This window comes from Strix uralensis, chromosome 21 (assembly GCF_047716275.1).
Source record: "Strix uralensis isolate ZFMK-TIS-50842 chromosome 21, bStrUra1, whole genome shotgun sequence".
NCBI lineage: Eukaryota > Metazoa > Chordata > Aves > Strigiformes > Strigidae > Strix > Strix uralensis.
Window position 1 is genome coordinate 11,264,546 of NC_133992.1, and position 286,663 is coordinate 11,551,208.

Sequence of the window (286,663 nt, forward strand, 5' to 3'; positions counted from 1 at the left end):
CAGCCCCTCGGTGGCCCTGGCGAGACAGCCAGCCTTGGGGCTGTTGCAACCGTTTCCCGTATTGTGCAAGCGAATGATTATTAAAACCTGACAAGAGGGAAGGGAGCGGAGCTGCGAGCACGGGAGCGCTGCCGGAGCCAGGACACCCCCAAGGGCTGCCGGGCTGGCCCGGGGAGGCACAGGGTCTGCCAGGTCCCAATGCTGAGGCCAACATCACTGGGAGTTGGGTGCGGGGAGGGAGGGGGAAAGGTTGGAACGGGTGTTGGTGGAGACAGAGGGGAAAGACGCACACCCGCAGGATAAATCGCTTTGCTCTCTGCAGGGCTGTGGCACCATGGGGCCGGTGGTGGCAGTGGGGGGTGGACCCAGCGCTGGTGAGTGTTTGACACTGTCCCCCCCACGCTTCTGCTGAAACCATCCCGACATCTTGCCAAAATCCATCCCTCCGTGCTCAACCGCTGACCTGCCGTGGCTTTATGTTTGGTGCCCATCCACGCGGCTTGGCCGCTCTTCCTCTCAGAGGCCGGAGGCCAGGCCAAGCGGCTGGGTGCGCAGTGCCTGGAGGGATGGCACTGCCCACAGGCAGGAGCAGCAGGCAGGAGCAGCAGGCAGGAGCAGCACGCGCTGACCCCACCAACTGCGCACATACAGCAAAACCTGCCCCTCGTTTCCAGCGTGTGTTCGTCACTGGGAGGCACCCGCTGTCCCCACCCTACGAGGGTGCATCCAGAGCCTGCTGAGCTCATGTTTGCATCGTGGCTGATGCATTTTCCCGCTGAAGCTGGATCTGAGGCCCTTGTTCATTTTTGGACACTTGTGAAGGCCACGAGCCCTGCGGGGACAGCCCCTCCCTGCTGCTGGAACCCAGCAAAGCCCCGCAGCCTGAGCCCGGCTCCCACAGTCCCGCTCCTGCCCCGTCCCCACCGCACAGCCGCTTTCCACGCCGAGCACAGGAACCGCGCAGGAACCGCGCAGGAACCGCGCACCCCCCGGCCCTGCCGGGGCTTCCTGCCGCTCTGCAAGGGGGTGACAGCAAAACCTGAGATAATCATGAAACACGCCCGGGCCCGTGCCGGGGTCTCTGCTGCTGGTGCAGAGCAGCACAGGATGGGGCGAGCAGCCACAGCCCTGGGGTCTGGATGCCACCAGGCTCGGGGACATCCCCGGCAGCCGGCCCAGCAAGGCCTGGAGCCCATCGTGCTCTCGCTCACCCCAGTCATGCGCGGAGCCTCTCCCGGCCGGACACACTCCCTGCGGGGTGGCTGGTGCCTGCCTGGCCTGGGCTGGCCTGATCCTGTCCCCGCTGTCATCAGGCTGGCGCTGGGGGACAAAGCAGCCAGGCAGGAAACACCCAGCGATGGTTTCACTGATAAACTCAGCTTTTCTGGCTGTTGGTGCCTGTGGGCAGCCTGGCTCCTGGCGCCAGTCGGGCAGTGCTGCCGGAACAGCCTCTCACAGTGGGTCAGAGGGAGCCAAGCCAGGCCCACAGCCCACGGTCACACTGTGGGGATGGTGCTGCTGCCCGAACTGTAATAGGGTGCCCCAGGGCATGGGGACTCAGGCAGGTGACTTTTGGATCAGGGGATGTGGGCATGGGGATCCTGGGGACCAGGATGTGGGCAGAGGGATGCTGGGGGACGTGGGGACCAGGGCGTGGGCATGCAGGGGGATGTGAGGACCAGGGGGACATGGGGACCAGGACATGGGCATGGGGATGCTGGGGGCGTGGGGACCAGGGCGTGGGCATGCAGGGGGACATGGGGACCAGAAGATGGGTATGGAGATGCTCGGGGTGGTGAGGACTGGGAGGGACAGCGGGGGACCTGCAGATGGGCACGGGGCTCCTGGGGGACACGGCGCTCAGGGCACGGCCGGGGCCCCAGGGGTGCCCACGGGGATCCCGAAGGGGGTGCGTGGGCAGGGGCAGCCCCCCCCAACCCCGGCGGGCCGGGCTGTGGGAAGGCGGCCCCTCCCGTCGGGGGGCGGGAGGAGGTGGGGGGGCGGGAGGAGGGGCGGCGGAGCGGGAGCGGCGGCGGAGCTGCCTCTTGCCATGGGCGGTGGGTGCCGGGCCCGGGTCCCCCCGGCCGCGGGACTGCGGCTGCTCCTCGCCCACGCCGTGCTGCTCTGCGCCCCCGGGAGCGCCGCCACCGACGGCTCCGGTACGCGGGGCGGGGTGGGGCGGCACCGGGAGGGCGGGCGGGAGACCCCCGGGGGATCCAGTACCGGGAGATGCGGGGGGGACCTGGTCCCGGAGGGTGTAGTACCGGGGGTCGGGACGGGGGTGGGGTCGCCGGGAGTGATCGGGGCGTTTGTCCCAAGCCCCAGCGTTGCGGGACGGCTCCGCGCTCCGGGGGGGCCCCGGGGGCGGGATCGCGCCCATCGCCCCGAACTGGTCCTCGCCTCGCCGCTGGCGGGACGGGGCCGCGGGGCAGGCAGGGCAGGCAGGGCAGACAGGGGCAGCCGGGCGGCCGGGAGCCCCGAGGACACCGCCTGGGGCAAGAGTCCCCGGAGCTGCAGAGTTTGGCCGGTCACGCCTGACCGGAGAGTAAAATCACCCGTGAAAAACAAACTTCCCCTCTCCCTCCCGCTGCGGCCGCGCAGGGACCACACGCAGAGGCTGGAGGAGCCGTCACTGGCCCGAGAGTGGCCGCACGACAGGGCTGGGCTCCCGCCAAGGCCACCGCTGAGCCCCGAGCCAGGACGGGACTGGGGCCATCCCGGGGTAGCCCTGCCACCGGGCTGAGGGCCAGCACCCCGGCTGCTCCCTGCAGCCTCCCCGCTGGGACAGGGCTTCTCAAAATGAAGGGGACAATATCCATGAACGCTGGTGGCCAGGGCCCTTCCCCGCGCTCCCCAGACACATACCGGGTGAAACTGCAGTTTGGGGGTGAGGACGGAGGGCTGGGAGCAGCAGGGATGGCTCCCATGGCCTGAGCCATCGTTTCGTTCCCGTGCCCACGTGCCGAGCGGTTCACATTGGGACATAAACCCACATCTCGAACCCCGCCAGCTCCATCCCCAGCCCCTACAGTGCAGTTTCCTCCAGGTCCTTAATGGGTCGTTGACTCCAGTCCCTCTTCCGTGAAATGACCTTCCTCCCTGCAGAAAAACACCATCCCAGCATGAAGCTCGTGGCACTTCTCAGGTTTTACAGTTCCTCACTAAAGTAATGTGCTCAGCAAAACCAGCCCCAGCACATGGGCTGCATCCCTTGGCGGGGCTCCGGCCATCTGCGCTGCAAACGGTGTCTCCGACAGCCCGCTTGGGTTCACCCGCCGCTACGGGAAGCAAGGTGCCCAAACCCGAGAGCCCCCAAAATGGGCACAAGCTGAGTGTGTGGAGCTGAGCAGACACCCCCCCATTGTGGGGGAAGCGGGACCGTGGGAGAAGTGACCTGCACCAAGCGGCTCTGGGCTGAGCAGGCAGAGCCAAGTGCCGGAGCGGGGCACGTTGCCCTTCCCACCGCCCGCGCTCCCTCCCTGTGGCCGTCCTGCTGGGAAAGGGGGGACCTCTCTGTGCTGGAGCAGTGGGTCCTATGCAAAAAGAGTGACCCCGAGGTGGGGACTTCCCAGTTTCGGTAGCATACGTGTCCGAAAGGGGAACACGGCCCGGGGTTGCAGCGTCTTGAGGCCCCGTGGCTGTGGCTGTGCCTGCTCTGCGGGGGACTCCGGGAGTCGGGGTGCAACCCGGAGGGAGGTGGCAGGTCTGGCTGCTGGGGACAGCGGGGTTGGGTGCCCCCAGCATGGCCAAGTCACCCTGCAGCCCTCCGGGCTGGTTGGCCTTGGGCTGGAGGGGCAGAGCAGGAGCAGCCAGAGCGAGTGCTGGAGGAGGAGGGCTGGTGCTGGGGAGGCAGCTGGCACCCCACTGCGGGGCCCGTCTGCACGAAAGGAGGGACCCCATGGGATGGACCTGGCTGTCACCCACTGGGCTGGACCACAGTGGTGGGGACAGGCAAGGGACAGCCTCTGTGTGGTTCCTCCTCCGGCTTGGCCATCTCCCGGCATGGATCTCGTCTCCCTGAGAAGCTCCTCCTGGGGGTTGAGGACAGCCAGGAGCCACCTCCGTGTGTCCTGCGGGGCACAGGACAGGGCCTGGAGACCCACTGGGGACCCACTGGGGACCTACAGAGAACCTGCATGCCTGAAGCAGTGGGGACAGACGCACACTGGGATGGCGATGACGCAGTCGTGACCAACCCCTGGAGCTGACTGCTGCACGCCAGGATCAAAGCAAATTTCACTACGTGGGGGAAAGAAAAAGTATACCTGGGATATACATGAAAGGACGGCTCTCTTCCAAGCCTTAATTAGGGAGGGAAATATCTGATTGAGGAATTCGGGGAACTGCGCTGTGCCCCAAGGTGCTGTCAGCAGAGCGACCAGGCTCCTGCTCCTCCCCAGTGCTGTGCCAGGAGGACCACAGCCTAATCTTGCCCTTGGAGACCAAATAACAGAATTTGGCTTACTCTGGGATCTGCTTCCTTGGTGTTTGCTGCTTAGAGAACTTCTACTTGACTCTTTGCTGGCTGGACCTTGTCTCCGAGCCGTGATGTTTACTCTCTGTAGAATTTTCCTCTGGCTGTGAGCGGAGCCAAGCTGGTCCCATGGTATTTCTCTGTTTTCCCCTGCAGATATTGCTCTTGGCTCCTGGCTTGCCTTCAGGGGTGTAGTTTTGCACAAGTGTTATTGCAAAATAAACCTGACCGTCCTCTCCACAGCCATTCCACAGTTCACACCGTTTCACCCATTGGCAAATGGGAGGTGTGGCAGCACCCAAACATCATCTGCCTTGTGGTGTGTGGCTGCAAAGCGGGGGGCCTGCTGCCACACCGAGAGTCCCAGGGCTGCATCACCCCCTTCAGCCAGTCCGGCTGCCCGCCCGTAGCCCTTCCTTGGGGCTGGCAGCTGGGCTCAGGTGCAGGGAGGAGGATCGCTGAGCCCCACGTGGTGTGCAGCTGCGGCCCTGGCACGCTGCTCTTGCTCATGGTGCCGCCGAAGTGGTTGCAGATGACAATCTGGCTGCACTGCCTGTGCTATGAACAGCTCGTGGGCCCGAGGAAACCTCCCTGAATCAGAAAAACAAGTGCGTGAGCCTTTCATCATCTTCAAAGCCTGCGGCCGCGGAGCCATGTCCCATCAAACAAGCCTGCTCCAGCCCGGCCGTGATTCACCCCAGGTTGCTTTGGCTGCGGTTCGCAGAGCGGATGTTGTCCCCGAAATCTGGCATTTTTCAGCAGTGATGGAGCATGTTCACCAGCTCTGCCGTCACGGAGGGGGCTGTGCTCCAGCGCGGAGGCTGGCAGCAGCTTCCCCCACACCTGGAGCCATCCCGGCGCAGGATTCCTGGCCGGGGTGGGGAGAGGCAGGGAGCCATGGCGGGAGGGAGGCTCCGAAAGGACGTGAGGGGGTTGCTGTCGCGGGCCAGGACACGCTCCGTCCCCCTCCTGTCCTTTTGGCTGGAACATGCTGGTCCCACCCCACCTCCGAGCCCCCGCGGCGCTGACACCGCCGTGAACCGCAGGAGGAGGCAGCTCGGCCAAGCCCGGCGTGCTGCCAAACCCGCCGTGGAGGAGTGCTCAGCCACGACACGCCATCGAACCCCGCGCCGGGGAGATCCCCGGCAAAGTAGTGAACTTCTCCTGGCTCCCCACGTCAGCTGGAGGGATGGGGCAGGACATGACCTGCCAGCATGCAGCATCCTCCCAGCCCCAGGCTGCGGTGCCCACGGGCATCCCCGCATCCCCCCGGGTTGCACCAGGCACGGCACGGGGCTGCACTTTTAGTTGCTTGCAAAGTTTGCAGCAGAGTTGAGCGTAGAGCTACCGACGCAGGAATAGCCCGGAGGATGCACCAGCTGCGCTGCAACATGGCTCCCTTTGCAAAAGTTCCCATCTTGCAAAAAACCGAACGGGTGGTCTGACCTTAATTTGTCTGAGATAAATAAGAACCTGCCTGCTGCCTCATCTGGATAAATGAAAAGATCTGAGATGAAAGGGAGTCTGATGGAAGGGCTGGGAGCTGAACGCGTCTTTGCAAGCCGGCCCCTGTGACGTGAGGGATTTGGGGTCACAGGGCTGAGTGCAGCTGGGGCAGAGCTGCCGGCCAAGCCCTGGGCTCCTGGGCAGCCCCTGCCCTGCCCCGAGCATGTGGCTGCCTGGGAGACTGAGCAACTTTGCAAAATTAGCCTTATTTTTCAAAGATGTTAATTTTTAGCTGCAATTTCCTATGGAAAAAATGTGGTTTCTATTCTGCATGCCTGTCACTCCACCCCAGCATTGGAACCTGTTCCCAAATTCCAGAAGAATCTGAACCAGGTCCGGCGGGGGCCTGGTGAGCTCATGGAGCACATGGAGCGGCCGATGGTTGTGGGAGACCTTCCTTTATCAGCCATGACACCGGGCACACCGGGAACGGCTCTCGGTCCCTTTTGGTGCTGAGGACACGCTGCCCGTCCCCATCCCCGCAGCCGGTGGCACCGGAGCTGAGCACTGTGTGTCAATGGCACCCCTGTCCCCAAGCGCTGTGTCCCGGTGGGGGTGGTGACCGCTCTCCTGCGGATGCACCCCGAAATCCTCAGCCGGGGGCGTTCCAGGAGGTCTTGTCTCTTGGCACTTTTATTCTCCTGGCACAAAGGCTCCATCCTGGGTCTGCGGGGACTGACCCAGCGCCGTGAGGCGTTCAGGAGGCAGCTGTGGCAGAGGACATCTAAATTTCCAGCCCGGTCCCTGGGCTAATGAAAGGCAGAGGGGTCTCCGGCCACCCCAGATCTTGGTTCTCTTTCTCCCCCGAGTTTTGCTGCTCTTGGAGGGGCTGCGAATGGTGGAATTACAAAGTCCCTCAGGGCGGATTGGAGGGGCTTGGTGCGGATGGGTGCCTCGCACCACCCCAGAGCCGGGAGCTGCTTTATGTCACGGGGGGTCTCCCTGTGTCCCCCGGGATCCCGCTGCCAGGGGGCGGGCGGGAAGGGGCCCTTATCTCGCGCCTGCAGGCTGGGGCACGAGGGCAGCGGAGGAAGGGGCCAGGCGGGAGGGAGCTCAGCCATCGGCCCTTTTCATCTGCTCAGGGCTGTGAGGGCGGAGGAGCAGCTTGCCAAAGCAAACTTCAGCCCTGACAATTGCCATTATTATTAACACTGGTGCTGTGTTTGTGCTGCTTTATCCTGTGCTGGGACTCCAGGGGCACAGCAGCCCCCTGTGCACAAGACTACAGCCCTGGCTGTGCAGGACACCACCGTGACGTGGCCCCGTGGTGGCACAGGGCACCAGGCAGGGCACGGCCCTGGCAGCAACAGCCTGAGCTGGGTCTGCGGCTTGCAGCACCCCTCAGTGTGTGGCTGCGAGTGCAGACAGTTCCTTTGGCAATCCTGGGTGTTTCAGACAAAGCTAATTTCCACAAGGAAGGAGGGACAGTGCTGAAGCGATGCTCTGGCCCAAAATACCTCTCCAGGGAGGTAAAAGCTGAGCCATAATATCTACTGCAGGCCTGGTATTGCAATGGCCAGGGCAGTGCTCAGCTCCTGCACCATGTTGCTGACACCAGACTTTGGGACTGGGCTCACGGAGGCGGCTGGCATCAAAGCACCTTGTCTCAGGGGAACCCCCCCAGGGTGCATCCCCCTGAGCTGCACCCGGCTCGGCTGCGTCGGGGGCAGCGTCACCCCATGAGGAGCCGGGAGCCACCGGTCACAGTGACACTGTGGTGGTGATGTGTCTCTCTCCCTGCAGTGAATCCCTGTTGCTATTTCCCCTGCCAGCACCAAGGGGTGTGTGTGAGGGTCGGCCTGGGAGGATACGAGTGTGACTGCACGCGGACGGGATACTTCGGGGCCAACTGCACCTCCCGTAAGTCTCTCTGGCCCGCAGGACCGCTGGCACCTGTGGGTCCTGGTGCGGCACACTGTGCCTGCAGCACGCGCTCCCACCAGTGGCGACAGCGCGGGTGAGCCGGGGTCGTTAGCGGGCTTCGTTAGTGGGATAAGTGATTTACCTGGTCTGTCTCCCCCAGCTGAGCTCTGGACACGCCTCCACAACCTGCTGAAGCCCAGTCCTGCCTTCTACCACTTCATCCTGACCCACTTCAGGTGGTTTTGGGACATTATCAACAGCACCTTCATCAGGGACACACTCATGAGGCTTGTGCTCACAGGTAAGGGGTTGGAGCGGGTCTTGGGGTGCAGCAGGACTTTGGGGACTCCCCCCAGGCATCAGCAGAGGTGCAGGTAGCATGGCTGCAGCAATGCTGAGCAGCTCCCACGGGCATGGTGGGCACCAGGCTTGAGTCACCTCACTGGGAGACCCAGGGAGGTTGTCACCCCCTCACCCCATCACCCCACCACCCTGCCCAGAGCAGGCTGCCAGCCAGATGGAAAACGAGCAGCTCTCAGCACACTGTGCTCCCTGGGCCAAAGGGCTCTTAAGCAGTCACACGGAAAGCAGCTCATGGAAATATGGCCCCTGTTACTCATGTCCCCGTATTCACCTCTTTGCATAAATATTTAGGTTCCAGCCCTTGGAGCCATAGCGACACGTTCACAAGGCTCTGGCTGTTGGTGTTACCATTTCTATGTGGTTGCCATCTCATTCATCATCCAAGAATCCATTAGTGCATTAGGATGATCCTTCTGCGGGGAATTGCAGCCTTTAAAAGGCTCGGAGCAAAGCCTGGGACGCCCACATGCCTCCGCTGCTGGCCCCTTTCTGGTTTTTGGAGTGTCAGGGGAGGACATCTGGCAGCACTGAGTGGGTGGGCAGGGGCTGGGGGCAGAGCCTGTGGGGTGCTGCCCCATGCCCCGGGCCCCACCATGGTGACCCCCTCTCTCTCCTTCCAGTTCGTGCCAATCTCATCCCCAGCCCCCCCACCTTCAACTCTGACTACAGCTACATCAGCTGGGAGGCCTACGCCAACGTCAGCTATTACACCCGCGTCCTCCCACCCGTGCCGGACAACTGCCCGACGCCCATGGGGACCAAAGGTACGTGGCTGGCCCGGGGGGGCTGGCACTGTGTGGTGCCAGGCATGGGGCTGAGTTGCTGGAGCAGCACCCTGAGTCCGTTCCTGGCGCAGCATCAGTGTTTCCCACTCACCCGTGCCCGAGCTTTCACTGCCATGGACACATCTGCCAGGCGCCGCTGGCAGTGCCACGTGCTGCTGCTGTCCTGCCCGAGCTGGTCCCACGGGCAGGAGGAGCTTGATGACATCCGAAACACTGATGGGACAGCTCAGGTTGAGCTGCTGGGGCATGTCTGGGTCTGTGTAAGAGGGCTGTAAGGTGTCTGTGCAGACGAGTCAGTGCCTGGTGCTGCAGCAGACACAGCAGCGCTTGCCAACAGCCCCACGGCCAGTGCTGGTACCCAGCCGGGTCAGCGTGGGGCATCTGCCCTCAACCTCCATCCTTCACAGGGAAGCAGCAGCTCCCCGACCCCCAGCTCCTGGCGGAGAGGTTCCTGCTGCGGCAGAAGTTTGAAGCTGATCCCCAGGGCACCAACCTGATGTTTGCCTTCTTCGCCCAGCATTTCACCCACCAGTTCTTCAAGACGTCCGGGAAGATGGGACGCGGCTTCACCAAAGCGCTGGGGCATGGGGTGAGGGGTGCTGGAGCAGGGGGTGCGGGGGTATGCGGGGAGTGAGGAGGGGGAGTGGGGTGTGCACGGCCTTTCGGAGCAGCCTCGACGCCAGGCTCTCTCGGCAGGTCGACCTCGGGCACTTGTACGGGGACAACCTGGAACGGCAGCACCAGCTGCGACTCTTCAGAGACGGGAAGCTGAAATTCCAGGTACCGCCTGGCACGACCGAAGCACACCTCAGCCCTGTGATCCAGGGTTGTTTGAAGCCCATGTCCCTCTGGTAGCCCCCAGGAGACCCCAGCCCTGATTTCCCGTGTGGCTGCTGGCTGGAGGTGCCATGCCAGAGGGACAAGCTTTGGGGTGCAGCTGTTCTGACGGCAGCAGTCAGGGCTGTATGAGGGAGATGTTTCTGACCCACTCACTGCTTGCAGGAGAGCAGCCGTGTGCCCGTAGGGAGGCAGGTCCCGGCTGGGCAGGCTTTCACTGGGGTCATTTTCTCCCCTTCTCCCTTTCTGCCATCCCATTTTTGTGTCCCAAGGTGGTGGATGGCGAGGTGTATCCCCCCATGGTCACCGATGCTCCGGTTCACATGGTCTACCCGTCTGCCATCCCCAAAGAGAAGCAGCTGGCGATGGGGCAGGAGGTGTTTGGGCTGCTGCCGGGGCTCTGCATGTACGCCACGCTCTGGCTGCGCGAGCACAACCGCGTCTGCGACGTCCTGAAACAGGAGCATCCCACCTGGAGCGATGAGCAGCTCTTCCAGACGGCTCGGCTCATCCTCATCGGTGAGGACCAGCGGCGCCACAGGGCTGGGGCACCACGGAGCCCCGTGTCCCACCTCCCTGGGCAAGCCCAAAGGACTTGGGCGTTAGTCGGTCTGTGTTTGAGGGTGGTGGCCAGGCTGGCTTTAGAGGCTGGAGGAGTTTCTCTGGAAGCCTTCTGGGGATTATTGGCTTTGGGCCATAGAGCAAAAACTGGCTTCGGTCCATCAAGAAAATTATTTTTGAACAATTTTGTCATAATTTTGAATTATTTCATTTTAATGTTAATTATAAATTTAATCTCATGAAAAATCTTTTTTTGACCAAAATCCAGAAAAAAGCCGTGTCACCATATTATCTCTAAGAAGCATATCGAGGTCAGTTTTCCTCAGGAACCATTTCAGTTTTGGCAGACTGAGCTTTGCTGGTGAAAAAATAATTCACTGAAAAGAAATTTCCAACCAGCTCAACAAGCCCATAGTCAGAAAGGTCCCAGGTGGTGGATGGGTGCTGGGACATGCTGCCATAGCACATGGGTAACATCTCAGAGCTGGTAGCTCCGGCTGCTGCCAGCTGACAGCTGCTTCTCTCACCTCCTGCCCAGGGGAGACCATTAAGATTGTCATTGAAGACTATGTCCAGCACCTCAGCGGGTACTACCTGAGCCTCAAGTTCGACCCCGAGCTGCTGTTTGGGACTCAGTTCCAGTACCGGAATCGCATCGCAGTGGAGTTCAACCAGCTCTATCACTGGCACGGGCTGATGCCCGACTCCTTCATCATCCAGGGGGAGGAGTACAGCTATGAGCAGTTCCTCTACAACACCTCCATGCTCATGGACTACGGCGTGGAGGAGCTGGTGGAGTCCTTTTCCAAGCAGATTGCAGGAAGGGTAAGGTCCTGCTCTCCCCTCCCTGCCAGTGCCAGGGCTGTGGGACCCCAGGAGGGATGCTGGTGGTACTGTGAAGGCAGTGGGTTGCATGTCACACATAGAATCCTGCTGTGGCATGGGAGCAGCTTGTCTGGTGCTGTTCTTTGCTGCCATCACATGGATGTTTCCTTCCCAGCGATTACATCTACATTTCTGACCCTCTTTGCTTGTGCAAAGCAGCAAGGCTGAGGCGCAGACCAGCTGCTCTTTGGGTGCTTGGGTTCTCCCCACAACCCCAAACCCTCGTGGTCTCTCCCCTCCTCCTAGGCCAGTGGGTCACTGTCCATCTGGGGCTTCTCCTGCACCATTCCCTGACCTGCCCTGGGAACAGGACTCTATGGCTGGTTTTTGGCACTGTCCAGTGATCCCCACTCTTACTGCTGGGGTGACATGCTGGTCTCCATGTCACCATGCCCAGGACATGGATGCTCGAGTGTGGTGGCTCCCCTGGAGCAGTTGCTGGTGCTGCCTCATGCCGTACATGTGCTCCTCCTTGTGTTCTTGTCCTCCAGATCGGTGGGGGACAAACCATCAATGCTAATGTCTTGAAAGTGGCCATTGGGGTCATCGAGGAATCCCGGCAGCTGAGGCTACAGCCATTTAACGAGTATCGGAAGAGGTTTGGCATGAAGCCCTACAAGTCCTTTCAGGAGCTAACAGGTAGGGCTGCAGCGCTGCCGCAAGAGCTCTCGGGGCTTCACTGGGGCTGTGCAGATGCTCTGTGCCCACAGGCAGGGTACGAGACCATGAGCTGCGCCCCCCATGCTGGGCTGGCCCGGCAGAGCAGCCAGGGCTGATGCCTTGGCTGCGGGGTCCTTCCTCCTGCGGGGCTGGATGAGGTCTGGAGGGCAGTGCGTGGGAGCTGGGATTGCTGCTGCCACATTCCTGTTACCCACAGCAAGGCCAGTCCTTGCCGGGGGCAATTCCCTTGCTAAACCACTCTTGATGTTCACTTGGTGCAGGAGAGGAAGAGAAGGCGGCAGAGCTGGAAGAGCTTTACGGAGACATTGATGCTCTGGAGTTTTATCCAGGCTTGCTGCTTGAGAAACCCCAACCCAATGGTATTTTTGGGGAAAGCATGGTGGAGATCGGAGCTCCGTTTTCCCTGAAGGGTCTTCTTGGAAACCCCATCTGCTCTCCAGAGTACTGGAAACCCAGTACGTTCGGTGGAGCAACTGGCTTTGAGATAGTTAAGACAGCGTCGCTCGAGAAGCTCGTGTGCCTCAATGTGAAGAAGTGCCCCTACGTGGCATTTCGTGTGCCAGATGCTGCGGAAAACGGCAGCCCCCGAGGTGGTGGATCATCTACTGAGCTCTAGCACCAGGACAGCCTGCCCAGGTTAGAGACCGTCCTTGGCCAGGCACCGGCTGAGCCGAGCTCTCGGCCTGGCGCTGAATATCCTGTTCCTTCCCACAGGGAGCAGCAGGACACAGAGACCTGCCCACCCCTGTGCCGAGCAGGAGCAGGACAGAAGATGGTCCCATCCTGGGCATCCTCCACACCAGTCCTTGAGGAGAGGCTGGTACCAGCTCTGTGAAAAGCTCAAGTGCCTCAGGAGTGTGGCTGCCACCACTGTCCTCCGCAGACCCAATTCTTTTGCTAATGAATACCTTGCACTAAGCCAGCTTTGGGGTTCCCCAGGGGATGCCCGTCTCCTCGGGATGCTCAGGACTCCCCTGTGCTTTGTCACCCTCTGTCCCCGCTGCTTTCCAGCACCAGGCCACCAGCAGCCCCTCTTCTGCAGGGCTTCCCCGCTCGGGACAGAGGAGCGCAGAGCCCGGGGAGCCCTCGCAGTCCGTCCACCCCAGCCTGCCCAGCACACGGGCATAGCCAAGAAGAACGAACCAAAGCAGTGTGTCTGCGGGAGGAGACCGGGGGACAAGCATCAGATCAGACCTCCCAGACCTCCTGCATCTCCCACCCGCTGGATAGGACCCCGGCACGCGCCGCTGGCTGCCCACGCTGGGCTGCTCGGAGCAGGACGCTACCTCTGTGCAAACACAGGGTGAAGTCTCTTCCATCCTATGATCATTACACTTCCCTGCATTAATAGCTCAGCAAATGGCATCCCCAAGGCTCACAGAGCTTGTTCCTGCCCTCCTCCAGAAACCCACACAGATGTCAGCCCTCACTGACATGGTGACATGGTAGCTGGCAGCCACTGTCACTGGCCTTGATCCCCATCAGATCCCGGTTCACCTCCAGGAAAACGGACATTTAAAATAATAAATGATTTTACAAACTCCTCGTATTTCCTCCAGCCAGTTTCCAAGCTTTGTCTCACCAGCGCCAGGCCTGCAAGAGGGCAGGACGCTCGGGAGGCAGCAGGAGCTGGGGGAGAGGAGAAGTCCTGGAGTGTTGCTGCAAGGCTGGTGTCCCTGCGGGGACACGGCTGGGCCGTGCAGCCAGTGCTGTGCCGTGTCATTGCCGACTGCATCAGAAGATATAAATGGAGCCATCCTCCTCCTCAGGAGGTGCTTCGGTGGGGGGTCTCTGAGCCTGAGTCTCCTGTGAAGGTTTGAGCTACGCCGCCCTCCATCCACCTCCACCCCACAGCCCTGTGCTGCGCTGCTCCAATGCTGGTAACACAGCGCTTACATCCAACGTTATGTATTTCTGTCACATAAAATCTATCCACACCTAAATCTTGCTGGCCAGGTATTTTGTAGGCAGGAAATGGCCACGGTCTGTAAGAGAGCAGATGGCTGCAGTTTCCTCCTGTGCTGAGCCTGAGGAGGGAACCGCTGCTGGGCTCCTGCTCAGGACTTCCAGCCGGCACGGTGACTTCATGCCGTGAGGCCGGGGGGGCTGTGCTTCTCCTGGCTGGACCCTCCTCGTGGGGTCTCCACTCTGACCCCCCTGGGCACTGCCCACTGCTCCTCTGCCCATCACACAAAGCCACGGGAGATGAGGAGAACCAGGGCAGGGAGTCCTGGTCCAGGGTGCTGCCTGAACCCTGGGGCCAGGTAGCACGTGAGGGACGGGGCAGGCAGGGGCAAGGAGGATGGCAGATGTGAGATTGCCAGGTAGGTATCTCCAGGTAGGCACAGCCCCCTCCATACTCTCTGCTGCCATTCCCTAAGAGGGGGAGGATGGATGAGGACATTGGCCATTTGGGGAGGGAGTGACAATCCTGTGATGTCTCACCTTCTTCCCTGGAAGTTTCAATCATTTCTGGTCGCACCAGCTGATTTTTTTATTCCTGATCAACCAAGTATGTCATGATCCAAATTCCTCAAGAAGAGGTTGTGAGGCACTTCCAGGCAATAATAAAACCAGTTATAGGGAGGTGTTACAGAAGTTTAAAGCCAGGGATTTAAAGAGCTGGTGCCTTGGCAGGGACACATTAGGAGGACGTCATAGCAAGGGAACGTCTGCAAGCAGAGACTCCCAAGGCAAGAGCCTTCTCACTCATTCTCTTTAACCCTTCAGAAATGAGATGGTTTTACCAGGATATCATCTGGATTTTAGTTTTCTAATGGCGTGCAAAGAGGCAGAGGTGGGGCTCACCTGGGTTGGCCCTGCCCTGCCTGTGCCCTGCCCAGCTGTCCTGGCACGCAGACCCCAGTCCCACCGCTCCCACGCAGCTCGCAGCACTGCGTGGTGCAGAAGTGCTGAGCAGCAAGCCCAGAGGAGGACACGATCCTTTTCCATCCCACAGTTCTCTTTCCCCAGCTTTCCCCTTCCCTTCCCCTCTGGGTGGGAAGCCAGCGCGCAGTGGTGACACTGTGCCAGGGACCAAAATGACCAACACCTGCCGACAGCTGGTTACGTGGCAGCGGTGGGGGTCTCTCCCCCAGGGTCTGCCCCACCGGCTGTACCCTGTGCTGTGACCCCCCACCCAAGAACCACGACTCTCGCTGCGCTTCCTCGCTCAGCCAGCAATGCAATGCTCAAAAAAAAAAAAGCAAATGGCAGCAAATGGGGAGCAACACACCGTCCAAAGTGTCAGCATGGCTCAAATCCACGCTGGGATCCACGCGCCCGGTGTCTCCAGAATGTGTGTCTGACTGCCTTTGCCTGCACTGAGCTGCTCCGGCCTCGAGCATCCTTCACTGTCTGCCTGAAGGAACAAACTTGGCTCATTTCAGTTAGACCACAAACATCCTGCTTTGTAGCTATCGAAGGCTGCCAGCGCTGTTTTGGCACCAACCGATACGCGTACGAGAGCCCACCAGGCACATGGAGCTGCCTGGCTGCTGTCACCGAGGAGGAACGTTTCAGCAGGAATGAGCTCAGCTGAGCCAGCACTGGCAAACCTGGCACCTCTTCCCGCTGTGCCACCAGCTCCCACACGGCACAGGCCAGGTCAGCAAAGCATCTCCCTCCTGCACCTCACCCTTCTGCTAGCGGGAAAAGCTGTGAATTTGTTTCTTTCTAGGACCAACACGTACCAACGCCAGGCAAAGCATCCAACACGCTACTGCCACCTCCTCCCCCATGAGCCTGGGGACCCACAGCCCTGCTCACAGAGCTCCCCCCAGCCCAGCGCTGCTGAGCCCTTGCGTTTTCTTTGCTACTCTTTCAGCTATGGCAGTTTGTATTCACTCACATCCTCACCTCAGCTTGTGCACCACAACGTGCAGCCACATCCAAGGTGGAAGTCAGTAGTTTGCATCTAAAGTTGGTGTTTAGTCTGGTGCATCCACCAGCATCACCCAACCAAGGCAAGGGCTCCACAGGCCCCCCCGCCACTGCGAGCTCTGGGGACGGCGCAGGAGCGAGCGCTGCCAAACGTACTCTCTGTTTGAGCTTGTGGTAAACACAGCTCGTAGGACATCCTCTGATTTTTTAAACAAGTGCATCTGAGGAGCCCAGCTGCAGCTTGCCCATGCAGGGACGGACATGGACAGGAGGACGGCGCTGCCTGTGTTCGTGCGGCGTGAGCAGCACCGAGAAAAACATCGGTCTGTGGTTGTGTGACCTCTGCAGCGATGATTCACCGAGCAGGAGGTCACTACTGACCAGAGCAGACCTACCAAGGGAGATCAAGTGTCTGCAATGCGTTTTCACACAAAGCAGTGCCTGCAGGAGAGGGAAGAGCTGCAGCCAGGCTGCAGCTCCTCTAGGGTTTCCCTCTCCGGGCAGCCCGTACCCCTCCAGCCCTGCACCTGATCAAGATCCATGACGGAAAGTTATCTAAACCCCATGGTGGCACAAATAAGTAGGGCCCCAAGGCTGAGTGGAAAAGCAATCCCCCATCTGCATAAACCCCAGCAGGCCCCTCTGCGGCGTGAGTCACGCCAGCGATTGCACAGGAACGCTTCTTTGGATTTTTAGCAAAGGCGTATGTTGAACATTTTAGAAAGATGAGGTAGATCGGAAGCCAAAACAAATCAGTATAAACTTTTCTTTTCTAAATCTTGTCCCTTATTGCCTGGCACCCAGGTTGGCACCATGAGCTTTAAGCTCATCCCGTGATTTCATTCCTCGCCAAGCAGCTGTCTCTGTTTTCTCGTACATCCTGTGGCCAAATTCTGCTGTTTGTATTGGAACATCATTAAACGTGAACAAACCCAGGTGATTTTACACTCCTCTCTCCCAGTGGAGAATTACGCCTCCTGTAAAACCCGTTGTTTCTGGCTGCCCTCTCTGCCGTAGGCTGCTTTTTCGAAAACACATTTCCCAGAAGCAACACAACCTACCTGACAAGTGTTTTTTCAACTCCTATTTATAGTACTTCTTGAAGATTAAAATCAGACGCAGAGATGACAGACTGGGTACACGTACCATCTTGATCTGGAGGGTGGAAACCAGGCCAGGCTGCAGTCAAGGGGATGCACAGAACTGACCGACCGGAGAGCCGCCACCTGTGGGAAGAGCCAGAGCCACCTGGGCCACGCCGGGACATTTGTCCTGCGCTTGAGAAGTAGCGGATGGAAAATGGGATGAAAAAAGGACAGACAGCATAGGCAGAGCACGTAACATCTCAGCAGGAGGAAGTCTGGTGTGTTAGGACTTAACCCACGTTAACTTACAGCCATGTTTAGATACACAACTAGTATAAATGCCTTAAAACGTTTAAAGGTGATCAATACCAACCTCGTTTTCCAGGACCAGCTGCTCGCTTTCCAAGCTCTCTTGCCCTTTGAAACTAACAGATTTAAGAAAGTTTGCTTTTATTTATGGTTTTTAGATGCTGGCAGAATTGCATCCGAAGAAGGTTAAAGTGTGATCGGTGCCCACACAGCTCTGCCGGTATGCGACAAGGTGACCCCAGACACTTTGCACCAGGACTCTGGACTCCCTTGGCCTCTCACAAGCAATGTTTATATCTCAGACCAACTTCATCTGATGCGCTAAAAAAAGCCGCAGAATTGCTGGTGAGAGAACGGGGAGACGCCGAGGGACATGAACTCCCAGGCTGGTACTTGCCCGGGCTCACAGCCCCGTGCTGGCCCCGGCCACTCCCTCCCGCCGTTGTTGCCCGGGACCCCGCAGAGCCGCCCGTGGGCAGGCAGAACGCTCGGCCAAGGCCAGGCAAGGTCTAGACACAAACTATTCGAGCGTGCAGCCCCTTCACCCATCGGAGTTCACTGATTTTTACTGCCCACTGCACCAGAGCCCGGCACAGCAGCGAAAACCACTGCCACAGCCTATCAGCTCTCTGCCAAGAGCCATGTTACGTGCCAGGGAAGCTGCTGGGCCAGAAGAGATGAAACATCTTTGACAAAATTAAAAAGCATCCTTTATTCCAAACCAAACCATTTAGCAGGAATGCATCAATTTAAATGAAGGTGACAGAGTACAAGGGCTGTGGGGGAAGGAGAGGCACGTGGATCAAACCAAAAACCTGACGCTCTTGGTGCCAAGTTAAACACTTCAAACCAGTTCTATTTTATGTCAGTTTTCATACAATTTCCTTTTCACTTTAGTCCCCTATATGTGTCTATAAATATACCCCAACTCTTAATCTGCAGGCCAGGATCACATCTAAATTTAGAGGAATTAAGCAGACTTTCAACACTTCAACCAGAGTATTTACAGATACGGTGTTGGTAGGAGTTGTAGTTTTTATTGGTATTGAATGGATGGGGACAGACACAAATTAGTAACCAACCTATTCCAAATTAGTTTTATTTTGTCATATTGTTTAACGCACATTAGGAATGCTGGTTTTTTTAGGGCACACAATTACCAGCTGGTCAGTTTGGAAGGATTTTGCTTCAAGAACGGACAGAGGCGTCGGCAGCAGTGCCCCGCACTGCCAGCAGTGCCGCCGGCCTCCTCGGCCTCCTCACACTGCGCTGCCTGCGCTGAGAACCAGAAGCAGCATTACCCCACATCTTCTCTCTACTCCTCGTGCTTATTATATTCTTCCAGATCAGTGATTAATTGGATTCAGACCTTTTTTCTTCTCCTTTTTGCTATTGGCACTGTAAACCATCCATCATATACCTGAGCGCTGGAAATTAATAACCAAGAGTCACCTTGCTGCAGGCCAGCCGACACAGAGCAGCGGGAGAGGTTTTGATCCTATTACAGTTTTGCTGCCATAGGGGCAAAAAAAAAAGCACTTTATAAAAATAAAAATTCAAAGCAACTCAAGCAGTCAGCTCTCCCCAACCCCCTCTCCAAGCCAGGTTTTATTATGATGCTAATACGCACCCTGTCTGCATGACAGACTTCACTGAATCTCATCCTGAATATAAATTACAGCTACTTTGATTTTTTTTTCTTTAAATGTGCTGATATCCATGCTCAATGATTTAATTTCATTTAACTTTCATGGGTTTTTTCTGCAGTTCTGAGATGAAAAGAAATAATCTCTTACCACATTTTAAAATCTGGATTTCTGCCAGTTTCCTTAAAAGAGCTACAATTTGTGCCAATTCAGTAATTTTTAATTACAAATTATTTATTTTTCTGCTTATACTAGTTTTTAAAACATAGTTCAAATAGACACAATTACAAATTCTTCTTTTTCTACCCTAAGATCCATTCTTATTAAGAACCTAGCGTTTACACAGAGACATTTGCCTTCCTTCCTGGTGTTCCAAAGTGCCTTACAGAAAACTTGCAATTAAATTTAATCATTAAACACAGCATTACATTGGGTCATATATTGAAGTAATGAGAGCCTTTCCTCAAAATTAAAAAATAACAAGCAAAATAAGCAATGCATGAGAAAGCAAACATGTTGTAATATCAAATTGCGTAGCAAAGGATTAAATAATAACTAAGGACGGAGCGCACGGGTCCCATGTGCTGTTTGTGCTTGGGACGCCGTTTGGGCAGTTCAGCCACACCACGATCTGCCCAGCAAAGCCTCCCCCTTGCTCAGCATCAGCGCAGGTTTTTGCACTTGCGTCCGCATTAAATTGCTAACGGCTTCAAACGCTGCTCAGGCTCTCTCACAGCTACGCAGCACCAGGCCGGCTGGAGGCAGGGTGAACTTAGTATAATGTCACAGAAACCTGGAAAATTACTTCCCCATACTATGATCTGATTTATAAAGGAAGTAGAGCACAAACAAAATAAATAAACACACCTTAATGAAACCGTAATCACTGACAAATGGCAATGCCAAAGGTGCTGCAGGAGGGCAGCGCGATAGGCAGCCGCTGCGTTCAGTAGCAGTAACGTTGGGCTCAGCCAGCGCTGGAGGGCCTGGAGTCTGTGTCCAAGTGGGAGTCACCCTGGGGTTGGGGAAGAGGAGAACTTTAAGATCAGTGTCACTGGGCAACCGAAACAGCTGCAGGGGTGCTTTTGAGGAGACCTTTGTTGTTTGTTATTTCTTACAAAGGACAGAGGGAAAAACTGCAGCCTCCACAAAGGTCTCACCCCCACCCCGCAAGATTTTTTTTGTTAGCGAACTCCACTGATATATGGTGCAAAAATGCTCCCAAAGAGCTGCTGTCACAGGAACACCAGGCCAGTGGTAACGTTTTTGAACCTGCTGACTACTCTGCAGAAACTGGATACTGAGCTTCCGAGAAGGCAATCGGCTGTGGAAGAAGGGGCCAGCGAACGCCTGTCCTGGTGACCTGTCCTCTCGGCTCCAGGTTGCTTTCCCACAACGCCATCCAGCCAGCCGTCAGGTCCAGGGGTTATTAATATTCAAAACACAGCTGATGACCGCCCAGCTGAGGCAGAGAATGTGAAGGCAGACAGAAATGAACTTTAGCACTGATTTAGTAATCTTAGAGAGATGAAATTCTGAGGTCATTCAAGTCCTAATTTTGCATTTTGCCAACAATTTCTCCTTGATGCAATTCAGCACCCATGTTGGAGCTCTTTATAACAGTCTTTCTCTTAAGAGGCAGAGATCATTTTCTGATGAAGTGACTACTATGAACTCTAAGGGTGGGTATTTTGGAACCCAAGAATGTATTAAGAGCTGTAATTGAAAGAAGATCTTCTCATTTAAGTCTCAGGCAAGGTTAAAGGAAAAAGAACTCTCTCCAGATGAAAAGTAATTTTCAGGATGAAGTCAGGGGCTGTTGTTATTTGTGAGAAAGGAACAAAAATTTGATGCCAAGTGTTAGAACAAGAAGGGGACCTTCAAGAAGGGGACTGCAAACTGGGGAGCAGAAGAAGGGACCTTGCACTATTAACTGGCAGCAGTTCAGGTCCAGGTTAATAAAGTCTTGAATGCTTAAAAAACTTGTTTATTTACAGTCTCAATTCTTGTCTTAGTGAGTAGTGGTCACACCTCAATCCAACTGGTATTCACATCACACTGTTTCAGGAACCCTGTGAGGAGACTAACCATACACAGCTGATCTGAGAACAAAATGTTTAAAAAAAATCTAAGGGATCTGGAGAACAGAAATGACAATATACAATTCCCTAAACTTACTGAATTGTGTTAGGACTTCATGTTTAGAAAAATACATTTGAATTGCATAAAAGCAAGACTGTTTTAAGTGTGTACTTTATTGAATTAATTTAAGAAAATGTTAGGAATTCCTTATGTTAACAAATTTTTAACGAGCAAAAGTCAAAGTGCATGAAGGGGAAGAATACATACCCATACTATGGAAGAAAGAGAACAATCCCTAGCACAAGAACATCCCACAGTACAACTACACCTACTGGCCCTGGGTGTAAGCGGTTCAGTCTATCTCCAGGTCACTGTCTTCACTGTAACATGCAGACGGATTATGTATAGAAGTCAGGAGCACTAGGTCTTTTTCTGGAAGCAAACCACATTCCTGCAGAAAAGCCTCCAGGTCTACAGCAAAAAAATCTTCTCCGAGCTGGTCAGTGATGCGCACAAAATTGCCGATGAGCTCCCCTGCCTTATAGATGAGCAGAGCTGGCAGAGCGCTGTTAGTGAAGCGAGCGCTAGCACCAATGAGCGAACTCTTTACTCTGCAAAATTTAACTGTGGGATACTCAGCTGCCAGGCAGATCATACAGCCGTTCAGGGATTCGGTGCCAGGGATATCATCTTCATAAATGTGGATCATGATCAGGGTGCTCTTATGCTCTTTATCAACCGTGTCTAAAAACGCTTCTCCACTGGTAATCTCAAAAACCTGTTTAAATTGCTGCCCGCTGTACAACTGCTGCCTCATCTCCTCCATTCGCTGCTTCCTGTATCGCTGTAAAAATTCCTCATCATCTTCATCATTGTGAATCATGTTATATTCTTGTAACGTCATCTAAAAAACACATACAAAGATACATGGAAAAGAGAAAAAGATCTGCATCACTATATGGGTCACTTATATAATGAGAATTTAAATCAAGAGGATTAATGTGGGTCACTCATCTTTAATAACAGCAAAGTGCAACCCATGAAGGCTCAAGCACCCTCTGTATTATACTCCATTTCGATCTAATTAGAGACCATGTCCAGTGGGAACAGCAATTTCAGCCTTGGGTATTCCAGTTTCCACAAGCTGCACTAATAACACAAGTGGCTGCTCCAGGCTCTCACTTTAATTCAGGTTAATGGGGCCTGGGTGCTTTCACTAAGCTACGAGCGCTGATTTGGATACCAAGTCTGACCTAAGTCTAGCTTCTTTTCCACTAGCTTTTTAATTTAGTTTTTCAGTTAGCATTTTTTGGCAACCAAATGCACTACACCTTGTCTGTAGAACTAAAATTAACAGGATTTTATGTATTTTGTATCTGTTCACTTGCTTTGTAAAACATATTGGCATCACTCAAGGTATAGGACAGTGTGGCCAACTTTCATCATCTGAAAGCAAGAAACACTGTCTGCTAATTAGTAACTTCTCTGACTAGAACTGCAAGAGCTAGTTACACAGCCCAGCTGATTAAAACCATTACTACTCCCCAACGCCTTCTATCTTTGGAGCTCAAAGTCAAAGTTAAATTCTCAACATCCACTTACTAAACACAAAATCAGTAAGGACTCCTGAACTCTTGTTTTAGGCATGGGAGGCAGCATCCATGGATTTGCTGTACAACTCTTCAGATTAATCCCCTGAAGTTGACTTATTTCATGAACAGAGAAGGGAAATCTGGGAGAAGGATTTGGACTTCTTCAGTATAGCAGCTAAACTGCTTATTTTTAACACTGGCAAATGCAATGCTCTTGGAATACCACTAAAATGCAAAATAATTAAACTGGCAAATACAGTTACAATGCACCTCTTATGCTGCTGCTGTGCTCCTATTACTAGGGAGAAACGATACATATCTACTGATAAAACAAGGATTCCTATCTGCTTCATGAACACAAATGGTGAAACTGAAAATTTTAAAACATTTAAGTGGCGTTTTAATTCCTTCATGCCATGCTACCTTTCCATTGATTTTCTCCTGAAGCTCTTTCTGCTTCTGCTTATCAGTCTCTTCATCTAAGTGAGATCTACACGTCATAGATAACTTTTTAATGAGTCGTTCCATTTCTCGGCGCTGCTCCTGCCGCTGTTCAGTTTCCAGTTGTTTAAATCTTCGCCAGTCATTAATGACTCCTTTGGGACCTGAAATTACATATGTAGGCATTTGGTATAAAAGCATAATAAAATTAGACCTATTGTTTAAAATTCAAGTAATAATTTATGTCAACTGTAAAACAGTGGCCCTGTCATAAGCTTTTTGTATACAGTGCAAAATGCTGAAATGAAACAAAAGAAGTAATTTTCCATTTACATGTCCTTGAGCTTGTATTTTTTTTTTCCGTAAGAAGACTAAAGCTTATCTAACTAGGCTACTCTCATAATTGTCCCAAAGATTATTCTGAAGATTAATATCTGTGCTCTTGAAATAGAACCACCAGCCCTCCAGAATTCCCCTATTGTGAGCATGGCTTTTCACAAGAGCAAAAATAATGATGGGAAAGTATAATTAAGTTTGCCAATGCCCTCGTACAGAAGTACATTCTGTGATGTACAATCGTGCGAATTCTTACAGACTGCACCTTGCTGCTGGGGCCCACTGGAGTTACTTTTGCAGGTCCTCTCTAAGTATGCCAGTTTAGCACTCTAATTTTTCCGTTATTCCTTCAGGTGAAGGAAGGGAAGATTTTTCATCATTCTTAGTGAAACTGTAAAACACAGAGGGCCAGTCTTTCATAAAAACATAAGAAATACCCTCTGGATCACACCAACGATCCACACAGACTCGTACTGTGTCTGTGCTGTGGCAGTAGAGAATGTGATTTTGGGAAAGCCTGGCCACTTTCTCTCTATTCCTCATGTACTCGTTCAGCACCCTCCTGTTAGCAGTTAACTGTGCAGCTTACAGGAAAGAAATTTACGCATTATCAACCAAATTGTACAAATCAGCTTTGTATGCAATGCCTACCTGCTTTAGATATAATGTTGGTCTCTCAGAGAAGTCAAACATTAAAATAAAGAATCAGCTGTTAAAAATAAGGTTAGACTATAGGCAGGAAAAGTATGCATAAACCCTAAACCCAGGACTTTAATTTTGAAAAATTAGTTTTAGAAAAACACATGAATCTTCCAATAAACAAAGTATTTGCAAAACAATTCGTTTGATATGACAATACCTGTGTTGACTGCACTGCCATCGCTGCTGAGCTCTACTTCCCCGACGCCTTCAGGAATGGTGCTCTCCCCTTCTTTATCTTCTTTCTCACTGTCTTCATCCTCGCCCTCACTACTGCTGTAATAATACTGGAGCTTCTCACCAAGCAGTTTATCATCCAAAGTAGTCATTATGTTCTAAAAAATAAATTAATAAAATAGAGAATGTATCTCTTATTCAAATAGGCAGCGAGAGATACCACTTTAAATGCATAATGATAGTCCCTTCCTTCCTCAGAGCAGTTTTTTAGCCACATAACCGTTTACAGCCCACTACCAAACAGCCCACAGTGCAGTCAGTCACATGAGTTAATTCTTAGTCACAATTTCAAACTCACTTAAGTTAAAAACCTTTAGGAATAGAACTGCTTTGAGGCTCGCTAGAGCAGAAACACTTTATGTGTGTTCTCATTTATAGAGAATGAATTTTCTGACTGTAATTCAGGAGTCTTATCACCCTCACTCAGACAGCTCCAGGAGGTTGATTTCCCAGTTATTGAAATTTAAATTTCCATTATTATTTGCATTATTTTAACAATGATTTATTTGGGCTGAAAAATGATCAATATAATTAATAATGTTCTGACCTTTATTCTTTTCCAGTCTTTCAGAGACAAGCTTCTATCAAAACCTGAAAGAAGAAATTTCCGATTATATTAATTCAACTTGTTGAAGACAATCTGAAAAATTTTTTCAGAAATCCAGCACATTTAAATAACATAACACATGCGAGGAAAAAAGTTTAAAGAAAATGTAACCGTATGTATGTGACCATAAGAAAGGTTACTCTCAAACACAGAAAATGTACTTCCTGTGTATGGAGACAGAACATACAAATGGTTGGTGCAGTCAGTGCTCATGAGCATCGCTTCCAGGCAAATAAGTAACAGATCAAAAGAAAGATCTTCACATCTGTCATCTTTTCACCTGCCCACTGACCACATCAGTCATCTTCACAGAAGTCAACAGCACCCTGTTTGTATGGACAACACTGAAATTAGATGCTGTCACACTGATAAAGCGATTACAACTATATTAAAAATCCTCACTTTCCTGAGTTAAACATTTTTTAAATCCAAAATACCTTCTGCTAAACACAAGTTAACAACAGCAGAATCTGCCCTCTAAAGCGACTGACAGCATCAGCGTTTACAGACTTTGTAAGCCTCTCCCATCAGAACAGCAAGATTAGATGTTTCAAAGCGATGGCAAGCTGAAGAACCACGGAGCACCTTAAATTTGGGGCTCTCTCACCACTGACTCCTTCCATCACAATCCTCTGGAAGTGCTGCTGATCAGATCTCACCCTGACGGAGATGTAAAATGCCTGGGAATTACTCTTCTTTCCTGGGTGAGGGGCAAGAGGTGTAGAAGGACGTGCCACTAAGGTCAGGTACGTGGCTGTGGACCTGTGATGCACTGAACTACATCTAAACGTCTAGATTTTTTTTTTTTTTTTTTAAAAAAAGGCAATTTCAATCAAAGCAGTTGATTTGGGCTCACGCTTAATCCTGCAGGACTCGACAAGTCAACCCTATTAATGGGTATTTGACAAGGGCACCCCGAGCAACGTATGGATCAAGCAGGGCTTTTCGTTTTCCTGCCAATCGCTAGCAGGTTCTGCAAGAGTTAACCCCAGAAGCAGCAGATTATGGAGGAGCGAACAGATGGCCCAGGATTACCGAGATCACCTCTCCGAGCGAGGCGGCCGAGGCGCCCCGAGCTCAGCGCTGCAGCCGGGCACGGCCCCGGGCCGCCGCAGCGTCACACCCGCGGCTCCTCACCCGCGGCCCGGACGGGGCGAAGGCACAAAGCGAACCCGGGCGGCTGCAGCAGGAAAGGGCCGGGGCTCCGCTCCCAGCCGCCCCCTCCCTCCGAGCCCTCCTCCCTTCCCGCCCCTTCCCCGCCGCCTCAGGCCGGGCCCGCCGCCCTCCAGCCCACCCCGGGAGCGCCGCCAGCCGCCGCTCCGCCCCGGGCGAGGCCGGCTCGCTGCAGGGACTCGAGCGGCCGGTCCCAGCGGTGCCCAGACCCTCCCCGGCCCGCAGCGTCCCGCCGCCCCGACCCCGGCCCCGGCGCCTCACCCGCCGGCCGCCGCCTTCCGGGGCCGCCTCACGCCGGCGCGGGGCACGACGGGAAGGAGGCGGCCCGGCGGGAGAGAGGAGGAGGAGACAGGCACCGCTCCCCCGCCCCGCCGGGTGTGGTGACACAGGTACAGCCCCACAGACAGACAGCCCCAGGCCCACAGACAGACAGACCGACAGCCCGCCCCAGGCCCACAGACAGACAGAGACAGACAGACAGAGACAGACAGACAGAGACAGACAGACAGAGACAGACAGACAGAGACAGACAGACAGCCCGCCCGCCCCAGTCCCACACCTCCCGCCCCTGGCTGAAGGCAGAGAGGCAATTAAGGTGGACAAATAATTTTTATTCGTGCATGCAAATACATGTCAATACTGCAAACTTCTTCCATCAAGTCTCTCAAACACTGAAAACCAGGATGCTCTAACTCCGTGACCAGCCAAAGCTACAACCTCTTCACTTCAGTGCTACGGCAAACACACACGGCACCGCCCCGCCGCCGGGGCCCCCCTACTTCTAACACGAAGGGAAACATTACCATTGGGAACTCAAAACCGAAATAAACGGAATAGAATTTACTCCCCCATATATCCCCATTTCATTTTACAGATTTTTTTAAATTATAGTTTTAAATAGAAGCTGAGAATGCGCCATAAAAATGAGCATTAAATCCATCGTAGCGATGGTGCCTGCTTTATACATGATGGGTGTACACCATCTTTTATTTCATTTACATTTCAATCGAACAATAGATTTGCAAAGAAAATGTCTAATACAGACGTAAAAATATTCACACTAGAGCTTCACAATCGGTTGTACAATTGACAAACAGGCCTCTTTTCCCAAACTTTCCAGCTAAGCAAATTTATAAAATGTAATCAATGCAACAAGAAAAAAAAATTTTCTTTAAAACTTCCAGGGAAAAGAATACGCAGTAAACAGTATAAATGCGGACAGCAGATGCTGCAAGCTAACCACAATACTTCTGAGTGGCTGTACAGTGGGTATGTGCAGTACAAATAAAAGCCACGTGTGTTGTATCACAACTACCGTATAATGTACTTGTTTGCCCAGCTAAGAAAATGCATGCATTTCCATGCCTTGGATTAACTGAGATCTACTCTGGATAAATTGATGGGCTATGTGCAAATGACCTTGGCTTTTGGCAGTAATAAATGCAGCCAGGCTCTGTTTTATTTCAGCTTTTACAGCAAAATCTTGAGTGATTAAAAGCTTCCACAAGCATCCTTCTTAAATAACAGGGTGTAGTATTATGTTCAGGTGTTGGTCATTTTGATTATTCAGATTTGTTTCATCTCACCACTGACAGTTTTGGATTTTTTTTTTTTCTCCTTGTCGTGCTCCCTTGCCAGCAAAGAGATGCACGGTGACGACTACTGCCAAAGTCAGCTGTTCATTTATACTGGAAAATTGGGTCATTTAAAAAAGCACATTTATTGTGTTCTGCTTGCAGAAGAGGTCCCTCAATGAGAGGGAATTTCCTAACAAAGGGCTTAAACCACAACATAAAGAATGGACTTTTACATACTATAGATAACCCGATCATTTTTCATTTTGTTACACTCTCAAATTCAACATCTTCCTTGAATAACAGTCTAATAATAATGAAAATTCTGTTCACAAATATGATCAAGGAGCTGCTGGCATACAGTGTTTATGTACAGCAACAGGTACAACTTGACAACTTGTGCTTTAAAAAAAGCCAACAAAAACAATGTTTGGAACTATTCTGAGTTTAGATCAAGTTATTTTAAGCATTCTTTCCTCAGCTGTTTCTGACCACTGTGCATTATTTTGTACCTCATCCAGCCTAGTACACTATTATACAAGAACAGCATTCAGCTCTTGAGTACAGGATAAATTAAAATTTCAATTGTGTTATCAAAGCACTAAAACCTTCCAAATTAGACTTCTACAAAGAGCAATTAAGAGTTTATTTAACGTAATCAGCTGCATACAACTTTTATTTTTTCCTAAATCAAATGTCAAACTTTAGTGTCCCTGTACTAGACTACCAAGAACCAACGCCAGTTTGCTTTGCAAAGAGTCTAACCTTTCCTTTGAAGGGTCTAGTATACATTCTACAATGCAAAATCTGCATAAACACTAAGATTCATTTCTTGTCACCTGTTTACAGGAACAAAATATCAGTAGCAGGGCAATCACTCTGCTATAAGTATATGTTAAGAATGTACAGATATTTACTTTCTCACACAAGCATTCTCCCAGCACAAGCATTAGTCTCTATTAAGACCTATGTGGGAAATGAGGCAAACCAAGGAATGAATCCAGGTAGTGAGGCAACACAATTAACTTAGATACTAATAATTCCTGTCTCTCTTGCATGTGAAATCCCTGCTGTACCCCTAAGTGGGGAAAAGAAAACAACAAACCAAAACAACCCAAAATGCTTGTCCAAGCAAAGCAAAAGAGCCAATCTCTTTCCCCAATCTGCTATGGGCCTTTTTTTCTGACAGCACAGGTAAGTTAGGCCAAAACCTAAATGGGAATCACTGCTATTAACACACAAAGATAAGTCACTACATCTCGGTGTCAGAAAATAAGCCCTTCCATAGCCCAAAGGCACCTGATTTACATCTAGACAACTGAATACATACTTGTTTGTATAGGGACGAGGGCTGAAACTTCACCAAAGAAGAAAGCCAGAACTAGGTTCCCACCTGTAGCTTCTCCTTGTCAGGGCACTGGAGGGCATAGTTTCATGGCAAAAACCACACAGTCCGTGTTAAAACCGTAAGACAAAGCTGACATGCTGTTAAATCCCCCAAGTAATTCTTTTGCCTGTCATTCCATATATTAAAATTTCAACTAAAAAAACCCTAGCCTCAATTAAGAACCAACTTTCCATATGAAGTGTATGGTCATCCTAGAGAACTGCTATATCATGGGACCTCCTGCTGCAGACAAGAGTCTATAGATACATTTGTTCTTAAATATGCCAATATGGTTGGCAGGAGTATGTCAGGCTTATGTAATTTCACTGGACAAACAGGCAAATGTGTGTAAGCAGCTTATCCCAATCCCCCTCCAGCAGAGCACAACCAAGTTTTTAAAATTGCAATTTTAAAATTAAAAAGTTAAGGTAAATACACAATCAATTTATGTAGTATATATTCACCCTCAGATCATGCTGAAGATGTTCTGTGGAGTTCTGGTGCACAGAGGGCTCTTTCCCTGAGGGCAAATAAGGACTTCTCAAACCTTTATATTTTCTCTATTTTTGTAACAAAATAGCAATTTAAAATTTAAAAATCTTTTAAAAAAATTACATCACCTTCAACATGGAAGATCTCACTGTTTAAATATCCATGAAAGAGACATACTTGTTTGCATATCTGTTTTGGAATTACATTGTACAGCAAATAATAGTATCTCAGAAGCATTTCAAAAGTAATATAAATTCGTATTTACAGAATGGTCTTGGTATAAAATATACAACAATCATATTTATGTCTAACATTCTAAGTTAAAGTTAACATCAATAGGAAATAAGTTAAGGTGACAAAGGTGGTCTGGTTCTTGTATCCATTCACTTCAAGTTGCAAGTGAAGACAAAGCATCAGTCTAATCCTAGCTATGAGGTGGCACTGGCTATAGGAAGGTACAGCAACAGCCAAAGGAAACTAAGAAAAGACTACTTGACTGTTTTTCTACATACATTCCTTTACATTTGAGTATTAAATAGATGTGTAAGATCTTCCATACTGACACCAGAATATCAAAACTAACCCTTGGATTTTCAGGTATATTTACAACATAATTATTTAATGGACAGGTTCATTAGGAGAGATATCAAACACCAATATTTACTTAGTCTAATCAGTAACCCTCAGGGAAATGCCAACCCCCACCCCCCAGAAGCGTGCACAAAACAGTTATCAAAATCTTACCCGACCACATAGCTGTGATTTTGTAAAATAACAACTCAGACGACCAGTAACATGATCCTCTTTAAGCATTTTGCTAGCAGGAAAAGCCCTTACATGCAGTACACCTGGTGAAAGATCAGCTTGGCTTAAAATATTCCAGTACAATTTTCAGAGTAAACAACTTCACAGAAGTTAATAAAAACATAAAAAAATGTAAAACTTGTCACAAAGAAAAGTAAGAGGACAAACAAGAAGATAGTAATCATCAGGAGGGAGAGTCCTGCATTCTTTTTTTTTTAAAAAAAAGTGGATTTTTACGCTTCTCAAAAAAAATATGCCCAGGGCTCTAGTTCGTGTGTATTTATGAAAACCAATTTTCAGTTGACATGTCTAACATGATTCTCAGTCACATCTTAACAGGGCATAAATTCATACACTTTTCAGTACTCTGAAGGTCAGATAATGCTATATTATTGTATTTTCAAGGTCTTTGAAAATAAGTTGCCACTGAACAAGCAAAAATTAAACCTGAATACAAAATTATGATTAACAACATTTAACAAAGGTAATACAACCGCCTTAAATTCCCAATATTTAGTTTAAATTAAAAACAAAACAGTACAAAAAACAGCAATACCATCTTGTTAGTCAGTGCAAACACTACATACAGGGTTTTCAAAGGAAAGCCAAGAGCACCTGATACTTTTTGCCAAGTCATCTGGATTCTATAATCTCCAAGTTGAGAACTATTAATAAAAAAAAGAAAACAAAACCAAAATTGCTGTTACATTAGTGCATAACCTCTCAAAATGGTTGAAAATTGTTTCACGTATAACTTGGGGAAATCAATACCTAGTACATTAGCTGGAGGACTTAGGCACTTGGTTTACTTCTGATAACTTTACTTGGACAAATAGCCTGTGTATGTGTATCTACAGTACTAAAGCAGAAATTGGGGGGGGAAATGGAAACAAAAAGCTGCAGCAAAGCACTGCACCACAGACCTGCAAATAACGTAGCAGTGCAAAGCTAATGGTGTGTTAACCCTGTAAAAGTCTCAAGTCCAAATCTCCACCTCTCAGTCTTCAAACAGGAAACAATACTCCATGCAAAGTTCCACAACTAAAGAAAAAGCAGCTGCAACAAGACACAAGTTCTTCTCTCATGAAACAAAATAGAGACAAATAAGTTAGTCTTCCTTTCACTAGATGTATCATCGTAGGATCCTGCTAGTTTAAATAACTGAGTTGTTAGTTTTCTACAGAAGCCATTTTAAACAAGAATGGCTCAGATACCGCACCGGATTGCTACAAACTCATAAAAAGCTGCTTTAAGCTTAAGTAAAACAATGTCCAAATTCCATTCATTTGTGGAAAGTGAACGCCTTACCCTAGTAAAGTAAGTTTTTTTTTTCTTCAGAATGCTAATGCGAGAGGGGCTTGAAGTATCAAAGAGTCCACAGGAAATGCATGACCCCAATATTATTTTTTTTAAAAAAAATATACATTATATAATATATATTATATATATAAAAAGCTAGTGTAAATGCTTCCATGGTGTGGTCACAAGCTGGAAAGATGAATGCCTTTCAGCTGTTAACCATCCTGCCATTTGCAACAGGCTTTAAAAAGTCATTTTTATCCTCAGACATAATGTGAGCGGTTTTCAAAATGAGGCTGCCAACACTGACTGATGTGCTGATGGGCAGGCAGCTTGCATTGCTAACAGATGTTGTGATCGGCTGACTGAAGCAAGAAGTTACGGGCAGGATTGTTTTCTGCTCCTCCCTGAGGAGAAAAATAAGTTACACAAATATTAAACAAGTACATGCACATGTATCCGGAACTGAATTGTGTGCATTAAATAAATACTGACATAAACTCATTTTTAGCAACAGGCTAAACATCCTACCATGGAACGGTACGCTCAAGATGTTAAATGCAGTCTGCCTCATTTTCAAAGGCTGCATTACACATTAAAGACTACAGAACATATAAACCTAGAATAGTGTATTTTAAAAACTACCTCTCTATGGAGATTTGTGCAAACAGTATGACATTTAACCTTTTGAAGTTTTTCTTAATTTCTATCAACTATAAAAATACTTCTGCGTTTTTTGCTTACTGAATGTGAAAGGTATTTTTAACAGTTGTGACATGTTTCAGTAGATACGATTACAACAATGCATACGAACAGTGGTACCATCCTGTAATTTTCATATTTGTGACCTAATTCTATTTCTTAACAGGTTCTTCTCACTTCACCATGTACACACAATGCAGATGTCTAATCCAAGTCTGAGTAGGTACGTAGTTCATCCTTAAACAATCATGCTTCAACTATTCTGATGCTGCTGTTTGTCTAATACTGGCAGACACTGCTGTTTTGTCTAACACTCACAGAATCACAAGGTCTTCACCTAAACTTTGTCTCTTCTGTTCCATAGATTCCTTCTGGTGCTGCTTTAGTGGGTGCCCATTCTCTACAGTTGTTCCATTGAGCAGCTGATCGTCTTGAGAACTGATACCTAGCTGTATATCCAGAATCTCCTACAGAAGAAACAGAGAAACGTCCATCAATACTGTCGCTACCAGCTTTAAATTTTCCTATTATGTTCCACTACATGAAGCCGACTGAAATGGGAGTCTCATCATAAGACTCCTTATTCTTATTTCATACTCTCTCTATATATTTCATACCATATTCATACCACATTTTACTATAGGAAAAAGGAAAAATCAATTATTCAAAGATGCCAGTGAACGACAAGAGTAGTATAAACATCAGTTGCTAAAAAATTATTTATCAGGTGAGATACAAAGGAGGCAATAAAGACAGTGAGAGCTTTTTCAATAGTTAGGGGGAGAGGAAAGGCTAAAGGTCCTTCCATCATGTAATGGCAATTCAGAATTCATACTACAGTACTGCATCACATACCACAAGCAAAGCAAACAAGAGCTGTAGCCAGTACTGTAAGCCAGTATTGGAATGTATTATGGAATATGTTCCAGATAAGAACCTTGATTTCTTCTAAGTGTACAATGCTTTTTTTTTTTTTTTTAAAAAAAAAAAAAAAAGGACAATTGATCCTAATGCTTGGAATGAACACCAGAATGTTTTGTGACTGCACAGCAAAGGAGGAAATATCATAGAAGAAACCAGGACAGATGCACAGAATTGCAAATGAACAATGAATCAGTAATGAAAACACAAGAACTCTGGATTACAATGATTTGAATGACTTTACTGTTAGAATCAGGTGAGCATAAAGTTTAAATTAAATGATCACATTTAAATGCAAACCTTAGTGTAAAACATCCTTAACCAGTTTCAACCCTGGAGGGGAAAGGGAAGGGAACAGACTCCCCATCGTTACTAATGCTGTCAAAAGATAAAGAGCAAAAAGCTGAAAGCTATGACAAAGAACACAGTGAGCTGTTTTTAACTCTGGTAATATTAACCGCCAGGTATCTGAATGAGAAGTATGAGACCCCTAGTGTTAAAATCAGGCAAATGTTTGATATCACTACAAAGACAGAAACAAAAGGCTTTGCTATCAACATAATTACTAACTCACAAAGAAATTTTAGAAGTTTTTTTAATAACTAATGAAAGGACCCAGTGATGTCTTTAGCCACATGGATTTTTATACTTACTTCTATTTGTTCACCTTGCCCATCAGGTTCATCTGTATCAAGGGCTGACAGCTCCAATTCAATGTCTCGATCTGGCTTTGTGTCTGCACAGTCTTCAGTATAATCAGTCTAAAAAAAAGAATATGTTTTGTAAATATCAAGTTGGCTTTTCACCTGCTTCACACAACATTCAAGATGCATTTCTAGGACACCACATTTCTACAATACAAAAGAGCTAGTTAGATGCAAACAGAACTTCGGGCATAGACCACATAGGATAAAAAGCTAAATCTAATCACATTAAAATACTGAAACAGAGAGATAAAATGAATACTGCAGTAGAAGTTTCTGTAGAGCCCATTGGCAGAACGTTTAGATTTGTAACATGTACAAGTAGAATGAAAAGTAATGGCTGCATGAAAATGTATTGTCACATTCTTTCCATTTTGTAACAGTAACTTAACTTGCACAGAATGTGTTATCAATATTCGGGAATATTAAAACTAAGAGTTTGAACTCTTAGTTAAAATGCATGCACTTATGCATATACAGAAACACTCAAAGATTTGTTTCATCCCAATTACCCCTTCCTTTACCTCACCATTCCTCAAATCAATTTCCTTGCTTAAAAGATTTAAGGTAAGACGACTGCCTTCATCTAGAGAATTCCACTTCTGTTGCATGGCTAGTGCATTCGCCTCTCTCTGCAGTAATAATGAGTTACTTTTGGCCTATGGAAAGAAACACAGCAGTTACCAACAACTACACTTAAACCATGTATTGTCAAATGGCAAAATAAACCAGCTTACAAAAAGAACAGTTCTCTTGCTGGGTGAATAGCTATGTGTTCCCTTAACGCACAGCATTCATTTTGTTCTGCATGTGCTGACATGTACCAGGCCCACCACTTATTCCCAAAAATGGCCTTACTGATGTCAATGGAACAGCTCAAATTAGCAGTCCTGATGCATCATTACTAAGCCAAGTGTTGCAGGACTAGCATCTAGTTAACCCTTATTGATCATTTTGTCAATTGTACTATTTTCTGCAGTCTACACTAAGAAAATTTATTTAAAATTACTTTACTAAATCACTTTTTATTAAAAATTAAAAAAACCACATGGTATAATATCTGATCTTACCTGCTGTAATTCAATACTCAATAGATCTCCAGTGCTGGAATGCTTTCTGTGACCAGACAAATCTGTAACTATGAATCTGTCCCTTTAAGAGAAAGAAGGCAAAACTAGGAATTAAAAACAAGTTCTCTAAATCAACTATAAACTTCATTAATCTATCAGTGTTAGATTTTTGGACAGAAACTATGTGACTAAAGTAATGTGCTCTTCATCTTCATTGGGGCTCACAATACCTCAAGGCATTATATGAGGCAAATATCCTTATTTTACATATGGGTAAGATGTGCCAAGAAAACTTGAGAGAAGCTACTCAGGACTCCAGATTTTGACATGACAGCTTGGCAGTATCTGACTCCAATACTTTGATTAGGTCTCTCATGGGATACATTGCTAGTAATCGGGTATTATTAGCTGCATTAAGTATTAAAGACTACACAAGTTTTAACCTAGTTTTTCCAAGGCTTTATGCTGGAAAAAAAATCTTCTACTTTAAAATTAAGAAAGTCTATTAATAGTTCCAGATTTTTTTCACCCCACATTCAGGATTTTGAAGAACAGCAAGCTATAGAAAACGTATTTAATGGAACATAGAAAAAACATCCATACCGTTCTGCATAACGTGCTGATGAAGTAGAATCTGAGCCATAGGCACTCCATCTTGAGTCAACAGCATTGACATAAGGGACATAATCTGTAACAAATGAAGATACCATGCGTTATCTTCTCTGTTCTTAAAGTGGGATATACAGGTATTTTAGCTCTTTACATCTTCGTGGCTGTAGTAAGCATGAACAGGGCGAGATGCTCATGATGTATGCTATATTGTCATACGAAGCCTGTACTTGTACCTGATACACTGATGGGCTTAGTAGCACTTCCTTGGGAAGCAGTGGCCTGAATAGGATCTGTCGTGTGATAACCCGTGCGGGATGACCTGGAGATTGCACCCCACTTGGAGATGATCGGTCCATCGCTAAATGGGATTATAGGATCTTCTTCCTTTGCCCTTCTCTGAGTTTCAAATAAATGCACTCTCCTTTTAACATCCCCGCTGTCCAAATCCTACATATTTAGGAGATAGAAGATACACGGGCTCATTTGAGTTTATTCAGATTCTTCAGTTGGCCAATAACTGATTATTGGTGCTGAAATCAGTGCTGCAAATCTGTCCAACTAGAGAGCCAAGATGGGCTTCAATGATGTAATTATTGCCCTTTAATGCCAAACTGACCACGAGAAAGCTACAGCCAGTGCTAGAAGAAATAATTTTGCCTTTCCAAACTTGTGTTTCCAGGCAGAAAAAGTTCTGGTATGCTTTTAAAGTCCTTCAGTACCCTTTCCTATACTTGAAGGAGGCAGTATCACAGAAGGCTTGGGATGAGATTTGGTTACACTTGCTTCACAGAACATAAAGTTAACCTGCTGCTTTATATAGCAGAGAGTCTCCAAAAAGCACAAGCTCTTACTCTTCCAGAGGTAAGCTGTATTCTGTGATTCATACTATGTATTTTTTGTTCCCTAAAGTCTTTCAGCTAGCTTTTTTCCTCTCTCATGGAAATTGGATTATAAAAAATAAATTGTATTTTATTTTCACACATTTGTTGCCATTAAACTGTTTATTAGAGGAGAATGTGCCTTCCAACCAAGTAAGAGGTATAGTCTAGGAAAATAGTTTGTACAGATTCTCTGTGGGTACAAAACAGCCAAGATTAAGTTCATGCTGATTATCCTGGGTCCCCAGGATTTCAACTTTTCTCTGTGAGTGTATATTGCTCTTGGGATTAACTTCAGAGTAAAGATTTTCTGAAACAATGGCAATGTAACAAATCTTGGAATCCTGAAAAGGCCAGTGATTCATTCATACAGCATGGACTATTACACTTAAACCAAACAGGAAATGTGTTTCTGCAATGGAAACACCTGCTCTGAACTGGCCACAGTGGCCCTGTATTAACCAGTCAGGCCTGCCACTGCAGCATATTCTATTCTAGACGCCTCAGAAATTGTAAGGATGTATGTGTACACATATACATTTATATCAAGAACTCTGACAAACAGAAATATGTAATCAAAAATTTTTATCCCGCTCTAATAATCAGAGAACACATTTGAAATTAATGAATTCTTACCAATTTACAGACCATCTACACAAAACATTTTAGCTACAAGTTTGATTTACAGAGATCTGTTATTAAAATAGCCGTTTCAGACATCTGAGAATTTTATGCATGGCACTACATTCTGTCACTGAAGTAAACGCATTGTTTATTTACAAAACTGCGAAAAGATATTCCAAACAAGTTCAAATGGGCAGAACTACTTGAAAATACTAAGAATAGAAGCTATCAACATTAAAAAAAGGCTTGTTTAACCAAACAGAAGACACTTCAGCATATAAATATCATTACACTAATGAGATAAGATGCAGAAAACCCCTACCATTAACACGGCGTTTGAATTGGCAATCACATCCTTGGGCTCTGAGTCGATAGCATTTATACAGGAGCCAATAGTGCCACAAGACCACGGTGAATAGTGAGAGAGATGGTCTTCCTCAAATTTAGTTCCACTCAAATCACTGACACTCTCCGAGAACTATGGAAAAGGGAATAAATAAGCAGTGAATAATAAAAACAGGGAATTCAGTCTTAAAATAAAAAAAAGACATTTAGTGCTATTGAATTAAATTATCACAAAAGTCAATCAAGGAGTTCTAGCTGTATTCAAGACTTGACTTAGGGACAACATAACCAGTTCTGTCAAATTTTAAACTGACGCAGCTGACAGCTGTCAAAGAAGGGCAAGCTTTGCCACCACAAACAATTGCCTGGTCTGCCAAGGTGACAGACCGAAATCAGTGTCACTATGTTAGTGGCAGGTTTCTTCAGGCAAGTACCTACAGTAATTAAACTGAGAGGAAGCCATGCATTTTCCTTTCATGTATAAGCCAGTGACAGATAGAAGTATGACTTGGAATCCTTCAACCCAGATGAAAAGGACTAAATCCTGATGTATCTTGAATGTACCCTTAAGGGATTTCAGGTACACCTACGATACAAGACCTTTTCTGAGTAGTCAGAGTCTAACACCTCAAATATCATCAACAGAACTGTCAAACCACAGCACAGAGTGCTTGGCACAGTCGCTCTCAAAATAGTTTCTTGGATGCATTTAATTTACACATATAGAAAATAAATATAAGATTTTTTTTTCTTCAAAAGCACACTATTCCTGTTTGTTGCATTTCCATTCTTGTTTACAGAACTTATCACATAAGTACACAATATTCTACCAATGCCTTTTGCCCCTTTTAAGAGATACATATTCTCTGGGACTTGACAAGCATTTGCAGCTTGGTTCAGTCTACTCATCACGTCGTAATGCCATTTGGAGTATAAAAGGGAAGGTCCTTCTCAATGGAAAACAACTGTTGTTCCCTACATAAAAACCTGGAGGTTCACAAAGCTAGTTCAATAAAATTACATTTCTTTTAGTGATGGTAAATTGAATCACTTCACTTCTTGACCTTTTTTCCACAATCATGTTTAGCATCACCTTAATATCAAATTGAATGCATTCATTATTAGATATTGCTTTACTTTTGCTAGAAGATTAATTTAATTTTATGAACAGATGGCAGGTAGAAAATCTTTACTAGAAATATTAAATGGCATCTTACAGAAACAGGAAGGGAAAATAAGGAAGTTCTTTGGCTTCCCACCTCTGTGCTGAAATCTACACTGAAGAGAGGAGAAGGTGGTGTTGGAGATGGTGTTGCCATAGGAAGGGTTGACGATACCAGAGGAGTTTTCTGTGTGTGGTACTGCGCCCATTGCTCCGGCTTCCGTCTTAATTGCTCATCATAACCAGTCTTCAAATGACCACAAGGCTCCTAGCAATAATAAATATAGGACTGTATATCCTATCATACTCTAATCCGAAGGCAAATACTGGCAGGGGACACACTCGGACCCCCAAAGTCCTTGGGTCTGTAACCTTCCATTGGTATCGCTAGAAGAATTTCACAAGGATTTGGAGAACCACCTGGCCCATGTATGGCAACTCAAATCTCAAATATGTAAATTCAAGCAACATGCATGGCAATTAAAGGAGGCAGCAGGGCTCTGGTCCTTATGCAGATTGGTCTATTGGAGTGATTGGTCTCTATTAGAGACCATTAAATAGAGTGGTCTATTTTCAAGCCCATTTTATTAAGGTTAAAAACAAAACAAGAATTTTGTCCAGGTCACACGTCTTGATCACTGTAACCCCAAATAAACAGCAGAGGTCTATGCTAATTATTTACCAACTTTTCAGTAATGACCTTCAGAACCAAGACATCTTCCCTTTCTGGCTCTCACTTACCCTTGGTAAAGGCACAGTCCTCTGTTCGTTTGGAGGTTGACAAGCCACAGAGTAATACCCATCCAAAGAGTTGTATCTCTCACGTAATGATGTCTGATAGACAGATGAGTGCATCACATCCATGGGAGGTAAAGAATTGCTCCTAATAATATCATCTCGTGGGTACATCTGTGGGCGCCAGATGCGCCTGCTGTCATAAACTGGAGCATACATTCCAGAAGGGACAGGAGGAACTGGTCCATACGGCTGCGGAGGAGGAGGTTGGTAAGGAGAATTCAGTCGATCTCGAGGGGGAAATGTACTGTAATGATCGGCATATGGCACGGAAGCAGGTGGGAGGGAGGATTCTGGAACGTTATTGGACCTCACAAAGCGAGGAACACAGGGAGCCACACCAGCTGGTACTGTTGGAGGTGGTGGATAATATCCTTAAAAATTGGAAAAAGGCATATTTAATGTAACCACAAATGACCCAGAATTTTACACCTTCTAAAACTGTATAGTGTTGATAGGTACCTTTAGAGTCACACTTTACAAACCTGTTACTGACCCTATCATTTTTCTGTGGAACATAATTTTATGTATGACACCATATTTGCAGATGTAACGCTGACCCTTTACCACCTTGACCCAATTTGAAAACAGAGTTTCTCTGCCATTGCTCCTATGTACTATGGTATCACTATGTAACTGAAAAGACAGCATCTTAACCACTTCTTTATACAGGAAGTTAAAATAGTTATCTCTAAAATAAAAAGCTATGTTGCTAAAAAAAAAACCCAACCAAAAGAGTGATTACAAAGGTCCCTAAATAACCACTTCACACTCGGCTTATTCTTTTTTCTTTAGGCTTGTGAATGACCTGATGCTGTAACATGTAATTGGTTGCTTGAATATAAACATGCACACTGCAACCTAAAAAGTTGACTGAAACCTTTCAAAAACATTTGAGCAAGCACAAAGATGTGTAAGTCTCACCGTAAAAGCATGCTATGCCTCTGGGTCTGAATCCTGTCTATGGATACCCTCACAGATAGGGCATGAGGTGAGCAAGCCTAAATAAATGCGGTTAAATGCTAACAAAGTAAAAAGTAGATGAGAGACTTTGAGGTTCAAGTTCTCCTGGATGCTGAGGTACAAGCTGCATAACACACAGCACACAGAGACAAGAACCACCAACACTGGGAGCAAACTACAGGTCCCTTCCATACAGATTACATCAGTATTCCATCACGTGAAGATTCAGCTGATATTTAAAAAAAAAAAATTCCACAACACTGAGATAAAAGTTATTTTTCAGCATTCAAGCTTATCTAGAGAAAAGTTCAGAGCTATTTTTAATTCAACGCTCATCTCACTCACCTGTCTGCGGGTATTGTGGAACTTCATACGACAGCTGAGTCCTGGGATCTTGGAAATATTGAACATTATCAGAATGTGGAGGGTAGACAGGTACTCTGGGAACAAACGGGCTGGATTTTGGAGGCACAGAATTAACTTCTGTTCCAATATTAGGAGGACCAGCTGAGGTAGCTGCTGCCTGACTTACAGGAGTCTTGGGTGGAGAACCAATTTTACTGAAAAGGATTACCAAGAAATCATTAAACAGATCTTTACTTATTTCAGTTAGTCATCTCTTCGTGTACACTCCCTTGTAATATGGAAATTTGGGCCATGTCATTTCCTCTGAAGTTTTGCTTTTCATACCCCAGACTCATACTACTATTGCATCTTAGACTTTCTCTTAAGAGAACTCAAAAGCAAATATAAATGTTTTGGTATGTACCTAGAAGCTTACATACCACTTGTAAGTGTATTCTGGTAAAGAGAAAGGCTTTGGAAAGTTGTTTGAAAGCTCAGTGCTTTCTGGAGAAGTATCTAAAAAGTTTTAAGGGAAAACCCCAAAACTAAAATGTTTCCAGGATTATTGAGGGAATAAGCACTACACGCACCCTTCTTGGTTTCAGGAAACATCAAACTTTGAGTGCAATTTTTTTGTTTTATTTCTATGTAATAACCCAATAGTAAGATACCAGGCAGAGAACAACAATAAAAGATAAAGGGAGAGGTTTACCATTTTATCTATATTGCATGGGAGTATTCAACAGCTAAAACAACCGACGCCGGTTCTGACAACTTGAATCCACAGGCTTTGTATAACGGTATCTGCACTGCAGTACAAGATCTTACACAACTCTGCAGCCAGTGAGCACCAGCAACAACCGCAAGCCAGGACCAGAATTCAGCATCTATTGTTTGCCACCCACAACCTCCACGATAATGTAAAAGCAAAATGTTGTGCTTAGCTCTCTTTATGGAAAAAAAGTTACCTACTTTTCAGGTAGTGATTCTGTAGGGGATCCAGAAACATTCTGGCCATTGGCTCCAGTCTTCCCTCCCTTCTTGGTGTTCTCCAAAGCTCTCAAGGAGGTGTCTGCACAGCGAGGGATCAACTGGGGAACACCACTTTCTAGGTTAGCTATTCCATTAGTACTTGGCACCATCTTCCCTGTTGCTTCAGGGCTTCCTATGACAGAAATTACGTTTCCTGTTGTGGTTGAGACGGTGCTATTTACGCCAACTTTGTTTAGAAGGGGGAATGTTCTCACTGTTGCACTGATTTTTTTGTTCCTCAAGCGGTATCTATAAACACATGTACAAACACACACAAAACATAGATAATTATAAAAATGCTTATTGTGGAGTTAAATGTATTTGTAAAACTAGCAAAAGGAAGAGATTGAGAGGAACATGATATCCAAAAGTTACAGGACTTCAAAAACTGGTGCTTATTTTCAACACTCTGAAAACAGAACATCAATGTCTTCCTTGTAACCAAAGATCATCTCTCCTCTTAGAAGATCCATTTCTGCAGTTCCCTGAAAAAAGATTTGGGTGACAACAGCTTCAAGAACACAGATGCTGCATACTGTTCAATTAACTCACTTTACTGCTTAATCAATTAAAATGTAATTAACAGTCTCTCTCCTGTAGGTGATATAACCAATCCCTGGCAGACACTGAGGCTAGACTCAGTTTCAGGAAAGGAAATTTTACTTCATACAGGGTAAAATAAAAAATAAAACTGGAATTACGTTGCAGACATTGCTTTACTGTTCCTTCAACTTCATGTAAAGTGTTGTCACGAGATTCACAAATCCTTCCAAATGAATACATGTATAGAAGAAACTGTTTCCACAATTCTATGGAGATTACTTGGATTTAAATTAAAAAGAAAAAAAAAAACCAAGAAAAAGGTCTCCCACACTCACTTTTCAAGCTCTTCCTGAGAATGAGCAAATGTACAGTTTGTTCCTCTTGGACATCCCCCTTGCTGTCGAAGGTCTCGGCACATACTTGTTTTGTATTTGCTATTTGGTTGTGGCTTTAGAGAAAAACAGAACAAAACACAAGACATTCCTCTTACAATCTAACGTTTACATTAATAGGCTTAAAACACACAAAACCCAGACATGGTATGTTTTTACATTTTGCACCTTTAATCAGAAAACTAAGGAAATTTCTTGTTGATGGGCTAAGTACCATGCCATTGTATAGATCTCACTACAGGAAGCTCTGCTGCATTCCATATTCGGAAATGTTAAGTTCTCAAAATCCAAATGCAGTAAATAACAGTATCAATGATTCCACAGAAAACACCATAAATATTTCAAATCAATATTAATCTTTCAAAGTTTACTGCATCTTTCAGTAAATGTACGTTAAGACACATAACGCAACAATTGAATATAGTTACCTGTGGAGTTTCATGGCCTTTTCTACTGTAATTCTGAATGAAATCCACCAGCCCATGTACCACAGTCTTTACAGCAACCATTGCATTTTCCAGCTGCTCCCATGTTGGAGATGCTGCATCTAAAATTATTAAAAACAGGCTTGTCATTCTGTCAATAATTCCAGTAGTATCACAAAAGGCAACTCTCTTAGAACTCAGTGAGCCCTGAAGAAGAGTCTATGATATACTATGTTAATTAATGGGAATTTTGAAACCAGGAATGGAGGTTATCATCTTAGTAATTGGCTTTGCTAGATATGAGAAATATCAAGAAGAGTTTAAAAATCTTCATCTGCATACCTGGATTTGGATCTATGTTTGCCAGGAGCTCTAAATGAGGCCTCAGCCTGTTTAAGTTTGCAGGATCCCCCGTGCGCTGCAAGACAATTGTCAATTCTTGTACACTCTTTGCAAAAGATTCTGGAGATTGGAGCTGAAAACAAAGTGAGTGTTAGTGTGCTGCATCTTACAACTGTGAACTACCAATCTTAAAAAGATTCTCATTACGCTGGTTCCTAAATGCAACATGTAGTGTCTTCAGATGGCATAGAGAGAATCAGTGGAGAGAAATGTTATTTCTCAGCTCAGAATCTGCCCTATGAAGCTTCATCATGAGACACAAAAAAGGGAATTAAGTCTTCATCTACTGAAAACCAAAATGTCTTCATATGAGTAATACATTACCATGGGGAAAAAACGTTCATTCTAGTTTTAGTTAATATTTGATATGAGTAAAGACAAAAAGTTAACTCAAGCAGTTCTTGGATTTTTATTATAACATTTAACAGTCAAATCAATCCTACAAAGATACTAAAATCATTCCTTTGACGAACCTTGTCAATAATAGATTGCATGTGTGATTTATGTGCCAAGTCACCATAGAGAAGGGAGGACCATTGTTCTGGTGATATTCGAAGTCCTGCTTCCATGGCAATGTGAACAATTTGGGCATCATGTTCTCTCCGCAAAGCCTCATAACTCCGGAACTCTTCTTTAAGTTGCATCAGAGAAGAATCTTCATCCCTTTTAGTGACCTAATAAATAGTAATAGTTAATTACTCCCCCTTTAAGAAAAAAAAAAAATAATCTTCAAGTCCATCAGAAAAAGACAGTTACACAGCACAAATCACAAAAGCATTGCTTTTGCATATTTAGCATATAATTAGTTTTCTTCCATGTATTCATCCACTTAGCTAGCAGTACACAGGCAGAAATGCCAGTTCTTCAAGTTTCAGGTTCACAGGTACAAAACTATACCAACTCGCTACTTCCAACTAGGAAAGGGATCAGATTTGCTTAAGTCACAGTTAGGTATTTAGCAGTTCTACTAGTACTTTTTGCTACCCAATATTAAAGGATGACTTAAAGAAACAGGAGAGTCTCTAGAAGTGACTTAATAAAAAGGAAGAAAAATTTTAGATAGTGACACTTAAAGAAGAGAATATTTAACTGAGAACCAATATGAATGTTAAGTAAAACTGTTAGGTTACAGAAGACATTTTTCATAAAGGAGAGCAACAGGTCTCATTATTTTAGTTTTTAGTTTATTGATATGATAATCATGTTTTTAAGTGTGATTCAAAAAGAAAAAAAGACCCATGGAATTAACTTTTCATTCTTCTCCAGATATAAAGAGTTGGGAATATTCAGTTTAAACAAACACCCTTATATATCAGAAATAAAGCAGCTCTTCATTGCAAGGTGGCCAGATACAGAAAAAAGAAAAAGGAGAGAGAGTGACCAAGGTGTGGGAACACAGTGTTGGAGTTGAGGCTGAGTGCACTCTCTGTGGATGGTGTCCCTCTCCCATGCCTGCTGTTGGGCCTAGGGAAGTTCCCAGGACTACTATTCCAGAAGTTTTCTTTAGAATGGTGGGACTGGATTCTAAGCTTTGAGAGCATCCTGACCAGTCCAGCATGTCTGGCCATGGCCAATTCTTATGAAACTAAATAAAGTCAGAAGTGATTATATTAAAACTTCTCACTTCTTCCGGAAGCAGGCTAGGAGTATCTAGAATCAAGGTTTCATGACTCTTTCAGGGGAGAGAATTTCCAGATGATGAGCAGCAGTTAACAACGAGGTCAGTAATTTTGGAATCTATTCCGGTTAATTCCACATGTGACTGTTTGTTCCTTCTGCAGGGAATTTTAAATATCAAACAACTACTTCATGACAGTTCTAGATAAACTCTTGTAGTCTAAACTATTTAAATGTGTAGAAACTGAATTTATGTAACGTTTTACAGGTGTAAGATACTAATCCTAGGTCAGGTTCTCTGGAGCTGCACTAGTTCATAGTAGTAGTTGTTCAAATATTGGTATTTTACCTTAAAGCATGATGCTCTATACAGTAGCTGCACAACATGACCAATGCTTGTTTTAGAGGCCTGAGGAAATCTTGGTTCTAGCCTTTGCACAACAAAAAGTACCAGAACTTTTCTTGAGAGTGCAGAGCCATCTTCCAGTGCCAGTAATACAAGTTTCAGTGCCTCCTCTTGCATAGCTTTAACACACAAAAATAAAAGATAGGAAGTGAAATATACTGCCAGAAAACAGGCAGGCTATCACATATTAACATGGTAAGTAGGAGCATCTGAATCATCTTGAACATAATTCCTTATTACTTTTTATTTCACTAATCATAAGAAAACAGTTTTGTAAACATTTTAAGAAATTTGCTAGTTTAAATGAAGTATTTAGCACTCTAAACACAGAGCTAAGACTGATATTCAGTAATAAACACATCGGTAATGCAGTTTTTATACTTTTCTCCACTGTGCAGTCTTGTAGCCTTTGGCATTTTGGACATCTCATTGTCACTACACCATGAAACTGTATAAAATAAATATGGGAACAGTACAGGAATGCTATCATCAGTTATTGGAAGCAAGAGGACTACTTCCAGTTTAAACAGAATTTCCTTCTCATTTCTGTGCTTGCTTCAGCAGCATTCTCAACTAAGACCGTGCTGTTTCTACCAAATACATAAACATGATCATTATAAATTTTAAAATTGAAGTATGCTGCAACTAAAGTTATGATGACTGTATTTACAGCTAAAGTATGAACAAGACAGCATTTGCAGTTTCCCACCCAATCCTAATCACAGGCAGCAGTACAACCAGCCTGCGTTACAGTTCCACTGCATTACAAACTGTGCAGAAAGCATGCTTATTTACTCTTCTTTGCCAGAATTTCTGGCAAATACTTCCTCACAATTTTGAAGAACAGTTAATAAGAGGGGGAGACACCAAAAACTTTAAACCAGCAGATTTTATTAACTTGTTTATTTTTTTTTTCCTTCTCCTTTCTTCCTGGCAAAAAGTTGAAAACCAGAAGTAATTACATCTTCAAATGAACAGAAGAAATTTCCAAAGAATTTTTTGTTAAGAAAAGGTACAGTTAAATATACACTCTGTTGCAGACTCTACAGGTACCTTACCCGGTCCTAGAAACTGGCATCCTCGTGCCCTGACAGCAGCCCAAAGATTGGCCGAAAGCTGCTGAGGATTTTGGTGCTGCAAGATCAGTTCTGTAACGGTTCTCTCTCCCAGCGATCGAGCCGCCCTCATAGCTCTAACCCGGCCCTCTTCCTCCACCAGCTGACAATTCACCAGTGTCACAAGCTTCCTTTGCATTGGACGGCTCAGTGCACTCTGATTCAAGCTTGCAACACCTTCAAAGAAAGAGAGAAAAGGCAAACTATTGCTTCTAATCAAATTCATCTGAATAAGACAAACAAAAGTGTCTAATAATATGTGTCTTTCTCTGGGACTTGGATACTAGTCACAGGTATCTTCCCTTCTCTTAGGCAACTCTGTGTAATTCATTATCGAAAAGAATTTTAATTAAAGTCTTAAACTGACATCAAACCCATCCTTTGAGGGAAGTTCAGCTTTAGTACAAAGTTAGCCCCAAGGCAATGTGATTAAATAAGAGTATTTTGTAAACTTAAAATAAAAATAACAATAAAGTGTCACAGGTATGAATAAGCCTTCAAAGACGTAAGGGAAATTTTATTACAAAAATGAGAGGATTATCCCACTGACATCTAAAATCAGTGCTGAAAACACAATGCTGTTAAAAGTAAGCTACACGAACATTCCACTGTTCAGTAGAGACTCACCTTTTCCTCCACTTAATGGCTTTAAGTAGAGTGCCAAATCCTCAACACATTTCTTTGCTACTTCATAATGTTTGTTCTCTCCTACGTTACTCAACTTTACTGTCTGATGATCAGGTACCTAAGAAAATGCAAGGGGGTGGTAAGGGGGGAGAAGAATTATTTATACCCGGCTGACCTATCTGATACGCCTATGATGGTACCAACATCACTACTATTAATTACATAACACTGCAGATGTACACTGCTTTTTAGAGAAGTGAAAGACAGGACCCACCCAAGGTATGTAGAAGATAATAAGGAGTAACAAAAAAGGACTCAAGGATCACGGTGATGGAAGATTATTTTTGTTAGTACTCAACCCGTTAAGAACAGAAGTAGGATAGAAAACAATAACCAAGATCTAATAAGAAGGTACTTAGAAGATAAATGAAGAACACAAGATTTGAGAGGATGGTCAGTGTAGGAGATCAGCATGATTTACTACAGAGATACAAGGGAAGTTAGGAGACAAAACTAAGTTGCAAGAAAATAACATGGAAAAAAATCAAAAGCAAAGTTAAAAAATAATTTAAGCATAATTTGGACATGCTGAAATCTTCAGAGAGAAGAACTAGCAAACCTGGTGGAAAAAAAGTAGAGTCACAAGGTCATATAACGAAAATAGAGGGAGCATTAGTCACAATAGATTAAACTATTTGAAAGACATTGCAACAAGTTAGGAGACCAGGAAAATGAATGTTGTAAGATCAAGACAGTGATCTGACACAAACTTAGAAATAAAAAAAAAAAAAATGAAAGGAACAGTGAACTTGAGAAACAAAACCACTTTGACATAGATAGCATTATTACCAATAGCTGTGTCAAGGCATGTGATAAGACATTAAAAAGCAAAGTAAAAAGCATCTTCTTACTGCATAACCCAGGTGTTAGAGTAACATGAAAAAGCATATGAATCAGCATAAGGTGAACAGACTTGTTTAGTCTCCATAAAGCGCAGTACTGATTATATAATCGCTGTTTTGCCACTGCTACGAGACAGCACAGGAACATTCCTGGCCCGATTAGCCAGTGTCTGAAAACGCAACTGAAAAGCCATCATCATGCATATTTTAAAAAAAATTATACACACACACTTCTGAAACTCGGCTGAACAGCTAGCTACCTTTGAACATGTGACATGTAGAAACGAGACTCCCTGCAAGACTACGATGAACCAGTGCAATCTGCAGGTTCACTTTTCTAATGACAATTGTGACAGCTAATTGTCTATTTCCTAATGGGTATTTTTCTCCAGTCACAGTTCACAGTTTTTAAACTAGAATTCAGCTTACAACTAGAACATGTTTTCGTTTTACGAGAAGAGGATGGTCCTGAAAATGGTGTGGTTGCTTTTAGAGTATGTATGGACTTCTAAATATTACACAGTTAAAGTCTTACCATTTTTTAAGACTAAAACGAGGGAAAAAGATCAGCACGCGTATTGTAACTGGCATGTAAACGGTAATAACATGAAGTGGCAAAACAAAGAGCTGCTGAAATCATACCTGGGCTCCAACTAACTGGAGGAGTGCAAAGTTTACAGGAAGCACATCGATGTCTGTATTGATGGCAGTCTGGTCGAAAGGACATGCCTTGCGATGAAGCTTGTTCAGGCAGGTCTTACAGACAGTGTGAGAGCAACCTAAGCTGATGGGTTTGTGCACATTCTCATCAAACTCGTTGTAGCAGATTGGGCAGGACAGAAATTCTGTCCACTGAGCTGCCTGCACAGGCATTGTGGAAGCTGGACACTTGTTTAGCAGGCTAGCAGACCATTATTTCACTGTACTATGTTTTGGCAGCTGTAAGTGAATAACAGAGTATTTAAAACATGCTTTCTAGTAATTTAGAATGATTTTTAATTAAAAAACCCCACCACTTCAATACTTCACAGAATAAAACCAAATCCGTATGTTGTACTCGAAAACCCCAACTTTGTATTAGTTTAATAGTTGTACCAAAAAAGGCTCATGAACTGAATTATCGCAGACTACCATATGTTAAATCGAACCTATTCACAATAAATGGCATTAAAGTTCTTCTCACAGGATTAAATACACCTTTAGTGTAGGAAGAGGAAGACATTTATTGGCACAGAAAACGTAAAGGCATGAATCACAGTAACCATCTCTCTCACACTATCTCATCTAACCTCAAGTTTTCAAACCCCTCAAAGCTCTCCCTAGTTGTAGAACAGGCCTGGGGTGGGGAGAAGACACAGAATTTATATTTTTTTGATGGGGGGACTTAAGATGTTATTTTCACTTGAAGTAGAACAATGCCTTCCTTCTGCAGATATATTCAGACTTAATCAGTCACCAAACTAAACACAGCTTTGCCTTTTTTTTTTTTTAAAGACATATTTTCTCTTTCTGTAAAAGTCAAATCAATTAAGAAAAGTTAAGAATCATAAGAAAACACTAAAAGAATGAGAGATTACGTTTTAGTTTTATGATTCTCTTGCGTTACTTCCCTCTTGTCTCCCAAGAACCCACTGGAGCACTCAAAGGCAGAGACTGCTGTATTGTTTTCCTTTTCACATCTCTACCTTGCACAATGCAACTCCACTTTCAGGAACTCACAGTGAGAAAATCTCTGATGTGTTGAAAATCCAGGTATTTAGGGCAAAACTCATGATAAGGCAAGCAACAACTTCCGTCGGCTTGCTATTAAGTCTCTTCTCTTGGAACATCTCACTCTGCGCAGCAGTACCACGCAAACTGTTTACATAAATGTAGTCCAAAGACATGGATTTATAGAAATTGTTTTGAAAGACATCCCCTCTTATATAACTCATGTTCTTGGAAAAGGTAACAGGCCTAAGAAGTTCATCGAAACCGTTTACATTCAAGCTTTCGTCATGAAGATTTAAATTCACAGCTTCATCTAAGAGCTGAACAGCCCCACCCTCTCCTGCAATGTGCAATGGTGTTGACTTTCTGTGCAACCTAGAGACCAGTTAGTTCACTTCAGGGCTATGAACAAGCTTCTCCTAGCAGCTTGTTAGAAATGCAAATACACAAATGTTTTAACTACGTGTTTAACATGCTATTTTTTTTTTCTCCAATGACGACGGAAAAAAGGTAATTGTTTTGAGGAAGCTGAGATCTCCCCTCCGCATTTGAATTTGGTAACTCTTTACTGCAATTCCGTTGTTGGCTGTGCTACAGTTTAATTAATGCTAAAGTATCGGACCATTGAAATAATTACTAGAACACCAAATAGACTCTATCTGTGGATGTATTTTATGTTAATTATGACCATCTGTTTAGAAATTCTATTTAGTACTATGAACATTCAGTGCCCTTTAAGTAACAGGATACTTGTACAAGATGTCCTTATCTCAGTGAGCTTCTCAATATTATGCAGTGATTCTTCCCCCAAATGAATTCCCATAGTATGTGTAAAACACCACAAACTGAAAGTTGAACCTGTCCCTTCCAAACCCAGCTGCTGAGGTAACACTTTCAACATAAGCCAGAATATTCACATGCATTGGACAAAATAGATTTTCATCCAACTTCTAGGAAAGCACAATCAAAGCTCTTGCAGGGATGAAAAAAACCGCAGTCCTCTTTAATCTGCTATTACTACATATGTCTTTTAAGTAAGGAAATTCAAAAGCAAAACAAATAATAGCAAAACCAAGCAACGAGCCAACATGCCTAGAAAGATTTTTAATTCCTCTAAGAACCACCCCACCGTTTCCTTTCTTCAGCTTCCTTACCAACACAGCCAGACGAGAGATGCGCAGAACCGCAGTGTAAAGCCTTGCGGTAAACGCTTCCCTTAAAGCTTTTTGCCAGCACTACCAGAAACATCAAGATACCAACACCAACACTACTGCTGACCTTGGAACCATATTGGTGTTTTTTCACCTGCGTGACTGCAGGACCCAGGTAACAGCACAAACTAGACAACTCTGGGAAGCGTGCTGCTATCATGATTCACACAGGGAAAAGTTTAAGAAAATACTAGTACGCACACAGCTCAATTGCTAGTACATTGCTGGTCACTAACAATCTCCTAACAAACAGTCTCTATTTCTACACTGCTCATTAATTATTGCAAATGCAGGAATCTCTGCTCTGAGACAGTACCCACATTCAGTTTCCACAGATACTTCAGACACTTGCAAGCAACAGCCACCTCTCTATTTACAAGCGTTTAAAATATAGTTGCTTGTTTTCCTGACCAGCACAGAAATGAACACAACAGATTCTTAAAAAGTGTGCACCACCGATTTTTAAAGATCTATCTCTGGGTATTTAATCATCATAAAAGACAGATTCTACTAAGCATGTGTTGACCTTCAGATTTCTTGACAGGAAAAAATCTAATTAAATCAGCAAACAGCTGGGGAAAGCTCTCAACTCCTAAAACTTCAAGCAGCCATACGCAGATGAAGTCTCCATACTCTATTAAGCATGCCAGCTCTCCTGCCATTCTTGCACTCCAGTGTGTTAAGAAAACAATCTCACATCTTCTAATTATCATGTCAACTTCTACAAAAAGCATAAGCCAAATGTTTAATAGATTCTTGCTCCTTGTCAGAAACAATGTATTTCAGGGATGTCCTCTAGAAGAACAAATTGCACCAGTGCTCTAAACTGAGCAAACACAAGGAGAAGAGCATAACAAAGAAGGTAAACTAGAGATCGTTTTGGGTTTGTTTTTAACAGGCAGCATACTCAGAACGATTACCCTTGGTCTATCTGTTTGTTCTGGCAGACACACTACCTATCCCTACGCATATACAGGGCTTCTCTTCCCCAGCAAAGTAGAAGCACCCTGCAAAAAAAAAAAATCCCAAAGAAATGGCTGATACAGAAACTGGCCAAACATACGAGGCAATCGGTTTGAAAAGACATGGTATTTTTTTACTTGAAAGATCTTTACATAGTATAGTTACAGTAAATTTTATGGTATTACTATTAGAAGCAGTACTTCAGATGACAAACTGAAAAATGCACAAGCCTAAATTCAGAAATTACATAATAAATAAAAACCATTACAGATGAGTAATTTTATGTTTCTAATACAGTAACATTTCCTCACTGCAGTAATGGCTGCAATGGAGTGGAGTAACAATGATAAATGACTGATTTGCTCATGATAATTGTAGACCAGAATAGGGGATGAAATTGGAAGGTGAGGTGGAAGGGGAAAAAGGTGAAGCCCCCAAACCTTCCTCAAACAGCTGTACCATTTACAAATGATGGAATTTTTAAGATTTAGGTGTTCTTATTTTACATTAACTTTTAGCTACCTAATCCCATGGCATTCTCTACAGCTAATCCAAGTCATTGTACTTACTCAACAACCTTTGAACACAATAAATATAATTTAATCCTGATTTCCTAAAGAAACCAGGCTTAGGTGATCATGCTGTTCTATTGGTTTGTTCCTCTCCCACATGAACGTCAGAACCCCTGGACCATCTCTGAGCAAACCTGATACAGACACATCACGTCTGAAATGCATATACATTCCATGAAAACTGGTATCCATAAAAATTTCGGAATTCACATGCTTCTCAGGAAAGGCTACAGCACCAGGCTCAGCAGTTATCTGTCTGTCTGCTTTTGTGATCTATCAGCATATATGCACCAGCCAACCAGAACTCAGCCAAAAAATATCACATTTTGTTCAGATATAATAAAGGGCTATTTGGAAGGTAGGGACATGACACAAATCTGCAGGAATTCCAACAAACCTTTGAAGACAGAGGGCTTGATCAATGAAGAGCAATGTCAAACATTTGGCACTTGGCCTCCTGTGTTCAGCATCAGCACTCCTTAAGCAAGGCAAGGGGAGCCCGGCAGGACACTGAGCCAACACGCTGAGCTGAACCAGCCTGGACCAGCTAATTAGGAATGCTGATGACAACGCTTTATCTTAAAGTCTACCTTTATCCAGGGCTTAGAGGTCTAACACCAGAAGGAGATGATGACTTCTCCACACCAGAAGTTAATGACCTCAGGAGTTCAACAACTTTACACAAAAACAGAAAAAGGGATTTCTTTAGTTAGTGGTGCTGGTGTGGCCTCACATCTTAATTCAGTGACTACATTTCTCACCTACACTAAGAAATACAAATTCAATTACTTTTAAATACTTTTAACCCATGTTTTCATCTCACAAAGAAGCATCCAATTTTTAGAGACGAGGCAATTTCAGTCCCTCCTCTTGAAGCTATTCCTCACACATGAAAGGACTCTGAATATTCATTGAAGACAACTGCAGCCTCGTCTTCAGCTGCCCAAGCAGACGACTTGGATTTTGCTTAATTTCTGAAGATCGTTTATGCATTTTTACTAACTGGTCATCGGGTCAAATCTAGGTATAGTTCTTTGAGCAAGGAACAAAAAAATTCAGTGCCTCCTCCCCAGCTATACGCCCCAGTTCCTAGGCAGCATGGTGAGCAGTGGTCTCAACCTAAGAAAACTTCCTTCTCTTCAAAGGGAAACAGGTTCAACACAGGGTAGGGAGTGATCCCCTTCAAAGCTGCACATTGCCTGGAGTCAGAGCATTTACCAAAATGCGAGATATGCAACTCCATCCCTTGTCAAAGGAAGGGTTGGAGGCTACTCAGTTTCCCTGTAGCCTAGGCAAACGCCTAGGCAAAAAAGAGAAGCAGCAGTCTTGCAGCTCCACATTAGGCCTGCTCTGCTCAGGCCTACTTGACCAGGTCCCCCGTGGGACACAGGCAAAAGAAAGTCTAATAAGCAGAGCCTGTATGAGAATGCGACATGGAGTAATTCTGTCAGTGCTGAACAAAGGGAAATCTTCTCTACAGATGATGGAAAACCTTGAAAAACTTGTGAAATTATATGGCATTTTCACAAGGGAGAACAATTACAAACTCTCTGTGGATTTAAGCCTAAATCTTAGAATTCAACTGATTTTTAATCACTAAAGAGTCCTTGATATTGACTTGCTCTTAATATTGACTGCAGAGATCACTGTATTTCCTTTAAGTGATCTCCATTATAATTCTCCATTTATGCAGACTACTCATTTGCCTGCACTACAAGGAGGTAGCTTTTTCAAGCTTTCCTTCCTAAGTTACGCAGTTCTGAAAGCATCCTGACTGGGTCAAAAACTTCGTGTTCCACGTAATGAAATTATCAGTATTAAATTCTCTGAAAGGGCTAGAATATTTTATTCATTTTTCTTCAACAGCCATCATCTACAGATCTAAAAAACTAGCTTCATTAAAGGCTTAGAAAAGGGCCATCCCCATAATAGCTTTGCATCATTCAGCTATGACGGCTTGAAATTAAAATAAATCCTCTTTACAGAGCAGACTTGCTTATTTCTACATTCCATAATATCTGTCACATGTAAATCTCTTTATATCACGTGCGAATTCTATAAATAAAGCAGTCTTTAATGACCATTAAAGACAGTATTTCAATGCAATTTTTTCACTGAACATTAACGCTACTGGGAGTATCTACAGCCCCATTTAAATCCCAGAAAAGTTATAACCAAGAGAAACCTTGGTGACATACTGGAATATATATGCCTATCCAGGCTACGTTTTGCCAAAACACCTACGGGATGCTTCGCTTGCTATCTTTTTAAAAAATTAAAGCTTAGATCCCTTCTGCCTCCTTAAAAACATGTGGCTGAAGAATAATTCCCTATGAACAGTGGTACAATTCACTAAAACAAATTTAAGTTCACGGCTGCTCAGTGACTGCCAGAGTTGACTGAATTCAAGGGTAAATCCCTCCCAAATCAACACTAGAGTCAGTGTATGAACCGTTCACACCTGCTCTTTCCTGTTCAAGTGTCACTAACAGAAATCTTGTTACTAGATTTTAAAAGTTTCCCATGTACTTACATAATGCCACTGTGGGGTTTTTTTGTGTTTCATAGGTGTCACTGAAAGGAGAGTTCGTCCTTGCCACAAGCCTGATACGAATTCAGCTCCTGTAACAGTATTGACTTTTCAGAACTAACTGAAGGGCAAAGAAACAAAAAATTTTCTTTGCCACCAAAATCAGTTGAACTTACACTGAATGCAGAGAAAGGGAATCTATTTCTAAGCAGATCTATTTTGACACAATTACTTCAAGAAGAGATACACTGAAGAATTCCTTACTCTTCATTAATATTTTCAGAGAATAAGGACTCTCATGTATGGCTTAGTTCCCCGTGCCTTTTTTTTTTTTTGACCTCCATGCTTAAACTATACATTTTACAAAAGAGAAATTCCATATTCTAACATTTTTCAAATAATTTTAATGAAATACTAATTCCATTCTGAGGCATAGGCAAGATAACAGAGGGTTCCGTAAGAGTCAGAAAGCCTTCTTAAAGTTTGTACAAAATAGCTTAATATACCCACAGATCTAGAATTTTTTCTTTTCATTGGGACTGTCCAGTCAGTAAGGAGACACCACTCCTATTCATCCCAGTAAGAGGTATACAAAAATCTTACCAATCAAAATGTAACACACACCTAACAAAACAACTGCTACTAGCTATTACCCTCTGGATACTGTAAATATTCTATCTGTTGTAAATCAACCAAACCTTAAATAAAAGGGATCAATACTCAAGGCTAGGACTTAACTTTGAGATATCTCAAGCACTAACAACAGAATTGCTGGAATTTGATATTTTTGAGAGAAACGACTGTGATCTCAAACGAGGCAGGAACACTAGATCTCAAGAAACCTCTTCTTGTGGAAAGCTTTGCTTACATTGCAGAAAAAAGAAAAAGTTCATTAAAAAGGCATGCAGGTCTTGGGAAAGTGATTAATTACAAAAATTAAGAATTCACTGTTTCTTGGAGTAATACTTATACTGGCAACACGAGCTTCAATTTTTAGACTTTCCACAGATGTTTAACACAGACCAAAGGTCAAATAACAGCATTTTGATTCAGAAGATTTACAATTGTACTTGTTGGTTCTCATTTAAAATGAGACCTTTCCTGCCACAATTACAAATGTATGCCCTTGTAATCTGAAGGGCTGCTTTTAATTTTTGTTTCAGCATTATGATATAGCTATAATGGGCATGAAAAAACAATCACAAGAGTAGGTGCAGGAATTAAAATTAAACCCAAACAAAATCCTAAATTTGCATTTAAACTGAAACGCACCTACACCAGAAATTTTCCTGGCTGTCAGTCTAAACTTTGTGATTATTTTCAGTCTAGTATTAAAGGTAACGTGCTGTTCCACTTTGAACCCTGACGGTAACTGAATACTCGTCACCCTCCGCGCACACTGCTGCCCTTTCCTATGCTTTGTGCTGACTTCTACGCTTAACTTAAAATCCTCAGCGCGCCTCAAGCATCAGCAGAACCAAGACACGCTTTTCCTGCTCGGTTGTTTTGTTTAAGACACTTTAAACGTGACACGATGGGTGCAGTTCTAGGGCCTATTTTCCACCACGACTCTTCTCCACCATCACCCTAAAGCACAGCTCCACAGGAGCGGGAATACTCCCGACACCAGTGCGATTTTCTTCCGTGCTGGAGGCCGCCCCACAACAGGCTGTTCGGTGCTGCGGCCTCCCCAGAGGGCTGCCACCGAGGTAACCGGGAGCCTCACCGCCTTACGCTCGCCGGTGCCAGCGCAGAGAGCGCGGCGCGGCCCCGGCGGGTCTCCCCGCGGCCTCGCCTCCCTCCGCCAGGCCGCTGTCAGCCGCCGCCGGCCGCGCCGCGCACCTGTGCCCGGCCCCGGCTCTCGCCGTCATTTCGGAGCCGCCACCAAATGGCTGCCCCACGTCCCCCGGCTGGCCCAGCGGCCTAGCGGCGGCGGGGCGGAGAAGAGGCGGGAGGGAAGGCCGGCAACCCCCTCCCCCGCGGCGCGGCCGGTACCCGGCGGGCCGGGGGCGCTGACAGGCCGCGCTCGGCGGGCGAGGCCCGGCGCCACTCCCCGCCCGGATTCCGCAGCGCCGGGACCCCGCAGGGCGCCGGGAGGCGGGGGAAAGGGGGGGGGGGGGGGGGGAGGGTGGGTGGCGCGGGCGGGGCCCCGCCGGGTCACCGCGTCCCCCGCGCCGGCCGCCCCCGCCCAGCCCGCTCCTACCTGCGAGGCGGAGGCGGCGGGGCCGGGAGCAGGCGGGGGCCGCGGCCTCTCACACGCCATGGGGCGGGCAGCGCGGCGCGGCCCGGCGGAGGCAGCGGCGGGGGCCTCGGCGGCGCCTCCTCATCGCGCTGACAGCCGGGAGCGCCGCCCCGCCCCCTCTCGCGAGACCCGCCCGCCGCCGCGCGAGAGCCCCACGGCCGCGCCGCGCCCGCCACCGCCCCGCACGTGACACCGCGGGGCCTTGTGGGAGCCGCCCGGGGAACGACCAGCGAGACGGCGGCGCAGACGCGCCGCTCCGCCGCGGGGGGGTGGGAGCGGCAGCCATAGAGACGGCGTGGCAGAGCGGCGGCCGCCGCCGCCAGCGCCCCCTGGCGGCCCGCCTCGCCGAGATGGCGCCTCAGCGGCTCCTCGAGGCGCAGCGCTTGGGCTGCACTGCTAGGGTCGCTTATTTATTTTCTTTTTAAAATTTTAATGAATAACTTTATTATTACTAGCGCTCAGAAGTGTGAGGGGCTCAGAGGCCGCCTCTGGCGCACGTCGCTGGTGCCGGTGCTGCCCGCCACGGCCTCCCGAGGAGGTGAGAGGCGAAGCCACGGGCCCGGCGTGGCCCCTCGGGGCCAGGAGGGTACGAAGGCAGTGGCGGGAGCGCCTGGGTTGCTGCTTTACCACAGGCGACCCCAGAGAAAAGCCCGGGAGCAGCACTGCACTTCTCCGGTCACGTAGGAGGATCAAAACAGTTTTCTTAACCAAGGCTGAGGCGGTGCAGAGTTTGATTTCTGAGGAGAAAGCATTCATCTGGCAAGTAGGTCAGATAGACCCTTCTGAAGGACCGAAGAAACGTGTTACTAAATGACTGCTACTGGAGCACTATATTTTGGTTACAACATCTTGTTTACTCACCATAGCAAGCCAAAATACTAAATACTAAGGTATGCACAGAATTACTTAACTGTGATTAGAAGAAAGCATATGTATTTCTGAAACAATGTCTTGTTTGCATTTCATTTATTGTGTTGACAGGACGAGTGGTTACATGTATGGAAAGGGGAGAGGAAACACTTCTAATGTGAACATGTGCACAAAATCAGTTTTTGTTCACAAAGCTTACCAAGACACTCTAGCCACTGAACAGAACATGCTGTTGGCCCATCGCACAACACAACTCCCTCTCATCTCTACATGCAATACAACAGCAAACCAAAATAACTCGCAATCCTGCACCCACAGAAGATGCACTTCAAAAGATCAGCCTCTGTTTCCCCTTTGACACGCAGGGAAATACCCCTGTATACACCTGTAAAAAACAGCCAAACAAAACCCAAGGAATGATCTTTTGAAGTGTTAGCAATGGTAATCATACACCTGTCAAAAATGCGTATCAACTGAACAAATGTAAGCACAGTTGAACCAAATCTGTCCCATAAATGCACAACACATTTATTTACTGCACTACAGTAATAGCAGCCCAATGTAAAAAGGATGGGGGGAGGGAAGTAAACTTTTTCCTTGTTTTATGACCTCTTCCAAGGATGAAGGAGTTTAAGTAACTAGGTCTGTAAACACAGATGAAAAGCTACAAACCAACCTGTACGTATACCCAAGTTAATGTCTGCAAATACAGCAAGGGCAAGTGCAGGTATTTGCATGCTTTTGAAAACCAGACAATTTTTATACAATTAGGAACCAAAAATTAGTGGTATTTTGTGAAAACCAAGCAAACAACACTAATCACAAGGTCAAAAAGGCTGTAAATAGTGACAGACTAATGAATGCAAACAGAAGACAGTGGTATAAAATGCATTTTTTTTTGCAAAATATCAGGTGACTGCACCATAAAAGACTCCCAAACCTTTTAACTACAGTAACTGTCATGACAATTTTAACTACAATTACTAATGTAATTGTACAATTACTATAGTTAAAAATCACCAAAATAAAGCAAACGATCAACTCGAATTGCAAATGAAACAATAGCAGAGATGGTGAAGGGTTAGGCCTTATGCTTAAAATCCTGTATAAACCAGGTGATTTTAATTCACAGTTACACTAGCTACTTACTGGGGGGGTGTAATTTCTGTCATTATTCATAGGGACACCCCCATATGCAGGCGTGGCACGCTCGCCTTTCCAGTGATCCAGTATAATGGAGTCCTTCACAAGTCAACTGTCTACGTGAAGTCAGACATTTTTGTGAATTTTTGGAGGAATATGGCACTAGTGGCGTGCTCGGCTTCAAAACACACTACTTGCCTATTTCAACCAGGGGGTTTTGAAGGAAGACATCTGCTGCCTACCACAACAAGGCCTAGTATGAACTGGGACCTGCAAATATTGCTGCAATCCAACTAATACGTACTTTCAGTGTTAGTAATATCAGATGAAGAGCTTAAAAAACCCCTCATGAAACAAGTTTTTAAAAACTCTTCAACTGAAATTTCCAAGATCTTAAGATCTTGGAACAACACTGGCACAGCTGACCATGCCTATTACAGATAATAACAGGAAACTGCATGGTAGATATTGTACACACCTAACCCTTCAAGGAGCTGATAAATAAAACCCCAAGCAATGGCTGGTGCACTCACAGACACAGGGAAGGGAAGGAACGTAAGCGAAACATGTTAACTGACATTAGAAACTATTGTCTTGTATTAAAACCACCCAGGTTATGGAGCACACGGGCCAGACTTCTGGACTCCGAGCAAAAACTTCATAGCAGCACTTCTGGAAACTTGAAGGAAAGTGTACCCTCGTGATACAGACAAGATTAAGAACTACTGCTTTTTGCTAACTGGAGAGAATCTAATGTAAGTAGCATTATCTCCTATTAACAACTGAATTGACTCTTTATTCATATCACATTAAGTGGAAGAAACATATACCAGTCCAAGACGGGTACAGGATAAAGATTCGGCGTTACAGAGCTTTTGATGGTTGTGATGAAACTGAAATGACCTTTGACAAAGTACAAACACTCCTATCCAAACACACATAGTTACTGTTTTACTGTATCACAGAATTAGAGTATGAGAAGACCTCTATGTCTAAGCCACTCCTAATAAGATATAAAGGATTGTTTTTCCAAATTAATGTAGAAACTGCTATTACGTTAACAGCACACAGCTTAATTTTTCACATTAGTGTATGTATCTAAGATTTGTAAAAAATGAAGGCAAATGTTACAACTCAACAAACAGGACTAGCTTAATAGGAATTAGTCAAATACAGGTGCAAAACACTGGTATGACAGAAAAAAACAGTAAGAAGTTTAGAAAAATTCAGAACTCATAAAACTGAAAGCAAGTCCTTCTAATGAGACTACCTAGTTAAAAATGAACTGCAAGGCAATACTGTCTGTCTCTCTTCCACCAGTTCTCTATTTGCAAGAGGCAATCTGAAAGCTTCCTTCATTATTTGTTTATTGGATGTTCTTTCTTAAATATCAGAGACTTGAGTATGAAAGCATGCCTTCTTTCTGTTGAAAGATCTAGCAAAGTTTGGGCAAGAAAGGAGATGATTTCACCATAAATGATACATGAACTGGGTGGGAATGACTGACTTTCTGAATAGATACAAACATCCCTCTCCTTAGCCGTTACAGATCAGGAATGTCACGACTCAGGCTTCAGCTTATTGCAATATCAGTAATAGTTTGAAAATCAGCAGTGCCTGCCCTTCAAACAGGGGAGTGTAAAACATAATTGGGGGGCGGGGGATGTGTGAAATCAGAATGCCTCCAGAATAATAGAAGAGAAGCATGAAATAATTTCCCTTATTTTGCAGTTTACTTTTAACTAGTAAACACCTTTTTTGCGCTTACAGCAATAGCAACCTTAACACAGCAGGCAAGTTTGCTGCTCGCAAGGCCTGTCTTTGATCACCGGTCACATTCTTGTGCTTCTCTCCATTACGTGGGGATCTGTATCTGGAATTTCATCTAGAATTTCACTAGGCAGGAGCTTTCTGCGGAACCTGGCTCCGCAACCACCCATCTATTAATCGTAGTCTATTTTAACTTTTGTAATAGCGTTCAGGTTTGTTTTTTCACTGCTATTCCTTCCGTGAACGGAAGTTAAATGCTTTTTAAGAGCAGACTTGTGTTTAAAGTCCATGTCGCAGCAATGACACTTGTAGGGCCTGTCACCGCTGTGTATGTTCAGGTGATCCTGAAGCGTGCTTTTGGCAGTGAAGGTCTTCAAGCACACCATGCACTGGAAGGGGCGGATACCCATGTGCCCCCGAATGTGTCTGTTGAGATTCTTCTTTTGCGTAAACGTTTTGCCACACTGCAGGCACAGGAAGAGTTTGTGCATTTTTAGATGTCGAAGGTAGTTCTCAAGATGCAGAAATCCCCTCGGACACTTGGGACACTGGTGCCGCCATGAACTGCCAGAGTCGTCCAGGCTCTGGAACCCATTCACCAGACTAGAAGTTCCTTCTGGATTGTCACTGACAAAAGCCTGAAAGTGATTTCCTGACATTTCCGTATTTCTGCTTTCAACTGTAGAATTTATAAGGGAGTGCTGGGTTTCTGGAAAGTACAAATTTGTTTTAGAGGACGTGCAAGGCTGAGGAAAATGATCATTTTCTACATTCGCTACGCTCATGGAATCCATTCTGAAGATACAGATTTCGTCATCCTTATATCCGATTTCAACCGTTGATATTTCTGGGGTTTTTGTGTCCTTCCGTTCCGAGATCAAGCTCTGTGCTGTGGGCCGCGAGACGTCCCCGTTCTCCTGTTTCACAGGGTATTCTACATTCACCGGGCTGTCTTCCGAGATCTCAATTATTTCACAGTCTTTATCTACAACCTCATCCCCGTTCCTCAGTTCGGTGTCTGAGGAATGACACCTCTCTGCAGCCTGATTACCGTTCTCCATGGAAGCGTCGATTTCCAAGTATTTCGACAAAGCTTCCGTACACTTCTCCACGATGTGAACCATCTGGAGATAACTCGCGGCCGTCAGGTATTTCAGCAGCTCCTTCTTTTTGACCTCCAGAGCCCCCGTGTAACACGACAGCAGCAGCTTTCTGCCCACCTCGGCGCTCTGCAGGATGGTGATCCGCACCTGCCTGGACTGGTTGAGCAGGAACTGATCCCTCATGAAGGTGGAGCAGGCGGCGAAGATCACCTTGTGCCCCTGGAACTCCGTGTCGTTGATGTAAATGGAGACGTCGCAGAAGAGGTTCTGCTGCCGCAGGAGGTTCATCTTCTGCAGCACGGCATCCCCTTGCTGCTCGAACTGGAAGTGCAGCACCTCCGAGTCCGCCGCCATGGCGCCAGTCCTGCGGGGAAGGCACCGGCACCGCCGCCGAGAGTCACGCCGAGCCCAGGCCGCCCCCACCGGCACGGCCCCGCCGCGGCCGCCCCGCTCCCCGCCGCGGCTGACGGGCCCCGCGGAGCCGCCCGCCGCTACAACGGCCGCGATACCGCCACCCGCCCCCCCCGCCGTCTCCCCACTCACCGGCCGCGGCCCGGCCGGTCCCTGCAGCCGGTGCGTGCTCCGGTGCCACAGCGCCCCGGAAGCGCTTCCCCCCTCCGCCCGCCCCTTCCGGAAGCGGCTCCCGCGCGCCCGCCCGCTTCCTCCCCCCCCCCGCGGGCGCCGTTACCGCGGCGGGAAATGAGAGGCGGCGGGAGACAAGAGTTAGCAGCACGTTTATTAGAAGACTTGGCACTGCTACAGCCGGGGAGGGGGGACGGGACGGGGGAACACACCGCACCGGCAACGGGGCGCGCCTCGCCAAACGTCCGGTAGAGGTAGCAACGTATCGGCCCGGGCCGCCGCCCCCGTAAGGCATCTCGGAGAGCGGCAGCCCGGGGGGCTCCTCCTCGCCCCCGCCATCAGCTCCAGCAGGCCGAGGGGAAGGCGGCCCGCCGGGCCGAGCAGCTCCCGGGCCCCCGAGCGGGGAGGAACCACCCGCAGCCCCCGACCCGCCTGCTTTGGTAATAGTACGTAGTGTAAGACTTCTGCCCAGTCACTGAAGAGGTAGCTAATGCTCAGTCCGTCGATTATACAATCCCAAAGGAAAAACGTCTGTCCTGCCTTCTCAACCCTTACCAAGTCAGGAGGGCCGACTATTGTCCCCCCTCTGTGTTTAGAAATCGAGAATTAACGTGACTTCAGAATTCTCCCAACACCTTCAGTTTGTATCCCGTTTTGATTCTCCCTCCTCGCCTTTACTCCTCCCAATCACTCCAGAACCGAAATCAGCCCCACACAATTTCAGTTATTTCAACACAAGTTCAGCGGCAGCTACCTAAGTTTTGCCAAAAAGCTAAGGGGAAAAAAAAAAAAAAAAAAAAAAAAAAGACTGACACTTCAATTTTATCAGTTACTAACTTGCAAAACATGTTTTCTAAAAGAAAAATAAATTAAGGAAAGACTCATCCCTGATCTATACAGGAGGCTGTGCACCTGCACCATATGCTGCAGGAACACATGCTACACAAGCTACCACCACTCCGAAAAGTGGTAAGCCTAAACCTCTGGTAAACCTAAGAGTTCTAAGATTTTCTTCTTCTATATAAAATAAATAAATAAAATGCCAACATAAAAAAAAAAAATTCCTAATATATTCAAGGAGTTATTAAAATATTTTTTGTAATAGACTTCAGTTATTTTTAGGATATGCAGGAAGTTGTACAGCACATTAAGTTGTGAGACTATCCACTTACCAGCAAATAGTATTCTACACATTAACACACAGATTATGATAACTGCCATAGTCCTCATCTGAATATGCAGCATCAGTAGCAACAACCAATGGATCTAGTCTTTCACTAATCGGAACATTGCAATGAAGACAACATTTTACATACATGGACAATTAAGTTCATCTTATCCTATAATCGAGCTGCCTCTGTATATTCCGTTTATAATAATTCTCACTCCATTTTAATCTGTAATTCAGAGAAGAAGCATTAGCCAGATTTTTCTTTTCTAATACCTCTTCTACGCTCTTCACTTGTCTGTTCCATATAGGGGCAGATCTTAGATGAACTCTACCACCAGCGCACTTTGCGCTGTGCCATCAGCGTATTGCCCTCTTGGATCTCCAGTGTTTCTGGAGTCACGGAGCCGTCTCCTGCATAAATCTTTTGGTCTGCACCCTTTTGCCAGGCCAAAAGCACAGACATTAGTAAGAAGTCATTTTTCATCCAACAGATGCGTCCATTTTCACTGAAGAAGCAGTCTTCTGCATTTCTGCTTTTTCCTATTTATTTCTGCCATGGTCTCATCTCACCAAATGACCACAAGCAGCCTTTTAACTGAACGGCCCGCAGTCTCAGCCTTCTCAGACGTTGACATCACCACAGCACAGGGTGGACTGAAAACCTATATATCGTGACCAAATCATTTTTTTTGTTTCTTAAGAAACCCCTTGTCTCTTCGCATCGGCTTCAGGTCACCCACAGCTACTTCAACAAGCTGTATTCTCCTTACAGTAACATTACAACTTCGTAATTCCACCACAAAAACTTCCCAGATAGACAAAGCTTTCAATACTGTCCATTTTGCTGCCACTTTTTCTAGCATTTGTACAGTTTTATTCCTTTCTCTGGCAGAAGACCATTTTCTTTATCGTGTCCGTATTCATATCTGGTTAGATCGTTCACTAGTCCCTTACAGCACGTTGACCTGGCTCTGCAAGCTCTTATTCTCCATGTCTATCTTCATTTTGACGTTAGCGCTATAACTTATTTCCATATAATGAATAATATATTATCAAAATGTTTGAACAGTACAGAAGATTCTGCCTGAGGACAGAATGCAAGTGTCAAATGCAACTGTCACAGTCAAAACAATTCTGAAAGCGGGTGGCTTTAAGAGGAAAACAGTTTTTCTTCCCATGCAAACTTATTTTCTGCCCCAGGAACCTGAACAACAATTTTTAAAACTTCCAAATAGTTAGATTTTAGGCCTAAATATATTTGCTACAACTTGAAGGATGTAATGCCCTGACTCCACTTCCATTGCTTACTTCATAGCTATCCATGTAATAGTTCTTGTAACAGTCAAGTACAGTAGTTTAAGAACTCAATTGCAAAAACTGATTCACAGAATCACCTTGCTTTTCTACTTGAAAGTACGTGGATTTCTTAAAACGTTCTGCAACACTAACGCTTTTTATCATCCATCAGTCTAATGTCTGCGTAAGGATATCCTGGCTTCTACACACACATATCTGAAGATCAAGACCAACTTTTGATAATTACATACAAAACAATTTTTGCTCTAACACACCTTTGGTCATGCCTGTTTAGCATTTTTAACCATACAATAGCAGCCTTTCACCCCCACCCCCTCATTCAAACACACAAACAGTACTACTTTTAGGTAGGAAGCATAATCTCAGCCTCATGGCAAACCTTGTGGAAAAGAGCTGCATTGGAAGAAATACTTATTCCAAATACAAACAGCAGTTCTCTACCGAGGATCAGCCATTTGATTATTAGTCTATGCTACACTTCAATGTAATAAGAGTGCTGTTCTACTGGGAATGGTGTTCCTCAGATAATGTAGTTTCTTTCAGCCTGACTGGGATGCGGATAATTCCACGGCACTTTTGAGAAGCAATTCGGTATAATCCCAGAATCCCAATTAACATGCCATTCCCGCTACATTTGATGTTTAAGGCGGTATACAAGAGGTATTGCTGAGTACAGTCAATAGCTGATACATTAACCTACGGAATTTGTGCTACCTATACCTCATCCTAGGCTCTGTAAAACACTAATGGTCACAAACTATGCAGGTCACTTAAAAAAAAAAAAAAGTATTGTTTAAGTGTCCAAGAAATCAGAAAACTTTATGTTGTTAATGTTCTTATGGCAGGTATTTTTGTTTCTTTTTTCATGTTAACTGACATGTGGCCCTTATTAGATATCAAGGAGAGCTATACAAGAACTAAGGGGGAAAAAAAAAAGGAAAAAAAAAAAGCATGGAGTTGTTATAAATTGCAGCTTTTAAAACAGATTCTTTTCACAGTGTCAAAAAGCAGTATTTCTCCACTCCAGCTTTGCTCTAAAACCAACAACTGTTGTGGCTTACGTGATGCAAAATTTGTGGAAGATGGATGGTAATTTTTAGTTTTGAAGTGTTTAGCTTGTCTCAGTACACACACTGGTAAGTGCCCTTTAAAAATCTTAGGTATGACAGCCTAAGAAATAGGTCATACTTGCACTCCAGGCACCGGCCTCTCACATTCCAGAGCTGCAATTTATTCTCATTTTGAACAGTTCTATGCAACGATCAGCTAACCCTGCCAAATCATTTAGGGTTTTATCGTTTCATAATGCATGTTGAGGTTAAAAACCCTGAGAGCTTTCAAGATAGCGTTGATTGGCAGCAGAAGTTTCTTGAAATAGTTCAGGAAGGGCAAAAAAGTGACACAAAAATACTTCATTTCAACTGTAGGGGTCTAGGGGTAAGATCAAAGAAAGATAATTTTAAGAGGTAAGTTTAAATTTGACTATATGGAGTGCTTTCAGTTATCCAGTGCTTTAAAAAAAAAAAAAATAATCAGGTTATCTCACAGACTTGTCCTCTTTGCTCTTTCCTCCATCTGCCAGACACAGAGAGGCCTCTAACTGTACAGCAGATGGTTTACTTGCAGCTCACAGCAACAGTCTTTCAAAAGGTGTTAGTCTTGAGTCTCCTAATCAGAGAGAAATGAAACAATTAACCCCATAATCCACAGTAGAGACACAGACAGAAACCTGAAGGAAGATTGCTATTCACAGAAAATATCAAGTAAGACTAAGAACGATGGCTGAAGACCTGCCAGGTTTTGCAATCCAACCCGCCATCCGTCCGTAGCCTTTCAGGACATACCACTAGTTTAGGTAAGAGCCCAAACCAACTGTTTGCTCCTCTCAGTCACGATCCCTACAAAGGGCTGGTTTTAATTGCTTAATTGACGCAGGTACTATCATTTCTTAAACTGAGCACAGCCTGAGGCAGCTTCCCTGCATCCAGTACCTGGCTTGCATCAGCTTGCTGACAGACCTTACTGTCTGTAGCAGCGCTACATGTGAATGAATCGAAGTCCACTGTTATGTCTTGAACGTTTCTTTCATTGGCATTGTCAAAGCTATTTTTACCGTGTAGCTGTTTAAGATGTTTCCTCAGAACGGGTTTATGCGCAAAAACCATGTCACAGTAGTTACACTTATGGGGCTTGTCCCCACTGTGCAGGTTGAGATGGTCCTGTAAGGAACATTTCTGAGAGAATGTTTTCCCACAGATCTTACATTGGAACGGTTTGATGCCTGCGTGCACTCTCATGTGCCGGTGGAGATTGCCCTTCTGAGTGAATGTCTTGCCACAGAGGAGACACATAAATAGTTTATGCATCTTTAAGTGATTAGCGTAGTTTTCCAGATGCCGAAATACTCTTGTGCACTTTGGACACTGATGGTGCCACTGGAGGCCTTTGTCTATACCTCGGTTGTTAGGCCCAAACATATCTTTAGAGGCCAGAATGATGTTATCACTGCCAGCGTATGAAAGGGCATAGTTGTGGAGGTGGTTTTGCTCTATTTCACTTGCTCTGTTTTCAACAGTGGAGTTGATAAGAAAGTGTTGAGGCTCTGAGGAATGCAGTGCAGTTTGTTCAGAAGAAATAAACTGGTTCTGATCCTTCTTATTCCTGACTTCTGTTACCTCCCCAATGGACTCCACCTTGATGATCTGAATATCACTATCCTCCATGTCCATACTGTCTTCTGAAGGCTGAATACAAGGTGAATCCTGCTGCAGAGAGTCATCGTCTCCTTGATGTTCCTTCAGCTCAGAGGAGTCACTCTGCTGTTCACACTCCTTGCTCTCCAGCGGCTGCTTCGGTTTTATGAACTTCCAGAGGGCCTGCGTACATCGTTCGACAATGTGGCTCATCTGCAGAAAGCTTGCGGCAGTCAAGTAGTTTACTAGTTCCATTTCAGGAAACTCCAGAATACCACTGTAACAGGATAGAAGCAGCTGCCTCCCCACTTCCGAACTCTGCAGTATAGAGATTTTTACATCTCTGGAGTCATTTAGTAAGAACTGATCTCTTAAAAAGGGAGAGCCAGCAGCAAATACAATTTTATGCCCATGAACTTCAACGTCATCTATATGGACCACGACATCACAAAATTTGTTTTCTTCCCTCAGTTTGTTCATTTTCTGTAACATCGAATCCCCATAATTGTCAAACTTGAAGTGAAGAATATCTGATCTTTCTGACATTTTGGCACACCTAAGGAAAAGCAGCAAGAAAAAACAAATGAGAACTTTTTTGTTTTCTAAAACGCAAGTCAGAAGTAATAACATAAAGTGTGTATTTAATCAGATGTTATGCTTTATCCTAGAGAAACACTAAAGTCCGTTACAAGTTAAAAGTAAAAAAAAAAATCAAGTTTACACCTCGTCTTACAATATCTTTTACCTTTCTTTAATGCAGCTTGAATATAAAGTAGAGGTGATCTGACAGAAATTCTCCTGGAACAGTACCCTAAAGAGTTACAATGTTTTCCACACTACTTGTCTGGAATTTAAAGGGAAACCATCAAAGTATTTTTAGCAGCCTTAGCTCTTGTTAAGCTTTGCTTCCACATTAAAACTCCTCAGAGATTTTGTCTTTACCAAATAACAATGACATTCCTTTAGCTTTTGGTTCGTGATTTCCTTCAATGCCTTAGTAGCTTTTATAACAAATGAATTCAAGGCGAGACATAACCCAGCACTTTCCAGGCATACAAACATCCCTCTTAACTGTCTGCCTCTCTCATATACTCATATCAGAAGAGTTACAGTCCAAGAACAGTGGCTACAGTTCCTCCACTCCACTATTTGCAGGACTATTGATGTAGGACAGTAACGGTAATTTGGACAAGCCAGTCTTTTAGCAGGAAGGACTACACAAGCTTTGCAGTATCTGCAGCACTGGGTTTAACGCATTGTTTTTTAAGTCTTTTTGCAGGGGTTGGTTTGTTGTGTGTTGTTTTGTTTCGATTTGTTTGAAAAATCACAGAAAAATATCTTCTCTATGGCCCCTCATTATATACGTGCCTTCCAGGCTCCCTCTTTTGAGTACCCGGGGAACACAGGAAATCTTGTTTCTTGTTGTCTTCTTTGGAAGATCACTACTCTAGGAAGTTTGTTCTTGTCTGATAGTATTTGGAATGAAGAACAGTGGATCTTCCATAAAACAAGTACCAATCTTTTGTCTTTCAACAGTTGTTTCAAGAATTTGTAAGACTGCACTGATTCTCGATGAAACACTGTTCACGCAATCCTGCCAGAGAACTGGGATTGCAAGAAGTGAAGAAATCACAGGAGACTAAATGATGCAAGATTTGGTGAGATAAAATAACAAAACAAAGCCAATCTTATACCTCACAACTATTACAACTATTACAAACACCACATAAAGCTTGAAAGGAAGCTTTGAAGTTTATAGATAAAAGCAGATGCTGCTCTCTTGGGGCAAGAAATATCAGCTCAATGTACACCCCAGGAAATGGACTCATGCCTAGTGTAAATGAATGAGTACACAAGGCAAGGGTTCAAAGAAGAACATTTTAAGAAGTATTTAAGAAGATTGGGGTTGTTTCAATTTGCTGATCAGACATCATTTGGAGATGTGACCTCCTCACTACTCAAGCCCATCGCGTATATCTTCCAGCATACGGCATGTGAAAATTAGCACAGCATTTCAAAAGCCTTTCAGGAGCAAGGGACCATGGAAAGTTTGGAAACGGGGGTAGCATCCTTCTGCAGTACAACCAGTTCTGCTGAGTCTACAGAAAGTTGTCAGTCTGTTAGTCATCCTGTCTTCAGTGCTGCCTGATTCATCCCCATTTCTAGGGCAAAAAGTTTAATTTTACAAGGCCATCGCCTTTGGCAAATACAAACGGCAGCAATGGATCATCGTGAAGTATCTTCAGTGAATTTCAGGCATTATCCAACTGTTTCTTTTTGTGTTTTCTCTTGAAAGAGATGAAGGAAGTCTACTCGCAAGCCTGTTTTTTCCACCTTGGGATCCTACGTTTTAAATAAAGTGCCCGTGCCAAGGTAACACTGTATTGTGCTGTTAACCAGACACAACTACTGCAGCCCCTCGGTGCTGCTCGGGCAGATCACAAGAGTCACGTCGTGAGAAACGGAAAGCAGAACAGAAGCGACTTGCCTTGATGCACGTTCGGTTTTCACTATGACTGATTTCCAAGGAAAAAAATAGCCATCAAATGAACCCCAAACCCTCCTTCTCGGGAGGATGGCGGGCTAAGCCTAACTCTTGGTCAGGCGCGACCCTCGCCGCCCAGCTCCTCCTCGGCTTTTACCGACCGCGGACCGGCTCCTGAGCTCGTACTTCCCCGCAACCGGGAAAACGATGCTCCAGGACAGCTCAGCCGAGAGCCTGCGCAGCTTTTCAAAACAACGCCCAAGCGCGAAATCCTTTGCAAAAGCGGGGGAGGCCGCTGTCCGCGCCCGGCCCCGCCGCCCCGCTCCCCGGCCCCGCGGAAGGGAGGGAACCGGCAGGTACCTGTAGCGCCGGGCCGCGTCCCCCCGCTGGCACCCGCGGCCGCTCCTACCGCAGCGCACGCCGCGGCCTCCGGCTACGGACCTAAAGAGGGGAGGAGAGCCGCCGTGAGCCGCCGCCCGGGCCTGCGGTCGCGCCGCCCCAACGCCGGGCCGGGCCCGGCCGCCAGCCGCACCCCCCGGGCGGCCCCGCGACCCGCCGCGTCCCCGGCCGGGCCGGGCCGCTCTCCGAACCCGACCCGCGGCGACGGCGGCAGCGGCGGCGGCGGGAGCGGGAGCCGCGGCCCGCTCCGGACCCCGCTCCGGGGCCGCCGCCCGCGCCCCGCCAGCCCGCCGGGACCTACAGCCGCCGCCGCCGCCGCAGCCCAGGACGGCGACTCGGAACCGCATTGTTCGAACGCCGGAAGCGCCCGCGCGCCCTCCGCCCCGCACCCGGAAGCGCCTGGCGGGCGCCCGCCCCCTCCGCCGGTCACGTGGTGGGCGGCAGCGGCGGCCCAGGCCCGGCACCGGGAGGCGGCGGCGGCGGCCGGGGTAGGTGGGGCTCGCGCTGCCGGCGGGGTCTCCTCCGCCCCGTCCCTCCGCCCCCGGGCTCTCTGCTGCTGCCGCCGCTGCCGCCCGGCGGCCCCAGCCCGTTCCCGCGGCGCTCTGCCAGGTGCGTGCGGGCGCTGCCCCGCCGCCGCTCCGGGGGCTTCACCGCCGCTCCCCGCCCCTGACCGGCGAGAGGCGTGCGGGAGCTGGGGACCCTCTTGCGCCCCGTTACCGGCCTGTCCCTCCCCCCCCTCCCCCGTCCCCGGGCCGTGTCTCTCTCCTGGTGCGGTGCCCTCTCGGTCCCTGTTTCCTCCGCCCGGCGGGGGCCGCGGCCTCGGCGCGGAGCCGCCCGGTGGCAGGCGCGGGTGGCGGCGGGAGCGGGGCCGTGAGGCTGTCCCGGCTCGCCCAGGGCTGGGCGCTGCCGGGTCCTTGGCCCGAGTCCCGGGGCAGGCGGGGGGCGCCGAGCTGGGCCCGTCCTCGCCAGCTCCCCTGGCTCCGGGTGTGGGGGACCCGCCTCTCTCCTCAAAGTCTTTCAGCTAGGGAGCCCCTCGGCGCGTACCGGAGCTGCCGGGTTTCGCTCCCGCGGCGGGGCCGTCCTGTGCCGGGACTGACGCTGCTTTACCGGCCAGGCGCCCGCTTTCATCCTCCGCGGCCTGGCTGTGTCGGTTGTTGCCTGTTGCTTCCAGGTGGATCCTAAAACGTGGCATTTCATTGCGTCCGGACATCTTTATTTGGTTTATATACCGTAATCTCGGTGTTTCTCTCGTTGTTTTTTTTTTTTTTTTTTTTTTTTTTTCCCCCTTCCTGTTGGCAAGGATGTGTTTGTTTCACTTAAAACATCCCCAGAAGATAATTTTTAAGGGCTGGTTGTGTCAGGGATGAAAACTGAGTATAAACAAACAGGCTGTGCTAAGTTGGTTTAAAAACAAGCATCAGCAAAAATTAAGTGAAAATCGAACTGGTAGAAGTAGACTTTGTGGTTTTTGTCTGTGTAGTTTTGCCTGTTCAGGGCATTTGGGGGGAGAGGAGGAGAAGGAGAAAGAATACTCAGGAGAGGTTTGGAGAGAGGAAAAAGATGATGAGAGAGGTTTGGAGGGGGGGAAAAGATCCTGTTTATTTTTTAAATACAAGTTGGAGATCAAGTACTGCTTACCTGGATTGTTATACAGATACAGCTTGATCTATATTCCTAATTTTTTTCTGTTTACAGGTTTTGTTAAAGTGCAATTTGATGGGATTTCTGAGATTTTTGGCTACTTTATTAGAAAATGGGTAACTGCATGGACTTCCCCACTGCTGATTAAATTACAGAAACACTGTATTCTTTCTAAAGGCCTCTACTTAACATTAAAAGGTCAAGGGCCTGAGCAAACTTTTTTTGTGTACACGGTAAACAAATTAACAAATGGAGCTTGGCATAGAGGTTTCCTTTCGTTTTCCCAATCCAAGTGCAGACAGCTTTTAGTAGCATGCACCGAATGTAACTCTCCTTTTTTCAGTTCTTTCACAGCGTATTTTTAAAGCGCTGTGTTTGTCTGGTAAGCGTAACTCTCTGTTTGAATCCTAATGAGAGAGGAACTCCAGAGGTATATAGAGCATCATCTTCAGAGTTTGTTTAGCCTCTGGCTGCTCTGCCTTTATCCCAGCCTCCAGCCTGTGTTGTGTCCTGCACGTCCCGGCTCCCCCGAGCAGACAGCGCTTGGATGTGCCTGATGCTGATGGAGCATCAGCTGCCGAGCGGGGATGAACCAGCCGTTCGCAGTTAATTCATTCCAGCAGCATTCTTGTGATGGGCTGGCTGAGGCAGCGTCAGCATTTCTTTTATAAACCACGGGTTCCCAGGACCTGCCGCATGTTTCTGGGGTTGGGGAATTTGCTTATTACAAGAGCCTAGAGTTTTGTCCTCTGAGCAGGTAGTTCAAATTAAGATTAGAAGCAAAATTAGGATGGCGATAACTACAAGTCTGTTAAGGATTGTTAACAAAGATTGCGTTAGCTTAACTTTTGTGTTTTGTCTGATGCCTGGTTTTGCATACAGTGTCTAATGATTCACTCGGCTTCCCCAGATCTGCGCTTCTCTGCTCTTGAGAAGAGGAGGGGGGGTGAAATTTGAGGCAGCATTATCTTCAAATAGTGGTATCTTTTTTCTGTCTGGCTTTTGAGGTTAGTGGGAATGTCTGTGGCTGTCAGTGTTTTAAAATGAACAGAAAAGTTAGTATTGTAGTTGCTCTTTTTTATTAATTGCTCTCTTTAGTCATCCTAAATCTTTATTTTCACACACAGTATTCCACTGGCTTTCTCGCTTCATTTTGAGTGCAAAATCCTTCTCATTGCATTTGAGAGTGTGTGTTGCACAGGGAAGGTGGGTAAAGATCAAACATACGATTATGCAGACTAATTATGTGATATGAGAGCAGAAAAAGGTTGCTAGTGATTGATTTTTCTTGTATTTTTTTTTTCCCCCAAAGCTGAAATAAAATACAGGCAGTGTATATGTGCTCAGAAAAACTCAAACCACACCTCCTTTCCCCCGTGTCTGTCAGTGTGACATCACTTTTGCTCGTACATGTCTTATGCTGCTCAGACTGAGATGTGGCGTTGTGCTGGAGCATTTTCCAGACTTTTTCGAGGGCTCACTGTGTGTTTGTAAAACAGTAAGTGTACACTATGTGAATTGTGAAGGTAAAAAAAAAATCATAGATGTCCAAGACTGTGAAGAGCTAAGAGTCCTAAAAAAGCCTGGCTTATTTGTCATGATACAGCTTTGCAAAGTACGTTGTAAAGCTTCTGAACTCTGCTACAAATTCCACTTTTCACCCACACTAAGATGCTAATGATGAAAACTAGGAAAGTAGAACTTTGTATGTTTAAATTGAACCGAACTGGGTATTATTGTTAAGCCATGCATAAAGCCAGAGAACTAGAAACAGAAAATACATTATTTTCAGTGAATCAATTTGCATTGAATCAGTCGCCTCAGTGCTGCATGCTACCTCCTTATTTCCATGTTTTTTAATATTCTACTTGGTACTTTTATATTTTAGGGGATAGAAGATGTAAGTTTATTTTGTGTGCCCAGCTTTCTGACCTTGCTGTTCAAGATAGCTTTTGAATTATACTGTTCTTCAGTAACTTAGTTAATATTGCTGTATTGTTCTTCTGTAGCTGCTGCATTCTTAGTCAGATATACTGTAACTTTGTGGAATTGCTATAGGAACTGCAGCTGGAGTACAAAAGCAGAGAAAGATATGAATGGGGAAAAAAAAAAATCTCTTTTCCTCTCTAGTTTGCCTATGTGTTCTCATGCTTATTCTCTTTTCTGCCCTGAAACCCCAAAACTTAACTATATTTTTTGTTGTATTCCCCTCTAAATTCAGCGCGAAGGGTGCTATGTCTGCTGTTGACTTAAAGGTAACTGCTGTTTTACACAGCCAAAGTTCACAGCTGAAACATTGCTTTTTCTGCTCGCCCTCTGGCTTTTTTGTGTGGCTGTGGATGTTACAAACACCAGAAAATGGGCGCCCATTGGAAATGGAGTGAGACTTGCCATAGTGACCAGTGCCTTGCTTCACTTGTTGTGCGTGTCTCGAAGTGGCATTCAAGCCTCAGTCTCTTACAGTAATGTAAAATGGAAGGTTTTCCGGTTTTCTTTTTTTTATATACTGTTTGCTTTAAACTCTTTTAAATTCATTCTGGCAGTACTTACCAGTAAAATTTTGATCACAAGTTACAGGTGAGGTGCCAAATACTTGAGAGAGGATAGGAAAGTAAACAATAAATATTTTATAAATCTATGTAACTAATCTTGAACTTTGATAGGTTTGTTTTCCAGTAGTTTGAGATTTTAGCATGGTGAATGGTGTCTTTGCTGTTCCTTTGCACGTTATCGTGAATAGAGAGAGTGTTGTTTGGTGTTTTAAACAAGAACATTTTTTTAAAGAGATAGTTTGATTCTTGGACTTGCATTGTGTAACAACAGAAGTGAAGGTGAATTGCACTGAGAATTAGAATTTTAAATCTGAAAGCAGTGACCCAAGAGCCAGCTGTGTTGACTTTCTCACTTTGTAGCTTTTTCTACTGGTCTTTTGTGTGAGGAGAGGCCAGGATATCCATTTAATTACACAGGTGGGCAAACAAGTAAGTTGTTAAAAATTTGCCTCTTAAGATGCATTTTATCTAGACACTCCATCTCCCGTAGAGGTGTAAAGACACCTTCAAGAAAATACTTCATTATTGTGTGTAGTTTTGTGTCAGGAACCACACTATGCTGAATTAAAAAGCCCATATTTTATTTATGTCAAAACAAACCAAAGTCTCTTTCCTTGTAAAGGATGAGACATTGGCTTCTTCTCAGAAACATTAAAACTTGAGATCTGCACTTGACTGGAGTCTTTTCTCCTACCTCTCTAGACTGTGAGAACAGAAAGCTTCAGTTCTTAGACAAGTTGCAGGTATTACTAAAGAGCACCGTCACTACTGTTGTTTGTTCTTGCTTTTTGATTCCAGAGGAGCCATAAGCCCGCCACACTTAATTGCTCTTCTGGTCTTTGATGTGTGCCCTTCTAGGCTGGTCCATATTTTAACGAGCTCATAGGCTTTCAGTTGTTGATTCTGCCATTGTGAGTTTTATGATTCAGGTAAAATAATCCGTGCGGTAATGTGCAAGGAACAGAGGAAGTAAAATGTATGCAAAGCAAAGTCTGGGGATATGGAAATTTTGGTTAACTTCAGAATATTTTAGCATTTTTAGTATTTTAAGACTGTGCTTTTGCACCTTGGCTATTTCAGCATTAATCCGATGAACCTCTGCGACTGATTCCAGCACGGTTGGGCAATTGAGCCTTCCTTGCTGATACATCACTAATAAACAAAAGATTCTTACAGTAGTCAACTACGTTGTCCCCTTTCCTGTGCTCTCTTATCTTGTGTAATTTCAGTAAGACTTTTGCTCAATGTAAGGTTGGCAAAGTTGGGCTAATTGGGACCTTTTGCTGTTGCAATTCTGTGTTGTGAAACTACTGTAGGGGTTAGGCTCAGCCAGCTGTGCTCCAGGATTGAGTGTGGTGTCTGTTTACACCATGCTACTGAAAAAAGGAGTAGGCAAAAGCACAGTGTGCTTTTTCTTTAATTGAAGTTAATCTTGGTGAAAGGTGTCAGATTGAAAGACTTTGGAAATAGGTGAAATTAACACTTCAAGACAGATGCACTGTATCAAAACAAATTGCTAAATTGATCCTTGCCTAGATGATCTTTACAGCTGCTTATGATCAAATCCCACTCCTCTACTCATACTTAGTGTGGCAGATGTGTTTGCACTGTTAAAATGAAAACAGTAAAGCCAAAGGGGTATTAAAGTGTCTGAAGCTTATTTTTATTCTGTGTTTCAATATATTTGATTTAATTATTTTTCAGATGATATATGTATTATACAGATGGTGCAATAGGGAACTTCTATAGAAATGTTTTAATAGGAATTCTTTAAACAAAAGCATCTTTAAAAATGAGAGCTCTGCCCTACCTTTAAGATATATGCAGGTAATACCAGATAGACACAGACAGTGAATAGAGCTTTTCAAAATATCTAAATTTCTCATCCAGGAATTCTCATTGAAAGTCAGTGGATCTTAAACTGTTTTCAAAAAGGATATCTAAATACCTTACATGCTTTTGAAAATGAAACCCAGTAATCATAGGTATATTGTTATTCATGAACAACCCACATCTGTTCTTCCTCTTACGCACTGCTTCAGTTGTCCAGTGAAACATGTTTCAGGACCATGAAGCGACTTGATTGGTAAAGTGATCATGTTAAAAATAACCCAGAGGGGAAAAAAAAAAAAAAAAAGTTGTCCTCCTGGCAGATTTCATGTCATATTGGTGGCCGTGGGGAGAAGGGTATTGATAGAAATAAAAGCAGGCTTTGCTATTTTTTGTGCGTCGTTCTCGGTTCAGCGAGGAATGCGATGAGCTGTGCTTGTGGATATGCCAGGTTTCTCCGTTGTTTGGCTGCTCTGTGTGAAGCCAGGTTGGGGCAGTGCTCCACCAAATGGAAAGCAGAACTTGAGGCTGAAAAAGCACTTGGGTTTGGTCATGCTTGGGAGTATGTGAAGACCCGAGCCATTGTGATAAGGTTATATTTGGGTTTCTGGAAAATTTAATCACCCATTTTTATCACAGCAATCTGTTTTGAGCCGTGGATTCTGAGAATCTGTGTTGTAGAGTTCAAGGTGTGCAGCTGAACTTCACCTTTTGTTCCTTTCTTCAAATGCCTCTCAGTGCCAGTTCCAGCTTTTTAAAATCCTCTGTTGGCTCTGATTCTCAGTACTGATCCAGCCTACGCTGTTCTTCCTGCTTCTTGGAAGTCTTTTATTGTTCATTGCAGTACAGAAGATTCAGCATAGATTCATAAAATGCTGTATGTCCCAAGGTTTTAGAGCATCCTTACCACAAAATATCAAGAATTAGGTCTAACTCTTGTTTTGGGGGAAAAGAATGTGACTGCAACATACAGTGAGCTCTGATTGCTGCAAAAGTAATTTTTGCATGAACATAGGCGAAAGCAGACAGATATCTGAAGAATGTAGATGGACTTTATAGCTCTCGCCTCAATAGGACTTTGTCAGCAGGCGTAGTGTACGTTCCAAGGGCCTGTTTTGTGCTGTGTGTAGAAAATTGTGCTGGACATAATCATGAAATATTGCAAGAAGACTTATTAACTTCCCTTTTGTGAGCTATGGAAACCAGTGCTCTAATAGTAGCGTGCTTTTTAGCAATATCAAAGCAGGACTATGAGTGTACCCTGGCAGAAGAGTTGTAACTTGGTTATGCTGTCAGATGTGTTACTTTTTATAACTAGTCAGCAGGTTTCTGAAAAGAAACGTTTGAGCATTTTAGCATGAAGTTTTATATAAGTATTTTTATGATTTTTGTTTTTCAGGAGTTTATAACATATTTAATCTCATTCATGAATCGAACTTCCTTTTTAAGTCATGGATGACAAGGCTTCTGTTGGAAAAATCAGTGTCTCTTCAGACTCGGTATCCACTCTTAACAGTGAAGATTTTGTCTTGGTTTCCAGGCAAGGGGATGAAACACCATCTACAAATAATGGTAGTGATGATGAAAAAACAGGACTGAAGGTAAGAATCAATAACCTGAGTTTGTTCCCTATTCTAAATCAAACTAACCATAGAGAGCTTAAAGAGGGACTTCTTTATTGTGGAAAACTTGACAGAAGGGAGAACTTATTCAAGAATCAATTTTGCCAGTAATTTCTGCATTACTGTTGCTGATGTCAGAGGTGATAATTAGGTTCTGAGTAAGAGCTCTCTCCATCACTACCTGTGGGTTTTTTCCCACTTTGCAGAATCCTTCATGAAGTGCTTGGGATGAAACAGACTGACTGTCAAGAACTTGGAATTGTGATTTTTATCACAGCTTTCAGACAGAAAGCAATATTAACATATACTTGATTTGACCATATCTGTTAATTCAACCATATATGAAAGTTTTCCCCAATGTGAAATGTTCTCTTTAAGAAATGTAGAAGTGTAGTTATAACTAACAGCTTGGCATGAATCTGAGAATACAAGCCTATGTGGTAGGCTTGTGTGAATTGAAAGGGCACTGACATCATCTCACTTTTAGAAGTGCTATTCTGAAAAGAGACCCTTGTCACTCTCTCTTTTTTTCTTTTTTTTTTTTTTGGCTACTTAAAGAAAATCTTTCATCCCAATTTGTATTTCAGCAGTCTTTAAGCAAAGTGACACAAGTAAGGTGGTTGCTCCAAATTCCATCATTTGAATGTGTTGAAAACCAGATCTTTCCTAGAGTGAGTCAAGTTGGTGTGCTCTTTGTGGGAGATGGGAAGAGATATTCCACCATCGCAAGAGACTGACATCCACAGGCACATCTGTGTCTTCAAAATAATGTCTTTAACGATGATAAGAAATCACGTGTTCTGCCTGTTGGACCGGGTGTTCCCCTTTACCTTAGCAGCAGTTGTAACAGAGACTTTTATGGAATGTTTCTTGATGCTTTTGCTCATCTTGCTTTTACTTCCCAACTGCTTTGTTTGTTTTTCTTGCATTCCTTTGAGTCCTGGACAAGACATGCCATTATAGTGACTATGTTCTTTTACATAGGACTTTAAGCTATTAAGAGTCTCAAGATCTTACTTTTGCTTTATCTGGCAAAGATACTCATTTGTATTTTATTGCTATTGCAGAAGATTGCCACTTCACATCACAGGATAGTCTAAAAAAATTTGAGATGTTCTTGAACAATCAGCCTGGTGATCTATGAAACCCGCTGAAAGACTGTAACCTCACGCTTGTCTTTCTGGATGCTGCAAATACCAGCAGCTATAAATACTTAAGAATTCAGGATAGTCCCCACAGTGGTGCTTACCTTGAAAATGCTTGAGTGGCAGTGTATGTAATTAGCTCCCAAAGTTGTGATGCATCATTTAAGACCCCAGAAGACAGACATGGTCAACCAGAGTTTCCATTCCATCCTGTTATTCCCAAAGAAAATTGGGAAACATGAAACGCTGTAGTCTGCAACACTTCTTGCTCCACGTGGGACCTGTTTGTATTGCTGGTCTAACGATTGTCTTGTGGCTGTCCTGCAGTGTTTTATGACACCTGTCTTGTTCAGTACAATCAAAGAAACTGAAGAGACTTGTATATAAAGTCATCTTCCTAAAGCTTGCAAATATTTCAGAGAAGAATATCCTTAATCAATTTCAAACTGACTCCTGAAACTTACTTCTTAAATTTCCTTCATGTGTTTACTTCCGAAGTGGTTTATAAAATGCTGGCTGCAGGTATGCTCTTTCTCTTGAAGAGGAAAGAAGAACATTAGCACTGCTGCCTCCTCCTCATCAACAATTGTAAAATAAAGTTATGCTGTTCCCTGATTTGGCACTGAATGTCACAGAGCTTTGCAGGTCTTAAAGATAAGCTTCTTTATGAATTTGGTGCCAAGACTGAGCACAATCCTTGAACAAAGTGATTCACCTTGAGCCTTTCAGCATTCTGGCGTTTGAGAGTGTGTGCTGTTCGGTTATTGGCTGCAATCTGAGTGATTAATGGAAACTTTATACCTTAGATAAGCAGTTAGTGCACAGTCTGAATTCTCCAGTACAGGGATCTTCCTGTTAATCTCTTTCCTTCTGCTTAAGGAGGTGAAAACTTTTCCCATTTCCTCTGTTAAGACTTTTTACCTGTTCTTAAGAACAGAAATTGTCTTTTGGTATTGTTCTACAAGAAAAGAGATATACTACCCTAGAATATGACTTTGTTCTTGATATCTTTTTTTTTCAGCTTGCAAATAATCATTCAGTAGCCAGTTTTACTGTATTATTAATCTGTTTCTTGTGTGCAAGGATAAGAGGAGTTGTGAAGGTTGTTAGAGGTGCGTTAAAAGTACTGTCACCGTGATATCTAGAAGTGTTTAAGTAGTATATGGAAAATTACTATTAACAGTACAGCATGAGAACTGAGGTTATGTATTTCATAGGAACAAATGAGATTATTTTTTTCAGGGAGAAGCAATTGCTTTAGTACTTACAACTAAGTTAATTTGTTTGGATATGTCAAAACCCATTTGCTTTGATGTGCCCACTACGAAAAGCAGAAAATAAGTTCAGATTCGTATTTGAGCAGGTGTCTTTTTCTGGTGTTCTGTTTCTTTAGAAAGGCAGTTTGAGGATCTTCCATTTGCTAAGCCCAGTCTGAGGGTGGTGCTAGAAGTTTAGGCTTATGTTTGCTGGATGTGATAGGCTGTGATATTTGTACATCAAACCTAAGGCTCTCATTTCAGATTTTTTGATCTGCTGTACTGTTAAGTAATAGTGCTGTGGACTGCATTAATGCACGTTTTTATTTTTGTTCTTTCTCAAGTTTAGATAGAGAAATATTTCTTCTGAATACAATCAGGAACCATATTTTTCTTCAGTTGGTCGTAATTCATAAATGTTTTTTTTGCTTTATGCAGAAATACTGGGTTCAATTTAAAAAGTGGTTGTCAGTGATTGTTTTCCAGAAATATAATTTGCTAGCTGTTTCTGCTTTCCAGTGTTATTTCTGTGTCTGCTTTTGCCCACTGCCAGTGGGACTAAACTGGATTTATGAAAGCCTTGCTTCTGGAGCACACTGTAGAGCAGGAGTTCTTGAACTACAGAGTACAACGAGACCTCTCACAGCAGAGGCCAACAGCACATGCGTCAGGAGAAGGGAATAAACTACAGATCTAATAAATCTCCCTCGTTGCTGTAAAGGAAGTTCACTACATCCTATTTAAAGGTTAAGTAAAATTAGTTTTCAGTTTTGTGAGAAATGGAGAAAATAATGAGGGTAAATGGTTTCTTTCCTCTATCTTAAGCAAACCTACATGAAGCATTTATTAGGTACACCTTGTTTATTCTGCCCTTAGTTCTGCTGCAGTCTGTCATGCTGCCTCGTACCGGTTTTTTGGGTTGCAGCAAATTTCAAGCATGTTTACATCTTAATGTGCACTGTTCTGGTGATGTGGTGAATTTATACGGTTGCATAAGAGACTTTGGTTGACATGAAGTTAGTCTCAGTTTGTATTTTAGCCCTCGTTTCTCGGGCAGCTGATTTGTTGCACTTGACTGTTAGAGCTATGAGAACAGCAGAGCTCCTCCAGTCCCAAAGTATATTTACTGTGTCTTTTCGAATTCTTTTTTGAGGGTAGCCTGGGCTGAGAAGGAAGGCTTTCTTGAAGGGATTCTTTTAAATTACTTTTAAAATGAAAATTTTATGATGAGGTTTTAGAATATTTGAGAGAGATTTTTTTTTTCTTTTTATGTGCCTATTTCCTGTCACGCTGTAAACAACTTGCAGTCATGTTTTACCTGTTGCTACTATATTCAGGAACTTTTATTTTCAAGATCATGTTTTATAGGCCAGTATCTAGGTATAAGTTAGTGATACTGATTATTTTACCAAATAAAGTAGATCACTGTTCAGACTTTTTTGGCTTGTAATCTTGATGGAATAGAACATTTTTCATGTGCATTTTATGTTAACACCATGACAACATTACTTCTCACTGGATATAAATTACTCCCTTTCCTTTCCCAAACTCAAACTGAACTCTGTTTAATCACTGTGAGCAAAAGCATATGAGATGTAGTTTTTTGCCAGAATGAATTATAACTTCAAGTTTCATAGAAAACAGGCCCTGTAAACTAGCAGTTACTTTAGGTTTTTTAATATATAGGCTCTAACAGGGCTAGCAGGACATTATAATTGATTTATATTTTGTTGCAAAACATATAAACTGTATACAGTAAAGTAACGTGGTGCATCATCATCATCATCTTTCTGATGAATGCCTGCAAAGACCTGAATAATAAACTTGATAGAAGGATTATGCCTTTGATGACCACATGCTTGTGCAAGATTTTTCATTGCTTCTGTAATGAATCATGCAAATGAATACTAAAATTATTGGGAGCAAAATGCAAAATCAGTGGATTCCTGTGGCTAGTTGCAGGTTACTGATACTTCTGTGGATGTACAGCTGAGTAAGGCAGTTACTCTGTCCCACTCCTGGCAGATGATCCCAGATAGCACATGAATGCATGTTAATCTGTACTAAAAAATTACTTTCTGTTTGAGCATGAGTTTCAGGAGCATAAACATCTCCCAGATTTTTGTTGTTGTTGTTTAGATTCTGTGGTAAAACACTCACTAGGTTATTGCTTTTTTTAATGTCCCTCCTGCCTCTGGGATCTTGTGTGCTTGCTGTTTTTTCCATTACCTGTGAATTTCATTTTTTGTCTACTTTCCTCTGAAGAACAGGGATCTGGGACTTTTTTTTCCTCTTAAAAGTGATTGTGTTCTGCTCTGTTCTAGAGTAATGCCAGGTCAGAAGCTCAGTTTTTTGTTAATATTCTTGTATATTAGTTATTTTTCACCAGAAAACTAATACACATTTTACACCTTCAATGCCTTATAGATAGAGGCTGCAGATACAGATAATTATTTGGAGGTTGTAGGTTTGTGTGAAAGAGAAGACAGTAAGTAAACTTCATGTTTCTTCCTTTTCCCTCTGAACTGAGAAGTTTGTCTTTGGGGATACGATGGAAATGACCATATGTCAGAATTGTGACTGGGCTGAGAAACCTCTAATCTCACTGTAATTATTCCCGAGACACGCCTGGTGGAAATGCACGAACAAATATTTAAGTGACATCTGATGTTTTGCTCTTTAGTATATTTAGTTCATTGCAAGGCTCATCGGTGTGCATGAAGGTGCTCTATTACATGTTCCAGTGTTATTTCGGCAATCTGAACTGGACTTCAGGTTGATTTATTTACTGTTAAAATGTGAGAACCTTGGCCATTGCTTCAGGTACTTTTAAAATAATTTAATTTTCTACTGTGAGATGCTAGTTTTGAGGCAGATGGAACTTGCTTCAATACTAAGATTGTGTTGTGGGCAGATCTGTCTGCTCTGTAGTCTTCCTCCTGTTTTTAACCATTTCCTTTCTTTACTATCTTATTTTACAGATTAATAAAAAGAAAATTTTCATTAATAAGATTTTATTTACGCTCTTTTTAGGAATTTGGGGTAGTTGCACAACTTGGATTTTACTAGCTTGCATGTAACATCTTAAATGGGTAGGCTTACAGAGATGTAAGGGTACAGAGGCACTTATCTGCTTGTAGGGTTCAGTGTAGTGCCAACACTAATAGCCAGCAGCAGCTGAAGTGTTGGAATCAAGTACCTTTCTCTGCCATCTGGTAAAATACTTCTGTAAACCCCATTTCTGTGCTTAATTGCTAAACTATGTAAAGCACCAGTCACTTTGCTGTTAATTGCAGAGGAATGGACAAAGAGTTTCCTTAGATACAGTAGCTAAGAGTTTCCTGAAATTAATGTCTTCATTCTCTTTCTAGTTTAGGACCTAATTTCGCACCATTTAAGTTACTTCATGCTTTCACGTTGACTTCAATGAGTGCAAAGGCAGGCTGTAGATGAGTGTTAGGAAATAAAACACCACTACCTCTTCTCCACAGCATGATAACATAATCCTGTTCCAGATTCTTCTCTTCCTGTGAAGCCTTGCTATCTTACCCATGAACCACATAGCGTATCTAATTATATTTGGCCCTTTCTGGTGCTACTCTGAGAATTATTATAGACCGCTGTACTGTGGACATCTGTACGTTTCTTCTGTCATAATCTAGTCTTTGTAGTTGGTGATTAAAGACTAGCTTGAAAGTAATCTCCTCACTTTTTCCAGTCCTAGAAAACTCCTGCTTTGAGCTTGTTGATTTGTTAAAGCGGGGAGGATATAATCTGTCCTGTTGAGCGTTCGCGCATTGCAGTTTGTGTTTACGGTTGTAACTAGGTTAAATTTGTTAACTGCTGCTTTGATTGGCAGAAAAAGCCATATGAATGACCCTGTGCCCAGGGGGTAGTTTTTTTCATTTGAACAGTCTTTTTTATTGTGTCCCAACTCTTGTTTGTGGCTCTTAGATTGTGGGGAATGGAAGCGAACAGCAGCTGCAGAGGGAGCTCGAAGACGTGCTGATGGACCCACCCATGGAAGATCAGTCAAGTGACCGGGACCATGGAGAAGAAGTTAGAACTGATGGAGATGGGGAAGAACCTGTTGTCCTTGAAGCTTCAGCATCCTCTACGATTAACCCAGTGTCGGTTGCAGGACTCCAGAAACCAGACATGAGCTTGCCAGTGAAACCATCCCAGGGAGGTTAGGAAAAAAAGTGGGGAATGCCTGGTGGTATCTTATGAGCTAGCTTTTTGTGGGGAAAAGGAGAATTTAGGTACAGGTGTGTCCACCAACCTCTCTCCATTTCTCCCATTATAATCACCTAGTGCAGTAAATGCCAGGTTATGTAATGTGAGAGTTCACATATGCCAAACTGTCCTCTCTTCTGAAAACACTATACTAGCCTTGAGATGTGTGCAGAAATGCAATGCTTACTTGCTTGGCTGCATAAAATACAGTCTGTTCAGCTCGTCTATACCTCTTATTGCTGTAATGAGAACTGGTGCACTCGTATTTAAAAGAAGCTCTCCGAGTAAACTGGTAGTAGAGTTGGGATAGCTGAGTTGCTCTCTGCCATCAGTAACTCACTTTCAGGCAGGGTTTTCCTATAGTATTTTGGCCTGACCTGACTTTTTGTAATGTGTTTCTTGGTTGCTTTTGTCATTTAGTTAGTGATGAGTCAATCTCTGATAATTTACATATGTATGCCTTGTCTTGCTTCTTATGTTCAACTTTGTGTCTCACCCTAGACTGTGAGGATTTGAGCCCTTTTACACCTCTGACAGATGAGGACAGCGTGGTGTTTAGCAAGCTCACCTACTTAGGCTGTGCCTCTGTGAATGCTCCTCGCAGTGAAGTGGAAGCCCTCAGAATGATGTCCATCTTACGAAGCCAGTGCCAGATTTCTTTAGATGTGACTCTGTCAGTGCCTAATGTCTCTGAAGGGACAGTGAGGTAGGAAGCTCACTTGGATGTACTCTGTGACTGTGTGCATTTCATCTTATTTCCTTTTAGCAAAGGAAACAAACTACCAGTTTACCTGGGAGGAGACATGAGCAACTTGGGATTTTGTTTAGTGGAAAAAGTGGGTTTTAAGGAGATCTGAGAGAAGTGATGCTTTGAATTTGTTTACCAAAGACATTTTATATCCAAGGATCACTATGAAATATTATGGTGATCCAAGGTGTCTCCAAAGCCGTATTGGGAGTGGTTATTGATAAATGCTTTGGAAACAGCCTGGAAAGTATTTAGTTTGTAGTGCTGGGAAATGGCTGATACATGAGGCTTAAGAGGGATGAGGCTATCCACTGATGCATGTTAGTGTAGCGTTTTGAAGGCTAAGCCCTGAAAACTATGGGGAAATTATTGGTGGAAATGTCCGTTGCATTGTACTCTTTTTTATGCTGTTCAATTTAAATATAATTATTCTGGTCAAGCTTTGCAGTAAATGACAGTCGGGAGCTAGTTTCTTTGTGATGTACTTTCTCCAGTAGCTATGAAATTGTTAAAACTTTCAACTTAATACCTGGCTGAAATGACTATTCTAAGGGTGCAAGCTTTGGTTTTTTTCTTCTCTCTCTTTTAACAGACTTTTAGATCCTCAGACAAACACAGAAATAGCAAATTATCCAATCTATAAAATCCTTTTTTGTGTACGAGGGCATGATGGAACCCCTGAAAGTGATTGCTTTGCTTTCACTGAAAGCCACTACAACGCAGAACTCTTCAGGATTCATGTCTTCCGATGTGAAATCCAAGAGGCTGTAAGTTGAATCTTTCTGTCAAATGATAATTATGTACCTGTAAATGTTATTACTGAAATGAAACTGAAGTATTTCAGGCACTTTAGAAATAATATAATTTATCAGTTTTGGCTTTTTGCTACCCCAAGTTAAGATCATTATAGAAACCTCAGATATAAGAATGCACATTTAACAGTTTATCCTTTTAAGAAGTGTAGAAACCCAGTTAATTAGAGGCTAAAACTGCATTATTTTCATACAATTACTTCTCATTCTATTCATTAGTGAAAATTCAGGTAGGTTTCAACTGCTGCATTCTGTATGTCTGTAGCTTTCTGATCTTTCTTTGATGCTGCCTAAATGCAGGTGAGCCGAATACTGTACAGCTTTGCCACTGCCTTCCGTCGTTCTGCCAAACAAACTCCGCTCTCAGCCATTGCCACCCCACAGACTCCAGACAGTGATATTTTCACCTTCTCTGTGTCACTGGAAATCAAAGAAGATGATGGGAAAGGGTATTTCAGGTATAGATTTTTCATTCCTATGTGTACAGCATCTGGCTCTGTTGGAGAGTGAGTGAACAGTGTGTGAGACTGAGGTGGTCCCTAAATTCCCTTTTTGAAAGTCTCCTATTCCAGTTTAAATGAATCCCAGACATAAACATTTTTGAGAAGTAAAACAGTGATGGACTATTTCATCTTGGTCGTTGAACTGAACCTGGTGCTACCTGCAAAGTACTTTTTTCTATTTTGTATTTTTCTTTTGTCTTTAAGCCCTTTTCTGTGCAATGTATTTTAAATTGTGTTCAGCTGAATTGTTGCTGAAGCTGAAAATGCATCATTGTGACTGTGCTTTTGTATCCAGAGTTGTGTGCATTTTCAGCCAAGTTCTCAAAGATGCTGAGACTGTGTGAATTCTGCAGCAGGCATAAGGGTGCATATTTTTAATAAAGTCTTATAAAAGGAGGCAGAGAAAATCAGAAACTCTGAAAAATTCAATTTTTTAAGTAATTTTGCTGATCCCAAAAAGGTAAGTTATATCCAGAGAAGTATTCTGCCAAATCTGTCACATGACACGCTTACTTTTAATGTCTAGTACAGGGCTATGACTGCTTCATCAGCCAAGAGCTTGATGATCAAGGTCTCAGACTTTTTCCCACACTGCTATTCCAGAACTAAATAAAGATGTAGTTGTCCATAATGTGTTTTTAGTCTCCAGAGAGCTGGCTCTGTACACAACCTGGTGTCAGAAAACAACCATACAGTCATGAATTTGTGATCGGCAAGTGTCTAGAATTTAATGTAATAATATTATTTAAAACCCTTTCATAAATAGTTGATTACTTATAGAGAAGATGTTTGTGTAGAGGCAGAAGATTCAGATATATAGGAACAGAAAGACCATTTTGCATTTTAACTTTGGTCATTAGGTTTGCTTTTGTTTCATGAAAGGGATAAATTTCAATTCAATCTTAAATATGTTGAACAGAGAGAATTCTCTAGGGAAGTTTGAGAGCAGAATGTAATAGAACAAATCTTACGTGCTGGGCTTTTTCCTCCTTACATGATAGTGCTTTGGCAGTTACTGGAGTTGCATAGTTCCAGCTGAAATCTTCCAGTGCTGCCCAGTAAAGGTAAATTTCTTGAATGACGTTGCCAATGTAGACATGCTGTTATTTTTATCCTAGTAAAAACCCAACTTTCCTTATTGCCCCCTTGTGATTGAAACTTCTAGTTATGTTATGCATTTTAAGAATATGAAGGACAAATACTTCATCCCTACCCATTTCTCTGTGATTTCTTAGGATTGAACTCTGTATTAGGTATTGAAAGCAGAAAAAAAGGTAGTTCTTGGTATTGCTATGATCTGCTTCATTAAAATACCCCCCTGTTCTGATCTGTGGTGTTTCTTTATGAGCATCAAAAAAGCTTTATGAGCAAAGCTTGCTTCTGTTTCTAACTGGTTCTGTTTTCTGACTGAGCTCTCAATTTCATTTAATTTTTCCTCTTTTTTTTTTTTTTTTTTCCCCCTGAACCAGGTGTTATTAGCAAGTGGTGGTGTAGGGTGAGAGTATTAGAGCAGCTTTCCACATTGTATCGGCTAATGCTGTTTTCACATTAAGTCTAATGGTGGATAACCTTTGTTTCTGAAAAGACCTTCTTTAGTTTATTCTGAAAAGCTTTTCTACTTAACCTATACACAGCGCCCTTAGATGTTTTATGTAACCATTTGTAGTGTTCTGTAATTGCTGAAGTGTCTTTATTTCAGTACAGCATGTCTGCCAAAGACTCTGACTTGTTGAGCACATTGGCTCCTAGCCACAGCTTCAGAGATGCTTCTCTTCTCAGATCTACATCCAGCTCAAGTTTTATTTATTTAATAGATAAATAAATCCCATTTAATAATCCAGTGTTTATTCAGCACCCTAAAGGTCTTCTCAGGTGTTGAAACTGAAAAATGATTTAGCTCAGGGCCTGAACCTAAAAGACACTGATGGCTCCTGGGGGTGGCTGCAGCAGCTGCCTCTGGGGAGCACGGCAGGTGGAAGCATGGTACCGCTGCCAGTGCAGCCACAGCAGTGCAGGTACTGTAAGCCAGCCCAGGATTTGATGCTTGTGTGGTTTCCAGAAGTTGTGCTGCAAAGAGCCGTTTCAGTCATAGCCAGCTCGGGTATGTCAGCGCGGCCTGTAGGCTGAACCTCAGCCTTTTTTATGGAGATGTATCTAAAGAACATGAAAATACAGTTACATTAGGGGTGGAACAGGGCATTTGTTTAAAAGCTGTGTCCCTACTCTATACAACGTGAAGAAAAGTGGATTTTTGCCTCCAGCTAAGCAGAATCCTACCTACACTGGGCATGCAGTACAGGTTTTAGTTCAAATAGCAAGCTCAATCAGTTTGATGCTAATCCTCGTGACCCTTTGCGTGCAGACCCGTGCTCACCTGGAAGTTGAGAGAACGCTTTCCACGTACTCAGTCTCTGATCTCAGTTTTTAATGTACCTGAACCTGTCTTGGCTCATCCACCTTCCTTGTCACCCTGGGTCACTAGTAGCACGTTCCTGTCATGCTGGGAAGTGAGGTCTGACTTCATGTACTGGCTCTGACTGTGTAAACCCGCTGTCCTGGCCTGGAGACAGAACTCCTGCTGACAGTTAAAGGCAGGCTGCCATTCCCTGGCCTGGGTAAGCACCTGCTGGCAGAAAATAAACCCAAATTTTATTGGAGCTGTTAAACTGTGGGCAATACTCCACAGTCCATTTTGCAACTCTTGGGGGTAACAATACATAGTTTGAAAGTCTGAAATAAAATAAGGATTGTTTTTAGATCTGAGGGGAAAGTGAATGCGGTTGACTTAAAAAGAAAGTCAAAACCCAACAGTCTTAATTTGTCCAGTATTTAATGCAACTGTGCTGCTCAACAGGGAATACAGATGTTAAAACTTTAGCATGTGTATTGGCATTGAAGTGTAACTTCAGGTTTTTCCACCACAGCACATTTATCCCCTCTTTTTGCAGCATTTAGGAAAAAGGGCTCTCTTGAATATTTCCCTTATTTTTTCTCTAAAGATTGGTGCACTTTCTTGGCTTGTTGGCTTATGTGCCCCAGCAGTTGCCTCCGTTGTGAAAGAAAGCAATATGCGTTTTTTTATAAGTAATTGCTTAACAGATAATACTTGCTTGTTACACAGGGAATCAATAGTTAGAAACTTTCTTGAAATGCTGCTGCAAGTCTCACACTAAGCCATGCACTATAAAATCATGGTTTTCATTTTGAAAACTGAGTGTCTGGTTTCCACCTAATGATAAAATAACATCACCTAGTCATGCTGCCATTTCTTTCATGTTACTGATTGCAGTGTGCAAGGAAGGAAGATCTTGAGTGCTTTTGTGTAAGAAGCAAGTGTCTGGTGCTGGTTTTGATGCATGCAGGGAGTACAGATAAATGATGCTCTTGAGTTTTTTTTCCTTTCCTGCTTAACAGTGCAGTTCCCAAAGACAAGGACAGGCAATGCTTTAAACTCCGCCAAGGAATTGATAAGAAGATAGTGATTTACGTCCAACAGACAACTAATAAAGAACTTGCTATTGAGAGGTAATTTCCTCGATTTTTAAAAAATTATCTGTTTGATGTTTTGTGTTGTTTCCTCTGAGGCAGCAGATGAGTAATTTTTCTATGAATACTCCATTTGTGTAATTTAACACCACGCCTCTCTCTCGAGCCGGATTGTGCAGAAGATCAGATTGGTTTGCTCAGGGTGCGTGTGTCAGGGGGCACAGTACAGGCACAGACAAATCTTGCCCAGATCTGGTTGTGGAATCAGTGGTGACTTCCCCTCTAAATACCCATTTCAAAATCTTTTTTTAAAAAACATATTGCTTTATTTTCAGTGGCCAGTTTGTCTTAAATGCTGAAGCTATAATCAGAGGCTGAGTTATTTCCATTTGCTTTCCTTTCATCTCGGTTGCATCTGAGAATATTGTTGTATGTATGTTTTGAATCTGCCACGGTCTGGAATTCTAGAATATGAAGCATCTGTGTAGGGAAGGGGAGAGCTCACACTTCAAATCTTTCACCGCTTAGAAATAAACTAGCCGTTTTTGACTACTGAGTTTAGTCCTGCTCATATCACAGAGAAAAGACGCAGGTTCTGCCAGCCTTTGCAGTCTGAAATAAGTGTGGGGCAGTCTGGTAAACCAGAGGATGAAGTGGAATATACCTGTGTGAGCCAAAAGTCTGCGAAATGAAACCATAAAAGACAGGGCCTTGACTTCATCTGGAATTTCCTGATTCTTGTCTGTATCAAAGGGTAAATTCTATGTAAATATGTTTGGAAAAAAAAAAGGGGGGGGGGGGGGGGAAGAAGAATGCGGGCCAAGTTGTCCCGCAGGATAGGGAACCCTTGTTAGCAGTGTCTGTTTTACGCTGTTCTTGCAAACAAAGATAATTGAACAGCTTTCCAGGCTACTGTAGGCAGGGTAAAATCATGTTGTAAATATGCTTATGAAATCTTGCTTGACGTTTTTAATACTGGCTTGACATTATTTTGCTTGACGTGCTTGATGCTGCTTTCAGATGTCAAGGTTTGTTGACATTTTGTTGGCTTCATGGGCTACTTGTGATGTATGACAGAGAACATTTATGTATGGAATGTTAATAGTTTGTTTATGGGTAATTCTAATTTTTGCAGTTTAATTTTTTGCCTGGCTTTGCAGATGCTTTGGCCTTCTCCTTAGCCGTGGCAAAGACGTTCGGAGTGGGGACATGCACCTTTTAGATTTGGTAAGGATCTTTTATTAATTAAAATTATTACTGAATTTTGTTATGATTGTGCGTGGTCTCAGGATAGACAGAAAAGATTTAGCCGCTTATGCACACTCGTTGATGGGGGTTGATGCTGTGGCTTATGCTATTGAGGGTGAGGCTCTGGGCAACTGGGTTGAATCCCCATCGCTGCTACAGAGTTAGAATGTGACCTGGTGCTTGGTCAAGGGAGTTGCCCAATTTTGCAGTCCGTCATGAATGTCCTCAGTTAGGGGCCTGAAATGAGAAACGTGGAACCTTATTTTTGGAAGTGCTGAATAGTAAAGAGCTGTGCTTTGAACATAAAAAACTTTATAGCATACTTATCACTGTAAAAATTGAGGCCTAAGCAGCTTCAACTATAACACTGAAAATTAGTGGGCGCTTTATTTTTACGACTAACTTTTTATCTATAAAATTATGATCATCTGACTTCACAAGTGTGTTGTAAAAACAAACTTGCTAGTATTTATGAAGTACATGCTTGTTGCAGTAGTGAGTACTCAGAAGGGTCCAATACTACATGAATAATTTTCCTTTTTACCAGGCTTTGGATTGCCCAGAAAATAAGGTTGGTGGGAAGACAGACACACTGAATGCTAAAGATAAAATATTGACTTGGTTCTTAATAGCTGAATAATGTGTTTTGTATGCTGAATAAAGCTGGATCTCAAGATGGTTTAGAATAAAATCTTATTTTATAAAATAGCTACGTAGGATAAAATAAAGCACATCTGGTGTATTAAAATATAGTGAAGTAGAAGGTATGTTAATATGAAACATCTGCCAAGTGTACAAGTTCAGCAGTTTGTAAGAGTTCTGATTTAATTTGTTTTCTTGTATTAAAGGCAGTGAACTATGTCCTGTAAGTTCATGATTAAAGCCTTAAACGTTTAAATGCTTTATTACTCAGGCAGGTGTTTCTTTTTTTGGCTTGTGTTTCCTGGGTGGTTTTGGTTGTTTTTTTTCTTTCTTTTTCCCCCAAACAGCAACAAAAAAGCAAAGCCTCTGCAGCTTGGAGTCCTGTCTTTCCAAGCACTTGGCTGTGATCTCACCTACACCTCTGTGAGCTGGAAGTTGCTGTCAAATGGCCACCTCCAAAATGAGCTGTTGGTCTTCAGGTCTCCCTAGACAGATGTTCATACCACACACATACATAATTAGTATTAATTGGCCTTTTTGTATTATCAATAAGGAGACCAAAGACTGCATGGGAACTCTTATTCTTTTCTTCAGAGATGATATCTGTTACAGGACTCTGTCACCTGGACTTCAGGTGCTTGCCCTTCTCTTTCCAGTGCAGTAGCTGTTTTGTGGGGCTGAGACTTCATAACATAGAGATTTCTTTAATTTAAATAAAAATACGTAAACATACCTTGTTTCCAGGAGTCCATGGGTAAAAGTTCTGATGGGAAATCATACGTGATCACTGGGAGCTGGAATCAAAAATCTCCACACTTCCAATTTGTAAATGAAGAAACACCAAAAGGTATGAACTTTGCCAGATGTTATCCCTTGCCTGGGCAAATGGCTTACGTAGTGGCAATCAGATCAATTCTCTTTTCTTTCAAGATGAGTCCCGCAAAAAGACTTATAGCATGGGATATATTCTGAGAAGATAGGATGCCAGATAGAACATAAAAATCTGAACAAAATAGAAGGCTTGAAGAAAACTCCCGTGTTCAATAATAAATACCTTGTAAGAATAACTGTATCCGGGTAGGAGGCTGTATAGGTGTGGGGACAGGCTGCAGATGCTTTGTGCACTATTAGAGCTTCTTAAGACTCCCACTGAGAGTTGCACTAAATGGCTATTGCAGATTTCTTCTTTGCTTAGTTTCTATGGTCAGTTCAGATTTTTCTGAATCCCAAGTTTTAATTAAAAAAGAGAAAGGATTCCAGGAGTATCTGTGAAAATGAAACACTCCCAACTGTAACCTGAAAATAGCTGATTGCATTGCTCTTGAGTCCTGGAACAGGTCTGTCATTGCTTCTTTTAAAATGTCAGCTGAATTATCTTTTCAATCTGTTGTCACAGTTGCATGCCAAGGGTTGGGGAAGTTAATGGAAATCGACTGGGCAAAGTCATAAAAGTCAGCTGCTGGGTACAGTCTGCTGCTGAATACCATCCTACCTAAAGGACACAGTTTGTCATTTGGTACCAGAAGAGATCTCAGAGGTCACTGAGTCCAGTTGCCTCCCTTTGGAGCATTGTACTGTGTAGTCAATTTTCTGAATCTCACAGCTGAGATGGTCTTAAATGCTACCTTTAATATGGTGGGGCTTAAGTGTTGTCTCAGTAACTTCTGAAAAGAACTAAAATGTAATTAGGCTAGATGGCAAGAGATCTGCACTGTGGAGTTAAGTATGCAGATCTCTTATAATGTTTAATGAAGATTTTTGATACATTCCAGTGGGATTTGAAAAAGAAGAATTTTTATTCTCTTTAATATGATAATTTTCTGGGCTTAAAGACTTAAGTTTCCTTACTCTCTAGTGAATAGTGTCATCTTCTTTTCATGTTTTGAAACTCGTAGGTTTTTGAGATGTTAAATTAGGGAAAGAATTGAATTCTGAAAAAAAGCTTCTTTGTTCTTTCATGTTACTAGGAAAGAGGTTATGGAATATTTTGTTTGAAATACTTCTTTTAATACTATCACTCTGTTTTTTCTCACTAGATAAAGTATTGTTCATGACTACCGCTGTGGATTTGGTGATAACTGAGGTTCAGGAACCTGTTCGATTCATTCTGGAGACTAAAGTCAGAGTTTGTTCACCTAATGAGAGATTGTTCTGGCCCTTCAGCAAACGTAGCTCTACTGAAAATTTTTTCCTAAAATTGAAACAGGTAACACTTTAATAAATAAATAAAATCTACAGTTAATTTGGCAAGGTTGTTTTGCAAATGTAACTGGTACAGTCAGTTGTTTTGAGACTTGAGAAGTAGGTTCATAGTATAGTGTTGATTAAATACAAATGCCTGGGAAGTAAAGATGAATTGTAATTATTAGTGCCTGTTGGCAGATCAGAATTTCACTGTGGTCGTTTCTCCCTATGACTGGTAAAACCTTTACTAATGTTCATATGTCAGCATTTTGCTCATGAATCGAAGAGGTACAATAAATGCTCTTCGATTTTAGAAAAGCTATCCTTCACTATGCTAATTGTTGCTGGCTATCTAAAGTTCCCACAAAAAGCTGGATGTCCTTGTTTCAAAGCAAATTTTGACGGCTTTGATAGAGGCTTATGGATTTTCCAGCCAAACCACAGAAATGAAGTGAACAGAGGATTTATCTGCAAACCAGAGCTATGCTGAGAGTTGCTTGCATAAGGGTATAGTAGGGTAAGTATGTAAAATTAAGGGTTAAGAGAAAAATGGCTTTAATATAAGCCTGGTGACATGCTATCTGCTGTGTCACTAAATTGATTTTATCATACAAATCCAACTTTTTTTTTTTTAGATGAGCAAACATCCACCTGAAATTAGAAAAGAAATTATTTTTAGTTGAAAGTCTATTGGAAGCAGAGATTTCACACATACCCCAAGGGTATGTGGGGGAAGAAAATCCAAGCAACCACAAAAAAATCCCTAGAACTCGTTAAAAACTTTTACTGTTTTTTCCAGCTTACTTTTTTTACCCTATCCACTAAAAAGGAAAGGATTATTACTGTCCAGGATATTCCAAATAAAAGTACAAGGCAATAACTTGGTCTCAAAATAAGGCTGGAAAGTTGAAGGTCCAAGTCGCTAAAGAGATGATGAACTTGAAGTAGTTGCCATTCTCCTGCTTTAGAAATTACTGTTCTGAAAGGGAAGTCCTGTTTAAAGAAATGGGAGTACACAGAAGCAAATAACAACATGGATGTATGTGCTCTCTCAAGGTTTAATAATTCTGGGTGCAGCCCAAAAAAGCGAAGTTGGAGTCCTGATTTCTTGATAGGTGTTCTTTTTGTTTAAACAGGTTTTTTAATGACCTAAGAGGTTTTTTTTTAAGTGCTTTTTGCACTTGTCTTAAAGTGATAGCAAATAATGGCATCTTGGTAGTAGCAAAGATGAGATTCACTAAGGATTCTTCTTTGTGTATGTCCTAGTTTTTACATAAAGTATGAATAAACATTTTGGAAACTTTCCTTCAAAATTTAAGGTGGAAAAATTCTTTGTGGATGAGATCAGTTTTTATTTAGGGTATTTTTGAGGTGGAACATGGAAATGTTGAACAGTTAAGGCTGTTGGGCTATAAATATTCTACAGCCTCCAAAAGGTGCCTTTTCTGTTTGGCGGTTTAAAGGAAGCTTATCTTAGTTAATTCTGTACCTTTTGTCTTACCAAACTCACAGGCATTGTGACTTAGCTAATTCTCTTTTTTCCACAGGCACTGTCAGGTTATCCAACTTCCAGTGTTTACTAATGGAAGATTATCAAAATTCATAGTGGAAGCAACAAATATAGAATGTACTGCCTGATAAGCCTGGAAGGGAAACCTGTTTCTATGGAGTCATGATTAGCCTATTAAAAATACAGCTGTGTAAAATTGGCTTATCTTACTTTGGCAGTGTTTCTTTATTCGGAAATGGTGAAAGCAGAGGGATTTTATTTGCTCAGATTACATTTAGTGATTTAGTCATTTTTAGTTTTGATGTATTTCTCTTCATTTTTAATACTCCAAAGGATAAAATTGAGCACTGGGAGCTTAGTGTAGAGTATAATTATAAATCTTATTTCCCTCTTTTCTTCACCTTTTCCTTTTCTACTCCCTATTTTTATGTATTTATGAAAGTTCTAAATCCTTAGACTGTGTAAAAATTTTAGAACCACTTCACAAAGAAGAATCTTCCTTTAAAGGAAAGGAAGGTATCAAAGCATTGAAAATTAAGGAGAAAACAGAGCCACATAATAGACTTTGGGCCTCAACGATTTGTGTTCCTGCAGCAATGTATACACAGATACATAACTTGGAAGCATCATTAAAGACAATTGCCATGGTGGGAAAATAAATATGAACAATTTTATTAAAACTCTCCTTTTGCTACCATCAGTATCTGCAGAAAGTTAAAGAAAGAAATTAGACATAATCTTAAAAGTTTTGCTTTTAATTTTCCGCTAATCTTTATTTAAAGGCAGAGCTGCTTCATGTTAAGGAACTTTGCTGTCTTAGATCATTTGTTGGACAGATGCATTTGCAGCTTTAGAAATCTGTGCATTTGTGTCCAGTGCAGTTATGGTTGAAAAGATGATCTACCTACGGCAAGCAGACCCGAATGACACTTCTGCTCTAAGATATTCCTGCCTTTTGGGTGCGGTGGGCTTACGGCTCGTTCTAGGGCATTAGGGACAGAAACACTTGCAGGCCTGCACGATGCATTAAGTGTGCTGCAAGGATTGAACATTCCTCACTGTAGAATGTGATGGAAATTGTTTCTCAGCTCTCCTGTTCCAGAAAGAAAAGGTAGAGCCTTATGAAGTAATCTGGGTATTTGTATAGCTTTTCTTAGTAAAATGAAACTTCTTGTTTCCTAGATAAAGCAAAAGGACAGAAAGAATAACTCGGACACGTTATATGAAGTTGTGTGCCTAGAAAGTGAATCTGAAAGGGAGAGAAGAAAAACTACAGCAAGCCCTTCTCTTCGTCTGCCCCAGTCTGGGTCACAGGGGTCGATGATTCCTTCTCCTCCAGAGGATGACGAAGAGGAAGGTAAGTGGGTTGTATGCTTTGTATACTTTGAAACAAAGGGCAGTCGGTAAATAACACAGTTATGAAACATGTCAAATCCTTTCCAGTCAGAATCTGGCCTGCTGATTATTTTTTTTTCTTGCTTTAATGCTGTGAGTATTCGATAACCAGTAGCCCTGCATTCCTGGATCAGCCTCTCCCTTGTCTGACACTTCTGTGTCTATGCTTTTCTCAGCCCAGGCCTCATGAAGCCTTCAGTGTGATATATTTAGAACAATGTGAAAAGAGGCTGCTAAAAATTTGGGATTATCTTGTATCTTCTGCCCCTCCCCAAGCAGCTGTGAACAGATTTGAGAGTAAAAACCAGAAGCTGATATTATTTGGAAATGTAAGCAAGCAGCATGTTTTAGTGCAGGGGCAAGTATAGACATCTGTAATACATAAAACTACACCAGGACCCGCCCAGCTTGAAACTTAATGCATTTTCAAGATCTTTTTTCTGCTTTTTAAAAATTCTCTTAAACCAAAATATGGACTAGTTCTGAGTATATAAACATCTGGCCTTACAGCTCTGAGCTGAAATGTAGATGACTCGAGTTCCTGCTTTTTCACTTTCTCTACTGGCCTTCTATGTGGCCTTGGGTGAATTGTTTCACTTCTGTGCTTTAATTTCCCTTTTTTTTGAGGGGGGGGGGAATGACACACGAGGCAGGGGGGAAGGAGGAGAAAGATGGTTTGAAAATTAACCCTTCATTAGCAGTCTCTAACCACTACACTAAACCACAGTGGTATTCTTTTGTAGACCAGGAACATATACACATACGTGTTTACAGTTGATACCACTTGAAGCATTGCAAGTGTTTGCTGGCAAGTTCAGGTGTCAGTTGAGAAAGCACAGATTTAGTGAAAAAGAATGTATTTCCTCATTAATGCAAAACCAGTGTTGACTACTGTATCAATGAAATGTAGGGTTTGTATATACTTACTGTGAGAGTTTAAAAATATCTGGGAGTACATCAGATAGTATTGGTTTCAAAAAGAGTTACTGTGACTATGCTAATGTTCTCCCTCCACTGCGTTTTTGAACGTGTTTCATTCAAAAAGCTGTTTAATTTAAGCCAAGAAAGTTACCAAAAAGTATTAGCTTTCAAAGTAAAAGTACAAACCAGTTAAAAGTAAAATACCTCGTGGACTTCCATGGATCTGCAACAACATGGTGAGTCTGCAGCTGCTCGGTGGAACCGTGTTGATTTTATTGTCTATTTTGCTTTTATAGTATTGTAGCTTTTGACATACAGAAAGTTGTGCTCTCTGAGAATTTTTGTAGTCATCCAAAAGTTTAAGGTAGAAAAATAGAATTACTTCAGTGGGCAGGGACCTCTGGAGGCCTGTAATTGTGCCTCTTGTTCAGTGTGAATCCAGCTGGGTAGATTGTTCGAGCATTGTCCTGTTGTGGTTTGACTGTCTCCTATCTCCAGTGATCAAGTTTCCACAACTTCTCCGGGCCGTTGTATAAGTTTGGCCACCTTCATGGCAAATTGTTTTCCTGATTTTTGACCAGTATTTCACATGTTGCTGCTTGTCTTCTGCCTCTTGTCACATCAGTGTGTGCCTCTGAGAAGAGTCTACTTCTGCCTTCTCTGTGTTGAGCACACGAGCCCTGCATCCACAACTGGGGGGGGAGGAGTTCTTGCCACATGCTGAGACAGCCACATTTACATCTATAAAGGTAGAGTAATGGCTGATAATCTCATAGCATCTCCTCTGTTCTGTCTGCAGACAATGATGAACCACTCTTAAGTGGTTCTGGAGATGTTTCCAAAGAGTGCGCAGAAAAAATTCTTGAGACGTGGGGAGAGCTGTTGTCCAAATGGTAAGTGGCAAAATCACATTCTGAAAATTACAATTCTGAATATTCTTATTCTCTTTGCTCCTTCTGCTTGGAGTTTTTGTTATTTCCAAAAGCCAGTTGAGATGAATTAGTGTGGGCTTGATCTTCTTTCATCCCCACAACACCCCTTACTCTCTGGTTTCATGTTTTCAGATTTCTCCGGAGGGTGTTTTAAGTATTTTCATTTTTGAGTGCATGCTTAAATACTCTATAGAAATTCACTTATGCTGTGTGTTTAGGTGGTTATGTCTTAAAAGTGAGTATTTTACTTATCTGTAAGTTTCACTGGGTTTTGTTAAAGGAAAACCTAAACTAAATAGTATAAAGAAAATGCAGCTCTGTCTTTATTTTGCATAGATCACTTCCATTCCTCTTTGTAATTCTGATGTAGTTCACAGCCAATTTTTCCTGCAGCTGTCATATCTTAGTAACTGTAGCTTAAGAATATGGGAGATTTGTACTTGGATAGCAGAGATGCTTTTCCTCCCTTATCTAAAGGAAGATGGCTCCAGAGCCTGCCAAGAAGGAAGTACACGAGCTCTTCTGTTTTTTTCCTAGAAAATGCCAATTTACAAGAAGAGTGTTTCTTGACAGTCAAGTTGCTAATGCAACACCTGTCCTCCTTTCATGAAGGATCTTTTATTCATCTTGGAGTAGCCTGAGCAGTTCTAAGAAAGTGATGCTGATTATTGCAAAATTCAGTTTTGGGGTTTTTTTTGGTTGTTTTCTCAAAGGGGGATGACAGGCACAACATCAGACTGAGCTCAAATATGCTGCATTTTGACTCTGGCTTTAGTCGTTGCCTTCTGCTTCCTGCTGTTACTGAGGAGCAGGGCAAGGGCTGTACAGCAAATCAAAGATCTGAATAGAATATCAGATCACAGGAGTAGGACAGCAGAGGTTAGAGTAAGTCATGTACTTTAGATGAGGAAAAGTACTGATGTGACCACTCAGCCAGGATTCTATATAGGTTATATATATTTAGCATTATTTTTTATTTTCTTCAATTACTTAGAACTTATTTGAATAAGTACTTTTACCTCCAGTTTGGTTTTGCACTAATATATTGCACTAATTTGGTAAGAAAGCCGACATCAGAAATGGACACTTTCGTAAGAAGGGGAAGGCTGTGGTAAAATGATATATGATGCCTTTTCCCTCCCTTTCCTAGACTTGTAGAAACCTCTTTAACAGATGAGCTCTATGCATCTGCTGCTGTGAGAAAGTTTCTTTCAACTTGAATTTTTTTGTAATTCTTCCAAGAACTCAAAGATAATTAAGCCACCTGACTCCCATTGAAAATGTTTTGGCAGCTCTAAGAGGATATGAAGTGCTTCTGTGCTAATGCTGGCAACAACTTTAATATGTGTTAAAGGGCTTTCCTTCTTAAATAAAAACGAGTATTTGGAAGTAATGATCCTTGAGCTTTTAACATAAGAGGATTGAAAATCATAAAAATCAGAGTTCAGGTAGTTTCATGCTAGTTTTTTAGAATCCTGTAATTAGATTTGTATAGTAATTAAATATGCATTGGTATTTTGTGATTTCTAAATAATATTTGGCTCATATTTCATAACTGCTGAGTCACACAATTTTCTCATTTGAAAATAGTTTGGAAGAATGTAGTCGTGTGTGGCTTTTAGTCTACAGCCTTGCAGTTCATGGCTGTATTCACTGGAATTACTGTTGTACTTATTCTGGTCTGAGATTGTCAAAGCAGTTTTATAGGTACAAAGAAATTGAATATTTTGTATATTGCAAGTATTTGATATAACTGTTTTTATATGTTTATATATTACAAAGATATAATAAGTGCTCTTAATGCTATGATATATAATTCTATAGATAAGAATGTAAATAGATATGCTATGATATATAACTCTATAGACATGAATGTATATAGCTATAAATGTAACTATTATATAAATATTACTTATAGTTGATTTTGTTTGGAGAAAATAAAGCGAAGGAGGATGTTGTGGTACTGAGTTCTGTGCAATATATACTGATTTAAATGTCTGCATTGCTAATCTCCAGGTTGCTGTGTTGGAACACTGTAGATGGAGAAAGGCAGCAAGGAGTCCCTGTCTGTGTAAAATTATCATCCGTATATCTGTTAGGTTGTTAACAAACATTAAATACTGATTTATTGTTAAGAAGATAATGTGATTGATATGACATAAGTTCACTTTTTTTGCCTGGCTTTGTCTATCAGTCCTCTTAATCATTTTACCTGGAAGTTTGGTAACTGCAGAAAAGTTGTAATTTCTTTGATTTAAGGCCTCTATCTTTTGGGAATTTAATGTATAAACCACAGCTTCACTTTCTGTAACTGCATAAATTATATGTAGGTTTAGCTTTTACAACGTACAGTGCTGTAATTTATGAGCTGTCACCAGTCTCACTTGAAAAAAACTGTTTAGATGGGACTAGCTTGTACAGTGGAAGCTGCTTTAATGCATGGGTGTAGTCAGACAACCATGTGAGATTTTTTTATAGCTCTGCCTGTCTTCTCTCCTCCCTCACCGAGAAGGTTACCTGCCTGCTTGGGTGTGGGAGGTTTGGAGAGCAGTATATGATTCTGCAGACTAATTCTAGTTTTGGTGTAGTTTGAGCTTGGAATCTTACACAGCATGGTATCTGCCCTCCAGTTCTAGGTTTTGCAGGAGTGTTTTGGTTCACTGAGTGTTTTATATATTTAAATTTAATGGGAATCGAGGAAATAATTTGGAAAGTGCTTCTCCAAATCTGTTTGTGGGTTGTGTTTTTTTTTTTTTTTATGACTTGAATTTCACTTACTCTGGCAACATATGGACTGTCTTGAAATTCCTGTCATTTGACATGTTTGATGTTACACACCAGTTGTTGCTCATGTACTAGTTTATTTGTGTTTGGGTAATAGTAACAGTGCCTTCACCTACACCCAGGCACCTCAATTTGAGTGTGAGGCCAAAGACATTGTCAGCGCTGGTGAGAAGTGGTGTCCCTGAGGCCCTGAGAGGAGAAGTGTGGCAGCTGCTGGCAGGGTGTCATAATAACGATCACCTGGTGGAGAAGTACCGAATTCTCATCACAAAGGTAGAATGCTTTTTTTCATCTTTTTTTCCCCCCATACGTTAAGGAATGGAAGTACAGAAGCTTCTGAGTGCGCACCCTCTTGCTAAAGGTTTGTGTGTATCTGTATCTAGTGTATCAACTAGTGAGTATAATTCAATCCTCCCTCCAAGAGAAGACCCTAACAGGCACTGCTAGTTGTGGCATTATCTCTACTTAGAGTACATTCTTAGTAATAGTCCTACTTCTGTTTCACTCGAATGAGTTCTGAGAGTTTGTCAAAAATTAGTATTCTATTAATTGCTTTCATAATTGACAGAGATTCAGGGAGCTCATTTCCTTTGCTTGTTCGTCTTTCCTGAATGAAAGCTGAATTTTGCTGTATTGTCTTCACATTTATGCTAAAAATCCAATGCTAGTTGAAATTGCAGCCTTTTTTGATAGGAGAAAAACAACACTTTGGACATTTTTGCACTAGACAGCAGTTTTTTAACTTCTCATCTTGAATGCTGACCTCAGTAACGTAGGAATAGAAGATAAGAATCGTATATACAGACATCATTTGGTGTTTCTCAAAGTTCTAGAGTAACAAATGGACCACAAAATGAAATGTCACTTCCTTATCCAGAAAACCGTTATGTTAATTTGGTTTTGATCATTATCTATATAAATACATTCTATTTTACTGTTCTCATCAAACCTGCAAGTCTAGAAGGACTAAATTAGAAATTATCGGTGATGCACCTTTAGTACAAATATAACAGAAATTAATTATTCACCAGTTAGAAAAGCAAAACAACTGAATCAGCCTTTGTATATCTATATTCTGATGGCACAGATTCGCAAGGAACAATTAAAGACCTTATTCTGAGGGCAAGAGGGCTTCTGAAATTAAACTTGGTTTCTGCTGGAATCATGCAGGAAGGATCCTACATGATTGAATGAATTGTGTTAGATTAGCTAAAAATGTTCTGCCATAAATTCTTGCACATGCTTATTGAATATAGAAGAAACTTGGTCTGAATTCCTTAATATTGGTATATGTATTGTAGAACTATAACATTTTTTGGATTTTATGGTGAATAAATCATACAAATAATGTGGAGGTTGAGTGCTCTGGCAAGGAGTGTATCACAGTTACGCTGTTGTGTTATTTTAATTGCCTAGTGAGTAGTTGACAGCATCACTTGTTTCTCTGTTTCAATGTTTTGGTATCAGAGTGGAAAAGATGATCTCTTTGTGGCACAGTTGGTGACATGTACTGCTACTATCTTTGTGATCTAGAAAGCAATAGTGTAACGTTGCATTTTTAAACCTGTGAAACCTTTCTGCTCGTTTACATTTGGCAGAGACAAAGGAAATAACCTTCATCTAATGTGTTGGAAGCATCTCTAGAGCCCAAGTAAAAGGGAGAGTAGGCTGATCCAGCACCGTGTTCTGCAGCAAAAGGACTGGCCGTACCTGCAGTGGTCATTCAGAGTGGAAACTATTTAAGAATTTAAATAATGAAAGAAAATGAGTACTGAATGACTATTTTCAGGCTCCGCTGTAGTCATATGAGGTCTGTAGTATCCTACCAGCATGCTACAATAACCAGCTCAACCAAATGAAAACAAAGTCTCCTTTAACCTGGAACTGCCATAGGAGACCACTGCTGTGGCTGTTTGTCTTACTGTGATTTAAATATGAAAATGGGCTGGGACACTTTCTGTGGAATGGACAAAGGTTGGTGCTTTGAGTTGCTGGGTGGTTCACAGTGGAATTGTGATTTCTTCAATCTTCAGACAGTGGAAGAAGTGTAAGGTTTCAGAAAAGGTTATCAGTGGCTGCATGGAAGTGCTAAAGATGAGAACAGGCACCAAATGCAAAATTGTTTGGGAGGCTGATGAGAACATGAATTCAAGACCCAGGAAGGTAACATTGGCAGACTCGTATATAGTATGTGCTGATGGTATAATAATGCTGGATTGCACTTTAGCTTTCATTTTGTATTTCATACTTTTCATAGATTATTTGATAATTTTGGAGTTGTGATGTGACTAATTCTTACTGCTCTGAAAATAGTAGCTCAGTTACAGTCAATATGCAGCGATGCACAGGAGTAAACGTGTCTGGGGGGAAAAAGAAAGCTATTAATTCTGTGAAGGCAAGGGTCCCTTATATTGTTTTACCACTCTCATAATGCTTGGCCACGTTTTGCATGTCACTAATACAAATTCTTCTCTGGCAGGTGTGCAATTATTTGCATTACCATGCATTGAAAATGGTTTATCTGAGAATAGCTGCTGTGGCGTAGAGCAGAAGCACAAGGAGTTGATGTAAAACCTTTGCTCTTCAGTGCAAGTAGGAGATGCAGTAAGCCTGTTGGTGTACTCATAATCCAGTGCCCCTTCTCTCTTAATGTTGACCTCTATTCCTGTAGCTGCGTTTGATTTCTGTCAGGCTTTTCATGACCCCATGCGGCAGCACAGTCCCAAATTAATAAGGATCTGTGGTGACAGCTGCTTCAAAAGCTTCTGGCCTCTTTCAGGGATTTTTTTTTTTCCCCTTGTGTGCAGGGTGTTGGATGGAGGCGCCCCAGTATTTCTTCTGGTGTTTGTTTTCCTGTGCAGTTCTGGCCCCTGGTGCTTGGCAAATCTGTGTTTTTTGCTTTCTTTTGCAAATTAACTGCTGCAAGGATAGCTTTTTGTTTACTGTTGACGTGTGGCTACTGGCTGATTGAAAAGGAAATGTCTTCTGTTGTGTTCTACCTCTGAAGGCTGTGTCTAGGTCTCTTCTTGAATCTGACTTGTACACTAAAAATGGCATTGAAACTGTGCTGCATGGTGTACTCGTTGTGTTCTAGTCATCATTATTAATTATTTGATCCTTATTTCTTTGATAAACTCTAGCTGGGTTTTTGTACTTTGTGCTTTTGTTATTGCGGTAGTGTCTAACTTTCACCATTGTGGTTCTTCCACAAATTACTTTTGAGAATTTGCACACCATCTGTGTGGAATAATAAAGCTTTTAGCAACTCCAGATTGCCATGCTCGTGGTGGGGAGTGTGGATGAAAGCCAGCCCAGTGAATTAAGGTCATGTCCCTACTGGGGACAGAAAGCAAACTCTAGGTAAAATGATCTAGACAATCCCTTTGTGAGGCATCTGTTCCTGGTAGGACTTTGGCAATCATGGCTATGGCTGTTAATCTTCAGGCTTCCAGCCACTGCAAGGTGGAAGAGACATGGGGACTCGCTCCAGGTATTAATGGACACCTTCAGGAAAAATAATCAATGTTTTTGACAGTCATAGGTGGATGGAAAGTATTGTTGAGTAGAAAACTTGTAAAGCGAGACACACAGGTTAAAAAAAAAAATAGTCATGATACAAAGAAAAATAGACAATAGCCACTTTTCAGACAAGGTTTTTAAAAAGGATTAATACAGCTACTGAATCTCTCAGTGGAGAAGTACTTCATAATACCAAAATTTTAAGAACCTGACATTTACAATATTGAGGAGAAAATAAAAGCTTTTGGATATAGGTCTGTGTGGGAGGAAATAATGTAGAAAGGAAAAAACCATGAACTGTTGTACCAGATAAATACACTATATTAAGAAAATTACGACGTGAGGGACATCTTGTGGCACAAGTAAAATAAAATAATCCAGTGGCAGGAGGAGTATCCTGGAATGTTACCCTGGGGTCACCACTTCTGGTAGGAATTCTAGGCCTGCTAAGAGATTAATTTGTTCCAGTTTTTCTTACAGCAGGACTCTTGCTACCCACTTTCTTATCTTCCCACTTTTTTTGTCTCCATGAGTAGAGGATTACAGTACACAGAAGTCTACCAAATATACTCATCTGTCTTGGTGCAAATGATACTGGTTTTTAATGAAGAAATAGATTAAAATGCCACAACCATTACTTGACTGAATGTGTTGCTTCATCAGTGGCATAAAATGTAACAGTACTTTAGCTGTGGGTGGTTAACACTTATTTTCCACTTGTATCACAATCACATTTCCATATGTTCGTATAAGTTAAGAAGAATACATTTAATTTCAGGAGTACGAAGGGCCATGATTGTGTACAATCAACTGAAATTAAACCTAACGTACATCGTGAATCGCGGTGTATGGAGTATGACGTAGCCTTGCTGTCAGTGTGCCTGAACCTCCAGATCCCTTGTTTGATTAGTTTTGATCACGTGGTGATAAAAGTTTAATTATCTTTGACAAGCAGTAGTTTTCCCAAGAGTTCTCGTTGTAACTGAATTTCTTGAGTACCTTTTAACAGTCTTAGATGAGGTTGTATTGTATCGCTGGAGAGGTCTCTACAGCACAGAAATCGTCAGTCTCTCACAGACCTCAGCCACCTGAACCACACATTTTAATGTCTTTAGAAGTGGTTCTTCTCGGTAGGCTGCAGAGAGCTGGTGTAGCAGCAGGTTATCTCCAGCCCAGTTACCTTCCAGTTGCAATTTATACCCTTTGTTGGCCACTTCGGTCTGGTTTCTGATGCAGGGCTGCTTGAGAAAATTAACTGGAGATCTTGCCGGTTTGGGCTTGGGTGTTTTAAGCAAGCAGGAGTAAGTTGGCATGAACTTTGAACAGAGTTATTACTCTCAGCTTTGGAGAAACAATAGAATGTCAGTTAAAGGAAAAACAGATCTCTCTTCTACAGAAATACCCATCAGCTGTATAGGAGTTAAGCTTGTACTTGTAATAAAAAGCTAAACATTGAGGAGTTTTTGATTTGCTGGTGCATCTTTTTGTTTTGAAATTTCAGCAACCAGATGTTGTTTTGGTCAGCCTCAGGATTTCCAATGCTAACCTTATCTTTATATATCTGAGATATATTTAAAGTTCAATGTATGTTGTTTTCTTAAGGATGTTTATAATGTGTCTATTCATGCCTAAGGATCCAGAAATACTATTTGAATCAATTGGTATGTAAATAATTCTCTGCTTTGGAAAGATAGGAGATCATTTCTCCAGCAGTAATTCAATCATGGCTTGTTTTTTGTATAACCACAATACCCTTGCCTAAATTTAATTCAAAGTTTATGTTTCCTAGCTACAGTTCTAGTACTTTAGTTGCCATGAGTAGAAACGCCATAAATTATAACAAAAATGAAGGACAATAGTAAAGGGATCTTTTTTGGGGTAAAGATAGGGCAGAAAAATCAAGTTTTTGTTTTCAGGCTTTTGCACATGACTAACTGAAAATCTGCCAAGCCATCCTGTTGTCCAGCACAGATTTTGACCAGTACAAGTTGTATCATAAAATGTTTTTTTTATACTTACAGGTCAGCTAAAATCCTAAGCGTTGCAGTGTGATTGCTTTGAGATCTACCTTTGGCTGCAATCCATTTCGCATTAGGTATTCCACAGAATGACAAACGTTTAGCTTAGGTTAACTGAAACCTTGGCTTTGCTGGTATCAGTTGAATTCCCTGTGTGGACTTACACTCCTAAGGATGTGAGTTGCACACTTTCATTTTTGACAAAAGGACTTTAATTGCTGCAGAGCCTCACTCCAGTTTCTTACTGGTTTAATCGGTTCAAAGACCAATTCCTGTAGCGATGGGCCAGTCCTAAGCCGTGGCAGTGGAGCAGTCTGGTATCTGGGTCCGAGAATGAGCTTCCACATACCACAGAAACGTGTTTTCCAGCGTGTCAAGTGACTAAAACGCTCTTGACAAACAACTGATGAGATACCAGTATGCTGTTATGACATCTTCGCCTTGTGTGCACGAAAGAGGTTTTTCTGGTTAAATACGCGCGATGGTACGAGTTTATGGTGCGAGTCTAAGTGCTGTGCTGCGAACCTCCTGCGTGTTTGCTCTCTGGGATGTTGTCGGGTTCTCTAGTTTGTCTAGCTGGTGTAGGTCGTCTCGGGGACTGTCGGGGATAGCGATGCCTTTGCGGTTCGTGTATACGTGTGCAGGAGGTGCCTCCTTACCCCGTGCAACATCTGGGTTAATGGTGGGACACAGTTCCCAGCTTTGCCCTTGGTTCCAAGTATCTCCTAAGCAACACAAACTCCCCCTTTTCAAGCCACGCTTATTCCAGAGTGTTTCCCCAAAAGGGCTCGGATGGAAGAGCCTTAAATGACGACTCGGTGTTTGAATTCAGGTCCTCGCTTGGAGGGTTGTCCTTTGCCGTGCGGAGGGGAGGCGCAGGGTGTGCGGTGTCTGTCTGTCTGTCTGCAGGGCCAGGGCGTGGGGGTGTGTCTGTCTGCAGGACCGGGGTATCAAGGGCAGAATCTCCCGCCGGGACCCGCCGCTCCATCCGGAGGCTGCGGGGTCGCGCCGGGTGAGGCACCTCCCGCCATCGGCCACTCGTGACACCGCCCTCCCGAGTGGGAAACCCGCATTCCCGAGGCTGCGGCCGGCGCTGCCGGGCTCCCCCACCCCACCCCCGGCGGCGCTGGGGCGGGCCGAGGGGAGCGGCCCGGGGAGGGAGGGGGGGGGGGCTGCGGCCCCCGCTCCCCGCCGGGTCCCCGCCGGCGCCGCGCCCTCCCCCGCCGCTCCTGCCCGCCTCCCTCCCCTTCCTCCCCGCCGTCCCCTCCCCCCGGCTCCGCATCGCCGCGGCCGGAGCACACGCCGCCCGTTGCCGGCGCTCGGCCGAGGATGCTCCGGGCTTTTGTTTCCCCTGCGGCAGGTAAGGGCCGGGCCGGCGGGGCAGGGCTGCACCCCGGGCCGGGCCGGGCTGGGCCGGGCGGCGGGGGCCGGAGCGACTCGGGCCGGGAGAGGCGGCGAACAAAAGCGCCGTGCAAAATGGAGCCAGGAGAGAGAAGGGCTGGACCCCCCCCTCCACCACCACCTCCCCTCCTCTCCCCTCCCTGCCGCCGCGCATCCCTCCGCCTGGATGGCCGGCGGCAGGAATTTCGGGGAGGCTCCTTCGCCCGGAAAAGGCTCCCCGCGTTCCCCACCGGCCGGAGCCCGGAGCCCCGGCACTGGGGGGTGGACGGGGGGGAAGGAGGCGCGGCGGGAGCCCCGGCCGGGAGCGGGGGCAGGCGGTGGCGGGGAACGGCCGTAGCAGGGCGTGGGGGTGGAGGGGGGAGAGGCGGTTTTGTAAAACACTTTCCCCTTCTCTCCTGTCAGCCTTTGGGAGGACTCTCGTCCTGAGTCGGTGAAGGTTCCTTCTCCCTCTTCCCCCAGCCCCTCGGCCCTCCTCGGCGAGGCAGCCCACCCAGGAGGGCTCTAATAGCAGCCCTCTCCCCTGTGCGTGTGTGAAGTTGCTGACATGACTGCTGCTGGGTCCCGGTGCACCGGTAGCGGCGGGGAGCCGGATTTAAAGGGGAGTTGTGCTGCAGACAATGCACAGCAGCAGCATCTGGAGCAGCCCTGGGGACCGGAGCTCCGGTTTTGACATTGCTACACACACAGCACCAGCCGCAATGACAGCAGCTGCCTGGAGTGGCTGCAGGCAGCAGGCAGGAGCATGAAGTAAAGAGATCACTGCAGTGCTCAAGATGAACTCCTCTTTGGTTGGCAACCAGAGTGGCCGGCCGTTCTGTCTCCTGGCCATTAGCTATTTGGAGACCATCAATTTTTGCCTCCTGGAAGTGGTTATTATTGTGTTCCTCATGGTGCTGATTATTTCGGGCAACATTATTGTGATATTTGTCTTTCACTGTGCACCTCTGCTGAACCATCACACCACCAGCTACTTCATCCAGACTATGGCGTATGCTGACCTCCTGGTGGGCGTGAGCTGTCTGGTGCCTTCTTTGTCTCTGCTGCACTACCCTATTGTTTTGAGTGAGTCCTTGGTTTGCCAAATCTTTGGTTATGTGGTGTCAGTGCTGAAGAGCGTCTCCATGGCCTCTTTGGCATGCATTAGTATTGACAGATACATTGCCATCACGAAGCCGCTGACCTACAACACGCTCGTTACCCCATGGAGACTTCGAATCTGCATACTGGTCATTTGGCTGTACTCCTGCCTGGTCTTCTTACCCTCCTTTTACTGGGGAAAGCCTGGATATCACGGGGATGTGTTTCAGTGGTGTGCCAATTCCTGGAACACCGATCCCTATTTTACTCTCTTCATTGTGGTGATGCTCTACGCCCCGGCTGCTTTCATAGTCTGCTTCACTTACTTCAACATCTTCCGCATCTGCCAGCAACACACCAAGGAGATCAACGAGAGGCGAGTGCGCTTCAGCTCGCAGGATGGGGAGGCTGGGGAGGCACAGCCCTGCCCGGACAAGCGCTATGCCATGGTCCTTTTCCGCATCACCAGTGTCTTCTACATCCTCTGGTTGCCCTACATAATCTATTTTCTGCTGGAGAGCTCCAATGTCTATAGTAACCGCGTTGCATCCTTCTTGACCACTTGGCTTGCCATTAGCAACAGTTTCTGCAACTGTGTCATTTACAGTCTCTCCAACAGTGTCTTTCAGAAGGGGCTTAAGCGTCTCTCGGGGGCTATTTGTGCCTCTTGCGCTAGACAGAGGGTAGCTAAGGACTCCTCTGCCTCTAGGAGCAAAAGATCTTCCAATGGATGTCATGTCTGAGACGTCTATCAGCTGGACTGGGAAGTGCAGGGACAATTCCGTAAATTGCAAAATAAGTTAAATATGATTTTAAGATGTCCAGATTTGCAAAAAGGTTTCTGAGAAATGCTGCTGACATAGAAGAATCGGGAGCACATACCATTGTGATTTCACTTTAAAAAATTGTTGCTGTGGAGGAGGCTGTGGAGTTTCACCTCCATATTCATTTTTAAGAATAAAGCTGTATCTTGACACTTACCTCTCCAGCTGGTGTGACTGAATGGAGTGGGTGTCTGAGAGCTTCGGCAAAATGTAGTCTTTCTTACAGCTTTACTAGGTTCTTTCGAGATTCGTGCTTCACATGTAAATGATAGATCTGAAGTGGAAATGTCATAGTATATGGTATATTACAGGGATTTTTAAATATATGCCAAAGTATATTGACACAATGTTCCAGCATCATAACAGAAGGGGCCAAACAATTTGTTTTCCAGTGCTACCTAGACAGGACTTCTAGAACAGGAGTGAACAATGTGAACATTTTAGCGTGAACTTAAAGTCTTACTGAGCCATGGGTGCAGCAATGTGATCTGAACAGTCGTATGCTTAGGAGGACTGATCTGGCTTCCGTGCCTCGTTTCTCTGGTAGGATGCATGTGTGCAGTCAGAGTACGGCATCTACACTTTCCTGTTTGTTGTGAAGTAAGAAGAAAAACTTGGATCAGACCAAATTTAGCAGTTAAATAAAATGTGTTTTGATAAGCTAAGAGAAAATACATGTTGCTTTGTGATACCAGAGTTGTGGCAGCCACTCGAGGATGATGCCAACATGTGAAAATTATTCTCAAACCAGTGGAGAAATGCCACGGTTTTGTATGTGGAAATTTTCTCAAGAACAACTTTAAAAATAACATGTGCCCTTTTTTTTTTTAATCTAAATTCTTCTGATATTTTGCATACTAGAACTTAAGGGGAAAGCAAAGAAAACAATTGTCTTCTAAACAGCTAAGGGAACTATGCTGTAAATTTAACTGTAGTATTTGAGTTATTCATAAGTGCACAGAGCTAAATCAGAGACATTTTTCTTTAGCCTTCGTGGGATTAAAGATGGTTCGAATATAGCAGGAGCTAAATCCTGTTGGCAAACGCGTATCTAACTGGTCAAACAGAGTCAGTATCTGAGAAACAAAATCTCATTGACCACAGCTAGCTTTTTCAAGCTAGCTTAGATTAAATATTTTTGAGTTCTCTAATGCTGTTAAGAAGGCAGTATGGCCCTCAAATTGATTAATTTTTCCTAAAGAATATCCTTGTCTTTTTACTGATGCCATATTGGAAAATGAAAGAGAACCAAGTATTCCTGTAATAATGGATTACAGTCTGCATCCTCTTATCCCACCCTGTCCCTGGTACAGGGGTATCGCCCACCACACCTCTGGTCTGAGAGCTGGTTATATGCCGGTGCGCTTCCAGTCAGTGCGTTGGACTGCTGTGGGCTCGTGTGTGACAGTTGGGGTGTGCTGTTAGTCATAGTGGGAATGAAAAAATACTTTGATTTTTTTTTTTAAATTTTTTAAATTTATTTATTTTTTTTTTTTTAGAATTAGGGTAATTCTCTTGGCCAAAAGGGAAGACTCAGTATTTTTGTTAAATGGTTTCAGGTCTACTGTTGTGACAGATCAAGATCATCCTCTAGTTTAGTACTCTCCCCCTGCAAGCACACCCATACCCTCCTCTCTGTCTGTCAGGAGCCCCGGCCTCTCGTCTTTGTGCTTTGCCCTGGAGGGTGACAGCTTGTGTCTGTCCTGTCACGTGCAATGATTCCTACAGACCATCCTGCTTGCTGCCCACCCACGTTTACTCCAGTACAGTCTTGTGAGCCTGCCAGTGAAGAAACAGTGAAGGAAAGAGAGAGCAGAGCGGCAGGATGGAGCACTGCTGGCATGGCTTGTGCTTGTCGGCACTCATTGCTGGCAGACAGGGCCTCCTCCCATGGCTGTAGCGTGTACCTGTTCCTGGGGTGGATGGGGCAGAACCCCCTGCTGTTGCTGCCTAGTTTGGGTTTGAGAGCCCTGTTACAAAGCACATTTAAGTCGTATCTTGGTCTGCTTTCAATGTATTTCACCCACAGTCCAAACCTCTCAAGATCAACTTCCTCCTTAGTTCATCTGAAATTTTAAGAACAAAGGTTGTCTAAACCCTGATGCCTTCACGATGACATTTCTTGTTACCTTTTGCAATAAGGCCGTGTCTAGAGCCAGGGCTTACGCTGTGATCCTTGCACAGACACGACAGAGGTGATCTGTTCTGCAGAGCCCTTGCAGTCTGAATTTTGGTTAGAGGCGCGGACAGCAGTGGGGGGAGCGGAGTGTAAGGGTGTAGTGAGTCATTTATAAATGGTATAATAAGCTCACAGCACATCAGCTGGCTAATTGTTCTCAAGTGTTTTGTAGGTATTACAGCAAAGGTGGGCTTTGGGGAACAATTCAAGGGCTTTAGTCACTAATATCAAAGCGTGTGTGTGTGGTATTTTTGGAACAGCCTCTCAGGTAAACTCCCAATAGCTTTTCTCTGACTCTTCACCTTATCTAACATTTCCAAGTCTTTGAAGTGATGCAATCTATCATTGAAAAAGCATTTGATTAAATTTAATAGAAGAAAAGAATCTGCTAGGGCCTGAAACCCAAAAAATGGCAGTTTCAGGTTTAAGTGAAAGCTGGAGAGCATAGATTGTTGCTTTTTTTTTTTTTCATTGGCATGAGTAGAGGGTTTAAATAGGAGCATTGTGTGCTAGTTTTTGAGAATATGGAAAATTTTAAAAAGTAGTATAGGGGTCTAAACCATGGCATAGAGATTTAACTTGAGATAAAGCAGTTGCTACTTCAGCTATAAGCCTAGAATTGTGCTTAAAGTGTAGTGGTTGTTACAGATGCAGATGCATGCTTGCAGCTGTTGTTGCTTTGCAGCTAAGGTTCAGTTATAACATTCCTAACAGCCAGCCTTTTGTTCAGTTGCCTTACTCATCTCAAAGCCTTCATCAGCTCAGATGTTTTCCATGAGAGGTGAAAATCAGAATCTGAAGGTCTCCAAGAGATGAGGACAGAGAGGAGTTGCAGCCAATTGATGCATTCAAGTTTCATCCAGTGTTTTTACAGACACTTTTAAATATTGCCTCAGTAGGTTAGTTTAATGTCAAATATTTCTATTTTTGACTGTGTTAATTTATTGATTTTTTTAAAAATTTTAAATTACTTTTTTTCTCTAAGTTAATTTAATGTTGATCTAGATTTGTATGTGGTTAGCTGTTTTAAATATTCATAACATTTGAGTCTGTTGTCTTCAGTGAAATTGCATGGGAGTGAATCTTGTTCACTGTGCCAACTGTGGAAGAAATAATTTTGAAATATATTACCTTGTTTGCTCAGCAGTCCATATAATATCCTTTGTCATACAGTTAACACGAGGCACAGTAGTCCTTTTCATCACAGTCTGTGCTCTGAATTGTTAGGCAGCAAACTTTCCAGTGGATCACTTTCATCATTGTACATATGAAACTAATCCTTTCTTGGCTATATTTGTAACTGAGTGTGCCTGGTGCTTTAGAAATTGGTATCAAGAGCATTGCACAGATAAATGCCACACCGGGGAGAATACAGAAATCAGATTACATCCTCATACAAATTGTGTGTTGTGATATGATTAAATGAACTAATTTTGAAGTTCCATCTCGGACTATAAAATTATTTTTTTTATTAGTGTTATCTGCCTCACTTTCAAATTAAGCTGCTAGAAAGTTTAATTTGCAGGATGCAATTCAGTGACATTTTTTTAGTACCATGGGAAGGATTTCTGTACGCACAACTTCTCCGAGGGTGATAATTTGCTTCATCTAGAACTCTTGATTTTTTTTAATTTTACTGGAAGTTTGGGCTGTGATTATATTGTCATTTTCCAAATAGACTGGGAGAAAATCTGTGAAATATTTTTTTGTAGTCTCCAATCAAGTGACAGTATTTTTTAACTCAGCAGATATTTTTTGTGTGAAACGTAAGTTTTGCTGTTATCTACTGTTTGTTTTTTTTTAATTAAATGTTACTAGTTTCTACAGTCTTTATTTGCTGTTAGGGGTTTTGTACCTGTGTTTAAGCTTCTTATCACTCAGAAATTTGTTTCTGTTTGTTAGAATTATGACATGGCTCAGTGTCAGAGTGCCAAGAGGCAGTCTTGAATATTTGTCACAAATCTTTGACAAGAAGAAAGTGGTACAAAGTACCAAGGCACAGAATTGCAAGTGCATGAGGTTGCGCAAAGAGGCTTTCTTACAGCAGACTCGAAGGAGAATTTCCAAATTTCAGTCTCGCACTGTATTGCTATGACATTGTTCCTATCTCACTCATATAAAGGTTTTACCTGTTAGAAGTCCTAAATTTCAGCAGTTTGTTTTGAAAAAGACACTTCCAAGACCTGTATGTGATGTGAGATGGAAGCATTCCGTATGCAAATTTAATAAGCAGATTTTTCGGTATTTATTGTGATATTGCCAACTGCTGCGATGATAACAGATGTACTGAACCTGCATGAATCATTTCAGTCTGATCTTACTCCACATCAGGGCTTGAAGTTGACAGAACTTCTAATTCAGGTCAGGGCTTTAAAAAACGTATTTCTTAGGAACTAATATCTGAGCATAGGAGTCTACCTTTAGACATTACAAACAAAAGGCCCATTTAAAATTTTTTCAATTCCTCGATTAAACTATTGTAAGTCATTTTAATTTAATAAGAGGAGGTGGAGGTTTTGAAGGGCTTTTGTTGTTTTAACACATTTTTGGTTCTGGGTACTTGAAGCACCTGCTAAAACATTTGCCTGACCTCACCCTTATTTTGTTGTTGAGCTTAGAAACCTTTTTGTTCCCTTCTGTGACTTTGCAGCGTACAAACGACGCATCCTTTCCGTGGTGTTGCTCAAGGTAAACTTGGATTTTTACCTCCCTACCAACGCTATCTGAAGTTGGCAAAGCACGTGCTTGTAACTGGTGTTCTGCTGAGATCCAAGAGATGTAAAGGCCTCCATGGTTTTTATACTTAAATGGGGGAAGAGTAGCTGTCTTCCCTTGAGCAGCTTAAAGGAATGGACACTGCAGATGCTGGGTGGTTCTGTTGAGGCTTCCAGGAGGGGAGAGGCTGGCGCATAATGGTGGCGGTGAAATGCCCAAGCGAGTCCGTTTGTTCTCCTGGTGAAGCTGTGCTTCCTCCCTGCTGTTTCACCAGCCCGTTTCAGTCTGTTTTCTCCTCTTTCTGTTCCTGTTTCTGAAAGTCAGAGCTCTACAGAGCACTATTAACATAGGGCTTTTTTAATCTTTTATATTCTTTATACTATGAGTACTGTTGTTTGTGTGTGGCTTTGGTCTCAGGTCAATATATAAGGTCTATCAGTCACTTTGGGACCCCTAAGACTTCGCAATTATGTGGGCTTGAAATACATTTGGCCGAGGTCAGGTTAGACATTGGGATAAACCACAGCTGCTGAGACTGCTGGGCCATCAGGTTTTACAGACTGTCTGCATCAGAGTAAACAGCCCCTCCTTGAGGATGATATGAAACCAACCCATTTTGCATGAGAAGAGAAGTTCTGACTTCTAGAGGCTGATGTCTTAAAGCTTCTCAGTTGTTAGTTCCCTTATTGCCCGGGCATTGCAGAGGTACCACTTTGAAAGACATTTTCTGCAGATAAGGAAAGGCAGACCATTTAATACTAAAATGATGTATGTAAAATGTTTTTGGAAGAGGATAGCTCTTCAGAATTAAAATCTAGTATGTGTAAAACCAGGTGCAGTTGTGTTTAGAGAAAGAAACTGAAAGTTGTGGCCAGTGGAAACAAACAGAGGAAACCCGCTGGACAGCTGTGCCTGTGCTGATGGTAGGATATGAATTGCATTTCTGTCAAAACAGTGAAGTATTTAATTTGGGTCCTATTCTTTACAATACATTTTTTTAAAAGATGGAGTTTAACCTTCTTGCTTTTGCTTTGCTGCACTCTGAAGGCAGCTTGTCTGAGCCCTGGGGCTCCCGCAGCAAACGCATTCCCTTCAGACCTGGAGTGGCGATCCAGCCCCTCTGTTCCTGTTCTGGTAAAATTGGGTAATACCAGTCTGTGTCGTGGTTGACCATCTGAGGTGTTCTAGCAATAGGGAAATAATCCGATGGGATATAGTTTGTTTAGTCAGCTTTTCAGGTTTTTTTGGTGACACGTTTTCTAGACAGGTGAAGTGTTTTGCTTATGCAGGCAGCATTGCTGGTGGTTCTCCACTCTATACTGACTTCCATCACCTTTCAGTTTTTATTCCCATTGCAGAGTTTAAAACAAGCCACAGCCTGTGTCCACTCTGCAGGCGGTTAGTGGTGGTTGCAAATGGAAGTGTTTGTGGATTTCACCCATATCATATTTGCATCTCTTGAGCTTTAGCAGTTAATGAAAACATTAACGTAATTATGTTCTTACATCCTGGTTCAGGCTGTTTATTTACATCCTCTGTGTGCTTTAGCAATTGGTCCAGTCAAAACTGATTCTCTAGCTAGTGAATTGGTGATTACTTAAATCGAGAAACAGAAATTGTTAAAGTCATCTTTGTTTTGTCCTGAAGATGTTTGGGGGGAGCATCGCGGTCACCGAGCTGATCAAAGGAGGTGCAGGCTCTGCTCCGGGGCAAGACCAGGAGGCCAAGTCACTGTGGGACTGGACCTGTACGGGGGTTGATAACCAGTAGCTTTATTTGCCGAGAAGTTTTTAGAAACGCTGGGTGGATGCACATTGTGTTAGGTTATATTTAGAATCTGGGTTTAGATAGACGAAGATGTTTTGAAGTTAGCGGTTGCTGCTCGTGCGGAGGAGTGGCTGTGCCTGGGATGCAGCACGAGGGTACTCTTGGGTGGTTAGGAGGAGGGAAGGGAGTCTGAGCTTTTTGTTCTGACCTCTTTCTTTTTATGAATTTGTAAGATGAGGATAGCAATTTTGTAATTCAAGCCTTTGGCTTCTCTCTGATGGTCATTACTGGAGATCCTTTAATTAAAAAGTTAAATAAATTCAAGTAACTCCTTGTAAAGATGAACTCAAATCCTGCTGTGCGTATGCGAGTCATTCTTAAATGTTACAAAGATCACGTGATACAAGCAATCAAATGCTTAATAAACCAAGTCATTACTTTTATGGTAAATTGAAAAAAGTTCTTCTGGGATTTCAACTGTAAATGAATCCTTGAAAATCAATAATTAGATTAGTAAAGGATGACATTTTAATATGCTGGCAGGAATATAGAGGGATTTGTCAGGGGAAGCAAAAACAGACTTTGCACTAAAGTGGCTTAGGTATATTTATAGTGCTAGTGATTTTGTGTGTGTGTGAAATCTTTGGACTATTTTAATATAATGTAAGGCTTTGAGCTTTAGCTAACTCAAATTGCTTGTTTTATGAAGTTACATTAGTACCACACTGTGAAGTATTTTTAAATATTAGCATTACTGAGTATTAAAAGTATTTCATAAGAACATTTTTTTAAAACATTTTCTGTAGATGCTGTCAAAGGAATTGATGTTTAGTGTACAAAGAAATAAAACCCTGAGGGCTGTAAGGTACCTGTATGTTTCTGATCACCTCGGTTTTTGAGGGGTTAGGTATTTCTTGAGGTTAAATTGTTGTCATTAAAACCTACTAAAAATAATGGTGCGGTTAATCCTTTCAGATAAGAGGAAGCAGCATTACCTCCAGCCATGCTTTTGAACTGTCTGGAAGGGTTTGCAGTCGCATATATTGTCTTCACAGACTTATGTCTTTAGAAATGCTGTACAGCACAGTGTTTTGCAAGTTCCTATGCTGATAAATTTCTCTCCATATGTAACCTTTGCAATCTAGTTTCTATTGTAATTCTAGCATGTAAACACTACATTCAATTTTGTATTCCTCTAATGAATGCAACAGGATGGAAACGAGTTTGCAATTGCTAATGATGAGCTTTTTTACTGTTCTTAATACTCGTGGGTATGTCTTTTCTTCAGGGATTTCAAAATTGTATTAGTACCTTTTTTAATTGTTTTTCTTCCACGTGCTGTTTACAATTAAACTGCAAGCATGGGAGGCTATGCGTGCATGTGCTTTTAGGTTGCTTTGCTGAACGAAATACAGTGGAGTGATCTTACTGTAAAGGATGCTCGCTTTGCCTTGTGCCCTACCTGTCTCCTTGCGCCTTCACCGTAACTGGGACAGCAGAAGCCACTGGTGAGATTATTTCAGTGTGTTTTGTGGAGATTTGGCATTTGGCAGAGGGTTGTTACAAGGAGTTTTGTTTGGGAGACAGTCCAGCTCCTTACACGAGTAGTGTTACAACTGGTAGTTTTTTCCTGAGTGTCAGCGAAAAGGCCCAGAATAGACAGAATCACAGGTAAGAATGTGTCTGTGTGTGTTTGTAAGAACCTTGTGCACCTTTTAATGCTGGAAATTGTTTCGTATTAAAAGATGAGAAAGCGGTGTGAGTGTGAAACCCCTGCTATGAAGAACTATGGGAAAAAATCCACCAAAGCCAATTGGAAAAGCAAACAGGTGAATTGGAGCCAGTCCGACCCTTAACGCGCTCGAATGCCGTGTTTAATTCTGACACAATGGGGAGTATCGGGGTGTCAGTCTGTGCTCCGTGATGTTCCTCATCTCTGCCTGGGCTTGCTCTGATTTGTGCTCTGCCGAGGGAAGGGGGAGATGAAGATGGGTGTTTTGATATGCAAGGCAGCTGAGGAAGAGTTACTGTTGTGGCTCCAGAATTGCGTATTTTGTGCCAACTCAGAACTGTTGTTAAAATACAGGGGAGAGGGGTACTTCTGCCCCGTCGTTTTAATAGACATTTCTGTAGCTGATTTTTCAACTAAGACTAATAATAAGAAAAACTACCGTTGAGCCAAAAATGACAAATGTTACTGATTTAAAATAATACTTGCATATTTTTAAATATTAAATGGAACTAGATAAATCAGAAGCATGTAAATATCTGATTCTAAATCTTTGCATAATTATTTCCAAGAGGTAATTTTGCTATGAGCTATTAAAACTCAAAGAAATGTATTATTCCCTTTGAGATGATCTGTACCCCAGCCGTGTCATACATCTCTTGGCTTGTTTCCTTTTTGCTGTAGATGTACATACATATATATATGTGTACTGTGTGACTGTACAATTACTGCCGGGTTAAATTGCTTGTTTTAAAACACACATATATACACCTACACACATGTATGCAAAATACATATATATGTGTATTTTAAAACAAGCAATTTAACACGGCACCAGTTGCACAGCCACACAGTTTAGGGCTTTGTACAGTATGTAATTTTAAGAATGTCAGTGTGGTTCTTAGCGAATTTTATAAACACTTTTCTGAATCTGTTATCAGCACTTCCCATCCTTAGAGAAACTGCACAGTTTTCAGTGATTGTTCCACTGGTTACATTTTTGTCTGCCATTTGTTCTGGATTGATGTAATCTTGATACTAAAAATTTCAAGGGCTGTTGACGCATTTCACATAGCCTAGGATTGCCTGTTCTCCAAATATATGGATCGTGCATCAACAGTACTAAGTAGCCTTACTGTTTTGCCTAAAAGCCTAGCTAATTTATTTAATATTCTCTCTTTAAAGAGAGGTCTCTGGAAGGGGTAGCATATTTTAGGATGCTCCTTCTCTTTAAAGGGAAACTCAGAATTGAATAGCAGTACTTGTTGATCAGTGATATTATTGTAGCCAAAGGATGCATGGGTGGTTTAATAGGAAGTTTTTGCTTCAAGTTTCTTGATGAAATGTAGTGTTCTACAGAGCTGTGTGAAGAGTGTAGTTTTTTATTCTGAAATGCACTTGTACACTTTATTTGAAAGGTCTGAATGGATCATAAATACATTTAAGAAATAAATGATACGTCACATGTTTTCACGTCTTGTCTCGGATGACTCTTATGTAACTGTGCTGATAAAGGTGCGTTCGGTTGGGAGTGGGTGGGGTTTTTTCCTCTTATCTCGGTTGCTCTAAATACTCTGGCTTGTACGTAATTGCCAAGAGCAGGAAAACCTTCCAGCATGCGTTTTGTGTTTATGCTTTATCCATACATGATGTAGGGCACTGTAGGCAAACTCCTCTCTATAATTTTCCTGTGGGAAACTTGAGCCCTAAAAGGAAACAAACACAGCAAAAGGGCTTGATATCACAAGGGATTCACTTTTATTTTTAGAATTGCACTGTATTGCCATATTTGGACTGAAAGTATGCTGTATCAATGCACTATTGTATCAAATTGCAGCTGTCTAACCATTACTAATTTGTCTAAATTCATTTTTTTTCCACAAATACTATTTATTTGTGAATGTTCTCGGTAAGCACTAACCCCAGGTAACACATTCTGCCGGTGGGGTTTCTTGTGAGAAGTTAACAAGTACGCTGCTTTGAAAGTGGGTTTTGTGCTATTTCCTTAAGGTCTCAGTAACAGGTGTAATTCTTCTTACTGAAACCTTCTCACAGCGGTTTGGTCGAAGACAAGTGCAGGAAATGCACCCTGTGTAAAAGTGAGTGTAAATATTGCTTATTAAAATTAAACTTGGGAATGCCATCAACCTGCAAAATAGACCTGGTGAGGCGGTATCCTATAGACATTGAAAACAGCTGTTGAAAGACCTTTTAGTACTTTCGGATGTACTTAAAACGTACAGACCTGCTCAAAATAACTTATCCTCATCGTGTAATATTACCCTTGTTGCTGCCCATGAAAGTTGCAGAGAATTTTGGCTTTTTCTGCTTGTTGCAAGTGCTGAAAGCTGTCGCTGCCTTGGTGCTCTCTTGCACGGCTTGTCCATGCCTTGCACAGAGAGGCATTGCAGCAACATGCCACATGCTGATCTGACCCTGGGCAAAGGGTAAAATTCCACTGATCAATTGAGTCTCTAGACCCTCCTCACAGTAATATCTGACTGCGTGACAAAGTTCTTGCAAAGTCTGCGGGACCGTCCGAAGAAATAATTGCAACGTGAAAATTGGTCCCATTGTGGCAAGAGCGAGCCTCGAGCAGAGTTCGTTTTTTGTGGTGGATGTGTCAGATAACTCACCCCGGTGAGCAAACTGCCATATTTTGAATCGTTCTGGGGATGGAGGCGGGGGGGACCTATAGTTTGGACCTCACCATTTTTACATTGTTTTTGAAGTCAATCTGTGTCTAGGTAAAGGCTTTGTTTTATGCCTCCTTCAGATTTCTCCAGTAGCCTGGCGCGACAGGAGTTGATCTTTGGGTGGCAAGCTGTTTCTAGCAGGCAACTTCCTCTGCTTCTCTGGAGATTTCTTATTGCAGGTTTTTTTCCATCACAGATCTTGTCCCTTCAGCAGTTCTTTGTTGCTGCTTCTTCATCCTTTTGGGTTTTTGTAGGGAATTAGAAAGAATAAACCTGAGCTGCTGAAAACTGCAAGTAGTTCAGCCCCATGAAGAGGTACTAGGAACTCCAGCTCTTCCATGTCCTTTAATTGTGGCTTAAGCTACAGAAAAATCTTCTCAAGTAACACAGTCTCGGTCTGAAGACGTTGATCGAGGTTGTAACTGCATGATATGGTTTGCAGATCCTGGGATGGTCCCTGAAGGATCACCAAAACACAAGGAAAATGTCTTTCAAGTGTATCCAGTTTAGGAGGTGGGAACCAATATGCTTTTATATACAGGCTGATACAATAGATGAGCTTTTATCTGCTGGACTGCGTCCTGGCTTCCATAATTGCTCATGTAGTTTCTTAAATCAGCTGGAGAGGAAGGTTTCAGTATAACTCCCCTAATATTTTAAAGTGCATAAAAGAGGGGGAGGAAGGGTATGTTCTTAGTTTGAGCATCTACATTTTCCTGCTTTGCTTCAGAGCAGTGAATTGTTGTGAGAATTTTAATCTTCACTACACTTGCCTCAGTTCTCATGGCTGTTTTCCATTCTGTTTTCTTTATTACTTTCTTTTTCTTCCTGTCATTCTTAGCTTTCTATTTTTCAATCCCAGTTTGTGAAGGGTGTGGGTTCAGAAGGGTTTCCTTCAGTTCCCAGTCCCCTGAAAGCATGAGAAATTGCCCACTGAGCCAATTCTCACAGCAAGGTATAAAAATAGGAGTAAAGAAAAGGTTACACAATGCTTGGATTGCAGCAGTTTGTACTAATGGGGAGATTTCAAAGCCATGGTTTGAAAAACATTTTTTTAAACCTTATCATTTCCGTTAATTTTTCTCTCCCCAAGCTATGCTTCAGCTGCAGGAACTAATGTTACAGATTACTTGAAGAATTGTGCTGAAACATAGGAGTCAAGTGCTGAACAAGTCACGCAAAGCCAGAGACCAACCACTAATTAGTTCTCTTTAGCTATAATGAGTGATTTGTTTGAGAAGCCTATCCTAAGAGTTTCCAACCAGATGCTTTGGTCTCTGCTGTTAAATAAGTGGATAAAAGGCAAGTGGATTTAAGAATACTCTGCTATTGCAGCAGAACACAGGTAACACTCAGGAAACCCACTTGTTTGGTACCACAAATTGCTGTTAGCAGTGAACAGCTCCTGCAAAGCAAACTACTTCACTGTAATTCATTCTTGCAGACTTTTAAGAAGCTGGAAGTTAGCATTAATCACTAAGACTGCATTCACATGCTTTGAAGTTTTCAGAATTGTTTGAGTATTGTCATTCTCTACTTGCAAAACTAGCTGAAGGTAACAGCCAGCCATTATTGTACTTGTCTTTGACTTAAAAGGCTTATATTTATATGAAATTTATTTGGCATTGGATTTTGTTTGTTTTTGATTTCCTTATAATGAGATAGACCTCTTTGGAATATTAATTATTATCAAATTGAAATGCTGAACAGTACTTCTGATATAATTTCCAAACAGTCCGATTCTAATAGCAGTGTAATGCTTTCCTAATAAAATGCCTGTGTTAAGCCACAGAGAGGAGCATTAACCTTGGATTAAAACCAGAAGAGAAAAACAAGCACACTGTGGTACTTTTGTTCTTGTTGTTTGCAAGATCGTTTTGTGAAGAAAAAGATCAACTAAAAGTTGTACTTAATGATCTTCACGCTGATTACGTCGTGTACTCTTACTATCTGTTTTACTTCTAACCTTTTCTCCGTTTGTCTAACAGAAACACAAGTTATTTGGATATAGTAAAACTTTTTTAAAAATTAAAAAACCTCTTCTGTTTTGCTTCCACAGAGCATCTTGCATGTTTGTAGTGTTAACCTGGACACTGTTACATGGTAATCTCACATGTGAAGATGACTGGCTTTTTTTAATTTGTGTGTTCAGTCATTGCCAGGGAAGTCGTCTAACAGGGGAACCTTTGACCCTTTCACTAGCAGTGGTTGCTTAATGATTATTGTGGCATCCTTTCAGATGATTCCCACTACCAAGGAGCTCTTGCTCTCATTAGCTGCCCAGCAAGGTCATATTCTAGGTGGTGGAAAGGGGGACCAATCGTTGGTGAAAAGAAATACCTACAGACAACAGAACTTGATTCTATTGTAGAGGGCAAATTAGGTTAAGCTGGACGTTGTTCACACATGCTTATGGTTTCTCATGATGTGCCTGACACAAACTCCTTCCTTCCATGTTTTGGAAGCTTTTTTTCTGGATACTTTGCCAAGGTAGGACTAGGTTTCCTTCGAAGGCATCCTCAGCAATGCTGACAATTCCTGATAGGGTGGGCTATCTGAGGCCAGTATGGCCAACTGATTTCATGGAGGTCGTTTGGTGTTTAAATCAGTCAGTTAAAAGTAGGGAGGAAAAGGTCCTAAGATTCCCTTTTACTGTTAACTGTATTTAATTGTTATGCTTTGTCAAATTCCTTTAATCTCCACCAGGAGTTTTCACTGTGTTTTGTGTAGGACTCGCCCTTGATGCAGACTTTCTTGGTGTTTCTTCCAATTGGTCTTTTCAGTCTACTGTTCACATTTACTGGTTTTCTTAATTGTATGCTATTTGTTCAGCTTTCCAAATGTCTAAGGCATCTGAAATGGATTTCATCAGAGCAGTGCAGAGAACCAAGTTCCATCTTCCTCATGCTGAAATGCCCAGCTTATACAGGCAACTGTCCCTGCATTATGTAACGTTTTAGTGTACGATACTGTCTTTCTTAGGCTCGTACTCAGTTTTCTACTTTTCTATTGTCTACTTCTGTGGAGGGGTTGAAGAGTTTTTTCTCTAGCTGAACCGAAGGGGCAGGATTTTGGACAGCAGCGTGCAGCTGCTTACAATTGACTGTTACTCTCCGCAGTTGTGAGATAAAAGAAATGCGACTGGGCAGTGTTCGCATTCAGAAGTCTCCAAGGGAAGGCTTCTATCTGCATTGCAATGTCCTGGAACACTTTTGTGTATGTGCTTTTTGTGCCACTCACTGACCATTTCCAGATGTGCTTAGGTAACCAAATCTATCAAGACTGTGATCTGGAGCTGCCAGCCTGCAGGCAGCCTGTTCTGGTTGAGTAGACTGTGTTTTGTTAAATTTAGAACAGTGCACAGAACACAATGCCAATCTCCTAACGCTCAGTCCTAGCATATTGTAATTTATATTCTTTTGATGTGTTTTAGTTTACATTTTAATATTTTTTTCTAATAGGAGTCTCCGCAAGACAGTGCTATCACCCGAGACATCAATCGAACGTTCCCTGCTCATGATTATTTTAAAGATACTGGGGGAGATGGCCAGGACTCCCTGTACAAAATATGCAAGGTATTCTTGAAATTCTTCTTGACTGGTTTTGGTTACTTGTGTTTAACATCATTAACAGATGTAACTGTTACCTGAGAAGAGTGTGTATGTATTACCACTAACTGTATCATGGAGACAGACTCTGGCACTGGGCTCAGTCTGGTTGTTCACTGTGGACGTTTAGCTGGTTATAGTGCCGTAGCAGACCTGAAGGAATAAACCCTCCTGGATTCCTGAACACTAAAGTGTTCGGTACAGAGACTTCATGTGATTCCAGACGTGTCAGTCTGGATCAAGCTGGATAAATTATACGCTATGATGGAGATGAGGGTGAATTCCACACTGATCAAGAGCAGCTGACCTTTGGCTGCAGCGTGCTCCCTAGTTGTCAATATTGTCTAAATTGTCCTGGCCAAATGAGGGATGCGTGCAGGAAATCATGCTGATACTGCCACTTGAAAAAGAAATGTTCTGATGTTGGGTGTGTCTTTTATGTGTAACGTGTAATGCTATAAGCAGTTGTTGTCATATATAGTTGTCTTTAAAACTGGCGATAACTATGTACCCCACATAAATGTTATAAAGCCATAAATGTGCACTGAAGTTGCTTATTAAAAGGAAGAAATTAGCAAAAATGGACAGCTTGTTGTTGTATTTGGTTATCTCAACCAGAACGTTTTAAGCTTCCAGCGCTCTTTCTTTTGTGTTCCTTGTGTTTCTCTTCCCAGTGTCCCTGCAGCACTTGTTTGGAGGTAAAAGCAGTCAGATAAGCAGCTTACTAGGCTGCAGTGGTCTTGGTGCATCACTGTAACCAGCCCCTGCCACTACATATCACATTTTGATTTTCATACAGGTTATTCCTTCGTTAGAAAGGCAACTGATGCACCCTGTGAGAATTTTATAGCGCTACATTCAGTTCAGTGTTTTGTTTTCTTTGTATTTGTATTGAGACAGATACGCCGTTAAGTCTTGATTCTTTTTTTAGGCCTACTCTGTCTATGATGAAGAGATTGGCTACTGTCAAGGCCAATCATTTCTTGCTGCTGTGCTGCTTCTACATGTAAGTGGTGGGTTTTTTTCCCCATTTGTTTTAAGTTTAAGAATAAATATTGCTCCACTTGCCTAGAACAAAATGTTGGTAACACCTGAACTAGTAGGGTTGCAGGCCACGTGTCCGCTTATGTTGGTCAATAATAACGTGATTTTAGACCGAGAAGGGTACATTGTTTAAGACTTACTGTGGTATTCGTAACGACTTGCCTACAGTCAGCGTTGATTTCACTGTGTTTCTGTTTCAGGACCCCTTCCATTCGAAACTCTACAGGCTTGTACTCATGGTCACTAGTAGGCATGGAATTTGTGTATAAGACAACACTGTAAATGTTTCTGTTAAAGGGTTTCAAGGTCAGATTTAAGTTTTTTAGAAGACATTTCTATTGGAATCAGTCAGAAATATGGATGGTAATTGCCATATGTCTTGTATACCCATAACATGGATGGGATGTCAGTTTATTAGGTCTCTGCTTTGAACTATGTGCTGCCAACGTGGGCTGTTGTATTGTAGGCCTTTGCTTCTTGGTTTGAGAGGTTAGTGAAGGATACAATAATATTTCACTTTTTTGAAAAGAAACTGAATTATGCTTTTTTTTAAACTTAATTGTTGTTGGTAGAAGTGGTCTCATCGGAGTAATATCCTTTAATTGCTTGTGTGTTCAGAAGCTAGAGAGATTTATGCTTACTGTGTATCAGAAGCAAAAGCTTTAGATTCACTCATGCTTGGGAAATGAGAGGATTAAAAATCTACAAATTATTTATAGACTGTTCTTTTTTAAAGTAATGTCTGCTTTTTATCAGGGTTTCTATTGCAAGCATGGGTAGTTGAAACTGAACAGAGTTCCTAAGCCCAGTAGTATTTTGAGATTTCTTTTCCCCAGCTGCTTTTTAGTGATTGTTGCTCCCATACAGAACTCAGTATGAAGACTTCTCCGCTGTATTCAGTGGAAGAGGAAGTCTGGTCCTCAGTGGAGGATTTTCCATAATGTAAAGTCAGGGGAGGATATAGAAGAGATTGTAAACTCCATTCAAAAGCCAACTGATTAATGAAAACAATGTTTTAGTTCTTTGTAATCTGAAATATTTACTTGATGAGCCATTAATTCTTTATTACTACACTGAATCAGATCAAGAAGGGTGATACTTTCTGATAGAAGAACTGAACACTTTTTCTGAAACACCTGTGCTTTCTTTTAGCTGTTTCACTGTCATATGTCCCTTTTTTTAAATATCCATTGCATTAGAGAGACTCACTGTCAGGAATGAACCATGTGTTATTCTGGAGTTCTCTTTAACAATAGCTGTTGCTTCTGGGAATGATGTATGCATTTAAAAAGGCTAAATTTCAAATAAGTTTCTTTTTATTTGATTCTCTTTGAAGTCAGCCTTTGGAGTGTGGCTGCTAGGGAAAATAAATATTAAAAAGAAATGTTGCAGAAAAGGAAATTAAGTTTCTGCGAGTCCTTCACTACCAGTTGGAATGTCTCAGCAAAGTTTTCAGTTTTAACAAACTCCATCTGCAGATTAATAATAGAAATCTTGAGATGGTTGTTCTGTCCTTTACAGAAACAAGTGATTGACCTGAAGTCAGACTTTACTATGGAAATATGAAAACTGAATTTTGATGTCAGGGAAAAATGTCTAAACACTGATGAGCTTTGATGAGTGTTTCTTCAGTTTTTGGCAGGGAAGAGTTATTAAACTTTCCCAAACCAGTGCTGAGTTGTGAGATGTGGAACTTTTCTTAGCAGTTACTGATGTCTCTTATTCATGTCATCTAATAAATAAACATAAATGTAATAATGTGATTTAAAAAGGTAAATATGTTGTTAACAATAAGGGAAGGATCCTGTTTAATATCCTCTAATAATACTGCTACTCTCTTAGGTGATAAAAGGTTAGGCTGTTCAAAATCTGTGAGAGTCCGATTCTGACATGATTTGGAACAAGGACACCAAGAAGCTGCTTTGGTCTCAATGTCTGAAAGATACATTTTTAGTCGACTGAGAAGTGGTTTATTCCACAGAATAAGAATTAAATGCCACTTGCAGCACTAGGCCTCATTTTGTGTGTTAATATTCCTGTTTACTTTTAAACTGGATAGGGCCAGATTAAAGAGTTGTGACAATTTAACCCTTCTGTAAGAGGGAGGAGATGGGAGGTAAGGGCAAATGGAGCTAGTGTGAAAGAGATTTAAATGGTCTGTGATAAATACACTTTCCTCTCTCACAGATGCCTGAGGAGCAAGCTTTCAGTGTTCTGGTCAAAATCATGTTTGATTATGGACTCAGGGAACTTTTCAAACAAAACTTTGAAGATTTGCACTGCAAGTTCTATCAGCTGGAGCGCCTCATGCAGGTAGGTGTTCAAACTGGCGTGAAGTGAACGGATCAGAGCCTGCAATTCAAAACTAGCAGTTTATCTTACACATGAACAGTGTGGCCTCTTTCTAAGGATGAAGTATCCTGGGCTGCACCCAGAGCAGTGTGGGCAGTAGGGCAAGGGAGGGGATTCTCCCCCTCTGCTCCGCTCTCGTGAGACCCCCCTGCAGTGCTGGGTCCAGCTCTGGGACACCAACGTCAGAAGTACACGGACCTGCTCGAGCGGGGCCAGAGGAGGCCACGAAGATGCTCGGGGGACTGGAGCACCTCCCCTATGAGGACAGGCTGAGAGAGTTGGGGGGGTTCAGCTGGAGAAGAGAAGGCTCTGGGGAGACCTTAGAGCGGCCTCCCAGGACTGAAAAGGGGCTACAGGAAAGGGGGGAGGGACTCTGCATCAGGGGCGTAGGGATAGGACAAGGGGTGATGGCTTTAAACTGAGAGGGCAGATTTAGATGAGATCTAAGGAAGAAATTCTTCCCTGTGAGGGTGGTGAGGCCCTGGCACAGGCTGCCCAGAGAAGCTGTGGCTGCCCCCTCCCTGGAAGGGTTCAAGGCGAATTTGGACGGGGCTTTGGGCAACCTGGGCTAGTGGAAGGTGTCCCTTCCCGGGGCAGGGGATGGGACTGGATGGGCTTTAAGGTCCCTTCCAACCCATTCTGTGATTCTGTGAAGTGAGGACTATCCATATTGGAGGTTTTTTAAGGATAGAGAATGTTGACTCGAGACCAGTGTGGTGCCCCTGGTGTGTGCAGTGAGTCTGAAGGCAGCCAGTCTGACCAGCTGGAGTGGCTCTCGTGTGGCCTGGCAGAGCAGTGGCTTCGGAGCTCACTGCAGGCACCCCCCAGAGTGGTTCTGCAGTGTCAGTACATCCACTGGCTGGGTTTCCTGCTGAGGTGAGAGCTTGGAGATTGGTTTCACGGTGCATGTGACATCGTGTCCTCCTGAGCATCCGCACTGGGACAAGCCTTCGGCATCCTTAGAAGGTCCTTTGGCCTGTCAGGCAGCTGTCTTGTCAGGCATGGGTGGCTACAGAAGCCTGCCTTGCTGCACCGATTGTCACTCTACCCTACTTACTTCTGTTACTTTGGGATTTCAGCCACAGTTCCAAAATAGTATAAATTGACTTTCAGTGTTTATGTGTTTTTTTATTATTAGGAATACATTCCTGATCTGTATAACCACTTCCTGGACATTAGCCTCGAAGCGCACATGTATGCTTCCCAGTGGTTCCTTACCCTGTTCACTGCAAAATTCCCTCTCTACATGGTCTTCCATATTATTGACTTACTCTTATGTGAGGTATGTGTTATAATTGGGGACTGGTACTGTTAGCAACTTTTGACAGTTTCTCACTATCTTGATTCATGTCCTTGTTACTATCTGTTCTTTCAGAGCTAGGCATGTGATAATTATTTTTATGTAGAAGTGTTATGTTTCTGCAATGAAAGAGTTCTCAGCATTTTAAAGATACAAATTAGGAGTCAATATCTATGTAAAAGATTATAATCTCCTATTTCTTAACACTGTTGATCCTGTGTGAGACTCCGTACAGTGCTTATGGGATAAGAGTTAATTTACAAATATGTGGATTCCTCTGTTGTTAAATTGTATTATATGCAATGAGAACTTACTTTATTCCAAGAATATTATTGCATGGAGGCCATTGCGTATAAAACTGCCCAGCTAACTCTCATGCTGGTAATCCAACAAGCTTGGAGCTCTTTCTCCTGGAAGCTTGAAGTCTCTTTATCCTTCACAGCATATATTTAGAGAGCAAAATTCTTTACGTTGAGGTTTTGTTTGTAATCACGTTTAGAACAGTGTATTTGGTGCTATGCTGGTAGGTAGTGTAATTTGAGTCAGAGCTTATTAACATAATTGAACAAATGACATTTTATACTGAAGCATCCTCGAGTTATTTAACGATTTGCCTTTTTTACTTGCTGTTTAACATTATACATCCATTCTTCATTGGATCTGCGGTTGTTGCTGTGAAGTGGCAGTGTGTCTGCATTGCCTTTCCTGAAGGGTTTCAGCATTCATAAACCTCCTGGTCAATGTTTTTACCCTTTCTCTGTATCTGTCTGCTGCTTGCTTTGTTCATGTGCCAATGTAACAGAAAGCAACAGATGGTATTGAGAAAATCAGTTCTATTTGTTTAGAAACACATTTTCAATTCGTAAATAGTAAATGTCGTCTCAGTGAAGTTTTAAGGGTTTTTTATCATTTTAAAGTAATAGTGAAAGAACAATTTAGGTGGAAAAAGAAAGACAGAATCTTGAAATAATATGAGCAATGTGTCTTGATTATCAAAGGTACCCTTTAAGGTGTATGCTACTACTGACTATAGGAACTGTTTGTATTTAATTGGACAATATAAGTAAAACACTTCTAGGGAGTAGTGGCAAAATAGATGATGTGGGACTCTGTTCTAAAGTGAGTCACTTCCTTTTTCATTACACGAATTATCCCAGGTTTTTAGTACCAAAACTTAATATATTGATGTATATATTGCTCCACTTGAATCCAGTGTTTTCGGAAGTTGCTACAGGAAAATTAAATTATCTTGAGCTGACCAACTAGTCATTAAAACACAAAACAAAGTACGCAACAGTGCCTTCATCATTTCAGAGTTTCAAACTACTAGGGAGATAGTAAAATCTGTGTTGAAACGTTGGTTTGCTATCTATAATGGCTATTCAGTAAAGATACTTTCCTAATTGTTTGTAAAGTCATTATCTGGGCCTTTGATTTAATATAGCACTTGGTTATACTTGTATCCTAGTTCTCCTTTTCACAGAAACTAGACAAACAGCAAACCGCACCAAATAAATTAATATCCAGGCTTGTAAATACTGAGAAATTAATTTATTTTGTCATTATTTTTCTCTCCAGGGAATAAGTGTTATCTTTAATGTTGCACTGGGATTATTAAAAGTGAGTATACAGTGTTATATTGTGTTTTATGCATCATCATGCAGCATATGAAAAATTAGATGCCTGTTATAAAAACCTTATAACAACTTCCCGTATGACATGTGCTGTTGTCTGGTGTGCCCTGCACAGCACAGTGCTTTTGGGGGTGGGGTGGTGGGGAAATAGAGGGTTGCAGAGATAGAAACAAACACTATTTGCAGAAGGTCAAAAAGTAGTTATGTTCTTGGAGCTTTACAAAACTGTTGTTGCTTTATTGTCTCTGGGAATTCAGTAATTGTACAAAACCTGCTTTGCACTTACTGGTTTTTCTTTCCTTGTCTCCAGACTACCAAGGATGATTTGTTACTGACTGACTTTGAAGGGGCTTTAAAATTCTTCCGTGTACAGCTGCCCAAGAGATACCGTTCAGAAGAAAATGCAAAGAAGCTGATGGAATTAGCATGTAATATGAAGGTAAAGATGTGGTAACTGCAAGCGTATCTTTAAAGGGTGCAATTTCTGTTTCCATATGTAACGTTGCAACTCACTTGTCCAACTGCAAATACGTTGCAGATGCTTTACAGTGAAATGCAGTAAAGCTCCAAGATTCTCAGAGTGCTGTGGGCCCACCTGGAGGACTCAAAAAACAGAGTGGCTTTCAGCAAGCAACATTGAGTGCTACTAAAAATCAGAGTACTTAAAAAACCAAAAACAACCTTAAATGACTGATGGCACAAATAATTGCAGACTTTCTCTGGTAGTAGGTGCAAACAGGTAGTGTCTTTCATCGAGAGGTAGTGGGAAGGTTTCATTTAAAACAGAGACAATAATGTGGAATCAGAATGTAATCTTTCAGACAGAAAATGGCTGTTTTTAATTGTGGGTGCGTGTGATGGATATGTACTGCAATAGGGAGCTCATTAAAAATGCATTGATAGATTTACAGGTCTTCTATGGACATGAAGGAATACAATTTGGCATTTAAAATTTTTTGCAAGTCAAGCTAGGGAAAATGACCTTGAGGTTTATGTGAGGTTTGGATTTGTCATTGATTTATGGTGAGAGATATATGCCCCTTTTGTCAAAAGTGTTTTAAGTTAATTTCCCGTTCAAGACTATTTCACCTGTACTCCAGCTAGCTGACAATAACAGGTTCATCTGCTGCGATCTTTGTAGTCTAAAGTGGATCTACTTTATATGAAGTTAAACTAAGTGCTGGCTGAGTTTTCTAGAGCTGCCACAGTTTGCTGAAGTTTTTTAATAATGCAAAAAAAGCATTGTTTGTCATGAGCAGCCCATGTGGAAGGTTTACAGTATTGGCTTCCTTCTTGGCTTTTCATTTGGGTACTGGAAACAAGTGCAAAGGCACTGGTTGGAAGCAGAGCTCTGACAAACCGTGTGGTGTTTGGTGTGCAGGTGTTTCTGAACATTAATCTTTTCTAAGTACCTACTGCTTTCTGCAGGGGTGTTTTTAGGCTAGCCAGCTAATCTAGACTGTCTTTTAATGTGGTCATCACAGCTGTTTGACTTCAACAAATCATTGATTCAGCTGTTCATACAGCCAATGTTTAGGAAATACTGATGATAATTAAACTTCTGACTTTTATAACAGAAACCACCTATCACAGTAAAATGTCATCTCTGGTCCTTATAGGAGCCTTCTTTGGAACAGAACAGAAACATAGAAACTAGAGTTCAGTGTGTACTGTAGACTGGAGAGATGCTTCCCAGAAATTAATGAATGTCAATAATTCCTGTTTTCTTAATAGAATTTATTCAGAGAACTCTGTGAGGTCTCCTGTATGTTTGAACTACTGAAGTGGAGGGTTTTTTTGCTTGATTGTGGGTTTTTTTTATATTTCAATTGTCCGCTAAGCCCTATTTCTTAAGTATAGCTATATGAAATGGAAGTTCTAGCCTTTGACATTAAGACTTTAGTTATATATAGCAAATATTGCATTACCTCACAGCTGAAAGTCAATTGCTTTTCTAATCAGTAAATGTTGTAACTAAAGCTTTATATGGGCACTTTGGAATAAGCCCTTAAAGTGAAATTTCCAAATAAAGTTACAGTTAGGAAGTTATTGATTCCTCTTTATAGATGTAATGATTGAGTTCTAAAATGGAACTTTGATAATTTATCTGGTGGATTTTAAGGAAGCTGTGATTCTTTCTTTACAGTTTCATGCAGATTAACTTTTAGTGAAACATACTGGTGTATGGTTCAAAGTATTGTTTTTCCTTAAAATTCACTAGAGGAATTCTTTGTAGCATCAGTGCATAAGTATAAAATTTCCCTGATATGTTCAAGGCATCTTGTGCTCCTGGTGTCGTAGCAGTATGCATAACAGTATTCTGCATAGAGTTCAAGCATATCTTACGTGAAACTAGCATAGAAATTATGCAATAATCAAGAATAAAGTAAGCTATTTTAGCTCCCCAATCATTTAACATTAGCCACAGATAGACGCTGCATGTGCATCGGGTTAAGATCATGTGTAATGAGTGCATTTGCCCTTCATGTTTCCGAATAACAACTTGTTCCTCTTCCCCCTCTGCCAAAATGCCCCGTGTTCCCAGTGCTGTGTGGAGTAGCTACAGCAAATGGTCTTCTCTGAGCGGTACACGGCAAGGTTGTCCACTGTTTCCTTGAGCGCTGTGTGGTTTGGGGGGGGTTAAATGGGAGGTTACAGAGAAAGTACAGACTGCGCTACAGGGCTCTGCACAGATGCTGAGCGCTTCTGTATCGCATCCATGTGTGTTGCCCCTGATGGGAGTGCTGCACATAATTGCTTTCTTTGACCTAAAATATAAGTCCTTTGCTGTCAGTAGAAATCTCCAGATCTGTATCTGGAAGTGGTTTTGAGCAGAAAAGGGCCTGATGTCAAAATAAATCATTTATAGGAAGGGAGAAGTAGCCTGACTAAGGCATTGTGATTACAACAGCATTCTGCCAGAAAGGAGGTCAGTAAATGATCAGCTTGAGACAACACTAGATTCTTACAGTCACTCCTCAATGCGGCCATCAAATGTTAACAGAGTTGCTGCTGCCTCCTGTGCCCCTGAAAAACTGTGGTGGGACTTCAATGTTCATTTCTGCTCTCTATCACCATGCAAAACCCAGAGGCCTTGCTGACTTCCCCAGGGCACGGTTCCCTCTAGGGCTCTGGTGTCCAGAGTTGGTGACAACAGCAGATCTTGTCAAGATCACCTCGTTATTGGTATCTAAAGGCAAAACTGTTTAATGCACTTGGAAAAGTAGAAGATGAAAATACAACGGTGTGCCTTCCTTTCCTCTCGCACGGCAGGATGCCTCACTTCTCAAGATCTAACCTTTACATAGTTTGAGGTTTGGTGTATGAAACCCAATAATTTGGGCAGTGTTTGAGCAGGGGCAGAGCAGAGAAATAATCTACTCAAATTACTGGTTTCGTTGTCAGTAAAGGGTTAATACTCTGGGTGTTTGTCCGGAGTGCTTAGTAAGAATAACTTCTGCAGTTGTGATGTGTCTGGACTGACTCCAGGTAGATGGGCTGGCGTCTCAAAACAATGTCAGCTAAGTACGGTGAAATGTTTCTGTGCAGCTCTCGCTAGAGGGAGCCGAGCTACCAGTTTTCTACAGTTCATTTCGAGTAAGGTTGTTAATGATAAAACCAAAGATAAGAGAAACCAAACATGTTTTGCATTCTGCCTGCCATTTAGGCATGTAAAATGTGTTTAACATGTTTCTCAGACAAGGCTTTGTTAAAGAGGAAAACATAGCCATAGCTTTTTAATTTATTTGGTTTACTGAAATAATAATAAAGGTTCAGCAGCAACTTTTAATACGAGAGATTTAATTTAGATGCACACTGACTTGCATGTGAAACGCTCACAGTGGTCTTGGCATGGTCTGTGTTGCTAAACTGTTGTAGCACATGGCACAGCTGACACCAGGAAAGATGCAGGTCAAGGTCTGTTACGGGTTCTTTTGTGTTCTCTGTCCCTGTAGGACTTGAACACTGTGCACGAAACACTGAATTCAACACCATCCTTCTCTCCCCTCTCACAGAAGGGGAAACTGGGACCCTGCGAGAGTCACTTTCCTGGTGTGTGTCTGTCAGAGCCGAGGACAGATTCCAGCCTCCTGAAATGCGGAGCAGCAGGGGACAGAGCATACGTGCTTCTGAGTAGCTGCTGCTTGCCGAGACACCTCGGCAGCTCTGGGACTGGACTGTTTGCTGCTGAGCTTGAGTGACACTAGCAGAAATGTCAGCTGAGCCTGCACTTGCCCTTTTAGTATTTGCAGTCTCATGTAAAGTAAACCAAACACTTCTGCATGATGATAAATGTTACAGCTGAAAAAGCAGCTGAAGAAACCTCAGCATCACGCTAGTTCAAAAATTAAGCACATCCTGTGGGTTTCGAGACAGGCTGTTATGCTAAGCCACTGTAGTACTTGGAGCATCAAATAGCTGCACAGCACCAGGGAAAGCTCAGGTAGGATACTCCTGTGGATGCCTTTCAAAAACTTTTCCATGTTCCACAGAAGGATAAGAGGAAGGGATGCTTCTGTCATTATATTGAGTGGAGTAGAGTTTTAGACCATCTCTAAGGGTTTGATACCCAAAACTGAGTGAAAATATTAGCTGTGTTTTGTAGAAGTTGGGAGTTGCCTAAAGCTTGTACCATAACCCTTTGTGAATCGTGTTCTTTTATTGATGTTCTGGGCAGGAACTAATGGGCTGCTTTAATTTAGATTAGCCAGAAGAAGCTGAAGAAATATGAAAAGGAATATCATACCATGAGAGAGCAGCAAGCTCAACAGGAGGATCCTATAGAAAGATTTGAGGTAACACTTACCTACTCCAGTCTGATTTAACCCACAGTACCTGCAGGAAGTTCCTAATTTGACTCCTTTTTCTTTGAGCTGTTTTTGTTTTCTGACCAATTTGGATACAACAGGGGAATTGGGTCCATGAACATGAAGCGAATCTCTGTATATTGGCAATGTTAATCAGGATGGGGTGGTTGTTAGCCCAGCTTCCCAATGCAAAAAGGAAGAGTATAAATCTGTATTTGGGTTTATACGACTGTTTCACTAGAGCCCGTTTCTAGCACCTGTGTAACGTGCTGATTGCACCATAAGCCATGAACAGAAAGAAAATGCCTAATTGATTATAACTCTGCCTTCTATTGATTATAATCCTGTCTTCACTCCTCTCCCTAATTTCAAATTATGTACATTACAGTAAGTATATAATTTTATAAATATTTTATTAGGAAAGAAATATAGAAATCAATTAGATATGTAAAATTATGTGTGCGTACATATAAGGATAACACAACATACATAAATTCATATATTTTAAGCTGAGGAGTTTTATGTAAACTTTCTTTAATATCTGTGTGCTGGGATTTGTAACAGGACGGAGAAAATAGAGTGATTTTCCCATGATCCTCCCCTCTCACCTGTTTCCAGCATGCAAATTCTATTTTGAGCCAAGAAAATCAGTACTTGTAGGAACCTCCTGGCAAGGTATTGATGGCAGAGTGATACCCCTACTATTGCAGTCTTCAAAAACATTTCCGTAGCTCAACAAGTAATAGCTGAGCAGAGTCATTTATACGTGGTTTCTTCTCAAGGCTAATATCTTATTTATTTTATATTTACAATGTGGCTAGCCAGTTTTGCCCTCACTGAATTTCATGCAGGTAGAGTTGTCTTTGCACACTTAAGCACGGTGTGTTTATAGACAAACACCTGGGAAGACCTTTTCCTTGATTTCTTTTGTTTCCCACAGCGTGAGAACCGGCGCCTACAAGAAGCAAACATGAGGCTTGAGCAAGAAAATGATGATCTTGCACACGAATTGGTGACCAGCAAGATTGCCCTGCGAAAAGATTTAGACAATGTAAGACATGTCTTTGTGCTGCCTAGTGGGGACAAGGTACTAGGGCTAATTCCTCATTACTCCTCACACTGGAGAGGAGATACATAGAATATTTTTTTGTTTGCATGGGATAGGATTCTTTCCTCCATGTTCTTATTGCAGACTGATGATATATAGGCCTGTGTCAGAGCTCCACAGGAAACAGGACCGACCACTTGAAATACTAATTACTCTGAAAAGCATTCAGAGTAATTTGAGGGACAGGAGAGGTTCTGAGCCTGTATTTGAGTAGTTGCTTTCTTCTCTATGTATATTAAAAGAAAGTCTAGCAGGAGCTAAGTCAAGTCTTGGAATAATCACAGAGATAATAACAGGGATGCTGTGTTCTGTTTCCTTCAACTGGTATTCTTATGAAGAAGATTTCACAGCAGACAGGCTTTTGCAAAGTGCCTAATAAACTTGAAAGTCTGAGTCTGTCTCTCGGTAAAATCAGATTCTCAGGCACCTTAGGCAACCTCTGAAAATGTTATTGTGGTTTCCATTTGGCTTGTTGAAATCTGCCTGTGTGAACTCATCATCCTGGGTTGTTTCCCATATCAGTAGAGCTCTCAGGAGGAAACTTTGGATTTGTTTTGTTACAGCATTTTTTTATTTCTTTAAGCTTGCTATCCCATTCCCTTCTTTTACATATTCATGCTTGGGAGATTTTTATTAGGATATGTTTGTTTTTTTTTTTTTTTTTTACAGGACATGCAGAGACAGAAAGGTACTGACACGTGGTAGGCTAGGACGCGTTTAGTCTATCTGCTTGAGGAGATAGGGCAAGAGTTCAAGTGCTCATGTTTGCCATTCTTGTTCTGTACCAAGATAAGTGCATTTCTGAAATCTCAAAGGAAAATTACTTTTGAAAATCATACAGTGCAGAAGTTGACAGGCTTTAAAATGTTTCAGCTTATCTGCTTCAGAGAATTTAAGGTTTCCCACGGTCTCCTGGAAATTTGCTGTTGGAAAACATTCATAGTAAATGTTGATGCTAATGGGTGAATGTTGCTCTTAATGAGGTTTGGTTTATTACATCAACTGCTCTTTGGTGTTAAAATCTGTGAATCATAGAAGTATGTTCTAGAAGCAGGGTTTTCACAACGCATTGGTATGTTCACTTCCTGTTACCTATGCTTTTTCACTTCATTAAAGATAGCTCACAGAAGGCTATGCTGCCTGCCCAGCGGTTGCACGCAGGGGATGGACTCCAGCAAAAAATGTACTGAAGAAGCTTTTTGTATCAGCTATTAACTGTTGTTTGTGGCTGCTGGAGCTGGTATGAGACACAGTTATGCTTTTACATTGATTCATTTATATGGAGAGCCAGGAGATGAAGAAAATTAAGCAAAATCTTTGAAATACCTCATTGGATGTATAATAGTCATGCCTTCAAAAATGGTAAACGATGTTGGCAGCATTTGGGTTATCCCCCAGGAGGAGATAGGTAGGTTTGATCCTACTTTAGGACCCTGATTAATTCTTCTAATTGGATCTCAAAATGATAAGTTTCATTCTACTAGCCAGATGTCCTGAAAGAGAAGTACCAAAGGACATTGTTTAACACACCTTTTTTAATACCTTCATGGCATGTCTGAATGCTTGCAACCTAAAAGATCAAAGCAAAGCATTTGGAAATACAATAATTTCCTTAATATCCTTTGCACTAGACCAGAAAATAGGCTTCATTTTTCTACTGTTGTTGGACTCCCACATCCCAGTTTTCTTTAACTTTAAAACAGCTTAAAAACCATGTATAATGAAAAGATGTTCTCTTTGCCTTTGCCATCTGTTTTAAAGGATCAGCAGGACTTTAAGGGACCAAAATTCACTTTTTGATTTTCTTCCTTTGAAGGGAATTGGTACAGCTGCTTTCTGAAGATTTATATATCAGTTGAGTTATTGATCTATTTTTATGTAGAATTCATACACCTATTGGGAAGTACTGCATTGCTGTGTATAGGACAGGAAAAGGTGTCCTACCTTTGCAGAGAGAGTTTTTAGTGGTTTATAAAGAACCCAAGATTTTTCAACAATACAGCTTTATTCTTAAAAAGCTGAAGTAAAAAAGGATTGTATGGTTCTGGTGGGACAACCCATTTCTTTAAGGAGGAAAGGAGAGAGGGATCTGACTCTTATGTTTGCTTTGGCAGCTATGTTTTTTTCATGCAGTATTTTCGGGGTGACATAACAAAGATGGTATCAATCCATTGGTAGGTGTCATAGTTCTGGGTTTTTTTAAATGTTCTAGAGGCATTTTTCATTAATTCTCTTTTCATTGCAAGGTTGAATGTTTGCAAATTGAACTTGGGTCTAAGCTGGTTACAGTATTTTATCAGTTTTGCACATTGTGAGCTGTTTTGTGCCTTTTGTTGTCTTCCAAATGTATTGGTCAACTTCCAGTCTGGATGAGAAAACAAAACTTATTTCTGTTGTTGGATTTCTTTGGAGCAATCCCTACTCCAGTTTTGCTAAAACTAATCACTGAATTCAAGGAGGAGTTTTGGAGTGATGGAGTATAGTGGTATGCTTTGTTAATTTTGATTTGGTGCTGCTTTGCCATTGCAGATGGTAATTTTCAGAAGAATAATTTTCAGAATAAAGTTTTATTGTTATTAATAACAGTGAACAGACCCTTATTAATAAGAGTGAAAAGACTGCAATCCTGGCTGTGTCCTACTGGAGCCTGTGCCCATGGCTGCCCAGCAGCATCTGCACAGCAAGAAAGCCTCTCTTCAGCACCGTGCTCCCCTCTTTGTGTTTCAGGCAGAGGAGAAGGCAGATGCTCTGAATAAGGAACTGCTAATGACCAAACAGAAGCTGATTGATGCAGAAGAAGAAAAGAGGCGCCTAGAAGAAGAGTCAGCTCAGGTTAGGGGTGCTTCTGTCATTTTCACATTTCTGTGCAGTACAGAAATTAAAAAAAAAAAAGTGACAAGTGTGGGAAGGGCTTAATGTTCTAAGTCATGTTTGTCCCTCTTCTGTAGTGTAAAGGACGTCAGCAAAGCAGAATTCTTCGCTTTCCTGCCAGGTGCTTCATAGGGTAGTGAATTTTTAACTTGAAATCACGAAGGGACAGACTGTGCCAGAGATTGCTGCACAGAGAGGACTTCAGCTGTCAGCACTTCTTTTTAATACTTTCTTCTCTTACCTAGTCGGTTTTTCTAACAGTGATGGCCACCAAAGTCCAGCTTTCCCTTGTCTGCATGGAGCTGGGCTAGACCATTGTTCCCTGGTGTGGAGTAGAGCAGTGAGGTTAAGGAGAAGGAGGAAATATCACCTGTTATTTTTCAGATTGTACAAATATATAAAGCCTTTACTTTGTTTTTTTTCTGCAGCTGAAGGAAATGTGTCGTAGGGAACTAGATAAGGCAGAGTCAGAGATCAAAAAGAACAGCTCTATTATTGGTGACTACAAACAGGTAAGTACAACTTAATGATGATGTGGTTTGCTATCAAATTGTAAGACTTTCTCAGGTATTGGAGGAGATTTCTGGAAATAAGTGTAATTTGTGCCATGCATTTGAGGAGACTTTTTAGCTGTTTTAAATGGGAAGCTTGTGGTTGGTTTTGCTGAGATCCTGATGCTTGGTGGTCAGTTCTGTTTGCCCCTGATGTAGGTATTTGTAGGTCATCTGTCACCACGGTTACAGCCTAACCTTGTTCAGATGGGCTCTTGTATATCAAAGGCTCACCTCATTCCAAAAAAGCATTCTCTCCCAGCTTCCCTTCTTCAAATGGTAACTGCACTTAAGAAATAAAAAAGATGCCTTTTTCCTTTCAAAGATTTTGCTTCAGAATTCAAGCTCCTGATCATAAGGTATCAAGGGAGCAAATTCATGTGTCAAACCTTCTGAAGTCTGCATCACACAGGTCTCGAGGAGTGAACTGTTTTTTTTACTACTCTGGCTGTCTTGCCTGCTTCTTTTATCCCAAAGGCAACAAAAAGAGCCATGCTATTCCTGACCTTTTCTGGCTCCTTTAGCAAGGCCAAACTGCTAATAACTTATGTTGAAACTGCACCTTTTCCTGTGGGCATAGAAGAATATGTAGAGAACGAGAATATGTACAATGAGACAACTTAATGCAGCATCCCAATTTTGCTGACTTTCTCAGTGCCCTCAGACTATCCATATTAATATTCCTGTAGCATTTATTTGTGCTTTAGCATTCATTTGGGAGGAAATTTACATTTATAAATGGTCTGGTAACATAATTTTCCTTGTCAGATTTGTTCCCAGCTGAGTGAGCGACTGGAAAAGCAACAAACAGCAAATAAAGCTGAAATTGAGAAAATACGGGTAAGAAACCAGATAGATTTATAGTCTACAATGTTTAAATCTCTTGGCAAAATCATAACAGAAAGCACACATTTATTTCATTACTAAAATGGTGGCTGAGAGTTTCTTAGTGACTTCTAGTTTTGGAAAGTAGATTTTAAGGGGGAGATCTTGGAGAAGAGATTAACAACTGTCAGCTCTCTCCCATGCTATATTGGTTACATCCTAATGTTGATGCTGGGCAATAGCAACTGTTCATTTTTTGGAGGGGTTGTCTTTTCTGGAGATTTCTGTCTGTCTTTTACCATAAAGTAACATGTAGGCAGTACAGAGCCCGTTATTGTTGCAATACAGATTTACCAAAAATACAGCAGTTTTCCAGAGCCCATAAATCTGGGGGTGGCTGGAGTTCCTGCTTGGCTGTGCTTCCCCAAAAGTTTGAGTTTGCAAGTCATTAGTGGTCCCTCTCGTGTTGTGCTGCTCTTCCAGAGCAGAGGCAGGAAAAGGCTTTGATCATACCACCAGCACTTCAATGCAAGCATTCACGATCAGGTATTTACTTTAGCAAAAAGTGGATGACTGTGAGCATTGCCGGGAGTTCTTCAATAAAGAAGGCCGTGTGAAGGTTGCGAGTTCTGCCAAGGACGGTTCAGATGAGGACACAGATGAGGAGAAGGAAACGCTGAAAAACCAGCTGAGGGAAATGGAGCTTGAGCTGGCCCAGACCAAGTTGCAGCTTGTGGAGGCAGAATGTAAAATACAGGTAATGCTTTGGGGGTTCGTTTTGTTGTCTATATGGTATGTCTGTGTTCCTAGAAAAATGTGTGTGTTGTAGAGGGATTGGAAGGGATCCTGTTGGCTGAAACTGTAACCTGCTATTTCCTGCATGGGTTATTTAACCAAACATTGGGTCTGAAACTTAGTGTATGCAGACAGAATAACTGAAATTGCATGAACTGTATTTACCAGCTCTACAACTTCCAGACATCTGCCTGGCTGCAGTGCAGTACTTACTGACTGATCTCCTGCAACTTCTTGGAAGAAATCCAAACTCTGACAAAGTTCTGAATCATGCATTTCTTTATCACACAATCAATGTTAAATGAAGAAGTAACATGTGACAAATGTTAGACATGTTTCTTAAAACATGATTGGAAAGCACTCCAGGTATTTGAGGTATTTGTGTAAAATATGACAACATTGTTCTTTTAGCCTAGAACTGGTATGTCACTGCTTCTTGTTCACAGAAGGGTAAAAATCAGTTTGTAGAAGGCACACTTTCTGTGGGAATAGCTCCTTCTCAGATGGGAAAGAATTAAAGGGTTTGGATGTACTGGAGAAAGCTGAATGTTTCACTAGCACAATGACACAAGTCTTGTTTTCCTTTTCAAAGCTTTTTTTTTTTTTCCCTTCATCAGCTTGTTGTGCTACTTCTTAATTTATGTAAGACTTGTTTAACTGCTAAAGTGGCCAAGAGATTGTAGATGTCCTAGAGCCTTCTAAGTTTAACTCATATAACCTTGTGCTGTGAATACGTAACAGACTAATGAAATTACTCTTCCATTTGCAGGATTTGGAGCACCATTTGGGTCTGGCATTGAACGAAGTACAAGCTGCAAAGAAAACATGGTTCAACAGAACAATAAGCTCTATAAAAACAGTGACTGGAGTCCAAGGAAAAGAGACTTGTTGAAAAGCAGTTCTGTCAAACACACCTTCTTAACACAACACCTTTTGTTGCCTTCCTTGGCCAGATGTTTAATTCTGTGACAGAGGACCAGAATGTAAATAAAATAGAAACACAGCATGTCAGGATTTCAATAGGTCAGTGATAAAGAGGATGGAAACACGAGAAAGGTTTTATTGCTAGACATGGGATCTTCATACTACTGATATTTAACAGGTGATGTAGCTAGATTGAAGCTCTTCAGAGAAACACTCCATTCTGCGGTCTGGCTGGAGGCTTTTCACAGACTAGGTACGAGAACTTACCAAACCCTAATTGTTAAGTTTACATATGATAGGTTTTTTTACAGTTATAACCTTTTTTAATATTTTATTTGAAAGGAAAAGTGTCACTAACAAAGTAAAAAAAAAAAAAAAAAAAAAAAAAGGAAAAATGAAACAAGAAAAAAAAAGACAACTTTAGCAAGAACTACATCAGTGCCAGAAAGCAGTCCCCAGAGGTAGGATATGGAGAGTAGGAGGTGACATGTTTTGTTTTATGAATGGGGATGATTTCAGCATTCCTGTCGAGCAACCCCACTTTGTTTTAGTAGATGCAGCATCCATCTCTGTGTTTGGCATTTCTTTCTGTTACTAATCAATTCTATGCAACTCTGGGCTTTTTTGGCATGGGCTGCCAAACAAATTCACAACCTGAGGCTGGGAGACTTGTCCAAGTGCTAGACAAGAATAATCAGAATTCTTGGCAAATTTCCGTTTCACTTCCGTGTCATATTGTTTGATCCACATATCAACAGCGTTAATATCCCCAACACCAGGACTGCTAATAAATACTAATTATGTGGATGGTCTGACATTTAATTGAGTCTTTTTGTTTGTTTTTTGTCAGGTTTTTTGTTTTGTTTTTGTTTGTTTTTACCCGGCTGTAGCAGGCCTTCTGTGAAGCTCTGAGAAAGCTTCCAGGATTTAGTTTTGCACATAGGTATGAATGGGACAAAGAAACAATAAACTGAGATATATATGAGGCAAAAATCACTGCGTGAGTGTAGCTGCGAGCATCTATAGCTATCCAACTCGCTTCCCTGGTAACATGTTCAGAGGTTGTGTAGGTCATTTTCATGCTCGATGCAGTTGCACTAATAGGTGCTAAACGTGCTTGGATTTCTTACTCATTGGATTGTCTTGAGTTCTCACCAGAAAGCTGTAGAATGGAGTTTTGCACCTTGTAATTTTTTTAATTTATAATGGTTTGTGTTATGCTGAAGTATCTATTGCATCAGTGGATAAATTTTGTGTGCAGTGTGAGTATAAGCTGGTAACAATAAGAGGCACTGGTTTGTATATAAAGATATTTGGTTTATTTTGTATTTCTACCTTTTTCTTGTTTACTGTACTAATGCTAGCTAATGTACTCTGTAACTACGGAATAGAACATGCTATGTCCAAGCTTTTTTCCTTAACTGCATACATTATCTCTATTGTTTAATACCAAAAAAAAAATACTGTAACTCCATCAATATTAGATGCGTGGACATTGTGGTAGCATAGTTGCAGTGTGTATACTTTATGAATTGAAATATAAACTAGTAAAATTGTATAACTATTTTGTTGTTTCATTTCATTTTAACAGGAAATTAATTAAATATTTTGCAATATAAAGCTAATTCTCTTCTTAAAGTAGAAGCAGTAGCATCTGTAAGCTTCCTAAGACCAAAACTATAGTCATGCTGCAAAGGGCCTTGCTAAAAAAGACTGCATATTCGAAGTGTTGCCAACACTGCTTTATATAATAAAATCTAGGGTTTGCTTTGAAAATAAGAAACTGCAAAAATGACCTTGTGCAGCTTGAGGCTTGTGACTCAGTGCTTCTCAGACATGTCCAATTTAGAACATTGTTTTTTCTATGGCCCCCCAAATTCTGCTTGGATCTGCAAAATAAATGTAGGCTAGCTGTGCTTATCATCATCAGTAACAAATTCTGTGGGGTCAAGTGTCGTTCACGTCATCTTCACTAGGATCTTCTCGTCCTAGCTGAACGCGGGGTTTAGCTGTGCGACTGGATGACTGCACTAATTGGGTCACAGTGCAGCGCAGGCTCCCCTAGCTGTCTGTGTTGTGCAGAGATAACAAGGAGTAAAAATGTATTTTTGTCACCAAAATGACTAAAGGTGACTCCGAAAGCAGCCCTGCTCTAGGAGGCTGTTATCACGCTGTCACTTTTCTAACCATACTTTCAGTTTAGGAGAATGGCATTATAAGGCTGTGCATAGTCTTTGCTGCTTTGTCTTTCACAGAGGTGCATCCCTTGGTAACTTCAGCTCTGCAGTTTCTCAGTAATTACAACTTTTGGAGAAAGTTTGAAGGTAAATAGGGGAGAGGAAGAAACAACCCAAGCCCAATGCACTTCATCGACTTGTCTTCCCCAAAGGAACTGGGAAATAGTGTAATGGTGTACTTTCCTCCAAAAATGAGGTACTTAAAGGGAGGGGAGAAGTTGCTTTATTGTTCAGATCTCTTCCACCCTCTGAGTAAACATTACCTCAAAATTGCTTGCAGCGTATACTCCCCATTTTCCATGGACATGAAACATACATAACAAGAAAGTAATTGCTTCACAGCATTTTATACGAAACATTTTATAGCTAATTTCCAGTCATTATGAATTATTTTAGATACCTACCTGAAGGATTTTGATGCTCAAAAATAAATATTACCATGTATTTCACATCTGACTTGATCTAAAATATCCACAGCTAATTAAGAAAAATGGATCCTGTGCTGAGATGCACATCTTTTGAAGTGCATTACATGTGAAACACAAGGAAGCAGGTCATTTTTAAGATGAGGAAGATGAATTTGCAGATGTTCAAGAGTATGAATAAACAAGGTAATTTAAAACAAAACAAAAAGACATTGAGTCAGAGCAGCTACAAGCACAAGTATTTTACAGACTTGTAAGTGAAGAGGCATGAGTGTATTTGGTAGGGTTTTTGGCATTAATAAGATGGTTAGTTACTTGCTGGTAGTCAATCACCTTTCTGGTCACATATGCCTCTCAGCTGGTTTTGTGCACTGAACTCAAGATAAGTGCCACTCTGCTGATGCTGGGTTTTAAGTGTTGTGTGCTCCGGGCTCCAACTTCCTAATGCTTTGCATGTTTGTGCTGCATCATTAAGTTCCTATGGTCTTGTAGTGTGGTAGCTCTAGTGTTACGATCTCCTTTTTGTTGCAGAACTTCTTGGCTGCTCAGGGTCTGCAGCTGGAAGTGGATATCCAAGATCTATCAGAAAGTTTTACCTTTAAGCATGGCTGGTAAGCCTTCTTGAAATTTATATAACCACCTCCCTGACTTTTTTTAGCTGCCCTTCTTATCCATGGCAGTGATATAAAGTTCCTGTTATCAAGAGGAGGATTTCGCTCCATCTGTTCAACAGCTTGGCTCGCGTTCATCCAGCCTAACTTTAGACACTTCACAGAGGTGCCTAACATAAGAGCTTAATCCGGCGAGGTTTTTCAGCCCTGGGAGGGAGAGGGGATGGCACTGTGGGGCCGGTGGCTTGCCCTGATTGAACAAGGAAGCTAGTGTGTGACAGCTAACTAAACTGAAGGCGCTTCTTAAATAAAAAAATAATGAAAATGTGGTGTCTGTACACAGTGAGGATTGCTATTTTAAATTTTCCTCTTTTTTTCTCCTTTTTAATTGTGCAGTGTTATTCCTTCTGTATTTCATAGGCAATCAAGGAGACTGCATACAAAAACCTTCAACATTTTGCAAGAATTTACTGCTGCGTGTCCAGAGTGACTTTGAGGAACGAGGATTTGGTTTTGCTGCATTTTCTGCATGCTAATAAGACAGAGTGCAATCCTATGCTAAAGGCTTTTTTGAGGATAATCTGGCCACACAGCTGCAGTCCAGTTACAAGAATGGCAGGAAAGCAAGGACTGTGAGAAAAGCATGATTGCCTCTGTTAAGAAAAACCATATTTGTTGCCTGACGTGGGTGTAACATTGAAAGTCGAGTGTTTTCTCACACAAGATGAGCGGAACTGAGCTGTCTTTGAAGTTTAACATGCAGATGATTGAGATGGATTTAGTTGAGGAGGGGCAGTGCAGGGCACCCTGAATTTCTCAGGTCCTTCCTTGTAGGGCTGCAAAGCTGAAAACCCCGCCGGGTGCAACTCCCCCGCCCCAGGGCTGCCGACCCGCAGCGGCCGCCACCTCAGGGCGGCTCATGGCTGCCTTATCCTCTCTCAGGCGTGGGGGGCAGAGCCCGCCGGTCCCAGGGCGATCTCTGATAGGCTGGCGCATTGATTGGCAGCAGCAGCAGCAGCCCTTGAGAGACCGCGGCTCCTGGGGCGGGCATTAGACATCACCCACGGCGGCCTTGCCACGGCGCCATCTTGTTTACTGAGAGCTTCGTGGTAGGTGAGGCGCCGCGCCATGGTGCGCCGAGGGAAAGGGGCTGTGGAACAGGGGGGTGGCGGGAGGAGAGGCTGTGTCTGGCCGGGCGGGAAGGAGGGGCTGAGTGTGGGCACGCTGGATGGCGCCCGAGCAGCCTGCTGAGCCATCCCTTATCCTGAGGCCTAGAGGGGAGCTGAGGCAGTTCCTTCATTCCCCACACGGCTCCTATGTGTCTGTGTGGTATCCCCTCAGCGGGCTGCTCACCTTGAGCTCTCCCCAGCATCTGCACTACCACGTCCTGGTGTCTGAAGAGCACTAGGGCAGGGGAAGATGGCAGAGGTTTAGAAGAAAATGTTAAACGCTGGAGAATGATAATATTTTGGGGGGAAGCCTGTGCTGAACTTTGTAGTGTGTTAATGGTCTTTGTGGAGAAGATGTAAAATTCTCTCTTAATTTGCATGGGATTTAAATTGTCATGTCTTTGTCTGCCCATTGCAGATGGCACCATAGGCCCCGGAGGTTAAGGAAGGTGGTATTTCTCTTCCTGTGTAGCATCAGCACCTGCTATTCAGGGGGGGTAATTTTCATGCTAGTTTGTCACAGTCATAGACAGGTTTCTCGCGCCAACTTTGCTGAGAGGTGAATTGAGGCCTCCTGAAGTGGAAAGCTTTGAAATAGGATGTGAGAACTAATAAAGCACTGTGTGCTTGAACTGTTTGATCTATAATGTGATGAGTGGCTGCCTTGTACTGTTCTCCCCATGGAGACCCTGCACAACAAGAAGCCAATCAAATCACTAACTGCTGAGCAGGTTAAGGCAGTTCATGGTTTCCTCCTCCCTATTATAGGCTCTGCTGAATGTTGGTTGTATTCTGATGCTGGAAGTACAGAAAGCTCGAATAAGGAAAAAAAATCCACTTCTGTAAATCTTAAAATCATTGAGGTAATACTTGTATAGATGTGTGAAAGGAAGCTATTTCTGTAGTAGTTTGTGTAGAGAAACAATTACTATTGCTTATGCATTTACACATGTAATGCATACAGATGTATTCATATAGGGTAAAAACTGTCGTAAATAGAACTCTACTGTTCCTGAAGTAACAGGAGGAGAATATGATTTATCTGATCTCCCCCTGAGGACTGCAGAAGCAGTTTGCTAACCAATTTTATGAAATATCTTGTATTTTTAATTGAGTCATTGTACTACAGGGTTTGGACCAAATTGACATAGATGAAATTGCCACAGATGGCACTGTAGAAGTCCTGGACCCTGCAAGACTTATAAAAAGTACTGTTAAATAGCAAGTTCTTAACAGAAATAATCTTTGTGGAATGATCTTTAATGTTAAATGCTCTCTATACTTTTAGGAAGCTAAAATCTGTTTTAATAAAATTTAGCAATTAGGTAATTCAAGCAGTGAACTAATAAAGACAGAATCCATCAGGATACCAAATAGCATCCATCCAGAAACGCAGATTTCAAGATAATATTTCTCTTTGTACTGTCTTATCCTTATTACATGTATTACTGAGTCTGCTTGCCGTGTCATATTAATACTACATATGTCAGAGAAGAGGTAAAGAAAGAAAACACTTGCAGGTACTTTCTTGCAGGTGCATTTCTCATGCTGTACTTTTCATTTATTTGATTTTTTTTTTTTTTTTGCCTTAGGACACTCAAATCTGTGCTGAGTTTCTGCTTGTCTAATGGTTAACTCTACAAGACCTGAACTTTCAGTTTTGCTAAAAAGCACACTCTGATGAGTATGTTCCATCTTACTAGGTGCAGATTTAGAGTGTGGTAGAACTGACAGAATGATCAGACTGCACTAAAAGGACATCTGCAGTCAGCCTGACGGTTGTTTGCTGGGGAGTTACATCCTTAGTTTGCAGCAGTGGGGACAGAGCAGTAAAGTTTTAATGTACACTTAAGCTCTGTTCAGTCCAGTAGGACTGAGTATCTTAGAATGGTTTTGCAGTAAAGACATCCTGTAGTACTATCCTTGACTCCTTTTTGCTGTAGATAACTCTGGTGGTTTAATGCTGCTTTTCACTTTTTGTTGTGCTAACTGTGCCAGGAGCTTGATGTTCTGTAGGTAGGTGATGCAGGAAAGATGCCAGCTGTTTTTAGGAGATATGTTATTGCTGATTGAGCTTTTTCTAAGAGAAGGGTGCGCTGTAGGCTCTGTCCTAAAAGGTACTCTGAACTAGAACCAGATGACACATAATGCACCACTCTGAACGAAATGTGCGTTCCAGATAGGCTTCGCAGTTTATTTTGTGTTTACGATTTTCCCTTGCTTTGGGATGGAGGAAAGAGGAGCATATTCCAGCATTCTGGAGAGATGCTGTCTTCCAGAGGCAGTGCCTCTGCCGCAACATCAGAGGTGTTGGCCCTCAGATGCCAGTTGCTGTGGGCTGTTAGAATAATGACTCACACTGACTTGCCAGCAGAGCAGTTGGTAGCGTTTTATAATTTTCTTCTTACAAAATGAGCAATGGTTAGTTCAGACCAGCAACAAAACTGCTTAAACTGACCCAGCTGATTTTGCCTGGCACAGGCTGGGAGCACTTTCACGAACCGCGCAGCTTGCAAGTCATGGCCGTGGTATGTCTGGGAGGATGATGGTGACAAAGCTGCCGGGGGCAGGGACCTGTCACTTTGGCACAGCTGGATCTGGGAGACATGGTCATGAAAACCTGCTTTCAGCATGCTGACCCTTGTCACTAAACTTTATAGACTGTTCCTTGTTTGTGAGAATTGTTGAGAAATGTTCAAATCATTAAGCCTGGAATTTTCCAAGGAATCTAATGATACTAGGTGCTCAGCATTAGCAAAAACCTCTGTGTGAACCCTCATATCCTTTTAGCAAATCCAAAATCTGTAATCTGAGCAGCATCTGGAGTAGTTACAGGACTAGAACATTCCGTATTATTCTGTTATGAGTCTGTTCTGAAAGTTGTGTTATGTCCCTGTACAAAAAGGATCTGCCAGGAGGAAGTGTGGTAAAATTGAAGCGTGTTGAAAGTAAATCTATGGGATGTATTTCTAATACATCCTGAACTTGGCTTAGAGTGCTGATAAATCTTTGTGTTACTCTTTTGCTTTACTGGTTGAGATATGAGGTGTAGCAAATTTTATAGCAAAAGTTTATCATGTAATAATGAAAGTTTTTCAGAATATGAAAAAAGTTAAAGTTTATGTTAATTAAAATGTTAGGGCGGAAGTATTTTTTTGATCAGCATTAGTGACTTGAGTCACAGTGGGAGGTGATGTGGCGTTAGTTGTTCACTTGCTGTATCATGATCTCAGTTTAGGTGTGCAGCTTAACTCTGTAGATACTGTCTCTGGAGGTGATAACTATTCGGGAGTACAGGTTGTTTTATAGAAGCGAGCACGCTGTTTTAGTTATGGTGTTGCAGAAGTTCACCTTAATCAACAGCTTGTATGACGAAAGTCATGATTTTCAGGAAGGTTCTACAGCGCTTCAGATGGAATCACAGCCCCTCTGGGCTCCCAGACTCCAGAAGGTGCAGAAGTGATGAGCTTTGCAGGCTGCCAGAGAGGAGCAGAAGCCCTCATGGTGCAGTGTGCAGTTAGAGTATACCCTGAATACATCAAAGCTGTGTGTTTAAGCTCCCTGCTGTGAGCATCTGGTAATGCTTGGAGTTGTCCATGTGATCCGGGGTAAAGGGTAGCCTTAGAGCCACATTCATAATGAATTTTGGGAGGTGACACTAGGAGGATTCCTGATGGGGTTTTCTAATCTATCTGGCCAGCTCATCCCACACAGGGAAAAGAAAACTGCTGTGCAGATTTCATTCCATTTCTGTGCCTGAGAAAAGGTAGCAAACTACTTGCTGAGATGAGTCTGAGTGCTGTGCCACTATCAGCTTTCATGGTGTGAGCAAAGGGGTTTTATCAGTTCTTTTAAGAATACCACAGAAAACCACTGTGGTTTTGACACAGTTCTGGGCTGACAAGAAAAGAGGGAAGTGACTTAATGTCTTCTGTGCCCTGAAGGCTTATGCTAGTTTAAAGAAGTGGTTTTATGGTAATTTAATGCTGGTGCACCAGAGTGAATAGATGGGAAAGAGGAGGAGGATGAAGGCTTGTTGCTTACAGAGTAGTGTATATCTGAGCTCTCCACCTACCCAGGGCATAGGACTGCTGCATAATCCCACTGAGAATCCCTTGTGGAAAAAGATCTCATCTAGCACAGAGAGAAAGGATAGTGTTTCTACAAGATGACGACTGTGCGTCTCCCTAAGGTGTTTTTGCATGGTACAGCATAAACCCCAGTGTGCCAGAGGGGCTATGGAAGCCTGTGCCAGACTGCCATGAATTATGAATGAGATGTCTGCTGCTAGCACAGACACAAACAGCAAACTGTAGAGCTCCTGGGTGCCTTGAGTCTCAGCATTACAGTAATAGACTATTTTTAGAATCCACTAGCAGCTCAACAGCCTGCTCTGATCTCTTAATGTCTTTAGAAGTTACAGGTGCTGCTCATTTCTGTGGTTAGGACAGAGCGAGGAGGCCACTAATAAGTAGTGTAACTGGGAAGTTCTAAATTTTGTCCAAGTCTTGATTCATTTGTTCTCAGTGAGAATAATTTAATGTACTTGAATTCAGTTTATTTGTCATCTTTCACCTGAACACTGCTGTTTTTTTCTAAAATGGGTATGTGCTAGTCTAGCCGTAGTGGTTTCTTTGGTTTTTTAAATTTTGTTATTTTTGCAAGGGAGGGTGTTGTGTTGTCTTTTGCTTCAGCTGTGTAATTTTAATACTGAACAAATTAAAGCCAGTTCATTGTCCCAGACAACCCTGAATAGTCCATGTGCCCTTTGTACATAGCAAGCAAGGTGAGAGATTAAATAGAGTGTAAAATATCTTGAGCTAGCTGCTGGGACATGCAGCCTGGTCTTGGCGGACCAGTTGTGTTGGGCTTCTATCAGATGCTGTAAACAGATGCCTCCTTTAAGGAGCTTGGTGTTTTTTACCCTCAGCTATATGCAGAATAAAGGATTGGAATAATGACAAAGAATCTGTGATACTGCCCTTTCGGTACAGGTCAGCCAGAGTTCTGAGGGACAGAGCCTTTTCTGTAACTGTGGCATCACTGGAATGGTTTATTGATTTCTGTGCCTCCCATCTCCACGTACAAAGCTGCTGTGTAGGAACTGTCCCACCCCTCAGCCGGGCAGGGGGCAGGCAGGGTCCTGCCTTCACTGTTGCCAAGATGAAATAAAATTGACTGGAATGGGGTCTGCCAGTTGAGGCTGAGGCTTGTGAACTGGCTCTTGGCTTTCTCTGCAAGAGCACCTTTCTTCTCGGACCGCATAGAAATGGAGCCCTCAGAGTCAGTTTAGAGCAGTTTCTTGCAATTTGGCTTAAATTTTCTGGAGATTTAAGTCTTTAATCTTAACCATCATAAGGAAGATTTTTGGAATAATTGTATTAATAGAAGATGGAGAAAGGTCTCCTTGCCCTTCCTCTAGTCACTGGGATTCGGTTTCATCTTTGTCTTTCAGGTTTGTTTATTCACAGCCTAAACTGTGGCACCCACAGATCTCTGCAGTTCCCAAGCTGCAGATACAGGAAGTTACGTGTCTTCAACATGTAACAGCATCTTTTTCAAAACCACATTGTTCATTAAAACCAGGATAACTGACCTGTAATTTGCAACTCGGATCCTTGTCCACATGCTTGCTTTGTGCTGGATGCAAAAATCCTGTTGCTACCTCAAGACTTGCAGTGTCAGTAATACAGGAGTTTGCATGGAACTGCTTTGCAGGGCAACAGAATTTGATTTACTGAGCTGTAGTCTGTCATCTTGCCCTGTTTTAGCCTTCCCTCTTCTACTGTAGTCAGAAGTCACCCAGATTAAAAAAAAAAAAAAATCCCTTTGAATAAATCATAACCAACAGAGGGCTGAGCCTGCCTTTACTGTCAGCAGGAAATCCCAGCTTTGGTAGGTGTTGGCACCTGAGCAGAGGGCAAGAGGGAAGTGTTATGTGTGTTGGGGTATGTGACCCTTTTCTGAGATCCAAAGGGCTTTTTAGGGGTTTTGCCCCCTGTTTGTGCCTGGAGCAAGGAAAGTCCTTTTTGGATTACTGAAACAAGAGTACACACAGACTTTTTATAGCTTTACAAATAAATTTGCTGGAATGTATAGCCCAAAGTGAAGATGAATTCAAGGCCCTGAAAGCATTAGCAGCTCCAGTTTCTTTCAGTTGAGTGTACCAAGGATTGGGGTCACAAAAGGGAAGGATAATTTACAGCTTAGCAAATGGGAAAGAGAAGAACTCTTTCTGGCTGACTTGCTGGAACTCAATCCTGCAGCAAACAACCAAAGTCAGCGTTATGTCATGAGCAATTAAGTGAAGTGACACTTCTACTCTTGCAGGGAGAGGGGTGCTGTTCATGAAGAATTTGTGCTAGCTTAGCAGAGGGGACAGTTCTGGTGAAGAAAATACTTTTTTTTTTTTTTTTTTTTATTGAAGACTTGCCCTGTAAGGATAGGTAATACTCAAGTAAGTGTGAAGTGCCAGTAGGGAGTTATGCAGGAGAGACAGTGATCCATCTGGCACTGGGGAGACTGGGTGCTTGGTGGAGGGACTGAAGGAGAGTGCCGTAGTCATGCAGGACTTCGACTTCGATCTGAGGATGGAACTACAGCTGGCACCCAGTGGACAGTTTTGTAATCTGGCTTCTTATATGCTCTTTGTGGAACAACAGGAATTGATCCCATGCTTCAGGCTTTGCTCTGAGCAACAACTAATAGTTGTCACCCAAGTTACTGGTCCTGTGGCAAGCAGGGTGTGGCTCAGACTGTCATGCACGTAAGTTTTCAGAAACCTAAATGCTGAAATGAGTGCCTTCCTATTTTTTTGCAAGGAAACCTGGAATCAACTGTCTTAGCAGCCTTGTGGAAGGTGTCCGTGATCCTGGGGAACACAGATGTCCTTGTTTGAGATACTACTAAGTATCCTGCTTTTCCTTCGAAAGTAGACTTCTACTTTCATTCTGCGTTAACTGCCTTTCCTTACCATATTGCAAGTCTTCTAAAACGACCAACCAAACTAGACCAGCGCGAGGGATGGTTTAGTGTTTGCTGTACACAGGCCATAAGTGTGTTCTTGAGTAAGCTTTTGGCAGCCCTCAGTGTCCCAAATGCCTGTTACAAAACCTTGCATTTGGGATCTGTGGTTTATTCATGAGAAAAGGGAACTGACATCTAGATAAATCAGGATGCTGAAATTAAAGAGACAGTAGGACATGGAATTTCCATTGTTTGGATTTGTGTGTTTTGTAAAGTGAGACTAGAGCTAGTTCTCTGATTTTTGGGGCAGGTTTATAGATGCATGTGGAAGTGACAGGCTGGCTTGTTAGTTGCATGGGCATCAGTAAGTAATTTTTTCCTGGTTCCTCTGTAATCAAATACACTTTTTCAAGGTGATGTTGACTGCAGCAAGATAAACTGGGCGTCCTGCTTGTTAAGCAGATGGCTCCTTCTGTATGGATCTCTCCAGTGTTGTGCCAGTAAGGGATGGGGCCAGAGAGGTCATGGAACACTGCAGAGGGCCTGAAAATGATGAAGGACCTTTGTTGCAGATTTCACTGCATGCATTCATCTGCAGGTTGATAGTGAGGGACACTGCAGTATGCTGAGAAAAAGCAGACAGACTTGGGTATTGTTTGTTGGTTTGGAGGGGGCGGGGGGAAAGGTGGTAATAGGAATGAGCGCAAGGGGCCACAAATGGCAGCTTCCCTGTTCTCCCAAGCAAGACACTGTAACTGCCTGGGCAAGTTTCATTAGCTACAGCAGGACAGGAATAAAACTAAGTAGGGGATGTTAGGGAGTTTCACAGTGAAAAGAGGACATGCCAACCTCCTTTATCAATCTAGACTCAGTATTGTATTACTCCTCCTTCACACCACTCCTTTATCTACCCTTTGTTTCATTCCTGCGAGGCTACAGAAGGTCAGCCAGCTCCTGGAGTGGGCCCAGCTCATCTCATGAGCTGTTGCTGACCAGCAGCTGCCAGGCTACTGCTGAAGAGCTGTCAGCCTTCTCAGCACCCCGAGATGATATCCTGAGGTAGCGTTCTGAAAGACATCTTAATAAGCTAGCTAGCATTAAGCGTGTACATGGGTATGGTATGCTGATACACAGCGCAAAACTGACCTCAGTTTCAGCCAAGCGTTAATGATGTTTTCTTAACCGACTGTTCAGTTCTTTATGGATCTTGCTTGCTAAATATTTGATGCAGCTCTGAATTTTAAGTGATGCATGGTTTAGTTGGTTTTGGTACAGTGGTCCCTCAATAGCTCTTAGGTGCATAACTGACTTGTTTGCTGCACAACAGTGGACTCAGTGGGCTGCACACTGTTCTGTGTGTGCAAAAGTCTCACACCAAGTCTTACTCCAGTTACCACGTATGCTAAGCTGTGGGGTGCCATGCATCTCATTTTATTAAGAGCAATCTCAACTTTAGTCAGCTCACAACAGTTTTTAATCTTTCCTCAAGGTTGATCTCCTCTGAATTTGATTTACGACCTCTGCACTTAGACTTGAAATGCTGAATTAAAGACCAGAAAAAACACTTCTAAGAAAAGGTAAGAGCATATGATAAAATGACTTATCTATCTTCCCTTCTAGAGTAAAGCTGTTCTGTAACTCCAGGCAACTGGACATATTTGTATATTCCAGTAAATCCTACCATGAGTTGCAGCCTCAAGCAAACAACAACAGCCACAGAATTCTCATGGTAACCTCAACTCCTGCCCTTCATGGCTCTGGACAAGGAAATTGTTTGGATTTGCTTCAGACCTCAGAGGACAAAATGGGACCACAGGAATTTGATATTTAGGAAATACAGTGAAATGAGAAGGGCGGGAGAGGAAAAAAGTTTGAGAACCCTACTTGTTCTTTATCGATGTAATTTATCTTTTAAGAAAATAGACATCGTTTTTCTAATTAGCTAAATACTAGGAAATGCCCGGTTTTCATTCTGAAGTAAAATTGCCTTCCTAGCTAAGTTTCATCACAGCCTTCTCGGGGCTGTTCTGTTACTGCTTCCATTGGCTAACCCCAGTGGTGTTTGTGTGCAGCAGCCCCTGCACAATCTCAGTCCTCTATACGCTATTCACTGCCACCTTTGTGAAGGAATGCATTCTGCTGGTGACAGCATAAATGTGCTTTGTGTTTACATCTCAAAGTCACAACTTTGCTAATAATAATTTCTGATAAAACTGCAGCCTTAGGAAGCCTGTCACCTGACTGAAGTAGAACGGGCTTCTGTGGTTTTTGGCTTCCCAGGCTTCAAAAAAACCTTAAAGCCAGTTTCCTCACTGTAAACAAAAAACCCCCAAACCAATCATAAGGCCGTAATTCCTGTTTACAGAGATAAGCCTTTATTGTATGCTATTGGAAGCAAGTGGGACATGGTTACGGTTTTATATACAGAGAAGTCTGTAGCATTGGGTTACAATCAGTGGCAAATGAACCAAGATTACAGTGCAGATCTAAGTGTTGTGTACAGTTAGTAACAGTGGCTGGCGTACAAACCACAACACAGAAGCCAAATGAAGCCAAGTGTACAGGGTACAGCATCACGTGAGGAAGCAACTGAATGTACAGAGAGCATCCATTTACTTTACATTTGCAGGCTCTTTTGGCTAGTGAGTAGATACAGCTCAATTTAAAACTCAGGGTGCAGTTATTTTTCTTCCCACTCAACTGCGACCAAATTAAGAAAATTTGAGTGTTCAGATGACATTTTTAATGCTATAAATAGCTCAGGTTGTTGCCAAATTACTTCATTTGCAGTTGCTTTATTTACAGTATAGGTCAGGAATAGTTTAATCATCATTGTTCTTTACAGATTACAAATTGGGAGAAATCTTAAATATTGAAAGTAGTCTGTAAGATGATCACAAGGATATCTTGTACTTAATTTGGAATTTTAATTCTGGGTAACTTCTTTAGAGAGAGATTTATTGGGAAGAAAGTTGGAATTGTCCACCATATTACTCATCTGTGGAATTTGTTCATAGTATTTAAGGTTTAGATAGTTAAAAGGTCATACTTCTTTTTATTCAATGCCATATCCAATCTTAGTGTAAAAATAAACGCTCTGTCCTCTGTGGATAAATAAATCCATCTGTCGGCTGCAGGTCAGACCTCTATTGGTGAAAGAGATTTAGAAAAATAGACCTTTTCTTTAATGTTTACTATGCTGACCCACAAAGGAAAAGTGAAATTCATTCAAGTCTAGAAACAGAAATACAGTACAAGTGATTCATAGAATTGCATTCCTTCCCTCTACAAACTTGCTGAGCATGAAACACTGCCCCAAAGCACTGCCTCTGTCTTTTCCTTGTCTTGTAGAAGTAATTGTCATCAGAAAAGTCACATTATACTGCACTGCCAGATTTCCTGTCTGCCTTCTAGTGTGCAGACTCTTAGCAGGGCTCTGCTTCCTGAGGATTCTTTGCTTAACAATTCTTTGGATGGATGGGTGGTGGTAGTTTGGGTTATACAAGGGGGATGTTTTAGCCCAAATTAGCAGCAATTGTTTTGATTTGACTGATGGTGATTTTTGGTGGAAACTCAACCATTTAAAAAAAAAAAAAGCTTATGAGTTGGGACTTGAAAAACACCAGCCTTTCCTCAAAATCTCCACTTCTGAGACTGCTTCCCAAAGATGTCCTCATTTAAGGGGCTGGTACGTTTGGCAGTACAGGTTTCATGCTCAACTTTGTCATGAAGAACGGGACAGGACGTTAAAAAGCATACAGCCCACTGGGACTTGCTCTGCTGTGGTGTTTCAGTGCTTTTGACAGTCCCCCCCACAGCAGTGTTGCTCTCTTAGAAGTGCAAGTGTCCCAGAATGGCTCTGGGACAGCTGGAGGACGGGTGACATTCTGGAGTGGAAGCAGTAGTTAAGCACCAGTTGCTGGCCCCTGCAGAGGCTTGAGAGAGCAGAATTGCTTCGTAGAGAGCTTGTTGACCTAAAAAGCTTAGTCAGTTTGATCAATAAATATTGACTTAGGGTTAGGATCAGAAATAAGACACTGCACTTTGGAACTGGAAGACAGAGTCAACTTCCTCCCTTTTCTGTCCAAAAGGAGACTAGCTTTAAAACATTTGTCCTTAAGGACCTTTGTGATGTCTGATGAATAACTCACTAAGCGCCTGTGAATGTACCTGTCCCTTTTTCAGGGAAGAATAAATGTATGACTGGACAAAGCTTCGAGGCTTTTTTTCTGTGGTGGTTTTGTTTTTTCTTTTTTTTTTTTTTTTTTTTGTTTTTTAAACATCTGTTATGTGTTGTGTTGTCCCTGAAGGCCTGTTTACCCACTCTTAAATTGTGCAGCATTGCCCAGAGAATGGCTCTGTAGTTGAATATGCTCTATGCAGTACAGCCTCCATTTTCTTCCAGTATATGTATATTCCCATGCAATAGATGTTATTAGAAAACTACACTTGTCTTTATCCTGTTATTTTGAGCAGGGGAGCAGTGATACTAGTTTGAAAACACAGGAAATAACCTGTACAGCAAATTAGAATTTTCATAATTAAATTCATATACTCACTAACTTTTCAAAAGCTGTACTGCCCTGAATGCTGTTCTTCAGCCCACCATTATTCTGCTTTGAGCAGTATCACTTTCTGTCTGCTTATAAACAGTTCTTTGTGGAAATAATGAAAGAAGAATACTCTCCCTCCTACACTTGACTACATTTTACTTTGTTAGTTTACAGGATACCCTTACAGAACTACAAGTTCTATTGGGAGTGCAGCAATACACACATTTCCGTATGCATAGATCATTAAATTGTAACAGTGCCAGTAGTAAAGTAAGACCTGCCAAGATGTTCGGTTCCTCTTAATTAAGCTTGATTTATATGTGCCTGTTGACTTAAGATGCAGTTAGTGTCCACTGCTGAGATGACACAGTACCCTGAGTAACTTTGTATTGATTATGCTTACACAAGCTTGTGCTTTTCTAAGAACATAGAAATGAGCACAAAGAAAATAAATAAGTACACCAGGTTGTTTCCATGGAACACTGTAAAATCAACTCATAGCAGCTTCGAAGTATGAAGTTAAAACTTACCTTCTGCTCTACTCCCTTTGAAACAGATGAGTGCTATAATTAACTCCCCTCTAGCTTAAAAAACCAGAAGTGGATAGAATGTCAAAATATGCTTTTCTGATAAGATGAACCTACTTTGTCATAACTACTTACACCACTACCGGTGACCTGAAATACGTACGTTACAACATGTAGTTGTGGAAGCAGTATCTGCTTTCCCTTCTTGGCATGCTGTTCTGTGTAAAAGCAAGTTGTCCAGAATAGTGTGGGCGTTGTAGAAATAAGTTACTAGTATCCCTTTAGGGGAAATTACTGTTACTCCTTTCCCTCCCAAAATTCGGTTGTATGCTCTATACACTGCCTGCAGCAGTCTCCCTGTTTTGGGTAGGGCTACATCAGGAAATAGAATTTGTTCACTGGATTTCTCCTGTTCCTCTTCCTCCTCTGGAAAACCTTCCATCCTGGACTTGTTTACTGAACAGAAAAAAAAAATTAATCTCCTGTAGCAACGTAAGTAGCAGCTTTTAGCCTGCTATATAGATAGCTTTAACTTCTTACATAATTTCTTATAAACTATTGAAAAAACAGTACTATCTCTCCCTGCTCTTAGTATACTAAGGCTGCTGGTTTACCACAGTAGACATAAACTTTCTGGTTTTACCACGGACTCTATTAATGGACGTGGAAAAGGCAGTGCAACTTTCCCTCCAACTTCCTATCTGTGATGCTCGACCATTAAGACTGGAGAAGCACATTATAGCTTCATGTTTTTCTTTTCTCTCTCTCTCTTGCCTCAGTCCATTTTACCAGGACCAGACGCGTTCAGCAAGCGTGTGTGTGTGTGTTCAAGGAGAAGCTGTGCTACACCTCGCGAACTGCAAAGCAGTATAAGGCACCCGGAGCTTCTAGATCCAGGTAAGAGGCAGGAATGAGGCTTAAGTCCACATGCTATTTTGGAATTAAAAATTAATTGCAACTCTTACTCACTCCAACTCCACTGTACCGATGAATGAAGGATAGTCAATTACATTCAATTAATGCCTTTTAGAATTAGTGTAATTTGTTCTAGTAGAGATAACAGTCCAGATGTTTTTGCAAATATGCACTTCTGGCTAGCTATAAAACATTTTGATGCTGTTTACTTACACAGCATAGAGGAGGCCGTACCTTTAATTATCTTATTGCCACAAACCTTTGAAGTTGGAAATCAATCTCAATCTGTGGTTAAAATTTTTATATGCTCTTTAAATTCTTGAAATTCTTGTTTATCAATGGATTATTAATTAAACATGGAAGAGAACTCTCCCACTGAGAAGGCTTCAGTCTTTGCAAGAGTTTCTGTAGACTAGGCTTGATGGACTCTTTTAAAGTACACTTAACTATTAAACTACCTGTGGTACAGCATATATGACCTTAGACTGTACAGAGTTAAGGCACCAAATACAAGATAAAACAACATTCAAAATCAGAAATTTGCTTTAGAACTGCACAGCTCCACATACCGCTCTTGGACACTCGGCTCCTCTTAAACATCAAGGTAACCATGTGGTCTGGATGTTTCATGCAGCCACAGGAATTGGAGAAAAAACACCACTTTACTGAATTTAAATCTTACACTATGATGAACTTTTCTCTTACAAAACTCATAGAGCTACTTTTAAGTAAGGCATTGCATTGCCTACACAGTATCAGACAGGCCTAGCAAAAAACCACCCTTCCTCCTAGAAGACCTCAGACCAGAGGAACTGGCATATGTGTCCTACTCATACTTTTGTATTATCATCTCAGACATCAGTTACAAACAACTGAATCGGTCCCATTTCTGTGAGCAGAATGGGAAAAAGGAAGATGTTTCAGAAGCACTAGAAAACCTGGACATAAACAGGTATGGATTTAGATGACACAGATAAAGCTAAGGAGACATAACTTCTGGGGTTAAGTAATAAAACAGCTTTGATGACAATTATCAAATGCTTAGTTACTAGCTTAAGTGGTTAATGTTCTAAAGAAAGTACGGGTGAGAACTGCTGCTGCAATCCATAGGCATAGGACTTCAGTGCTGAGTTTCTCCAGTGAATTGCTCTAGAATGACTATAACAGAATTTCTACTTTACAGTAAGGATCAGATTCACAGCAAACTAGATGTGCTAAAACAAGAATGAAACCAATGAGCTGTTAGACAAGCTGTCTCATATGCTATAGATAACGGATGCAACTACACTATCCCTTTGCTGTGCTTTAAACAAGTCAGTAAAGTATCTCATTTTTCAATAGATTTATTCAGCAGGAAGCCCGAGAGAGTCTGTGTCCTGAACATTCAAGCTGAGTTACTGTTTCTTAAGACAGTACAACCGTTCTTAACAGAACTCCTCAGTGAGTCCAGCGGACAGCTCATTTTCATTCTTTTAATGCCAGAGAGGAGAGGTCTCAGCTTCACGACTGAGAACAACAATCTGACCTTCATATTTACATATCTCATCACGTACTAGAAGAATCCACCGCAGCAGAGTTCTTGTGCTGTTTCCCAGAGCTACCGGAAATAGTAGCTGTTTTTGTAAGCTGCTTCTGTGACTTGGAACTCCTCTGAAGCTGGGACATATTTTTCCCTTGATTAAGTAACAGGCAGCTGTCTACAGAGAATTTAGCTAAAGGCAAGAAGTTCTGATACCGAATGATTGTATCTTAGTCTACCAAGCAAAGGAGGAGAGGGAAGCTTACAATTTTGTCTGAGTAAAGACTGAAATACTGTATTGTCTGCTTGCTCTTCATTTATACAGTTCTGGAGAGATGTTCAGGAATCCTGGGTCTAGACTGTGATGGTCTGCGGGCTCTCAGAAGTACAGATGCTGAATTACAAATGAAGCAGGGGACGGTGTTTCTTTCAGGGGATCAGGGACTACCAGGCTCACTCCAGGGACATTGATGGCACTGGATCAGGGATGGTATGTTAAAGCTGCTCACATTTATTGCTATCTTGGGAGTTTTAGAAGAAATGCCAAGAGATTGCTGTCCCATAGTTGAACGGCCAACAGAGAGGAGATTTTTTTCCTTAGACCACTTGAAAAAATCTTCGTATCACTCTCCCCTCATTTTCTACTTCCTAATAACACAAGGAACTTGTGGTCAGGGAAATTTTTCTCAATAGTTCAATGAAAGCAAAAAGCCTCAAATAATTTTAGATTTGTGCACTTTCCCCAATTAAGTTCTTTCAGTGGTTAGCAGGCATAGTCTTTTATTGAGTAAGACACACATTAAGTCTTTTTTCCTACCAGAAGGCAAGTGTTCTCAAAGAAAGAATCCTAGTCTCCCGAGATCAGAGATACCAGAGTAGTTTTCACAGATCTTTGTAAATGAGTAGAAATAGTCCCTTGGCACATGAGTAAGTTGAAATATTTGTAGAAAAACTTGTTTCTCTGAAGGTCTTCATAGGCTGATTAAAAGTTTTTTAGAATCTAGAAACTTGTATGTAACAATTCCATAATTTGAGAGAATCAGTTACTTACTGGGATGCTAGAAGGGGATCAGAAAAGGCAGGGAAGGAGGACAGAAGCAAAGGTATTTAACTGCAGTGAAAGTCACGGCAGTGGGTTTACAGCACATTAAGTGGGAGCCATGACAATTGCTGAATCATCTAATTAGCTCACATTGGCTACATGACAGCAAATTAGACAGATTAGGAACCACCTACCCAGGCACTAAATTGCCTTTGTGAGGGTTGGATTGTGCACTGTGTCCAACAGAAATTGCTTGGGCAAAGAGGCCGCGTGTTACACATTCCTGTCACGAGTATGGGCTGGCCTCCCTCCATCCAGCTGGCACACTGCCCAGGAAGAAGGTGACCATGTTCCAGGGCCTGAATGTGTGCTTCAGGAGGACAGCAAGCGCTGGCGGAGGGAGGATGTGATGGCAGGAGGCATCACGTACCATCCTTTCAGCTAGCCAAGCCCGCCAGCCAATTAAAGCTGCCTCTAGCTAGAACATGCCTGCAGAAATCTCATATGGCTGGCAAAGTGAGATTGAAGCCCTGCTTTGTTAAATACCTTATTTCTTCAAAATTCACAGTTGCGTATCTGGGAAAATGACAAGCATTCCAGCTGCCACTTGCCTCTCAGGAGGAAGAATGCAGAGGTATGGTGAGCAGTACACAGTACTTAAGGGTTTCCAGCTGTAGAGACTGCTGTTTAAAACTTCAGTTCTTTGACCATTGCAGCTGGTGGAATGGAGGTGCCAACTCCTTGCAGAGCTGTGTGCTTTTGGAGAGAAGCTTCCAGCTGATTTATATCATAGGTGTGATAACACCAGGCATCTCCTGAAGTCATGCACTGACAAATTGCTAAACAATACTTCTGCCTGGCTTTCACCTATTTCAAAACAAAGGAAAACACTGCTCCTAGAATACATGACCTCACAGCAAGGTCATATCAATGCTGTGCTTAACAGCAGTGCTACAACTGTGGAAGGACTCAACTGGGATGAAACTCTCTGAAGGGCAGATGGGCCAGAGAGAACCGCTGTCCTGCACGGGCCCTTCAGTCACACCACAGCAGGCTGGTTCTACACACATTTCTCCCTCAGGTGGCCCCATGAAACCCAAACTGGTAGAAAGGCACTTGCCTGATATGGGTTTGTAGGCAAGTGCAGCTAACAGCAAACAAAGGCTGTTGTGACAGTGGAACGGTCTATATTTTAATCTCCCCCTTCTGCAAATAGCCTCATTTTCCTCAGCATTAACACAGCAGACTGCTGAAGCTCACAGTTGTTCCTCCAAAGTCAACGGTAATGCCATTCACCTCCAGTGCAGATAACACATTAAACAGGTCCATTCTGTATTGTAAAGCTCTGGCTTCTTGTCATCCTTTGAGTGCCAGACACCATCTCCCAAAATACACACTATCATCTGGTTAGCTAAAACTAGAGTTAAGGTGGGTAGCGTTCAGGCACAGACTTTCCCTGGTGTCCTATTTATATATGCACTAATTGAAAGGAACTTTTCCAGAATTCTTTCCCATGGACCAGAAATTCAAACATTTCTGCTTCGCTGAAAAGGTACTACAGAATAGGCAATGGTACTAGCAGCTGCACAAAGCGTATGGAACCAGGTTTATATATTTGGCTGTTGGGTACATCCAGAACTACAAAGCTCAGTAGCTGTAAACCAGACCTCTGGTCTCACAGAAAAGGCACTTTAGACCATGCTCCTGTGAGGAGGCTTTTAAAAGGAAACCTGCAAGTATTATGCAAAAGAAAGGAGTTTCTAGTTCTGCCTTAGCAAAACAGTGCTTGTCACAATGTTGATCAAGCAGATGTTACCCAAATTACTCATCAGATAATAGCCTGGTATTTCAGTTAGGCTAAAACCTACTGTTAGAATTTAACTGCTCTCTCCAGTGCCAATATGTTAGGCACTTACAGAGCCTACATCCATCACACTTCAGTACAGGGGAATGTTTTGCTCAAGTACCACTGTCAGTGAGGTTCCTAAACAATCTTACACCTTAGGATCTTACCACTGACTCCAAGTGGCTGCAAAACCCAGGCTTTAGGAGTCTTAAGCACACTGTGTATTTCGCACGTCAGGGAATGGCGTCTCTCCTACTCAGAAGGCCAGGGGACAAAGTTCAGACGTAAGCACTTGCATTACAAACAAAACCTATTAGAGAAATTTAGTATCTTTTCAGTGAAAAGAGAAGATCCAACAAAGTGAGAATGTAAAAAAAGCAGAATAGAATACTTAGGATTGTAAGAGTTAAAAGGGTAATGACAGAAAAATATGGAAATTCACAGTCAAAGCACTTCTGATGGAAACCAATACAAATGGATTAAGCTGCCAAGTACAGGCCACAAAGAAACAGATCAAATAAGAGTCAGCAAGACATTTTATTAATCAGTCCTTGAACTGGACAGTGCTTGTCAGACTGACATCAGTTAAGCCTAGGAAAGGAGTACTCAAGAGAAGTTCATTATAATGCACCTTAACATTGCCTTGACACATATAAAATACTGTCTTCCGAAGGAGCGGAGCAGCCTGCTGCTCCACTATCAGGACTGCTTAGCCTGACGGGCTGAAAGAATGCATTGAATTTTAAGTGAGCTTCAGACCAAGCCCCAAGTTTGCACCTTGAAGATAACAGCAGATGAAAATCTGCACCACCGAAGGGGAAGAACATTCTGATGGCTCATCAATTGCACCTGCAAATGTAATCAAATGGTTATGTGCTTTCATGGGCAAGTCACCAGTACAGTCCCTGAAGGCCATTTCCCCCGGTGCAATCCACAGACCACTGGCAAGGTCAGGCCTCTGCCCACAGCAGCGAAGCTAACAATATTGAACAGCTATTTTTCTACATCAGCCTATGAATTCTAACCAGACATATCCTGAGTTATGGACAACCTACACATGCAGTTATTTACTAAATGGATGTTTTCAATATTGAAATGAAATAGTTTATTTTTGCTGTTATATTTTGATGCAAAACAACAAGCTTTGAGCCTGATACGCTACTACATATTCCATACCAAGTGTTTTCCTGTTTTACATGAGTATAAACTGTGATCAGTCAGGGGTTTTTTTATGCTTTCATCTCTGAATTGAGACCCTAAAATGCTAACACAACATCAACTCCCTCCCTTTTGCTTTTTTTTTTTTTTTTTTGTTTTGTTACCATTTTTATATAAAAAAAGTTGTTTCCAGCAACTTCAAGTACGGCAAGTACTGCGGTTGTGCAGTACTGTACTATGCAACTTTGCATAACGCAAGGTTATATAAAGGCAAATTAAAAAAAACCCTGGTATTTTAAAACTACACATATCATGTGCACCATATAGGTCATAATCCAAAACCATTTTAATCCAAGTAAAATATTTGTTAAAACATTTACTACAGAACTAAAAAGAATTAGTTATGGATGGCTGTATCCTAATTTCTAGCTTTAGAAAACCACAGCTAAGCAAATTATTCATGCAGAGTTAAATCACTGCCTGCCTGCCTGCCTTCCTCTCCTCCCACTGCACCCGCAGGAGGAAAGCAAACCTGGCTGCTTTGTGAATTAATTGGGCCTAATGTAATTTGATCTCTGCAGATTTTAACTGTAATATCATCAACGTCTTTTTTCATTTGGAGCTTAGCTTTCATAGTTTAGGGAAATAATTTCTCTCTATATTAGTTAGATAATATCACACATTCCACTTCTCATTTCTAGTCCACATACCTATAACCATGTTATGGCTTTCAGTGCAGACCATGGCCGTGGCTTTGGTACCTACCCAAATGTTTTCCACAGGTATGCAAGGAGTGCAGTGCCTGACACACAGCAGTATCAGTACAGCTTTTTATGCTACACAAGAGAAAAATATTTGAAGGAGAACAGTCTGTTGATAAAACCAAACAATTTCTTAAAAGTGTTAAGTAATATTTTCTTTTTTAACTGAAACTAGAGTTTTTGAAGTGGCCTTGAAAAATACAAAGTTGGAGTTCAGACCTATGTATTACCTGTTTAAATATTTAGTTAAACAAGACATAATAAAAACGTGCCATATACAAGATTGTCACAGGTATATGAGATTTTTAGAAAAAAAGCAATAAAAATATTCTTTAAGCTGAAAATAAAATCTCTTACCTTTTATATCACGATCTCAGCTTACAGTCACTACATTTCTGCTTATTTTATACAAGTGCATATGGCTATGAAGGTCCGGAGAGAATGAGAATAAAGTGGTATTAACCTGCTGAAAACTGCTTAAGAGACTTAAGCTGCAACATATAGATGTTCCAATACCATTTAAAAAAACATTCACCTTTCAGTTATTGCTGATTGCTGATGCACAATCTCAAAATACCAACGTACAAATATTTAAGAGGAAAAAAACTCAGCAAATTTAGAGCAGCAATGTTTTTTGAACTGAATTTTTACCAAATACTATTTTTCCTATCATTTGGTGATTATTTTAAGAGACACAAAAGCAATCCATTGGAAAGTCAAGTTCAGGCCTACCCTTTTTGTGCCTCATATTAATGATGTGGGGAAGAGAGAGAGAGAAAGAATATATCATTTAGTTAGATTTTGGAAAAAATATATATTCTGTTTTTTCCTTCTGCCTTTTTGCTACATTTCATGTCTGCTGACATGTACAATGGTACAGAGCACTACTGCTTCAAGAGTGACCATTGCAAGTCTTTGTAGCAATTTTTATAGGAAACATGCAAATACAGTCATAGTATTAAAATTCTGAAGTACTTAAATAGTGAAAGTAAACGCAGGATTCACTGCTTAAAGCAGGCACTCTGCTCGGGTTTGTTTCTTGTTTTGGTGTTTGGTTTTTTTCCCCCCCTACACACCAGTCTTTCCCTTCTAGTGTAAAGAAATAACCAGAAGTATTTACACATCTATTGCTGTGTACCCAAAGAAAGGACTGTGGCTTGGAGTAAGTATTGCTTTTCATTAAATGGAACAAAGTTCAAGAAGTGAGAAAAACACTTTAAAAAAAAAAAAAAAGGAAAAAAGCTCAGATTCCATGTCTGAAGTTGAGAAACCTCAAAACGAGCCACGTTTGTTCTTGCTTTTAAGACATGTACAAAATGCCATTTCGAGCCAGACAACCTGATGGTTCTAGAAGTCAGAGAAGAAATCTTGAGGGCCCAAGTGAATAATAAAAGGTGCGATGCTGAGAGGCTGGCAATAGGGACTGTCAATGAAAAAACCACCTACAGTGGGAAAAGAGCAGAGAAGCAAAAACTTCATGTTAATGTCAGAGAGACTGGCTGAAGCTAAAGCTCCATTTAAATTTCTCTGCTCTTTCAGCTGCAAGTGGAATTTTCATTGTAAAATGGGCACTTTTAATTCTTTGAAGGTATTGAAACATCTAACACTTCCAAGGTTACCACTTTCTAAACAAAGAACTGACAGCTCATTCATATTTTCAGTAAAGCAGAGAAATGTAAAATATGCAGCAAGGGGGCAAGTTTACAATGTGGTTAGTAACTCCCAACAAATGACAAAAAATAAAAAATGACTTCTATAAATCATCTGAAATGACTGCCATCATGTTGGAAAAGAGCATAGCGCCCTCCTTGTTTTTGAAATAAGAACAAGTTATTTGGCTTACAAATGTTCATCGTATAGAATTGGTTCAGAGAATATTTTGTTTAAAATTTTACAAAGCTGGGGATTCAAAAAAAGAAAAAGAAACTACAAACAGTTGCCAATCAGGGGAACTCCAAAAGAGGGGAGGAAAAAAAAAAGTGTGCAGAGGAAAGATTCCTTTAATGAATATTTGATTAACAAAAATGGGCTCTTATCAGCCATGCTTTTTCTGCTCCGTGATGGCTTCCTTTCATCCATAGGCCAGCAAATATATCGGTGATTTGTGAGCACCACTCAATTTGACTACAACCCCGAGACCCTGCTCTTTATTTCAACACTAACGCGTGGATGACAACAGCAGGCTCACCACTCCTTGTCAATAGATCTACATTTTTTATTAAAGTACCACCAACACCAAAAGCGAGAGCTACAGCAGAAGAAAAACCATTTAAGATATAAACACATTCCTAAGCACAAATACTTAGCTTAAGAATAACAGCTGCAGTTAATTCCAAGAAAAGCAGCTTGTTATATAAGCCACCCCTTATTAAGCTTTTCTAATATTTCTTTCCCTATAACGGGGGGCGTAGGGGAGGAGGAACTTTACATTGCTTTAAGCACTGTTCTTACACCCTCTTCAGATAAAAAGCTCCCCCCACCTGAGCAGCAGAGTCTGTTAGAGAACAGAGTGGATGAGGGCAATCTTTACAAGAGCATGAACTAAAGCAAACCTACCGAAAAGCAACGGGTGAGGTCTGAGTAGAGAAGTGCAACCAACAATGCTGCTTATTTTGTGGGGTGATACCTTAATAAAGACTACTCAAATCCCTCGTTAGAGCCCACAGCAGTTTTTATGCCGAAGTCTACAACGCATGGAGACAGCGTGGAGCTGGGGCCTGTCCTGGAATTCCAGACAGGGGCACGCACCCACTCCTTCTCGGAAAGAGGATTCTTTCGGTTTGAGCACCAACTCTTAGAAAAAAGTACTGGCCTATGGCTGAAGTGTGTCACTTTCCACAGCAGCACTCAACAAGAACTGGGACAATTAAATAGCAAGTTTTCATGGGGACCTTGTTGCTGCTTTAGATTCTTATAAATGTAAGGGGGAAAAGGAGAACCCTTTGTTTTAATACAAGATTGACAACTAAAATGCTTTCTGTAGAAATGGTGGATGGAAAATCAAGGGTGGGCAGACAATCTTAAAAGTGAAGAAGGCCACAAGAACAAGTGCATTTTTTTTTCTTTTTTTCTTTCTTTTTTTTTTTTTTTTTGTAAAAACAGAAAAGAAAGGAAAACAAGCAGCTTTTGAGCTCTAAAGAACCTGATTGTAACATTATTGTTGTCCTTTCTCTGGGCAATACGGACTTAACTATGTATCCCTGTAATTACATAATGAGTCCTGTGGGAACTTCCTCTGTTTAATACTTATTTCACAGAGTGCAACCTAATACAGAGAGACAGTCTAAGATTAATTCCCTTTGTTTTGTCTGTTTTTCAGTATTCTGTGTGCAAGTGAAAAGCCTTCTTGGATAATTAAGACTGTGTCTACAATCACAGTTACAGTATGCTGATCTTAAAGATTATAAGGAAACTCAGGTACTGATGCTTAACTATAAAAAATAAGATAAAACAATATTTTAACCCATAATTTTACTAAGTTTATTACACACCATAATATTTACAAAGTTAAATGTTAACTGTAAAGTTTCTATTGTGTGGGTTGTTTTTTTTTTTTAATTTTTATTTTTTATTTTTTAAAGAACTATGCCCTGCATTTAATAACCCTACCACAAGTACAGGTCATTAACTGAATCTGTGTGACTGCATTAGGAAACAGGCAGTACTCTTGTGTTACAACAAAACAGTTTATTTGTGATCAGTGTTTTATATTCTATACATCCTTCACAAATTTAATTTTACATAATCGGATACTTCATTTAAAACGTAAGATTTAAGCTTCTAGTTCTTCCCTATAACAGAAGGCTGGTATAAGTTATTTGAAAATGAGGTAACATTTCACAGAACATTTTTTTCAAGTTTTAGAGAACTAAATTTGCATTTTGTTAAAATCAAAAAGTAGGAAAAAGATGTTTCTTTACAAATGACTTTGCTCAAGTATGTGTTCAAAGAAAACAGGATAAAAAGGCTTTTTTTCTTCTAACATTCTGTACTGTACTGTGTTGTTCAATCAATAGGAATTAGCTTCTGCCATTTGCTAAAAGAATGAGTAGTGGGGAACAGGATAAGTTGGGAATTTCATAACTGGTAACAGAACCATTCTCTTGGGTAAACCTACAGAGAGAAGAAAGGGAGAGGACTCCAAATAAGTTCAGTGATCCAAGAAAGTCAGGTAAGAGCTTACAGCAGTGTTCTCATTAACCTCTTCCAGATCAGTCAGTCAATGTGACCTTAGGATGCAGAGTCCCACAAACAGTAACACTTCAACACTTTGCACTATTTCAAACAGATGGTTAGCTTAAAGTTTGCTTTTATTTTTGTCCTGGTGTTTGGTAAAATTAAAGTAAGCAATACTCTCAAAAGCAGAGTGTGTATTCAGACCTGAAGCTCTACTTCATAATCTTTATGATAATTAATCTCTACTATCCCGTTGTATGTTCTGAGTTAATTTCACAGGCCAGTTACAACTGCAGATATCCTGGACAGGCACTGCTGTGCGTAAAAGAGAACTCAAAGGGAAACTGTTCAGCAGTTTTGATAAGCATCCAGGTAGGTCAGCCAAAAATCAAGCACCTACAGTAAATTCTGCATCTGCTTCATTATTCTGCATTTCCTCTCCTGTATTGAAGTGGCAAATCTGGAAAGAGGAGTATCTGCCTGATTTCATAATTATTAGAGAGTTCTTGTGGCCTCGCAAACTTCTGCACAATTAAATGTTTGTTTGTTTTTTTAATCTTGCCTATTTAAATTCTAGTATTTAACCTATGTATCCATTTAGAAATCACAAAGCAGCAACAGCAGGTATTCCAGAGCACCAGATGATCAAAGTGAAGTTTCCCAACATGCAACAGCTTACAAAGGCAAAGAGACATGTTTACCTTACAGCCAAAAAGCATTATCCCAGTACTTCGCATCACAATCATAAGACATTAAAAACAGAAACTCTTTATGTGAAAAATGGGGGCATTCAATTCCACAATGCTTTGAAGTCAGTGATATGTCACATATACACAGCTAAGTGATTAAAATCCAGCTCCCAAAATAGGCATCATGAGAAAAAACACAAAACAGAAGGAATGAATGAAAAAAGCAAGAAAAACTGCAAGGGAATTGGTAACAATTGTATCCTTTTCTTCAGCAGGGAAGGGATTCCTCTTTTGTCACCTATGTGTCACCGCTTATAAAAATACAAACATGCAGATACCACTCATCTTGGTTATAGTCTGTGACTATTGCTTGAAAAGAACCAAAGGGATTTTTTAAAAACCTGTACTGTGAAGTAAGCCCTAAACTAAGTTTCCTTTCATTTTTGCTTGAGAAAACACGTCGCTGTTCCTTGTGTAATGCAGCACAAAAGACAACATGCAGAGTGTGCTCAATGGGACAGCACTGCTGTCAGCTGTCGTCCTGTCAAAGCTCTCGGCCAGGCAGTAGGGCAGGAGGTCTCAAACTACAGAGATACGCTTCAATTTTGAAGGGAGAATTCCACACTGAGTACAGCCCACCGGCCCATTCTCCTTCCCCTTTCCACTGCAGGAGTACAGACTAGGACCAGCTGGCCTTCATCAAGCCAAGTGAACATTTTCAATAAAGCAGCTGCATTCTGCCACTGTTTATAGCTCATACCTCTAAACGAAAGTAATGAAATCAACGTTTCAAAATACTTCTGGCTTCTATAATGCTATCAGGGGAGTTGGTATTGCCCAAGCTATACAAATTTGAGAGAAACAAGTATTACAAATGCTACAAAACCTAGAAAATTAATAGCAAATTGCAGGCTTAGTTTCCTGTATGGAAAACTGCAGGCCCTGAGGTGTACTCAACCTGCCAGTCGAGCAGCAGGCCAGTCCCTGCGAGGTGGGCCTGACTGTGGTGGGCTCGCTTTGTGTGTGCCTGGACATATCACTGACTCCAAACGGCTTTGCTCCCATTGCCACATAAACCTCATTCAAAGTAACCAAAAGGGCCGGTTAGAGGTATGCATTGTTAGTCTAGCATAAAAAAAGCCAGTGGGTAGGGAGAAGCTGAGTTAAGAAAAACCCTTCCGTCATAGCTCTCTGATGATTAGTTTAGTTGACAATCTTCATGAAACCAGTGCTTTGCCAGCCTAACATCACTGTGTTTCTTAGTAAAAAGCATTGTGGCAAATTACCGTGTCCTAGCTTCCTTGCCACCTGAGTGCTAACGGTGTAAGCTACACAGAACCCATTCTGCTTGTCCCAAGCAGCAGTGGTTTAGCCTGGGGGGGGGGGTGGGGGGGTGGGGTGTCTATATGCATGTAGACTTCATCGAGTTGATGGCATTAAGAGAGGTTTGTCCACAAGCCACTTAGAGCTGGGGACAAATGTTTCGCCAATGTTACTGTAATGCCATTTCGATAAATACGGGTCAGAGATGCTGAAATAGGCCCTTCGGTAGTCTTTGAATGGAGCACAGATTGGCTGTAAAAAGTAAGAAAACTACTTCGATTCAGTTTCAGTATGAAAGGGAACAGGCAATTAGAACGAGCAGTCCTTCCACAAATCAGGCAAAGCATAGGCAAAAAGCTACTCCAACCAAAAAAGAACCACAAGGTTATGGCATAAAAGTGTTGTTGTTGTCATGGTTTAAGAGCTTTAATCTCTTTGAGTTTCTCCTTGGACTGCCACATTTGGACTGCCACAACAGTTTCTGTATCATTTCTAATTTGTTAATTATTGGGCTATACATACCGTAAGCTGGCGCCGCTGTACTGTACCCATACGGTGCTCCATAGCCTGCAACATAAACACACAGGGGATGAGTTTTGTTTCCTACTGTATCAGAAGACAACAGTGTTTGCACAGCACCGCACAGGCAGGACCCATTCTGGTACATGAAGCGGGACCCACAGAAAAAACAAACTCACCCTAGTACATATAAATATTGCTAAAACCACAAAAATCCTTCTACGTGGTGGCTTGAAGAACAAGTTACCCAATGACTTCCTTAAGCCTCGGCATCAAAGAGTTAAATTCCATATCTCATTTCCTTAGCATTTTCATTCAGCCGAAGCCCTCAAGCCTGTACTGTCAGACTGTGGAGCTGGCGTGATCCAGTCAGACAGCCCGTATTTGCTTATGCTCTTCCTAAAATACAAATACAGTCTAACGCAGAGAACAAGTCATTTTCCTCCACTTCCACTATAAGGAGGGGAATGCTTGATGCCTGTGGCAGGTATCACATCATCATCAGTAAAGCTCCGGTGAGTTTTGCTTCCTCTGCCATTTCTAACAGAGAAAAAGTTTCACAGAGGACATCTGAATACCTGGGGGCTAACAGAGAGCAGTATCTTTCTGTCCCAAAGAGCTAAGCATGACTCTGGAGCAAGACAAAAAGCAACAGTGGTAACACCAATCTTGGTTACTATATCTCAGTAGTTCATGGAGGCTTTACAGGAGGTTTTTTCTGGTGGGATTGCTAGTGTCCATCACAAAAAGCAAGAGATTTCCGAGAAGAATAGGGGATGAAGAGAAGTAATCTGTGAAGGCCAAGGCCAATAAAAGCTTAACAACTACAGCGACTGGGAAATTAAATTTATTTCTGGATGAAGTAATTCCATGCTGGCAAGAAGCATGCCCCTGGCAGGTTAAAGTGTCTCATAAATGACTCCTCAGGCAGAAAGACAGTTCCAAAACCAATGTTAGCAGCCATTAAAAATGAATTATTGGTTTTTAATATTTATAATTACATGAACATACAGGAACAATGAAGACGACGTGCTGTCGACTGTGCCAGGAAGCAAGTCTACCAAACAACAGGGCTATGCTATTAGCGTGTGTGGACTGCTGAAGGGTATAATTAGAGCTCGTGCTGTAATCTGAAAACCTGAGCATGAGGAATGTAAGTTTTCTTTTTTGGAAGCTATTGGATTTACTTTGACTAAGGAAGCTCCAGCATCTCATCTTACACATTTGTGGTTCTTATTCCAAGTAAAAACAATGTCTAGATTCCCTTCACACGTCACCTGCAAGCCTCACATGTAGAGAGTCACAAAGAACAATGTACTTTGAAAAGTAAAGTGAATGAGAAAGTGAACATTTTGTTAAAATTTTCCTGTGTTTACATTTTAACACCTTACACTCTATGTGCCTGTCATTTTAAAAATGAAACAACACATCAAAAAACCCTACACTATTTTGTACCAGCCAGCAGTAGCTGCACATTTCAGCGCTTCAAGCTGGAAAAGTTTTGCTTCTGATGGTTGCGAATCTGCCCTGAGGAATCAGCCAGGCAATATCCTGCCTCGTAACTCACCTGCTCTGCATGGCAAGCACCAAGGATAAATGTGAACCAGAAGGCCCCTGGATTTTCAAAGACGTTTCTGCTAATCAGAACAATGCAGCAGGGATGATGAATTAACATCTGCCAGAGTATGAACGGAAATTCTTTTATTTTTGTTTTTTGGACACCACAGAAGCTACTAATAACTGCTGGGCTCACATGTACAATTAACGCAGAAAGTTTCTGGGAGCACAGTAACTCCCGAGCCTGCCAACTTCATCTCCACAAGGGCTCCATGGGAAAGCCACTCCTAAAGGGAGCATGATCCAGGAGGTTCTTAGCTAGGAAGGGAGTTTTGGGAATTGTGCCATGGCAGTGAACTATGAAGAAGACATACAATAAAATAATAAAGGCAGGAAAGCCATTATGCCCATAACCATGTGCTCTGTGCATGCCAAGCTTCACATTGTATACTCATAAAAAACAGGTACTGCCAGTTTTTCAGCTCTTTGATTTATTTAAAGCCCCATGAATTCTCCCTTCTGCTTCATCTCAGATGATTAAAGCTGAAGAAATCACTTGCCTAGGTGACTGACACACATGGAAAAGAACACCCCAGCAGACAGAAATGAAATTACTGGCGTCGTGCCTTACCTGGTGTTATGTATCCGGTAGCAGCAGCTGCCCCGACAAATGCCCCTCGTGTTAAAGCACCTCGTCCTCTGCCTCGAACAGCCTGGACTGCTGCAGAAACAGCTGTATTGACAACCCCTTTAGTCTGCCCAGAGTAATAAAAAATAGCAGTTCAGAAAGTGAAAGCATTGCTGGAAATACAAGGCCATCTGCATTAAATCACCACCTTTTAAAAATCTCCTTAAACATGCTTGATGCGCCTTGTTAAAGGCAGAATACAGACTGGAGAGGTGCTGCCCTGAGGAATCGGACTGACCGAGACCGAGCGAGTGCCTTGCCCGGTCAGCGGCTGCGGCGCAGAGCAGCGCACACAGGGTCCAGCCCCTGCTCGGAGCGGGCAGTCGGCGGGGTCAGACTGCGCTGGTTACCTCAGCTTCGGTCGCGTGGGCATGAACGAACACTGGGGGCTTCTGACCCCTTCTCTGCTCTCCCCACTGGCCGAACTACTGACCTTACCATGTCTTTCCCAGCTAATCAGCACCTCTCTCTGTGCCTCCTTTTCTACTGTATTTCCCAGAATATGGTCCCAACTATCAGATTACATTGTTATATTACAATATCATAAAAGACTAAAAATCGAAACCTTACATGTGTGCATAAAACAAGAGACTGAAATCAGTCGCTTCCTGTAGAAGTTCCTGTATCATAAAATAACCCAGAGCTGTGACAACAGTGGTTCATAAAGCAAATAACAATTCTTACCTGAGGAAGTATCTTCTTTTTCTTGTTGTTTGCTGCATTAGGCCCAGAAAACAGTTTTTCAAGCGCCGCTAATGCAGCACTTGCTTTTGCTACTTTCTTATTTGGGCCTGCACCTCTGAACTTCTGCCCATCTACTTCTACCTGAAAATTGAGACATGAGTTTATACCTAGTATTTATCCTCGGAATACCGTGCTGCACCCACTTGTCATGATGTGCCATCCATAAAGAACTTCAGTAGTAAAATCCCCAGTGTTTTATGTGACATTTCTATTGTTTCTAGATTATGAAGCTGGTAATACATATGTGATCCCGTGAACCATTACACTGCAGATATTAGGAATCTGGGATCTACAGGGGCAATTCAAAGAGGACCAGTGTATCTCTTTGATACTGAATTTAGCCAATATGCTTGAGCTCCTCAACACACAAATGATACCACTAGGAACAGGGGTTTAGGAATCATTTGAGGTTCCCCTCATCTTTATCAGTGCGTTCTCTACCAACATCTTTGCCTGTGCTATACACACACTGTTTAACTGGGATGCTCCCTCGTACACTTAGAGCCCAGTGCTACTTCAGAGATAGCACAAGTAGATGAAGAAATCAAATGAGTTCACCCTCTGCTACAGTCATTCCAGATACCCCTGGGAAGCTGGCAGTAGGAGATTCAAGTCAGGTCACTGACATGGGGTTACCAAGTATGTTTGCAAAATTCGAAATCAGAGATTTCTGTCAAGCTGTGGATGATCTTCTTCCCTCCTCTTCCTCCTCATGTCAAGACATGATGGAGTTTGGGGCTGTCAGTTTTAACTCTCATTGCATTTTCCTAAAGCATAAAAGATATTTCTTTCCCCAGTCTAATCATCACAGCAGCATAAGAGACACAAAAACCTGAAAACATCACCACTATGGATGTGTACTGCAAAAAGCAAAATACAAAAAATCTCAACTGTAGCAGCAAGCAACTCCAGAGACTGAAGCACTGTTAGCAAAACCACCTACCAATGCTGTAACTCTGCTTCACTCACCTCCATCACGAAGCGCTTGTCGTGGCTTCCACCTGTCTCGGAGATGAGCTCGTACTTCAGACCTCTTCTTTTTTCATTGAGCTCCATCACCGGGTTTTTGCCACTTGCTGTGAGTATAGGACCCTGAGTTCTTACCTAGAGAGACATTTATGGTGCTGCTTTAGAGCCTTTATCTCTTCAAAAGGCAGACAAACATGTTCAGCGCTGTGGCTTACAGTGCCACATGGCCAGCCACGTGGAGACCACCAGCAGCATCACTGTGTCAGGCCTCTGCAATAGCTTGTTCTGGCCCCCACATGGGCCTCGGCAGGCTTCCCTGAACAGACCTGTATCAAAGGTAACACTGCCTTGGCTTCGCTAACACGCTGCGCTAGAACAGCAGATGGAAGGTCTCTGCTCTAAAGAACAGCAGGGGGACAAACAATACTGCAAAAGAAGTCACACCCTCTTTATTTCTGCTGGCGAGAGCTGCTGTCCTCGTGGCCTGGTCTGGTGTCTACACACACTGGCCATTACACCGGCTGCACTTGGGATTCCAACCCTGAGAGTGTCCAAAGCTGAGGCCATGGTGTCAAGTTCCTTGACATCGAAGGCTTTATCACTGAACGGAGAGATCAGCCTTCCCAACCCCGCACACATCTCTGCTGCTCGATCTAATTACGTCCTGGCACTACTGAGCTCTGACTGGAGAAGTCTCATATCCCGGGTCACATGTTTCAGCAAAAATATCTGTAACTGGAAGGCAAGGAAGGTAAAGCTGAGATCTCGGCACACCAGCATATCAGCCTGCGTCAGAGTGCACTCAGCTGCAGATACAAATGACTACTGACTGATCAAAAAGTTGATTAAGGGATCAAACCAATGTCTTCCAAAGCAACTTCTTATTTTGGATAAAGATCAAGAGTCCTAGTACCAGGACCTGCCCTTTGACAGTAAAGTGTCTCAGAAGCATAAACATGGAAACCCAAAGTCACGCAGCCTGGAAAACATCTTCGTCATCTTAAAATATTACCTACTTTTGTGATAAAATTTAGTAAGTTTTAAAGGCAAATTAACAGATGAGTTTGTTGAGTATTAAATACCCCCATTTCCTTTCCCTGAAAATGTCTCAGTGGACTACATACATATGTGAATTGTCTGTGATTATGCACTGTCTGGAAATTAAGTGGCTTCCAACTGAAGAAATTAATGTTTTAACATCTTGGCAAGTATTCGAAGAACAGAACAATTACTTACATTTACAGCACAACCCCCCCATAGTCCTGGAAAAAAGCATCATAATGAAACAAGAAAACGGGGATCTACAATGGTTTATCAGTACAGCCCCCAGAGAGCTTGCTGCAGAGCTATCGGGCAGACAAGCAAATACACAAATTAAAGCTGTTACTCAGTCTTTACACAGGATTCTTCTCTAAGATCCCTATGGCAGTTACAAACACTGGTCAAAGAAATCAGGAAGCGAAAAGGGTGAAAGGGATGACATCTAAGCATGAGTTTAAAATCTCCTGGTTTCTCAATGATGAAAAGAAACAAATACTATAAATACTTTTAAAAACATAGCCAAATAATGTACTACAGACCCATCACAGCTTGATTCCTGGGGACGTTCAGCCAAAGTTACTAAAGTTACTGGAATTCTGTCCTCTAAGGAACACTCTATTTCCCACAACTTCAGTGAAAAAGCCCAGCATGCTCCTCACAGCACCTGACTTCAGCTGCAAGTGCCAGAGTTAAAGTATATTCTATTGAAACGGGAGCATTTTCAATGCAGCATTTTCTAGCCCATTCAATAGGCACAGAGATACTAGGCTTTACATTTCTTCACATCTCCTAATGAATTTTTATATTTTCATTGGTATTCATGTATATCAGTTTAAAATACTGTCTGTGTAAATACAGATTTTGACAAACCCACTGTTACAAAACAGAAATAGTGAAACGTGCATTACTAGAGCCCAGAGGCACCAAATGAGATGGAGCTGTCCCAGCCCCAAGACCACACAGGAGCTAACAAGGAGGGACAACACCTGTCTCAAAATGCTTACGGTCTTACAAGGACAGGATGGCTACACCACCTTAAACCTGGGGAAAGGAGGCACAAAGATCAGTCACTTGTCCAGGAAAGCCTGTGGCAGATCTTGAGACTGGAAACTGTATCTTAATGCCTCATCCACCACCCTAACTAGAATGCCATCCTCTTCTAGAAGAGGAAAAAATCCACAAGAAACCAAAACCCACACGTCTCCATCACTTGTACTTTTTCATGCAATACTCACCTCTAGGGTAGCGGAGGTGTCAGCTGTGGAATTTCCAGTATTATTGCTTGAGATTGAAGACATTGTTTCATTTTTACCTTCAGTATCTGATTTTTCATCAGAACTCATACACTCCACATCTGCATCAAAACCAGTTGGATACCCCATCGCTTGTAAAACCTGCAACAAAGGCACATGAAATGAACTGTAAAACAGGTAGCACTATGGAAACAAATCCATAGCTGATCACAACACAAAAGAGTGTCCACCATACACTTAGTAACGGCAGACTGCTTAGAAATAGGTTTTCTCCTGTGTTGAAATGGAGAAAACCACAATAGCAATGGGGAAAACATTCCAGGTTTCTCAAAGCAGAATCAACACAAACAAAATTTTAGTCTCAAAGACAGCAATTACTCATGAGCATCATTCATCATCTTGAGAATTCTTTGTAAGGTAATAGATTAAAATTCAGAAGTGCATCTACTCCGTGACACTGTTTAACAGTACGATAGGAGATCGTTTTGCACACCATTTCCCCCCTCTCTCTGTGTGTATGGACAGATCAAGAGATTGACTGTAGGGCAAACAAGACAAACAGTCTTATGAGAATTAAAGCATTGTACTTCTACAAAATGGTACTTCTGGAGTTTCCTAGGAAACCGCAGGCGACAGCCAGTAGGCACCCAGTGGTATACAAAACGTGTCCCTGAAGCTGGAGGACTGAATCACCTCCCTTGCTTGCATCTTTCAGCAACACCAGAGGGTAGATGCTTCCAAAGCAAGTGTACAGGGAGCAAATTCCTGACCCGAGACGCGAGGTGAAGGAATGCCTGGCTAGTGGAGTAACAAACTGCCTGCCTGCAGCCAGCCTGCCTCTTTGCGAACCACGTCACAAGCTTTCTCCATGCCGCTTACAGCCAGCAGTGTCCAGCAAATGAAATTTTATTGATTAAGGTGCTGTTCATCAGCTCCTTCAAAACCATCCTCCACTAGCAAGGCCAGCCTCTCCTTTAACCAGCTACTAACCCAGTTGTATGAAGGTGCCAGGCACAGGCCCAAAAGAATCTGAAAAGAACCTGAAGCTCCGCTAAAAATTTAGTCCCAAAACCAAAGTTTACAAAAATCACTACGTTCCAACACTGGATTGAGAACTGCAGGGGTAACTCCAGGCTCAGCTCCCACACAATCATGGTATATTTGGCTGCATTTTCAGGGCTTCTAAATTTTAAAAAGGTCAGATCTAGAAACTGAAATGGTCACATTGTTCCCTCTTATTAGTCTGGGAAAGCAGGGCCTGAATCTGCTAGGGAAAAAAAAAAAAAGAAAAAAAAGCTGGTCTCTACCACACCACCCATTTCCTCTTGGCTCGAATCATGGATGTTTTGAAGCATTGCCCAGGATTTGTATATGTGTAAATTTAGAGAAAACAGAGCTGGGTAGGCACCAGCACAGATCTGGCTGACGCAGAGAGGTTCAAGGGCAGAGAAGTCACTGCAGGGAGGGAGGCAAAATAAAAGAATGAGGCAGAAGTCTGGAAGGACACACACACACACACACACACAGAGCTACTTTTCCTGGAGGAACAACACATTCCCTCAGATACTTCTGGACACTTTGAACTTGAAAGCACATGGGACAATGGGATTTTCAAAACTGAAATCAAAGGAAAGCAGAAAGTTGCCAGATGAAGCTTCTAAAAAGGAAATTCTTGTTCAAAACAAAACGAAGCACAGAAGGACAGATGGGCTTGTTCCTATCATAAGTGCAGTCCTATTATAAAGGTTCTCTTCTGTATCGATTGCCTGTAGGAAACTTTTGTTTCTTCCCAGAAAGCCAGTGGCTCGGCCTGCTCTAGCACGCTGCACTGTCCTCACGCAGCCCAACAAGGCTGTTCTGTTGGGTGTTCCAGGCTATTGCTGCTCTACAGACCGAAGCTCTGGCACACAGAGCGCCTACAGGAAGCAACTGTGGGTTGACGAGTACCTGAATGACACTGATCTCTTCTTGAACTGCCTGGAGACCAGTCATTTACGTACATCATATACCCTGGTGCGCAGAGGTGCTCTTCAGACGCTGAAGACAGGAAACAACTCTGTGTTTCCAGGAGCTCCCAACCCAGGAATAGACACAGAGAAGGAAGGGCAGAAGGAGGGGAGCCACCAACATGCCGTTTTCCAACCAGGAGGAGGGAGGAGTAGAACAGAACAAAACCAAACCCCTCCAGTCCAGAACTTAAAACACCACATTCAGCCCATTGTCACATGAACTGACCTGCAGAGCCCTGGGAAGTTCTCCCCTGCCTCCGCTAGTATAAAACCAGCGATACTGAACCGTGCCCAGCTGTGTTTAGAGTACACAGGTAGTAGCTCAGCTTCATCCAAAATTTTTTAATTTTGAGGTTGCATATTACTAGTTCTAACCGTATTTCATACTCTGTGTTCCAAGATCTGGGGTTAGCAGATTACCTCAGGCTGCCTTACCTTCACTGCCACATGGAGCTTGGCTGTTTTCTTAGAAGGTCCTGATGCTTCATACGTCGTACCGTCAACATCTACAGACATTGTGAAGACCGGGGCGTGGACCGGACCAGACTGTGACAGCAGCTTATACTGAAGCCCTGGCCTGATTTGGTTCAGCCTCATCAGAGCATTCATGAGATCTATTGCTTTACTATCTAGTACTAGTACAAGATAGTAGAAGGGGGCATGGAAAAAAAAAATAGGGGGAAAATGAACAAAACAAGATGAACAGAAAGATGAAACAGTTTACATTTCAGTGCCTTCTGTCTGTATAATTAACTCTTATCCCAGCCAAAACCAGGACAAGGAGCAAAACAACCCCTCAGCCTCTCAGAGGTTAAGTCTTTAATAAGCCATTCTACTTTGGGTAATGACTGTAATAACCCATTTTTTTTATACTGTTAACACAGTTCTTTTGCAGCTAGCTATATTCTTCCTGGCTGCTATAAAGAGTAACAAGTTTTATAGGTAGTGAGGAACCAGATCCAGAACTGGCACCAAAGCAGCACAATGAAAACGGCCCCAGAACTGACCGGATCCCAGCAGGGCTGAGAGACTTCTAGTCTGTGCATATATGCCAGGTCACATTTTGTAGAGGAAACATTTTATTTTTCTTGTGGGAGGTCTTGAGAGACCAACAACTAGCTCAAAAAGGGAAAGAATGTAAAAAGGCAGATACTCACACAGCGAAGTCACTGCAGTATTTTGAAAAAACCCCAACCCCACAGTACAGGGACATTATCAATAAAATACCACAGCTGCTTGGGCAAGTTAAGTTTTACTGGAACTTGACAGGTAATCCCATTTTAAAAATGCAAATCATTCAGTTAATAAACCGTGTCAGGGAAGATTCAGATGCACAGTAAGAGATGTGTTTGACAGTCCAAATGTGGGGTGAGACGCAACATTTTTTGTTCCAAAGACTTTTTCACATGCTATTCCACACCAACACAGAGGACTTTTAAACCAGCTCCCACTGCACAATAGATCTTTGAGACAGAATGGAGAAGTGTTGCACTTACTTTTCCTCAGATTACGCTTCATCTTTTTATTTGGATCTTTATCATCCCCGACACTATCTTCAAATGGTCTCTTAAGAGCAGATGAGCCTGTACCTAGGGTATAAATTTCCTTGTAATATGGATGTGCTATTAGAAAAACAAAATTCCACAGCAGGAGTCTGATTAGTCCCACACTGTTCCTTGCATGTTTATAATGAAAAGAACTCGGCCATCAGTCAAAGCTTTCTTACTGCTACACGTAAACCAATGTTAGCTTACTACTCACTGTACTATGCCATGCAAGATGTCTGTTCCCAATATCATGCGTGAGACAAGTAGTGTAATTCTGCAGTGTTGGTTTTTATAGTGTGTTCTAGGAAGAATTCTTGAGTAATTCTTATTACGGACACTTGTTATATGCTTTTTGACCAGTCTACAATCTCTTCTTTCCCAGCACAAGAATCATAAACACAAGAATCAAACACTACTTTTACTCTTCAGACCCCACAGGACTTTATGCTTAAAGAAAATCATCAGCTATATTCTAGCTGTAGTGCTCCTCTGTTGCTACTTCTAAAGAACAGAACTTTCAGATTTCTCCTCCAATTAAACATTTTTTTAAAAAAACCCCCACATTTAACACAAAGGAAAGCCTTTACCTTGCATTCACAGCATATAACTTGGAAACTTCACCATTCTATATTAACCCCTAGTTTACTGCCCAACTAGTGATTTTCGGAGGAAACAATACCTACCTTCTTTGTCAGTTACTGACCAGGAATATTTCTGAAATGACTTATTTGATGGGAGGGGATCCATTTCCAAAACCTTATAGATCTGACCAAAGGCTGATAATCTGAGGGCATGCTATAGGGTGACAGTAGAAACACGAGTTACATCACAGCACTACTTTACGGTCGTCTTAAGTTTCTAAACAAGTTTGTAGACAAAAAACCCCACTTCTTCTATGGGAAGACAGCTTCTACAGCTATCTTCTGTGATCACTGTAGAAAATACTAATGTCTGAAGATTTAAAACTCATTAATTTCTGTAATACAAAGTCCAGGGCTCTGTGCCGTAAGCACTTGAGGTGGGGTGCAGGTGGCACACAGACATCGGGCTGCCTTTTGCAAGGGTTAGATTTCATGCACGTTTAAGTCCTGCACTTGTGAACCATCATTTAATCTTTTGAGGGTAGTGCCCTGGAAGAACTGTCAGGACTGCCATTACAATAAGCTATCCTGAAATCTTCACTGTTACAGTATCTGCCTCCTCAGATGTACGAGTTTTCTACCTGAGCACTGTGCGTAATGGCTTCTTTTTGCTGAACTGTCATGTAGGACAAAGCATCTGTTGGCTCCCGTTCACAGGGGTCATGCAGACCAGGGCCTCCTAGGAGGGAAAGAGGCAGAGGAGATTATTGAGGGTAAACGAGAAGCAACATGAAAATGGGGCCTGCTGGTTCTCGCAACAGCTAGTCTCAGTCTTCAGCCAAGAGGGAAGTGCCCCTTTCCAGGATGGGATTCAAACACCACACGAAGCAAGTCAGCCCCAAGAATTCACTCCCTTGCAGCAGTGGCCACAGAACTCATCAGGGTTAACACTGCCCACGTGTAATGGCATGAACTAAAAGTGGTAGGTTTAAAAAAACCCCCACAAATAATTTGAATAAATATGTAGATTTTGATGACTCTATAGAAAACAGATGGTCATTAAGTCTTATTTGTTTGCAACCCCTTAATGAGATAGAGGTTAATTTATAAACACACCTCTAACATTCCTCACTAACTTCTACCACATTGGAAGTATTCATTCAAATGGTTACAACCATGCAACTTCCTTTTTTTTTTCCTCCCCTTTTAATTTTAAACAAGAAACCATTAATTGAGCTCCACTGCAGGTTAGGAGTTCAAGGCAGGCATTTTTCATCTAATCACACAGCAACAGCAAAATGTTAAGGCTGTCTGATCGACCCCTTGCATTCCTGAAGTCAGCTTGGCCCCTTACCGGGAAGCAGAATTCCAGACGCCAAACACTCCATCACTCGTCGCAACGCTTCCCCAGCTCCCAAAGGTCTATTACAAGTACCTATAGATTTTTCACATATAAGCTCGAGTGGCTAGAAGACATTAAATTACGATTAGTATGGACACAAGGGTAACTGTAACGCAGTTAAATATGGAGGGTAGAGGGGGAAGAATATTCACATCAGCTTACTTCACTTCTAATCCACTACAGATGGCCATCCCAGAGGACAGATCATGGCACACATATCTGTTCCCTGCTCTGAGCCACCTTTTGAGGAAACCAACTGCTGTCCATTCACTGCCCCGGGAGACTAAAAGGAGAAGCCTTCTAAAGCCGAGTCACATGAACACGCTCTCCTCCCCTCAAAGGGTCACCAGTTCTACGTGAGAGACCACACTGACCTACAGTGTTCCTCTCAGGACACGCAGAGCGTGTGGCCCTCCCCAGACCCGCTAACGTGGTGTCCTCTGGTAGGAGCAGCACTGTTGTGGCAGCAAGGTCATTCTGAAAAGCTAAACTTGGAGGCGACAGGTGGGATTCTATTGCAAATCCTTGAGAATACACAAGGCCCACAGCTTTACATCTCTTTCCACAGTACCTGCACACCTCACAGACTGAACAGATTCTCGCGTTCTCCTTCCTTCCTACAAGCACTTCTCTACGCAGGTTAACGGTTAGTGGGGAGTAAAATGCAGGGGGGTTAAGGAGGAGTTTCGGACAACGCGCTGCTTTCTCCAATCCAGACACTGCTACGGTTCTCAGGAGATTTGAGACCTGACCTTGTGGCCCTCGACTCTTTCTGTACTTACCCATCCTTTCAGTGGCGCCCATGTGGGGACTCTGTTGCACAAATCCCGCAGAATACGAAGGACAATTACACATGATTTTAGTCCATTTGCCCTGGCCTAAAACAAACAAAATGATTCCAATACACCCGCAAAAACCTGGCCTTCAATTTTGATTTTCTTTTTAAATGCACAGAGTCCTGGGATAGATTTTTTTAAATTATTACTACTTAATACTTAATCAGCTTCATGCAAAATAAAAACAGTTATATAGAAGTAAAAGACTTCAATTTAGAGAGACATATAAAAAAAGGAAGCAAAATGTCAAGATTGCTTTTGTAGCCTCATGACAACTCTCGACCAGCTGGCTGTCTACCTGTCACGTTTGCCCTCGCACGGTACAGCACTGAATGCGGAATTCTAGACCTTTGCTCTATTAGGGACTAGTCAGAAATTAAAGAGGCATTAAAATTAAAACTGTCTCAAATTAAACCTCGTAAGGCTACAATAACAACAAGGTAAGAACAAATAGCCAACCTGAAACCATTTGGCGTGCCGCAGAGACGCCAAGGCCTCCAGGCATTTCTGCCTGTCCAATAAGTCCGGAGGATCTTTCATCGCAACATTATCTACTGGTAAAAATGGGATAAAAAGAGACAGATACAATTTGACCAAGGGGTTTCTGTCACAATACAAAAAGAGCGGCAGCATCTCAATGAGATAATAAGACTCCCAGAATTTAAGTGCACTGTGTTATTTAATTTAAACAAGCCATTAAAGGTAGTAAATGTGCACGTGTGCAACAGAAGCAAAGGCATTCACTCCTTGTAAAATAATAGTAATAATAAAGATGGCCACTGCTACAGACAATCTGGGATCTTATTAAAAATGTAGAACACACTTCAGGGCAGAAAATAGCTATATAGCACTTTTTTTTTTCTTTGTTGGGTTGTATCGGGCTTTTTTTCCCCCCTCTTCTTTCCCTTCTTTGTGACTTTTATTCCACAACGGTAGCACAAAATTTCAAAGAGACAAGCTTCTTTCAACAAGAGGAAGATATTCTGGGGTGTATTAAAAAAAAAATTGCAATAGGTAGAAAATGAAGTTATGTCCATGCAATTGTTGAGAATTTCAATGGACAACATTGAATATATTTGAAATATTATTGCATGAACAGTGCTAGCCAATATCATTCAATTAAAGAAATACGTAAGAAATGATGGTAAGAAATTTTACAGTTTGATTTGTCTTTCATATTACCAGAATATATGAAAGAACTAAGTTTGGTAACTTCCAGATTATTAACGTATCGGAGAGGTAGCCCCCCCTCTCGTAAAAATCTTCTCCTCCCGACAGCAACTGAAATCAGCAGAGGAAATTCAAAGGATTTGAGAGACAAGACAGTGATATCTTCTGTGCAGGTTTACACTTCCCCCCCCCCCCCCCCCCCCCCTTCTTTATCCAGCACGCAACATACTGCTTTTAGCAGTCACATTTGATTTTATATTGAGGGACATTATGCATCAGTCCTTTCTTCCCTAATTTTTTTTTTTTTTTTTTTAAATCCTAAGGAATTATTAGCATCCAGATTCTCTGGAAACTCTGTACAAATGACAGATTTTGCCTATCTGTGAAGTCAAGTTAAAAAGGTTTTAGTTTTTAGCTGACATGAGAACATATCAGAAGCACTAAATGAATCCACAGCTCAACTAAAACCTTGCATATGTTATTCTCCTATGAATACACAATTACTCTTTATTTCAAAATAAATAATTTTGAAATACAGTCTTTTCATTATTCGTAATGGTCAATCCTCCAGGTCTTGAGACCTGCGCAGGTCTGAATGAAATACAGTATCCATTACAAATTGAAGACCATGCTAGATAAGCAAAATCCAGCAAGACATTTGAAATATGAGGACAAGTTAGGAGAAAAAAGTACCATCAGTTTGTAGTACAATTTATTAGTAACATCTCAAAGTACATTTTCACAGGTTACTTTGGATAGTAGTGGTTGCACGTGCAATTGCATTTTTAATGTTAAAGTTGCTTCACCTCCTGTGTCATTCATTGGGAAGGTTACTCTGGTAAAAGCCTGTTACGTTATGATGGATAAAAGAGCCCAAAGCCAAAAAAAAACCCCGACAGTGTAAAACTGAACAGAACCAGTATCTTGTCTGACCGTTCACAGTTGCAGTTCGCACCTGCTGGCTCTGCTGTCAGCAGAAGATTTAAGTGCTATAAGCTTATTTTCTAACCCCAATGAACTTCGCAGCAGATATTTGTATTGTTTCTTACTGCCCTCATCAACAGTATTACAGTACTGGGATTGATCACTCCTCTTGCTGGTTTTCCAAGTAAAAGCTGCAAAGTCTCAAAGCGCTGGATTTCTGTGAGCACAAAAGGTCACTTTGGAACACAAGATTTGCTTCTAAACTTCCTTTGCAGTTTCGTTATTTTCAGGAGTAATGTTTTGTGACACACATTTACTAAATGTACATCTGTGTAGTTCTGTAAGAAAACTTTACTGTGGGCAATATAAACATCTGCTTAAAGCTCATGTATTGTATAAAACAACTACCATCAATGAATGATCAGAATCTTATTTTAAAACATTAGAAATGGCAAAGGTGACTGATTGCAACATCATTCAGTTTTTGCAATGAACTGGATCTTTAAATGCCAAGGGACTTTCACTTAGTACCGTACAAGGCTTTGCGAAAGTGTGTTGCAGCCATTGACAAAGTAAATTAATTTTTTGTTTAAACTACAGAGTATGTGTCATGAGTCATTCAGACAAATGAAAAAACCTCATAAGATTTCATTTGTTTCAACAAGTTAGAATCATACTTTTTCCTACAGGATTAAGGCTATTTCCAAAGATCTAAATTACAAATATCTTGAAGAATTCTGCCAATTGCAAACACACTACTGGTGTCCTGAGCTACTTTCGCAGATGTTGCAGTCGGCCAACTTTTGGGTGCAAGATTCTATTAAACAGAAAGATGAAGAGAACAGGCAGTGAAGAGGGCGAGCGGCTTGCAGCAGGCTCCCTTTCGGCACCCTCAGGAGAATGGCATGTTTCTTCATGCTCTGCCAGTCAGGAAAGTGAGACCCAATCAAAATTTTCAAATGGGATTGCAAAGCTTCGCTTTTTTTTCCTTGTGGTTTTAACAAGGGCAACGATACAAGGAGTTTAATAAACAGTTAATGATAAAGCCCTGACATTAGCTCTGACTAAGCAACACAGAACCAATCCTTCAGTCACTCTCTCCCCGCTTGCTGCATGGCTTCTCTTCACACGGCAGCTGCCAGCGGCGTTCCGTGCAGCCAAGCCGTACAGGGAGCACCGTCTTCTCCGCAGAGGCAAGGTCAGTCTGTGGCTCGTTGCCCCTCAGAGGCACTCGGCACCTCTGGAGCGTCACCGGCCGCGCCTGCCCACAAAGGTGGCGGCAGAACCAGCCCCCACGGGCAGGAGCTGCTCCAGGGGCAAGGCTGAGTTCAGCCCCACTTTGGTAAAGGAACTCCTTTACCACGACACAAGCTTGTTGTTACTGTGTGCTCAGTAACAACAACTGATTTTGAGCTCCAAGGCTCTGGTCTGGAAAGCCCAATTTATGTTTGATGCTATGACTAAAAATTCAGTTTCTTAAGAACTTTTACACTGAAGCAAAATGCAGGAATTTTAGGTGCTTGACTTCTCAAGTCGACATGAGAAAGCAGAGCTTTATGGATAGCCATTTGTGAGAAACACTGAAATGCACACACACACTGGTCCACTATTTATTTTTGCTAACGAGCAGCAAAAACAAATAGGACAAACGCCACATCTTAAACATGAACACTTTTCCAAAGAGGTGGGGACTGAAGAGAAATCCAGGAATGTTTTTCGATACATTCTGACATCAGGGCATGAAGGCACACACAGCATTCCTACAGAACAAATGGGAGCACTGGTAACGAGGTCCGTTGCGCCTAACCTTGCCGGTTGGGTTAGAGGACAGATTAGTGCTAATCACACCGAGCGCTGAAACCTTGGTCAGTTCTGCGCAGGCTCTGCTCCCCGGGAGCGGCGCCGGGGGCACCCCCAGCCCCATGGCCTATCTTACATGTAAGATGAAAGGCAAGTTGACAAGCATTTTGAGCTCCTTCTTTCAAAGGATGTATGGAATAAACTCAAGGCAGTTTTTAAAACTGCATCGGAAGTATGTTTACATTGGGTCGGCATTATTCAGGGGTATTGGAAAAATATGGCGGTACTTTGTTTGGAGATCAAGGTCTTTCACCAGACAGTTTCTCTGAGGATTTTCCCTTGATACCAGATATGAAACTTCTTTGGTCTGAATCTAAGTGAAAGTGACCTAAATCTGGTTAGAAACATTATGAAAAACATTATTTCCCCCCCCGCTTTCAATTTACTTAGTGACATCTGCATAATGTTTCACATACCTTTGAAAAGGAATATGATAAATGTCTCTGTTCACTTGTGATGAATCAATGTCAAAGAACCTGGGCTTTGAAACAAGATCCATGACCCTGTTAACTGTCCTCACCAGCGGTACAGAAGTGGTAGTGTAACACCACTCTAAGAGGTAGTCAAACCATTTTAAGTTTTAAAAAAAAAATAGTACAGAACTTTGAAAAATGTTTTAAGATACTGAAAACAAACTAGAACACCTACATCTTAAATATAAGAAAGCATAAAAGTTCAAATCCTCATTCAGATTGAGATGAATTCAGGAGTCCCTAGAGTTTACTGCCACAGCGGCATGACTTTTTGCAAGAAAATACTAGGACAGATGTCTTTGTGCAAAACTCTATCCCCTTGTGAGAGTCTTGCAAATCCTCTCCCGCTCAAATTTGTTCTGCACTTTGTGCTTGTTCTCACAAACATGGATCAGCTGCAACAACTGCAGGGCTGATCTCAGCATCTTATGGGAAGTTGAAGAACAGCTAAAGTAATACGCAATTTATTTTTAATGGTCTTGCAAAAGAGCGTGGTTACTAATTTGCAAATAAACTGACATTGCAATTAGGGAATCTTTGCCATTCATCTGTTTTGTAAGATTTCTCTGCATCCAAGTGCTGCCGAAGTGTGACATTGCATTTGGGAAGGGAGAAGGGATCCTTCCTGCCGCGGCCTCGGGCACAAACGGAGAGACACTGACCAACGTTTCTCATTGCATCGGTATTTCAGTGGGAGAGGGAGGAAGCAAAGGACGCTGGCAAGTCTGGAAATGGGAAAAGAGCGACAGGGAGTTCCCTAGCCCAGGTGGGCCCAGCTGCCTCAGGTGTCATGACAGAGAGTGGCCAGTTGGTCAAAGGTCTGACATCATCCAGTGGCAAAGTTTCTAGGGATAGGTTTGGGAAGCGGAAGCAGAAATTACTGACAAGATTTTCAAAATAAAACAGAGTATGGCTACATTTGCTCTCCTCTATTTCTCTTGGTTTGTTTCCAACCTCATTGACGCTACCAGTCAACGGTCCTTAAACGAGGGGCACATGACTATATCGGACATCACGCAGGGAGAAGGAACTGAAAGGAACTAAGTCGCAGTTCTCTATGTCTATTTTGCTCTAAGGACATGAGGTACAACATCAATTCAGAAGCAAAAGTGCTGTATTATAACACTAACTTCAATTGTCTCCCAGTTCGGAAATTCTTAAAGCTAGAAACATACACATATGTATCATCAATTAATAAAAATTAAGGGCCAGGACAACATACTTGCAAGCTTTGCAGGAGAGGGTTTTTAAATGTAAAAAGAGAAATGATTTTACAAGTTTTTCAAGATGCTACTAACCAATCCCACTTGACTGACTTAATTTGAAAACAAGACTGTGCAGCACTGGGGTGCTCAAGAATTAACTAGCAAGTCTGAAAGAAAGGAGAACGAAGATTTAATTGTATGTCAAAGTTAACGTTGTAGGAGTGAAAACTATGCATATTTACATGAAAATGAAGTAACTCATCTTTTTAAGGCACAAATAACGTAACCTATCATGGCAATAGCCAATCTCATTAGTTAATGATGCACAATTAAAAATCTACTTCCCAGTTAACCCTGTGCTGCACAGTCAGGGCATTTAGATAGAACAGTCTTAAAAACAAGGTAAAACGCTCTGTGTACCTCCTTCCTTCTTCTCTGCTTCATCTCGAATGAGAGGGGATGTAAGAATCACCTTCAAAGTTAGCTTGGGCTCCTTTGTGTTACGAATAATAATAGCTGCCTCATTTACATGCTCCTCCACGAGATACTTCTCTTCTGTAAGTTTCTGAAAGTCACCAAGAAAGATTTCAAGAATCTCCCAATCAACTGAAAAATGGCAGAATCTCTGTATGCGCACATGCCTCAACTAACGAGAAGCCTACAAGACATTGCAGTAATGTGTAAGGCCTTGCCTCCCTCATTAAAAACAAACAGAAAACCCAGGTAACATGCTTAAGAAAAATGGTCTGCAACAAGTTCAATGAGAATACTAAATAATTCCACTATATTACCATTTTTTTTTTTTAATAAATAAAGGCAGTAGCTGACTTTCATAGCTCCTGGTATGCAAAATACCACCAGCAACTTCTGTTCTTAGTAAGTACACACTCCTCCGGCCATGCTGCCTCCAGATGTAAGCGCTCTCGTGCGCAGTACGACCAGCACAACCGTGACTGCCAGCGCAAATGGAGGACGGATCCCAGTGCAGGAGCCGCCCCGCTTGCCCAGCCACACACCTGCCATGAAGTGTGTCCAAACACACCTCGGCCAGCTCCTACCAGCCCTACGAGAGTCTTCAGATGCCCCAGCAAGAGATTTCAGCACCTCTCCAAACAGTCTGGTCTGATTCCTGGCTGCACATATAATTTAGATGACCTGTTTTGCACCAAAAATGCCCCTTGCTACAGTTCCAGTTACTTCTCCCCCTACCTTTGGTAGTCGTGTGTGATACTGAATCCCTGTTCCTTTATAAATAACCATTAATGTCTTAAAACTTACACCTGCATTCGGTCTTGACTTTTTCCAAACCAGATAATTTTAATTATGTGGTTTTCTGGGTGCTTATTGTCACTCATCTGATTTTTCTAATTTTTCTGTCCATCTCTCACTCCCTTTCCACACAGCACTTGAAACAGGACACAAGACAAACTGTTACCCACCTCATTCATTAACACCAGCCCTGGGAGAGATCCTGACAATGCCTGGAAATGGTGACCTTCCTCTCAACAGCACACCAATAAATCGAGTGGTTTCTAAATTGTTTTCAATAAACTTTATTTCCTTGCTTAGATTTCTTTTGTAGATAATACTACAACTGCCTAATAATTTGTTCCATTACCATGCAGAGTTCTCCTGAGTGATCCATATCTGCAGGTCTTTCAGGAGTCCTGCGGGACCTCTCCCAACCTCCAGAAGTGCACAGATAACCACAGGTGGCTCAGAGTCCTCCAGCTATTTCTTGTAGTTTTGTTTCAGCAAGACCATATGGTTAGAACATACCTAACATCCATTATAACTTCTTTCCCCGTTGCAACCTGTACTCCTCCAGCTCCTTTACTGAGATGAAAACATTGAAGCATCTGCTCACTAGTGGCCTTCAAAGCAGCAAAGCAGCAGCTGTTTAACATCTCTGTACCTCATTTGCTCTTTTTGTTCGCTAACAGGCCTGCACCTTCCTTCTCCCTCCTGCATCCCACGCGGCTGCAGAACCTCTTATCTTTTATGCCCACAACAGTTGTAGCTTGTTTCATGAGTCAGATTCCTCCTACCTCATCTTTTCTGTAATCCCTTCCCTCACGCTTCCCCACAGGACCTTACCTACCTGTCCCTTGAATTGATTGCAGTCTTCACATCTTTTAATTATGTCTGTTCTGCCATTTTCACTTTTTTGAAGCACATGCTAACTTTCCTTACCATTTTCAACCCTTCTCATCTCATGCCTCACTACAAACAAATACAATTTACTCTTTACTACTCGATACATCCCTATCATTTTCAAACAAGTTAAATTTACTCTTTACTACTCAATAGACCCGTAGCACCTTCAGCTGTGGACAGGGCCACATCCACAGGCACGACATTATCACATTGAAACAAGCCCTTCATGTGAACAAATGAACAGCGAGAACAAACAGCTGTCAAGAGTGACAACACACGTACTGTCCACGTGGCAATAAACACAAGGCAGGAAAGCGGATCAGGAGAAGAGCAGAGCAAGTTTGGATGTGGTTTGGAGAGAGGAACTTACTTTAGGGCCCAGCTTCTCCGCAGCAGTGTATGGCAGCCTGGAAGCTGGACTGATTAGTCAGACTCAGAACCCTGTCAAAAAGGTATTATCCCCAACAGCTTTAAAGAGACTGATACCAGCTGTACGTGCTGCCTACTGGATGCCAATATCAGAATTAAATAGCCATAAATAAAGATAATTACGAGCTCATGATTCACATGAGCTAAAATGAGCGACCACCTAAAGTGAGTTGTTCTCCCTTCAGAAGCTCAGAGGCGTTTGTCCTGGCGCAGCCCAAGCGAAGCCGAGCAGCTGCGGGGCAGAACGTAGGGCTCAGGCAGGGACAGGGACGACAACACAGACCAGTCAGAGGCTGGAGCAGGCGAGATCTATGGGACTGCGGATTAGCTCACGGGAGGGGTTGGACCAGAGAGCAAACTCAGCTGGGTTAGTTCCCAAACAGAAAGGTTAGCTGCCATCGCAGGAAGAGTGACGTCACAAAGAGGGAGTAGGCAACAACAGGAATAAGATGTTAAATTTTGTGAATAACTACTTCATGTCACCACGTTAAACATGTCACACACCCCAGGTGTCGTCCTAGATTCAAAGTGTATTTCTTTATATCACTTGGCTTTTTTTTGTGGAATGAATTCCAGCCTTTACCAAACACGCCTCACAGTGCTATCAGCCACTGTTCCAGGACTTCCCTGAATTAACTCACCTGGATTTGAGCTGGGAGATTGTCTTTAACTGTACATAACAAGGTCTTTGTGGGTTTTTCTTTGCACATGAGAACCAGCTCCAGATCCATATCATCTTTTATCAGCAAGCCCTTTGCAACCAAGCCAATTCTCATAACACCACACAACGTCCGACCACCTTGATCCCTGGAAATGAAACAATTTGGAGTAATTAAAATGGTATTTTCACACATTCCAAATAATTGTACTATCCTATCACAGCGAGGAGATAAATGGATGGGACTGATGGCTGTGCTGAAGTGGCGTATCACTGATCAGAAAGCAAAGGGCACAGACTCCTCCTATGCAAGTAGTTCCTATGAGAAAAATTAATTGCAGTACTGATTTGCAGTTCGCATGACTGCAGAAGTTGCCTCGCTCAAGTTACAAAGTGGAAAAAAGCCCAAATTCACTATTGGCAGATCTACCAGAAGAGTAGAATAGTTCATATAGAGGAGCTCTCTGACAGAAATCCTGTTTTCACAGTGATCCGAGTTGTCTCTTAGTGACACTCCAACTTTAAACATGGCCATGCACCTTTTCAATGTTTCTTTTAGCTGGTCCATACATTCAAACTTTAAAATGATACAACCAACTTCTGAAGTTTTAGCCCATACTACAAACTGACATTTCAGGAAAGCTTCTAATTTCCAGAAGTCTTTCAGGCCCAATTCCTTTGACAAATCTTACCACTGAAACCTTCAGGAATAGAGGTCTGACTACTAGTTTTCAATCTCCAGCTAAAGTTTAGGGGAACACTTAAGAGCCACAGTAAAAAACTTTCAAAGCAACATAAGAACACTTAAGTTCTGAGTACTGAGAGGAAGACTGCCACAAAAAACAGTTTAGTAGGGTAGGATTGCTTCAAAACATCAAGAAAAATGCAAGAAATGCATCTTTGACAGTTCAACACCAGCTATTGCCACGTGATGCATCTCACACCCTGTGGCACATCACGTTAGAAAACCTACAGAAAGCTCATCATCAGTAGAGGTGTTAAACCACCTCAGCCAGAACAGCAGCACTCTTGTTCCCACCATTCTTACCATCCACAGGGATGGACTGGGTGTAAAACACCAAAAAAAACCCCAAACCCCAAACCAGTCACACTGACATTGGGGATTATCCTGTAGATCCTGAGCCTCGCTCGAAGTACCTTCATCTGATAACTGTGCTGGCTTTGTCTGTGCACTGTAAATGGAAAGGCAGGAGCAGGGGCTTAAACTACAGACAGAAGAAAAGAAGGAATGACACAGAAAAGGCAATCCCAGATTTCTGACAATAGCCAGAAGCAAACTAACAACAACTGTTCCAAAAGTAAACATCTCAACTTCCACCCTGGAGCTGCTACCTGAACAGCATCTGCATGCAAATGTGTGAGAAAACGCCAAACTCCTTTGGACGTGGCTTGTAACTAGCATAAAGATATTTTAAGTTATATATTTTTCTACAGTGTAAGCCCCTTCTAGCTTGTGAAGTGATTAGTAAAATAATTTGTCCCAAACAAATGCATAAATACAGAAACTATTTTATATGTCTAAATAATACACTCCAAATTTGTAACAGAGCACAAGCATGAAGAGTCCTGCAGACACTCATGTGAAAGCAAGGCTAGCCGACTGTCTCAAAAGCATTTACTGCAGGCTTGGAAACTTTTTTAAAAAAAAGTTTTTTAAGAATCCCTTCTGCACCCGTTTTACCCACATGAGGGGACACCTAGAACGTCACCAGTAATGCCAGAAGTCCCCAACAAAGCACCAGCACGCTGCGTACCAAGGCAGACCAAAACACCGCGCCTGAATTCCTTCCCCGAGAAGATGAGAAAACTTAATTGTCCGTCTGTGGAGAAGCAGCCTATCAATGCACTACAACTGTTCTCTGGTGTCAATACAATCACACCGTCTTAAACAAATTTATACGTTAATTTATGTAAAAATATTCATGATTATAAGTGTTTTGCTATTTCTATTTGAATACATTTCACACCAAAAAAAGTGACATTTCACAGCTCGGCCTTACACAAAAATGCCAGTGATCAGACTTGTGTCTGTTAAATATTTATTAGGGAACAGGCATCAAAATGCGGGACCATCTGTATATTTACTTTTCCAGGGCTATCATACAATGGTCCTCATGGTGCCGAACACTTCCCGTGGGGATCAGTGTATTCTGAGTAGGCGGTGCTGCATTTAAACTTCGTGCAGAGCAAGCAGTTTCTTTCAATAGCTCCCAAGCCCACAACCTTATTCTAGAGATAATCAAAGGCAAGCTTAAATGTTAAGAAAGAAACCTGTGGAAAAATACTAACACGTGAGGAATTTTCTGCAGAATCCACAACACTGCTGGGAAAGCAGATCGAGTCATGAATGCTTTCTGCTCCTCCCAGCCACACAAATTTCCTCAGTTGATTCCACACGTCTCTCGTCTCTAAACTGCAGTACATCCAGATAGTGAGGTACAGCAGGGCTTCGGCCCTCACTGCCCGAATGCTGCTCTAAAAACTTACAAGACACTTGGAAATAACAAATAACCAATAACATTACTATGATAAACCAGGAAGCAATATGACACTTTTGCACTGTCAGACAAACATCATTGTGCATTTAGGAATAACTGATAAATACAATAGTAATCCCTGTCTGTCTCATATGAAGCCAGTAAACTGTATTTTCAGTTTAAAAACTGAGAGTCTTCCTGATTCAGTTCAATCTTCCTCCTTGACCTGCACTGAATTGTATCTTACTCCAGAAGTACTTCCATCTGTTACTGCTAGAGTAGGCTGTACTTCCACCATCCCAAAATGTAAACAACTTAACATATCCATTATTTACCAAGACACCAAAACCGAAAAAAGGCCTCACAATAAACTTTTCATTGCTATAAAAGGTGTCAGAAAACATAAGAAATATATATGAAAACCAATACACTTTATCAGCTTTAAGATCAGAACTTACTGGGCAAAGCCCATGCAGCAGCAGACTATTAATATTCCAGGCATCATGGGAAAGGAGACAGAGTCCTTTGAGCACATCTCTAGCGCAGGTTATGCTACAGATGTAGCCAGATTCAGCCCCAAGAAGTTCAGTGGAGAAGTATTTTATCACAGAAGTGCACAGAACTGGAAGTCGGGTTTTTCTAGTCACGACAAATGGGCTGTTGGTCCCCTGGTGTTTCACTTCCTGATCCATAACCTGGGCAGATACTTGCCTGAGCTCGGGAGCATGTGAGACAGATTATCCAGAAAGCACGGAAGAGCCAGAAGCGCCCAAGTTTAAAAAGTCAGTCACTCCTGCTTCTTCCTCTCCTACTGGAGTTACGCTAGAACAAACCTTGGCACGCGTCAGGGCGCAGACTGGGACACGGAGCCAACAGATGTTTCACTCGGCAGAGAAGTACACACTTGTACTGGGCTGGGCCACACTTAAACTTCTTCAGAGTAAGGTGCACGGGGCTACGCTCCGGAGTAGCGCTGAGAAGAGCGTCGGTAACACCGGGCTGTGTTAGCGACTGCTGAGCAGCGCCTGCACAGCACCAAGGGCTGGGGGGGACACAGACCCCCCCTGCCCCCAGGGACAGCTCAGGCGCCAGGACACCACACTCAGCGGATGGAGCTGGGGGCAGGAGGAGGAGTGGGGGGACGGTCGGAGCGATGGCATCTGCCTTCCCAAGTCACCGCGACGTGCGGTGGAGCCCGGCTGTCCTGGGGACGCGCGAGCACCCGCCTGCCCGTGGGAAGGGGTGAACGAATTCCTTGTGTTGCTCCACCTGCACACACGACTTGTGTTTCACCTATTGAACTTCTCTATCTCAACCAGCAAATTTTCTCATTTTTACCCTTCCAATTCTCTCCCCCATCCTGCCGGCGGAGCGGCTGGGTAGTGCTGAGCTGTACTGGGGTTAAACCACGACAATAATGGAAGGTAATGGCTCCTAAGAAAACCTAGTTTGTTGGATAAACAATAAAGTTGATAAAAATCTTTTTTTGGTGTATTAAACTGAAGGAGCTCCTAAGCTACATGGCTGTGGATTTGCATCCGTGTGTTACAGGGACATGTATTCACTTACAATTGCTGAAAGGTTTGTCTGCTAAATGCATCTTCACAACATCACAGCAAAATAAATAATGAAAGAGAGAGCAACTGCTGCCCACGTTGTGCTTATTATTATTCCCTGCACTCACCCTACGTGCTCCCACCTCAGAAAGTCCAAATATATCCACCTCCTTCTACGAACATTCATATGCAACAGAATCAAGTAACACTACGACTCTTATTTGGAAGGAAAGGAACCCATTCAGAGCGGTACAGTAACACATTATGAGGCTCAACTCACTCACTTGGCATTGCTTTCTGCAGCTTCCTCCTTTGCTTCCACATCACCCTCACATTTGGTGGACTTGTTCTTTTCATCCATCCAGTCAGAGACATGTTTAAGGGCACATTCTACTGTTGATACCATGTTCTGGACAGCTTCAAGTTCCTCTGGAGATGGATAAATGGTTGAATGTTTCACCATTACATGGCGGTCATCATTAGCAAAAGATCGGATAGATCTCTGTTATGAAGTGGGAAATGAGGGGGGGAAAAAAAAGAACAAAGTTATTGGATTATCGACAGAAGGACATTGCCTGAATGGGAATCCTCCCTGACAGATGTAGGAAAGTGGTTTATGACAATCATTACTTATAGTCACGCAGGAGTGATTTCTTATCTTTATTTAAATAAATTTTTAAAAGAAAAAAGAAAGGCAAGCAAACACTAGTGCAAAAATCAGCATTAAGATGGTAAAACATAGAAGACCTTGGGTGGGTTATATGGCACCTAATACTTGATGCCTAAATTCAGCTCTTCTAGAATCCTGTTATCGGCTGCTAAGAGGAACAGGTACACGTGGACACAGTTCATGTTCATGTCTACCAGGCACATCTGGAGCAGAGTTTATGTTTACCTGTCCTTTAGGAGAAGATAAACTGTACTTTAGGAGTACTTCTCCCCACCCACCCACATGTGACCATGGAAGTCTAGACCACTGCATCAGATTAGCTGCTACAGACATCTGAAAATTAAGGCACTGAATGTCATCTCTTCTTTGGTACATCCATCGTAAGCGGGAGCTGTGACACCGTGTGCGCGAGGCACAAATCAGGAAGAGGGAGAACTTGGGTCTAGGACTGGACAAAACTCTGTACACTGGTAGATACAAAACAGGGCTGAGACCTGCACTCTGCATTAGTCTGTTTGCAATGGCTAAAAATGGCGTTTCTATGGCTTGTCCTTTCATGACTCCCCTGCCCCCCCCCCCAACTTTTTCTCATTTTCATTGTTTTTCTCACTTCTCCCTGCCCTCCCCCACCAAGCTTCTCTTTGAGAAGAGGGCAGGGACTGGCTGGCTAAGTATAGAGTGCTGAAACAGGGCACCAAAACACCCCTGAGTTTCATTCCCAGTTTCATTGTGTCTCTGACTTCCCTCATCTTTTGACTAGCTTGTTTATTTAGATTAAGCTTTCAAAGCCAGTGAGAAATCACTTAGGCCCTGATCTTGCCCAAAGGACCTACATCTCACAGTGATGCAAGCTGTGAGCAATAGTACTGAAGGAAAGAGGGGCTTCCCTACCCGGGAATATTGGCAGGAATTAAGGAGTGCTTGAATTTTGGCGATTTTGGTTGGCTTGTGTCAACCTTCAGCAGCTGGAGAGCTCAGAGCAAAGAGGACAGCCGGGCTCCTCGTCCCCAGGGGTAACAACCTCCTTGCAAGGCGGAAATTTAGAAGCTGAGTATCCCAGGGGGAGAGCAGACTGGGTGAAGCACATGGAGAGGAGCCCAGACAAGGAGAACATGGAGGAGATTCCTGCCCTGTAGAAGGCACTGATACTCTCCAAACACAACTCTGCATATTCTGGAGTGCTGAGTGCAGCCACCTCCCCTCTATTTATGCCAGAGACATGGCAACACGCCTCAGAACAAAGCACTTGCATCGCCATTCCCTGATGGGTTTGTTACTGCTGCAGGTGAAGTCACAGGCAACGCATATTGCCAGGAGAGGCTCAGCAAACTGCACAGGGGTTTACAAAGGCATGAATGAAGATGAGGATAGAGATAAACTGATAAGAAAAGACTGAAAGAATTTCTTTAAAAACAAAACAAAAATTCAAAAGAATAGGAAGAGATTCGAGTGCTAATTAAGAGTCTGCAGAGAAACTCAGAGTCCTGAGTGATACTCTCGAGGAAGGTAAACTTAAGCAGCTGGGTAACTTGTGCCAGGAAGCTTATGGTTTGCCACACACTACCCAGATGAGACTTTTTTGATCTAAACAGTGACTCAGACCAGCTGCAATCACACAGCACAGACCTCTGGCAAGAGCAGCTCTAAATCTTGTTCTCTGCTGAAAGCCTCCTAGAACTTGGAATCGTCGACCAAAACCTCTGCTCCTCCTCCACATTAAACACCTTAATTAGGTTTCATTTTCACCCCTACTTCCTGGTTTATAACAGGACTCTTAACGACAAAAAGGGCCTTTGGAGGATCTCAAAGGCCTCTGGGTTGAATCCTTGTTAAGGAACTGGTCATGGTGTCCTGGCTCATTGCGCTCACTAGGTTCCCTCTACCGAAGGGCGACGTGACATTGGTCCTTCCCTAACTTTTGTCCTACCCAGATGCACAGTTTGGGTAGTAAAAGAAACTCATTAGTTGGGGTCCGGTTTTATCCCCAGGACTTTCAGAGGTTGCAAAATGCTTCCGGGAGGTCCCTCTTGTGGCTTATCCGCAACATGAATGCAGAAAGAAGCTGCAGTTCAGCACCAAAAACTGACAAACTGGATTTATTAACTCACCCCCACCATCTCCTATCTCATGAAATATCAATTAGGAAAAACAGTAAAACAGGAACAAATAAGTAACTCCTACATTAGAAGACATTTGTTTTCTTTTCTAATGAAGAGGGACTGACAAGATCAATTCTCCCTTACAATTTAGGCCAAAAATAATAGCAAAATGGGACACTGTTTAAAATACAATATATTGACAACTCTGCTTTGTAAAGTGTTCTTCCTCCCTTTGTGCTCTGTAGCAGGTAAAAGTCTCATCTTAGGTCTTTTTTTAAAATATAAACACACAGTCTATCAGCAGCAATCAGTTACACAAAATGTTAGAGAACTGTATTTAAAATTTATTGCATTTATTCTCATTTCCATTCTCTCAATAATAACCTTAGAGGACTTAAAAATATCTAAATATGTTTAAACTGCTCCCTGCAGGTATTTTTCAGGAACTGGGTAGGTTTATTGCCTTTCTGTGAACACATCTTCAGAATCTTACCATCACAATACTTCATATTTGCACAGCTTTACAAATTCAACATCTCGGGCACTCCCCCTTTGCAACGAATACCACACAGATTAGAAATTACTCCTCACCTAAACAATATACACCAAGTACATCTGACTACACACATTTCGTCTGCACTATGAACAAAGTGTGCATAGAACCACATTCAATCACACACAAATATGAATAATCAACACCTGTTTTTGTGAGGAAGAGGCAGAAGGGCAATATCAGCATTTGGTTATGCAATCTGCAAGTTCAAGGTCACTCATGCTGTTTGCTACAGCTTGCTAATGCCAGTTTTATTAGAAAACCTTATGAGCATCCCCTTCGTTCATATTTAATAATTCATGTAATGCAGGCTCACAAGACAACTCTGGTTTTAAGAGGCTGACAATATAGCAAACCTCATTTGCTTTGCTCAAAGCACGCAGTACCATCTCTAATCTAGTGCAAGGTCAGAAAATCCCCTTATTCTGATTTTACCAGGTCCCATGCATGACTGCCAGCAGAGAATATTTTTAATGCAACCCTGTGAAAGATGACAAATACCTACCATGGTTTGTTAGTGTTTCAGCTCTCTCTCCCTCCCTTTCTCCTTTTCCCTCCTCCTTGGTGTCTTTGCTAAGCACTGTTTTGCCTGGCAGAACCTCTTCATAAGCCTCTCAGTCCCTTGACAGCTCAAGAGTTCATACAGCCAAGATGCTTTGGGAGTCACTTTCTGTAATTCACCTGCAAAAAGAGGAACAACTTGAAACCAGAAGAAACAGCATGTTAATTCCAAAAAGCGTTCAATGCAGCACATTAAGTCAAACAGGCTTCAAGATGGGGAGGCAGTCACTGCACCATTTATTCCTGAACAAGCAGATGTCACTGTGGAAAGCAACTTTTTGTGATGTGCCCACACGTATGCAACGACTTTCCCATGCCAGTTAGAGCTTATCTCAGTGTGGTTTGTCAGCCACCTGGCAATCTAAGTTTCTGATAGGAGGAAGACAGGAAATCCAACATCTCAAATATGCACTATATGAAACCAGCTCAAGAAGTCTCTATTTTTACGTCGCATGCACAATAGGAAACAAACACACTGTATTTAATTACCAAAAAGCAATTATCTGTTGAAATCCCCAGAGCAGCCCTCCATCCCGAATGTGTCAGATGCTGTACAACAAGAACTAAGACTTCAGGTGGCAAGAACTGCAAGCTGTTATTTAAACCAGCACAGTATAACAAACTGAGGATGTACAACTCAGGAGAACGCTCAGCTGAAATCATCCACACCGCCTTTTCTGCCCTTGCACTGCTTTTCACAGCACACAACATTGAGAAGATCCTGCAAGCGCAGCCCTCTTGTACTAAACTAGGAAACAAACACCAGCACTGGCAGCATAAGGAACTGCAAATAAATGCTCTGCAAGACAAGAGAAGGGCAGAACAAGAGCAGGTAATGTGAGAGAGAGGAAAGCAGGAGCTCGTTGCATAGCAAGACACTCTAGGCCTTGCAGAAAATTCCTGTTTTCCTTTCACTGCACATATTGTTGCATCAGCTTTTCGGCAGCATTTATGAAGCAATTGGAAACCCTGCAGACTGACACACACTCAAATGTTTGCCTTTTCTCCTATACGTCGATCCTCCTTCTCCAGCAATATGTTGCATATTGTCTGTCAGAGAATCCTGACATTGTTAGAGATTAAAAGCATGTTTGGCAACAGCAGAGGGATAGGCGAGATGACTTGAAAGCCGAGTAGATACTTAAACCTCAGGGGTGTGACAGGGAATAATTAAAATGTTGCATCCCATAGAGATTTGAACATGCCAGGGGAAAGGCAACAACAAATCTTGCTTCACTATTTTCCTAGTTAAGAAGAAATGAAGAGAGTTTAGAGGACCGATAGTTTTGGCACCAAGGGCCTAATAGTTGTTTATATCTCACACCACTGAAATTAGGATGTAGAATTGTGTAAAACAAAGAACAGCCAGACAAGAATGCTGTGCAGGGGCCTGTCTGCTCCAGCAGCTAAAGACTGCCAGGGAAGAAACCCCAAGAGAGTTAAATGCAGTCATACTAAAAATACTTGGGAAAAGCAAGCTAATAAAACCCCTGAAGGACCTCACTTCTTATCACGAAGGCTATATATCCTACCAAGGTATATTAACACTACCAAATTGCTTCCCAGAAGCCATCAAGGAAGGGGATGTTCTTTCATAGGACCAGATTCTTCTCTTAAGAGATCCTGAAAGCCAAACAGGGGCAGCTGGGAAGAAAAGGAAGCAAAGATTACTGCTTTGGCACTATTTATTCTGTGAGCTAGTTATAAGCTCTTCCACACTTAATAGCCTTTCACCATCCCCAGAAGCAACCAGACTCTATGAGGTCTTTTTGTTTTGCCTTTCTATAATAATAATAATGTGCTTTTGAGTCAGCAGATGGCAAGCTAGAGAGACTTATGAGACATGTTTCTAGATCATCCATCTATTTCAAATTAGTTCTCTCTTCAAACTAAATTCCAGCTATCTTCACATACTCTTCTTCCCTGTGACTCCTACATTTCACATTTTCAGTTTGCTGTCTTCTCTGGTAACTGCAACTTGGCAATTCCAGGCAGAGAGAAGGGCACTGGAATGTGTTGCTGACTTCAGCATATGCCCGGTAAAACTTCTCTAGACTCCAAGCAACACTCCAGCCTGGCCTCCCTCCGAAGACTACTGCAAGCTGTTGCTTATCAGCTTGTACAGTGTATTGAAAGCAGATGGACAAAGATAGCTGGCTGAGCAAATTCTGGTGCTTCACTAAATTGCTGAGCAGACTGTTGTCTAGAGGGCAAGTCTGCAAACTACCTCGCAAGCTCTGGAAACAGACATACCTCAGGGTGCAGTTCTGGCTGTGCTGAGTGCTTTCAGTGTTCTTTGAAAATCCAAAACAGACCAAAAATAAGTGTCTCACAGCTATCACAGAATGCTTTGGGCTGGAAGGGACCTTAAACCCCATCCAGTTCTACCCCACTGCCACGAGCAGGGACACCTTCCACTAGCCCAGGTTGCCCAAAGCCTCATCCAACCTGGCCTTGAACCCTTCCAGGGAGGGGGCAGCCACAGCTTCTCTGGGCAACCTGTGCCAGTGTCTCACCACCCTCACAGGGAAGAATTTCTTCCTTAGATCTCATCTAAATCTCCCCTCTGTCGGTTTAAAACCATTAGCCCTCATCCTATCCCTACGCCCCTGATGCAGAGTCCCTCCCCCCTTTCCTGTAGCCCCTTTCAGTCCTAGGAGGCCACTCTAAGGTCTCCCCAGAGCCTTCTCTTCTCCATCTGAATCCCCCAACTCTCTCAGCCTGTCCTCACAGGGGAGGTGCTCCAGCCCCCCGAGCATCTTTGTGGCCTCCTCTGGCCCCACTCGAGCAGGTCCGTGTCCTTCTGACGTTGGTGCCCCCAGAGCTGGACCCAGCACTGCAGGGGGGTCTCACGAGAGCGGAGCAGAGGGGGAGAATCCGCCCCCCCCTCACCCTGCTGCCCACACTGCTCTGAATGCAGCCCAGGATACAACTGGCTTTCTATGACAGGGGTTGATCTTCTGCTGGACAGATGAAGCAAAACCACCAACACCTCTCAATATTCTGCCTTAAGCAGGTAGTAACCATCTTGTTTTCAAGACAGGTTCAAGTTTCAGTGACAAGTTGCTGGATGAAGGTATTTATGAGTTCGATTCTACCTGCCCTTTTTCTCAGCAGTGAATAGCTGAGGTCAGGGCATATACAGCTGAATTACAAAGGTATCTTTATTATAAAACTCAAAGCTAGAAAAAAATAATCCTGCAAGTTGAGTTGAAGCTGATATACGATGTCTTTCAAGTCATTAACACCCTAAGAATATTTCACAGAAATGAGCACAGTAGTGAAAACCTAATATAGTTCAGACTTTTGAGAGAAAATTTTCAACAAAAGCACTAAACAGGAGGGAGTTTACTATAAAAGTGCAGACACAATATACAGAACAAAGTATATTTGACAGCATGCAGAATTAAATTAAGGAAAACTAAAATCAAATCTGCTCCAACCATATGGACTAAGGCAGCAGAACATAGCTCAGCACCAAACACATCAGAAAGCATTATGTGAAGTGAGCAGCAATTCCATAAATCCAACAGTCTCATTTTTCCACCAGGCTATAGCAGGATATTTGTCCCTGCATCCTCAAGGAAGTAACAGCTGATGCCCAGACTAAAAAGCACAATATTAAAACGCATGGTTGTCTTACCCAGGGGCTGCCACCCACACTTGCAAGAAAATTTCTAGGAAAAGCTACTAGCACTACCAAGACCTTGGTGACCTTGGGAAAGTCACTTTATCTCTGCATCATGTGGCCCTGAAGTGTAAAACAAGAGTAAATACTCGCTGTCTTCAACCCAGGTCACAGAGGAGGTGAGCAGAGTCTGCAGTGTGGTTTAAAGTCTCCAGGGATTTGACACATTAGAAATGTTATTAAAACACCACGACAGTCTAACAGTGTTTCCATTAAACATCCCATCCTTCACAAAGCAAGTTTATGCTTTGGCACAAGACAAACAACGAAAAGAATTTCAGATGAGGCCTTTGTAGTAGGATATATTCCTGCATCTGGCAGCTGTGCTCCCAAGAGACAGACATTTAAACAGCCAGAAGTAATGAATATGCTTAGCTACCTTTGAGTGCTCGTGAACAGAAAAGTGAAAAAGCACAAGAAGCAGGTACTTGCACTCCACAGGGACTGAAATGTAAAAATGTAACATCAGAATCAGGGAGCTATAAGCTTCTAGAGAGGAGACATGAACGACGTTTGGCATCCTGACATCCCCTCGCAGCACAGAGCGGTACCTTGCACGCAAGTGTTCCTGGTGCAACAGCCAAGAGGGAACCAGGGTCACGGGACTCCGCTCCTCCAAACCTTCACTTCAGTGAACTGCTGGGTAGGCACCTGGCCAGGCCAAGTAGAATATCATGAAAACTGGCTTTAAATGCTACATCAAGAAGGCACACGCCAACAATATTCAGCTGAAGCATTAAAAACACCCCCCACCCTCCTAATCTACCCTTATACCATCTGCCCATGAGAATACAGTTTATAGTGTACACCACCCTAAGATCACTCAAAGTTTATGTTAACAGAGGAGCAAGGACAACTAAGGTTGCTAATAACAAACCAGTGAGTATCTAACACAGCCTGAGGTGTATCAGACACAGTAATAGAAAAGAACTGGAATTTATATCCTTTTTTGTTCCTTTTAAAAGTCAGAACAGAGGCTTGCAACTTTAAATTGGAAGCTTATTTTAACCTCTGCTTTGCATTCAGGAGACAGGTAATTTTTCGTCACACCGTACAAAGTGCTGCTGAAAATATGTTGTGTTTTTCTGCAGTATAATTTTATTGCTGGCCTTCTGCCAACAGCCTTTCTGGCAGCATCTCCCACAGTTGGAAACTGTGTATCTGGGTCAGAAAAGACAAGCCGCTTTTCAGAACAGCTCAATACATTTGGCAGAGATGCTGATATTGTAATTGAACTCTTTCAGCAACTCTTTTTATGATGTACCCAGACACCAAACAAAACAAGATCTGCAATGTTGATTAATGTCAAAATAACTGACAGAGAAATATCAAAATAGTTTTCCCTCATGTTAAAAGTATCAACAAACTGAGGGGAACACATAAGAAATACAATTCATGAGGATTCAGTAAGGAGCACAGGGCAGAGAAATCTGCAGAGTGTGACTGACCTTCTACTTGTGCAGATATTTACTATTTTAAATCCGAACTCCCTGTACGCTGTACAGAACTGGTTCTGGAGAAATCCTTGCCACTCACAGCCCTATAAGCATTCTGTAACGAAGTGCAACTGTAACACTGGGATACATATTTAATAAGACTCAGACTGCTTCCAACAATATGCTCAGCATTCAATTTCACCTGGAGACTGTATATTCATCGGAGTTTTATTATTTTCCAAGTAATGCAATTTCTGGCAAAGTTGTATCTGGGTTAGCCTTTAGAAGGCTGGAATTTTCCAGCCAAATGGATAATTACAAAGAAACACTACAGTTAAAAGCTGGAAAGGTACTTCCTCTCACAAATTCTCATACTTCATATAACAAATACTTGAGTCTAGTATTACTCCTGCCTGTTCAGTTCTCACAACGTTTCGAGAAAAGGCTCCTGTGCTCAGAAATCTCTTAGGAGTAGCCCCTGTCAGACAGCCCCAACAGCCAGCTTTAACAAGTGCCAAAGACAGCGTAGGCACATACTTGATAAATAGGTCTGGAATCCTGGCACCTGTGATGACCAGAACGGAGGAACTGCAGTGCTCTTCCAGGGTCTAGAGCTCTGACAGCGCTCACAGTGCAAGGAAAGCAGCTGCCCACTTGTCAGCATGGAGGAAGCTGCTGAAGGAGCTCCTAGAGAGAATTCAGCTGTGCCAAGGAGGACTTAGAACTTGGGGACCCCTGGTTCAAAGATGCAACAAAGTACTTGCCACTGAAAATGGGTGAACACACGGATTCCCCTCCAGATTGTAGAGCAAGGAATGAAAAAACAGTCAAAATAAATCACATTGGTAATTAAAGAAGATGAAGAATTAAAGCCAAACAATCAGTTAATCTAGATTAATGTATTAAGGTAAAAGGAAACAGGGATGTGCAGAGCATAACTTACATTTTTAGCTCCTGGAAAGAGGGTAAAGAAAAGATGGTCTAAGGGGAAATCATCACTAACCTAACAGGAAGGTTAAGAAAGGAACACAGAGGCACATGGTATGAGCATATATGCAATCATTTGAAGAAGAAAATGCTGTATTTTATACAGAACCACACCATCTAGTCTCAGAAAAAAACCAACACATTAGCAGAAATAACTGCAGATACTAAATTATAAGGTGTAACAAAGAAAAATAGTTTTGGAAGGAATATAAATCCTTCTCCTTTAGGATTTGAGCTACTGTTCATTACTGAGGACAGGAAGATTTACCAACAAACTCACTAAGTGGTCTCCAGATTTTTATATGGCCTCATGTTCCCTGGCACCTGCACCACAGCCCACACACCAATCACAGCTAGTGCTACAAAAGGTCTCTAATGAAATGATTTTGAAAATGCCTTCATCTCTTGGTATGGGTGTCAAGATGCAAGACTGAGTAGAGACAGACCAAGGACCAAAAAAAAGAATTAAAAACTGGCTGTTGACACTTAAATAACAAATTGACACATGAACATTAATAGCTTAATGTATTTCCTGCTCAACCAGTCAGAAACATCCAAAATTGAATTGCCTGTAAAACTGAGCACTACAGAAAACAAAACCATCTTAAAGGGAGCACTTCTTGGCAGATGTCTTAAAAAAGAATTAAAATTAAAAAAAATCACAGATTAGATAGTACATAAATAATGAATAGCAAAGTATTCATTTGAGAGAAGGCAGAAACCACCACTGGATTCTCAGTCTCTGTGAAATGTTAAACTGATTTCTGACTTCTAACATCCTGACGTACGCATTCCTGCTCTTCTGGCTAAACTGGACAATGGAAACCTGATGCTACTTTGCAGCACACAGCCATTTATGAAGCAGCCATGATTTGATATCCACACTCAAAATCATCTGAAATTCATAAAATAGACTACATTCATTTACAGTTGAAGAATTAACAAAATTAATAAAAAGGATTACATTACACTGAAATGACACTCACCATCTGCAATGTCATTTTTCCCAGAGACAGAGCTGGTTTAAGAAAAATTCTGGATCTATGCCTGAAATTACATCACATTCTCCAAAAGAGAATCACAGTTCTACCTCCTCAACCACACAGAGCAGCTTAGTGCCATGCTGGGCTTCTCACCACCCAAGCCCTGTTCTGTACTCGCATCCCAACACTAAAACTTCACAGACCTTCAAACTCCTCTAGATACTTCCCATTTCCATATCATTTGTGTCCACCTCCTTACCTGCAAGGCTTTCTTTGCTCCAGGACCATAGTGTGAAGCAGCCACAGTGTTTAAGATATTAAGAACAGGGGCATTCCTTCCCTAGCACCCTTCAGCTTCACTGAAATAGCTGCAGTGCCCCAGTTTCTCTCCTGCTATGATTCATATCCCATAGACTGCAGGTGGACCTAAGCTGCAGCTGACCAGCTACACTCGACACACGCAGCCACGACGGGGGAAAGGCCAGCGAGATGCCACCCTTCCACCAAGAAGAGTGTGTCTTCTACAGAACTGTGAGGCCAATGGCAGGCACATGGAAAAGCTGGAAATCATGGCACTCCCTCCTCCCTATGTTGGTAATAAATACAATTTAAAAAAAAAAAAAAGAAAAAAGAGAGAAAGACTGGAGAATGAACTGTCTAACAGTAAAACTACATCTGCTTGTACTGGTGGTTTGCACTTTACATCAGTTCCATGAGGCAACAGCAAAACACATTTGTTCTACTAGTCGTTCCCTGTTCTGCATCTCAAGCTAATACATATCTGGGTAAATAGAAAGATGAAAGAGAAAAGCAACATGCATCCTAAACCTCTATGTTGTAAATAAAACAAATTTAGTAATTCCTTCTTACAAGTAATATCACATAAAGTTTCGATTTCAAAGCGTTAAGAAGTTTTTAGGAATAAATGCTATCCTTCTGACTAAAATTTCAGCAACCCTTAACGGTGAAATTTGAGCAACAGTTTCTCCCCTAGAATTTCTTCCCTGATGCCAATACGTAAAGAAGCTGGCATTTTCAGTACTGCAAATCCACACTGGCTACTGTGCACATCTGCCTTTCAGTCAGTTTAAACATTCATGACTCTCCACTTAAATGCATTTTCTAGTATGTCAGTCTTGCTGCTTCAGTGACTTTTATTTTTTTTTAATTAAAGGGAGAAGATTTAAAAGGATCTGGAAGAGACGACCACTAGACTCTGTAAGTATTGTGCAAAGAGCTCTTGTGCTCTCAGCCAATACACATCCTCCGTCAGACTTTTATCATGGTTTAGTTCCGCTACTGAACAAGTTCAGGTTAATTTTTTTACTTCCTGTCTAACTGGCTATTTTGTCAAAGAACATCTTGTCAAAGGTTCTAAGTTACTAAAAGCTTCTTTAAGGGTTTTTTTCTTGCCATCTCTCATCCATCCAACCCTGTTATTTTCAGTTTGTTTCTCTCTTATTCTCTTGTGTCTTAGATTATTATTTCCAGGGAAGTTTGAAGCTCAGTGTCACAACATGTAATGCCACAGAAGTGTCTGAAACAAAATCTGTAACTATGATATTAGGCTGTTTCGGAAACAAAAGCCTCCTCTTTTGAAACATTCTTCCTTCACAACACTGCAGGTAGGACCGGTCCAGTCTCACCAGCCCAGAGGAGCACAATCCCATCTGTTGGCTGCGGCACCTCTCGGCTCTTCAGTCCCACCTGCAAGGGCTCACTGCAGCCCTCAGCTACCACAAAATGGAACCTGCAGTTTAATTAATGAATCTTCCACATGACTGACTTGAAATTGATTTTATAAGTCATTCACACAAAAAAGAGGGGAAAGGGGGATTTTTAGTAGAATTGTTTCTAAAAAGCACATGTTCCAAACAACCAGTATTCAACACCAATGAGTGTCGGTAATGGAAGCGTTTGGAGTGAGAAGAATGGCAGAACTACTATCTGCCAGGCAGAAGCTACCAAATTTGATTCAGAACAGTGCAAGAACCCCTACAACAAACAGCAATGGGGATATCTCTCTAGGGAAGAGTACCCTGGCTGCCATCAATTTTCAGCCTCAGAACACAATTATTTACTTCAAATGCACAATAATCCTACCAAAAGATTTCAGTTAGTTTATTTAGGCATGAAATCTAGCAGCAATATCCATAATGAAAGTAAAAAACAATGCCACAGCAATGCATTAGAGAAAGAACTGTCCGTCTGACATTAGTGACTCAAGTCCACTATTTATATCTTGAACTATGCCTTGGCTAGGAAGTCCTAGCTTGGCTAAGAGGAAGAAAAAGAGCTGCAAACATATTTAGAGATTTCCAAAACTAAGATTAAAAAAAAAAAAAAAAATCCTATTTCCCTGGAAAACCAGAAAAGTCTAAAAATATTTCAAATTGGCTTAATCCAGCATCTTCTTGCCTCAGCAGATCTACACTGCATGCCTGTGCTGTCAGATCTGTCAGCTTCAGTTGCAAAACTCCTTTATTATTCTCCTCTCCAGTTAGCGCAGCACAGCAGAGCCATGTAAAACAAAAAAAGAAAGATAACTTTAGCAGGGACCATTGGTGGCGGCAATGCTCAGTTTGAGGACCCCAAGCTAGGTTAGAAAAATTAATTTCTCAGTGTAAGTTATATCTGTCAGTCTCATCCTTCGGAACTTCCTGAGACAAGTAATGAATTCCACAGCCTTTTTTGTTTGCTTATTTTTAATATGATATTGAAATTTAAAAAGCTAGCAAAATTATGTTTAGGTGTCTGTAGCACCATATTCTCCAATGTCTTTGGAGAACACAACTATGTAAGTAATTGATCTTTAACTTGAAAGTTACATTTAATTTCTTTTTATGTTTTGAATTTCACATATAATCTGGGGAAAAAAAAAGAAGCTATCAATAGAAATCTCCCAGTCCCACCTGGATGTCATTTTTGAGAACATGGGCACAGCTTTGCTGGTTTGGTCTCTTGTCTTTAAATTTCTTATAGGGCTATGAATTAGTTTAATCTCTCTTCATAAGTGATGATGCCATCTCTAGTGTGCCACTTAACTCACAACAGCAGGAGGACACTTTTAGTTCTTCATTTGTTAATAGAAGGCTTCCTCAGTCTGCCGCTCACCCCTGTTTTCTTTCGATGAAGTAATCAACATTATACCTTGTTCTCCCTGTCAACATTAAGCAACACCTCTCTGAACAGCAAAATATAAGGCTACGATCAACGATAGTGTCTTGGAGGCAACATGCCTGCCACAAGCCACAGGAACCCGCTTGTTAGTGAGTCTGTGGAGGTTAATAACATGACATCCAGGTTAGGAAAGAGAAGTGCATGATAGCAAGCTGCTGCAACTCCAGTGTAAAAGAGGGTGCATGCCCATTTTTCTCTGAGGGAAGCAAACAGACTCTGCAATCAATAGCAGCATTCAAAATGCCCTCAGCTTTGCAGGGAGATCGATTTACAACAACAAAACTCTCACTTTCTCCCCAAAGCTCCCTTCATATGCTGTAGTTGCTAAAAGTAACACTTGAAATTACTATCAGGGGAAAGACTAGAGAAAAACAATCTAAGTTAGTTTACTTTGGGCCATTAACTGCATTTTGTGTCTAGCCACTTCAGTTCCCCTGATAACAGGAAAGCTGCTGTTCCTAGAAGTAACATTGATGGGATTTATTTTATTTTTCAAAAGAAGGTGCACTTGGAAAGCCACAACCTGTCAGGGTAGGAGAGCGCACAGTTCAAGATGCAGAGGGCAGGATCAAAACCAGAATTAAAAACTAGCTACTATACAAACTGACAGTACTCTCTAAGCTGGGCAACAGGATACAAAACCTTTCACTCCTCAGTGAGAAGTTATGAGCAAGCTAGATTACAGCCTTAACGTTTTTATTGCCTGCTTAGCCACCTATGTAAATCTGTGTCCATGCCCCACCACCATTATTACAGGATACCACAGCAAGGAGAACAAGAACCAAGAGAGACATGGACATTGGACTCTGCTCCTGTCAGCATGAAAAGCTGGTTGGTTTTCACAGTCTAAAACTATACTTTTAGTGGTAAAAGAATGTCAGATTACAATGCCGACAGTCTAGTTTATTCTACAGTTCAAACAAAATTCAACTCTAAAAACTGAAACTTTTGTATTAATGAGAAAAATTTTTTTTTTTTTTTTTAAAAAAAAAAGTCCATAGATGTGTTGCTTTGTGCACTGAAAGAGCACTTGCCTCCGCTGATTTATGAGTTGTTGTACTCATTTTGCATGGCTCCTATTGTGGAAACAAAAGTCTGTATTGGGCTTTCTCAGCAATATTTGGAAACTCCTACACTTACTGCAACAGAGTGTTAGAGGTCAATGAGAACCATTTTCAAAAGTTAGTTCATCGTTAATTAACTGCAGAAATACATTAAAGAAAACAAAGACAAGGTGAAAGAACATTCTTCCAAAAGGCTTTTTGCTTGTTTTGATAAACAAAAAGGAAGCAATTAAACCTGGCTAACACTTCTTCACTTAGGATTTTGCTCTAAAGCACTTAGAACTCATACACTGCAGGACCAGGAAAAAAATGCCAAAACCACCAGTGCAGAACTCACAACACAAGAGGAGGTTGTTCCTGAAATTCAGTGGACAAATACTACCAGACCGTTTCATACTTCACCAAGACAAAATCCACAAGTTAAATTTAGAATGATGATTTCTGCAGGCACTCAGATGTTTCTGTTCTAAATTTTCTAGAAACTGCAAATTAGAACTTGGCAGACTTTAAACTGACCCAGCATGTGTCTTCTGTAATCCAAATCATATTCTGTCCTATTACTCTGCAAAACTGTTAGGAAAAAAAAATCATGCCTTTCAACACATGGTTTCAGACAAGTGATAGAGACATTCCATTTATTATCTCTGTGCTAAGAACAAAACTTAAGCAGTGTTTTTTCCTCTTGGAATATCGCCATGAAAATTAAAAGCTAATAAAGGAATCAAAGTTATGTCCATTGGAGAATAGCATAGTTTGCTGAACAACACTACTTACGTAACTGTATTAATTCAAAGTGGTTGTGGTAATTTTTTTTCCATTTACCATGGGAAGAATATATCACATTTCTAGACTCTCTGATCTCATTCTTAACTACTGCAACTAGATACTCACCAAAATATGCAGGTGTCACCAAGCTGTTTTGTGGAAGCAACTGGCAATCCCTGCAAGTTCACCAGCCTTGTCTCTGCAGCCACTCAAGAGATTAAGTTTTTTTGCAACACCACGAACAATAAATTGAATGAAACAGCTCAGAAGTTACAAACCAAAGAAATCTTGGAAACTACTTCTCCATCTACCGGTAGACAGACAGTACTGCCCAACGTTCCACTGCGAACCTGTGGGATATAGCAATCTTCAGGCTGGACTTAACAGCAGAGACTAAAAGACATTACTCAGTCTCTTCCCTTTTGATTGCAATATCAAGCTTTTATTAGCAAAAAAAAAAAAAAAATCAGACCTTAGCTAGATGCACAAGAACTTCACAACACTTCATAAACATTACTTCTCCAATTGCTGTAAGAGTTGTAAATGTTATGTTGCTTGCATTTAGATGAGACCCCACTGCCCAATGACTTAAGCGACCTGCCCAATGCTAGCATAAATCAGTGTTGGACTTGGAAAAGTAGTTAAGTTTTTCATTCACTATACACACCAGGCATGGAGCATGCTCTCTGCTCCCCTTCCCAGCTTTCCACCCTTTACTTAGGCTTCTCTAGTTTAATGTGAACAGATGCTGCATTGCTGGCTGCTTTTGCTATTCAATCTCTCCCTCACAGGGCCAGAACCATCCTTCACAGGTCAGCTTGGTGAACTGTTACAGTAAATGCTTGACAACAATTACCTGTAGATTCATGAGATTCAAATTAGCAATTCAGTATCTGAATATAGCATGATTAAACTCAGGAATCAAATTCAGAATGTGTCCTATTTTCAGGCATCAAATTTTTTGAGCACTCCACTCTTGAAAGTCAAACTGACACAGACTCAGGAACCTTATATGTGTTTTTCAGAAGAGAACAATGGAGTCCCTCTTTTGTTAGGCAGCAGGACACACACAGTCTGTTCTCAGGAAGAACAGGAGGCAGAAAAAATAAGAACACTGCAGGACACTAGCAAGGGACTTGAGCCATTCTGCAAGACGTGGGGAAGCTTTGCAGCCCCACACTATAAAGCAGCCCGTTCCTCAGCACTGAGTGACTCACTCTGGACACCAAATTCTAGCATATCATTTGGTTTTGAAGAAAATAACAGAGGCAGTTGTCTTTGCCACTTGGTGTTTCTAAAGCTCTAGGTGGCACAGGAGCAGGCTATGGAGGATAAGGGAGTTAATTCTTCTTTCTCTCTTTGAAAACAAACAAAATCAACCAATCAAAAAACCCACCCTTTACACTAGCTATTAGGTAGCCATCTAAAACACCCAAAACCAAATGAAAAGGATGGAGGGTCTGACAGCATTTCTCTTACAACTCAGAAAAGAAATTGGCAACTCCTGGATAACCAGGAGTGTGTATGTCACCATGTCCCCTGCCTGTACCCAAATCATACACCTCAAACAGGATCTCTTTGATCTTCACGCTAAGCTCCAGCCATCTAATAGCAGTTGACAAGGAGACTACGGAGTGTGTACTTCAACATGACAATCCCTACAAGCAGCCCAACTCTCTCAAAAGGCCACTTTTCATCCCTATTTATACTACTTCCCTCCTTCTAACCCTGTCTTCTCTTAGGCTCCTAACAAACAAACAAAAGCAAAGCAATGCACACACATAACAAACATGTACTGCTTCCCTTGGGCTTCACGCATTCTGGATGTCTGGATCTCTGGGCAAGCAATTTTGTTTCCCGTACAGCAAACACGGAGAGGTCTAAAAGCTACCAGCTCTTCTCCTTCCCACCATACTAGTCTTAACAGCTACTCTGTTTAATTGCTTCTGTGCTGGAATATCTGCAAGCTGTTCTTGCGCTGCAGTGCTCAACTGCTACAGAGAGACTGGCAAGAGCAAACCCAGTTCTGCGCTACCGCAGCCTGTGCGCAGTGCAACGTGGAAGAGCCGCACAGAACGTCCCCCCGGCCCACCCCGCTCTCCCCCTTCCCTCCAACCTCTCCATTCTTTACGTATCAGCAAGAGAACAGCAAGTTTCTGGAACCTCGTGACAAACTTGGAAGATATTTTTCTTCCTCAAGAGCAGCCAAAAACCATTTTTCAATCTTTTCCACACTAACAACCTTCTCTCTACACACTTCTGTGAATGAACACGACAGAGTCCCTTTAGAGTACGTAGACTGTCAAGTTTTCTGATTTGTTCCAACATTCTGAAATATGAACAAAACTTTAGACTGCATTTTGTACATGCATATTATTGAACTACTATCCAATCTATCAACACAAATGCTACACATGCACACAAAAAGTCCTTTTAGAAGATATTCCAAACTTGGTTAGAGTAGAATATTTTCAGTTGGAAGGGACCTACAACAATCATCTAGTCCAACTGCAACATAAAAGGAGCACAAATAATGGAAATGGAGCAGGGAAAAGGAAAGAGAGAAGTACAGCAAATCCCTGTGCTGCTCAGCTCTCAGCCAAAATTCAATCTTCTATGTACTGTGCATGAGACTTGCTAATGTACTGTGTGATGAGGGCAAAGAGAACTCATTGAGACAAGGTGCACCTGCTAAAACTGGCAGTAAAACCAGTTGACTACTGAAAATCAGTAGTGCCCAGTGCAAACAGAAAGCAAGTCTTTGTTCTTCTGGCACAAGAGAACTCCTTTACTGCAAGTACCACATACAGATCAAACATTTACAAGCAAAAGAAAAGAAGCTAGCCAAGGGATTTATATTAAAGGCGTGAAAGAAAACAATAAATGTACCACTGAGTCCCATGCTCAGACAAGCTCTCCTCGAGCAGTTCTTCCTCTGAAGGAGAACTGCAAGGAGACAGCCTGAGCCAACAGTTTCTACAGCAACTGCAGAAGCACCAGTACAGTGATATTCAAACCCTGCAGTAACTGCAGAAGCGTCAGTAAATGGATACTCCAAATACTGAAGGAACATTTGGCAGTTTCACCTGGACTCTCTCTATCTCACTGGGCAATTCATTGATCCCAAGTCAGCTTAGCTCAACTCTGTATTTGCCTGTTTCTCTGCAAACTCTTCTGAATCCTCTTTACCCTTAATAGTCTTTCAGTACACTTGTTCCCCTCCAAAATTTAATGGAGCTTGACACAGCCGTCAGAGAAAATTTTGTAGACATGGTGCTGGAAGGATGACCAACATCATCCTGTAAGGGAGAGACCAACTGCGTCGTTGTGTGGTGCTGCTGCAACTTCTCACCGAGGGTGGAATGCTGTTATGACAATGACACCATGCCCGAGGTGCATTACTAAAAGCACAGTTGGAAGCATCTCAACGGGAACCAAAACAGAGGTATGTTACCACCCAACAACACAGAAAAAGCAGATCCATTTATAAGGTGGTTATTTTAGCACCAATGCAGAAGCCGTATTAAGGAACAAAAAACACTGCACCTATGCACTCGGTAAGTTTTGCAACTAAGAACTGTAATTTATTGAAGAATGTTTAGGGCAAGCCATCTCTCATTTCCTGTTTAAGAATCTGCTTTAATAAGTCACAGTGCCTCAACGGTCACAGCTTTATCAGTAGTTCCATATAAGTGCTCCTTGCAAGAGTTTTTTCTTAACTCTGCAGTCTTGCTTTGTTTCACACTGAAACTTGGCATGAAGCTCAGGCTCCTGACCCACAGCAAGAAGTTGAACAACATTGCTGGTTTGTTTTTGAAAGGGTCAGGAAGTCTCCAGTTTCAGGTCCTTCAGTGTTTGGGGTGGAGGGGAGCAATATATACAGCCACAGTTCAGGAACATTCAGTATCCAACCCCTGTCTGCAAAGCACAGGGGTGTCGTGGTTTAAACCCGGCTGGCAGCCGAGCACCACGCAGCCGCTCGCTCACCCTCCCCTGCCCAGGGGATGGAGGACAGAATTGGAGGGGTACAGGTAACAAGACTTGTAGGTCGAGATGAAAACAGTTTAATAATTGAAATAAAATAAAATAGTAATAATAGAAAATACAATGCAATTGCTCACCACCCCCCGACCGACGCCCCCGACCGACGCCCCGCCTGTCCCCGGCTAGTGATCCCAGAGAGGAGAGAATCCTGAAACTACAATCCTGGAAGAGCGAGACCTTCCTGGCCAACCCTCCTCTATACACCGAGTGTGACATTACGTGATATGGAATATTTCATTGGCCAATTTGGGTCCGTTACTCTGGCTGTGCTCCCTCCCAGCTTCTCATGCACCTGCACACTGGCAGGACATGGGAAGTTGAAAAGTCCTTGATTTTCTTAGTACCAAGTAAAACCATCAATATATTATCAACATTCTTCTCATACCAAGTCCCATACTGAAACCAAAATACAGCACTGTTCTAGCTACTAAGAAGAAAAATTAACTCTATCCCAGCCGAAACCAGGACAAGGGGTTAATCAGAGAAGTGTCAAAGATGTACTTTGTAAACTGCTCTTATTATTGGTTTATTACATGATGCCACATCCACAAAAACAGATTTTTGGTCAAGAGTTCACTACTTATATAATGCTGACACCCAGCTACCTGCTTTAAACAATATTCCTTATCTCGTGGGCTAACAAAAGTGACTGAATTCCCCCAGAAGATAAAGCAGACTGCATGGAAATAACCCGCAAAAGACAATCTTATTCCCACATTAATGTTAGTGGAACAGAAACAAAGATGAAAATATTTTGGTTTTATTTTTGTGCCTTTTATCACAATTGATTCGAATAGTACCATCACTATTTAAGACTGTGACAGTTGTTTTTTCTAAAATGTGAAGTACTACAAAATCTAAAGTGGAAAAGTGGAAAAGTATAAGTTGTTAAAGCATAAGCATGCAAAGACTTCTAGATCAAATTTATTCCTTAGCAGGCTAGTTTTGAAGGAATAAAGAAAACAGTTCCAGCCAACCATCTTTTAATACAAAGTAATCTAAAAAAATTAGCAACTACGAACAGTGTCCGGTTTCACATAATTTGCTAAGACTGAAAATTCAACCAAATTTTTTAAATTGTCAAAAATACCCCAGTTACAGGAGGTTCTTGTTTGCCTCCAAGGTGGGAGTCATGATTCTTTTCTCTTACACAAATTTAGACAACTGTGTTCTCTCTTCAGCCTCCTGGCCATCTGTAGAGATGAGGAGGTGTGTACAGATGTGGGCTCAGAGCAGAACAAGCTACTTGTCTGAGCTCATATTTTTGGCAGTCACCAATTTCACCCTCACCCACCAGAATCAAAGAAGTTATCAGCTTTGTCTCCCCCCACCTTCCCAGTATTTGCCTGCCTTTATGGCTTTTCTAGAACACTTGTCACCATATTTACCAGAGTACATTTATTACTGGTTTTAAAATAACAGTTTTTGTAACAGAGGGAAACATTTCAGGTCTTTATAGGGGAACTTCAGACATGAAGAAATGAAATCGTGCAGTAAATCAGTGGCAGAACCTGAAAAGGGGCCAAATGCTCCCCTAATCAATACTTTCAGTTTAATCACCAGACCTTCTTCACTGGATCACAGTGTTGCTCTGTGCCTGGTATTGAAGAGTTTACTCACTGGGCTTTTTACCAGCTTCCAGTTTTAGAAGGAATGCTCACAATTACTCTGGGCTTGAGCGTGATGTGCACAACATAAAATCCCCAGTTACTGTGCATAAGCAGCACTACATTTCAAGCCCAGTGATACGCTCTTTAAGGCCATCCAAATGGCATAGCTGATTACTTTAAAGAAACAAATTAAGTCTCTATATGATTAAAGACTTGGACAGCATGACCGGGTAACCAAAGAAGCCTAATCTATTTGTTAAGTCCAATTATCTAGACATCAAATCAAGAGATCACGAAGCATTAGGACATTGAATAGCTGCTTACCAAACACTTTTAGCTCTCTGAAAAGATGACAATCACTAAGAATCTATGACATGGAAAAGGAGTTCTTCAAAGCAGAGGTGGGGAGAAATCAGTTCTTGGGCATTTATGTTTTCCTCTCATCTTCTGTCGAGCTAAACCAGCTATTAGAGTAAAGGGAAAGAGATTAGGATTGGAAGTGGAAGAGGAGTAGAAATCCAAATGTTCTAAGTCTCTGTACCATATGCATTTACAAAATAACTCCAGCAGATATCCGAGATTACATCTGAGATCTCCTTTCTCAGTCTAGCAATGTCAAAAGTCTTCATGAGGCAAATAAGATGAGCCTAAGCTCCTTCATTTTAGTTAGAGTCTAGCCACCAGATCCAATAGGTTCTCAGGTAGGATTTCAGTCTAATTTACTTAAGGGGAGCGGGGGGGAATCTCCAGTTCTCACTGCACTTGCAGTTCAGGAAAGGAACTGCAGAAGCCAGGAGCTGAGACCATCCAAATTTTTCTTTCTCTTTGTTTCAGGGTGAGGATTTACATAACTAACATTCATCTATTGCTAATTAACAGAAGAACCCCACTGAGGCACACCTTTCATGTCTCTATATAAAAAGAAAAAAAAAAAAAAAAGCCAGTCACGTATCTAGAATCCACCTGCATAGTACAATCCAACCTGAAATATCTCTTGCTAAAGTCAGTCCAGCCTTGGCTCTGGGGTGCACAACTACCACAATATATGATATTATGGGGCTAAACACTTCCCAGATATTTATGGGTACCTTCCAATCCTCAGTTTTCTCTACAAGTGCTTCATAGTCTTCCATATCGTCTTCTATGGATTCCTTGCAACCCCTTCCTTTCAACCATCTTACTTGGAGCTCCATGTTCCCTACTTGTCCCATCATACCACGGTCTCCACCATTCTCTGGTACTTCACTCCTTGAAGACACAGACTATACACCTACAGCTCCCCCTTCTATTCCAGAGACTGTTCCATTAAAGCAAATATTCAAAAATTGTCATATTATACATACTATAGCACCCCGTAACCAGAGAAAAAGAGCAAGTTTCCATATACAAAGAACTGCCCCCATCAGCACAGAAGAATCGAAAACCAGGAATGACTAATTTTTCTTGTCTTCATACTGGAAAATTGATGTCTTCACCCAGATTCAGCATCAGTTACACACCTACCAGAACATCACCCAGCTTCCTCAGAGTGTAGCTGGAAAAACCAGCCATGCAGGCCGTGCTTAGGGCTTGGAACCGGATAATTAACACCACATAAATAGCTGTTATTTAAATTCAACTCCAAAATGGATTCAACGTTAACACACATTAGTCAGCACTTTCAGATCCACTGATAACATGTTATTTGTTTCTATGGTTAACAAAAACATCCGCAACCCAATCCCATTCATTTTATCTACATCAGGTTACACCGTTGGACCCTTATGCTCACACTACATTCTGTAACAGATAAACAGGGCGCCAGCTTCACTCTTGACAGCTGACTCCCATAGGGCAGAGAACGCAAATGCCTTTTTTTTTCTTTTTTAATACAAGCTGTAATTTGTTTGTTACATGGGCTGATTTGTACTGCCATAACTGTAGGCTTTCACCCAGTCTCCAGGTGATATGCTTAGTACAACCGTTCAACGTCTTGCTAAGCAGGCTCCAAAAAGACCATTTAAGCTAAATACCTTCTTTATTTGGGTATGTACCAGCTAACAATTTTAAGACCATCACCTATTTCAACAATGGCAACTAGATTCAGTGGGGTGTGGCATGCTGGCTTGTTCCCTTGCTGCATTTTGTACACTTTTTAAAGAGCAAACATGAGAACATTCAAGAGAGATCTCACATTTGTGGAAACGGTTAAAAAGGCTCTTGGTAACAACGTTTTGGCTGCTATACCATAACAAAAAACAAAGCCACCCAAAGCCCTGCAACAAGTAATGAAATTTTTTATGCCTTCTCCAAGATTAACCATGATTTATCACAATCCACTGTTACAGGACCCACCCCACTCCCTTTAAAATATAGAATATAAAAGGTATATCAGTTTCACAGTATCATTGGCGCTAGGATAAACCATTTCGTAGCAAAATCTCATGAGGCAATCAGCAGTGCTGCATGCCCAAGAAGACCCTGCTCCCAAGCCTCGAGTTTCGTCAGCCTCTACAGCGACTGGTTTGCCAAAGCTCCTTTCTAGAAACACACACCACTTGCTTCCAGACCAGCTTGTGCGTCTGGGCTTCACACTCCCCTGTAGTCTGGTTATGGAAGGCAGGTACTGCCAGCTGAGAACTAGGATTAGGGGAAGAGTTTGTTTAGGGTCATAGTCAATGCAATCCAACAGCCTGGGAGAGCCATTTCCACGCGCAATATCATGCCTGTGTCTCAGAGAATACTAAAGACACTTTAGAGCCCAATACTTAAAACACTATGCTCACACTTCGATTTGCTGTACTACGAGTCAAACAAGAAACATGTTTAGTCTGTGTCTCCCCTCCCAAGAATCAGAGGAAATAGAGAAGTAAAGGCCTCTGAAACCAGTTTGCCCTTTTCTGCTCCTACTATAGGGCAATGTCTAAGAGGCAACATCAGCTTCTCACCATCGAGAGAATACCATCATACACTGTCAAGCCAAATGCCAAGTTCTGCTTTAATCACTGTTTCACTTCTTCAGCACTAACTACATAAAAGCTTAAGGTCTAAAATCTTAATCAATTGTTTTCTAAGATTTCTTCAAGTTCTGTGATATCTCATGATTACCCACTAGTAGGAGTGTTCTTCCCAACCAGATATTCAAACATCTAATTTTTCAATGAAGTCAAAGTAAACGCACAAGAACAAGAAGCAGCAAAATTTAATTTACTGTGATAGCCAGACACACCCCAATTTTATTTTATTTTTAAGCATACAATTAAGAGTAATTTAATTCCCTATGTAGACATTACATGAAAGAGAAACATTACTGTAAGAAGAGCTTAATACTATTGGTACACAAACCTTATGACAGATAAATTAGAGCCTAGTAAAACAGCATATAATTTACATTTTGTTATGTCAATCACAAGTAGCATCTTGAGGCTCTTAAACAGTAAGTGAAACCACAACATAAGAAACTAATTTAAATCAACCCATGCAGCAGGATCACTTAAGTTTCCACAATCCAAGAGATCCCCTAAAATGAGTCAGGAATTGGATTTCATAACATTATTCCTCTTCATCATTCATTTACACCTTTAATTTACCAGCATGTTATGAAAATGTTTTACTACAAAAGTTATAAAGTTTTGCATAGTTATAGAAAAATCAATGAAGTAAACCAACAGGGACACGGGTTTTAATAATCCATGGCCTTTATTACTCAAGAAGCCAATCAGCAAATGTGCAGGTGCCCCAGTAACACAGCGGCCCCGCTCAGCTGCATGGAAAATCCACACATGGGATTAGTCTCAGAGTTCTCTGTTTTAGCCCGCAGAGAAGGAAGGACAGAGCAGCCAGTAAGTACCATGCTTTACATACCTCTCAGTAACGGCAGAACAAATGACATAGCCTGAATTTTTTTTTCTTACGCCTCTCCTATAACCAGCACCTTGCCTACATTCCAATACCATGTAAGAAATCACCAGGAAGGTCAGTATATGCATTGCAAATCAAAAGTATGAACACAAGGCAACAGACCAACGTGGAGTGGGGGCCAAGAATTCTCTCAAGTCCTCTCCCATTCCATGTTTAGAGTGAGAGGACCAGAAACATAAGGTAATTTAGCTACAAAATAAGTCCAAACATCCAAAGTGCAAGAAGTTTACATTAACTCACTCGTAACATTTGTAAGAATTCCTATGTATGCTTTTTCTTAAAGGCACATGAATTAAGGTTTTCAAAAAAGTTAAATAGAAACACTAGCCCTCTGTGAGTTGACACAGTGTATGTGGCACTATCTGTGTTTTCTGTCATCATCACTCAGTGAAAGACTTGCACATAAGAAGGAAAAACTATACAAATGCCAAGAAATGCAGTAGTACAACTGAAAAAATATTATCTCTAGTCTTGTAGCTTGTATCTATTTAATAAAAAATATAAGCAAATATTTCCAGGTAGGGCAGCTTAGGCTTATGCTTCCTTAAATAAGTACAAAGTTTCTATTTCAAATCACACTGCAAGTACAACAAATGTGCATAAACTATGATTTCTACAGAAATATTTGAGACTTGCTTTTTTTCCGCTATTTAAATCCATAACTGTTTTTCATGTTGCTTTAAACAGTAATTTTCCTTGTGATTTCATCACTGCAGCATATACAGCACTAAAGCAATCTTTACTTGCCAATATTGCTCAGTTTATAGCAAATTCAGGACACTGCATCAGCCAAGTGCTCCTCACGTGTATGTTGTCAGAACAGAAAAGTCCTCCCTCCCCCAACCTCAACACAAGCTACAGAGACCCAAATGCTATGCTGAAGTCCTCTGTTGGCATGGCTAGACCTGCCATAAATCCTAACTCACCAAGAGCTGAAAGTTAGCCTCGTGAGGTGTAGACTGAACCTCCGCATTCTCACTCGCCCAGCATCTCCCTCAGATGGCCAACACATCCCTGGGTGCCTTCCTCTCAACTGCCTCAAGGACTCTCCCTCACCCAGCCCACTCTATAGAAACACAAAACTGCCACTTTTTTTACTGTTTCATATTTACACTTAGGCATGCTGGCCACTTCTAGGTGTATGTACAGCACCACAACCAAGGACAAGACTCTGCAAACTTTGATGTTTTAACAGATACTTCAACAAGCATGCTCAGGGTGGTTTTTTTACACACTCAAAAGCTTGTTAACGAGCCAGGGCATTTCCTTCTCCACTCTTTCCAGCCATGGATGTGCTCTTCAAAGAGCTCTATTTACATGCCAAGTTACAAAGTTCAGCTGCTTCCAAAGCAACGTGGAAAAAGCGCAGCTTTTATGACTCTACAGTGAGGTTTTCCACAACATGAGGCAGCTTCTTAGGCTCCTTTTTTTTTTTTTTTTTTAAAAATTTCCAAACAGGATTTCACAGTTCAAAAAAAAAAAATCATCTCAGTCCACCCACAGGCCTTTGAGAAACTTAACTGAGGGGCTTGAAAATAAGAGAGCTCTGCAACCTTAAGCATCATGTTACTGAATGAACATCCATGGAAAAAACTGCTTACAAGTCAGAAACAAGGGTCGCCAAAATCTGCATATCCACCAGAGTTTAAACTACTGCCCTAACGTTTAGGCATGGCATGCCTTCTGCCACCTTCTGTTTTATCCTTCCATTTGCTTACTCTTTCTTCTCATTTGTCCCTGAACCTTTGGTATGAAATCAACTGTGTCTGAAACTGCTTCTTCTAGGACAAACCATGAGGCTGGATTCAGTCACTTCTTCAGCAACATTTGTACCAGTTATCACCTGGGGCTGCCCCCAGCCCCCAATACACAAGTATTTCTAGACAGAATCTTTCTCCAGTTCCCCAAGAAATCAAGTCCTAGATTTCTACCTTGCATTTAGCCTGTCAACCACTCGGAGCAAGAACTGGCACTTCTTCAGCATCTTCTTTGTGGGGAGATGACAATATCAATAGTTCAATAATAATGATTAGTTTGGATGAACAGCCTATGCAAATAAAACCCCTTTATAAAAACAGCAGTAAGAAAATCAGCAAGGACTAAACATTCTAGTGAAAATGCCAAAGCAGCACTAGACTTGCACTGTCAATGACAAGGTTCTGAGAAACAGAAAACTGAAAATATTAAAATCTTACTATTAGCAATCCTTACCCACTCTTTTCCGCATCTCTCCCTTCATTCCACACCAACATGAAGCAGAGGGAAATGATTGGAAAGTTCCAGAGAGAAGAAAATGACACATGCCAAGAACTTCCAGAGGCAAGTCCAACTTCCTAAAAATGACCAGGAATTTAGCAGAAGCTACAGCCAGATGCAGTCTGCTGACATGAATTTCTTCTTCCTCTCTACACGGGCAGGAAATAACGACATCCCAGCTTTTACAAATTTTTGATGGCCCATCCAAGTGGTGGACTATTTAAATTCTTGGAAAACACTTTTGCTTTTCAGAGACTATGAGCAAATGTGAGCACTATGACCTTGTGCAAATAAAGGAACACAGCAATACAGCCTCTACAGAGACACCGTCAGGTCTTCCTCCCTTCCCGCTCCAAAAGTTTTGTTTTTAAGGACTCCCCTCCAAGCACAGACAGCACTGCTCCATCCTCCTTCCTTCCTGCCTGCAAACATTAGGCCCTCTCTGCCTCCACATTTGCTTCCTTTGAGTCTCTCAAAAATGGTTACCATATCTTTAAAGACCAAGTTTTGCAAACAGTCCTTCCTTCTCCATTCTTTCCAAGGATGTTAAATTATTCTGCACTAATGAAGGAAATTATTTTAATTTTCTGTCTTTACCCTAGAAGGCCAGGTTTCAAATGCTCACTAGAACACACAGCTATTTTAAATTAAGTTAAATAGTCCAGCTATTTTAATTTAAGTTAAAATTGCGCAATTTTTGGAACTGGAGTTTTGAAATACCTTATATTCCTGAAAACAAGGCCAACTTCAGTCTTTCTTCACTTAAAACACACTTAGAATTTCTAAGTTTTCAAGACAAAGTATGATGAAACTTTTAAAAGATGTTAACAAACTATAGTACACAGCAAAAAAAAAAAAAATAATTCGGACATACCCAGGACCCCCCATTTTATAATTTTTTTGCTCTGCCGTATTCTGTGTACGAGGTATTTGGAAGGCACACTCTCCGGAGCAGGACATTTTCTTCTTACTTTCTGTAAATCACACGGCACCATTTTCAGAGCCGTGTAAATAAATAATAAGACATTTAGCTAGATAATGCATATTTCTCTTTTGATTCAAAACTCAAGTTTTGCTTTGCTCGGCAGCCTGCGTATCACTCCCCGGTTATCCCTGTGAAGTTCTCACTTCCAGAAGAATTATGGGGTTAATGATTCACAAAATCCAGTGCAACGCAAATCCAGAATGAAAGAAAAGGGGGGGGGGGGAATAAAAAGACCCAAAATACTGGTATTTTCCCCCAAACCAGGAAGCCTGCGGAGGTCCCCGAAGGACGCGGCTCTCCCGATGCGCTGCCGCCGCCGGCCTGGAGCGAACTTCTGAGGGCGCGTCATGGCGGCCGCGGCCCCCCGCACCTGGCCGCGGGCTGGCCGGGACGGGACCGCCCGCTCCGCCCGGCCAGGGGCCGCCGCGCACAGTCCCGCACCCCCCCCGACCCCCCCCTCCGCGCTCCGCGGCCGCGCTGTGCTGACCCGGCCGCAGCCCCACCTTCCCCGCCCCCCCCCGCCCCGCAAGCACCTGCGCGCCCGCGGACAGGTACGCACCGCTCCGCCGGCGGAAGCGCGGCCGCGCTCCGCGGCGCCGAGCCCCTCATCTCCGCCCCCGCCCGCGGGCCGGCGGCCCCTCAGGGCGCGGAGACACCACCCCCCCCCCCCTCACACACAAGGGCCGCCGCGCCCCTCCGCGCGCGCAGCAGCGCCCCCCCCCCCCCCCTTCCCCTCACGCACCGCCTCCCATCCCCCCCGCCGTGTCCTGCCCTTGCCTCCTGCCCGCAGTGCCCGGTGCAGTGGGAGGAGCGGTGCCCGGCGCCCGCCTCCCCTCAGGGGCTGCCCCGCCGCCCCGACCCCTCCCCTCCCCGCCGCCGCCGCCTCGCCCCGCCGCTCGCCCGCCTCACCCCGCTGGCCGCCGGCCCCGGCGCAGCCCCTCCGGCCCCGTCCCGGCTCCGTGGCCCCGTCCGGCTCCTCCGGCTCCGCAGCGGCGAGCGGGGCGCGGGCACGTGACAGCGCCCGGCGCCCCCATAGGCTGGGGCTGCCGGGCAACGTGAGCCCGCCCCCTCCCTGCACCTGAGAGGGAGCCTTACGCCAACTGCGTAGGGGGATGCCGGGCTGCCGCGCTAAGTCCGTAGCGGCGCGGAGCCAGCCGTTCCCTCCCTCCTCGCGGCAGGCCGGCGCGGCCTTACGGAATTGACGTAAAGCTTCGCGGCTCGGCCCGTCCGGTTTCCTACCTGGGGCCGCTACTCCTTGCGTAAACTGCGTAATCCCGCCCGGCGCCCGGGGAGAGAGCTCCCGGCTGTTCAGGGAGCTCGCGCAGCTACGGGCGCTAGGAGCGGCCAAGCCTGCACCCAGGAACGTCACTTACGTAAAGCCCCTCAAAGAGGTTAGTGTTCCTTACGGATTCTCCGTAATGTCGTCAACGCGGGCGCTGCACCTGAGAGGGCTCCCGTTGCGCAAATGCCGTAGGCGCTAGCGTGTCGGGCGCAGAGTGCGTAAGCGGCGCGGGAGGGTCCTCCCCATCCCCGGCTGAGGGCGGCCGGGCGCGGCGGGAGGCAGGTGTGTGTGTGTGCGGGGGGCAGGCTCGTCCCTGCCCTGTCTCCGCTCAGGGCGGGGAGGAGCCACCGCCCCCGCGCCGGGGCATCTCGGCGGAGACTGGAGCGTGTGGTTTTACCGTCACCCGGCCCCGCTTGCGGCGGCCCAGGGCTGTGAGTGCCAACATTCGCCTCAGGCAGAGCCGTCCCCGCCTGGAGGGGCCGGGGGGTGCTGGGCCGGCGGGCGTGGACAGGGCCTGGCCGTTGGGCCTGGAGCGCAGCTCGCGGGAGGGACGGGGCAAGGCTGAGGGGAGGGGGGTGAGCTGTGAGGCAGGGCCCTGGCGCCCCTTACCCACGTCCCTGATGGATTTTATATCCCACGGCACAGGCCAAAGCAGGTCAGAAGGAGAGCGGTTTCCAAAGTTGAGCTGAGAGGTGCTGTTTCCATGTGAGTAGCTGTTCTCCACATGGAATCCTCAGCGGTTGTCTGAGGGTGTTAAAATCGAGGCAGCCTTGTGGTGCGTTTAGACAGGTCGGGCTGCACAAGGAATACGGTGTTCAGTGATCTCCATCTTTCTCTTCTAGAAATCAACACCAGTGGGTTCAAGTTAGCTTTCAACTGCCCTGTGATGATAATTCCTAATCCCAAACACCTGACTGTTCTCGAGCAGATGGGCACTACGGTGAAGTTGAAGAGAGAGCTGCATGTACTGTTGTTCAGACTTAAGAGAAGTGCTAGCACACCAAAACCTCTAGGTATGAGGAGGGAGGGTTGAGTTGGTGGGTTTTTTTCTTCCTTGCATGTGCGTTCCATAGAACCTTTATGGTTTTGCTTCGACATTAAGATGGCTGATATCTTCACACGAGTGCTTCAGGATTTCTGCCAGGTTTTCTAGGTTAAGCCTTTTCAAACTCAGCTTTCAACATGTAAGTCGATGGCAATTGTATTTAATATCACTGTTTACACTTTTCAAAACTAATTTTCTATAGGCTGTAACAATGAAAGACAGTTGACTGGGGAGGGCTATGCCAAAATAATCAGTACACAACATGCTGTGCTGAAGTGGCCTATGAGGGAACTTTGGCAAAAGTTAGTAGGATCAGGAGATTTGCAGTGCTGAAGTGAAACAGTAACTTTCATTCAAAGGAGCGATTTGCAGCATTAGAGTGGAAGTAGAAAACATGTGTGCATTAATAACTACATGCAGGGAGAGATCCAGCTTGTTCAAATTAAACTTACATTTTGTATACTACTTTGCAAGCCTGTGGCTGAAGTGTTGCCCTAGTTCCGATCGGTCAGACATAGCTCTACTTTGGTAATAAACTTTTATCTCATGTTTATGGATTAAACAGAGAAACAAATCTGAGAAATCTCAACTACTGCTTTCAACTCTAGAATTAAGAGGTTTCAGAACAATGAATGAGTTTAGCTAAATCTCACCTTTAATATTAGTGTAGGCCTTGAGAAGAGGCAAGAAGATAACAGCTAGAAAATCAAGGACTTGATGTGAGAACATTTTTATTTGAGATTGATTACAGCAAATAGAGACACAACACAAATATAGCCCAGAGGACGGCTGCTGGAGGAGATAGTAGAATGGGAAGGGGCAGCTGTGAAAATTAGTGGCTGTGCATTGAAGCTGGAAATGTAGTAAGGAGAGAAAAATCTGCAAGAGATGGCATCTCAGATGGTGAAGCTTTTGCAGAGGCAGAGGAAAGATACTTTCAGCTGTGGTCTGAGTGAAATCTTGAATTTTTCTGTTGAGTTCTCCCTTGGGTTAATGATTTGCCAAGGGCAAAAACACAGAGGAAAGGGGATTGATGGATTAATTTAGAATACAGGGGATTGGAAGGGCTTTGGCGCTGCATTACAAGATATAAATTTAACAAGGAGAAGAACATCTGAGGTTTGGAAAAAAAGTTAACATCTGTCTTTAGGCTTCATGGAATAAAAAGGAAGAAAATTGAATTTATATCTCTAAGTATACCCAATAAGAGATGGGGACTTGAGTTGTGCCAAAAGCAACCTGGAATTAGAGTTACCATGATGAAAGTTAAAGTAATTAACAATAATTATGCTCTTTCTTGGGACGAAATACTGGCATAGAAAGATCTTTCTCTTTTTAAAATATATAACTATGATGGAAATAATGAGTGTTTCCTGCAGATCTTTTCATAGAAATATTTAAGACACTGTCATGTATTCTTGCATGTTACTAGCATCCCCTAGACAACTGAGGGAATCGCAAAGGCTGTAGAGGTGCAGAGACCAAGTTAAGTGAAACCCTTTGCTGGAGGTCACACAAGCAACAAGTAGCATAGTCTGGATTAGAATTCCAAGCCTTGTGCTCATTCCAGTAGGCTGTCCTCACAGCTGTGAGCGGAAGCAAATCTAAAGGGTGATACTGAAAATACAAAGTATATGCGTTAGCATGTAACTTGGATTTTTTTTTACTTTTTTTTTTTTTTTCTGAAAGAGGTTGATGATCTAAATGATTCCAGCAAATCTAAACCTTCTAGGAAAAGTGAGTGTGGAAAGGGAGCTCAGGGTTAACTTTGGAGTACTGCATAGTGGCTTGTCCTGTCTATTTGTATCTCCTGACTGGCCAGATTACGTTAGGATGGTCTGATTTTAAGTACTGTGTAGGTTTTGTCCTGTAACAAGTGTGTATAATGGAATAAAACCAATTATATGAGAACAGTATACAGATCTGAGATGTTAATGGAGAGAACAGTTGTGGTGACTGAAGCCTTCTAAGACTATTATTTAACTGATGTTTACTGACACAGTGAATGTAGAATTAGTTTGTAAAAAAACCTCTGTTCCTGGACTAATTTTCCTGCTTGTAGATCTCATACCTGATTATGCCGTATTCTATAAATGTGACAAAGAAATTTTATTACCAGTATTAAATAAAAAATAGAGGCAAGGCAGGAGCTAGTATGTATGACCAGCGTGTAAAAGTAGTTTTCCTGGGAACCAAAAAACCCCAGAAAAACAGAGCGACCCTTTACAAAGGGTTGTTGATAGCTACCAGTTTTAAGCTTGGAGTGAACCAGGCGCTGGCATCTGCAGTGAGGCTGCCCCACGGGATGGCCTACTGGGATGATCTAGCATCAGCTACAAGTACTACATTAAGGACTAAATGGCTATTAGCTATAGTAAAGGGAAAAATCCTAAGTGAGCAAGGATGAAATGTAACCTATCAAATTTCAAGTGTTTGGTATTGTTTACAGACAAATGGGAATGTTCGCATAGTGCCTGAGGGAAGAAGTATTTTTCTCTTGCTGTAACTCAGAAAAGAAATCTCTGTTTGAGACTTACCATTGTCCAGTGACCTAGTTCTTTACAGGTTTCAAATTCTGCCTTTAGACATGTACTAAAGTTAATGGGATTTGTGCAAAGATATCTGAGGCCAGACTTTGAATTGGAAAAAAATAGCTCTGTATGAGGCGTGTATTTTAAAAATCTACATAGAAAAAGCTATCTTTTCATGTGAAATTAGTCTCATAGCTTCACAAGAACTTAAACAACAAAAAAACAGAGAATTTGAAAAGGAACTCGTTTGACTTTACATCTTTTTAATCTATAAAACCAAATAATTGCGTGTGCTTAATGTTAATTTCAGTGGGACTAATCGCACATTTAATGTGGCTGTTTGCATGCTTTGAAGTTTGGCAGTGTTTGAATACTTTCCACACAGGAGGCTTGGATTTAGAAAGGTGATAAGCTAAGAAGATGACTTGCAAATGTGAAGTGTTCTGAAGAAAATCTTGAAGTTCTAAAAAGCAGCTCATCTTTAATGACAAGAATGAAGTCAGAAACAATTCCATGAAACATAAAACAGTGTCCAAAGCCACTCTTCTGTCTTGCTGTATTTGCTTGTGTGGAGAGAAGTCATGAGAAAAGGTAGAATGCCAAATGATACAGAAAGCAAAGTGGAAAAGCATGATGTCATGTGGCTTCTGCAAAAAACCAAACAACATAGAGAACAGAAGGTGAAAGTTAAAGGGTTATAATATAATCAGCATAAAAATAGATGTTGAGCGGATTAAAACTGCATTCAGAAAGGGTAAACGTTTTTTTAAAAGTCCTGTATCTTTACAGAGTGAATGGACAAGTATTAAAACCCAGAGTCAATGAAATTATTTCTGCAAATCTGCATCAAAATCAAAGGCTACACGTCCGAGTAGTCCATTGCTGGGAGTGGTCTGGGGGCTCAGGAAGAGAAATCAACAGTAAAAACTTGGCAGATTTTAATTGAATCTGTTTCTCTGCAGGATGTGGGCAGAAGATTCACAGTGGGGAAAAAGAAACGTGCGATGTTAGCAGTACTAGAACAGTCTTTGCTAGGGTAGATAAGCATTGCTTGTGGTAGGTGTAACTGTGTGTGGGAATGGATCTTCTGAAAGCACATCCAAGTCTTAACCAAGCGACTCTCCTTACAGCCTGCTTATGCTGGGACTGATGTGACTTAAGCCTGGCTTCTCACCACATGGCTGGGAGTGTGAGTACTGTTGAGTTGTACTTTTAACATGGGCTCTAACGTGTCTTGTTTCCTAGTGAGGATCCTGCAAAACTTGGTTAACTGAGTTTGGTAGTTCTCAGACGTCATCTCACTGTTCCTCAAGCATCCCACGTTGTTCCTTGGTGTCCGAATTTACCTTGTTTTGTGTGTATTTGATCCCAGCTTTTATTGTTTTGTTTAATTTCATTCTGCCTTCATTTTTGTTTGGCCTGCAGCTATTGGGTGGTTAATCTGTGGCATGATGTAGCAAAGAGTTTTATTCTGAAAAGTGCTTACAAGATCTGTATTAACTTTTTTTTTTAAAAAAAGTATGTCTCAGGCATAAAAGGGATCAAACAGATGACTAGCCAGTGTAGAGGGTACTTAAAAATCTAGAAAAATCTTTTGCAAAACAAAAGATGACATGCATGAATCTGGCAGTTCTTTGTGTACCTAACTCATTACTAAGAGTTTTACAGAGTACTTGCTAATACCTGGTGCAATCCTGAATGATAATTGCTTGACTTTGGACTAGAGCAAAGGAGATGAAATGGTACTGGAGGAAAATCAGACACTAAAAGAGGAGGAATCACACCATGAAATGTACCACAGTGCTCTTCAAGTCCCAGAGCAGGCTCTGTGGGGTAACATTTCAGAGATCTTTTTAGCGATAGCGATGAGGACCAGCTTGAAAAGCAAGCAAAACTGGAACCAAGTAAGTGGGAAATACTTTCAGGTTATGACTAATGCAATTATTAGAGAGGCTACTGCATGCACTGTGGTGGATTTAGCTTCAAGTAAGAACAGAAGTTATGCCATGTGTGATTGATTCCAGGTTGGGTTACAATTTAGAAGTGCAATTAGTGAGTCATTTGCTACTTTATATCAATTATTAAAAACAACAAAGGTCTAGGTTAAAAAAAAAAAGTGCATATCTCAATATGAGCTGCTCTACTTGTTAATCAGATTTCACGTTTTTGTTTGGTGTATTTTAGCTTTGCTGAGTGTCGTGGTGCAGAGTGTTTCTTAAACTAGCAAGTGAATTGCTGTACACTGTACCGGCACTCAGTGTCACAGCCCCTTTGGTATGGCCCTGTCGCTGCATCCCTTACTTTGTTTGGCTAGAACCAGCCCGAGGGAAGTTGTCTATAGTGAACCTGCAAATCAGCAGCTTCCTGAACCGTTTGTACACAGAAGTGCTTTAATCTTATTTTTATAGGACACAGTGCAATGTAACTAGCCTCGGCCATCCTGACATCTAAATTGTTTTGTAGATTGTGCTGTCTTCAGTCTACTAGTTGTATTCTCACCCCCATCTGGCAACTGCTGAATGTATAATTAAAACTTTTCCACAACTGGCCATGACATAACTCATAACAGTAAACAGGCTTCTGTAAAATGTGAGTGTGCATGTGCAGACATGTTTTCTGCTGAGATTATTTTTGTTGCATATGTCCCAGGAGTGTTTCCTGAGAAATTAAAACTTTGTAGTGAATTTAGTGGGGTTTTTTTCAAAATACGGATTGCATCACCCAAATGGGAACGAGAATGAACTCTTTGAAAGGACTGCTGCCATATTGCTCATTGCTGATGTAGGAGAAGGCACGTGATCACTCCTGTCAGCGTGGAGGAAAAAGAAAAAGTAATTTTATTCCTGTCTCATGGTGTTTCTGCAGGTTGGTGGAATCTAACACTCTTGTTGAGGCCCTAAATGATCATCTGAAGTCTCCTGATGCTTAACATCTCTCCTTTGGGAAATGGGGTGTTAATACATCATCTGGCCGTTAACTCTTTTCTTGTGAACGGACATGCTTTTACCTGTTGCCTATGGGGGAGCACCGGGTGACTGCAGCTGGTTACAGGGCATCTCTGGTCTGTGCAAGGAAAGGTGACAGAAAGAAGGTTCTACACTCACGTTGTAGCTGAGCACGTGGGGTTGGCAGTGTCTTATGCAGCAGGTTTCTCCTTGCAATTTAATGGCATAAAATTCCAAAGATTGACTCTTGGTCTGCAGCCCTCCTCCCTAGAGAAGCCTGGACTGTATGAACAAACATCCAAAGTAGGACTGAACTTGACAGAGGTGTCCACAGTTTTCAGTCTTAATACTTTATAATGAACATTTGAGATCTGATCGTGTGATCTCTTAACCCTCACAATGATTGTGGTTGATGTGGTTAGCACTTATATATTACTGGGATTTAGACATGAACCAGTCTGGAAATCAGCTGTTTTCTCCATTGTGTGGGTAGGATATGATACATGTTTATCTTATATCAATATGAGATAACTATTTTCATATGTATCAGTGACAGGTAGATAAGTGTTTGGGGGAATATGTATGTCCTTTCTAGAAAAATGTTGATACAGCTGTAAGGGTTATTGTTTTAGGGAAGAGTGTGATTGGTCCAGATAAGGGAAGACAAGGAGTTTAGAGCAGGTCCTTAGATAGATATATTAGGTTGGGTTTTTTTTTTCTTTTCCTTTGAAGCTTAGGATTGAAAACCTGCCATCATTCCAAAGTAGAAACAACTTGGGTGGCCTTTTTATCACTAATAAGCAGAGTAACTAGGCAGGACTGTGACTCCACTGAAAAGAGGCTCTGTCGTACAAGAGGTTTTCCAGGTCAAGATTAAAAGCAAAATATCTCTCATCACATGAGCCTTTGTACTGCACCCATATTTTCTAAATGCTTTTGGCTTATCTTTAATGTTTTTGCTGCTATTAAAAATAAACCCAGCTTCCATCTCTGCGGGTGTTTTATTTAACATCAACAGTGAATAGGCTTTTTCATTCCTAAATGCTAATTTTTTTTTCTGTTTTCAATCTGTTTCTGGTACAAAAAGTTTTTGTTTTTAGTGTTGTTTTTTTTCTCTTCATTTTTTAACTGCATGTTTTCTCCGTCCCATATCTGTTTCTGTCTATGGAGATCTATATTTTTTTGATGGAAGCAATAGCTGAGTGTCTATGGATGACCCTGAAGCCTAGAACTTGAATCAGAGTTTGTCTGAGTGCAGCTGGCAGTACAGTCATAATAATAACTAAAAAAAAACCTGTACCAAGATTCATTTTCATCAACAGAAAGTGGAGAACTCTGAGGCATAATAGTAATTATTAGATAGAAATAAAATGCTTTGAACTGTGGTCAGAGATCTGGTCTAAAAATCTTACTATAATGAGAATTTTGGTTATAATGAAGTAGTTTTATAACTTCATTAAAAATTTTGTGAGACTACAGCTATAATTCAGTGGCATTTGGAAAATGTTCACAAGCTGTACCCTTGGGATAAAATACTGACCTTCTTGAAGCTGGTGTGTTTCCTGAACGTGGTGGTACCCAAACCCAGTATCACAATGTGGGGTCAGAGCAGTTTGTAATTCTGATGTCTATTCATCTCGAAGTAGTTGAAGTTCTAGAGCAAACAGATAAGGCCCAGTACACTAAACCCTAGATCTGACAAATGGGTGCGGGCACATCCCTCTCACCAGAATCACAGTAGAAGCCTTGCTCTCTGACATCTGTTTTGTCTCTCCTGTGCGAATGTGCTGCGTTCCTGGCATTGCATAAACTGGGAGTAACCTTTCCGTGTTTGAGACTCTTTACTCCATGTACCGAGCATGCTGCTGCTTAACTAACTAGTTTTATCTTATAAAGTGATAAATGGGAAACAGAACTGCAACAGAGACAGGTCATATTCCAGACATTAGGCATGTACCTCAAAATTTCATAAACTTTGGTATGCCAAGACGTTATCTAAATGTAGGGTATTTAGTAGCTGGGGATTTCAGTAAGCTGTGACTAGCAAATGAGTTGTGTGCTGCTGAAACACTCTGAAAGATTTGGGTCTCTGTGTCATATGAGGTATGTAGACTGCAATGCTGACTATCAATTTTGAAGTATATCAGCTTGCCCATTTAAGGGATAATTGAACCCAGTCTGTGAAGATGGGCCCCTGGACAGCCCAAGTGTTTGGTAGAATCAATATCCGTGTGATGACCATACAGCAGGAAAGAATCTCCCAGGGTTTACTTGCCTAAGTGCAAGTCTGAAATGGTCAGATTAGGTCAGTAGTTTCAGCAGACTCTGATCAGCTACAATTTAGAGAGTCTTTCCACCAAATATGGAAAGGAAGGCAGGAAACTTGATTCCCATAATCCATGTGAGGAAACAGGAGCCTATACAGGTGTGGAGGGTGGAGCCATTCTGTCACACACAGGGGTCAGTAGGAGTCTGGAAATGAGTGAATGAAATGTTTTAAAATTTAGAAGACTGATCTCCCTTCTGGGCCTGAAGGAGCTGCAGGTCAGAGGCTTCCTTGAGGGGAGACGGTAAAGGATTTTAAAATAAGGCAACAAGCAAGTGGTCTTTCTAATGGGGTAAGGCAGGGACAGGGGCCTCCTCGGGGTGGGACAGGATACTGGTCTGGAGTAGGGTAGATGTGGCATCGTAGGTTAAACCTGACACATTTGAACAGAAATGTACCTGTATTCCTGGGAGAGTATATTTTACATATGTTCTCGTGCCTAGTGTGACACAGCTGTGAGTGTAGAAATGCCTTATTACACAGGATGTTGTCTTTGCTGTATGCCTTAGATTAGAAGGTTCCATTCCAATTTTTGATCTAAATTTGCTTGCATTAGGAGTGGGAAGTTGAAGATTGTTGATGTATCTTGTTTCTTTTTTTTTTTAATTAACCCACCAAATAATTTTAATGCAGGTATGTATTGTTATCCTATTTTGCTTTCCTATTACAGATGCTATTCAGCACTTCTGCCTCTTATGCTTTGTGCAGCCTTTCTATCATTTAACTCAACAAATAAATGTAAAAATTCTATTAAATGTAGGTGTTCACAGAGCTATGACTTTTTATTTATTGCACTTGCTATTTGATGACCTAAATGATTTCAGCTCTTCTAATTACTTATTTAAGGACTATCGATCTCTCAGGTTTCTTCTGGGAGGCCTTACGGAATAGTATATCGCACAAATAGCATTATAGTTGCCTGCAAATTAAGGCAAGCAGACAGACTGTTGTAATATTGTAGTAACTAAGCAGGTGGCTTATTTTAGGCTAAGTTCTATGTGAAATATTTATGTACTCATTTAAATACTAAAGAGCTGGAGTTCATGTAATACTGAGAATACAGCTGTATGTCAGTCAGCAGTTGAATCTTCTTAGCGGAAAGCCCCGCAATTATGTTCTAAAGCCATTCAGCATTTAGGGCCCTCTGCTAGGAACCACAGAGGTCTGAGTCACTGTCCTTGGCTTTCCATTCCTGCAGTGCTAGTGTAGTCACAGGAGAAAGAGAACGAGAAGACTGTGAAATTTAGTACATATGGAAGTGTTGTAGCATTGAGAATTAACATGTGATCCCCCTCATGCATTATGTTTCCTGATAACTTTTTCAGGATAGCATTTAAAATGCTCATATTTAAAACCCTATATGTATGGCTCTGTAGGGCTGGTCTTGGAAATGTTCCTGCTCCATGTCCCAAAGTGTTCTGTGTTTTATGTCATCATTCAGCTTTTGCAGATAGTGCTACATGACCCCCATCAAGTCTCTAATAAGGTGCTATGAAACAATTTTACTGAGACTGAGTGTTGGAATGATCCTGCTGAGTTGCAAATAGGTCCCCTTTCCTTCACAAGAGACAAGTGGCTAATTTGATTTGTTTCTGAACACCACGAGGGTCACTGGAAATGGGGACTGAAATACGTAAATAAGTGCTCCTGATGTCTCTTGGGAGGAGACTTTCTTCTGAAGTTCTGTTTACATCGCTTGATATAATAGGCAAGTTAAGGTAGAATTTACAAGTTTGATAGTTTTATTATTCAAGTCACTGCTCTGTGATCCAGGTAATCTGTACTGCAGGGTGTGAGACAGAGACCAGTAACGAATAATTTAGTCAAGATCTGGGGGAGATGAGATCTCATTGTATGGGATAAACAATTTCAGTAGTCTTCCAAAATATCAACTACCATTTTCCCTACCTCCTGACACTTGTAAAACTATCTTTTCTTTTGTGTTATATGTCACCTTTTACTTTGTCATAGAAGCACAAGCCAGATGAATTAGGTAGCAGTAGCTTGTGGTAGATGTAAAGATGGTGCCTAACTCTGGTAGTTCCAAATTCCCCATGTTAGTCTCCTGTGTGAAAGAGAAAATAGAGATTGTGGCATGTGCAGGAACTCTGAAGTGGATTGGAAAGAGTTGTGCGTCACTGGGGTCAGCTGAGGGTACACATTCTGCTTCTCTGGGGGTGTTGGGAAGGAGGGACGCTATCTGGTAACTTGTGTGGTAGTTCAGATACGCAACTGGAAGTTAAGGTGATGGGGCTGTTGTCCTTCTCTGTCACTGTAGTTTGGTGTGTAACACAAGTAAAATCTCCAGATTCTTCTGTGTTTTGGTTCATCCTGTCTATGAGATGAGGGATAGTGGTGGTCTGCTGAGTGTTTATAGAGTTTGCTTAACAATGCTTGCTGTACCGCTTTGGGTAACACAGGCCAAACCAGTCCATGTCGTAGAGAAGAATAATGATCTGCCTAGTTTCAGGACTTCGGTACTGCTGGTGCAAACTACTTTCTCTCTTTTTCTTTTTTTTTTTTTTTTTTAATTTTTTTTTCTTTTGGGGAATTCCACCCTCTGTTCTGCATTTCCCTTTCAAGGAAAAGCAACATGCTTTTCTAAGGTATGTTGAATATGGTAGGTGTTTTGATCATGCTTAAATGTTACTGATGATGTTTTTCTTCCTCTGCTAATAAAACCCAGAATCTCAGAAAAGGTTTCTTTTGATTTATTTTGCATATTCTCTGTTATACAAACTTTTCCCAACTTTGATAAGTGATAAAATGAGTTATGTGAAGAGTATGCAATATTTTTAAAGGATAGTTTCCTGTGGGACACATCAGTTAGGACGATTACTAATGAACGTTCATAATTTATATGTTTGAAGCCAGCATGGTGTATGTTATAGATACCATTTAGCGTAATAAGGTTTCATTATGTGCAAAAATAAAGTGGTTTTTAATTATTGAAAAATTTTAAATGTGGAAGTCAAAGGAAAAAGGAGGTTTTCCTGTTTCCTCTCAGTTCTGCTGCATTGTGCATCTTGCAGTTAGTAACCAACCTGCGTGTCAGCGCTCCCACTGGATAACAATCTTCCAGGCTTATGCTGCTTGTACCCTGAAGCACAGCTGCTCTTCCCCAGGGACAGGCAGAATGCAGTCAAAGCTGCTTCTCTATTCTGTGCTCACTAATTGATCTCTGGCTTGGTCATTTCCAGCAAGGTCACAGAGTTGGCAGCTACAAAAAGTGTTCTGTGGAAAATTTAAAGGGGAAGAGTAGAAGTACCTAGCTTGGGATGTTTTATTTTTTAGAATTCATAAATATTTTTATATGTCGGATCTTCTATTTTGCTTCTGCAGAAGTCTGAAACTTGGAAAGAACCAAAACCAGAAGCTTGTCCATCGTGAACTGTTCCATCAGTTTGTGAGTTATGCCCTATCCTGAAAATTGTTCCATTCTCTTTGTAATTCTACTTTGGAATTCTACTTCTGTCTCTATTATAACAGGGCATCAGCATTCTAGTTATAGTTCAGATGCTGCAAAGGCAAAATGATTTCTGAGCAAGTATAGTGTGATCTCAAATTTCTTTCTTTGCAGGAGACTTGTCATGCAGGCCTTGAAAGGCATCCATGTGTGTTTTTTGCAGAAGGGCTCAAAAACATATATGCTGCTTTCACAGAACTGCCTCTGATTAATTCAGGTGCTTTATTATTTGAAAGGTGATGGAAATTTGGAGTTAAAAAACCCAGCAACAAACAAACCTAAACTGTCAGTCTACAAATGCCATGGTCCGTGTTGCTCATTAAACACTATGGAAGTGGCGCTGGCTGTCTTTGTCATTGTTACAGTAATGCCCTTTTTACAATGCTCTGAATGCTGGCGGCTGTGCTCAGCAGGTAGCGTTACAATGAGCGTGGCCTCTGTCCCAGGGCCACATGCTGTCTGCTGTGCTAGTCCAGTTGAGCCATTCTAAGGATATTTGCGTGCTTTTTTTTTTTTAAAGCTGTGTAGCATGCTGCCTGTGTCTGGTCTAGCAAAAGCATGTGAGAACTGCAAATAAAAAAGGTGCATTAGCAAAGCTTAAGTGCTTAAATACTTGAAAAGCAGAAGAGTCTGCAGGGTTTCAATAAAGGAAATGGTCCAAACTGGATGAATGCAAGACTGGAGTGCTGAGGGCAGAATTAAGCTCTACTGCCTTATAAAGGGTTTCATGAATGATGTGGCAGAGACTGGAAAAGGGGTTTTTATTGACCTGGTGAGACTTGCGTGATGTAGAAATACAGGGATTTTCCCAAAATTTTGTGAAGATATAGATCTGTTATAGGAAGAAGCTGGAGCAACTAATAAAGGAAGGTTGACAGATGGCTAGTTGTTCTGGATCTTTGGATGGATGCAGAGGTCAGTGCTGTTGTCATCAGTACTTAAGAGCCTGTACCCTGATGCTAAGAGCCATAAAAATAGTTGATAAGCATTATAAAACATTTGCTTCCTATGAAATCATGCATGGAAATTTTTTTTCTTACCTGAACTTTTCCAGAAGAAGGCTTTGTAGGAATTTGGCAAATCCCAGGTTTATCGTATTAAATTTGTACATTTGTATTTTTCCAGGCCTTGTGCCCAATAATGAAGCAAAAGAGAAAGGTGCACTTTCGAACTAATTCGTGCGATGCTTGAGGCACCAAATGTGCAATATGCAATTCTAGAACTAGACACGTTTCAGGAAATAGAGGAGTATGCGTGTGGAATGGGAAACTCAAAAATAAATAGGTCTGGGTATAATAGAGGGATACGAGTTATGGTAACTCCCCACCTATGCTGAAATAAGAGGCAAATGGAGATTTCGCAACTCTAACAGCTGTGACTTGGCTTTGGAAAATATTAACGTAGTGGATGAAAAAATAATATTCCAAGTGACATAGTTCTGAAGTAATGGAAGTTTGGTAGATAGTGTATTCTGTCTCTGCAGTAACTACTTGTGTTGAGAATTTATAAATTATGTTAAATAGTTGGTTTCTCTCTTATACACAGTTATTGCCTGCTCTGATTTTAACCCATATTTGTTTCTTCTTGGAAGCTTATTCTAGATCCTGGAAGTTACCGCTACCAAAACATCTTGGTATATTTATGCTTACTCTCTGTGCTCATTTGGAGTGTCAGAAGAGGTCCACAATATTTGGATAAATGCATACTTTGTAAATAGAGCAGTCCTGTTTGATGAAGTGCAGCTGGTGTACACAGAGCCAGCTTGGCTAACCTGGTAAATTGGCTAGATGAATTTCAGTCAGTTGAAGTTTTATGAAATGGTTTGGACTAAAATGATCTTTAATTATGACAGGGTTTCCAGATTAGAGTTTTCTTGTGTGGACAAAGGAAACAGTTATTATTAGGTGAAATTAGCATTATTTGGAGGGTTTGTGATATTTATTTCTGAGGTCAAATGCCTGTGGTTTATAAACTCTGTCCTGAACTTCAACTTGTATAGTCTGTCCAAAGTTTCCTGTCAGAAAAAACAGTTGATAGAAGTTACTTGTCCCTAAAGATCCTTTTTCCTAATCCTGCTTTACTAACTATTGTATAATTGGAAGTATTCTGGCTAGGAGCATGTCAGCAGTGATGTTCTGTGACTTTGTGTGTAACTTGGAATGGCATTATGGAGTTGGAGGCTTGGGTAGAGAGGACTAAAGGCTGGGGACCAAATTCATAGGGAGTGGAAAGAGTCCATATGCCCAAGCTTAGGCATAAATTTAGCTCAGTGTTCAGCTCAATCCTACTTTAAAAGTCCTGCAAATCTGAAACTGTCAGTTCCCTTTATAGAGCAAATGAATAGTTATTGCTGTATGTATTTATGAGGTTCGCAATGTCGTGAAGGTTTTAAAAAGACTGTGAAACAAAAAGTGGAGAACATAGATGCAGTTTACGTGGGTCCCCTTGGCTTGACTTAAAAGATTTTTCTTGTGGCTAGACCTTGCAGCATGCTCCTGTGTTGGGCAAAGCTGCTGAACTCATGGGACTGTCCCTCTCTTGGGATGGAAGGTTGTGGCCATAGAATCAGAGCTGTTGCAGCATCTTTAAGGAATAAAATATGCAGCTTCCTCAGCAGTGGAATGATGAACAAGGTCTCGGGAAGCAGACATTCAGAAGAGTCTTTGTAAAATACTGTTTATTTGTGTTGTTAAGCAAATTGCAGTAAGTAACATATACTGTGTTTATAGTTGCTCTCAATAAGCTAGTAATTGAATTATCAGCTAAAGACTAAAGATTAGACACGATGTCTTTGGAAGAGGGATGTAGAAGCAAGCCTAATTTGATTATTGCAGCAAATCCATTTTCTGTTCATTGTGAGTTGAAGTAAATAGTGTGATGGTTCAGAACTTCTTACGCTCTTTCTGTTACAAAGACAGCTGCTGGTGTTTGATGTTTTAACTTGTGTGAGACATGATACCACAGAGAAGAAATGGAAAATGAATGTGTTAAATTGTCATGAACCCCCGAGCTAATGAATTGATTTGATACTGTTTATTCTACTAGAACTCAAAGTGATTAATTGAATAAATGTTTAAGTTTGAATCTTTAATTTGTCTATAAATATGTATAGTAATTAATGAGGAGGCAAGAAATAATCTTGAGAGTCACCTTGGGCAGAGAATAAGCATGCATGATGCATTCTTGGGAACCAGAAATGTAATTATGGTATCTAACCTCTGCCACCAAGCGGCAGTTAGATTTCACTGCCTATCGTTGGCCCCATCCAGAGGAGGTCTGGCTGCAAAGCCGCACTGCTAATCAGCAGGCCAGCACTGTCACTGCTTCAAGGGAAGGTCATTGTGCCTAAGGGAAAGACAAAAGCACAAATAGTCTTTATGCAAAATTAGATCTGGAGTTTCAGAAGATTTCCCAGTGCAAAACAGACATCAGCCTGCATACGTGACTCTGTATCTGAAGTTGACAGCTACCGTTTTCTGCTAGAAACTTAGCTTTGGGGAGCAGTGTTTAGTGTTTTGCCCAGTGCAAGGTACAGACCCAGTCTAAAGAGGTGGTGGGGTGGAGGTGGAAGAATGTTTCTTGTTGATGTCTGGCTGTTGCAATGGATAAGGACAAACCAGCCTGTAAAACTGTCTTGGAGGATTAATCATTTACCTACTAGCATTTCTCTAAAAAGTCTGTATTTATTTATGTATAATACTCAACTGTGTTTAAAAATTAAGCACATAAAACAGAAGACAGAAGCAGATGGAAAGAAGAGAATGGAATTAAGGATGTAACACAGGAGTCATTATACTAATGGCTCATTTGTGCATGTATACGTTCATTATGGATCCACTACAGGTAGCCGTGGCAGAACTTGATATAATGGTTAATGTAGGTGTTGTCACCACGATGTGTGTAGTTGTAGCATGACAACAGTAAAAAAAAAAAAAGTTGACTTTTGTTTCCAAGTGACATTACAGCTAGAATATATGACATTATAAGAGTTGATTCATTTCTGTCCCTCACAAAAAATGGTGGAGGTGTGAATATTGAATTAGAGTGGCAAAAACAGTCATACTTTTCAACAGAACAGTAAAACTGCTGATTAGATAAAGTCCCAGAATAATCTGAACAATTCTGGGACTTGCCATACATTGCAAAACCACTGACTGATATGCGAGACATGATGTATATTCTGTATTTAAACACTTTGCATGTAATCAGTTAGATTTTATAGGCTTATAGGTGTGAAGTACCTATGTATTATGTTATTCTTGAACAGTATTTGGGCTAAATAAGGAGTACAGCAGAATACAGGAGAAAGCTTTTGCTCAGCAGCAATGTAAATGTGTTCTTCTGAGGGGGCTACAGGGAATTTCTTGGGCACAAGGGACAGCTGCTTGCAGTGAGAACGGGTGTGCAGATTCTCTGGGAATTACAGGATTCCATTAAACTAGAGTGAAGCTGTGGCAGGGCACATTCATGTCTTATTCTGGGTGAGGAAATACTATTGCACAGTGCCGCTTCTTTCCGCCAGAATTCCTGTATGCCCTCTGTTCCATACATAATTCAGATGCAATACATAATTAAAGGACTATAAAGCCACACTTACTTTCATATATTAAAATTACTTGGTGAGCCAGGGATGGTATTTGTCTTGTCTGTGCTTTTGCTTTGTCTTTTTCTATAGTTTGTTGAAACAGTGGGGACCACCATCTGATCAGTCAGAAGCTACTGAGAACCACTACCAAAACCACTCATCGGTACTAACTGATTGTCAGGATTGGTATTGTATTAGAAAAGATGTATAATGATATAACAAAGTCCAATTAATTTGTAGTTGATACTAGAAAATATCAGTGTGTTCTGCAGATATTCACTTCCTCTTGTTAGCAACATCTTTGTAAGGTGTAGCCTCTTCAGAGGAAAAAACCTCGAACTTGTTTTCCTTTTGAAGTGCACAGATCTCACAGTAACAATACAAAAACTCTGCCTTGAATTGCCTAGGCTACCACGCTTCCGAGGAATAGTATCTGAGTAGCAAATGAGTGTGTATGACATCTGTTTTCTCATACAGATCTGCAACAAAGACTGGCTTACACATGGAATAAAAAGGGAAAAAAAATGTTAGTTTTACATCTTGAACTTTCTCACTGTTCCTTTCTGTTCTGGATTTCTTTTCTTTAGAGCAATAGTTTGTGACTGGATCATGTGATGGTACTTCCAGTGCTATGAAGTGCTCTATGTGGAAAGTATTTCTTAGGTACCCTGGGTCTTTTTGTTTTGAACATTGGATGTGTAACATTTTATATATTCAATCACCATCAAGCAGAGTGTTTGGATACAAGCTACTTAGAGCGACTGTCTGTGCTACTGCAACCCACGCGGGGCCCTGAGGGAGACCTCGGAACAGAAAGAAGTCTCAGATTTCCTTGAGCAATTCAGTATTGCCAAATGCTTTGTTTTGTTATGGCTGCTGGGTTATGGGATGGACAAGTACTGGGAAGATCTGTTCAGACAACACTGTGTTAAAAAAGATCTGTTTAGTGACTTCAGGAAAGTATTCAGGAAAATGCTGCTTCTCTCTGCTCTGAGCACTAGAACTGTGAAGAAAACTTATGTCGAGCATGAGGTAGAAATCAATATCTGAAACATCCTCCAAAAACAGAATTGAAAACTAACATCCTTTTACAGCTCATGGCAGAAAGAGCCTCTTCTTTAGCTGAGCAAGTTATCATTTACAGCAATTTTAATAAAGGACCCCCTGGCAAAAAGACTAAATTATAACATCTCCAAACCTTCCTTTTATAGATAAAACAGTGTGTCTCTCAGAATCCATACTGCTCAGTTAAATCTTGCTAGCATGATTTGTGATGGGGATACAGTGTCTTTGACAGTGCACATTAAGCCTTTTCCGTTATGTGTTGGTAACATTTAGTTCCTTTCGCTTACAGGATGTTTCTCTTTTGCACTTTCTACCGCTTGGTTTTCTTCCCCCTACTTGTGGGTAGAAACAACCAGTCAACAGCATTATTCTATCACTTGACAACTCTCAAGAGCTCCACTACTCAGAATTTGCATGAATATTCCTGTAAGGAGCATCATGCCGGGGCTGGTTACACCACTGAGCCGCGGGTCTGTGCTGTACAGGCTGTTGTACTGCGTGCAGTCGTCGGCCTGCCCCGTTCTGAGACCTGTCTTGCTTTATGGCGTGGATAACCACCCCGATCGTGGGCACCTGCTGTCTCTGAGGTTACGTAGGCTTATCCCAGCCTCTAGCAATTGAGGCATTTTTCTGACAGGTCATTACAAACAGGATTTCACAGCATGATAATCTCAAGCAGAGGGACTCTCGCTATTCTTTTTTCCTTTTTCACACTTTGCTTATGACACCTCCATCTGTTTGCTGTTGTGTGCTTGTATCATTGCTGTGAAAAAAGAGAATGCAACCACATCTTTTCTTCTCTCTAAAGACACAACAGATGACATAAAAGTTCCCTCAAAGCTTGCATCATCTAGTGTTTTTAACTCACTGGACAGATGTTATTCAGGACTTACTCCCTCTCTCCATAGTTTTTGTGACCTTTGGCAGCCTCACAGTCGTCACAATCTGCTGAAATGTAGAAGGACTGAGCTTCCTAGCAGCATGCTCTCTGTGGGCCTGAACCAAAGCCTACTGTGATTGCTGGTTATCTTTAATTACTTCACTGGGCTTTGAGTCAGATAAGTGTAAAAGATGCATAGCAACTAGCAATCTCTCTGGCTTCTTCTAGCACTTTGACTGCTACCTGTTGTCCCATGAATACCTCAAAACTTTGTTATTTTTCTTTTAATCTTCCCATTTTAATGTCTTTGCTTTATGTTTCACAAGCTAAAGCTGTAAAAACCTCTTTGATGTGATTTCTCTGTGCTCCGACCCTTTGCCTTGCTCTCCACAGAAATTGTCTCCACTGGGCTCCATGCAAAATGGAAGCACAAGAAATCCTGGCTGGGCTTGGAACTTTGGGTGCTGACTTCTAGGTGCTGAAACTACAGGTTTGTATGCTCTGAACGGAACAACTGGCTTGGTGGCCTCACACACACAAAAATAAATTACACATCTAACTATATGGAGTCCCAAACCTGATTTTTGACTCTTTCTTTTTCCTTCATCCCCACTCCTTTCTTTCTTTTTTCCCCCTCCCTACTGGGTTACCATTAGGGAGCTAGGGAAGAAGAGTGCCATGCTTCTTTGATTAATCTTTAGTGACTGAAGGTTGGGGATGACTTTAAGTACTCTTTTCTCTTGTTTGTTTGTTTTTGTTTTTTTTTTTTTTTCTTATTCCTGTAAACAGTAACTGCTTGTGGTATTGCTTTTCAGGGAGGGAAGCCAGTATTGCCTATCCTTTAAACTGGGATGAATGAATCTGCTTCTCTGCTCCCTTACTGTATTTCTCCATGAAGTGATACTTGCATGTTATGATAACCAACATTGTATAATGCAGCAAAAGCCTGAAAGTGGGAAAATGTGCAATCTGACAAGAAGGTGTAAACCTCCCAATATTTTGCCATACTTCAGCCCCTACCTATGCTTTGGGAACAGTTGTCCTGTAGAGAAACAAGCTGGGTAGCACTGAGAAAATGCACAGGCTGAGTGCTTCTCCTCTGTCAGCAGGTTATTTTTCTCTTAAATGTTTGTTTTACTTTTATTTTTCATGTTTGTTTAAAATAAGATCCCTTGCAGATGAAAGGTACAGTATTCAAAAACTGAGAGACTGGAGAATGTACAGAAAAGTCCTTTCTATATCCGTGAATTTGGACTGCCTTTCCCTGTGGCTCACTTCTTCAGCAGCAGGGAATAATCTTAATGATTCTGCACTGATGAAGAATTTTGAGTATGTATTCTGTTTTCCAAAGAGGATCCTTAAAGAGTGTGATGTGGATTGTGGAATGTTTTACTTTTCATGTAACTGCATGTAATTGTTCTTGAGCTGCCTTTTACCTAAGCAATTCACATTAGTTTAAGCACTTGCAATTTGCTGAGTTAATATTCTTGATCATGTTAACAACATCTGTTTTGGGAGTTACTGCATTTGCAGTTACGCATGCAAAGCAGAGGGGGAGTACTCTCTTGTGGAACTGTGCTGATGAGTAATTGGGTAGCAGCAGTAACCTCTTAACCCCGTGGAAATGCAACCACAACAGCATACCCAATCGTGCACTCCTCTAAGTGAGTTTGTGTGACGTGAATGAAGGTTTTGTGTGAGGGACAGGCATTTCTGTTACGTTTAGCGCAGGGTAGTCTACGTCCTCCTCCTCAACACTTTAGTCTGCAAAAAATTGTTTTTCTTGTCATAATTGCTGTTGTGCCTTATTAACCGTGATTCTCTATGCCAGCATACACAATGACTGTTCTCTGTTGTGCTCAACATTATCTATGTTTTCATTTGGTTTTCAGGATATTAATACATTTTCTTTTCCATGTGATGGTGGCATTGTTTAACATCTTTGTTGATGATGTGGACAGTGGGATCGAGGCACTCTCAGCAAGTTCCCTGCTGACACCAAGCTGTATGGTGCGGCTGACACGCTGAGGGAAGGGATCCATCTAGAGGGACCTGGACAGGCTGGAGAGGTGGGACGTGCAAACCTCATGGAGTTCAACGAGGTCAAGTGCAAGGTCCTGCCGATGGGTCGGGGCAATCCACAGCACAAACACAGGCTGGGCGAGGAGTGGCTGGAGAGCAGCCCCAAGGAGAAGGACTTGGGGGTGTTAGTGGGTGGAAAACTGACTGTGAGCCAGCAGTGTGCGCCTGCAGCCCAGAAAGCCAACGGTGTCCTGGGCTGCACCCAGAGCAGTGTGGGCAGCAGGGCGAGGGAGGGGATTCTCCCCCTCTGCTCCACTCTTGTGAGACCCCCCTGCAGTGCTGGGTCCAGCTCTGGGGGCACCAATGTCAGAAGGACACGGACCTGCTCAAGCAGGACCAGAGGAAGACACGAAGATGCTCGGGGGGCTGGAGCACCTCCCCTGTGAGTACAGGCTGAGAGAGTTGGGGGGTTCAGCTGGAGAAGAGAAGGCTCCGGGGAGACTAAGCTTAGAGCGGCCTCCCAGGACTGAAAAGGGGCTACAGGAAAGGGGGGAGGGACTCTTGATCAGGGAGTTAGGGATAGGATGAGGGGTAACGGTTTTAAACTGACAGAGGGGAGATTTAGATGAGATCTAAGGAAGAAATTCTTCCCTGTGAGGGTGGTGAGGCCCTGGCACAGGTTGCCCAGAGAAGCTGTGGCTGCCCCCTCCCTGGAAGGGTTCAAGGCGAGTTTGGATGAGGCTTTGGGCAACCTGGGCTAGTGGAAGGTGTCCCTTCCCGGGGCAGGGGGGTGGGACTGGATGGGGTTTAAGGTCCCTTCCAGCCCGAATCATTCTATGACTCTATTCTATGAGGGGGGGCCACAAAGGGGAGGGGTCATTTACGGTTGAGTCAATATATCTTTTTGCATAAGTTGTTACTCAGGTGCATGTGCTAAAGCTGCTGACCTCCTAGGCTGGTCCTGAGGCAGGGTCTTCCGGAAAGGCCCTGTGTTAGGAGAGGAGGTGCCATGTTTTCTATCTGTATCACCTCGAAAGCAGTACATTGCTACTACATTGCTACAGAGCAGCGTAAATCAGAGCATTGTATGAAAAGTGTAATGGTCAGAGGAGACGCAATAACAGCTCCATCAAATATTGATAAAGTAGGATTATTAATTAGAGCAGGGGTGTAGGATTAAAATGTCCCTTGAGTTTCATTCCCCATTTGATGTGAAGTGCGGTTTTGTGGTCAGAGAGTATGAAGCTCAGGACAACTGGAATATTTTCTCATCTCTTCAATGTGTTTGCTTAATGTCCTTAGTGGTTCAGTGGATATATGATACCATTGACCAGAGTTCACGGAATTATGATATGCTCCTGTGGTGGCACTGCTGAGAGTGAAGGATCTTTCTGTTAGTGTAGCTTAGTCTGATTTGTAGCTCATAAAAAAGAAAAACACCTCTGAAAAAGCTGATAATTTGCAGTCCTGTTGTCCTGGAGTCTCATCCTCCTTCAAAGCATTACATGCTTTTGTGAGATGGTGAAAACACTGGATCAGTACCATGGAGCAGAGAGCATATGCCATTGGACTGCTTGGCCCTCTAGTGCAGAGTGGAGGATAACGTTTTGCTTTTGACAGTGGGTATAGTGCTGAACTAAATAGATATCAAAGCAAAGAGAATGAATTGAATTTCCCAGTTGCAGAGCCCTTGTTTAAAAAGGAGCTTTCAAATGTCTCACACTTGAAAAAGACACTGCAGGTTAGAAATGAGATTTCCTTTTAGAACAAAGCCCTAATCTGCATTACTAATAACAGCTGAGGTCATTAAAATAGAAAGAATTTCCCTTTGAATTTCTTTTGAACAGTATCTGCATTCTCTGCGTCACTAGTGTTAGCTTTTCTTTTCCCGCAGTTTTGATCCAGCAGGACAGTGCAGTAAGGATTCATTTTCCTCTTTAGGTTCTTCCTGGTTCTAATATTCTACCTAGAAGAAGTGTTTTAGACCTGTTATAATCATACAAGTTCTGTAAAATCATTCTTCTATTCCTATGCACAAAGTGCGCATTCTTGGCATCCCTCAGTATGTGTCTGTTTGTGTAGTAGCGTTTTAACATTCCCTGTGTGCCCCAAGGCTTTTTTAACTGATAAAACTCTTAAATCTAAAGCATCTTCTCTTTGTCTCCCCCCCGCCCGCCTCCCCCCCTCCCCTTGAGTGTTTCCCCGCTCTCTCTAGAGCCATTAAATGTTCTGACTATGCACTTCAGGAGATCAATATGCTTTTGGTATTCAGAGGCATTATCATTCTGAGACTGTACAACTAGTATGTATTCATCCTATTAACATCTGCTCAAAATTCCCAACATCCCACCACAGCTACCAGAGAATGACCGTTTTGTCCTTGGTCAGGCTCTGTGGATTGGATGCCTGACACCTGGCTTATTGTCGGACAGATTCCATTTCCCTCTTTACTTTGTTTTGACCTTATTTCACCCCTGGAAGCTCAGTTTCAGCTGAAGATGGATGAATGAATTGGGAAGCATTATGTCCATCGCTGCTGTGGCAATTCCTGTGTGTTACTGCTCAAATAAGTTATTTGGTTCCTAAATTGTAGGAACCTGTTCTGACCTAACAGCGAGATTCTATCAGCCCACAAGGATATGCTTGTAATTGAAGTATTGTTTCTGTAAAGCAATAGAAAAAGACAAGAGATCGAGTCCTCTGCTGGGCAGAATCAGCAAATCACTGTCCTTACTGGCTAATTTAATGGAGGATTTAAAGTCATGGAAAGGGGATGAACTGTGGCTTTGACTTCAGTGTTAACTCTAGTGGATATTTGGTGGTGGGAATACAAGGTGTCAGCTTTAAGATTTTCACAGAAATTGCCAATAGGGTTAAGTTACTGAGGGGAAAATAAACAAGGAAATTGGAGTTAAGTGTGTACCAGTGTTGAAGTTAATAGCCAGGAATGGATTCACTATTTTAAAATCACGTCTGAAGGACATAACCTCTTACTGAATAGGGAGAAACTGTTTCAAGGTAGAAAAACAATGTGTTGACATTCCTGTCTTTCTCCCGTACATTTTGGTTGTTTTTGTTTTCTCATTCGTGTACTCCTCGGTATTCCCGTGTAGTGTGCGCTTTTGAAGGCTACTTAGGTTTTACTCTGACTAACAAAGAAAAATTCAAAGTAATCTTTAAGTCATTCAAGATTTCAGGGAAATGGCTGTGTGATTCCCCAAGTTATAAGAGGAAATGTTATAACAGCCTATACAGTTGACAGTATTGCAAGTTGACTTTTTACCTTTTTAAGTGAAATGAAGCTGTGAAATCTCAGAAATACTGGGTGCTGTGTAGTGATTAATCTCCATGTTACATTGTCTGTCCTGAATCAAAGGAAATGCAGAAGCAAAGGGAATCTATGTTTTAACAAGCTTTACAGAGAGGTAGAAATGTAATTGAAGACATTTCCATTTTTGTCTCATGTAGTACAAATGATAGTGGTTTGTCATTTTCTCAGAACACATACAACTGAAGAGATTTTCTCCTTGCTTCTTGGATTCCATTTTCTCCAGAGTGGTTGCCTTACTGACCTTCTGGGAAGTGAGACTAGCAGAAGTACGCAAAGTCCCTTGGTTCAGCGTCATGCATGCAAAAGGCTTTAGGATCAACTGGAGTTGAAGTCTTCAGCCAAAGATTTTTCTTTGAAAAGCACTGATAGGCCCTCATGAAACATCTGTGACTCACTGAACATACAGGTTAGCAAAGCAAAAGATCCAGAGATCAATTCATACACCATGGAGTGAAATTAAATTTCTGCAACTGTTCTGCTGTTACAGGAAGCTCAGCCATCTATACTTTGGCTTGCCTTCTGGTCACAGGTACAGGAAAGGAAATTTTTCTGAAGTCATCTCCTGTAATAGAAAGAGGAGGACCTAAGGCTGGGTTGGAAGCAGAAAGATTCATCGTTTGCCCAGACAGTGTAGCTAGACTGGCATATGCAGTCACTCCCAAAGCAAATGAGAATTAAATTGTCAGGTTTGTGTCTCATAAAGCATTCAAGCATAATAAATGATGCTGACAAACTAGCCTTGGTGTAGAAAACTTCCTTAAAGATACAAGATGCTGCTTCTTACTGGGGCATATATAGAGTTGACTTAGTTGCAATGGAGTTTCTCAGGGATGCAATGGATAGTGTTCCAATAAACTGTCAAATATCATGTTTCTTTCCAGAAATTATACGTATCATTGGTGAATGGCAAGGCTGGATTGACATTAGAGATCTGATTTAATCTGCTGAGGTGACTTTTGATTGTAAATTTTTGAGTGCTTACATGAATATGGACTCTTCTGCTTCAGGCTTTGCTGCTGCTGCTTCCCTTTCCCACACCTGAGGCCTTTGTCAATGCAGTCACAGGACTGATTGCCCTTGAATTCCAGCGTGAGCAACAGAGGCCCTCAGCTTAAAACTGCTACATATAGTAAAGTGCCCAGTCAGCCACCTAGAACTGCACCATTCCGGTCATCACAGTTGATGTAATGCGCAGCCAGGCTTGGGCATCACATCTCCTTTGGCCCGTTGTAGCAAGAAAGCCATATTGACCTCGTGCAATGCGATGTATTGTGTATATGAAAGCTGATGATATCATAGCTGGGCTTCTTGATTATAGACTGTGTTTTAATTCAGCATGCTATAAAAGCTTCATTTTTCTTTTTTCAGAGGCCATCGAGCAGATTTCATTTCAGACGTGCTGATGAGCTCCTGTGCACATTCAGCACACCGGTTAGCAGAGCTAAAGATTCAAACACTTGTGTTGCAGATCAATATCACCTTTTGCAGAAGCTCAGCAGGAGCTTGGTTTGCCTGCTGTTGCAAGACCTAAAGTAGAAAATGTGCATAAACCATGCTCCCTAAGAGAAGTGGAACAAACTAGAGCTTCCCTCAGGGCAGAGAGAAGTGCTGAAGCCCTAGAAACTTCTGCCTGCCCTTGTCTCTGGTCCAGCTATGCAGTTAGAAGCAAAGGAGGATATTTTTCAGAAGCAGACATGAGGGATTAGGCCTGATCTAAGTCTGTGAGGATCATAGAATTAACGTGGGCATATCTTTTGAGTTTATTTTTTACCATGTCTTTGAAATAAAGTTTGATTTGGGACTACTGCTATCTTAAGACCTGTAACTGATCACTCGTAAACTTTCACTATTCTGAGGTTGGAAAAATGCTTAGTATATTGCTACAATTCACCTGTTGTATTTATCATCACTGATGTTGAGCCATCTTTGGCAGGGAACATATATTTCCATGACATCTAATTGTACAGGTCCCTCCTTGATTTTAATATTGTTTGCAGTAATGAAGCAGTACTAATAGAGAATGAGAGCATTAACTAAATGTGGGATTGTCTCTCAGCTCAGATTGTTCTGATCTGACATTAGTGCTGCCAAAGTAACAATAATAAAGTTGGTCATCATCAAAACCATTCTATGCCAGAAGGAAACAGTCAGGAGTACAAGTATATATGCTTATTAAGTTAAATTTGCTGACTTAAGAGGGTCTACACATACAGAGCAGGTCTAGAAAAATCGTTGCCAATGTGGTGACATGTTAATTATTCAAGTCCTAATTATAAAACCAATTCAGTGTTACTGATGCTGGGATGAGGCACCATGTGAAGACCATGAGAACAAGCTTGAATGCTGTTAACAATTATGTAAATATCTGTATTTGTTGTTCTTAAAGGCTTGTTAAGCAATCTGATAAATGGATGGTGATGCAAACACCAGGATTTAGCATCTCAGCAAAATGAAATGTCTGCCTACATGCCAGTGCGTGCTGCAGTAATCCTTGCAAGGCTGCCAGACCCTCTTATCCTAGTGACAGCAGATCCAGCAACTTCTGCACACCCAGTTTAGGTAAGGCCATTATTCTGGGGCATCTGTGAAGAAGAAACAATGGACTCACATGGGAACTTCAGTCTGTGAAATATTCTTAGAACAGAAGTTAACCTGGGAGATGTTTGCTGCTCTGTGACAGTCAGTGGTTGTGCTAATGCTGGTGTGAGACATGGCCTAGAAAGTCAGGAGTGTGTGAGCCAAAGATACTGGGAGTAGCTGGACAGTATCTCCAGCTTGTGAGGGGAGATTGAACATAAGGCTGTTTCTGTACAGTCGTCCTTTGCCTTCATATTGACAAATGTATCTGTTTAGTTACCTGGATTAGATTTGGAGGTAGTAGGAGTATTTCTCGAATGGGGTGTTCATTAAGGTGCAAATGCACAAAAACAAGCCCCACATCTTTGGCTTCTTGGAGAAAATTACTCATTTCTCAACACCTGGCACATCTGTGGCCTGCATCCATTTTACTCCTGCTACCTACTGTGGCAAGAATGTCCAGTCCAGAGGCCTTGTTACAGAGCAGACTGTGTGCATGAAGTCTGTGAGAGGCAACAGAGGTTGCATCTGGAAGGAAAATGAGGCAGAGCTTGCTGATTGATGCAGTACTCAAAAGTGTCATTTCCATGGCAGAGAGGGATGTCATATACAGGCTTTGAGGCTAGACTCTGCTTCAGATCACACAGCTCACATGGTGCAGCTAGATGTGTTGGTTTTTCAGGTCCACCTGGGGGCTTTTTCAAAATTCCCCTTTCCCCCACCCCCGTGTTTGGCCTTCACAGAGTGCAAACTTTTGCATTCCAAGTTTCCTTTCACCCAGGCTCTGCTGCAGGGCATAGCTCCCTTACTTTGGCACTGATTGTAGTGCCTTTGGTTCTGGCTGAGCATTTAGCTTTTCCCCTGAAGCCTGTTAAGCGCTCTAGGCACCAGCATGACTCCAGGATTGCCAGCAATGCAGACATTTGCAACAAACATATGCTAATTCAGAAAGTTGCCTTTCAAAGCTGTTTTTAGGCTGGTAGATGAGAAAACTGCCCAGCACTGCCCTCCAGTGGCTTGAGAGGCTCCCTCTGGGCAGTGAGAGTCGGAGTGAAAAGGGGTATTTACAAGCACATTGAATCATTTTGACAAAAACAGCAGCAAGAAGGCTTCTCAGTAGTCAACACAACTTCAAAACAGTCTTAGATCCAGGCAATGTATTGGACACATCCTTCTTCCTGCTATAACATTTTACTGCAGAAAATCTCGCCTGAGACCTTTTTTACACTGTTAGTTGCTTCCTGTTAGCTGATCAACATTCTCATCTTCCCATCTGCCGAGGGAGGCCCCTTGGAAGGGATTCACCTCCACCGAGGCAGCTGTGAGCAGTGGAAGAGGATCAAAGGCACTTAGTTGACCTGCAGCACTCCAGCAGGGTCTCACATAGATCAAAGGGTACATACGTGGTTAGAGCCTGACTTCTGTAACTTCCTTTAGCGATAACTTGGCAGAAGTATGGCCCTATCTTCACGACAGCCCAGTCTGTGTATGTTGGGAATAAGCTTATAGGTTGGCAAGGAAGCTGTAGGCACTATGCGTGTATTGGATATCCTGAGTAGGGTTCTTACAATTTGTTCTTTTTTGGGATGAGGCATGTAATGAAGATCTCTGCACAGGCAGCCAATATTGCAAGGCAGAAGAGGCGATCTTCGATCTGCTTTGATTTTGCCCTCTCAAATCCTAACCCTGGACTTCCCATATGCTGCAGATAAATACAGGAATCTTCTGAGAAATTGCTGGTGACACTGATTAGAAAAAGTTCTGCTTAAGATGTCATTTCTCTGTAGAAGTGGTATTCTTTTAAGAGGACCTGGTGGTGTCCCAGTTTCTCGGTTAAGGCAAGATTTCTGAGGTTTTGTGCACTGTTTGTAGCTGTATGACTGACATAAATCACACGTTTGAGCCCGGTCTCTGGTGTGTCACAGGAGCGAGAGCCCGTTGCCACAGGATGGCGCCTGATGGCCAGGCTTGGGGGGTTGACGTTTGGGCAGAGTTAGACCCCATATTTACACATGGGATACGTATGCTACATTCAGTCTTAACCCACATAGATATTTCCTATGAAAGACTCATATAAATAAATGTTCATTCTGCCTTTGTCTTACTGGACTGCCAACCCTCTTCTTCCTCAATGCTACAGTTTTATCTGAACTTGATTATTGTGCTCTGGGAAAGTGAGACTGGGTCAGAACTCTGACCACCCGTTACACTGCTCTATCGAGGTACTGCATCGCAGGAAATAGCAACCTTTCTGCCTTTTCTTGTTATGGCAATTGTTTCATTGCCATTACCTATGACTGACCAGTGTCGTATGCTCAGTACTCTTATCAGGCAGCGTGATTTCCTTGCCAGCAGTTCTGATTAGCAGTGATAGGAAACTAAATTTATTGTGTCTAGGAAGTGCAATTAGGATGCCTTGAGACTGGAAATTTTGTGTGATTTTGACAGGTTTTAATAGCAACTTGAAAGTTTTGACTGACAGACAAAACTCCTCCTTGTCTCTGCGGATGTGTGGATGTTGCAGTAGGTCTCAGTGTTCGGTGCCGCTTGGCACCGTCCTACAGCGTTTCAGGATGTGTCTAGTTGCATTGGTTTGGCAGCACTGGGGATACCTGAATTTCTTTTCGACGCTCCTGTTTTCACAGTGGCCTTTGCTGGAATTGGTGCAGTGCACAAGGGGCATCTAGTGGCTGCATGGAGAAGCGGTGACACTGCAGGGTAAGGGCAGTAACTTTGGGTTTTACAGGAAAGAGCAAATTTCAAGTTAGAGATTGGACCCCAGAGAACCCTCAAGCATTATTTCACCAAACTGTATTTGGCCTTTTCTGTTTACAGAATTGGCCTGTGAGTCTGTAGTCTTGAAATTCCAAACCCTGGACTTGTAAAAAATATACCTGGTCCTTTTCAGCAGTGGCAGAGAGCAGAAGAGCATACTGAAGCAGTCATGCTTTGCACCCTGGTTTTGAGTGGAACTGGAAGTTTGTTTCTTTACGAGCTCAACTTCCCAAGTTCCAAGTCTGCAGCCACTATTAATATGGACTCCTTTCTTTATGGTTGTGCCTAATAACCCTCAGGGGATGAAGCTGGGGAAAAAAAAGCAGAAGATTTTGGAGCTGTTTGCTTTCATTGTTCAGTTCAGAAAAGTAGATTTGTATTCAGTAGTGAGGTTCCAGAAGTGTAAGGAGGGAAGGTGAGGCTCGCTCTGCCGAGGCAGCTGCAACATGTACATATGACAGGAGAGAGGAATGCCTTTATTCTTACCAGCTTCTGTCTGTGATGTTGACCATCATATCACACGTCTAAACTCTAGTGTCCAATCATTAGGATTATTTTAAACCCTGTGTGAGGAAGGATTGTGAAACTCAGGCACGTGTACACTGTTCTTTGGAGGGAAAGTGCAGACTGTTTTGCTTAGGTACTTTGCTGCACAGTTCATTCTGAACTGTTTGTAGAAAAATGTAGAGATTGTTTTGTGAAAAGTATCTAAAAAAGTATAGAATAAGACGACAGAAAGGTTCTGCTGAGTACCCCAGAGCTACTCTATCCCTTTTCTCTTAATCCAGCTTGCCTACTGCTGCCTCATTTTCATGGCATGCATTTCCGGCTTGCGCAGTTTCCTGCCTACTACTGAGAATAGAAGCCTTGCTGTTACGCTGTCCTTAAGTCTCTCGTAATAAGTGTTACACAGACGAAAGCAGCTGTGTCCTTTGGCTCTAGTTTTAATACTATGTTAAAGAGCAGATTATACTGACATTGGACTGTAGCGAGGCGGAGGTAGCACAAACCATGGCTGGTTTGGGGAAGGCTTTAGCAAGGATGACTAAGGACTTGGAGCTTATGCTTTAGATAAATCCACCCAATTGTGCTCCTTCTTTGGAAATGTAGTCAAGCCTAACAAATCAGGGCCTTAACAGAGTTGCATTAGGGTTCTTTAATTGGACTAAGCTGGTTAATACTCACATTGGCTTTTGTATGCCCAAGGGTCCAGCACAGAAATGGTCTGCCAGTTATGCTGGCAAAATCTTACAAAATTGCAATCATGAATGTTGAAAAAATTAAATTCTAATATCCTCACAGGTAGACACTGGATCAAGGTATTTTGATTATTATAAGGAAGTTGGATGTCTTGACCTATACGGGCTTTGTTAGCTTGGGTTTTGAGTGACACTAAATTAGCCTTAAGTCCCGATAGACCACTTGGATGTGCTAGCAGTTAACAGTGGTCACAGAGAACAAATGAATGTTTTTATTTTTTTTTCAAAAGGATCATCCCTGGTAACCTGCTCCAACCCCAGGGCTCACAATATGTGCGTTCTGGCAGTGGTACAGGCATGAGAGTCTCACCTCTGTCTGTGGAAGGCTTTGGCTGAGAACTTTATACTGCTGCCATTTCCCAGGCTGCTCAAGTCCAAACCCTGTTGTGACAAATGCATGAAACAGTACATTCAAAAAGCTGTCATTCGTAGCATTCCTGCATGTGTACCATTATTGACATACTGGCCGTGTTAGCAGTTCAGGTCAAACCCGTCAGCATTAACTTGACGGAAGGGCCACATGAAGACCCCAGAGTAAAACTCAGTCACTAGCACAAGATGCTCCTGCTTAAGATATTGTCTCAAATGTACTGAGAGACACCAAGAATGTTCCTCTCTGGAGCTTTTTAATTGTTTAGCCTCTGCTAAATGGTTTTGCTCTTTTCTGACTCTAGGTAGTGTGTAACAAGTCTTTCATAGCTAATGGCTCTGTCGGGGTGTGAGGTGCCACAGGCCACGCAGCACAGCAGTAGCAGCAGAGCCTCTGTGGGAGGACCTCCAGTTTCCTACATGTGGGGATTTGTTACACTAATTCTGTTTTATGAAAGCTGAGCGTGTCCTTCAGGTAGACATATGAGCCGTAAATTACTATGGGTAGTTTTATTTCCCAAGTGTTGTGCAGTGTTGCACTAGTCGACTCACAGAGGTGGCTGTATTCAGTGGAGGAGGAATGATGGCTTCTTGCAGTGTCAATTGTGCAATGGATTCATATGTATTTGATTTGATTTGGAAAAGGTGAGTTGTTAGTAGGATAACTCACACAGGTGAGGCAAAAAAATTCTGAGCAGAAAGATTCTGCACATGTCAGTATCTGGTTACATCCTCTGACAGCAAAATGAGAGTCTAAAGAGAGAAATGAGTTCCAGATGGTCGTGGTAACTGGCAAGAAACTAATAGTGAAGCCGATCTTGGGAAAACAGACTGAAGACACCAGAGATGAAAGTGGGGGCAGGGTGGTCCAGATAAGGTTGATAACACATGATATATCATCTTTGGAGCATTCCAAGGCAGGATAGTGAGATGAACCATTTGTTCCTGAATTGCAGTGTTTTGGTGGTGAAAATGCTCTTGCTGTGGCTGTTCAGCTTTCTGCACCGAAGGTAAAACCAGTGCAGTAAATATCCCATTTCCCTGCACATGGCCTATCAGCCTCTGGCTGCTCTGCCAGGATGCTGAGATAATATAAACTACTCATTGTAGGGTTGCTGTTGTTTTCATTATGTGCAGCCTAGGTCTATCTGCAGCAATTCCTTGCTATCTTGCATATTTCTGGTTTAAACTAGGAATTTATATGGCATTTTACCTGCCTTCTATTATTAGTTGTCAGTGGAAGGGTGAGGCAATGTACGTAATTCTCATTCCGGTTAATTTAATCCAATTGTGGTGTGGATTTAGAGGTACTTAGTAGGTCACAACTGAGTGTGGGCTCTGTCTTTTTCCGGTTACTCTCACAAAACAATAGGCACTGATAATTTTTTCCACTTCTAAAACTGAACACATGCAAGTAAAGGTGGTGATGTGATTTGGTGCTTGTGTTATGCAGATACTTCTCCTGTTGATCTCTGTAACTGTTCCTTAGCTGGGAGGAGGGTTCACGTACAGTTTTGTGGGTTTGTATGTCTTGTGGGCTCACACATCTCATGGTGTGTGAGAGATAGCAGTAAAGACTAATGTGGACTAGCTCTGCTCTTTGGGATTAACAGTGTGTTTTTGTCTTTTATCTTAGTTTTGCTTTGAACAAAGCAGCCTCTATCAGAAAAGTGTGATTGATCCTCGTCTGGAATTTGTTTGCAAATATGAGCTGATGCAGAAGCTGGCATCCTAGAGATGACCCCCGGCCACCTCAGTCCCCAGGCCCCTTCTGAGCTCCTCTCGCAGCTGTAGAGGAGACACCAGGTTTGTTTTCTTCATTATACAGGGGGAATTCAAAAAACAGAAAGCAAAAAACCACACAGGGGCCTTTTTTCCTTTGTGCCTTGTACTGTGAACCTCCGAGTTCTTCAGGATCTTTGGCAGCTGAGGCCCTTTTGAGACGCGGGCCTGTAAGCCCTCCAGCTGCTGTGCCCGTAAACCCTCCTGGCCGTGCCCCGAGCAGTTCAGTCCGTGCGATCCAGGCAGCGTTTTCCCGCTGTTCCGAGAACAGCAGTGCAGCCGTGGCGAGTGGACAGGGACTCTGTCCACCGTGTCAGTGCTAGTCCCCAGCCCGGCGGAGCATGGAGCCAGTGCCTGGAGGAGAGCAACTTCTCCCAAGTCCGTGATGTGGGCAGAGCCGCTATCTGCTAGTCTCCAACTCCTGTTTCTCCCCAGAGGTTTTTAGAACAGCCTTAGACTTGTCATGGAATTAAAGAAAACTACCTCCAGGGCGTACAATGCTGCTCTCCTGCTGCCACTTTTCCTCTTATTTTGGGGTAAGTTTTTGTCTTCTGTGCCTGATTCTTACCCAACTACGATGCCGTAACTTTGGATCAAATCTGTGACCTGCCCTTATATTGCAAAGGTAGTTGAACAAAGTGTCACTCTCACAGTTAGATTTGAAGCCTGAAAACTTCTTGTCTGGAAGATAAACAGGCATTTCATTCTAGATATGTTTTTCCTTCTATTTATTTCTTGTCTCCTTTTGTCTTTCTCCCTGTGCACATGTATGTATGCATTTATTCACAAGAGCTGAAAGTGTGTGCACTTTCATGTAATTAAGTAGTCAGCTACTATAGTAACCATTTTCTCCATTGAAAGTTCTGAATGTTATGGTCGTGCCCATACAGAAGAAACACAGAGCTTTATTTGCATTCTACACGCTTTAGAAATACATGTAGGCAAAACAGGTGTGTACTTAGGGGAGTATACTAATACGTTGAAGTGCCAGATACCTCTTGTACAAAATGTGGAGGAAGAAGAGTATGTGAGTATTCTCACTTAGAAATTTTGAAGAAGGCAGATCCATCCTGAAAGTGCAAGAAGTGATGAGGTAACAAAAGACTTTATGACACTGATGGGGGGTTTTGTTTTGGTTTGTTTTTTTCCACATTGAAAACTTACTTTCTAGCCAAAGAATATAATTGAGTATACTGGGATTCTTCAGGTTCACATGAACATGTCTTGGGCTCCAAAAGTCACCCTTGTATACCATTTCTTATGGTCCCTGAAAAACGGGTTTCTCTGTTTCTTCTGGAAGGGGTGCCTGGAGATCTGCTGGGCCTAGACATCTGTTTTAGTCATCTAGGGATTATAAGGTCATGTCAGGAACATGTCCAACCTTTTACTGGAAATTATGATTGGGATTGAACTGGCCTCCTTATACTCTCTTTGGTGCTGCCAGGCCAGGATCTGTATATAAACTCCTGTTTAGTTTCCACTGAGCTAGGACAAGAATATTCAGTGACATGAAGATGTCAAGGTAAAATATGGAGAATGTGCAGAAATTGCAGAGCGCCTTTTCTCTGCTAATATCTGTTCAACACTGCATTTGGCGATTTCTTGCATTAGTGGGTGATGTTTATGTACTTTTTGAGAGTTGGAGAAAGTTTGCAGCTTTTCCTTTGATTCCCCAACAGGTTTTTTTTCCCCCCTGTGAAGCCTCCTTAAATTTCCTTTGCTCTGGTCAGCTCAGACTATGAACATCAAAGTAAAAATACATTTTGATTTTAGTCTGATTTTCCCCCCCCCCACCCCTTCCTTGTACCAGCTTCTTTGTCTGGTGCATTCGAACCAAGTGCCTGGAATTCCTCTGGCCACAGAGAAGCAGCAGGACTGTCTTTTGTATCTAGTAACCATAGCTACTGGTTTGGAGTGTGAAGCAATTATGGTGGCTTTGTCTTGTGCAAAAGGCTGGCCCATTGCACATACAGTATTGCTCAGTATGTGGCTGCCAGAGAGCTGGCGTGTTTCTGGGGATTTGTGCTGTTTGACCATTGCACCGATAGCTTTTCACTCTTGGGTAAAGCTCTTTTCTGGAACAGCGATTTACCGAGAACATTGTTTTCCTTTGGAGTGCAGGTGGATGACACATCTTGATATAGCCAGCAAAGCTCAAGGGAAGTGGTAATTTCCATAGTCTTTCCACCTGCTGCTATTTTGCAAGAGGAATTCTACCAGATTTTAACTGTAGTGAATGGTGGCATTTATGTAGCACTTGTAGAATTTTAAGGCCATAGGGAAATGCCTTTTCTTGCCTTTGTGAGGCATGACTGCTTTTTTTTTATTATTTCTAATTGATTTATCTAAACGTCATTGAAGCACAGAGTGGCTAAGTTATTTGTTCAAAATTTTTGAGAAAATTCTGATTATCCAGATGGCCTGTGCAGGCTGTAACCATATGACCATCCTGCAGCCAGATCCACACTATCTCCAATTATTTGAAATAAACTCCAGAGGGGCAGCGGTACAGGCTCTGCATGTGACTCCCATTTTACTGCTGCTGTCTGTGTAATGTGCAAAACAGCTCTCAGCTTAATTTGTTGTGTTCTAAAGGAGATTCTGGAGGGCAGAATGAGTGCCTACTCATTTCTCTTCCCACGTCTCTAGCCAGCAATGAGCACAGTAATTCACATACCTTTGGCCTGGAAAATGCTTTGGACGCCTATTGAGAAAGAGCATGTGCAGACAAACCTTTTTTCTGGCAGTTTGCTATCTGTTCTAATGCAAGCTCTTGAGATTAGCTTGGACATACAGATAGTTTAAAGCTTACTCCTTCAAAACGTGGAAACAAAGAAACAGCATTTGTTGATTGTCAGTATATTTAAATAAGAATTGGAAATTAAAGCTTGTGACTCAATCTGGTTAGCTGAATACACAGGAAACCCCCTGTCTCAGTGTTTGATCTGTGGAAATGGCTGAGAGATCAGAGAATGTGTAAACCATGAAGGCCAGCTTGGAGGAGTGTTTATTAAGGGATGTCATAAGCACAGAAGATCAAAGAGTTACTGTGGCAATATATGCAATACTGTCACAAAACATGGGTTTATAGCTCCTTTCTCCAAGTTCTAGAAGCATGATAATAGGAGTTACATCTTCAAATCTGCATTAGAACAGTGAACAGATAATGAAAACAAGCTAGCTGACTACTTGTTCTGTGTTAAAAGTTTAATTCCCTGAAGTGTTATTTCTGATTAATGCTGTTAATGCCTCTGGCCATAATATTGGCACTGCTCAGCCCTGTGGATTGCTGCCCACTGGTTGGCACCATTCAGCAACTCACTGGGCAAGCTGGGTGTGAGGGAGCCAGGAGTTGGCATTCTGCTTTTTTGAGAGGGTAAATATTCTGCATATTTCACAAGGGGAAACTGAGCCACATCATCTTATGCCTGTCTTAATGAAAGTCTAGCAGTCTAGGTCTTTGTAAATTCTTTATGAATATTTTACACTAATAGACTGTGTACATATCTCTGGTATGAAAAAGCTCTGTCACACCTAAAACCTAGCATGCAAATGTTGTGGTCTGGAACTTGTTGATCTCCAGTAACAAAGAAAAACAATGTCAGAAGTAGGCTGGGAAGTGATGAACGCACAGTACCATCTAAAAATTTGGGCAGGAAAAACTGCAATCTGAACTGTGTGCGGAGACTTCTCTAGAGGTTTTTAAATTGGTATCCCAACAGGTAGTTGGCTAAGATACTGGACTTGTGTGTTCAATCTACCAAAACTTTACAAGATATATCAAAGCTATGAACAGTAATGCTCTTTTGACAATGACTTTTCTAAAAGATGCTGTAGGCATTGCTAGGATCCCTACCATCTTGCTGGGCCATCTATTCAGTATTGTCTTAGAAGAACTACCTGCTGATTGCCAGCATGGCTTTTTGATTACCTAATCTATTTTGAGGGGTTCTTTTGGTCAGTGACATGTGTTGCTTCACAGAGATTGTCAAATCTGATAAGCTGGTAACCTGAGATGATAACGATGATGTTTAGATTCAGCCAGCAGATAGTATCTCAGCCTGCATTTTCACTGAAGTATCATCTCTCCCTTTTATAAAAAATGAAGAGGAACAACTTGACTCTGGGCACCAGGATCTTGAGGGGGAATTGAATATACCTGATCCTAATGGTGACACTTGAGCATGTGACCTTGAAATTCAAACAAAAGTTGATGGGAAGTGGTTGGGAGTAGAGGGAGCTGCTGGTAGGTAGGAACAAGCTACTTAACAGAGCTGCTCCTGATGGCTGGCAGAGGTGGTAAGCTGCTGCAGCTCGGGAGCTTGGTAGTTGTGATCAAACATGGGTATTTTGGAAAGTTTCCCATGCCCACATCCATTTCTGATGTTGAATAGAAAAGCCCACTGTTAAAGAAGCTGTCAAAAGATGCCTATTACTGCATTAAGCAGGACAAGGAATACAGGTTATGGAATGTTTTAGGCTGGGTGAAAAATCAGTGCCAATTATTAGCATGTCATGAGCTTGTCAGTAGTCTCAGAGAATTTCAGGGCCTTGTTTTCTGATGCTAGTGTTACCAGGAGCAGGTGCTTTGCTCTGATCTGGAAAGAAAGGGTTTAATCTCTCTGTGTCAAGAAGGAAATGGTGCTTGTAAAGCCCTAGGATGTGTAAAGCCACCTCAAAAGGCCCTGTATGCTCCCTGGAGTACTGAATGTACTTCCCGAAAAAGGGTTTTATTTTATTCTGCTGTTACCTTTCATAGCAGATATGCTATCCTTCCAAAGTTAGTAAGGATGGGGAAGAAAGAGGGTGAACAGCATGAAAGCCCATTCTCAGGCCTGTCCAGCCTCCCTTCCTGGTGTGTAGATCCTGGGGACAGGCTGTAGTGTGTGTACCCTTTCACTAATCCTTTACACTGACCAGGATAGGGAGAGAGCAGCAGAGGTCAGCAGGGATTTACTAATATAAGCACATGCCTTCCTGTTGTCATGGAGACATAACTCTTTCCATTTGTTTATTCAGAGTTTACTTAGTAGTTGTGTTACTCTGATACTTGAGGTGGAGGGGTTCCCTTTGTAGCCTTGGCCTCGGTGTCGTTCTCTATCGGGCAGTATGCTGGGGCCATCAGCACCAGCACAGCCTGACTGGGAAGAATTGCATCAGGCTGGGGTTTTGAGCATTCACAGTTTGGGCGCTTGAAGATTCCTCTGGCTCAGTTATCATTGCGGTGCACTTGGAGGCTGCTGCTGGGAAGCCTGCTGTTCTCACCTCTTGGTTGTAAATTGTCTTTTTTCCAGTTGTTGTAGTGAGTAAGGCAGGTGAAATGCACCTGAAAGAAGCCTCTTGCAGTGCCTTTTTGTAAAAGATGATAGTCGTAAGATTTACAATAGCATGGAAGTCAAGGAACTCAGTAACAAATCCATGCACAAAAGGTACTTAATACATCATGGCTGGGTCATAATTTTGGAAACATAAATAAATACTTGTAAGCATGTGAAGCAGTCTTTTTCCCAAACTATATCGCTAAAACTAGGAGAATATGCCAGAGTCCTGTCCATTGCAACTTGTTTAACAGAAACCAACAGTGCTAACCAGGAGATGCAGTGTGTAAATAAACTCTTTCCTCCTCTGTTTGGGAATCCTTTGTAGTAATAGGTTCTTGAGGAGAAGAGTGCACATCCCTTTACTCCCCTCAGTTCATGTCATGAGGAAACACTGTTGGGCATGTGTAACCTGGTTACCCCTTAAAAGCATTGCAGCTTCAGTCTGGTATTTTACATCCTCTGTTTTTCTGTCTTTTTTTTTTTTTTTTTAAAACTGAACTATGGGTAATGTGAATTGTGCTGATTTTCTGGGAGAGAGAAGCTGAAGAGATGAGAAAAGTTGGACATAAGCAGACCTGATTCTCACCATTTTGTTATCCTGTTGTCTCAGCCCCACTTCTGATTGACCCAAAGACTGTAAGGACACAATTCCTTTTATCATTAATGTTCCCATAATTAGTCTGGGTGAAGTGCCCAATCTGACATCCCATCCCACTTCAGAGCCTGTCTTCTGCTAGGTATTCTCTGCTTCCCGAGATGATTCAGGCATCTGGGCATGATCAAAGCCACAGCTGGAATGTGCAAAGTTGGGAAAGTTATCAGAGCCTAGAAAACGGGAAATATATTTCATATTGTCGGTGGGAATCCAGAAATAAAATATACACTTTTCTTTGATTTTCTTTCGTTTTGCTAGACAGTTGTAGTATTTATATTATGTGCTGAAATAAAGCACTTCCATGTTTTAGACACTGGAAAAGTCTAACCTTCTAATTCTGTAACACCTCTACTGTAAAGTGTTAAAGGCTTTGAATAATTTCATCTTACAGGACACTTGTGAACTACCTGTAACTGTTTCTTAAGTTGGGCAAACTGATACGCAAAGTGGAACTGGCTTGCCCAAGCTCACATTAAGTTTTTGCTAGCCAGGAAATAATGTTGCGGCATGCATCCTGACTCTTTTGGCAGTTGTGTCTGTGATGATGAGCATTTTGCTGAGAGATTGTACATGGGAGATAGTGAAAGGATGAAAACGTGCTCTGACTGCAGTGCACGTGCGTGAACAGGTATTCAGAGATGGGTATTTTCAGTAAGTACTGCTGACTGCTTAGAATTTTTTTTGTTTTGGGAGATTATATTCCATTTGAAAAAACCATCAAATATAATTTAAAAAAAAAAATCAATGAATTGTTGAAATTGTCCTTCAGTATGAAGGAAACAAGGTAATCTCTGGGCTGATAACCCCAATGCTTACCACTTCCCTGTTGGAATTTTAAGTGACCATTAAGAGCACCTTTGAGGTAGTTACCAGTGAGGCCCTGTGAGGAGTTAGAAACTTGAGGTACCATGTGTATGGATAGGGTGACAATTAAGGGGACCTTGGAAATCAACAGCTTAAGCAGCTAAAACTAAAGTGAGAGAGAGGTTCATGAAGATGTGGCACTGAGCATGTTCCATGAGGTGAGGTGTAGCCCCAGCTTGAGGGCATCCATCCTCTATCATAGCTGCCCAAGACTTTGAAAAAACAAACTTGTGAAAAGCAAAACCAAAAAATAAAAACCAGTGAGTAGTGCTAAAGCAGCTTCTTGCAAGCAGTGAAGTAATAAAATGACTGAAGCTCCTTGTCCTGTGTATTGTCTCTAATAAAACCTTCTGCCAGCAGTGCTATAACATAATGTCAGGATGGAGAGGGGAGGCTGTGAAAGAAGTTACTTCAGTGCAACTCATGTTGGGGGGGAAAGCACCACTGAGATTTCACATGTGTGAGAGAATGGTGAACAGACAAAGTTGAGGGGTTTTGTTTGTTTTTAAAAAAAAAGGACAGAAACTTTGCTCCAGCTCTTTGAGAACCTCCTCCTCCCGCACTGTCTTTATCAGTTCCCACAACTCTCTCTGCCAGTGCAGTGCAACAGCATCTTGTCCCGGTTTGCTGACGAGATTTCTCAGGAATTTCAGGGAGAGAGACAGTGAACTACTACCAGGGGGACCTTGGATTGCCCAGCATCTCTTTAATTTCTGATTTCTCTTTTTATGGCTAGAAGACTCACTGCTGCAACTGCTCTTTGACACGATCATTTAGTAAAGGTGTAAAGTATAATATTATTAAAGCCAGTTATTCAAACAAAGCCTGGTAATGCAGCTTGTTTGCCTTAAAGTGATACAAAAGGTCACAAACCTCATCTTTTAGGGAAAATCTTTGTCAGCTACTTTTAAAGTGTAAAACCAGACCTGTCCTGACAGAGCTCAGTGAATGCTTTATATTCGACTCTGTTAGCCTTTGAAGTTCCTCCTAATCCATCCCTAAAGGCCTGGAACATATTCTTCAAAGAAGCTGTCGTCTTCTCCAGTTTCATTTCAGAGTAGGGTTGCAGGATGGTATGACTGTAATATATATATATTTTTTTTTTTTTTAATTTTTTTTCACTTACAAACATCACTGATTCATATTCTTCTTGTGAAACGTAAAGGAAAAATCCTGAATGTCATTGTTAATTCAGCAACAACTACTCTTGTGGAAAACGATAAACTCTTGTCAGTCAATGACTTCTTTGACCTGATTTTCACTATTTTCATGAAACAGCATAGTCTGAATTACACGTTTTCATGGTTGGTGTATTGTGCAGCAGGAAAAGCTAATTTATTCATTATGCTTATTAGCGTTTGGTGTGTATTCATATGCTATCCACATTCATATAATAATCTATTTCAAAATTAAGAGGAATTATTGTATGACCTGGGACTGATGGATTAAAATAACAAAAGCAGAGCTAAAAGCATCATATTTGTTCTTTCTCAAGCTAGGTGGTGGTCAAAGTCTTTGATACCCATTTAGTACACTGACTTCTTGCAGTGTCTGCATTTAACTTCCTGGTGATATCACAAGTAGTGTACTCACTGCTGAAATCCCCCTTTCTAACAAATTCTGTTTTGAATTAGTGTCTCATCTGTGGAATTATTTAGCCAGAAGTTGAGCACTGCCACTGAATGAATATTAGGGTTATACTACATTTACACAGGGTCAGGTTTTGTCCTTGGGAAATATTCCAGTATTAGTACAGGCATGCTGTATACAAGGGGAGTGTATGATATAATCCTGGAGTTAGTGTTGTTAATACGCCTGTAACCTCTGCTGAGTAGGACAAACACGTGGGTAATTTTCTGAAAGCTGCAGGTCACAGAATAATTTGAAGTTATTTAGATATTGTTTCATTTCTTGTGATTTACACTGCAGTCTTCTCAGCCTGCTCCATGCATGCCTTATGCTGTGTTACTTCAGGATGTTTGTACCAAAAAAAGGAACATTTTCCTCCAAAATGAGGTTCTGCTGAAGTCATCACTTTTAGACATAACTTAGGTAACATTTGGACATAGAAAGTAGCTAAAACTAACACAGTAACAATGCAGGAATTCAGCTTTTCTCTATGCAGTCCTGTACATAACTAGTTATTCACTGCAGATTAGGAGTACACATAACTAGGTAACCAGTACTGTTGTTCATGATCATAGTGCGTTTAGAGGAGATTGGGGTTCTTCCTATTACCATACTGCTGTTCTTTAGTAAGCCAGGAGAGCCTTTTGACTTTTTAGTGAAGTTTTGTGTTTGCTTGACTTGGTATCTGTCTGTAGTTCAGCCCCGTTGTGTCTGCAAGTTTGTGTGTGACTATGGGGCCGTGTATTCGTCACCAAATCTTTTTGTAATGGACAGGCATTAATGACTAATACAGATTATTGAGCATTGCAGTCATATGACGAACCAAAATAGAGAAGGTGCAAAAAGGTATGTCTGTTTTGAAAGAGCTCTAGAAAAGACAGGAAATAGCAAAGGGATTTGATATTTATCTTTATTTGCAAGAAGCATTTAGACTGTCTGCTTGTAATGGAAGCAGAAAACTGTGCATGCAGCCTTTGAAATGACTTCAGGCTGTCTACACTAGCAGTGCTTGGTGATTCTGTTGAAACGTGAATTTCTTGCAGATGGAGTCTGCTGCAAACCGGAGAAGTCGTTCTGAACATGCAGTGGACTTGGTCTCTTTTTTTGTCATAGAGTGTGCTCCGGGCCTGTGGAAGGCTCAGGCTGGGACTGGTTACTCATTAAGCGTACAAAGGCTCCTATCTCCGGCCTAGTAAACCTCTTTTGCAAATAGTTTCCTGGGCTCCCACTCTTAATTGCTACAGAGATTCCAGGCAGATTCCGTCATCCTTGTTTTCTGCCTGACTGGGAATCTGAGAATAAAAGGGTTGATGGCAGAATAATGAGATTGCTGGACAGTGCAATGCTCAGCAACTCTCCCCAGCATCACATGAGAGAGGAAGGGAGGGGTGGGCCGCAGAGATGATGCTGGGAAGAGAAAGGGCTGTCTAAATCCCTGAGCACCCTCCCTCCCCCATCAACACTGCCTCTTGAAAGAAGACTTAGAAACACTACAGTCTTTTGGTGGGAGGAATTTGGGGGAGGTCAGGACAGGGGCAGGCTTTTGTAAACCAAAGTCTCCTATAAATCCCTTTCAGGCCCTGAAGTTGGATGCCTCCACCTTCAGGTACAAAGAGACTGAGGAGCTGATGGGGCAGGAGCTGATAGAAAACCACTGACACAGATTAACTCCTGGATGTGTAGAAGGTGCACCAGAGCAAGGCAAACATGACCAAAAATGGGCTGGGATAATGATGGCATGAATGAGAGAATGTGTAAGGTCAGCTGAGAAGTGATGCTGTGGTGTGTGATCCTGGCAAATCCTTAGCATGGAGCATGTTAAAACAACATTTCTCAACTGGCAGTAATGCAGTGAGGGCCAAGGGTGGTGAGGTGGGGGCAGTGTCAGAGTAACTGCCCCCTCTCCACCTGCAGTTTTCTGGAGTTTCCCAGAGACTGATTCCTGTCACTGGCTGGCCCACAGTTACATACAGAAGGCAGCAAAAAGGGCAAGGAGCTGGTTACACAATGGCATCTAAACCCAAGGTTAAATGCTAGTGACTGCATGACTTGCAGTGCTAGGCAGTCAGCATTGTCTCACCAGAAGCAGTAGCTATTTCTCAGATACCACTTGGCGATTTCATGAGCTTTACCTCTGCTTTGTGGGCATTTTTCGTAGACATTTTCAAAACATCTGCTATATAGCTGTTTGCAGAGTTACTTCCAATTTTGGATGTTTTATAACACTCGCACAGGAATCAGTCTGGGGTAGCTGTACCCCACAGCTTCTCTCCTATGTATCCTGGAATGGAGCAGAACAAAACACTCTGATATCAGAAAGCTGCAGTGGGATGAGGGGCTAATGACTGCTGCCTTCGTGAGGGGAGAAGTTCTGTGTTTGCATTGCCTTTGTCCCTTTATACTATTTTTGGGGTTTTCTTCTTTGGAAAATGTGTAATTGTATAATTGAGTCCAGGGCATATATCCTAATACTAATATCAAGGCAAATATCTCCTGACCCCTGGGCTGTTCTGCCCTTTGACCAGATCGTTTCACAAAGTGAATTTGAAATTTCTTTTGGAAATGAGGATTGTTCCTATTCCCTTCTGCTCCTTTGACAAATATTTTTGTTTTTTATATCATGTATCCTGTATAATCTCATTTATATGAATTAAATTTACAGTCCCATGGGCATATCCTCACATTTCTGGATGGTGGAATTGCTTAATGGGGCAAGAGCCTTTTAAACACTGCTGTTTGGGGCCAGCAGGGCATTGTGGCTGGGTGTGAATAAATTGATCACATCCAAATGCTCCCAGATGTAGGGCAATCTGGTCTCAACATTATTGCTGGTATCTGAATATTAGATTGGTGTTTTGGCTCTGCAGATACTAAGAGTTTGGATCTCAAATGTCATCAGTACAGTGAATCTCATCAGTCTCTGTTCTTTGCTGTTCTCATAACACCTAAAAATTTCCTGCTGTGTAAATTTACATGTCTAACCTGTGGGGTGAGGGTGCCTGGCCAGTGGTTATCAAATTCTGAGCTTCCTGATGTAATTAGAGACTGTGTGAAATGTGCCAGCTTGGAGTTTGGGTTGAATTGTTTATGGCAGCATCTTCAAATCACTAGTGGATTAGCTGAGAAAAATTTGTGTCCCCAGAAGGAGCAGCTGGGACATTAAGAGCCACAGCCAATATCTTAAAACATACTGACTGCCTCTCTGGATTTCTAAGCACAAATCCTGTGCCCTATCAGTGAAAGGGGTTGTTGAATTTTACACAAAATTTTTATCTTGTGAATGGATTTAAGGTGATACGTTTCGCTGCTCTCAAAGTGACTCAGGGATGAATGAGCACAAGAAAAATGGTTTGTGAGTGCCTCCTAAAAACCCCACAGGCATCCAGTCACCCATCTTAGCAAGAAATTCCTGATTGCTATCATATGAAGGCATGTTGTGTTGTCCTCTTTATAGTAAATGTTTGTTTCTCTAGTATCCTTCTCAGCTAATGGCTAGAGCAGCCCCTTGCAGTGTGGAATTGAGGTGGCAATCTCTGAGTTGGATGTGGCGATTGACAGAAGGACGAACTTCTTTAGGGCTACATATGCCAACTAACAGAAAGTCTCTTTTCTCAACAGGAACTTCATACTCTGAAAATGATAGCAGCTGTTCCTCATCCCCATGTAAGAATGGCGGGAGCTGTACGGATTTGGAAGTGGGTTACGAGTGCACCTGCCCTGTGAAGCCAGTAGCCTACATGGGCATAAACTGTGAACACCTCTATGACGCGTGTGTTGAACACGAGTGCCCTGCCGATTGGATCTGCAGCGGGACTGCAGGACTCCTGGAATACAAATGTATCTGTGTGCCTGGCTTCACAGGTACTGATTGTGACATTGATATTAATGAGTGTGAGAGCAACCCTTGTAAAGACCCTCGGTTTGAATGTGTAGATAGTGTAGATGGATACATCTGTAAATGCCAAACAGGACTGAATGGAGACAGCTGCCAAACAGAAAGCTCTGTGTGCTCTAGCCAGCCCTGCCTAAATAACGGGACATGTGTCGAGGGTCCTGGGGACTACACCTGCGTCTGCCAGCCTGGCTTCACCGGGGCCAACTGCGGAGACGACATTGATGAGTGTGCCTCCAGGCCCTGCCAGAACGGAGCCATCTGCCGAGACAGGGTGAACGAGTACGGCTGTTTCTGTGTGCCTGGCTTCCAGGGGTACAACTGCGAGATAGACATCAACGAGTGTGCGTCTCGGCCCTGCAAAAACAACGGCACCTGCCTGAACGAGATGGATCACTACTTGTGCCAGTGCAGCCCTGGCTACACAGGTACCTTTCATGCTCGTGTATGAGCTGGGTGGTTGGGTTACGTCTCGCTGTTCATGTTGTTCCACGATTTGCCTGCTGCTGATGTGTCTTGTAGTGCTGGTAGCTGTCCTGAGAAGCTCTTGTTTTACAGCTGTGAGACAAAGTCTCTGTTGCACGACTCGTATTTCTGGAGTGTTTGGTTGTGTGTGAATGACAGTGTAGGGCTGCTTGTTGCCTCTTTCAAGTGACAGTTGAGGCTTTGATTTCCGTGGACAGTGTGGATGTTGAGAGATGTGGATCTAAGAGTGGAAGTAGGTGGACTGTCTGAGACTTGAGTACTAGATACAAAGTAGATGTGATTAGCTCTCAATATGAAATTAAGGGAGGTATACAAGGAAAGAGATTTATTATCAGGAAATGGATACTTAGTGTTTCGAGGTATAACTTATCTGTGCCTATCTGGCCTGTAGTTCTTTGTCCTGTCCTGCAGGATTTCTCTGAGGGAAGCAGTCTTTTTGGAATAAAGTGGCTTTTAGTTGGAGATTTCTTTTCCAATTCTTTCAGGCCCAGGGAATGTTTTTTGGCATGTGACATAAGTGTCTTTTTGTTTTGTGCATCTGTGCTAATAGTGACTCAGAGAGTAATCTACACCTGTGAGTTATCTGTGAGGGAGGCAGCGGGGGGTTCTCCTTCCTCCAGCTCTGCTTATCAGAGTGGAATGCAATTGTACTGCGCCCGCGTCTGCCTGGTACCACCTAGCACATGAACTTTCTCAGCCTTCCTCTTGTCACAGACTGAAGTGTTTAAAGAGTTAGGTTGCTGTGAAGGAATGCTGCCGATTACCAGTGGAATGAGAAGTTACAACATCAGGAATGTGGTCTCTGATGCTGACTCACTCTCTGATAAAAATGAACAGAGATGAAAGATGAAAAAAGCAGAATTTCTGTGTAGGCCTTAAGATTCCTACTGATTTTAGTATCAAGCATAATTATGTCTTTGCAAATCAGCTTCTTTTTTATCTTTATGCTGAATCCTGTGGGATTCCTCTGCCAAGGAAGTGATAAAATGACCCAGGCAGGTGGAGATGCTGCTTGTGCTCCAAGTTATTCTGATGTTAAATATGATCTTGCCTTATGATCTAGCCTTATATTGCCTTATGATCTAGTGCTTCAACCAGAGGTTCTAGCACCATTGGCCAGCAAGGCCAGGTTGTTTTCTGGTGCTTGCAGCTGGAATTTGGGTGAAGGAAGTTTTGCGTGGTATTGACGGGTTTGAACCAGCAGATTAGGGGGCCCACATTCCATCAGGATTAGGATGGCCATGTCCACTATGTGGTGAGCCTTTGCCAGGAAGGGGAGATTAGATGGATTGGCAGGTGCCACTGCAGTGACTAAGGTTTGGAGGTGATGCCAGGCCATGGACAACTCAGAGGTGGAATACAGTGTGGTAAGGTAGTTGTATCCAAGTCACACAGGAGGGCTTGTTCTGTCAGGGAAAGTTGAGACTTTGGACTGAAAATGTGTGACTTGCTGTTATTCTTGACCTGTAGCATTGGAGCTAACACTTAATTTTTAATAGCATTTCGTAATAAAATTTCTTACCTAATATCTAGTATCACTATAAATAGAGTTTTGCACTGCTTTAATGCTTTTTTCCTAGGTATCTCAAAGCAAGTTACAAATATTATTTAAGCAAATGGAACAATGTTTTGGAGAAGCAGGGTAGAGGTCACTTTTCCCATACCCAAAATGCAGCTGTCTCTGATGTAGAACACTGGATCTGATTAATAGCAACGCAACTCAAGTGAAGAGTACCATGTCTATCTAAAACTGTAAGAGCTATATCATATATAAAAGTTTAAATAACACTGACTAGCAGTGTGGTTCTTCTCTTCCCGTCCCTGTCCTCCCTGCCCTCAAAGGCTCCCGAACCAAAACAGCTATCATTAGGTTTTTAAGAACTTTATGTAAGATCAAGATTTTATGGCTTACTCAAAAAATGGATGTTATTTATGAAGTGCTGACTGATTGGCTGCTTCAGCAAACCTGAATGAAAGAGACTTGAACGAAAAAGCCTTGCAAATACTGGAAATGATTTCTAATTTTGATAGAAGACTAAAATCCCAAAGTCTAGATGAAATAATTTTGTTTGCAAATAAAAATGAAAGGTCCTAATTTGTAAGAATCACATGCTGCTCATGAGCTCCCGATATTCTTATGGCAAAATTAGAACAGATCACTATGCTAGCCAGTTTGGGCTGATAACATGGCTTTTGTGATTCCAGCTCAGAAGTCCAGGCAGCACAGATGTACTTTTCTGGGCTTGTAACACTGCTATTTCTCTGTTTTGTAACAAAGGTATGAACTGTGATGCTGAAATAGATGAATGCGATTCAGACCCCTGCCAGAATGGGGCCTCGTGCAATGATCACGTTGGGTTCTACACCTGCACTTGTGCACCAGGGTACCAGGGAATCCACTGTGAGGTGGACATCAACGAATGTGTGAGCCAGCCGTGCCAGCACAACGGGACCTGCCATGACCTCGTTAACAGGTGAGAAATCAGACTGTGGGCAATTAGATACCAGGAGTGATCAAAAGGTCTGCTTAGTGTAACCTGTGAAAATTAGGGTAGAAATTGGGGCGGGGGGGATTGGAGAGTTAAACGTACATCCCAGTGGTCCCAGTGGCAGCAACTGGGAGTGATTTATGGCAGTAAGCGAGAAGCCCCCTCCCAGTAGCAGAACTCCTAGGATGCGTAAAGGAAGGTGGGAAAAGATTCTGGTTATTGCTTCTAGTTGGCATATCAGATACAAAGGGAAGTGATTTGCAGAGCCTGAACAGCAAAGGCAACTGCTGAGAACATACCCGTGTGTCTGAATTTAGCTTTTCACAGGTGAGGTGTGATCTCAGAGGCTGCTGAGGGTTGTCTGTTCTGCCTCTTTGTGCAGATGGAACTTCTTTTTCCTCTGCCCCACAAGTGGGTGTGAGGACTGACAGCTCCATTTGCTCTTTCCTCATATTGGGCTTTGCAGTCAAATTCAACATTGCTCTGTTTTGCTGCCCCACAGCTACCATTGTGACTGCAGTGACACAGGCTTCGAGGGGGAGCACTGTGAGTTGGATATCCTGGAGTGTGCCTCCGAACCCTGTCTGAACAGTGCCACATGCGTGGAGGGAATCAAGAACTACAGCTGTGCCTGCTGGCCAGGTAGGTTAGAAATCTGGTTTGCTGTGCTGGCACGTAGGTGCGTTGCAATGGAGAGCACATGGGAAATTGCCATGTTGAAGTAAAGAATTAATGATCATTCTGCATGGTCCAGTGTGATTTTGCCCCCCCCCCCCCCCCCCCCATTGCTGAAACAGTGAGGCTGCCACGGCTGCCCTTTACAGGCCATCCCAAAGTCCAGTTGACCTCATTGCTGCGAAATGCACCCTGATTCTCAACCGTAACATTGTCTTTCTCTTTTCTGCTTTTTCCATCATGTGTTTTGCTATCATGAGGTAATACTTTCCTGCAAATTGGTTGTTTGGCTCCTGTGTTTGACACAGTGGAGAGTGGAAGGCCCTGGGCCTCCCTGCTAGATGAGCTGCACTGTCTTCTGCGTCTCATTCTCACCTTCAAGGCAGCCACAGTATTTGGGAGATTAGTTCCAGTGAAGTTGTGCACGATGTTGACACTGATGTCTCCTGGCAGGTTACGCAGGGCAGCACTGTGAAGAGGATGTGGATGAGTGTGCGACAGGTCCCTGTCACAACGGAGGCGTGTGCTTTGAGCGATCCAACCAAGCCTATTACGGAACACGACCTGACTTCCCCAGCAATTTCAGCTATAGCCAAGCTGCTGGTTTCCTCTGTTGGTGCCAGCCAGGCTTTGCAGGTGAGCTATGCAGTAAATATTCATCCTCTCTGCACCTGGTAGATGCTGTGTGGTGGTTCGAGTAGATAGGAATGGAGCAACGTTATCTGTGCATCAAAAGTCACTCAATGGCTGGTACTTCAGAGGGGGAAGCAGCCTGATGCGTCGGGAACGTGCTTCTGTTCACATACTGTATGAAGATATTGCAGACAGCTGTCTGAGTGTCATTCTCTGTCCAGCACGCCTGTCTCGAGGCTGAGGCAACAGCCTTTGCACTTTCCAAGTGCTTTGATGAATGCCTTCTGGCTATGCAGATGCCAAGGTGGTTTCTCTTTGTCAGGCTCTCATGCCCTACAGGATATCTGTGAAACTCCTCATCAGAGGAAGCGAATTCCTTGGAGTCCCAGATAGCTATTCTAGGTGTTTCCTTGATGAGACTACTCCCAACTGTGCAATCAGAGTGGGTAGGAGAAGAGGGGGTTCTTGATATCTTGCTCTTGGAGCTAGAAGCTCTGTGGATGTTCAACTGAAATATCACCCTTCCCCTGGTTTATAGATATGTATAAAAGGCTGGATTTAACACCTGGGAAAATTCCCTGGTAGGAAGGGCTAAACAATAATACTTTATTCTTTTTTGAGAGAAAAATGAGAGTTCGGCCCACTATTGCATAGGTGGGAATGGTTCAGAAGTTCTGATCCTGCCACGGCTCCCTCTCATGACACTGGAAAATCATTTGACCTTTCCATACTTCATTTTCCCTAGTTGTTTTGGTGATAGTATCTATTTGCCATGTCTGGAGAGACATGCTATAGTTCAAGAAATACTTTTGCATTTTTTGGTGACAGAAAAGAAATGCAAAAAATTATGAATGCAGTTGTCATTCAGATTCTTTCCTTCACTGATGCACGTGTGGACTCAAGATGCCTATTTGTGTTTTCACTTTAAAGGGGAGACCTGCTTTACTAACGTTGATGAGTGCGAGTCCCAGCCGTGTCAGAATGGAGGGCTCTGCCTGGACCTTGTTAATGGCTTCCTTTGCCATTGCCCACCAGGTTATTCAGGTAACGCTGGCGAAGGCGGGTGGCTGGAATTGTGTCTATCTGGTTGCTAATGCTGAGCTGCTGCATCGCTGCCTGGCTGCAGGGCTGTGGGTTCCAGTGCTGGAGAGCCCAGGCTGCTGAGCAGGACGGAGATGAACTGTGGGGAGTGTGAGAGTGGTGGTGCAGCGGGACAGCTGCAGCTCAGGGCTCAGATGCCATGAGAACGCTGTGTGATTTTGGTCAAGGAACTTGATAGGCTGTGGACATTTTGAGACATAAGACCAGCTATGTAGAAGAGCGTAAGTTCAGAAAATCTAGGGGACCTGTATCCTGGAGTGAATGCTCACTGCGAGAACTGTGGGGTTTTTTATACGCATACTATGAAGGTGAACAAAACCAGCCTTCAAATAAAAAATGGGGTGCTTAACATTCTGGTTGTCACAAGCTAGTGACTGTAGCAGATTGGATCACCAGCACATAAAACATCTGCAAAACATCTCCATTCCCTAACACCCCTGGATGATAAGAGCTAGTGATTTTTGGCTGAAGGCAGTGATCTGCTATGTTAGGAGGTCAAAAGGTCCTTGTGATGTGAGCAAATGAAGCCTTCTCTGTTTACAGGGGAATGACGAGTCTGGATTCTTACACAGATGCCCTGCCTGACCCTCATGGGTCTTGGTTTTCTAGCTGAGAAATGAGGGGATAGTGAATATTGCACATCAGCTCTGTTAGGAAGGTACACTGCTAACTGATACTAAACCTCATCTTGGTTTAAAATATTTGTTCTCAGTCATCTGCATCTTTAAATTCCATGTGCACTCTCTGTTTTGAGCAATTTAACACCAAAAAGTAGTTTATAAGAAAGGTGGGTCCCCAGCACAATCTTGTATTGATGTATTTTTGAGGTGAATGTAACCTTTCCACAGTGTTACTAGGCTGCCATCTCGTGGGAAAAATTAAAACTTGAAGGCAGAAGAAAGCCTTGTCCCTTTAACTTCTTGCAACATGGGTAGAGCATTCCAGAGACACTTTTAGGCCTTTATTCCATGGGAAAGTTTCCTGTTTCCTTCTGCGGTCATAGTGGTTGAGCTATGTTGGTGTAACTCTTCCAGCTCTGTCCTAGGCAGACCCATTACACAAGTACTTTCACTCCCAGAATCTCAAATCAACTCCTAGTTAACACCTGTGGTAACTGGGCTGAATTCTTTGTGGGGTTTTCTGGCCTATCTTGTTTGCTTTGGATTCCTAATTTAGGCTAGGCCAAGAAAAAATTGCTTTTGTAGGTGAGGTCTTTGAAAATAGGCTTTTATCTAAGCTTTTTACTGCTACTTTCTTGGATAGTTATAGTGCTGTACTCGTGAACTGAGATCTTGTCCAAAGAGATGGTTTAAAGTTTATCCTACTTGTCAGAATTCCCACGCACATATGTGCCCTGTTCCCTTTTCCTCCTTCAGTGCCCCAGCACCCTCACAGAGTTGAGAATTTCATTGTGCTTTGCCAAACTGCAGATCTGTTTAATCCTTTCCAATTCTTAGCGTGCTCATGGGCAGAAAAGCTGACAGAAACACAGGATGATGGGCAAAGGAGTGCTAGAGTTCATTCTGTTGCATCAAATTTGGGTTCATTAGTACTTGAAGGGGATTAGAAGCAGGTTGCTCTTCTGGATATTGCTTTTGGTAAAGGACTTTGTCTCAGCTGAGGTAGTTCTGACACATTAACACAGTGAAAGGCTGGGAGCAGTCTGTGAGATCAGTGAGTGCGTGTGGAGGAGTGAAGCTGACAGGGAAATAATAGCAATTAATCTCCCCTCCTTTGTCAATTAATCCCAGTACAGTCATGCTGGGTAAACAGCTTATTACTTCCTATTAGGATCACAGAACAACTTTGTGAAGCTTCCCATAATGTTTCTGTTCAAAACACATTTCTGTGGCAGCTTAGATCTGCCATGAACTTGGGTTTAAGCTGCCTCCACTGATTAAAGTGAACTTGCTACTCTGATGAAGAATGCTTTCTTGGGGCGGCAGGGGGTTCTTTCTGTATTTTTTTTTTTTTCTTCAGTTGGAGGAATTTGGGGAGTGTTGGGATAACAATGTGAGTCAGGAGAAATTCTTTCTTTGCAAATTAACTGCCTCAGTGCTGTCTCAGGCTACAGCGGTGCAGGGAGATGAGCCAACTCTCTCTGAAATGTAGTTGTTGCAAAAGCAGTGCCTCATTCCTTGGAGAACTACATAATAGGTCCTGGAGAGCCTGTTCAGTGCATCAGTGTGTGCTTTAGTAGAGGATGTACGCTGAGAGGACGCAAGAAGTATGAATCAAAAGATTGCATGGGTACTAAATGAAGTGAGAAGGAGAATGAATCTTGCACGGTCTTGGAAATCATGTCAGCTGTGGTCAAGAGAAGAAGCATATTAGGAAAAGTCTGTCTTTTAGGAAGAAAAAAACCCATAAAATGAATTCTTTATCCATAGGAATGGTTTCAGTCCATCATGTATGTAGTAGGCAATAGTTTAGGCCAGGATGTGAAGAAGGCAGGTACCTCCATTTGGAACGGGAACCAATTTTTAACCCGCAAGAGTGTAATCACTGAAGTGGAATTTGGCTCATTCATTCTTTTAAAACTTTTAAGTGGCCTGAGTGCTCCCACTTGTATTTCCACTCCTGCTAAAGTTGTCTGTTGAAAGGCAGTGTCCCAAAACACAGTCCTGTGGCATTGGTCAGCCCGAATGAGAGGGGAAGAGCACAGTCATCTCAATAGCAGACATCCCTTGGCACTGGCAACTTGTGATCACGGTAAAATTCTGAGCTTTTTTGCACATGGCAGAGGAATGCTTCTACTTTCATGAGAAATCAGAAGGTGATGTGATGGTAAATTTGGGAGGGATTGTGATTGTGAATGTGTCTCAATATAATTGGAGAGCTTATTGACCATTTTACTTTGTTCAGCCATAATGTCTTTGTCAGTTGTCCTTAAAGAAGTAGGATACCTTCTGTATAGCTAGCTCTAAATGGTTACTCTTACAGAGTGCTAGCCCAGATCAAATAGGCTTGAATTCCTGGGTCACGGGTCATGAAATAAATGGGAGATGCTTCTTCCTTCTAACCACCTTTGGATAGATTTAATTTTTTTGTGCAGGTATTTCTTGATGTCAGATTTGTTTTAGAAATGTAGCCCTTACAGAAAGGGCAGCTAAAAGGTTAAGATAGTAAGGAGATTAGAGGACTGTTACCCCTTCAACAGAATCCCTTTCGGTAAATACAGCTGAAGGGAGCTAGGGAACACTTGGTGAGACCCGCGCCCCCCCGCTTCCCTTCCGTTCCACATTGCATCTCCCCTCTGGATCATAGCTCCGTGGTTAATCAGGCCTTTTGACTTTCCTGTCATAGACCAGGATGCTGCAAGAGGGAACGTTTCAGTCTAGGTCCTGCTTGTCTCTGGGTGTCAGGTGAGTTTTGATCAAAAGCGTCCTCTGAGGTTGTGATGCTTGTGACTGCACATTCTGGTTTGAACTAGCCCTTTGCATAGATTGTCTGATTACAGACAGCCTGAGATATGCCAGCTCACCATGGTTAAAGACTTTTGAGAGGATTATTAGTGATGGAGCAACTCTGATGAATTAAATTTGACTTCCTTACTAACCAAAATGGGTGAAGCCCAGCTTAATGTCATCTTTAGAATCAGGCCAGGCAAGTGCTTGGGCAGAGCAGTGTCCCAGAGAGGCAGAAGAATTCTCCTGTGCATCGGTATGTCTTCTAAGGGTCTCTGCCAGGAGGGGTGACTTGAGGATGTCAGATATTAGACTAGATTCAGTGTGTTGATTTTCACATAAATTGTTTATCAACAATGTTTATTATTTTCAGTGGTAATGGATTTGCTTGCCAGGAGGCCACTACTTGCAGTATGTGAACTGCCATGTACGCTTCAGGCAGACCAAAGTGTCCTTTCCTTTCCTAAGGGAAAGGTAGCTCTTGAGACTAGGATGGGTGTCTCTGAACCCTGGAAAGAAATTCCTAAATTTCTGGGACTCATTTATCAACCCAGTGAGGAAGTTGCTAATCTCTGTCTAAAGAACATGTGTGAAATTTGGAAATTTCTATCCAAAATTCACTCTCTGCTTTGTGACCTTTTTTTCTACATATTTAGTGTTCTTTATCTTGACCTCCTCCAAGAAGTTTTACGAATGATTAGGAACAAAATAATTCTCTGAATTTAAACCCTGTGACTGAATCTTGTAACTTGCATGATTGCCAGTAAGAATGGGGAATTAAAACTTCTAGAAAATGAATCATCTGATCCTTTTACTTTCTCTAGAATCCTCCAGTTTCAGAGAACCTTTAAGCAGTTACTCCTCAGTTGTGTGTGGTTTGAAACAGATGTTCAGTGATCCACTATTTTGGCTTCTAAGAGATCTTATTTAAATATTTTATATGTACTATTTAAATATTTACATATATGTACTATTTAGAATTATCAGGACTGTGTATTTCTCCATCCTTGTTCTGTCTCTAAGAGTACCCTAGTCTGTGTATATCCTTAAGCTGATAATGGGAAAAGCAGCAATCTCAGTTTCTACTTAGCAATATTTCATGTAATAAATTTGAAAAGATGTAGTGACTAGTAGGGGATCAGAATCTGTGCTGACTTATGCTGCATGGATTTCAGTACAATATATTTTCAATCAGCAACATATGAATAGACTCTGTGTGTGTGTGTGTATGTAAATATATATGTGTGTGTGTATAAAAAAAAAAAAAACAGATTTTTTTTTTAAAGGGATTTAATGTTTTCCAGTCTTCACAGTTGTTATACTTTTTTGTTGCAGTAGGCGGTTGAACAATAACATAAGGGCATACAGGCTAATATAGATAGTATTTAAAATCTGTGCTAGGATAGGTCTATGTGTGCATATGACCCAGATGTGACTATCTGAGTAGTTTTGACTCCAAACAAACACTCACCATATCCCTTCCACTTAAAATATCTGTAAAATTGGCTGGCATGTTTGGATTGAGTGAAATGAAGAAAGTAAAATAGCTACAAGAGTTGTTGGAATGCTTTCTTTTAATATCTTAAAGTGATATGGCTAATGCAGATTCCAGACTCTGACATGTGGGAGTTTTTGTTTGCTTGGACCTGACATTGAAAGTAACAGAGACTCAAAGGTTGGGGAAAAGCTCCCAGATAACATTTCTTCACAGAAATAAGAACCTTCCCTGTGTTCCTTCCAACAAGAAAGTACAATTCTGCCTCCAGGAACTTTACACTATGAAAGTAACCACATTTTTTTCACCCCCCCACCCCCCCCCCCACCCCGAACCACAGAGAAAAAAATGAGATTGCAGCAGCTAATTTTATAAGGTTGCTAATGAGGAAAGAGAGAGTTTTGATTCTGCAGTCCCGTATTTGAACCAGTACAGTCGGCATAACACAGGGAATTTCCTTCCATTCAGTTTGACTTCAGAGAAACAGATCATGGCAGTTAAAAGTTGAGACTTTTCTTTGTGAATATTGCAGAGTGGAAATTCTTGTGCTTAAAAATGCGCAGAATAGGGCACATGGAGAAAGGACACTACGTGAGGTGCTGGTCCCTCATTAAGTGAGTATTGAATGTACAGCAGGGCCCAGGTTGCACTCTGCATTTGGAACTCTGCTTATTTGTGTGGTTTGGATATTACACAGTGGTGGAAATGCAGCTTTTTGGCTTAGCCTATAAAAAGAAAAATCTGTTTTTTGGCCTTATTCATGGAATTTGGCAGATTCACCTGGGAGGCAGCAAGGGCAAGAGATTGTCTCTTGACTTTTTCCTGCCGGAGCTAATGCTGTGGCTACTGCAGGGTATTACTGTAATG

At 42.6% G+C, this 286,663-nt stretch overlaps 8 protein-coding genes, 1 long non-coding RNA gene and 1 other non-coding gene across 48 annotated transcripts in view; 5 read left to right on the top strand and 5 right to left on the bottom strand.

The window, feature by feature from the left end:
- Positions 1 to 1,525: 1,525 nt before the first annotated feature.
- Positions 1,526 to 13,504, top strand: PTGS1 (prostaglandin-endoperoxide synthase 1). 3 transcript variants are annotated; one of them, XM_074891406.1, is made up of 11 exons: positions 1,526 to 1,565; positions 7,724 to 7,840; positions 8,004 to 8,144; positions 8,827 to 8,970; positions 9,399 to 9,580; positions 9,688 to 9,771; positions 10,101 to 10,347; positions 10,928 to 11,214; positions 11,766 to 11,913; positions 12,216 to 12,591; positions 12,670 to 13,504. In XM_074891406.1, the coding sequence occupies exons 1-10, from the start codon at positions 1,550 to 1,552 to the stop codon at positions 12,569 to 12,571; spliced, it is 1,722 nt and encodes a 573-aa protein (XP_074747507.1). In that variant the 5' UTR covers positions 1,526 to 1,549; the 3' UTR covers positions 12,572 to 12,591; positions 12,670 to 13,504. The 3 variants fall into 3 exon arrangements, with proteins under 3 accessions (XP_074747507.1, XP_074747504.1, XP_074747506.1); XM_074891403.1 differs by lacking the exon at positions 1,526 to 1,565 and adding an exon at positions 2,027 to 2,159; XM_074891405.1 differs by lacking the exons at positions 1,526 to 1,565; positions 9,688 to 9,771 and adding an exon at positions 2,027 to 2,159.
- A 7,610-nt stretch (positions 13,505 to 21,114) lies between these two features.
- Positions 21,115 to 57,515, bottom strand: RC3H2 (ring finger and CCCH-type domains 2). 12 transcript variants are annotated; one of them, XM_074891446.1, is made up of 24 exons: positions 57,372 to 57,515; positions 48,825 to 49,121; positions 47,281 to 47,398; positions 46,597 to 46,830; positions 45,482 to 45,657; positions 43,989 to 44,189; positions 43,456 to 43,588; positions 43,117 to 43,235; positions 42,632 to 42,744; positions 41,694 to 42,002; positions 40,722 to 40,936; positions 39,360 to 39,787; positions 38,716 to 38,886; positions 37,434 to 37,589; positions 35,843 to 36,056; positions 35,601 to 35,685; positions 34,998 to 35,079; positions 34,452 to 34,586; positions 33,877 to 33,984; positions 32,640 to 32,769; positions 24,812 to 24,855; positions 24,188 to 24,362; positions 22,975 to 23,156; positions 21,115 to 21,863 (listed from the first exon to the last, which is right to left on the bottom strand). In XM_074891446.1, exons 2-24 carry the CDS (start codon positions 49,053 to 49,055, stop codon positions 21,312 to 21,314), a joined length of 4,311 nt encoding a protein of 1,436 aa, XP_074747547.1. In that variant the 5' UTR covers positions 49,056 to 49,121; positions 57,372 to 57,515; the 3' UTR covers positions 21,115 to 21,311. The 12 variants fall into 12 exon arrangements, with proteins under 12 accessions (XP_074747547.1, XP_074747544.1, XP_074747545.1 ...); XM_074891443.1 differs by having other exon boundaries at positions 38,674 to 38,886; XM_074891444.1 differs by lacking the exon at positions 57,372 to 57,515 and adding an exon at positions 55,172 to 56,975 and having other exon boundaries at positions 38,674 to 38,886.
- Positions 43,679 to 43,788, bottom strand: LOC141953220 (small nucleolar RNA SNORD90). The gene has a single exon (XR_012631887.1). It is a non-coding gene; the product is annotated as a small nucleolar RNA SNORD90 (small nucleolar RNA).
- Positions 57,516 to 58,359: 844 nt separating the features above from the next.
- On the bottom strand, positions 58,360 to 62,906 carry ZBTB6 (zinc finger and BTB domain containing 6). The gene is made up of 2 exons (XM_074891279.1): positions 62,840 to 62,906; positions 58,360 to 62,660 (listed from the first exon to the last, which is right to left on the bottom strand). Exon 2 carries the CDS (start codon positions 62,648 to 62,650, stop codon positions 61,367 to 61,369), a length of 1,284 nt encoding a protein of 427 aa, XP_074747380.1. The 5' UTR covers positions 62,651 to 62,660; positions 62,840 to 62,906; the 3' UTR covers positions 58,360 to 61,366.
- A 105-nt stretch (positions 62,907 to 63,011) lies between these two features.
- On the bottom strand, positions 63,012 to 71,319 carry ZBTB26 (zinc finger and BTB domain containing 26). 4 transcript variants are annotated; one of them, XM_074891206.1, is made up of 3 exons: positions 71,245 to 71,319; positions 70,905 to 70,985; positions 63,012 to 68,615 (listed from the first exon to the last, which is right to left on the bottom strand). In XM_074891206.1, exon 3 carries the CDS (start codon positions 68,603 to 68,605, stop codon positions 67,289 to 67,291), a length of 1,317 nt encoding a protein of 438 aa, XP_074747307.1. In that variant the 5' UTR covers positions 68,606 to 68,615; positions 70,905 to 70,985; positions 71,245 to 71,319; the 3' UTR covers positions 63,012 to 67,288. The 4 variants fall into 4 exon arrangements, with proteins under 4 accessions (XP_074747307.1, XP_074747306.1, XP_074747305.1 ...); XM_074891205.1 differs by lacking the exon at positions 71,245 to 71,319 and having other exon boundaries at positions 63,012 to 67,034; positions 67,358 to 68,615; positions 70,905 to 71,035; XM_074891204.1 differs by lacking the exon at positions 70,905 to 70,985 and having other exon boundaries at positions 71,245 to 71,291.
- A 46-nt stretch (positions 71,320 to 71,365) lies between these two features.
- Positions 71,366 to 145,696, top strand: RABGAP1 (RAB GTPase activating protein 1). 5 transcript variants are annotated; one of them, XM_074890771.1, is made up of 26 exons: positions 71,369 to 71,431; positions 78,366 to 78,567; positions 84,944 to 85,178; positions 85,727 to 85,931; positions 86,566 to 86,740; positions 87,086 to 87,243; positions 90,703 to 90,813; positions 91,935 to 92,001; positions 93,409 to 93,511; positions 94,701 to 94,870; positions 97,541 to 97,715; positions 99,474 to 99,567; positions 102,513 to 102,663; positions 125,777 to 125,890; positions 126,855 to 126,929; positions 129,155 to 129,280; positions 130,458 to 130,601; positions 132,198 to 132,239; positions 132,564 to 132,692; positions 136,957 to 137,049; positions 138,002 to 138,112; positions 140,897 to 141,001; positions 141,469 to 141,552; positions 142,360 to 142,431; positions 142,976 to 143,173; positions 143,981 to 145,696. In XM_074890771.1, exons 2-26 carry the CDS (start codon positions 78,418 to 78,420, stop codon positions 144,101 to 144,103), a joined length of 3,210 nt encoding a protein of 1,069 aa, XP_074746872.1. In that variant the 5' UTR covers positions 71,369 to 71,431; positions 78,366 to 78,417; the 3' UTR covers positions 144,104 to 145,696. The 5 variants fall into 5 exon arrangements, with proteins under 5 accessions (XP_074746873.1, XP_074746872.1, XP_074746871.1 ...); XM_074890770.1 differs by having other exon boundaries at positions 71,380 to 71,552; XM_074890772.1 differs by lacking the exon at positions 78,366 to 78,567 and having other exon boundaries at positions 71,366 to 71,431.
- GPR21 (G protein-coupled receptor 21) lies at positions 109,235 to 111,381 on the top strand. The gene is made up of 2 exons (XM_074891099.1): positions 109,235 to 109,287; positions 109,731 to 111,381. The coding sequence occupies exon 2, from the start codon at positions 110,102 to 110,104 to the stop codon at positions 111,146 to 111,148; it is 1,047 nt and encodes a 348-aa protein (XP_074747200.1). The 5' UTR covers positions 109,235 to 109,287; positions 109,731 to 110,101; the 3' UTR covers positions 111,149 to 111,381.
- A 17,794-nt stretch (positions 145,697 to 163,490) lies between the features above and the next one.
- LOC141953155 (uncharacterized) lies at positions 163,491 to 172,211 on the top strand. The gene is made up of 3 exons (XR_012631865.1): positions 163,491 to 163,547; positions 171,184 to 171,281; positions 171,984 to 172,211. It is a non-coding gene; the product is annotated as an uncharacterized LOC141953155 (long non-coding RNA).
- Positions 166,463 to 229,915, bottom strand: STRBP (spermatid perinuclear RNA binding protein). 16 transcript variants are annotated; one of them, XM_074891509.1, is made up of 20 exons: positions 229,819 to 229,911; positions 203,956 to 204,131; positions 200,413 to 200,630; positions 196,058 to 196,223; positions 193,251 to 193,395; positions 187,658 to 187,752; positions 187,145 to 187,240; positions 186,315 to 186,426; positions 185,602 to 185,699; positions 185,063 to 185,174; positions 184,329 to 184,454; positions 183,268 to 183,467; positions 180,806 to 180,964; positions 178,530 to 178,664; positions 177,501 to 177,641; positions 176,760 to 176,883; positions 174,575 to 174,619; positions 168,222 to 169,306; positions 167,869 to 167,939; positions 166,463 to 166,794 (listed from the first exon to the last, which is right to left on the bottom strand). In XM_074891509.1, exons 2-18 carry the CDS (start codon positions 203,956 to 203,958, stop codon positions 169,212 to 169,214), a joined length of 2,070 nt encoding a protein of 689 aa, XP_074747610.1. In that variant the 5' UTR covers positions 203,959 to 204,131; positions 229,819 to 229,911; the 3' UTR covers positions 166,463 to 166,794; positions 167,869 to 167,939; positions 168,222 to 169,211. The 16 variants fall into 16 exon arrangements, with proteins under 16 accessions (XP_074747610.1, XP_074747618.1, XP_074747615.1 ...); XM_074891517.1 differs by having other exon boundaries at positions 166,463 to 167,939; positions 200,413 to 200,557; XM_074891514.1 differs by having other exon boundaries at positions 166,463 to 167,939; positions 184,329 to 184,421; positions 187,658 to 187,749.
- Positions 229,916 to 263,519: 33,604 nt separating this feature from the next.
- Positions 263,520 to 286,663, top strand: part of CRB2 (crumbs cell polarity complex component 2) — a 42,501-nt gene continuing 19,357 nt past the window's right edge. For all 4 annotated transcript variants that reach the window (XM_074891557.1, XM_074891558.1, XM_074891555.1 and 1 more), the window contains exons 1-6: positions 263,520 to 263,685; positions 275,237 to 275,938; positions 278,275 to 278,470; positions 278,988 to 279,127; positions 279,614 to 279,796; positions 280,724 to 280,837. In XM_074891557.1, coding sequence (XP_074747658.1) covers positions 263,613 to 263,685; positions 275,237 to 275,938; positions 278,275 to 278,470; positions 278,988 to 279,127; positions 279,614 to 279,796; positions 280,724 to 280,837 — 1,408 coding nt within the window. In that variant the 5' untranslated portion in view covers positions 263,520 to 263,612. The remainder of the gene's footprint in view (positions 263,686 to 275,236; positions 275,939 to 278,274; positions 278,471 to 278,987; positions 279,128 to 279,613; positions 279,797 to 280,723; positions 280,838 to 286,663) is intronic.

Coding starts and splice junctions, on each gene's coding strand:
- ZBTB26 (XM_074891203.1), bottom strand. CDS start 71,290: ATGCGGTTCCGAGTCGCCGTCCTGGGCTGCGGCGGCGGCGGCGGCTGT. Junction 68,616..70,904: donor GACGCGGCCCGGCGCTACAG/GTACCTGCCGGT, acceptor GCTTTTCCTTAG/GTGTGCCAAAATGTCAGAAA.
- GPR21 (XM_074891099.1), top strand. CDS start 110,102: ATGAACTCCTCTTTGGTTGGCAACCAGAGTGGCCGGCCGTTCTGTCTC.
- STRBP (XM_074891503.1), bottom strand. Junction 187,241..187,657: donor GGCACGCCAAATGGTTTCAG/GTTGGCTATTTG, acceptor TGTTTGTTTTAG/GCCAGGGCAAATGGACTAAA. Junction 174,620..176,759: donor TACCGGATACATAACACCAG/GTAAGGCACGAC, acceptor TTTATGTTGCAG/GCTATGGAGCACCGTATGGG.
- RABGAP1 (XM_074890771.1), top strand. CDS start 78,418: ATGGATGACAAGGCTTCTGTTGGAAAAATCAGTGTCTCTTCAGACTCG. Junction 85,179..85,726: donor AGTGAAACCATCCCAGGGAG/GTTAGGAAAAAA, acceptor GTCTCACCCTAG/ACTGTGAGGATTTGAGCCCT. Junction 85,932..86,565: donor GTCTCTGAAGGGACAGTGAG/GTAGGAAGCTCA, acceptor CTCTTTTAACAG/ACTTTTAGATCCTCAGACAA.
- ZBTB6 (XM_074891279.1), bottom strand. CDS start 62,650: ATGGCGGCGGACTCGGAGGTGCTGCACTTCCAGTTCGAGCAGCAAGGG.
- PTGS1 (XM_074891403.1), top strand. CDS start 2,051: ATGGGCGGTGGGTGCCGGGCCCGGGTCCCCCCGGCCGCGGGACTGCGG. Junction 8,145..8,826: donor CATGAGGCTTGTGCTCACAG/GTAAGGGGTTGG, acceptor CTCTCCTTCCAG/TTCGTGCCAATCTCATCCCC. Junction 9,772..10,100: donor ACGGGAAGCTGAAATTCCAG/GTACCGCCTGGC, acceptor TTGTGTCCCAAG/GTGGTGGATGGCGAGGTGTA.
- RC3H2 (XM_074891443.1), bottom strand. CDS start 49,055: ATGCCTGTGCAGGCAGCTCAGTGGACAGAATTTCTGTCCTGCCCAATC. Junction 47,399..48,824: donor TCCAGTTAGTTGGAGCCCAG/GTATGATTTCAG, acceptor GCATTTTCTTAG/GTACCTGATCATCAGACAGT. Junction 43,236..43,455: donor AAACATAGATCCAAATCCAG/GTATGCAGATGA, acceptor TAATAATTTTAG/ATGCAGCATCTCCAACATGG.